Genomic DNA, 288,358 nt, shown 5'->3' with positions numbered 1-288,358 from the left:
TCATTTTTCTGCTGATAGTTGCTAAACGTGACAGATTTAAAGAGTGTAAGTTTGGCCCTCATGGCTCTTAACACTAAATCTGAAGCCCCATTCAATTTCATCAACCTGACCTCAAAAACATCAGCATGGTGCCTAGAGGTTCATGCATCAACTTCTGAACCTTACCAGATGGATACGCTTAAAAAAATGCAAACAAAACACTACATTTACCATGCCCTGTAGAGTATGAAAACCTAGCTGACATTCTCATTTACTCATCATCCGTCTCCTTTAATCTGTCATCCATCATTTGCTCTCAATTCCCTTAAGAGCTTGTGAAAAGTTGGAGTGCAAATGGCTGAACAGTCAAACGCTTTTCCATTATGTCTCTGATGGGACCTCACGAAGGAAGCTAAGTTCCTTTGACCCCAATGGCTGATGCACCACTGAGTCTTGAAGCAGGATGCATAGCAATGTGATTTTGAACTAGGAGAAGCAAGTGCACCAGTCGCTGGGGAAAGCCTTGAAAGCCTGGTCAAAAGTAGCACACAGCTTTCTATCTGCCCAAGGATTCAGTCAGTTCAGTTCAGTTGCTCAGTCGTGTCCAACTCTTTGCGACCCCATGAATCACAGCACGCCAGGCCTCCCTGGATTAGTGTATTGTAAAATAAGGTTTTAAGGTTAAATAAGGTTCCCTTCCAAGCAACTTTTCTGGAAGGGACTCTCTCTGTCCAGCTTGTGTGGAATTGGAGCAGATGTCCAGAAGAGTAGAACCAGATCCTTTCACACATTCTCTTGAAATCCCTAAAAAGGTAAACTTGAAATCAATCCTGTGGGCCAAGGTGGCTGAAACATGTGGGGTAAGTGAGAGAATGTTTTCAAGCCATGAAAAGGAAGTGGTAGATGACATTTTTTCTCCTATATTGATGGAGAAGTTGAGGAAAGAACAATGACATATTTTTTTAAAAAAGCAACCAACAATATAACCTTAATTAACTTCAGTAATGCTTTAGGTGTTAGAGACAAATTTAGAGCAAGGGGAGTCAAGTCTATTTTCCAGGGCTCAATAATTGCCCATGGAGCCTTGTAACCCAAGGACTCAACTGCCTTCTGAGTGGGCTGTTTTTCCACTTCAGATTTTGTTTTTTTCTGGGACTTTTGGGGGGATGGGGATAGCAGTGTGGTGTTGAGATAAAGATAAAATTCACAAGTCTTTGTAATATATATACACGTCAATGATTCAGAAAAATATGAATTGATCTTGTCAGAGGGAATGTTTTAAAATTAAAAACTTCTCAGAATTAAATCTATCAATATTCCAATCACCAAAATAAAGAAACTAAAAATTAATTCAATGAGTTAATATTCAATGCTGAGTGTTTAATAAAAGTCACTATTTTATGGGCCATGGGGAATATGAATAAAGACATTATATACATCCTTTGAGAAGTGCCACACTTATTAATGTCCAAAACAGAGTTGAAAAGAATAGAAGCAAAAAAAAAAAGTTTATAAAACTTTAGTGACTGTGCTTTTATATATATATATACACACACACACATATATATACGTTTCAAAAATCTTACCAGTGTCCAATGGAGTCAAATAAGATTCTATAAGGAAGCCCGTCTTATGGAAGATTAGGTTCTAAATCAGAGGAACAATGAAAATGGTAAATTCCCATTTTGTCTCAAGTTGTACATTCTTCTACCTTCCCACAACATAGCCAACATAGCCAGATTTTCCTCTGGCACTGGAAAACCTGAGGCATTGCTGCACCAGCAATAAGGGTTGGTTTATGCTTAAGAGCCCTTACTCAGCTCTGCCCTTGCACCTGGCTAAGGGCATCCTGAGCTGTATATTTTAGACTGCCTCTCTAAATATCATGAAATGTATTTTTAAAAGTAAATAAATGTATTAAAATATATGACTGCTTCTGTCACTTGGGATCCAGTGCTGATCCAGGATGGTTCATAACCAGGACTGGCTATGTAATTTGTGGGACTGAATGCAAAATGAAAACGTCCCTTTTATAAAAAGCTGCAAAAAGTGTAAAAGATACATACAACAACATTTTTTCCCCTTCTTCCACTAATCTCTCTCTTTTGACTTGGGACCAAGTTTTTCAATTTGAATTTTGATGTCCCAAGTAAGGGAACTTAAAGTTTTAAATTATTTACATGCATCTTACCCTTCATCTTTATATTGTACAGTTTAGTTCAGTTCAGTCTCTCAGTCATGTCCGACTTTTTGCGATCCCATGAACTGTAGCACACCAGGCTTCTCTGTCCATCACCAACCCCGGAGCCTACTCAAACTCATGTCCATCTGGTTGGTGATGCCATCCAACCATCTTATCCTCTGTCATCCCCTTCTCCTCCTGCCTTCAATCTTTCCCAGCATCAGGGTCTTTTCTAATGTGTTGGCTCTTCATATCAGGTGGCCAAAGTATTGGAGTTTCAACTTATATTGTACAATGCCAGTTGAACATCGGAGCACTTAGCTTGGAGGCAGAATTATTGAAATTACACCTTCTGCATTTTGGGACTCAATCCCTCGAGCTGGCCAGGAAAGACAAAGACTCAAAGACATTAAAGGGAGAAGAAAGGAACCCCTGACCCCACACCTGCCCCGCCCCTATGTTCCCCTGGCTCCCAGGCTTGGGGCCTGCGACGGAGAGCTTGGTATGTCTATTCTGGTTGGGTGGGGTCCCACCTTTCTCTCTGATGGCGTAGAGGCAAGGGAAGCTTGCCTTAAAAAAAGTGTTTTTTCCCCCAGTGGTTCTGAGCATCCATAGTCTTGCTTCCCTTCCTATCCCCATTTATAGCTCTGAAAATATTTAAGAATCAGTGTGCTATTTTTCAACAGTTGGCACAGTAGATGAGAGACATATACACATTACTGTATATTCATTTGCTGCTGAATTTGTAAAAGGTAGGTCTAGATGAAATGTGCATCATATGGGATTGTGATCCTTTACATAGGCAGCTATGTGCATGCCAAATGCTAGAAATGGGAATGGTCTTTTCATTAAAAATTATTGCCAATGAAATGTTCAAACCTTTTCAGCTTTACTTAAACACTTTCATTCATACTTGAGATAGTCATGAATTATAATTTATATCATGTCTTTTAATTTTAACAGATATTTTTAATATTTTAGAAAGATAACTTTGGAAATATGTATAAAAATAACTAACTTTCCTTTTTTCACATTTACTCATTTACATTTTTGTATCTGAAGCATATATTTCTATTTTACTTTGTGCTAGAGCAGAACTATATTGAAACAAAAATTTTGTGAAAATATTGTTTGTAACATTGTTATTAGTGAAACAAAGAATAGTATATTTTTATGAGAAAAATGCATAATACTTTGTATATTGTGTATGTCTTTTCCTTATTAGTCATCCACACACCACCAGCCCATAAACAGGATATCCCTATGTGCATAATAATAATTAAATTCCTTTGCCTTTGATGTCTTGTCAACTTTAAGTCATATAAAAATCGTAGCTCTACTTGTATTTATTTTTTAACTTTTATCAATGTGAAGGTGCAATTTTCAAGGTTCAGAGGAGGGTTTTCTATTTAACTCTTTGTTAACTTGATTTATAACTTTTAAGTATTTAATATGGTTTATAGGCCTCTATTTGTAGTCTTACCCTGGACCTCAATTGTTTGGTAGGTCTTTTGTTTTATTAAATAGTTCTCTCTTGATCTAGAAAAATCCCACTCACAGACAAGAGTTTGCCTTTATGAATGGGAGCAGATGAAGGACTGTAGATTCAAATGTCTCCTTCTCAGGCTCACTCCAGTGTATGGATTCTTTGATCTTGGAATAGTTGATAAGATTATTCACATTGCTAGATTGATTTTTTGCTTTAAGCATACAGACATAGTTAAATATGGTAAATTCAGTCAGTTCAGTTCAGTTCAGTCACTCAGTCATGTCTGACTCTGCGACCCCATGGACTGCAGCACGCAAGGCCTCCCTGTCCATCACCAACTCCCGGAGTTTACTCAAACTCATCTCCATTGAGTCGATGATGCCATCCAAACATTTTGTCCTCTGTCGTCCCCTTCCCCTCCTGCTTTCAATCTTTCCAACATCAGGGTCTTTTCAAATGAGTCAGTAGCCAAAGTATTGGAGTTTCAGCATCAACATCAGTCCTTCCAATGAATACTCAGGGCTGATCTTCAGAATGGACTGGTTGTTTCTCCTTGCAGTCCAAGGGACTCTCAAGAGTCTTCTCCAACACCACCATTCAAAAGCATCAATTCTTCAGCGCTCAGCTTTCTTTTTGGTCCAATTAAATGCACTCATAATGCTATTCCACTGTAAGGCAGATGCTGAAATGAGTAAATGGTTCATAACTAGTTATTGATTATTTTATTAAATGTAATGGGTTGCGGCTTTGCTTAATTTTATAATTTTGGTGTTTTACCTTCATTCATGTGGTCATTCATTCAACACAACTTGATTGTTGGGCATGGAAGACACAAACACAAATAAGATTTTTCCATTTTTACTTTTGGCAAGATGCTGGGAAAGATGCTATGAATGGGCCTTTGCTACAAAATGTAAGATGTTGTGGAGAAACTCAAATGAATAGTCAAAACTTATTTTTAATTAAAAAAAATTTAAAAATTTTCTTTTAAGTTTTTCAACTTTTTAATTTAAAAAAATATCTTTTTTTTTTTTTTTTGCCACAGCACCACAAATCTTGTGGGATCTTAGTTCCCTGACCAGCAATCAAACCCACACCCTTGGCAGTGTATGTGTAGAGTCCTAACCAGTGGACTGCCAGGGAATTCCCAGTCATACCTTTTAATAAACTGAAATCTTTACAGAAAATAAGAGGAAATTCAACATGGCCTTCCAGCCGTCAGAAACTGTGAGGCCTCTGAGACTTTGTGCTCAAGCTGACAAGTTGACTGCCAATTTCATGGGTACTGGTAGAAGACATGAGACACCCAGGTCAGAGACAATGCATGTTATTACTCGCAACACAGCAGGCAGCATAAGCTTCATGTTTTCATAAGTTGCCTGGTACTCCAAGCCTTGTGGGTTGGTGGAACAGCCCAGGTGGATACCGTGTATGCAGTGGGATTATATCCTAGCTGAGGAATTCTCATATTAGGAAACCACTATCTTTTAAAGGGACAACTAGCAAACTTGCTCAACTTTTGCCCTAGAGGAAGAAACTGTGTTTGTTATTCTAGATAAATCTGCCCTTTGCACTAGATGGATATAGCATTTGCATCTTCTAAGGCAGTTTGCTCTACAAAAATCTTTGAAAAGATAGTTCAGAACAAAAACTTCTACCCAGAGAACAACACAGAAATATGAGAAATTAAAAAAAAAAAAAAGAAATATGAGAAATTCACAGATAGTTTTCTTACAGCACCCATCAGAAATAACACAAATAAAAAGTGTATGATGAATAGTAAAGAATGTAAAGTGGGTTTTCTACTTCTTTCAAAATTGGAAGCAATCCTCTCAAACCTTGCCCTTGTTTTATTAATTAAGATTATGTAGCACTCTGAATCCTTTGTTGTCATTTCAACAATCTTCACAGCATCCCTGCCAAGAGTAAATTCCACTTCAAGAAATTACTTTGACCTCTTTCCATGAATCACAAATGTTTGTAATGGCTTCTAGAATGGTGCATGCATGAGTGCATGCTAAGTCGTTTCAGTTGTATCTGACTCTGTGACCCTATGGATTGTAGCCCACCGGGCTCCTCTGCCCATGGGATTCTCCAGTCAAGAATACTGGAGTGAGTTGTCACGCGCTCCTCCAGGGGATCTTCCTGAGTCTCTTTTGTCTCCTGCATTGGCAGGCAGTTTCTTTACCACCGAGCCACCTGGGAAGCCATGTAGAATGGTGACTCCTTTCCAAAACATTTTCAATTAATTTTATCCAGATCCATCAGAGGCATCACTATCTATGGCAACTATCACCTTACAAAATGTATTTCTTAAATAATAAGACTTGAGAATCAAAATTACTTGATTCATGGGCTGCAGAATAGATATTGTGTTAACGGCATGAAAACAACATTAATCCTATGGTACATTTCCATCAGAGTTCTTGGGTGACCAGGTGCATTGTCATTGAACAGTAATATTTTGAAAGATTTTTTTTCCCCCCTGAGCAGTAGTTCTCATCAATAGGCTTAAAATAGACAGTAAATCATGTTGTAAATAGATGTGCTGTCATTTAGGCTTTGTTGTTCCATTTAGAGAGCACAGACAGAGTAGATTTAGGATTCTTGAGGGCTCGGGATTTTAGGATTGGTAAATGATCTTCAACTAGAACTCAGTCATTGGCTCTATTAACCCCTAATAAGAGAGTAAGCCTGTCATTTGAAGCTTTGAAGAAAGGCATTGACTTCTCTCAAACTATGAAAGCTCCAGTTGGCATTTTCTTCCAATAGAAGGGCTGCTTTGTCTCCACTGAAAAATCTGTTGTTTAATGTAGTCACCTTCATTAATGATCTGAGCTAGATCTTCTACATAACTTGCTGCAGCTTCTCCATCAGTGCTTGCTGCTTCACCTCGCACTTTTGTGTCATAGAGCAGTTTCTTTCTTTAAACCCCGTGAACCAAACACTGCTAGCTTCCAATTTTTCTTCTGCAGCTTTCTCACCTCTCTCAGCCTTCAAGAAATTGAAGCAATTTAGGGCCTTGCTGTGATTGAAAGGTGAAAGTATTAGTCACTCAGTCGTGTCTGACTATTTGCAAAGCCTTGGACTGTGCACTCTAGGCTCCTTTGTCCACAGGATTTCCAAGGCAAGAATACTGAAGTGGGTAGCCATTCCCTTCTCCAGGGGATCTTATTGACCCAGGAATTCAACCCAGATCTGTATTGCAGGCAGATTCTTTACCATCCAAGCCACCAGGGAAACCCTTTGCTCAAAGTAGAATTTGGCTTAAGGAAATGTTCTGACTGGTTTGATTTTCCATCCAAAATGCTGAAACTTTCTCCACTTGAGTAACAAGATGGCTTTGCTTTCTTATCATTCATGTGTTCACTGCACTATCATCTTTAATTGCTTTAAAGAAAGTTCCCTTTGCATTCACAAGTTGAGAGAGTCAATTCCTAGGCAGGTTGATAAGAAGTCCGGGGGTCCCCAAGGAGAGAAGGGTCTGGGGTTCTCAAGGAGGAGATCAGATCAGATCAGTCCCTCAGTCGTGTCCGACTCTTTGCCACCCCATGAACTGCAGCACGCCAGGTCTCCCTGTCCATCACCAACTCCCGGAGTTCACTCAGATTCATGTCCATCGAGTCAGTGATGCCATCCAGCCATCTCATCCTCTGTCGTCCCCTTCTCCTCTTGCCCCCAATCCCTCCCAGCATCAGAGTCTTTTCCAATGAGTCAACTCTTTGCATGAGGTGGCCAAAGTACTGGAGTTTCAGCTTTAGCATCATTCCTTCCAAAGAAATCCCAGGGCTGATCTCCTTCAGAATGGACTGGTTGGATCTCCTTGCAGTCCAAGGGACTCTCAAGAGTCTTCTCCAACACCACACTTCAAAAGCATCAATTCTTCGGTGCTCAGCCTTCTTCACAGTCCAACTCTCACATTCATACATGACCACAGGAAAAACCATAGCCTTCACTAGACGAAACTTTGTTGGCAAAGTAATGTCTCTGCTTTTGAATATGCTATCTAGGTTGGTCATAACTTTCCTTCCAAGGAGTAAGCGTCTTTTAATTTCATGGCTGCAGTCACCATCTGTAGTGATTTTGGAGCCCAGAAAAATAAAGTCTGACACTGTTTCCACTGTTTCCCCATCTATTTGCCATGAAGTGATGGGACCAGATGCCATGATCTTCGTTTTCTGAATGTTGAGCTTTAAGCCAACTTTTTGACTCTCCACTTTCACTTTCATCAAGAGGCTTTTTAGTTCTTCTTCTCTTTCTGCCATAAGGGTGGTGTCATCTGCATATCTGAGGTTATTGATATTTCTCCCAGCAATCTTTTTTTTTTTTTGCTCTGTATCTTATCACTTTATTTATTTATTTTTTTTAAATTTTATTTTTAAACTTTACAATATTGTATTAGTTTTGCCAAATATCGAAATGAATCCGCCACAGGCTCCCACCAATCTTGATTCCAGCTTGTGTTTCTTCCAGTCCAGCGTTTCTCATGATGTACTCTGCATAGAAGTTAAATAAACAGGGTGACAATATACAGCCTTGACGTACTCCTTGTCCTATTTGGAACCAGTCTGTTGTTCCATGTCCAGTTCTAACTGTTGCTTCCTGACCTGCATACAAATTTCTGAAGAGGCAGATCAGGTGGTCTGGTATTCCCATCTCTTTCAGAATTTTCCACAGTTTCTTGTGATCCACACAGTCAAAGGCTTTGGCATAGTCAATAAAGCAGAAATAGATGTTTTTCTGGAACTCTTTTGCTTTTTCCATGATCCAGCAGATGTTGGCAATTTGATCTCTGGTTCCTCTGCCTTTTCTAAAACCAGCTTGAGCATCAGGAAGTTCACAGTTCACATATTGCTGAAGCCTGGCTTGGAGAATTTTGAGCATTACTTTACTAGTGTGTGAGATGAGTGCAATTGTGCAGTAGTTTGAGCATTCTCTGGCACTGCCTTTCTTTGGGATTGGAATGAAAACTGACCTTTTCCAGTCCTGTGGCCACTGCTGAGTTTTCCAAATTTGCTGGCACATTGAGTGCAGCACTTTCACAGCATCATCTTTCAGGATTTGGAATAGCTCAACTGGAATTCCATCACCTCCACTAGCTTTGTTCGTAATGATGCTTTCTAAGGCCCACTTGACTTCACATTCCAGGATGTCTGGCTCTAGGTCAGTGATCACACCATCGTGATTATCTGGGTCGTGAAGATCTTTTTTGTACAGTTCTTCTGTGTATTTTTGCCATGTCTTCTTAATATCTTCTGCTTCTGTTAGGTCCATACCATTTCTGTCCTTTATCAAGCCCATCTTTGCATGATATGTTCCTTTGGTATCTCTGATTTTCTTGAAGAGATCCCTAGTCTTTCCCAGTCTGTTGTTTTCCTCTATTTCTTTGCATTGATCACTGAAGAAGGCCTTCTTATCTCTTCTTGCTATTCTTTGGAACTCTGCATTCAGATGTTTATATCTTTCCTTTTCTCCTTTCGCTTTTCACTTCTTTTCTTTTCACAGCTATTTGTAAGGCCTCCCCAGACAGCCATTTTGCTTCTTTGCATTTCTTTTCCAAGGGGATGGTCTTGATCCCTGTCTCCTGTACAATGTCACGAACCTCATTCCATAGTTCATCAGGCACTCTATCTATCAGATCTAGGCCCTTAAATCTATTTCTCACTTCCACTGTATAATCATAAGGGATTTGATTTAGGTCATACCTGAATGGTCTAGTGGTTTTCCCTACTTTCTTCAATTTCAGTCTGAATTTGACAATAAGGAGTTCATGGTCTGAGCCACAGTCAGCTCCTGGTCTTGTTTTTGCTGACTGTATAGAGCTTCTCCATCTTTGGCTGCAAAGAATATAATCAATCTGATTTTGGTGTTCACCATCTGGTGATGTCCATGTATAGAGTCTTCTCTTGTGTTGTTGGAAGAGGGTGTTTGTTATGACCAGTGCATTTTTTTGGCAAAACTCTATTAGTCTTTGCCCTGCTTCATCGCATATTCCAAGGCCAAATTTGCTGTTACTCCAGGTGTTTCTTGACTTCCTACTTTTGCATTCCAGTCCCCTATAATGAAAAGGACATCTTTTTGGGGTGTTAGTTCTAAAAGGTCTTGTAGGTCTTCATAGAACCGTTCAACTTCAGCTTCTTCAGCATTACTGGTTGGGGCATAGACTTGGATTACTGTGATATTGAATGGTTTGCCTTGGAAACGAACAGAGATCATTCTGTCTTTTATGAGATTGTATCCAAGTACTGCATTTCGGACTCTTTTGTTGACCATGATGGCCACTCCATTTCTTCTAAGGGATTCCTGCCCACAGTAGTAGATATAATGGTCATCTGAGTTAAATTCACCCATTCCAGTCCATTTTAGTTCCCTGATTCCTAGAATGTAGACATTCACTCTTGCCATCTCTTGTTTGACCACTTCCAATTTGCCTTGATTCATGGACCTGACATTCCAGGTTCCTATGCAATATTGCTCTTTACAGCGTCGGACCTTGCTTCTATCACCAGTCACATCCACAGCTGGGTATTGTTTTTGCTTTGGCTCCATCCCTTCATTCTTTCTGTAGTTATTTCTCCACTGATCTCCAGTAGCATATTGGGCACCTACTGACCTGGGAGTTTCTCTTTCAGTATCCTATCATTTTGCCTTTTCATACTGTTCATGGGGTTCTCAAGGCAAGAGTACTGAAGTGGTTTGCCATTCCCTTCTCCAGTGGACCACATTCTGTCAGATCTCTCCACCATGACCCGCCCGTCTTGGGTTGCCCCACGGGCACGGCTTAGTTTCCTTGAGTTAGACAAGGCTGTGGTCCTAGTGTGATTAGATTGACTAGTTTTCTGTGAGTATGGTTTCAGTGTGTTTGCCCTCTGATGCCCTCTTGCAACACCTACCGTCTTACTTGGGTTTCTCTTACCTTGGGCATGAGGTATCTCTTCACGCATGCTCCAGCAAAGCGCAGCCATTGCTCCTTACCTTGGAGGATGGGTATCTCCTCACCACCGCCCTTCCTGGAGGTGAAGATATGGGGAGGAGCAGATATGGGTCAGGAATTCTCAAGGAGGAGGAAAGGACAAACTGTTTTTTTTTTCCCCCTCTAAGACATTCCTTAGTCTTAGTCACATAAAACTCTTTTATCTTTAAGCCTTGAACTGATGATTACACAACAAACAACTCAGTTTAAACTCTGTACTAAGGATTATATAACAACAATGTATCCTGCTTGAGGACAGTTTCTCCTTCCTGAAAACCTTCTGGCTAATCCTGTTATTTTAAAAATGTAAATTATGGGAGTGGGTCTAGTAAGATCTTTACAACTTCCAGACATTCTTTTGATTCATTGTAATAACTAATTAAAAAGTATATTATAACTCCCTTGCTAACACTAGCATAGGGGGCACTTTTTCTGCCCCCTTCTGATGTCTATGTCAGAAGCTTTCTCTCTTTTATACTTTAATAAAACTTTATTACCCAAAAGCTCTGAGCGATCAAGCCTCATCTCTGGCCCTGGATTGAATTCTTCTCCTCTGGAGGCCCAGAATCACGGCGTCTTTTGTGGTTCAGCAACAACCTTTCAAAGTTGGCTAACTGGCACAATAGGGCTAGTTTTCTGCCCATCTCAACTTTAGCATGCCCTCCTCACTAAGCTTAATCAAGTATATCTTTTGATTTAAAGTAGAAGACACAGGACTCTTCATTTGAACACTTAGAAGTCATTGTAGGGTTATTAATTTTAATATTGGCCTGATTTTAATATTGTCATATCTCAGGGAATAGGGAGGCCTGAGAAGAGGGAGCAAGTCAGTGAAGCAGCTGTGAGGTCAGTGGAGCAGTCAGAATTTACAGCACTTAAATTCACTATCTTATATGGGCATGGCTTACGGTGCCCCAAAACAATTATAACACTTACATCAAAGATCACTGATCACAGATCATCATAACAAGTATAACAATAATAATAAATAATAATGATAATGGTGTAAACTTATGGTTACTAGTGGGTAAGGAAGAGGGATAAATTAGGAGGCTTGGATTGACATATACACACTATTATATAAAATAGATGGCTAATAAGGGCTTCCCAGATGGCACTAGTGGTAAATAATCTGTCTGCCAACGCAGGAGACTCAAGAAATGTGGGTTTGACGCCTGTTCAGGGTTCAGTCCTTGGGTCAGTAACATCCCCAGAGGAGGAAATGGCAACCCACTCCAGTATCCTTGCCTGGAAAATTCCATGTACAGAGGAGCCTGGTGGGTTGTAGTCCATGGGGTCACAAAGAGTCAGACATGACTGAGCAATAGAGCACATTTCCTCCCCCAGCACAGCACAACTATAAGGACCTATTGTGTAGGAGAGGGCACTCTACTCAATACTCTGTAATGGTCTATATGAGAAAGAAAGAAAGAAAAAAAAACCTAAAAAAGAGGGCGTGCATGATAATTTGCCTCAGTTGTGTCTGACTCTTTGTGTGGATATAGGTATTTGTGGGCTTCCCAAGTGGCGCTAGTGGTGAACGACACATCTGCCAATGCAGGAGACATAAGAGACTAAAGTTTGATCCCTTCTGTATTGCACTCTGAGTTGGAGTGGGCATGGCAACCCATTCCAGTGTTCTTGCCTGGAGAAACCCATGGACAGAAGAGACTGACTGGCTACAGTCCATAGGATCACAAAGAGTTGGACACGACTTGAAGTGACTTAATATGCACATATAGGTATTTGTATAACAGAGTCACTCTGCTGTACACCTGAAACCAACACAGCATTGTTAATCAATTATACTCCAATACATTTTTTTTTAAATAATAAAAATTTTGAAATGTTGCAAGAATAACCAAAATGTGAGACAAAGTGAGCAAGTGCCATTGGGAAAATATCAATAGACTCGCTCAACTCAGAGTTGCTGCAAATCTTCAGTTTATAAAAAATACAGTATTTGCAGAGTGCAATACCCCACGAAGTGTAATAAAATGAGGTATTCCTGTGTAACTTGTGTAAATTATGTATTACAGGGTCTAGCACAGAGAAATCACTCTTACGTAAAATTGAATTATTTTTCATATTTCCTGGAAATTGCGGCTCAAGTTCCAGTGCTTAAGAGATGGGACCTGGGAACGCTCCCATTCTAAGAGGAAGAAGATGATGAGATGGTATGTGTTAACTCATAATTTCACAATATAAATAAGGCAATTTATGTCCTACAGCTGAAACTCATGCAATGATGTATGTTAATCACATATCAATAGAACAAGAAAAATTAATGCTGCTATTTAGAGAAAGAACAGTTCTCCATGACTCACTAAGAAATCATAGAACTGGATCTGTCTCCTCTCATAAGTCATCCTAATTCACTGACACTCCTGGGCTTCTCCAGTCTATGTAACCAAAAGATGAAGAGTTTAGAAAATCATCTTCAAAGCTGGTTCAACACGGCGCAGCTGAACAATTGAAGGAAAACAAAACTACATCACAGTGAATTCACACAGTTCAATAAACCAGTCACATGTTCTATTCTTATTCCTATAAAGGTCAAAAGAATAGAATTTCTGTGCCTCTAACCTTCATTTTATTCATCCTAATATCACTTTGGTACCTTAATTTATATTCTAATATTAAGTAACAGTATTTTCTCAGCATAGCTTTTAGTTCTCCAGGAGTGTATTTTGTTTTGTAATTTAGAATGCATTTTGGCTCATATTATCTCATTTAATCTTAACATTGGATATATTGTGTTATATTAAGAAGGGTAAAAAAGTTCTTTGTATTTTACACAGAAGAAAACCATTTTCCAAGATATTAAACGACAGGTCATGCAACTGGAACTAGGCAGAGCTAGGATCTTTTCATCCAACATTTAGCAGCTATGTATTAAATATGATGACATGTCACACACTCTTCAAGCTAGTAGAGGTGTTAGGGGAAGCACACTGATTGAAACCACCCACCCTGGCCAGGCGCCATAGTAACAATTTGCATGAGTTGTTTTATGACAGGAGATCCTGATAAGGAATACGGAACTAATAAGCCACAGCCAACCGGAAGAGTTCGGAAAGGTCAAAAGGAGACACCAGGTGTCCATCCACTTCCCAGAATTTCTCTCACTAGCATCCATCTTGGCTGAGTGATGCTTGTGCTACCAGGAAAGACTCTGAATTAGAATGATTGGCCAAAGACCACCCGGAAACTAATCCCATCACCATAGAACCTGAGACTGTGAGCCACGCGGCAGGCAGAGCAGTTCTCCTGGGTTCCCTTACCCTACTGCTCTCCACCTGGGTGCTCTTTTCCAATAAAATCTCTTGCTTTGTCAGTACATGTGTCTCCTCAGACAATTCATTTCTGAGTGTTAGACAAGAGCCCAGTTTTGGGCCCTGGAATGGGTCTGCCTTCCTGCAACAGAGGTACAAGTACATTGGTTAAGGTGACATATAAAATACTGTCTCTCTTAGCACCTCCATTCTAGTAGTGGGAGACAGATACAAAACAAATAAGTAAGCAAGGTTATCTCAGCTAGTTACAAATTCAACAAAGGGAAAAATCAGAGTACATTATAGAAAGTGACCAGAAGTCAGGGTGGAGGCCGCTTTGGGCTTGGTGGTGATTTCATTGGAGGATAGTCCTGTTTAAGGAAGAGCCAGCCACACAAAATATCTGGGGGAAGAATATACCACGCACTGGGTACAGCAAGAACAACAGACTGGAGGTGAAAGTAAGTTTGTATTTTGCCAGCAACAGAATATGACTGAGCTTGAGTAAATAAACTAGGAGAAGAGTGGGAGGGAAGATTTAGGTGAGGAAAGCAAGGGCCAAGTCCTCAAAGACTTTGGGCAAGAGTTTGCATTTCCTTTTCAGTGCAATGAATGAGGAGCCACGGAAATATTTTAAATTGGGGTGTTTACATTTTAAGGGGCTTCCCAGGTGGTTCAGTAGACAAGAATCTGTCTGCCAATGAAGGAGACTTAACTTGGATCTCTGGGTCGGAAAAATCCCCTGGAGAAGGAAATAGCAACCCACTCCAGTATTCTTGCCTGGAAATCCCATGGACAGAGGAGCTTGGAGGGGTACAGTTCACGGGATCACAAAGAGTCGGACACAATTTAGCGACTGAAACAGCGACAACATTTTAGGAAGTTGTTCTTTCTATATAGAGATTGATTTCCTTGTTGGGGAACAAGAGTGTAGGTAAGGCACCATTTTGAAAGTCTTCTAAGCAAGAGATGATCCTGAGCTCCAGAGACGGCAGCCAGACTGAATGAATGGACGTGGGATTTTAAAGCCTATTGTTGGATTAGAAATCTAGCACTCCTTTCATTAGAACCCATGTGGCCTCAAAGTTTCCAAATTTATCACCTAGCTCCAGTAGGACATTGGCAACACACCTCTCTCTTCCTCCCACTCATGTGGTCCAATAATTTTAACCTTCATTGATTCCTGGAAGCCAGTGAATGTGTTCCTTTGGACCATGTTTTGCTCTCATCCCTGTCTTCTCATCCCTCAGAGCTTAACATAAGAGATGGTCCCTAACTACCCTAGAGAACTACTTAGCCCGCTCCTGCTCTTGTCTATCCCTTCTGACTCTTCCTATCAATCATCATAATGCCAAACAATGTATCTATTTACTTGTCTGTATCTCTCACTAGAATATAAGCTTCTTGGCAGGGACTATGTCATTGTTGTTCATAGTTATGTCCCGGCACATATGGTTTTCAGTTAATGGCAATAGCTAGCACTTTGAATCACTAAATATATGACCAAGAGTATTCTAAGCACTTCACAGATATTAATGTAATCCTCCCAACAACCCTAAGAGGTTGCACTATTGTAATTCACCTTTTATGGCTGGGAGAATTACAGAGTTGGAGGCATTTGCTGAAGATCCCCAAATTAGTGAAAAGGTGAATCTGGAATGTGTATACAGGCAGCCTCTCTCCTGAGTTTGCATTTTTGACCATTACTTCAATTTGCCTTGAAGATGATGGATAAATCAGTAACAATGATGCTTAATCCTCCTCTTAGCTCTGAATACAGCTTTAAGTCTATTTTTTTTTTTTTTTAACAAGGATGACTGAATGAATGAATGTGTTTATGGATGAACAAGAACAAAACCTAAAAGGTTCTCAGCTCCATGTATGCCTTTGTTTAAAAGACTCAACAGAAATGATACTACTTTCCAATTTCTGCTGCTGGAGTTTTTTTTTTTTTTTCAACCTTTCAAATAATGTGGCGGGTAGGAAAAATTTTGCACCCACTGCTTCTCACCCCATGATTTCTATAGATCGTGTAACATTTTACATTTCATTGAGTTCTGCTACATCTAAGCTGCCAGGTTCACTGTCAAATTTGTCTCTTAAATTCTTTGACCAAGTTATTGAGCAATAAAAAAAAGCAACCTTCAAAAATATTTATAACACAGTTTTCACCATAGCCTGTTGGTTACAGGCAGATTTACATGTACAGTCATGACTGGGTGAGTCTAAGCCAGGTTTTCCTCATGTTTGTGGCCCCGGCACCCAGCACAGTGCTTGGCACACAGTGGAAACTCGATACCTATTTGTTTGATGAATAATAAACCCAGCATATGAAACCTATTAGATCGTCTTGGCCATGGGTCTCATTTGGTGAAATCACATAAAATGCATCCAGCTGAGGACTGCTACCTGCTTAGGTCCCGGCTGGTTGAGAAATCATTGCACTGGTGACTTTTGGCGGATGGGAATCATGGGGTAAGTTGCTGTGCTGTCTTCCTGCTGGTCTAGCAACACCGCGTTTCCTCTCTGACTCTCTGGTCACCCACCTTTGCTCATTCCGTGGCTGATTTCCTGCTCAGCTTCTCCAGCCTGACTCATGATGTGACCTACTTTCCAGGCTCCGCGCCTTCCTTCTGTTTCCCAGACTCTGACGGGCATTCTCCTTCCTGGCATCGAGCTTCTGCGGACAGATATCTGGGAACAACCCCACCTTGGCACGGCCTGGGGGATCTCACTTTCCACCCCACCTTCATCCTGAGCCTACCGTCAAAAAAAGAAAAAGAATACCCACTGCCAGCCCTCATGGTTCTCGTCCTGGGTTGGAATGATCTGTTTTCATCAACTGCCAGATTCATCTTTGTTCTTACAACTATTTGGATGCTTTAACTTGTTTTTTTATATCTCTTTTGGTCACCTCAATTCTCCTTTTCTTTTCTTATCTACACTTTCATCAAACATCTTGTCTGTTTCAAATATATTTGTGCTTGTGTAAGTCGCTCAGTCTGTGCCTGTATTAGTTGACTCTCTGGGATCCCATGGACTGTAGTTCACCAGGCTCCTCTGTCCATGAAATTCTCCAGACAAGAATACTGGAGTGGGCAGCCATTCCCTTCTCTAGGGGATTTTCCTGACCCAGGGATTGAACCTTGGTCTCCTGCATTGCAGGTGGATTTTTTACTGTCTGAGTCACGAGGGAAGCCCAATCTGAAGGCAAACACCAATGCCTCTCTGCTTGTTGAAAAGCAAACCTCCCTGGTAACAAAGTTTCTCTGTGTTAAGAATTGAACACACAACTGAGCACAAAGTGTGAAAATGAAGAAAGCTTTTCAAGCTTTGCAAAGAGGAAACTATAAACTGTACACATGTCAAAAATTGTGTCACATGTCTCTTAAGACCACAGTCATTTTCTGAAGATGGTTTCTATTGTATTTCCATTTTTTTATTCTGCTAACTCTTCAGTGCTTTTTTTTTTCTTCAAAACGATGATATTCCCAGGACAGTGGTATACAGTTTGGAGAAGTTTGCCTTATGTATCTCCAACATCAGAACCAACGTCAATGGCATTTTCTGTTGAGGCAAGTCAGCTCTGAATTATCTGTTTGGATTATCTACTATTTGTTTGTTCCAGACTTCTTTCTCCAAAATCCAGGCTGTCCCAGAACATCTCCAACTTCTATCAACTCCTCCAGAAAAAGAATGAGATTAACTGTAAGATTAGCTTAACTACAACATAATTCGGGAGGTTACTCTACAGAAAAAATGAGTTTCACAGAGTCACATGAATAAGAGAGGAATAATTTTAGATCCACTATTATTGTTACCATTACTATTGCTATTACCATCACTATTATTATTTGGCCTCATGACACTTTAAGACAGATTCCTGCCCTTTGTTTTTCTGTAGCATCCAGTTAAGCCAAGCACCATTTTGGAACTCTCTTTTGAGTTAATTCAGAAGCCATAATTTTCTCCTAATGTTGAAAAATTGTTTGGAGTAAGGCCATTTCATAGCCTTGCAAGGTTGGACGAGATCTTCAAGTTTACCTCATACAACCACCATCAATTGTTCTGGTCTCCTCTCCAGTGTTCCTGCCAAGAGGGTGGTCTGGCCTCTGATGGAATGCTTTGGGGATGGTCTGTTCTCTAAAACACTAGGAGGTCCTGTCTTTGATCATCTTTCACCTCATTCCTGGAACCATTGTAATTTCACTGTGGTTGGGTGGCGGAACACTCTGGGGTGGGGGGGTGGGGAGGGGAGGTGGGTGGAAGGTAAGAATTAGCAGACAGGCCAGCCAAATCCAGTTGCAAAAAGTCAATTTGCTGTTGCTGAAATTAGTCCAGCACAGATACCATTCATATTAATAGGGATCTTTTTGAATTCGAATCTTATCTCCATGAGCCAGGGAGAACATCCATTGTTCTTCTGTTGTAACTTAACAGCTTTGCATACTTTAGAAGCAATGAGCCTAAACAAAAAGGAATTCTCTTTCAGTGGTTTGTGTTCAAGCCAGTATGAGCTGTAGTGCATGCCATGTACAGAAGAAGGTTTACTGGATTTTAGAGCAAGTCTCTCTGTCGCTTACTGCTTATTTCGTTACCCTGAGCCTCTCTACTGTTCTGGTTCTAACCCTTAGCTAATGCTAACCACTAGGTCAGGTAGAATTTCTTTTCTTAAGCAACAGCTCATACTTAACTGCCATGACAAATAATTTGGTACCATTACACTAATTACTCAAAAGAATGGATAGTTTCTCATATTTTCTTTTAAATGTTCTATTTCTCATATAATTAACTTGTTTAAAAAAAGAAAGCTACCCTTACCTGTAACAGGATGTGGTCATTTGGGGAACCATGTCTTGCCTTTACAAAACATACTCTGATGTTAAATTCTTCTTCCTCTCTTGCTGTTTCAATCTATCTCACTGGTTAGAATTCTAAAGAAGCAGCCTTTAGAAGTAAGAACAATGATGAAAAGACAGCCTCTGAATTCATTTTTGGGAGCATGGGGTCTGGGAATGCTTAGCTACTCATGGCAGAGTAAGCCTGGTGGTCCCCCAAGCAGGACCACAGAACCACAGGCTTCCAGAATGTTAGACACTGGGTGTGCACAGCCGCCTTGTGACTCATTCAAGGGTGAGCTGGAATGGGGTGATCCAGGCAGGAGAGAACTTTGAAAGAGCAGCAAAACTGCAGCCAAATGACTAGCAGGGCGCTGGAGTCCTGGGAAACCCAGTTGTCTGTTGGACTTCCCTCCCCTCAAAAAGGGCTTGTTTGTTTAAAAGGCCTGAGGCATTGAGTTTAGGTGCAAGATTGGACACATCTGGAAGATGTAATTACCAGGCCTGCAATTAGTAAGCATGATATTAACACACACAGAGCAGATTCATCTACTTTGCTTACACCTTCTGGGTGACTCCAGCCTTTAAAACTTAGGTCTTAACTTTTCAGTTGGGAAAGTTCGTAACCATTCAATTGTTCTTTGGAGGTGAATTCTCACTGGGGTGATGGAATGTGGCTACTGTGGAAATGGTTTAATTTAATCAGACCCGTAAGTTTCTAAGTTCTCCAAAAGGTGATTTCTTGAGATACAGAATGTCCTCTGAGTGTGTGCTTTGACTTCAGAGCCCTATACTATGTATCATTAGACTGTAATTGTATTTCAAATAATATTAGTTTATGAGTGAAGCAATTTTTGTTTAAAAACGTTACCCTATGAGTGAAAACCCACTGATGATCTTTCTAGAACATTGAAAGAAAACAGAACTCAGAAGTTTATACATATATAAAAATATATGTATGTGTATAAATTCAGAATTTAATCTATGTAGAAATTAATATAATTATATAATTGTATATATATACTTTTATAAATTCATATACATTTCAGAAAAAATATATGTGTGTTTATCTGTGCAGGTCAAAATGAAATCTCCGTCTAGATGTGCTTTATTATTATTTGACTGCCGGGCTTTAAGGGTTTAAGAAGAGGTAGAAAGGGGGAACTTCTATGAAAAAAGGCTGTTCTCATGCCGTTTTCAGTCTGGGTGGAATTCAAAAGTATCAGAGTTGGTGAAAAAAAAAAAAAAAAAAAACAGCCTTCTTCTCAGAGTTTTCTTGGCCAAGTTTTGATATCCCAAGAGGCCGAGGAAAACATCTGACCTTCTGGACACATACCACACTGTCCCAACCTTTTTAGGCCAACCCGTCACAGGCAGTGGCCTCAACAAAACCAGCAGTACCTTAAGCAAACAAGACAGTGAGACTCGAAAGACAGGCAGCCTTATACTCTAGTTCCTGTAAGAAATGGTCAACTCAAAAATGTTTTCTTTGAACGGAGTTAAAAATAGTTGAAGCTGAAATAGCTCATCCTATGAAATACTTCAGAGTAAATGTGTTTTTTTTTTTTTTCTTTCTTTCCTTTAAAAAATGTGTTGCATTAGACAAATCAGACTGGGGCAGCCAGGATGGAATGTTAACCATGCCACCGGATGGCAAATTGGAGAGGAACACGCCTTTCATCTGAATTATAGGCTGGACAAGGAATGCACTATATTCTCTGCTATGTATGAGCAGGAGAGAACTTTCCCAGGGTATTTTTCTTTTGCATTTCTGACTCTTATTGGATTGGAAGCTGGTGCATGTGACCCAGCAGGGTCCATTTTCCATAATAAGGCTAAAAATATGCCAGAAATGTTTTCTTTTGCACAATGTCTGAGTGTCAAACATGAAAGCGACAGAACTCCTTTTCCTGCGGATTCGATTTCACCTTTTCCTGGAGAAAGTTCCACTGTTATCCTACCATTCTGTCCCAATGTTATTTTTTTGATAGGCTCTAGCACCTGACATGTAATCCCAAATGGAATAATTGTAGAAATGTATTCCACGTTCCTTTAAACTAAAGCTTTGGGTCTCTCTCTCTATAGTTAAGTCTCTAATGACTCACCTTCAGTAAATCATAGCCCTCAAAATGTTTTTTCCTGTAATAGGAATGCATTGTCACTGAGTCATTCATATCCTTAACCAGGTCTGTTCTGATCAGTGGATTGCATCTAGAATTAGGGGGAGTGCAGCACTGTTACAGAGTCTACCTCACTAGATATTAAAGGCTAATGAAGCGATCAAGAGCATGTACTTTAGTCAAGAAAAAGTTGGGTTGAATCAATTAACTTTATTTCCAAAACTTTACTTCTTCATCTGCAAATTGGGTACAGAAAGTTGTTGTGAAAATTGCATTAAAATTGCATCTGATTTATGGTCTCCTTAGAGTATATGCCCAGGAGTGGGACTGCTGGGCATAGTGGCTGTATTAATTTACATTCCCACCAACAGTGTAAGAGGGTTCCCTTCTCTCCACTCCCTCTCCAGCATTTACTGTGTGTGGATTCTTTGACAATGACCCTTCTGACCAGTGTGAGGTCATTATAGTTTTGGTTTGCTGGCAGGAATCCACTGTATAGCACAGGAGCCCAGCCCAGTGCTCTGATGATCTGGAGGAGTGGAATGGGGTCGGAGGGTGGGTGGGCGGGCAGGTGGGGCGTGGATGGGGAGGATCAGAGAACAGGGAAAGGGATATATGAATACCTACAGCTGATTCACACCTGAAACTCACACACCATGGTAAAGCAATTATAACCCAATAAAAAATAAATTTGCAACTCTCAAAAAATGCATCTGATGTATTTATCATAGTGCTAGGGCTATTTTAAGAAAGTTTGTAAAGTTGGTCTTATTTCTCATCAGCTGGATCAACTGACCCTAGAAAGATTTCCATGGGTAAAAATGCTCTCACTGTGAATAGGAATCTTGTCTCAGTCTCTTGATTCCTGTCATTCATGCTACTTAGATCAGTGGCTCTCAAATGAAGGCAAATTTGCTCTCCCAGCAGACAGTTGTTTTTGGCTGTCATACATTTGGTACGGTGGGGACAACTGTCATCTAGTGAGCAGAGGCCATGGATGTTGCTAAATATTTTATCATGTATAAGGCAGCCCCCAGCCCAAAGAATTAGCTGGATCAAAACGTCAGTCACACAGAGGATAAGAAACCCCGGAATAGATTTTTTTCAGAATAAAAGCTTTTAAGGTCTGTTGTTAGGTCTGGAAAGCTACCACCAGGAGACTTTTGAAAAAATAAACCCATCAGGGTTCTCTGCGTGCTTCATCTATTCCAGGAACAGTGTTGAGCTCCTACTAAGTTCAGAGATACATTATTGGAGGTTGAGATAGAGTCTGGGATTCTGAAGCCCATGTACTTCTAAAGAGGCCGTGATGCTGGGTAAAGGACAGATGGAGGAATTAGCTAAATCCTTCTGATGGTAAATGCATGCATTTAATCCTAGAGATTAAATATAAATTAGAAGCAGCTTTAAATGATTTAGTATCATTCCTAAGACTAAAGGAGAATTTTCCAAACTAAATTCATCTCCACAGCAAGCTGATATTTTTACCGATTTAAGAGGCTTTTGCTAGTTCTCTGTAATACTTAGAAACCAGCCTGTCTACCAAAGAACTGCTTCTTTTCCCAATCCAGGCATCGCCAGATGCCAGGTATGAAGAATGCCAGATTCAAGGCTTAGAAAAATGATATTCATTTCAAAGAAGTGAAAAGGCTTGTTTTTATTGAATTCAAAAATTAAAGTTAAATTTTTCTTTTTTAATTCAATAAAAGTGTTTTGTTTGAGCCTCCTGTCTTTTAAAGTCCGGAGTCTCACTTTACTTTTCAGGAAGTGTTATCTACTTCTGTCAAACTGCAGAGAGGCTGGTTTCAATTTAGAGATCTAACTGTATATGTAATCACATGCATTAACCAATCATGGTTTATAGTGTACATTTTTTCTCCACATGTTTGTAGTAAGTGCTTTCAGAGTTTACTCCACTTCTTCCTCACTGCCCATGCTCTAGAGGTATTTGTCATAATTTGCTTATGATAGCTTCTTTCTGATGTCCCCAAGAGTAAAAGTTCACTCAACTCACCACAGCCAACTAAGGATGACTCAGGGATAAATGAGTCCAGGCTCCTGTCTCTTGAAGTCGGTTTATGGTTCATGGCAAACCGAAAAGTTCTCCATCACCTATTATTCTATTCTTGGTCCTAAAATATTATTTTGCTTGTGTTCAGGTTAAATTTTTTTCAGTGCTAAAATTGTTCATATTGTAATTAGTTGGAGATTGATTAAAATCAGAAAAAAACTTAGAAAAACTTAGTGTAAAAATATCTATAGAAAACTACACTGCACTTTATTTTCACTGGCAAATTAACTTAAGACCATGCACAGTGAATAAAGATTGTGCAGTGGAAAGGACTTTATAAAGGGTATCCGTAGATACTAGTTTTATTCCCAGATGTGAACTAAGTAAGTTCACTTAGTCCTTCTAAGGGTCTGGTAACTCGTTTAATAAAAGTGGATGGGTCGAACTTCACGATCCCCCTTTTAATGCTGTCAGTTTGAACTTCACAATCCCCTTTTAATGCTATCAGTCAACAATTCAGTTGAAAATAACCCTCCATTCCAAATACATGACATTACATAGAAAAGAGGTCTATAATTAAATTCAGAGCACATGGGGCCACTTGATTAAATGGTCAATTGTTTCTTAGCAAAATATCAAGAAGGACTCCATGGTCTATAAATACCTGTCACTCTCATAGCTCTGTTTCAGAAAGCTACCACTGATGGCTCCTTCCACATATGCTAAAATTCTTGCCACATGAGTTCATCGCCCTGATGATAGGTGATTAGATGATTTGGCCATGGAAGCGCATGATACAAAGGCAACGATGTATATTTTGGCCAATGGCCCCTAATAGACCTTAATATATTGTAAAGCAAATAGCTGAGCAAATCCTTCTTGAGGAGTTTGTTATGAGAAAAAGTCAGCAGATAGCAAAGTCGCAGGAAAACTAAGAGAATTTTAGGAAAGTGGCTCTAAGTAGAAGGCATGAGACTTCAGAAGTCATAAGAAAACAGAATTCACAGAGGAATAAAAGCCTGAGGCAATATTTGCTACAAGACAGCAGAAACCCTGTACTAACAGTTCCTGTCTAGCCACAGGGACATATTCAGAAAAGAGATACCCTTGGAAACATATATTAAAATCCAAACCAAATTTTTGTAGATTGTGAAATCACTGTGACTCACGGTATTTATAGCATTAATAAGAATTAAAGACAGGAGAAGAAAATAATGGGCTTTTTAAAAAATCGGATGCATTGTCAACAAATGCTAGTTATGCGCCGATGAGCAAGTGTGATCCAGAGTCTCTGTTGGTGCCTGTATAGTGTGCCTTGATTTTGGCTTTGACCTTGAGTTCTGTGAAGGTTGAATTCTGTTTCTTTAATATGTGGTTGCATCATCTCTAGGTGGTAAGTGTGACCCTTTGGACTGTAGCCCACCAGCCTCTTTTGTCCATGGAATTTTCCAGGCAAGAATAGTGGTGTGGATTGTCATGCTGTCCTCCAGGGGATCTTCCTGATTCAGGGATCAAAACCGAGTACCCTGCAGCTCCGGCATTGCAGGAGGATTCTTTACCGTTGAGCCACTAGGGAAGCCCTTCTCATGTCTTATATATATATTTTTACATCATAAATAAAGATGGTGCAGTGGAAAGGACTTTATAAAGGAGATCCATAGATTCTAGTTTTATTCCCAGATGTAAACTAAGTAAGTTCACTTAGTCCTTCTAAGTGTCTGGTAACTCATTTAATAAAAGTGGATGGATTGAACTGCACAGTCCTGTTTTCATTGCTATCAGAAGAGGTGAACCATCCTTCATACCTCTTTGAATTCCCACTGGCAACCTGTTAAGGTGGTTCACACATAGTAGGAATTCAACAAATATTTGTTCAGGCAGTGATGAGGTGGCAGAGAGTAGAATTGCTTTTTCCAAACATGCACAATTTAGCAATTTAAAGCACTTTATGGAATGCTAAAGTTTTTTTTTCCCCCTACATCTTAAAAAAATTTGAAAAAATATATGTGGACTAGACATGTTAAACATTCCCTGGAATATCCTGGCTCTGGTTGCCTAAAGTCATGGCTGGGTCATGCATTCACCAAGGTCAAAGCTTAGAGAATGCAGCTTTGAAGCTTCTCTGCATAAGGGTGTAATTTCAAGTTACTAATAACTCAGGAACACTTGATCTCTTTCCTTATTCTTGCCCAGATGAGTCATTTTCTTGGTAGTTTACCTTGAGCTCCTCCTATTTATACACAGCAGACTAGCTGGCATGGAAATATGTGTGCATCTGTCTTTCATATTGAAACATATAGCTTTATATAGTTTCTTCCTCTCTGTAACTGTTCGTTTTCTCAATGGTTCATTTTCTCCTGTCCCATTGTTTTGGCCTAAAACTGGGGGAATTTCTTCCAAGGTGAGTTCACCCTAGATCTATCAGGAAGCCGGGGGCTGTACCTTTGACTGAATTTATTATATAAGAACAAAATAAATAACAAAAAGACTCACTGCATTGTCTCCCAAAGAATGATCCAGAAGAATTTCCACTTTTCAGAGCCTCATTTGTTTTCTAAATCCCCAAAGAGAGATTTGACTCAGCAAAAAATGAGTTTTGAGCCTTCTTCAGCAGCAGCAACGGCAGCTGAGCTGTGGATCTTGGCTCCAAGACTGGCCTAGTTATTCAGCAGATACTGTCCCAGCCAAGCCCTGGAACAGCTTTCAGCCACTGCCACAAATGCTGCCTACCAACTGTTGCCTAGGTGAAGAGAGTCTTGGCCATATACCCTGGCACCCTCTCGTTCCCCAAATCTGCCTGATTCATTTGTTCACACCACACCTTCAGAGTGGAAGGAATGACTGCTTGCCTTCTTGCTTGCTTATTTTTTCCTTTCTCCCTCTCTCTTTCTTCTTTGACCTGGCAAGTGATCTGGCCAAAAATGGAATTAAAGAAGGCACCCATGGATCACCAACAGACAAAGCAAGAAAAACTACTGCTGCTTATTTAAAACCATTTTGGGTTCTTTACAATTTCTTTCACTTTATTATTTTTTTTTCTAGGAGCATCTTGGGCTTTGAGCAACAGTTTGCTTTTTGTAGTTTTGACTTAGAAATGTGTCTTCTCTGAGTCTATGTAGTTGCAGGAGAGGCAGTTGGTTAATAAATGGTATGACACACACATACAAACTCAGAAGCCATTAAAAAAGTTTGATAGATGTGATTACATAAAAATTAAAAAATATTCTGCATGCTAAAAAAGGGAAAAAATAGAAAACATCACAAAACAGGTAAAGTCAGAGGACAAACAAAATAGCAAAAAAGCTTGAAGCTCATTCCTCAGGCAAAGGACTCATTTCTTTAATATATAAAAAGCTCCTGCAAATCATCAAGAAAAAGATCAACTATTCTCTTCAAAAATTGCAAAATATATGAATTGAAGCTTCATGGAAATGAAATTAAAGTGGTTTCTAAACATATTAGTCCTCAGACTCACTCATAATAAAAGAAATACAAATTGAACCAAGTTCAGATACCATTTGTTAGTTATCAGATCCAAATGTGAGTCTACACTGCACTGGCAAGTCTGTGGATGACCACAAAACACACTGCACTTCATACAGTGCTGGAGGCGTGAGTGCTCTGTTGCTTCAGTCATGTCCAGCTGTTTGTGACCCTATGGACTGTAACTCACCAGTCTCCTCTGTCCATGGGATTCTCCAGGCAAGAATACTGAAGCGGGTTGCCATGCCCTCCTCCAGGGGATCTCCCCAATGCAGGGATTAAACCCAGCTCTCCTGCACTGCAGGGAAAATCTTTACCACTGAGCCATCAGGGAAGCCCCATACATTGCTAGGGGGAATATATATGGTTATCACCTCTAGGGAAACAGTTTAGCAGAATCTGAATGCAGAGTTCCAAAGAATAGCAAGAAGAGATAAGAAAGCCTTCTTCAGCGATCAATGCAAAGAAATAGAGGAAAACAACAGACTGGGAAAGACTAGGGATCTCTTCAAGAAAATCAGAGATACCAAAGGAACATTTCATGCAAAGATGGGCTTGATAAAGGACAGAAATGGTATGGACCTAACAGAAGCAGAAGATATTAAGAAGAGATGGCAAGAATACACAGAAGAACTGTACAAAAAAGATTTTCACAACCCAGATAATCACGATGGTGTGATCACTGACCTAGAGCCAGACATCCTGGGATGTGAAGTCAAGTGGGCCTTAGAAAGCATTACTACGAACAAAGCTGGTGGAGGTGATGGAATTCCAGTTGAGCTATTCCAAATCCTGAAAGATGATGCTGTGAAAGTGCTGCACTCAATATGCCAGCAAATTTGGAAAACTCAGCAGTGGCCACAGGACTAGAAAAGATCAGTTTTCATCCCAATCCCAAAGAAAGGCAATGCCAAAGAATGCTCAAACTACCGCACAATTGCACTCATCTCACACGCTAGTAAAGTAATGCTCAAAATTCTCCAAGCCAGCCTTCAGCAATATGTGAACCGTGAACTTCCTGATGTTCAAGCTGGTTTTAGAAAAGGCAGAGGAACCAGAGATCAAATTGCCAACATCTGCTGGATCATGGAAAAAGCAAGAGAGTTCCAGAAAAGCATCTATTTCTGCTTTATTGACTATGCCAAAGCCTTTGACTGTGTGGATCACAAGAAACTGTGGAAAATTCTGAAAGAGATGGGAATACCAGACCACCTGATCTGCCTCTTCAGAAATTTGTATGCAGGTCAGGAAGCAGCAGTTAGAACTGGACATGGAACAACAGACTGGTTCCAAATAGGACAAGGAGTTCGTCAAGGCTGTATATTGTCACCCTGTTTATTTAACTTCTATGCAGAGTACATCATGAGAAACGCCGGACTGGAAGAAACACAAGCTGGAATCAAGATTGCCAGGAGAAATATCAATAACCTCAGACATGCAGATGACACGACCCTTAGGGCAGAAAGTGAAGAGGAACTCAAAAGCCTCTTAATGAAAGTGAAAGAGGAGAGTGAAAAAGTTGGCTTAAAGCTCAACATTCAGAAAACGAAGATCATGGCATCCAGTCCCATCACTTCATGGGAAATTTGGGCTCTAAAATCACTACAGATGGTGACTGCAGCCATGAAATTAAAAGACGCTTACTCCTTGGAAGGAAAGTTATGACCAACCTAGATAGCATATTCAAAAGCAGAGACATTACTTTGCCAACAAAGGTCCATCTAGTCAAGGCTATGGTTTTTCCTGTGGTCATGTATGGATGTGACAGTTGGACTGTGAAGGCTGAGCACTGAAAAACTGATGCTTTTGAACTGTGGTGTTGGAGAAGACTCTTGAGAGTCCCTTGGACTGCAAGGAGATCCAACCAGTCCATTCTGCAGGAGATCAGCCCTGGGATTTCTTTGGAAGGAATGATGCTAAAGCTGAAACTCCAGTGTTTTGGCCACCCCATGCGAAGAGTTGACTCATTGGAAAAGACTCTGATGCTGGGAGGGGTTGGGGGCAAGAGGAGAAGGGGACGCCAGAGGATGAGATGGCTGGATGGCATCACTGACTCGATGGACATGAGTCTGAGTGAACTCCAGGAGTTGGTGATGGACAGGGAGGCCTGGCGTGCTGCGATTCATGGGGTCGCAAAGAGTCGGACACGACTGAGCGACTGGTCTGATCTGATCTGATCTGATCAAGATAAGTGCACACACATTTTGACTCAGCAATTTTACTTCTAAAAAAATTACCTTATGCATATCCTCACCCCACTATGTGAAGTGGCACATACTTAGGGCAATTCTTTGAGGAAGTGCTTACACAACAGAAGACTTTAGACAACCCAAATGGAATGCTATTAAGCTGTTGAAAAAACAAGGAAGCTCTCTGTGTACTAACACAGAAAGCTCTCCAAGAAATATTATTAATAGAAAAATTGAGGTGCAGAATAACGTATATAGTATGTTCCCATTTGTAGAAAAAGAAGAAAAAAATCAAAGACATGCAAATATGTATTTGCTTATATTTGCATAAAATAGTTGGATATAGGATGCACAAAAAGTCCCTTTATTAAAAGGGAATAAAATGGTTGGGCATTTAAAATTTTATATGCTATATGTGAATGTGTTTCTTAGTAAAAAAAATAGAATAAAAAAATTATTAGTAAATAATGTGTCATAAGGCAGGAGCACCTGAGATCCCACTCTAGCAAGGAGGTCTACAGCATGCATCATTTGAAGCTCTGGTTGTATCATCTTTTTTTTTTTTGTCTTTAGCTCAGGCTGTTATAAGAGACTATCATAGACCAGTTAGCTTAAGGAAAAAACATTTGTTTCTCACAGTTCTGGAAGTTGGAAGTCCAAGATCAAGGCCCTGGCAGATCTGGTGTCTGGTGAGAGCCTATTATCTGGCTTGCAAATGGTTGTCTTCTAGCTGTTTCTTCACTTGGGAAAGAGGATTTGGAGTTAGAGAAAGAAGGAGCTCGTTCTTGTCTCTTTTTGTGAGGGCACTAATCCCATTCATGAGGACTGTACCCTCCCTGCATGAAATAATTACCTCCCAAATGCCCCACCTTCATATACTAGCACAATGAGGGCTGTTAGGATTTCAATGCTAGGATTTTGGGGAGACACAAACATGTAGTCCATAGCATCCTTACACATGCCTTCTTTTATATTCTACTTTAAAAATTGTGCCTTTCCTTGTCTCTAATTCTCATCAATTTTCTAAATTTCCTTGTCCTATAATTATGCATTTATGACTCTGTGGACCTATACATGCATTTGTTAGCCTCCTCAGAGCTTTAATATCATTAAAAGCTATTTGTAAACTCAAGACAGGTGACTGAATGAGTTTTTAAACCTGGAGGCCTTATTCTGAGACTCAATGGAGAAAAGAGTGTGATTTAACTTATACAATAGAATTAAACATGAACAAAAGATTTAATCAAGTGGATCCCTTATTGCCCAAGGAAAGTTTCTTATAAATATCTGGACTTAATCTAAATATGTTGGCCAAGTCTAATCAAATTGCAAAAGCTTTTCAGTTCACATCTTATTTTTCAGAAGTTTTGCAGAGCTGCCACTGAGTAATAAAAGAAGATTTATGGATGGTTAGTGAGTTCCAAGTCACCGTGACCAGGAAAACTCCAGCAACTAAGAAAAACTTACGAAAAATGTAACCTTGTTCAAGTCACTAAGTCTCCCAGAAACCCCAGCATCTTCATTTGTATGATCGAGATGTTTCTGAGAGACCAAATAAATAATAAAGACGACAGCAATAACCACTGTGGCAGCCAGTCTCCGGGAGGACCCTCAATGAGCCCTAGCTACCCTGTGTCAGTCCTCCTGTGTCAGGAGGGTTGGCCTTGACAAATAGAATATGGCGATGGTGAAGGTGATGGTATGTCATTTCTGAGGTTAGGTGATAAAGTTCTTTGTCTCGCTTCCTCTTGGTCTCTGTCTTTCCCTAGAGTAAGCCAGCTACCATATTGTGTGCAGCTTTATGGAGAGGCCCACATGGTGAGGCAACATGAGTCAGCTTGGAAGTAGAATCTCTAGCCTGGTCACAGCTTCAGATGACTACAGTCTTGACCAACATATCTGAGTACCATCTTCGGAGATACTCTAACACAGAACTGCCTGACTAAGCTGCTCCTGGATCCCTGATCCCCAGAGACTTTGTGACATAGTATTATATTAAGATGCAAAGTTTGGGGGTAATTTGTTAGGTTGCAATTGATAACTCATACAACCACATATCACCTGCAATAATAATCAATCAATCCCTTCTCTTCTTCATAGGAAGAACCTCCTGGTGTTGCAAAGGTCAAGATTTGGGTACAGTGATTCCAATGGAATGAATGTTCTTCTGACTCACCATTTAGCTACTGGAGGATATGTGTTCTGCCACGTGTTCCTGATTAACTGCTGCTCTTGGAACCCAGCTTACAAGTCTCATTGGCAGCTCCTCAGGAGAGCAAGATCCCTTCTGAGAACAGGTATTCTGTTTTTTGTTGCTGTTGATCGTGAACCACTGCATCAATGTGTTGCCTTGATTCAGATTCAGATGGTTTTCATGAATTAAATTCAGTTTTAGCTTGCAATGACCCTTCCTAGAACACATACAAGGACTAGGAAAATGAAGAGCACTTACACCTCAGTCCTGAACCACATTTTCCACCAGCTTGATTCTTCCCTTTTTAACCATTTTTTCCTACCATTTGGGTCTCTGTCTTATCTCTGCTTCCCTAATTCTGGCTCTCTATCCTTTAGGTGACCTTTGATAAAGATCCTTCCTTGTTTCACTTGGCACTGTGGTCCTTCTCTCTTGGTGCTACCTCATAGGTAGAGATTTGGTCATGGTTTACCCTGGTTTACCCTGTTTATGCCAGAGATCCTTTTATACAATGCCGTCAATCTCTAAATATAGACTGCAGTGGTTCTCAATCAAGGTTGGCATAGAAATCACCTGGGGAGCTTGAAAAACCTATTCAGATGTCCAAGTCCTGTGAAAGTGTTTAGCTGCTCCGTTATATCTGACTCTGCAACACCATAGACTGTAGCCTGCCAGGCTCCTCAGTCCATGGAATTCTCCAGTGAAGAATACTGGAGTGGGTTGCCACGCCCTCCTCCAAGGACAATGGAATACTACTACTCAGGGATCTTCTTGACCCAGGGTTTGAACCCAGGTTTCCTGTATTGCAGACAGATTCTTTATCATCTGAGCCACCAGAGAAACCCCAGTTCAAAGCCAATTCAATTATCTAGGTATAAGGAAGGTTCAGGCAAAATATTTATTAAAAGCTTCCTAACTGATTTTCATGAGTAGCCAGATTTTAAAAGCAATAATGTGCGGGGAGGACCAAGCAAGTTCCAGTGCTGTACCCATTAAATATAAACCATCTGGGAACCAGATTCACACTCAGTGGCCAGTTTGTGACCTCTGCCTAGAGGGTGAGTTGACAGGCTTGCTGGGAAGCCTAGAGGCTTTGTTTGTGTACTTCCGCAAGATGCTCCAGATGGGTAAAGGAAACAGTGAGCAGAGAATTCAGAAGCAATTAGCTAGTGCATTTGCTTCTAGGGCAGCCAGGCTCCAAGAAGACATCTGATAACCTGTAGATAATTATAAGTTTATGATGAGAAACCATTGCTGAAAGATGGCATCACGCACATCTGTTGTTTAGAAAAAACTGTCCCAGAGTTTTTGACTTAGCACTAGGAATCTCAAACCATAGCTAATGGTGTTTTCCCTCTGAAAAATTCTTTTTGCACACATGGAGATTCAAAATAGGATGAGCGTCAAAGCTATAAAAAAAGAAAGAATTATAAGCTTGCCTTTTAGGGGAAGAATAAAAGTACTGGTGTCTCCAAATACAGTTCTTAACCTAAACATATAAATGACATATCTTTTGCAGTTGTTAGATATATATGTATATATATACACATACATGACATTGAGAATATGGATTTTATTTTTTAAATAGTGTAAACAGCAAGATTATCAAGATGAATAAAATATCATTTAAATGATCTTTTCAAATTTATCTCCTCTTACACATTTATATGGGCTTCCCATGTGGCTCAGTGGTAAAGAATCCACCTGCTAAAGCAAGAGACGTGGGTTTGATCCCTGGGTCAGGAAGATCCCCTGGAGAAGGAAGTGGCAACCCAGTCCAGTATTCTTACTTGTAAAATCCCATGGACAGAGAAGCCTGGTGGGCTACAGTACATGGAGTTGCAGAGAGTTGGATACACTTTAATCACTTAAAGTGTATCCTCTTAAGCTTCTCCTGGAGGAAGGACACTTAAATTAGTTTAATAAGAGTGTTGTAAAGAGAAAATTTACAAACTGCTTGTTTTATCACTGTCTTTACAGTTGGCTGTTCTTACAAATGTATCAATGTTATTAGGTTAATTTGTTCTTTATCCTAATGTATTTAATAAGAGGAAATGAAATTGTGTCTTAAAGAGATACTCATTTCTCTTTGGTCAAATTTGGAAGTAACCGTGCAGGGTGGTTTCTCTGAGGGTCAAGACCTTGAAGGAGGCCAAAGGAACACCGCAGAATGTCGTGGAGAGGTGAGTTGAGGGACACCTAAGAAATTTTTTTCCCGTTCCTACGAGCAACCATGTATTTGATGCCTGATTGTCACATTACTTTTACTCAGTTAATAGCTCCTTTTCCTCTGACCCTCTCTAGCACCCTTCTACCATCCGATTAGCAAATTAAAGAATACTATGTTGAACAATGGGTTTTACATGTATACATGGATGTATACATGTAACTTGTATGTGGAGCCTAAAATATGACACAACAATAACACTTATATAACAACAGCACTTTTAAGGGATGCTAATATGAAGAGCAAGTACTGTTTGGATTTCTTTTTACGTTTTAACTAGCAGTTTAAAATGTTTTAATATAGCCATTGTCACTGCTCTGTTGATTAATATTTAACGTGTATTAGCCACTCAGTCTTGTCCGAATCTTTGTGATCTCATGGACTGTAGCCAACTGTAGCCCATGGAATTCTCTAGGCAAGAATACTGGAGTGGGTTGCTGTTTCCTTCACCAGGGAATCTTCCCAAGCCAGGGATTGAACTCTGGTCTCCTGCATTGCAAGCAGACTCTGTACCAACTGAGCCAGAGTGCTTGATGGATTTTTTCCCCCACATTTTAACTAGCAGTTTAAGATACTTTAATATAGCCACACTGCTCTGTTTATTAATATTTATGGTGTTGATAATTTTAAAAATTTAAGTTAATTTTATTCATAAGGTAACTGCAAGGGTATGGGTTAAACTCCATTCATAGTCTCAATAAAGAAAATTTATACATTGAAAATAGCGAATACATTCAGATCAGATGAGGTCAGTCGCTCAGTCGTGTCCGACTCTTTGCGACCCCATGAATCACAGCACGCCAGGCCTCCCTGTCCATCACCAACTCCTGGAGTTCACTCAGACTCACGTCCATCGAGTCAGTGATGCCATCGAGCCATCTCATCCTCTGTCGTCCCCTTCTCCTCTTGCCCCCAATCCCTCCCAGCATCAGAGTCTTTTCCAATGAGTCAACTCTTCACATGAGGTGGCCAAAGTACTGGAGTTTCAGCTTTAGCATCATTACTTCCAAAGAAATCCCAGGGCTGATCTCCTGCAGAATGGACTGGCTGGATCTCCTTGCAGTCCAAGGGACTCTCAAGAGTCTTCTCCAACACCACAGTTCAAAAGCATCAATTCTTCAGCGCTCAGCCTTCTTCACAGTCCAACTCTCACATCCATACATGACCACAGGAAACCACAACCTTCACTAGACGGACTTTTGTTGGCAAAGTAATGTCTCTGCTTTTGAATATGCTATCTAGGTTGGTCATAACTTTCCTTCCAAGGAGTAAGCGTCTTTTAATTTCATGGCTGCAGTCACCATCTGCAGTGATTTTGGAGCCCAGAAAAATAAAGTCTGACACTGTTTCCACTGTTTCCCCATCTATTTCCCATGAAGTGGTGGGACCAGATGCCATGATCTTCGTTTTCTGAATGTTGAGCTTTAAGCCAACTTTTTCACTCTCCTCTTTCACTTTCATTAAGAGGCTTTTGAGTTCCTCTTCACTTTCTGCCCTAAGGGTCGTGTCATCTGCATGTCTGAGGTTATTGATATTTCTCCTGGCAATCTTGATTCCAGCTTGTGTTTCTTCCAGTCCAGCGTTTCTCATGATGTACTCTGCATAGAAGTTAAATAAACAGGGTGACAATATACAGCCTTGACGAACTCCTTTTCCTATTTGGAACCAGTCTGTTGTTCCATGTCCAGTTCTAACTGCTGCTTCCTGACCTGCATACAAATTTCTGAAGAGGCAGATCAGGTGGTCTGGTATTCCCATCTCTTTCAGAATTTTCCACAGTTTCCTGTGATCCACACAGTGAAAGGCTTTGGCATAGTCCATAAAGCAGAAATAGATGCTTTTTTGAAACTCTTTTGCTTTTTCCATGATCCAGCGGATGTTGGCAATTTGATCTCTGGTTCCTCTGCCTTTTCTAAAACCAGCTTGAACATCAGGAAGTTCACGGTTCACATATTGCTGAAGCCTGGCTTGGAGAATTTTGAGCATTATTTTACTAGCGTGTGAGATGAGTGCAATTGTGCGGTAGTTTGAGCATTCTTTGGCATTGCCTTTCTTTGGGATTGGGATGAAAACTGACCTTTTCCAGTCCTGTGGCCACTGCTAAGTATTCCAAATTTGCTGACATATTGAGTGCAGCACTTTCACAGCATCATCTTTCAGGATTTGGAATAGCTCAACTGGAATTCCATCACCTCCACTAGCTTTGTTCGTAGTGATGCTTTCTAAGGCCCACTTGACCTCACATTCTAGGATGTCTGGCTCTAGGTCAGTGATCACACCATTGTGATTATCTGGGTCGTGAAGATCTTTTTTGTATAGTTCTTCTGTGTATTCTTGCCATCTCTTCTTAATACCTTCTGCTTCTGTTAGGTCCATACCATTTCTGTCCTTTATTGAGCCCATCTTTGCATGATATGTTCCTTTGGTATCTCTGATTTTCTTGAAGAGATCCCTAGTCTTTCCCAGTCTGTTGTTTTCCTCTATTTCTTTGCATTGATTGCTGAAGAAGGCTTTCTTATCTCTTCTTGCTATTCTTTGGAACTCTGCATTCAGATGTTCATATCTTTGCTCTTCTCCTTTGCTTTTCGTTTCTCTTCTTTTCACAGCTATTTGTAAGGCCTCCCCAGACAGCCATTTTGCTTTTTTGCATTTCTTTTCCAAGGGGATGGTCTTGATCCCTGTCTCCTGTACAATGTCACAAACCTCATTCCATAGTTCATCAGGCACTCTATCTATCAGATCTAGGCCCTTAAATCTATTTCTCACTTCCACTGTATAATCATAAGGGATTTGATTTAGGTCATACCTGAATGGTCTAGTGGTTTTCCCTACTTTCTTCAATTTCAGTCTGAATTTGGCAATAAGGAGTTTATGGTCTGAGCCACAGTCAGATCCTGGTCTTGTTTTTGCTGACTGTATAGAGCTTCTCCATCTTTGGCTGCAAAGAATATAATCAATCTGATTTCGGTGTTGACCATCTGGTGATGTCCATGTATAGAGTCTTCTCTTGTGTTGTTGGAAGAGGATGTTTGTTATGACCAGTGCATTTTCTTGGCAAAACTCTATTAGTCTTTGCCCTGCTTCATTGCGTATTCCAAGGCCAAATTTGCCTGTTACTCCAGGTGTTTCTTGACTTCCTACTTTTGCATTCCAGTCCCCTATAATGAAAAGGACATCTTTTTGGGGTGTTAGTTCTAAAAGGTCTTGTAGGTTTTCATAGAACCGTTCCACTTCAGCTTCTTCAGTGTTACTGGTTGGGGCATAGACTTGGATTACTGTGATGTTGAATGGTTTTCCTTGGAAACGAACAGAGGTCATTCTGTCATTTTTGAGATTGCATTCAAGTACTGCATTTCAGACTCTTTTGTTGACCATGATGGCCACTCCATTTCTTCTGAGGGATTCCTGCCTGCATTAGTAGATATAGTGGTCATCTGAGTTAAATTCACCCATTCCAGTCCATTTCAGTTCGCTGAATCCTAGAATGTAGACATTCACTCTTGCCATCTCTTGTTTGACCACTTCCAATTTGCCTTGATTCATGGACCTGACATTCCAGGTTCCTATGCAATATTGCTCTTTACAGCGTCGGACCTTGCTTCTATCACCAGTCACATCCACAGCTGGGTATTGTTTTTGCTTTGGCTCCATCCCTTCATTCTTTCTGGAGTTATTTCTCCACTGATCTCCAGTAGCATATTGGGCACCTACTGACCTGGGGAGTTTCTCTTTCAGTATCCTATCATTTTGCCTTTTCATACTGTTCATGGGGTTCTCAAGGCAAGAGTACTGAAGTGGTTTGCCATTCCCTTCTCCAGTGGACCACATTCTGTCAGATCTCTCCACCATGACCCGCCCATCTTGGGTTGCCCCACGGGCATGGCTTAGTTTCCTTGAGTTAGACAAGGCTGTGGTCCTAGTGTGATTAGATTGACTAGTTTTCTGTGAGTATGGTTTCAGTGTGTTTGCCCTCTGACACCCTCTTGCAACACCTACCATCTTACTTGGGTTTCTCTTACCTTGGGCGTGGGGTATCTCTTCACGGCTGCTCCAGCAAAGGGCAGCCATTGCTCCTTACCTTGGACAAGGGGTATCTCCTGAATACATTGAATAGATAGAAATATTGATCAAGAAATTCAATATTTGAAACTGGGGATTCTTAAACATTTTCAGTATTCCAGGCTCATTCTGACTGACGGTCCAGCTTACTGGATGTGGGGACTCCTTATGGGGTACATGGGGTCTGTCTCTCTCTGAGAGGTACCAGGCTGTAGAGTCACACAGACCTTCTTTTGGGAGTTTTGATCCTGGCTTCAGCAGTTATGTGACTGTAAGCAATCACTTCCCTCATGCTTAGTCTCCAAAAGAAAGGTGTAATATCTGCTTCCACAGGTGATTGTTATATAAAATACTGTGAATGTAAAGTATATACTCATTGATATGCTATTCGATGAGTATTCCCTCTAAGCTGACACTTCATTAGGTGCTGAAGGGAAGAAGGAGACGTATAAGGCATAGCCATTGTCTTCTAGCAGCTGACAGTATATTTGGGACGATAAAATACAAAGAATCAAAAGGTAATCAATTTAAGAAAAGGTATTTTTTTAAAATTTAAATCAACACACATTTATTATCTCACTCTCACTATGGGTCAGAAGTCTGATTTTCACAACATTGCACTCACAATGTCACTTTGACTGTGTTCTCTTGTGGAGACTTTGGGGAAGAATCCACTTTTAAGCTTACTCAGGTGGTTTGATAATTTTTTCCTTGTGGCTATAGGGTTGAGGGCTTATCTATCAGAGGCCAACAGAATGGAAACCACAATTACGGAAAACTAACCAAACTGATCACTTGGATCACAGCCTCGTCCAACCCAATGAAACTATAAGCCATGCTGTGTAGGGCCATTCAAGATGGTTGGGTCATGGTGGAGAGTTCTGACAAAACGTGGTCCACTGGAGAAGGGAATGGCAAACCACTTTGAGAAGGCAAAAAGATATGACACTGAAAGATGAACTCACCAGCTCAGTAGGTGCCCAATGAGTGGAGTAGAGAAATAGCTCTAAAAGAATGAAGAGGCTGAGCCAAAGTGAAAACAACACCCAGTTGTGGATGTGACTGGTGATGGCAGTAAATTTCTGATGCTGAAAGAACAATATTGCACAGGAACTTGGAATGTTAGGTCTATGAATCAAGGTAAATTCAGTTCAGTTCAGTTCAGTCGCTCAGTAGTGTCCGACTCTTTGTGACCCCATGAATTGCAGCACACCAGGCCTCCCTGTCCATCACCAACTCCTGGAGTTCACTCTACCTCACATCATCGAGTCGGTGATGCCATCCAGCCATCTCATCCTCTGTCATCCCCTTCTCCTCCGGACCCCAATCCCTCCCAGCATCAGAGTCTTTTCCAATGAGTCAACTCTTCGCATGAGGTGGTCAAAGTACTGGAGTTTCAGCTTTAGCATCAGTCCTTCTGAAGAACATTGGAGGTGGTCAAACAGGAGATGGCAAGAGTGAACATCAACATTTTAGGAATCAGTGAACTAAAATAGACTGGAATGGGAGAATTTAATTCAGGTGAACATTATATCTACTACTGTGAGCAAGAATCCCTTAGAAGAAATGAAGTAGCCCTCATAGTCAACACAAGAGTCCAAAATGCAGTACTTGGGTACAATCTGAAAAATGGCAGAATGATCTCTGTTCGTTTCCAAGATAAACCATTCAATATCACAGTAATCTGAGTCTATGCCCTGACACTAATGCTGAAGAAGCTGAAGTTGAATGGTTCTGTGAAGACCTACAAGACCTTCTAGAACTAACACCAAGAAAAAGATGTCTTTTTCATCATACAGGACTGGAATGCAAAAGTAGGAAGTCAAGAAAATACCTGGAGTAACAGGCAAGTTTGGCCTTGGAGTACAGAATGAAGCAGGGCAAAGGCTAACAGTTTTTGCAAAGAGAACACACTGGTCATAGTAAACACCCTCTTCCAACAACACAAGAGAAGACTTTACACATGGACATCACCAGATGGTCATACCAAAATCAGACTGATTATAGTCTTTGCAACCAAAGATGGAGAAGCTCTACACAGTCAGCAAAAACAAGACCGGGAGCAGACTGTGGCTCAGATCATGAACTCCTTATTGCCAAATTCAGACTTAAATTGAAGAAAGTAGGGAAAATCACTAGACCATTCAGGTATGACCTATATCAAGTCCCTTATGAGTATACAGTGGAAGTGACAACTAGATTCAAGGGATTAGAGCTGATAGATAGAGTGCCTAAAGAACTATGAACTGAGGTTCATGACATTTTACAGGAGGCTGTGATCAAAACCATCCCCAAGAGGAAGAAATGCAAAAAGGCAAAATGGTTGTCTGAGGAGGCTTTACGAATAGTTGAGAAAAGAAGAGAAGTGAAAGGCAAAGGAGAAAAGGAAAGACAGGTCCATCTGAATGCAGAGTTCCAAAGAATAGCAAGGAGAGATAAGACAGCTTCCCTAAGTGGTCAATGCAAAGAAAGAGAGGAAAATAATAGAATGGGAAAGACTAGAGATCTTTTCAAGAAAATTGGAGATACCAAGGGAACATTTCATGCAAAGATGGGCACAATAAAGGACAGAAATGGCATGGACCTAACATAAGCAGAAGATATTAAGAAGAGGTGGCAAAAATACACAGAAGAACTATAGAAAAAAGATCACGACCCAGATAACGACAATAGTGTGATCACTCACCTAGAGCCTGACATCCTGGAATGTGAAGTCAAGTGGGCCTTAGGAAGGATCATTACGAACAAAACTAATGGAGGTGATGGAAATCCAGTTGAGCTATTTCAAATCATAAAAGATGATGCTGTGAAAGTGCTGCACTCAATATGCCAGCAAATTTAGAAAACTTAGCAGTGGCCATAGGACTGAAAAAGGTCAGTTTTTATTCCAATCCCAAAGAAAGGCAATACCAAAGAATGCTCAAGATCAGATCAGATCAGTCGCTCAGTCGTGTCTGACTTTGCGACCCCATGAGTCACAGCACGCCAGGCCTCCCTGTCCATCACCAACTCCTGGAGTTCACTGAGACTCAAAGAATGCTCAAACTACCACGCAATTGCACTCATCTCACACACTACCAAAGTAATGCTTAAAATTCTCGAAGCTAGGCTTCAACAGTTTGTGACTGGAAAACTTCCAGATGTTCGTGCTTGATTTAGAAAAGGCAGAGGAACCAGACATCAAATTGCTAATATCTGTCAGATCATAGAAAAAGCAAGAGAATTTCAGAAAAACATCTACTTCTGCTTGATTGACTATGCTAAAGCCTTAGACTGTGTGGATCACAACAAACTTTGGAAAATTCTTAAAGAGATGAAAATATCAGATCACCTAATCTGCCTCCTGAGAAACTTTTATGCAGGTCAAGAAACAACAGTTAGAACTGGACATGAAACAATGGACTGGTTCCAAACTGGGTAAGGAGTATGTCAAGGTTTTATACTGTCACCTTACTTATTTAACTTATACACAAAGTACATCATGAGAAATGCTGGACTAGATGAAGCGCAAAATGGAATTAAGATTGCCTGGAGAAATATCAATAACCTCAGATATGTGGATACCATCACCTTTATGGCAGAAAATGAAGAGTAACAAAAGATCCTCTTGGTGAAAGTGAAAGAGGAGAGTGAAAAAGTTGGCTTAAAGCTCAACATTCAGAAAACTAAGATCATGGTATCTGGTCTCACCACTTCATGGCAAATAGATGGGGAAACAATGGGAACAGTGACAGACTTTATTTTTTCAGGCTCCAAAATCACTGCAGATGGTGACTGCAACCATGAAATTAAAAGAAACTTGCTCCTTGGAAGAAAAGCTATGACCAACCTAGATAGCATGTTAAAAAGCAGAGACATTACTTTGCCAACAAAGGTCCATCTAGTCAAAGCTATAATTTTTTCAGTAGTCATGTATGGATCTAAGAGTTGGACTATAAAGAAAGCTAAGTGCATTGAAGAATTGATGCTTTTGAGCTGTGGTGTTGGAGAAGACTCTTGAGAGTCCCTTGGCCTCCAAGGAGATCCAACCAGTCCATCCTAAAGGAAATCAATCCTGAATATTCATTGGAAGGACTGAAGCTGAAGCTGAAACTCCAATACTTTGGCCACCTGATGCGAAGAACTGACTCATTGGAAAAGATCCTGATGCTGGGAAGGATTAAAGGCAGGAGGAAAAGGGGATGACAGGATGAGATAGTTGGATGTCATCACTGACTTGATGGACATGAGTTTGAATAAGCTCCGAAAGTTGGTGACGGACAGGGAAGCCTGGTATGCTGCAGTCCATGGAGTCGCAGAGTCCATGACTGAGCAACTGAACTGAGCTGAACCAAATCTCATGTATTTTGTCTGTCACAAACCAGGAAATTTCCTTTCATTTTATGGGTCCTATCACCCTCACCCTATGTGTAAATATATCTGATTTAACTTAATTCTCAAAATGACCATTAAGTGATATATTTCATTGATAAGAAGTAAACCAAAAAATATACCTTAGCTATGAGGCATAGAATTACTCTGTGTAATGAGTCAGAGATTCTGAATATGAATCAACCAATTTGTATTAATAGTAGAGGTTGGCTTAAGAATCTGTATGTTATGGGCTGTATAAGCTGTCATTGTCAGTCTAAGGCCTGCTGGTGTGTTAAGCCCAAGCAAGTGGAGACAGTGCAAGGAAGCAGATGTCAGTCAGGTTTCCATAACTACCAGTGGTTTGCTTTTCAAGGGCTGATCTTGAGTACATGTTGACAAAGGGCTCCGGGAGCAAAAGGTGGGGAGTGAATCATCCTAGGGGCTGGTCAGAGTCAAAGGAAGTAGGGTAACAAAGGTCAGAACAGGGATTCTTCTCATGCAAGTTCTCTTTGAGGAACAAAGGAGAGAAAGGAATTTCATTTCTTTCCTTTTCTATGAAGTTGCCCTATAATGAAATTATTCATTTTGCACTCGTGACAGCCTAACACTAATAATGAATTGATTTCATGACACTTACACAACAATAGACCTCCTAAAATAATTAAGCTTGATTATAACCTTAGAAAGTGTTTAGTCAGTGAGTTTGTGACTATGTATGTTTCTTATGCTCAGTTTTTGAAGATCAACCTGAAAAGATAGATCTAAGTCACATATTACTTCATGGATAAGTGGCATGCTTTGTGAGCCCTTAAAGTGTCACTGTGTCTACACAGTTCAAATTGCTTTAATCAATTGAGTGAAAAGAATGTTCAGTAAAATTTTAGGGGGTTGTATAAACAAAGCTTTTTGATGTAGTACAAAGCTTGATGGGTTATTTTTTCTTCTTTTTGAAACCTGCAGAAGAATAGCTCACAATCTGATGAATCGCCTGATAGCCCTTAGTTCATGCATAGTAAAAAACAAAGAACCCAGGACACATGATTTGTGTCCAAGAAGTGCTTCTTCAAAACCTACAGGTCTTTAAAGACAGTAAAACAGCCCATGAAAGTATTTTTCTCTGAAGGCGTGAACAAAAAATATGACTTTTATAAAGGAGATGATTTTAATGTCTGAGGGACACATGAAACATGGTGCCCTAGAATCCATTCACTTTCGAAGGGAAGGTAATGTTATTTGGAAATTACAGTGTTCTAAAATGAAGCAAATTTGTGGAAAACAAGCACTATTCGTTTCCTTGGAAGGCCTTTGGGAAAATATGTCTCCAAGTGACCGTGTGGAGCCAGTATTTCAGAGACAACATAGGAACCACGTGTCCTATTGCTCGCCTGTCCAGTGATGCCTAGCGTGGGTGTTCATGGAGCCTGACAACCAGATTGTCCTTAAAAGCAGCTGATCTCATTCCCTGTGGGCGCCGAGTTCCTTCTTCCTGAAGTTGTGGATGAGTCCAGAAGCTCTGGTGGGTCCCTGCCTGCAGGACCCCTAGAGCTCCCTCGGACCCACGCCACCTTCAGGCACCACAACAGCCTCTGCTATCAGCCGGCTCCAAGAATGCGGATGCAGCCGTTAGCCTGTGCTCTTAAGCCTCTTGTGGTTAACATGAATAGCATTCTTTCAATTGCTGCAGATATGAAATATTCTCCGTCTTCAAGTCAACAATTAAAAATTCAGGGTCATATTTTTGCAGGAGATGCTGGAAATGTTTGAGTTGGGGGGGAAACATTTTAAACTTGAGTGGTATGTATATTTATTCTGTGTCTACGTGTTGCAAATGAAGTCGAGATTTTTCAGTTATTCAGGTTTTATTAGGAGAGGGAAAGTCAAGACAGATGGTAGGCTCACCAAATAAAATATTTTTTATTACATTACTGAATACTTAACAAATAGTTATTTTTGTGAGTGGAAAAACGGACTGAATGAACTTCTCTGCCCCTTAGTTCTCTCATCTGTAGAGTGGGGATAATAATATATGCACTGCAGATTTAACAAACCCCTCTGTCAGTTTTAATATCTGTAAAATGGGGATAATAATACCACCTGTGTAGCCTAATCCCACCTTATTTTGCCTTAGGAATTTAGAAACATAGCCAAAAGGAAGTCTGCTAACATTCTCTGCAGATTTGTTTGCTTTGAAGCCTTTTCTTTCATTTTTTTTTTTAAGTTAAAAAAAAAATTCTCAATCTCCACTTCCACCTTCTCTTACTTCCCTGGAGCATTTTGCTCACCCTCCCTTTTCTTAGGTTCTTAACAGTGTCACCCAGCCTCCTACTCCTTCCTATACTCTGCTCTTTCCCCTAAAATGACCCTCTTCCTCAGTTGAATGATTCGCCTCTGCTCCTTTCAAGATCAGTTCTAGGGTCCTTCGGTGCTCCCTCAGCTGTATGCATGTCCTCCATCCCCTGCTGACCTGAGAGATCTTCCCAGTATTCTGTGCTATGGTTGTCATGGCTCTTGTCATGCTAAAACGATAACAGCTGATTTATAAGCTTGACTCAACCATGCTTATAATACTGTGTATGTGTTGATTCTGTGGGTTCTGGCAGAGTGCCTAACACATAGGGCTTATTAAATGCCCATTCAAGCGATCAGTCAAATTAATAAAATAAGTCTAGTATTTTGCACATCATCTAATTACCTACCTCTTCTGATTCCCTTTTTAACGATCGATCCCCAAAGAACAAAAACAGAGGAGAATATCCATTTACCTAATACCTCTTTGTTCAATAATGAGGTGGAATAGCTGCCCTGCAGCCACCTTGTTTGAATACTTGGAGTACTGAGCTCCCTGCTGCTGTGGGCTTTTTGCTGTTGTTGTTTAATATACATAAGTAACAAGAATTATTTGCTAATATAGCCATTGCCAGCCATTTCACGTGTTGATTGATGTGTTAAGATAACCAACACTACATTTGTCCGAGAAGATAAACCTATTTCTTTTAGGGAGGTGAATAGTGGTCCAAGTTAGTTTGGTCACCAAAATGTTCTTTTATGGGACAGGATGGGGAGAATATCACCACGTACCAGTAGCAAAGTTTTGATAAGTGGGTGTAGAACCCAAGAGGTTGTGACACAATATGTTCCGTTTTTCCTGGAAGAACTCCAGTTTATATGGCTTGTTGGAATATACTTACCTGTAGTACCCTGTTTCTATCTTACATGTGTCCTAGGTTGAAAAGTAATGGTCACCAGATTGAGAGGGGAAAAATGATAGTGGCTCACACACGAAAGGATCTACCTGCTGGTGAGTGTTCCATGTGTTCCTTTTATCGTATTTCTTGTCCTCTGTCTTCCAAGGAAGAACAATCTCCCCTCTGGTGGCTGCACTAACCAGACCATTTTGCATCTCACTCTTAAATGGTCAACAATCACTTCTCCAAGTATTTCTTTTATTAGACAACTTTGAATAAACTACATTAATTATTGCTTTAATTAAATTGTGCAAGTAAAACAAGGTAATTTGGCTGAAATGTAACAATGGGAATTGTTGTCTGTTCTTGCATTTGGTCATTTCGTTCAGATTTATAGCTGAAGTGGAAGCGCATAGAATCTTCTCCATAGGTAATTCTTCTTCCTTGATCTCTTAAAATGGTAAGTACCAATAAATTCAGAGGAAAAAATGGGTGCAGAATCAGGATAGGCAGAGAGGACAGCACAGAATAATTATTTCCAGATGGCCACTCTTGTCCAAATTACCAGCTAGGTGTTCCTGGTTTAAAGGAAGAGCTCATTGTGGTTGACCTTGAACATGGTTGGGGTTAAGATTGGGGAAAGGATAGCCATGGTGGCCATGAGTTCATCAGCTAAATAAGCCATTTGGTGTCAGGGCATGTGTATAAAACCTTCTGGGAAAATCAGAAAGTTCAGGATGCAGAGTTTTCCTGTTTCAAGGGCAAACAGTCTGTCATCAAAATTAAAATTCAGAGGTTTTGTTAGGCAGCTGGGAAGTCTGGTAAATGAAGGGAGAAAACACAGTGGCAGAAGCAGTTTAGATAAGTTTTGAAGTGTCTCAAACACGTGAAGAAGCAGAACCAAAGTGTTCTAAGAAAGAAGAAATTTCTCCTCCTTTATCCCTTCTTTGTTCTGAGTTTAAGTCTGTATCTGAAATTCTTTAAACCATCATGAAAGCATGCGTGCTCTGTCTCTTCAGTCCTGTCCAACTCTTCACAACCCTATGGACTGTAGCCTGCCAGACTCTTCTCTTCATGGGATTCTCCAGGTAAGAATACTGGAATGCGTTGCCATGCCCTCTTCCAGGGGATCTTTCCAACCCAGGGACTGAACTTGTGTCTCCTGCATTACAGGTGGTTTCCTTTACTGCTGAGCCACTGGGGAAGCCCCCAAACCAGCATGAATAACCTTTCCTTATTTTCAGTGGGACACATATCCAACACTTTACTTACATCCTTGAATTTAGCTCTGTCTTCTTTTTTTTAAAACATTTGAACACATTTACTTGCTATTGAATATATCAGGCTAAAGACCTACAGCCTCCAAATACCTGATGATTTCATTTGACTTGATCATATTATCAGTACCTTCCCCATTTCCACTCATTTATACAGTGTGCGTGTGTGTTAGTCAGTCATGTCTGACTCTGTGTGACCCCATGGACCATACACCACCAGGCTCCTCTGTCCATGGAATTCTCCAGGCAAGAATACTGGAGTGGGTTGCCATTCCCATCTCCAAGGGATCTTCCTAACCCAGGGATTGAACCTGGGTCTCCTACATTGCAAGTAGATTCTTTACCAAATAGTAAGACCAAAATTCAATGACATATTACATAATTGCACAATCACCCAAAACTGAACTTTTTCCTAGGCCAATGATGAAAACTTTTATGTAATAGCTCAAAATGTTTGTTTGATAGTGGATGAATGGAAGTCCATATTTAGCATAATAAAGGCTGGTTATCCATTCCCAGGTGGCACAGTGGTAAAGAACCCACTGCCAGTGCAGGAGACATGGATGAGATACCACCTCACACCTCACAGTCAGAAGGTCATCATCAAAAAATCTGCAAACAATAAATGCAGGAAAGGATGTGGAGAAAAGGGAACCCTCCTACACTATTGGTGGAAAGGTAAATTGGTACAGCCACTATAGAGAACAATACGGAAGTTCCTTGAAAAACTAAAAATAGAGCTATCTTATGATCCAACAATCCCACTCCTGGTCATATGTCCAGAAAAAAAAAAAAATGGTTTGAAAGGATATATGCACTCCAATGTTTACGATAGCCAAGATATGGAAGCAACTTAAATGTCCATTGACAGAGGAAAAAGAAGATGTAGCACACATATGCAGTTGACTGCTGCTGAGTCACTTCAGTCGTGTCCGACTCTGTGCGACCCCATAGACGGCAGCCCACCAGGCTCCCCCGTCCCTGGGATTCTCCAGGCAAGAACACTGGAGTGGGTTGCCATTTCCTTCTCCAGTGCATGAAAGTGAAAAGTGAAAGTGAAGTCGCTCAGTCGTGTCTGACTCCTAGCGACCCCATGGACTGCAGCCTACCAGGCTCCTCCGCCCATGGGATTTTCCAGGCAGGAGTACTGGAGTGGGGTGCCACTGCCTTCTCCAAGTTGACTACTACTCAGCCATTAAAAAGAATGAAATAAGGCCATTTGCTGCAACATGGATGGACCTGGAGATTATTATACTAAGTGAAATAAGTCAGACAAAGAGAAATATCACATGGTACCTCTTATATGCAGAATTAAAAAAAAAAAACGATACCGATGAACTTATTCACAAAACAGACTCACATTCTTAGAGAATGAACTTATGGTTTCCAGGGCGGAAGGGTGGTGAGGAGGGATATACTGGGAGTTTGAGACTGACATGTATACACTGCTTTATTGTAAATAAAATGCCTTTACATGAAAAGTAAATAAATAAATGAAATGAAATGAGGAAAATAATAGTAACATATTAATGAATTCCACTGAGTATTAAATGAGTTCATTGAAGGACTTTCCCAGCGCCAGTGGCTAAGAATTTGCCTTGCCAGGCAGGGTGCATAAGTTTGATCCCTGGTCAGGGAATTAAGATCCCACATGCCACATAGTGCAGCCAAAAAATTAAAATAAAAAACTTAAATAAAAGAGATCATTAATGCAAAGTACTTATAATTATTGTTGGCATAACAAATTTTATTATAATACTAAACTTTTTATTATATTACTTTTTTACTTAATAAAATTATCAGTTATATCATTATATGGATCTGCAATGATAACTTCCCTTTAAAGGGAAAACATAACAAAACAAAGTAGAAAACAGTGAGCAGTGTTTCACAGAATAATTAAACCACCCTTGTGCTTTCTCTCGGCTTTCTCTTTCTCCACAGTGCCCATTTCAAATGTCCATATTCCTCAAATTTCTTAAGCCATCATCTCCCCTTTTCAAAACGTGGTCTAACTTACCAATCACCTGCTTCACAGAGAAGGTGACCATGGCAGGATGGGTTCTGCACCAACCGCTGCCCACCCGTCTAGGGTTTCACTGGAACCTCTCTCTCATTTCTTTCTCCCTCTAATTACAATGGAAAGGATGCCCCTTGTCCCATCTAAGATGGATATCTTTTTGCATTTTCTCTTGCCTTCGTACACAAACCCTGCCCTTCTTATTTCCTCCTTCACTTTATTGAAGCTCTTCACTGTAGCATTAGAGCACTCGATAGACCTTTCTTCAGGTCTGCAGTAATACCCTGCACGAAAGCCTAGCGTGTGCGTGAGTGCTAAGTCGCTTCAGTCCTGTCTGACTCTTTGAGACCCTGTGGACTGTGCCCTTCTCCAGGGGATCTTCCTGACCCAGGGATTGAACCCACATCTCCTGTATGGGCAGGCAGATTCTTTAGCACTGAGCCACTGGAGAAGGTAGAACTGACAATCTGCCTGATGAATCAGGTGCCAAATGTAAGAGAAAAAGAAGAGTTAAGGAGACATATTGCCAGGAGGTCTGCCAATCTAATCTGGAATCTTGCAAGGATAGGAATGTCTCCACCTCAAGGGGAGGTTGGTGACGATCGAGGTTGGTGATGACAGACACAGGGAGCTGGGAAAATTTAGGAGCAAATGAAAGTGAGACCAGGCTTCTTCCAAGCCCCTCCTGCTAAGTATTCTTTGCTAGACAGAGGGGACAGTCCTGCTGTGAAGATACAGATATGGAGTAGCTTAAAGATAAGACATATTTTTAGGACCTCCATCCTTAAAAGTAATTTTTCAAATTGTCTCAAAGCACAGGTCAAGAATACAGTTGCAGGCATTAAACGAGAGACTATCCCATGGGAAAAGAAGAGAAATATGCTTCTAGAAGATAGAATTGCCTGGATTCATATAGCTATGATCTGACAAGGGAGTTGGCTTTAGTCCTAGCCCATGGAATTGATCACAAGCACATAAACCCAAAGCAAATAGACCAGCAGCCTACTAAATTTTTAAGTGAGCTGTACTGCCAAAAAAACCCTTTGACTGGCCAAAAGAGCCTGTATTTCTCAAACCGTAAGATAATCCCAAGGGTCCAGGAATCACATCAACAGGAAGTGGGCTGCTCAAGAGCTCAGGCCCCAGAACTTGCATCCTTTCCAAAGTCTATCTCCCCGGAAGACAATGGACAAGGGAAATCCATTCATAGGTTAGAACCAGGGGTGTTCTGATTAGTCAACCAAGGAATGCCTTCCATTGCCAGGGCAGGTTGTCCTTGTTATTTGTGGCCAGCACATTATGATATATGCCATGTACTGGAGATTTCTGCATGTTTCACACTGCCCTCTTTTCCAAATGGAAGTTTTATTTCATTTATCCAGCTCACTACTAACGTTTGTTAATGGAAGTGCCAGGATCTATTACATATTATCTTGGCCTGCGTTTTTCAGAAAGTTGAACCTGAAACAAAGGCACATGTACTATTGCTTTATTAAGATGTGCAGACCTTGAGGCTTAAGAACAAAGGGAGTCAATCAAGTAAGATTGTTTTGTTGTTGTTTAGTCACTGTCATGTCTGACTCTTTTGTGACCCCATGGACTGCAGCCCACCAGGCTCCTTTGTCCATGGAATTCCCAGGCAAGAATACTGGAAGGGGTTGCCATTTTCTTCTCCAGGAGATCTTCCCGACCCAGAGATCGGAACTGTGCCTCCTGCATTGCAGGCAGAGTCTGTACCTCTGAGCCAGCCACCAGGTAAGCCCAAAGAAGAAAGAATTTCCTGGCTGGGAATTGAACCCAGACTGCTGCAGTGAGAGCACTGAATCCTAACCACTAGACCACCAAAGATATATCGATTGTTTTGAATGAGCTGCAACTAAGTGCTCGTACCTATTTAATGACACAGAGTTGTCCTCAGGGAAGCCATATAAAGTATGTCTTATAGGTGTGCCTAGGAGAGGTGGTGTGATGGAGAGTGAGAAAACAGTTTTTCATTGGTTTACCTTTGGAGTGCCAACAATTTTGCATTCTGAGTTGTGCATACATGGGCAACAAGTGAAGACTCATGGGCTCTCACCCCTCAGTATCAGCAAGGAAGCCACAGGGCAGGGAGAGGGGAAGCGGTGCTGGTTGCACCTGCATGATGCTGATAGAATCCCACTTACTGTATGATGTGATGATAGAAGGACAAAAGGCAAGTGAAGCTGAGCAAATTTGAAGTACTATAAAGAGGGGTGGGAAACATTTTAGGACTAGTTTTCGGGATTGAGAGGAACATATTTGCATCTGATGAAGGGGGCCACTGATCATCCAGTAATCCTAGACTCAGAGTCACGCTCACTAGCTAGGTGAGAACTTACTCGTCTCTCTTTTTGGTGGGACTTCATGCAGTACACGTAATTGAGAATTTTTGAAAGCATATGTACAGAAGCTGGTGTAAATGGATGCTGTATAGCTAACAGGTAGACAGAAGTGGTCTCCCTGTTACACTGGCCCCCATGATCTTGTAGTACCCGTATAATTCTGTGGGTTTGACCTTAGACCTCTTCCAGTGGTGAACTCCAGTTGGGGTGAGCTCACTGACATTGTCTCACACCTTATGGGCTACAGTGATTCTCTCTGGAATGTTAGGTAATCCATGTCCGAGTCAATCCAACTCACCAAAAATGTGTAGGACTTTTGCTTCATGGAGAATTGCTCTGGACTGTATGGTTTGCAAATGTGAAGCCTGGAACCGCTGTAGCCATTTTGTTAATCTTGAAGGAAACCAGTCTGAGGGTGAGACCAGCTCATGGAAAAGCACAACAGTGAGAATACAACAGAAGAATATGGTTGATGCCCTAAACCAGCTGCCTGAAAACTACCCTACAGTTTATACAAAGTGATAAATTCTGTTTACTGTTCAGACTACTTTGATGTGTTATTTTCCCCCTTGTACCTTAAAACACGCTAGTTGATATACTAATTGGTGGAGTAAAGCTGAGGATAATTTTGCCTGAGTTGTAAACTACTAAATGATGCATTTATAGAGTCATGACAGTAACTCAGGAGATTATGACCATGTGGTGGAAGACATCTGCAACCCACCAAGGTCAGTTAGGGTGATTAGGTTATAGATTGCTGATATAGTTGCAAGGAGGCAAACTAGCACCTGGTCTTAACTAGCTGAGTTAAAAATGAGTCAACCAAATTGCACATATACAGAGAAAGAATGTGTTATCAGAGGGATATGAGCAGCGTGGGACCTATAACTGGTATTTCTTAAGGCAAAAGGATTTTCAGTGGTTATCCAATATTATTCATGCATCTGAATAGAGTCATAAGTACTCTCACTTCCCAAATGATATATTAGAATTTCCAAATAGTCATCAAGCCTGTCTATCTTTCTTTCTTTGGAATCTATGCTTTCCAAACAATTTTTAGAAAAATAGAACTAGTATAAACTCACTAGAAAGAAATATCTTCCAGTGTAATTTTTTCTTCTGGAAGAGCAGCTATAAAATTAATGCTAAAACGTAGGCATATCAAAACAAAGTCAGTTATTAGTTTTTCAAGTGACTAGTTTCAAAATACTAATTACTTACAGTGCATTAGAGGAATAGTAATATTTTGTCCTCAACTAACAAGCTAGTACTTCTAGACATTGTATCCCTGTGAAATATAAACTTCAATAAGTTTAATAATGATCTAGTAAATAGGACTCACGTTGTTATAACTCTAACTTGGTAATAAGTATATTCATCACTACCATCATCATCTTCATCACCACCACTATTTTAATGCTGGGAGATGGATTATGGCGGTGGTAGAAAAGACATATATAATTATCTTTTCTGTTATATGTGCCTCATGCATTTATACATCCTATCACAATATACCGCATATATTGTGTTCAATAAGGGCTTCCCTGGTGGCTCAGGTAAAGAATCTGCCTGCAATGTAGCAGGCCTAGGTTTGATCCCTAGGTTAGGAAGATCCCCTGGAGAAGGGAATGGCAATTCACTCCAGCATTCTTGCCTGGGAAATCTAATGGGCAGAGGAGCCTGGTGGGCTACAGTTCCTGGGGTTGCAAAGAGTCAAACATGACTGAGGGACTAAACCACTACCACCACCATTGGGTCTAATAAGTATTTGGAAATTATTTGGATGGATGAGTTAATGGATGAATGATAAAAATGAAAGCATGGATAAACCAGGATCAAACCAAAGCAAAACTGAATCTTAATACATAGAAATATAAAATTATAAAATGCCTTTATGTGTATAATCAGGTTTAATCTGCAAACACGTAAGGTCATTATTATCCACATTTTATAGACGACAGTGAGGTTTGACGAGACTGACACAAGGATGCAAGATGGTGATTAAGAGGACCCTAGAGTGAAACTAGTTGCACTGAATCCTAGCCTGCCTTACACTTACTAATTGGACCAATGCCACAGCTCTCTCATCTGTAAATGGGTAAAAATAATGAGATCTACTTCATAATTCTGTTTGAAATGTAAATGAGAAAATTCATGTAAATGCTGAAGACGATGTCAAGGATGTAATAAGCATTAAATAAATTTAGCAATCATTATTTTGCGGCTGAGTGCCTTGTATTATGGTCTTCCCAGGTGGTGCTAGTGGTAAAGAGCCCACCTGCTGATGCAGGAGAGATAAGAGATGCAGGTTCGACCCCTGGGTTGGGAAGATCCCCAAGAGGAGGGCATGGCAACCTACTCCAATATTCTTGCCTGGAGAATCCCATGGACAGAGGAGCCTGGCAGGCTGCAGTCCATAGTCGCAAAGAGTTGAATATGACTGAAGTTATTTAGCATGCACGCCTTGTATTATGTTGCAAGTTATTGTTTTAATCAAAGCTTCAGTAAAGAGTGGTATTTTGAAACTAAAATGGTATCTCATGGAAATAAAGCATTGCTGACTCTGGACATGCAGTAAAAAGCCATCAGGAGTCTTTTGTATCTTGCTGTCATTGTGGCCACATATTCTCTAATTTTTGGTTCTCTTGGTATGTCTATTCCATTGCTTCTCTCTGCAAAAGGAATCTCTCTTCCTGTCATCAGTAGAAAATAGCAAAGTGGTGGTCTCAGCCTTATTTTTCTGTATCCTTTCAGTTTAAGCACCTACCAATCCCTACCCAGAATTTCTGTGTCTCTAGGCCGAATTTTTCAGTGTGAGAATCCCACTGACTTTTACCACTTAGACTAATTGTCTCTCCACCTAGACTAATCAAATGATCACAAAGTCCCAATATGAACACAAAGGCCTACTCCTGGGGTCATTTTTTTCCCCCTTAGGGAGGGCAATAGCAGAAAGCTGGGAAGTTCCCCCAAAGCTTGACTTTAGTGAATGATAGATTGGGTGCTGAAAACCAAATTGACTTCCTCGTCACCATTCTGATGCAAAATAACTCCTGTGTCATTTGACTCCATTCTGACTTTATATACTCCTGTCTAACCTTCTGGAATACATTTTTAAAAATTGAAATATAGCTGATTCACAATGTTGTATTAGTTTCAAGTGTACAGCAGAGTGATTCTAATTTGTAAATATATATATTCTTTTTCAGAATCTTTTCCCTTACAGGTTATTACAAAATATTGAGTATAGTTCCCTGTCCTACACAGTAGGTTCTTATTAGTTATCTATTTTATATAGAGTAATGTGTATATGTTAATCCCAAACTCCTAGTTTATCCTTCCATTGCCCTCCTTTGGTTACCATAGGTTTGTTTTCTATGTCTGTGGGTCTATTTCTGTTTTGTAAATAAGTTAATTCGTATCTTTTTTTTAGATTCCACATATAAATGATATCATATGAAATTTGTCTTTCTCACTTACTTTAGATAATCTCTAGGTCCATTCATGTTGCTGCAAATGGTATTATTTCATTTGTTTTTTATGGCTGAGTAGTATTCCGTTGTGTATGTGTGTGTGTGTATATGTTGTTGTTGTTGTTCAGTCGCTAAGTTGGGTCTGATTCTTTTTAGCCCCATAGACTGCAGCAGGCCAGGCTTCCCTGTCCTTCACTATCTCCCGAAGTTTGCTCAGACTCATGTCCGTTGAGTCAGTGATGCCATCCAATTCAATAGATACCACATCTTTTGTATCCGCTTTTCTGCTGATGGACATTTAGTTTGTTTCCATGTGTTGGCTATTGTTAATAGTACTGCTGTGAACATTGTGGTGTGTGTATATCTTTTTGAAGTCCAGTTTTCTCCAGATATATACCCAGTGATTGGATTGGTGGATCATAAGGCAACTTTATTTTTAGCTTTTGTAACTCCTATTTTTGATGGAACAGACACAGTAAGAGATCACCAGTTTTCCTTCAGTGGTTCAGAGAGAGTCCTGTGCTTCTGTCAGAGAGCTCAGATCTTACTACCTACATCGTTCAGCTTCTGAGTTGATGCTGAATCAAGACAACGTCTTGAAAAGCTGGTTTCTGCCCTTCATGGACTCATCTCCGGGTGACCACCACCACCTCTCTCCTTCCACTGTTTCTATTGTTACCCTGACACCCCTTGAAAAAGTGATAAGGTGATTCATGAACACGTAGTAGCAATGTGGTTTTCTCCACCTAGGAATAATTTTTCTTTTTCTTTTTTTCATTTTCATAGATCCCTACATTATTAATATGCTTACATCAAGGAACATGAAGTCAAGACTTCGACCTGTTATTATAATTATTCTAAAGGCATCTTTTGTCAAAACTTCAGTATAAAATAAGTTTGATACCCACCTAGAGTGCATATTTTAATTTCATTGGAAAAAGTGTCTGGTAGACTCTTTAACCATGTGGCTTCTCAAGTGGTACTAGTGGTAAAGAACCCACATGCCAATGCAGGAGACATAAGAGATGAAGGTCTGATCCCTGAGTTGGGAAGATTCCCCTGGAGAAGGGCATGGCAACTCACTCCAGTGTTCTTGCCTGGAGAATCCCATGGACAGAGGAGCTTGGCGGGCTACAGTCCATGGGGTTGAAAAGAGCAGGACATGACTGAAGCGACTTAGCAGGCAGGCACATGAAAACTTAAGCTGCGGATTTTATTTGGGTCCTAGAGACTTACCCTTATACAGCAACCAGCAACATTATTTTGAACTATTCTGATGGATTAATCTTCAATTCAAATGACTACATGCCTATGAATATTACTGATTTGATTATTTTTTTTTTCTCTGCGTTGGCCAATTGTTCCAACAAACTGTTAGAAATGTGTTAGTCTTTTAGTGTTGTGTGAAGAAAAACAATGTGAAATCTTTCTGCACCTACTCTACTGGAGGAATGAATCATTGCCTTAATCATAAACACCAGGATGTTCATTGAGACAGTAAGGAAATGAAAAACTTAAGGGGAAAAAGTGAGGAAAAAAACAAACTCTTTAAAATTGTTTACTTTATCAAACTAGAAGTGGCAAAATAATCAACTCATATTTTAAAAGGAAAATATACCCCAGTCATTCTAATCAAAACCTCCAAACTTAGAAAACTAGGCAAAACAAGCATGTGTCAATAGGTCCAGTATTTGAGACTGTTAAATACATGAGCAATTAGAAAGGAAAAGGGACAAACGGGATGTCAAGCTTTTGGCTCCAGTTTTTACATCCCATTTATGTCTCTTCTGATTTTGATTCCTACATAGCCTTCAATCATAGCTTATCTCAGACATGGACTTTAGTAAAATGAAATACTTGGAGTTGCTTACATGTATTATCTCCTTCTGCTGTTTTCAGGGTCTTGGCACAGTTACTATATTTGTTGTGTTATTAAATCTGATGGACTTTTTTTTTATTCCTCTCATTACTTGATCTCTCAACAGTATCGGACACGGTTGTTGACATGGTTGTACATGCCTTCCTTCTTGAAACATTCCTCTTCCCTGGCTTCTGTGACTCACTGCTCTCTCATATTTCCTCCTACTCTGGCTGCTCTTTCTTGGTATCCTACCTAAACCGACCAGCTTCGATCAGATCTTTAAACATTGGAGCCAAATTCTGAGTCTTCTTTTCTTCTCACTCTACTGTATTCCCCTAGATGAATCCGTGACTCTGATTATCATGAGTTCTCTCAAATTTACAGTTTTCCCCCAACCAAGCCCTAATGCCTCTGTCAGGTTGCATAGCAAATCCTGTAGACTGTGTGGCTTAAACAATAGACATTTATCCCTCATGGTTTTGGGGGCTTGAAAGTCCAAGATCAAGGTGCCCACAGATCTGGAGTCTGATGGTCTACTTCCTGGCTTATAGACGGATGCCTTTCTACTGCATCTTTATACAGTGGGAGAGAGAGAGGAAACAAGTGCTTTTGTATCTTCTTGAAAGATCAATAATACTATCATAAGGCTCCAAACTCATGACCTAATTGCTTCCAAAAGGCCCCTGCTCCACATACCATCATAGTAGGGATCAGGTTTCAATGTAAGAATTTGGGGAAGAGGTGCACACAAACCTTCTGTACATCACCTAGTATATCCAGTTGCCTTCTTAAAATCTCCACTGAGATATTCATCAGGCACTTTTGTTATTGCTATTGTTGCACTAATACTCTACTGTTTTGCACAAGAGCTTTTTGTTTTGTTTTATTTTCTAGTAGCTATATTTCTTAAACTGAAGTATAGTTGATTTACAATATTGTGTTAATTTCTACTGTACAGCAAACTGTTTCCATTTCATACACACACACACACATATGTAAATTATCATATTTTTCCAGTATGGCTTATCATAGGACATGGAATATAGTTCCCTGTGCTATACAGTAGGACTTTGTTTATCCATTCTCTATATAATAGTTTGCATCTGCTAATCCCAAGCTCCCAGTCCATCCCTCCCCTAATCAACCTCCCTCTTGGCAACCACAAGTCTGTTCTCTATGTCTGTGAATCATTTTTTGTGTCATAGATAAGTTTATTTGAGTCATATTTTATATTCCACAATATAGGTGATATCACATGGTATTTGTCTTTTTCTTTCTGACTTACTTCACTCAGTATGATAATCTCTAGGCCTACCTATGTTGCTGCAAATGTCACTATTTCATTCTTATACTCTATTCTGAGTAGTAGTCTATTTTATATATGTACCATATCTTCTTTATTCTTCATTTTAATACAACATTCTGAACCCAACTCCCTAGTTGGAATTCAGGGAAGACCAGGGCTTAAATGAGTTTCATATCTCCTTTACTTTTATCACCCTCCTCGTGTTCATACCTAATTAGCTTCTGAATAGAGCAGATTGGCAGATGCTGGGGGATAGAATAATTTCAGCCAAGTTCATAGTGGTCTTGAAGAAGTGATTTGATACTTTATCTCCTTTAGTCTGGACAAGATCTGGGGGTTTTCATCAAAGAACCTTGCAGTGAGCATCAAAAGGTGATGGGTATGAATCATGGTGAGAATTCATTCAGATGCAGAGATCTTGGGAGGAAAGACAGCAATGGCTTACAGGAGTATAAGCTTATACCTCTCTGTTTCCCTGAAGAACCAAGGAGGACCTGAAAGGATGGTGAAGTCTTTGAGATCTGTGAGGTTTGGGAGCAGGAGCTCTTCATTTGAGAAGAATGGAAAGCAGCAAGATTTTACCAACCAACAAGAGGTGATGACCAGCTGGTTGTACTGACACCTGTCCACAGGACAGATGCTCACCCCCCACCTCCAGGTCTAACCCCAGTAGGCCAACAAAGATTCTGTCTCTGAGGGAATCCAGCGATTAGAGAGAGGGAAAAACATCAACATGAAGAACATGACTCACATAGAGTTGCTGTGAGAAATGAAAAAGGAGCCATTTGAGGTGAAAATTGAAGATTTTCAGGAACTTAAAAAGACAGGATTTTTAGAACTCACACAATACAGCCTTTGACATGGAAGATGATCACTACTGCTGCTGCTGCTGTTTAGTTGCTAAGTCATGTCTGACTCTTTGTGACCCCATGGACGGTAGCCCACAAGACTCCTCTGTCCATGAGATTTCCCAGGCAAAACTATTGGAGTAGGTTGCCATTTCCTTCTCCAGGGGATCTTCCCAACCCAGGGATTGAACCTGCGTCTCCTGCTTGGCAGGCAGATTCTTTACTACTGAGCCACCTGGGAAGCCCGAGGATGATTACTACTAGACAGACTTAAATTAGTTGCCTGAAAAATACTGAGGGAATGTTGAGGAAAAGTTAAGAGAATTTGAGGCTAGATCCTGATACCTAAGTACATGCATTAAAAGAATGTCAGAAGCAGAAAGAGAAAGAACTTTAAAATTTTATTAAATAATTTGACATGTTGAGCTACCTTTCTATTTCCCTCTATATTTTAAGCTAGTGTTATATTAAGATTATGCTGCTGCTGCTGCTAAGTCGCTTCAGTTGTGTCTGACTCTGTGCGACCCCATAGACGGCAGCCCACCAGGCTCTGCCGTCCCTGGGATTCTCTAGGCAAGATCACTGGAGTGGGTTGCCATTTCCTTCTCCAATGCATGAAACTGAAAAGTGAAAGCGAAGTCAATCAGTTGTGTCTGACCCTCAGCGACCCCATGGACTGCAGCCCACCAGGCTCCTCCATCCGTGGGGTTTTCCAGGCAAGAGTACTGGAGTGGGGTGCCATCGCCTTCTCCAATATTAAGATTATATGGATATACAAATAGAAAACCATATTTGAGAGAAAGCAAGGAGGCCAAAGGGCTTCCCAGGTGGCACTAGTGGTCAAGAACTTGCCTGCCAATGCAGGAGAAATAAGAGATGTAGGTTCAATACCTGGGTCAGGAAGATCCCCTGGAGGAGGGCATGGCAATCCATTCCAGTGTGCTTGCCTGGAGAATCCCATGGACAGAGGAGCCTGGTGGGTTACAGTCCATGGGGTTGCAAAGATTGGAGTGAAATAGCATGCATGCACATGTGAGGAGGCCAAAATAGCTGGAGGACAGTGAGGGACACAGTGTGAAAGAGGAGATTGTAGATGCAGTGTGATTTGGGGTCACCTAAGAAGTTGTGATAGGGTACTGAAAGAGGAACTTCCCAGGTCAGTAGATGCCCGATATGCTACTGGAGATCAGTGGAGAAATAACTCCAGAAAGAATGAAGGGATGGAGCCAAAGCAAAAACAATACCCAGCTGTGGATGTAACTGGTGATAGAAGCAAGGTCTGATGCTGTAAAGAGCAATATTGCATAGGAACCTGGAACGTCAGGTCTATGAATCAAGGCAAATTGGAAGTGGTCAAGCAAGAGATGGCAAGAGTGAATGTAGACATTCTAGGAATCAGGGAACTAAAATGGACTGGAATGGGTGAATTTAACTCAGATGACCATTATATCTACTACTGCAGGCAGGAATCCCTTAGAAGAAATGGAGTGGCCATCATGGTCAACAAAAGAGTCTGAAATGCAGTACTTGAATGCAATCTCAAAAGTGACAGAATGATCTCTCTTCGTTTCCAAGGCAAACCATTCATATCACAGTAATCCAAGTCTATGCCCCAACCAGTAACGCTGAAGAAGCTGAAGTTGAACGGTTCTATGAAGACCTACAAGACCTTTTAGAACTAACACCCCCAAAAGATGTCCTTTTCATTATAGGGGACTGGAATGCAAAAGTAGGAAGTCAAGAAACACCTGGAGTAACAGGCAAATTTGGCCTTGGAATACACAATGAAGCAGGGCAAAGACTAATAGAGTTTTGCCAAGAAAATGCACTGGTCATAACAAACACCTCTTCCAACAACACAAGAGAAGACTCTATACATGGACATCACCAGATGGTCAACACCGAAATCAGATTGATTATATTCTTTGCAGCCAAAGATGGAGAAGCTGTATACAGTCAGCAAAAACAAGACTGGGAGCTGACTGTGGCTCAGATCATGAACTCCTTATTGCCAAATTCAGACTGAAATTGAAGAAAGTAGGAAAAACCACTAGACCATTCAGGTATGACCTAAATCAAATCCCTTATGATTATACAGTGGAAGTGAGAAATAGATTTAAGGGCCTAGATCTGATAGATAGAGTGCCTGATGAACTATGGAATGAGGTTTGTGACATTGTACAGGAGACAGGGATCAAGACCATCCCCTTGGAAAAGAAATGCAAAAAAGCAAAATGGCTGTCTGGGGAGGCCTTACAAATAGCTGTGAAAAGAAGAGAAACGAAAAGCAAAGGAGAAGAGCAAAGATATGAACATCTGAATGCAGAGTTCCAAAGAATAGCAAGAAGAGATAAGAAAGCCTTCTTCAGCAATCAATGCAAAGAAATAGAGGAAAACAACAGAATGGGAAAGACTAGGGATCTCTTCAAGAAAATCAGAGATACCAAAGGAACATATCATGCAAAGATGGGCTCGATAAAGGACAGAAATGGTATGGACCTAACAGAAGCAGAAGATATTAAGAAGAGATGGCAAAAATGCACAGAAGAACTGTACAAAAAAGAGCTTCACGACCCAGATAATCACAATGCTGTGATCACTGACCTAGAGCCAGACATCCTAGAATGTGAGGTCAAGTGGGCCTTAGAAAGCATCACTACGAACAAAGCTAGTGGAGGTGATGGAATTCCATTTGAGCTATTCCAAACCCTGAAAGATGATGCTGTGAAAGTGCTGCACTCAATATGCCAGCAAATTTGGAAAACTCAGCAGTGGCCACAGGACTGGAAAAGGTCAGTTTTCATTCCAATCCCAAAGAAAGGCAATGCCAAAGAATGCTCAAGCTACCGCACTATTGCACTCATTTCACACGCTAGTAAAGTAGTGCTCAAAATTCTCCAAGCCAAGCTTCAGCAATACGTGAACTGTGAACTTCTTGATGTTCAAGCTGGTTTTAGAAAAGGCAGAGGAACCAGAGATCAAATTGCCAACATCTGCTGGATTGTGGAAAAAGCAAGAGAATTCCAGAAAAATATCTGTTTCTGCTTTATTGACTATGTCAAAGCCTTTGACTGTGTGGATCACAAGAAACTGTGGAAAATTCTGGAAGAGATGGGAATACCAGACCACCTGATCTGCCTCTTGAGAAATTGGTATGCAGGTCAGGAAACAACAGTTAGAACTGGACATGGAACAACAGACTGGTTCCAAATAGGAAAAGGAGTACATCAAGGCTGTATATTGTCACCCTGCTTATTTAACTTATATGCAGAGTACATCATGAGAAATTCTGGACTGGAAGAAGCCCAAGCTGGAATCAAGATTGCCGGGAGAAATATCAATAACCTCAGATATGCAGATGACACCACCCTTAGGGCAGAAAGTGAAGAGGAACTAAAAAGCCTCTTTGATGAAAGTGAAAGAGGAGAGTGACGAAGTTGGCTTAAAGCTCAACATTCAGAAAATGAAGATCATGGCATCTGGTCCCATCACTTCATGGGAAATAGATGGGGAAACAGTGGAAACAGTGTCAGACTTTATTTTTTGGGGCTCCAAAATCACTGCAGATGGTGACTGCAGCCATGAAATTAAAAGACGCTTACTCCTTGGAAGGAAAGTTATGACCAACCTAGATAGCATATTCAAAAGCAGAGACATTACTTTGCCAACAAAGGTCCATCTAGTCAAGGCTATAGTTTTTCCTGTGGTCATGTATGGATGTGAGCGTTGGACTGTGAAGAAGACTGAGTGCCGAAGAATTGATGCTTTTGAACTGTGGTGTTGGAGAAGACTCTTGAGAGTCCCTTGGACTGCAAGGAGATCCAACCAGTCCATTCTGCAGGAGATCAGCCCTGGGATTTCTTTGGAAGGAATGATGCTAAAGCTGAAACTCCAGTATTTTGGTCACCTCATGCGAAGAGTTTACTCACTGGAATAGACTCTGATGCTGGGATGGACTGGGGACAGGAGGAGAAGGGGACGACAGAGGATGAGATGGCTGGATGGCATCACCGACTCAATGGACGTGAGTCTGAGTGAACTCCGGGAGTTGGTAATGGACAGGGAGGCCTGGCGTGCTGCGATTCATGGGGTCGCAAAGAGTCGGACACGACAGAGAGACTGAACTGAACTGAAGAAGTCGTGAGTTATTCTACAGACTTCCACTCAGAGTGATGGGGCAGCCTCCGGAGGGTTTTAAGAAGGGGTTGGTGTAGTCTAATTTATGTTTTAACAGGCTCCCTCTGGCTCATGGACTGAGAATAAATTGTAGCAAGGCAAGGGCAGAAGCAAGGAAACAAGTTAGGAGACTACTGAAATAATTCAGGAAAGAGACAAAAGGCTACTGTCATCATTCAAGCTTGAACAACGATTTGGAGTTGGCAAAAATCTGGTCAGATTCTGAAGAGAGAACTGGAGAACTAATGTGATTGATTGGGTATGCAATGGGAGCTAGAGATAATCATTCAAAGGACTCCAAGTTCTTTCCCCCAAAAGAAAGACTGTTGGAAGAACAAGTTGTTGGGAAAATTGGGGGCTAATTTACATGATATTCATTTTTAGGTGTCTAATAGACTTTCCTGGTGCTGCTGGAACATTGATCTTGGGTTTTCACCAACCCAGAATCTGCCAAAGTCTCTCCCATCTTCCTCTTAAGTCTTCTCACTACCTACCCCTCTAGCTCAGGTAGCTCCCTCTATTGGAGGAAGGTGGGGAAGAGAAAAACCTGTTTTGCTCTAATACATTCTGTCTCTCCTCACAAAATTTCCACTTATCTCCCCACAAATCATCCAAAATCTCCTACGCACTTAAACCTTTGGGGATAAAATCCACAAAGACTCTTAGGTACTTTGGCTAGTGCCTCACAACTTACTTCTCTGGAGGAAATGAAGAATATCACTCAAAATGTTCTCTAGACCCATTAATATTACTTAGCATGCATTAAGGGCATATTCTATTCCAGACCTGTGCATTATTTTATTTAATTATCTCTATAAATCCTTGATTGAATTCTGCTAGTGGCACTTACTACTCTGTGAGTTTTGGAAATCTTCCTGTTATTTAAGTCTCATTTTCCTGGATGATTAACTAGATGGAATATTTATCTTCTTAGCACTGGCATGAGAATGATATGTGAACTGAGTCTAAAACACCTAGCAGCTCCTCTAGTTTATTAATTCTCTAGCTTATTTCTGGCAAAGGTTATGTTTCTTAAATGAAGTATTACGCGTGTGTGTGTGTGTGTGTGTGTTAGTTGCTCAGACGTATCTGATTCTTTGCGACCCCATGGACAACAGCCTTCCAGGCTCCTCTGCCCATGGAATTTTCCAGGCAAGAATACTGGAGTGGGTAGCCATTTCCTCTCCAGGGGTTCTTCCTGACCCAGTGATCAACCTGGGTCTCCTGCAGGTCTCTTGCTCGCTGTTGCTGCTGCTGCTGCTGCATTGCTTCAGTCGTGTCCAACCCTGTGCTACCCCATAGATAGCAGCCCACCAGGCTCCCTCGTCCCTGGGATTCTCCAGGCAAGAACACTAGAGTGGGTTGCCATTTCCTTCTCCAGTGCATGGAAGTGAAAAGTGAAAGTGAAGTCGCTGAGTTGTGTCCAACTCTGAGTGACCCCATGGACTGCAGCCTACCAGGCTCCTCCATCCATGGGGATTTTCCAGGCAAGAGTACTGGAGTGGGGTGCCATTGCCTTCTCCACTCTTGCTGACAGGGAAGCCCAAAGGGTTATATAGATACAAATAGCACTTTTAATTAGGAGAGAGGTAATTGTAGAGATGAATTCTCAACATCCTTATTATTTCAGGATAGTTTGAGAAACAAAAAAATAGACATTAGGAAAGGTCATATGATAAGTGAAAGTTTAATACAACAGTCCAGAGAAGGTAGAAGTCAGGCTCAGATAAAAACAGGTAGAATTGAGGTACTTGAATAGATCGTGGAGGAGTTTTGGACATAGGACATTGAATAAACCAAGATATGGGGAGAGAATTCTGGATGATTTCTTGGGGAACAATGGATAGATAATTTAACTCAAGTAGTGTTTTCAAAGAAAGGAACAGTGTCACATGAGGTTTAGAAATAGTAATGGGGACCAGATAATTGTTGTCATCTAATTCTGGGTGAAAGGTTTGGAACTTTCCTTAGTGGGAAATAGCGTAGTTACCAAAAGCTCTTGAATCAAAGATTTACTCATAGAACACATATGGATAAAGTAACTGTCATACTCAAAACTTTGCATTAATTATGCAAAGAAATATCATGGAAGTTTATTTTGGCTATGATAATTCAGTTTGCTTGGTTGGAGTAAGGAATGGAAACAGGGATCCCTGTCAGGAAACATATAAGAGGTGAGGTTAGACATGATTAGGGCTGAGCTAGGATGCTGACAGTGACCAATAAAAAGGGAAGAGTAGGGACTTCCCTGGTGGTCCAGTGGTTAAGAATCCACCTTTCAATGCAGGGGACTCGGGTTCAACCCCTGGTCAGAGAACTAAGATCCTACATGCCAAGGAGTATGTGGCATGTGGCTCTCTCAAGCCACAACTAGAGAGCTCCAAGCACTGCAATGAAGATCCTGCATGACACAGCTAAGATCCCATGCAGTCAAATTAATTAATTAAGTAATTTTACAAGGGAAGAGTAGCTTAGAGGCACCGAAGAGCAAGAAGTGCCAGCACCTGTAGAATGAATGGATGTAGGGGCGAGAAGGAGGACAAGGAGTGTGGGAGTTTATTTCAAGATGCTCAGTTTGAGTGATTTGAGAATCATGATGCCATGGACAGAAAGAGGGAAGTTGGAAGGAAATGGCTTGGAGAGGGAGATAATGAACTCTTTATGAGGTGGCAGGTGTCTGTTGTAGATGATAATTCAGAAAGAGAGAACTTTCTATCCCTTTCTCTTTCTATCCCTTCCCTGAGTGTTTTCAATCAGATAAGAAAGAATGATTTATAAATTAATGAGAAAAACAACTTATATATTGTTTGGCTTGCTTGTAAGTTAAAATCAGGATTTGTATTATTACCTAAATGTATTATTTTAAAATAATACATTTATTTTCAAAGCACATTTCATCACCTTCTAAATTTCAGCTAAGTATACTAATTCCAGATGATGATTTGTAAGGTCTAAGAAATGCTACTGCAATATTGATCATCCCTCCCACCCATTGTCATCTCTATTTGTCGGATCTGACCAGTGAGTATGCATTGGGTTTTATACGCATACATTTAATGAAACGATAAAAATCCCTGGAAAGGGATCCTGAGGATCACGTGGGATTTGGAGGGAGCCTTAATGATTATCAAGTGTTGGCCCATATCAGTGGCTTTGTGTTTTGGTTTTGTAAGTTCATGTTTTTTGTTTTGGGTCTAGATGGGTTTCAGTGATAGAATTCCCTTCTAAGCATATCACATTCTATGATTATAGCTTATCCTTCTGTGAGGTTTCCTCTCCTTATTCATGGCCTCTGTCTGGTTCTACTCTGCCAAACTATAGGGTTTTTATTAGCCCCAAATCCCCCAACTGTGATTTCCCCCTCTACACATGCCTGGTGACAGTTATTACTGTCCCAACAGAGAAATAGCCTTGTCAGAGATGCCTCTTTCAAAGGGAGAGAGGAAAGGAAGATAAAGGGAGTAAAAATCTTTACCCCTTTCACAGGCATTTTAACAGTTCTTTAATAGTCTTTTCTTGATGTATGCATAGCATTCAGAAAAGCTATGGCAAATCTAGACAGCATAGTCGAAAGCAAGAGACATCACTTTCCCGACAGTTCTGTATAGTCAAAGCTATGGTTTTTCCAGTAGTCAAGAACAGATGTGAGAGTTGGACCATAAAGAAGGCTGAGCATGGAAGAATTGATGCTTTTGAATTGTGGTGCTGCAGAAGATGCTTGAGAGTCCCTTTGACAGCATGGGGATCAAACCAATCAATTCTAAAGAAAATCAACCCTGAATATTCATTGAAAGGACTGATGCTGAAACTGAAGCTCCAATAGGCCACCTGATGTGGAGAGCTGACTCACTGGAAAAGACCCTTATGCTGGGAAACATGGGCAGGAAGAGAAGGGGGCAACAGAGGATGAGATGGTTGAATAGCATCACCAACCCAATGAACATGAATTTGAGCAAACTCCTGGAGATAGTAAAGGACAGGGAAGCCTGGCATGCCACAGACCATGGGGTTGCAAAGAGTCAGACATGACTTAGTGACTGAACAATAACAACAATCTTTTGAGAAGGAAGAAAATATTTCTTGTTTGTGAAAAAACCACAAACAGCAAAATATATTTGCATCCTGTTATCTTGCCTCTTTAGCTTCTCTAAGAGGTCAGGGTATAAGTAACTCAATAACATTAGTGTGGGGAGTGCATTGAGTTTGTTATAAGTGGCAACAGGTGGAAACATGCTATAGAATTGAACTGGGTATAACCATGCCCCTTAAATTTCTAATAAAAATTCCATATGTACATTTGATCTCTTTAAATGTGGTGGAATTTTTGCATGTCTCTGAGACAGCCTGAGAGAAAGATAAATTATGTATTTTATGATTTTTTTTAAAAGATAAAATTTAGTCTTAATTTGATTTAGAATGAGGGATAGGATGGGGAAAATACTGTTTTTCAGCTTCATGGTCGTATGATTTAGAAATGCCATGCCATGTGGATCTAAAAGCTTTACCAAAATGATTATTTCACTTTTTTAACATTGGTTAACTTGGGCTGAATGGCTTTTTTGTTGGTTTCTGCCTCCCCTCTCTTTCCCTGGGATTCTAGGGCCAAATGTAAAAAGAAAACTAAGTTCCGAATTAGGATATAAAAGGGAAAAAATGCAGATAGGTTTCTGGCACCCGCTGCCTTGGAAAGTGAAGCCAGGGAGTGCTTTGCATTTTGTTCAGAATATTTGGAAGTGGACCTAAATTTCAGAGATGCCTACCTCTGGGAACCAAAGCACCAGGCAAAGGAATCTGCCAATACTTGGGAACGACTCTGCCTGGAGCCAACAATGTTTTTCCTGTGGAATGGTGAGGGTTGCTCAGAGTTGCCCACCCACATCGCCAACTCCCACGCACAGCACTGCAAACTTATTTCTGAGACCCGAACAGAATCAAAACCGGGCAGGGCCCTTTTCTTTGGCAGAGTTGAAAACACATGATGAGGTGCTTTCTGGCTTTTGGAAGCAGCGAGGCTTGGTGATTTACAGCTGATCTAAGACTGGGACCAGGCTCATCTTTTGGATGGAGGGCATAAACTGTGTGTCCTGTCTGTAAGCAGAAGGCCTGACAGCGGAGGGTGAGGGCTGAAGACAGCTGGCAAAAAGAGTGTTGTCTTGGTTGCTTGGCTTGGATCGAATCGGCACTGGGATCCCGAGAGCAATTTGTGTTCCAGTGCCTCGGTTTCCCAGTGCATAAAGTCCTTGGTGTCTCTGAGAGATGCCTGGGAAATAAAGCATGGCTTCAATTTCACCTCCGTTTGTTGTTTCTCTTCGCTTCCTGTTTGCTCTTTTCCTCTGCATCCTAGTTTGGCTTTAGAGGTTTATTTTTAGGAGGGAAACAAGGAACCACATGAAACAAAAGGATGAGGAAAGGTGTGGTGCCAAGTTTCGAACCCACTCAACCTTGTGGGTTTGGAGTTTTTCAAGCAACCTCCTGCCTCTTGAGCTTTCAGTTTGTTTATTCTTGGCAAAAATGCAGCTTCCTGTTTTTAAGAAAAACAGCTTATAAAAATGCTTGAAAAGTCTTCTTGGACATCAAAACACCCTTCCCAAATAAAATTGTGATGATTTATCATGTAAATGAGTCAAAACAATGTGAGCAACATTTCCTATAAAGTATGTGTGGGTTTTAAAAATTAAGGGGATAGTGCTTAGCTAAACATACTTGGGTTATAGAAGATCAAAAGCATTGGAAAACCAGCTTGAGATGTTTGCTGAGTCTAAAATGAGGCCAATCCAACCACTCTCAGCTGAAATGCAAGCAAACAATTTATTATTAAAAGAGCTCATGGATGTGATTACTCCTCCATCTCTGGGTTTGTGACTCTTGCAACCAAAATAATCCCCAGGAAGTGATTGTACTAATGTTCTTGAGTAAGCCTGGGACCAGAGCTCCCGGCCTTATATATGAAGGTGAGGCAGGACTCAGGATCCAGCAGCTCAGCCTCTAGGCCCACTCATTCTCAGGTTCAAGGGCTCATCTTGGAGACATGATATTCTCATCACTGCTAATTTGAAGTGAGTTGTTTTTGTTGGACAAGAATATATTTGTCAGCTCTTAGACTCCTAATTCAAATTTCTACGTCTACTTCTAGATTCAGAAGCCGAGAAAGCTAATATTCTACTGGATGGATGATGACTCTGATATGTAATTTCTCCCATTTGGGATTCTGTATGTCCATGGATATACTGGGAAGTACCCCACATCCACGTTATCTCCAAGAACATCTCCTATAAAGCATCCATAGTGACAATTGCAGAGGTTAACAGATTTAGGTTTTGAGCCAATCCACAGATTTGATTAAGTGTCTGCTATAGATGCATTATTATAATAGGTAAAATTCTGAATAAAAACATGAAGGAGTCTTCTGACCTTGAAGAAGCTGGAATCTAGCTGAGGGAATTCTGTGACAGTAACAATAAGAGACTGTGTGATAGAACCTCATGGAGAATATCTAGAAAAATCTAAAATTTTCAGATGGGAGAGAAATTTCTCTCTTGAGAATAATCACAACTCTTTTGGAATATATGGCATTGAAAATAGGAAGGAGGGGTGAAGTTGAAGCATTTAAATGGAATAAATTATAGTCAAAGTCATAAAGAAATGAAGCACATGGCAAGTTATTGAAAAGGTTTGAAAAAGCTGTACTAAAGGTCAGTAAAATGATTTCCAACTATGTTCCTCTGAATAATGTATGATCCTGGAGGAAGGAAGTTATATGATTTAATTTATTTGGGAAGTTTGTGTCAAAACTAACATCCAAAAAAATTGCAGGATTTTGGGGTCATGTTTAATAGACTTCTCTCCAAAAGAAGGCATAAAAATGCAATCCATTGGACAGAGATATGTAGCAAAAAGACAGTGTTAATAGATTGGCAGATTAGAAAAATCTGGTAGTTGTAGGAGTTATTGTAGACTTCACGAGCTTTAATATGTAATTTGACATTATTTGTTCTTAAGCAGAGTTCCTGGCACAGACACAATAAATTTTTGTTTTTGTTATAGTTGTGTTACTTGAACGAGGAGTTTGACAAACACGTCCATGATATCTTTGTAGACAAAGTAAATACACACCATTTGAATGATCTAAACAATGAAGGGGCTTTGTAATGAGTTGAAGGGCTAGGTTTAGAGAATACTCACAACAGATGCTGTGAACTCAAAAGGGAGCTTTTAATCTTGTGCCAAGGGCTTTAATCATCATCTTTAACCCAGTCAACATATTAATTGATGACTTCTAAAAACTTTTCTTTTTATATTGGAGTATAGTTGATTAACAACTTTGTGATAATTTCAGGTGTACAACAGTGATTCAGTTATACATATACATGTATCTATATGGTTTTTCCTGTGGTCATGTATGGATGTGAGAGTTGGACTGTGAAGAAAGCTGAGTGCTGAAGAATTGATGCTTTTGAACTGTGGTGTTGGAGAAGACTCTTGAGAGTCCCTTGGACTGCAAGGAGATCCAACCAGTCCATTCTGCAGGAGATCAGCCCTGGGATTTCTTTGGAAGGAATGATGCTAAAGCTGAAACTCCAGTACTTTGGCCACCTCATGTGAAGAGTTGACTCATTGGAAAAGACTCTGATGCTGGGAGGGATTGGGGGCAGGAGGAGAAGGGGACAACAGAGGATGAGATGGCTGGATGGCATCACTGACTTGATGGACGTGAGTCTGAGTGAACTCTGGGAGTTGGTGATGGACAGGGAGGCCTGGCGTGCTGCGATTCATGGGGTTGCAAAGAGTCGGACACGACTGAGTGACTGATCTTATCTGATCTGATCCTTTTTCAAGTTCTTTTCCCATTTAAATTATTATATAATACTGAACAGAGTTCCATGTTGTATACAGTAGGCTCCTGTCATTTATCCATTTAAAATATAACAGTATGTACGTTCCCCCCGTAATCATAAGTTCTTTTTCTAAGTCTATGAGTCTGCTTCTGTTTCATAAGTAAGTTCATTTGTAACATTTCTTTTTAGATTTTGCTTATAAGTGACAGCATGGTATTTCTCTTTGTCGTTTTGACTTCCTTCATCAGTATGACAATCTCTAGGACCATCCATATTGCTGCAAATGACATTATTTCATTCTTTTTAGTGGCTGAGTAATATTCCATTGTATACATGTGCCACATTTTCTTTATCCATTCCTCTGTCAATGCACATCTGTTGCTTCCATATCCTGGCTGTTATAAAGAATGCTGCACAGAACATTGAAGTGCAAGTATCTTTTAAAATTATTATTATTATTTTTTTCTGGAGTGGGATTACAAGGTCATATTGTAGCTCTCGTCTTAGTTTTTTAAGGAAACTCCATACTGTTTTCCATATTGACTGAACCAATTTACAGCCAATAGTGTTAATTGATAAGAATGTAAAAAAGTGTGTTAATCAAATTTGCAGATCATGGGAAGCTGGGAAAGGGAGTTGTATTGGTTCACAGGATCTTAATACAATAGTCTCAACAGACTGAATAATGGTCTAAAAATATATATAAAGGAAAAAATATAGTCATGTTTGAACCTTAAAATCAACCCACATAGAAAAAAGCAAGAGGGGCTTTGCCAGGAATAAAGTAGAAAAAAACTTAAGGGGTTTGTAGAAGACTATAAGCTAAATATCTGGAAACAAGAAAAGGTGGTTCATGGAAAGTGTGATGTAATTTCAGGTTGTATCAATAGATATATATGGCATATAAATTAAGGGAGAGGGGAATCCTATTTGATCTGCACAGGTCATATCACACATTGTAACATTTAGTACATGCAATATTTGTAAGAGATGAAGACTAATTAGAGCTAACTGAAGGTCTATGACCCAAATGGGGTGTAGACTTTAATAAAAATGACCCACCCACAAATAATAGGGGCATTGGGAATTTTTAGTCTGGTGAAGAGAAGATTTAAGAGAGGGTAAGGCTAAGATCATGGCATCTGGTCCCATCACTTCATGGCAAATAGATGGAGAAACAATGGAAACAGTGACAAATTTTATTTTCTTGGGCTCCAAAATCACTGCAGATGGTGACTGCAGCCATGAAATTAAAAGATGCTTGCTCCTTGGAAGAAAAGCTATGACAAACCTAGACAGCATATTAAAAAACAGAGACATTACTTTGCCAACAAAGGTCCATCTAGTCAAAGCTATGGTTTTTCCAGTAGTCATGTATGGATGTGAGAGTTGGATCATAAAGAAAGCTGAGCACCTAAAAATTGATGCTTTTGAACTGTGGTGTTGCAGAAGACTCTTGAGGGTCCCTTGGACTGCAAGGAGATCCAACCAGTCAATCCTAAAGGAAATCAGTCCTGAATATTCATTGGAAGGACTGATGCTGAAGCTGAAGCTCCCATACTTTGGCCATCTGATATGAAGAACTGACTCATTTGAAAAGACCCTGATGCTGGCAAAGATTGAAGGTGAGAGAAGGGGACAACAGAGGATGAGATAGTTGGATGGTATCACCTACTCGATGAACATGAGTTTGAGCAAGCTCCAGGAGTTGGTGATGGACAGGGAAGCCTGGTGTGCTTCAGTCCATGGGGTTGCAAAGAATTGGACACAACTGAGTGACTGAAGTGAACTGAAGGCAAAGTGTATTCAGTTATTTGGTGGTCTTGCATTTGAAAGTTTTGGTTTCTATAAAACCATATGATAGAATTAGGGCCAATAGTTCTATGACAATTTTTTCATCAACGTGCGCATGTGTGTGCATGCCAAGTTGACATGCTTCAGTCATGTCAGACACTTTGTGACCCTATGAACTGTAGCCTGTCATGGATCCATGAGATTCTCCAGGCAAGAATACTGGAGTGGGTTACCATGCCCTCTTTCAGGGCATCTTCCCAAACCAGGGATCTTCCCAAACTAGGGATCAAACCCTGGTTCGATCTTATGTCTTATGTTTCTTGCACTGGCAGGTGGATTCTTTACCAATAGTGTTACCTACAATGCCAATTCTGGGTCAGTATGCTATGCAAGGAAGCAAACACAAACCAAAGGAGCTCTTGCCCCTAAAGAGACCACAATCCATTGGAAGACAGAAGCACAGACAGCTACACCCCAGCACTATGTCTGGGACCCTATCAATTAACTTTGCCCAATGGTGATTTTTTTGACCAATATTATACATCATATAATTTAAACATTGACATAGTTTTTTAAGATTTGTAAAAGAAAAAAAAAGTTTTCTAAAAGTCCAACATTTTGTACCTCTTGTCCAGTAGTTTTCTCTTCCCCAGAAGCAACCACTGTCACTTCTTGTAACCGAGTGTTGTATTATTTATCTCCATGTCTCTAAGTGGCATGGTTGTATCGTGACTTCTTGAGTTTTCAGTCGCAGGCTTTATCTGTTGACTTTCCCTTATGGAAAACGAGGGTTTAGCTTTCTCCTTCCATCGCACATGGGCACCCTTACAGCCTCCTCCGTTCTCTTAATATAAGCATGTTGTGTTTTGGGTTAAAGCCAATATTCTGTTATCAAGGCTATGAAACTATTCATGGCTGTGTCTGTGGAAAATATGGTCACTCTTCCTTTCCTACATCACTTTTTATTTTTCCTAGAATTCATATTTTTTCTCATTGTTAAATTTACTTCATTTTATATGTAGTTGCCACTAATTCAACCCCAAACACTTCATCATGTGTCTAAAGCTTTTCTTAAGACATTCAGGGCCATTTGATTGCCATTTATGTTCATCTTCCAGAATTTCTCACAAAGCCTTCTTGGGTACTCACATTGGCCTGGTTGCCCTGTTCCTGCATCTCCATCCTGCAATCTCCCTGCACAACCACCCAGTAAAGAAACCAGTGGGTTCCTTTGGGCTTTCTCCTCTGTTGGGTCTCCTCAATGCCAGGATCACATGTCTTCTCTTGGTTAATCTTTTCTGAATAAGCCCACACTCTAGTCATTTTTCTATGTGTGAGAGACTGAGAAGATTTGACAATATTTTTATTTTTTATTTTATCCTCATGTTTGATTGATAGTTTGTCAGGGTTTAGACATGTAGACTGGAAATCATTTTCCTTCGGAATGTTGAAGGCATTACTTTATTGCCCTTTACCTTTCAGGGTTCCTGAGAAGTCAAAATGTTATTCTGATTCCTGATTCTTTGCCCAGAATTTTTTGTTGTTGTTGTTGTTGAAAACTTTTAAGATTTTTCTCTTTGCTGAAATTTCATAATCTTTTTCCTTCAAATGGGTCTATTTTTGTTTATCTCACTGGACAGTTGGTAGGCTTTTACAATCTTTTCCTTTCATTTGGGGAACTTTTCTTGAGTAATTTTATTGATATTTCCCTCCTCTTTATTTCTTTATTCTTTCTGGAACCATTGGTTTTTGAATTTGGAGCCACTTGACCTTGTTATATTTACATTTTTATCTTTTATTTATAACTTCTTTCCTTTAATATTTTAAATCTCTGATTCTTATTACATCGTTGCATTTATATTTTATTTCCTTGATAATATTTAATAAAAACTTGAAATATGGGTGTTTTCTTAGCAAACCATTGTCTCAGCTAAGTTGCTTTGTGTGATGGGATGGGGGAGTTTCTTCTATTTGGAGGTTTTTCTCAAAGCTCTCATAATTTTTATATGTAGGAGTAGGGCACCCATGAGTTGATTTGCTGTTCTGAGTGTATGAATGGGGACTGTTAACTGCCAGCTTCACTGTAGAGTGCTTTGGCTGGGTGCTTTTTAGTGGAGAATCTCTGCTGTCAGTACCTTTATATCCGTCTTTTTGGCAAAGAAGTATTTCCCATGGAAGATTTGTTTTTCAACGTCCAGCCTGGGAGTCAGTGTTCTGAGAGCCAAGTGGACACAGAGAGTAGAGGGTATTCACTTTCAGTGTGCTTGGGATTACCTCTTTCAGTAAGAAATCTGCATCATCCATCCTGCCTGCTGCTACTTAAGGTCCTAAGTTTTATGTTTTCTAGACATAAACTAGGGAATGACAGTCTAGCATAGTGATCTAGGGAACTGGTGACGGGCCCATTTCTTAAAAAATACTTCCCTTTTTTTTAGTCCAGTCCCTTCACTCCTACTTCTCAAGGTACTTGATGAGGTCACATTTTGAGCCTTTAGGGGTTACACAGTATAAATCTGGGTTTGTTTTCAGTTTCCCCTACTGCTGGCTTAGTACTTCTACTCCTTGGGTGTCTAAGTCATTTACTTAGCTAGAAATCAGATGTTCACCCATCTGCTTTCTAGCTGCCAAAATTATTTTTTCCCTCTTGTGAGTGATCTGGGATGTTTGCAGAAAAAAAAAAAAAATACTGTTGAAGATACTTTCTGACAATAAGTCAGATTTTTCCAAACAGTGGAAACAGGAAGGAAGAATGACACAAACAACAAAAGAGATGTGAAAATGTCCCTGGAGAATTCAGAAGATAATGAATGAGCCTGGGACACCGGGTGGTTTGGGAGGAGGAGGAGGCAGGAATCAGGAAGACTGGAAACGAAGAGTAAAGGTGCTCTGTGATTGTGCAGAGATGAGGGGACAGTAGAGAAGTCTAAGGTGATTCTGCAGCTTCTAGACTGGAAAAAGCAGGTAGCCAGCAATTAAGGAAACCTTAGAGAGCCGTTTTTGGGCCACACACTATTGGCCATATGTATCTCACCATGCACTAGGTTCCCTCAAGTAGCTGTTAAGCCCTTAGGTGCAGCTGTTAAGCCCTTGGGTGGACAGTGGTAGGAAAGATTCCAGATTGCTTGGCCTGTGAAAAACGCCAACAATTTTCCAGTATATGTATGGGCCTCTTGATCTTAGCTAAGTTTTGAGAAGCACAGGAAAACCAGGGAAGAGAGGCAAAGGAGAAATAGAGGCTGAGAAAAAAAGAGACATGAAGAAAAAAGCACACAGTGATGACATCAGTGCTGTGCTATAAAACTGAACCTTAAATCTGTAAGAATCATTTCTGTTCTATCTCAATAGGGAGAAATGTGCTGAGCTCTCGGGGTCATTGACTAACATGTCTGCCAGATGGATCCTGGGTTTGGCTTCTGGGCCAGAGCATTCCATCTCAGGCTTTAAGATACCACAATGTATTATTAAACCTGTTTGTAACACAATGTGCAAGATGACATCATATCCCTGGGTGTGTGTGACCTCACCAAAAATGTGTGCCCTGCTGTGTAGGAAAAGTGGAACTCGGGGATACAGACAGTTAGGTAGAAGTTATTATGGAGACTTACAAAGAGCTGCACTTTCCCCAGTCTGGTTCTCTTTTCTCTCAAATCCAAAACGTTCTTTAAAAGAGGAAGAGCAAACATTTTATGTAATCCTGCATCAAAAAAGATGTAATAAAAAATATTGAGAAAAAAATGCATCTGAAATGAATGAAAAATGGAGATAGCCTCGGGAGATGGTGATTTTTAGCCTGGGATCTCAGTCATGGTCATTCAGGAAATAAAAACCACTGAATATTTACAACAGTAGGACCTTCACATAGGGAACTGGTTATACTGGAGATAGAAGAGCTAAGAAGTCTGGAGACAGTGAGACCATTGTGATTGGTAAAGGCAAAAAGATACCACTCCCTATGAGCTGGATGCAGGGAGTATGTGGAGCCAGTTAGGTGGGCAGAGGAGATGCAGCTGCTGCCAGAGATGCTACAGGAGGCAGAGGAAGAGGTACCTTGGCCTCCCCTCCCTTCCCTGCAGCCTCCAATCTCTCATCAGTGTTTCTTTCTCAAAGGCTGAGTCCAGGGGGAGATTGGTTGACTTAGGAGCCTGTTCAATCCCCTGGCAAGCAAAGCAGGGCAGAGGAGCATGAAGAATAGATCTAAAAACAAAGAGATCCAGAATGAGCACACATGGAAAGACAAATGCTGCCTTCAAAGGAAGATGATCACTGTCTGCAAAATCATCACAGATCTGTGCACAGTGAAGAGATGAACGTCCATTAGATTCAACACCAGAGGTGGAAGAATTAGGAGCTGAGTTGAAATGAACATCACAGAGGGCAACCACCTCAACCTCTTTCATAGCCAGAACTTTGGATTGGATGTCAGCCATAAGCCTACCCAGTAGGACTTGATGTCTTTTAATTATCATTCACTGATAAAATTAAGCATGCACAACAGTAATAGACGGAGAAGGCGATGGCACCCCACTCCAGTACTCTTGCCTGGAAAATCCCATGGACAGAGGAGCCTGGTAGGCTCCAGTCCATGGGGTCGCTAAGAGTCGGGCACGACTGAGCGACTTCACTTTCACTTTTCACTTTCATGCATTGGAGAAGGAAATGGCAACCCACTCCAGTGTTCTTGCCTGGAGAATCCCAGGGACAGAGGAGCCTAGTAGGCTGCCCTCTATGGGGTCGCACAGAGTCGGACACAACTGAGGCGACTTAGTAGCAGCAGTAGCAGCAGCAGTAATAGAAAACATGATTTTGGTAGGAAAAGTTAAAATGTGTGTTTTATAGGTGTGGTTTTGGTCACTGATGTTGTTATTGCTAATAACACTGATATCCAATACACACTCATTTATTTATAACTCAGAAACTCACTGCTGGGTGATCACATTGTTTTCCCAGGTCACTCCTGTTCCGGAACATTCCTACCTCAAGATTGAAGTAATTTCTCCAAAAGTTATATTCAACAGTTGACTGTTGACGCCATGTTCTATTATTAACTAACATGCAATTAGTTCATTAAAAAATACCTCAGCTGAATAGTGTGTAACTTAATACAATCTACCCAAATGGAGAAATCCACAGTTTCTCACAAATGGGAGCAAAATTACAGTGCAGGGAAACTGGAAACGAGAAGATGCCAGCTGGCAGGACACTAAGTGTTTCAGATTACTGTGTGTTTATGACCTCTGTGTTCTAGGAAAAAAAAAAATTAATTAGATTATGCTATTTGAGAATCTTGGAATGTCATGGCTCCATGCCAGGCTTATCAGAACCATACATCTGAAGTTTAATGAAGCTGTTTTAAATTTCACCTGTATTTCTAAGCTTTGAAAAAGCAATAAATGTAGGAACTAATAAATAACGGTGAAAGAATGCTGAGATTCTCTCACATGGCAGCATTCAGTGTAAAATTATGGGCTGTTCCAAAGTATGATACACTTGTTTGCTTGAAAATGAACGTGATATGAAGCAGGGCTCTTGCTTTAAGAATATTTGGAAAATAAACATGTGCAACATGGGAACTCTAACTGTTGAAACTTTGCAAGTTGTTTTGGAAAACACAAATTATTCGTTAACAGTGTGTCTGTATTTCAGGTTGGGGTCAAGATGGAGAACACCATGAGGTGTCCCAGCAGGGCAAGGGACGCAAAGGAAAATTCACTTCTCGTTCACCTTGATTCAGGAGTCCTACTGACTGACCTTCCAGCTGGTAATCATATGAGTAGGCCTCATCTCTTTTTATTTACTTTTTAACGATGTATAGTTGATTTATGGGCTTCCCTGGTGGCTCAGACGGTAGGGAATCTGCCTGCAATGTGGAAGGCCCAGGTTTGATCCCTGGGTCAGAAAGATCTTCTGGAGAAGGGAATGGCAACCCACTCCAGTATTCTTGCCTGGAGAATTCCATGAACAGAGGAGCCTTGCGGGCTACAGTCCATAGGAGCACAAAGAGTCAGACATGACTGAGCGCCTAACACACACACATAGCTGATTCACAATGTTGTGTTAGTTTCAGGTGTACAGCGAAGTGTGCATATACTGATTTAGTTATATTTCTATTAACATCTAATGGAAAAATCTGAATGAACTTTTTGGCCAATCCAATATATAAATTCTTTTTTCAGATTCTCTAGATATTGAGTACAGTTATCTGTGCTATACAGTAGGTCCTTGTTGATTATCTATTTTATGTATAACAGTGTGTATCTGTTAATCCCGAACTTTTAATTTGTTTACTTGTTAATTGTGGTTAAATATACATAACATAAAATTGACCACTTTAACCATTTTAAACTGTACAGTTCAATAGCATTTAATACTTTCACATGATTATGTAATCCTCACCACCGTCCATCTCCAGAACTTGGCTTAAAGTTCTTTCATTGACTGATTTCTAAAAAACAATTAACAATTTCTCTAGGGCTCTTTGGTCACTTTAGTCAAGGGTTGAAAATGTGCAGTTCAGTACATCTATGCCTGCAGGTGTGCAAGCCAGACGGTCCTGTCCCACAGTCCCACCACTGAAATGCCCAAGGAGTGCCTCTGTGGCATCAGATGAGTTGTGACTGAAGAAAACTACTCACTCAGACTTAATAGAAGGAGAATATTGGCTCCTTTTTAAACAAGCAGGATAAACCAGAAACTAGTATCACTTTAATCAAGCTATTTCATTAAATAATTAATTATTAATGAATATTCAAAAATACTTACTGAACACCTACTCGTGTTAGATGTTGTTTTAGGTTGTGAGGGATTCACGGTGACCAGAGATTAAGACCTCACTCCTACAGACCTTCTATTCCAGTCAGAGAGGCTGTAGATATACAGATAAAGGTGGAACACACAGGTGAAAAGTGTGGATAAGAGAATAAAAGCAGGTTTGGTTTCCTTTTTCCTATTTATTCCCACATAATATTCCAGAGACGAAAAAGAATAATGAGACTTCAGAGAAGAGAAGGTCGCAACACAGAAGAGGTGACCCATATGTCCATTGCTGAAATATTCAGGAAGAAGAAGACTGAGAAGAGTCTGGTCACAAGTCAATGCCCTTTGAAACAGTTTCTATACAGTGGGGAAATACCTGGCAGAAAATTAAAGTTCAGTAAGTAAATTGTTTTATGTGGTGGTGGTTTAGTCACTAAGTCATGCCTGACTCTTTGCAATCCAATGGACTATAGTCCACCAGTCTCCTCTGTCCATGAGATTTCCCAGGCAAGAATACTGGAGCAGGTTGCCATTTCCTTCTCTAAGGGACCTTCCTAACGCAGGGATCAAACCCATGTCTCCTGCATTGCAGGCAGTCTACTGCATTGCAGGTGGATTCTTTACCAGCTGAGCCACCAGGGAAGCCCATTTTATCTGTATAACATCAATTCACATATTTGACTGATTTCACCACTGGATTAAGCTCATTGAGTCTTTCAATAGATATTAACGAATCGCCTAATTTGTGTCTGTCCTGGGGATACACATATAGTGAACAAAACAGAAAAAGCACCCGCTCTCTTGAAGCTTTACACTCTGAAGGAGATAGATTTTGAACATTGCAGTATATACGGCACATTCCAATAGTTAATGACTGCTGTGAAGAAAGGCAAGTCAAGTGCCACAGAATGGAGCCTTTACCCTGAATACAGAGTGTGCCTGGCATCTATAAGGAACAGAAAAGCTCTATGTGACTAGAGCAAGACAGCCAGATGGTGAGAACAGAGGACATGGTCTAAGGAATCAGGGATCAGATCTCGTAGAGCCCTGTTGTTATCGCTGTTCAGTTGCTAAGTAGTGTCCAGCTCTTTGTGACCCCACGGACTACAACATGCCAGGCTCCTCTGTCCTCCACTATCTTCTGGAGTTTGCGCAGATTCATGTCCACGGAGTCAGTGATGCTATCCAACCATCTCATCCTCTGCTACCCCCTTCTCCTTTTGTGTGCACTCACAGTATACACACACACACACATACATGTGCTTGGTCGCTTCAGTCGTGTCTGACTCTGTATGACCTTATAGACTATAGCCTGTCAGGCTCCTCTGTCCATGGGATTCTCCTGGAGAAAGAGAGGGGGAAAAGAGAGAGAGAGAGAGTGCTTTTGTGATTGTAGAGCTGTCTAGACAAGCCCCAAATCCCAGGGAGGGCAGGCAGGCTGTCAGGATGGGCAGGGTGGAAACTCTAGGCAGGAACTGATGCTTCATTTCACAGGTGGAATTTCTTCTTCCTGAAGGAAACCTCCGTTCTATTCTTAAGACCTTGTAATGGATTGGATGAGATCCACCTAGATTACCCAGGAATCTCCCTGATGCAAAGTCAACTGTTTGTAGGTGGTAATCACATGTATCACACACCTTCAGGGTAACACTGAGATGAGTATTTTGATTGAGGAACTGGGTACCAGAGTACCAGAGCGTAACCAGGTTGCCACATGAGTGATCATCACAGATGACTGATCAATTTTTATCCAGTTACAAGCTGCCTGGCTTTGTATAGACTGTGACAACTCCTTCCTCTACCCTCGGCTTTTTCAACGGGCTCTTGTGAATTATGCAGACAGCCTGAGAGTTGGATTTCCTGTCTGATAGGATAGAATCAGGTTCCACATGACAAAATATTAATTAGGAGGACTGCTCTTGTTTGGGAACTCACTAGCACTGGGAGCTTGGCTTCTGCAGCTAAACATTTCAGTGCCAACCGGGTTCAGCCCCAAACAGAAGCCACCTAGATCTTGTGTCCAATGCCCGGCCACCATCCCAATCATCAATTCTATTTTTTTTTAATTGGAGGATAATTGCTTTACAATGTTTTGTTAGTTTCTGCTGTACAACAGTGTGAATCTGTTATAAATATACCTATATCCTCTCCCTCTTGAGCCTCCATCACACCCCCACCCCCACCCCTAGGTCTCACCCCTCTAGGCCATCATAGAGCACAGAGCTGAGCTCCCAGTGGCACACAGCACCTTCCCATTAGCTATCTAGTTTTACACAGGGTGGTGTATATATACAAGGGCTTCCAGGTGGCGCTAGCGGTAAAGAACTTGCCTGCCAATGCAGGAGATGTAAGAGCCACAGGTTTAATCCCTAGGTCAGGAAGATCCTCTGGAGGAGGGCACAGCATCTCACTCCAGATTCTTGCTTGGAGAATCCCATGAACAGAGCAGCCTGGCAGGCTGCAGTCCATAGGGTGGCAGAGAGCCGGACATGACTGAAGTGACTTAACACACACAGTGTACACATAATCCTCCACTCTTTAATATAAGAAGGTACTGCTGCTGTCCATGTTCAATATTCAAATACCTCTTTTGAGAATAAAACAGTGTCTGTGTGACTTTGTGTGGGTCGTGGGTAAATTGTAGGCATGAGGAATAACAACCCTCCAGTTCATCCTATTGACCCCAATGAACTCCGCTCAATAAATATTTGCAGAATGACTGAAGGCCAAAGCAGGCCTTGAGTTTATGCAACTTGGTGACATTTCTACCACGAAAAATGTGCTACTACAAACTTTATCTTGGAAAACTCCTGATAGGTGGTAAAGTTGTTCTGAACCTAGGAAGCTGCCGTTGGCCAAATTATGTGCTCTTGGAGAGAAACATTTCCTGTGTATTAAAAAAAAAAAAAAAAAGACCCCAGCGTGACTAATATGGTAAGAATGTTCCCACCTTCTCCAGGAGAAGAAAGGAGTCAGGTAGAGCTTTGCAACAATCCCTGGTCGCAAACCTCAGTAGACACCCGGTCATTAGCTAACCACACGCATGTGGCACTCAAAATGGAACATCCCGGGCTCTGAAACCACAGGCATCTATCTGCTGGATTAAAGGAAGCAGTTTCACAGGCCTGGACAGAAAAAGGATGTGGTGAATTTTCAAATGCTTCTGATTTATAGGCAAGAAGGTGCAAGGTTATGGTACACAGAGAAATGAACCGTTACATTTCTCGTCACCACCCCCTTCCAGAAACCCCCGCTGCTGTGGCTTCTAAGAAGATACCAAGAGTGTCTCTATGACAATCACCAGGCCTGGTCCTGTTCCCATGGTCCAGTCACACATCCTTGCAGTGATTCTTCGGGAACAGCCCGAAACCTCTGCCTTTGGTGACCGGCCAAGCCAGGGTGTGATATTTTTTTCCTGTTTAATTAAAAAGAAAGAAAGAAAAAAAAAAAGCCTACCCATTTGCTTTCACCAGCTATCTGAAAGTTCAAAAGGTAAAGAACATTTCCCTCTGCAAATAAGCTGTGGAATGTATTTGGAAGTTGAGTTTTCATCAGCAGTCGCTGTTTTTGATCCACTTATTCCACTGCCAAGGAAGGTGAAATAGGCAGTTTTTTCCTGAAAAAAAAAAAAAAAAAAAAAGAGCAACATTTTATTTATAATTTGACATCAATGGGAGGGGCTCCAGGAATTTCGGGTCATCTTTCAGACCTTAATAGAGGCCAGGAACACCCTCAGATGGGAGGGACTTGTCATGTCCTCTTGGCACAGGAAGAGTTCAGGTTTCCCTTAACAGGAAATAATAAAATGAATCGAGGCTCACTTTGAGGCCTCTGATGATGGGTTATGATGGCACTTTATAAACCAACCTGTCCTTAGTGAAAGGTTCTTTTCATAAAATTGTATCCTTAATTTATTACAATGCAAGACTGAATGTCATATTTGCTGCATTGGGTTGCCCACAAGGTCCCACAGAAGACCAGGGCTCCTGTCCATGGAATTTTGTAGGATAAACCCCCAAAGGATTCCCTTTCATGCTGACCCAAGGGCAGATGTGAGTTTATGGAGGAAATGATATTTGAATGGGGGCTTGAGGCAGATGATCTGAACGATAGAAAAGGACATAGCCTAAGCACGTGATGACCATCTGATCTCATCTTCTCACTTGCTGGGCTTATTTTTCAGTTACTGAAGGAAATTAGCTTAAATTCCTCCCGCCTATACTGTGGAGAGTTGCACCCTCCTCAGTCTGTATCCCAGGTCTTTTGGGGTTTGCTTTCTCATGATCACTTTCCTACAATTTCTTGCTTCACTGAATTCTCAATCTCTTCTCTGCGTCTCATTTGATTCTCCAGATATTTTTCTCTTTCTTCCCTACATCACTACTACCCTTAACTTCTCAAAATATCACTGATATAAGGCAGCTCCATGTCTAGATTTTAAGATAACCAAGAAGAAGCACAGCCTGGGACACAGCTGGCAGCATTTTAAATTCTGTATCAGATATTCCTCACCCAATTTCTGTGGTCCCATGAGATAGGAGATACCTAACTAGCCATTCTATGTGAGGTGCCCCTTATCATTAATCTGGGGCCACAGCTAGAGTAAGGCAAAGCTAATATAGAAAGAGATCCCCTGATATTATGATGTGAAGAACCAAGAACTCTTTTACATAGCAGTGTGAAGTTAGATTTCCAGAATTGCCTTTGGTCCTGCTCCACATGATCATTCATGTATCTGGTAGGGAACGAGATGTTTCTTCCTTGTCCTCCAGGCCTGTATTCACGTGGCTAAGGCTGCCACATGCTCATAGTTACAGCCACAGGAAAGGGGAAGTGAATAGGAGAGAAGGTCCACTTCCTATGGCTCTCAACCAGGACTGGCACCGGCTACTTCCATCAGTGCCACGGGTGAGAGTTCAGCCTTCAGGCCAAACTAGTTGCCGGGAGCTAGTACAGTTACTAACTACCCAGGTAAGCACGCACCCAGCCCCATCGCTTTTACTATGAAAGGAGGTGAGAACCACTAGGTGGAAAATGAGCAGTCTCTGCTACACCCTCCTACTTTTCCCCTTACACCCATCTTTCCTTCTCTACTTCTCAGCAGCCAACATTTAGATTTCTGCCACATTTTTAAGGAAAAACATTGAATGATGTAAACAGTTGGAAAGATAAACTGTGTTCTTGGATTGGAAGAATCACTATTGTCAAAATAACTACACTATAGATTCAGTGCAATCCCTATCAAAAACCAATGGCATTTTTCACAGAACTAGGACAAAAAAGTTTATATGGAAATGCAAAAGCCTCTGAATAGCTAAAGTAACCTTGAGATTAAAAACAAACAAACAAACGGAGCTGGAGGAATCAATTCCTCCCAGAAAAGACTAAGTGGCTTCCACTTCCATCACTAAAACAACCTGCTAAGCTCTCTGCACCAGAGAATCCGATGTATCTCAGATAAATGCTCCCTGTTTCTGTATTGCATCCACCCACCAGTTATTTCACTGTGTGTACATGTGTGAGCCCACTCACGTGCAAGCACATGAATGGGGATTTCTTTTTTCTGGTACATGAAGGATTGAGGGTAGGGCGCGTAAAATGGGACATATTCTCGGAGAAGGAAACACTGAAGCTAAGTAGAGGGAAGAGGAGGGCATGATCACTTCCAGGTAATGGATGATCAAGTTTTCTTGGCTCATAGGTTATAGGAAAGGGGGTAAGGGTCTTAGCAGGGAAGCGTTGCAGTGTCAAATAAATAGAGGCCAAATGCAAACCAGCGCCATCTAAAAAAGGATGGTTATATAAGAGGTCACGGCTCCATCCAAGTCTCCAAAATGTGTCATCAAGTCTTCACCTCTATTTCTGAGCCAATTGGTCTCTGTCTTTCTAGATAGGCTCTCTTCAGAAGGACCTCAATATCTCTAGGCCATGTATTATCTGGAAAATATTTAAGTTGATGTTTCCAGCAAGTGGCTAAGGCAAAATAAAGGTGCAATTCCAGAGTCAGGTCATCCTGTGCAGAATCTACCAGGTAAAGGATAGAGGGCTGGGTCTGGTGCTCCTGGGTTCTCCTGATAGAATGAAGATTTTTTAAGTGATAGCAGCACACAGTGGGGGAAGATTCTGAAAGTGAGAGGGGAAGGATTCTTTTTTAATTTCTCTGGAAACAGCTGTGCTCCATAACCTTTTTCATGCTGTGACCTCCTCATGTGGGCCAACTTTTACATGTCAAGCTTACTGAAGTGGTCTGTCCGTAGACCACTCTAAATGAGGACACACAAATAATGGATGTCTGAGTCATAGCTGACCATGACAACAGGCTAGAGGAGCTGTCCTGGGGTCAGCCAAACAACCCAGAGCTTGTTGAGACAAGAGATGCTTGAGTGTTTCTGATAGACTAGAGGTTGACCAGTTGAGAGGCAAGTCAATGTGGGCTCAGCTGGAGTAGTGCCCAATAAGGCCACCAAAAGGCATAGAGGGAATCTTAGTAACATGAAACTGGAAATGAATGGTGTGTTTTGGGGGCACTGCAGAAGGACTCACAGGAAATCTATTCTAATGGGCTGGAGGAGTTGTAGGAACTAGGTCTCCAGTAATGGGCATTTCCAGAGAACCCCTACAAGAGGTAGGGATGGTGTTACACACTTGCCACCCAGACAGCATGAAGCCAGCTTAGGAGAGGATCATTTTAAGTAAGAGTGTTTCTCACTCTTTAACATCCCTCCTTCTCCCATAACTCTGATTTCAAAAGGATCAGAAATTTAAGAGGTGGACAGATGGGATGAACTAGGAGATTGGGACTGACATATATACACTATTGATACTGTGTATAAAATAGATAATTAATAACATACAGTATAGCACAGATTACTCAATGCACTGTAGTGACCTAAATGGGAAGGAAATCTGAACAAGAGGGGATATATATATATATATATAGCTGATTCACTTTGCTGTACAGCAGAAACTAGACCAACCTTGTAAAAGCAACTATACTCCAGTAAAAATTTTTAAAAGGGAGATACGTATGTGGTAGAGAAATAGAGTCAACCATGTCATTCTTATTCACCCCAGCTGCCTTCCAGCCTGAGGCAGCTCTAAGTCAGGGGATGGGAGAATCTGACTTAAATCAGTTAAAAATCTTCATTAAAATCTTGGATACCAGGTTGCAATTTCTAAAGTGTTTGTGACTTAAATTGTATTTGTGACTTAAATGGACTCTAGTATCTAACTATGAATAAAAAGAAATGGCCTAGAAGAATTTTTATCTTGGTCAAATAAAATGTTAAATGGATAGTAGAAAACAACAAAAATTTCATTTGCTTGCATTATAAATTCTGCTTGTTCAATGTTTATATCTCCCTACACATCATGATCCAGAGGGGGGAAAAAAAATTCTCACTCTTCCAGAAACCATAAAATTCCCTAAAAAGACTCCTAGTGTTCTTTCTTAAGTCAATGCCTGCACCCCACCACAACCAAACCTGAGACAAAAGAGTCATATGGTTCTGGGCCACATCTGTGAAAGCAAGGGGCAGAGTCTAAAAGGAGAGGATGCTGGCAGGCATAGATACCCATTATGACAAGAAGTGATGGTACAGGGATTCAGAAAGCTTACAAGAAGAGTCATTCCAGTGAAAAAGAAAGTCTGTGGTTAAAGCAGAAGCTCAAATTCCATTGCATAGACTGGGATACAGTATGTTGGGAACATTCCATTTGGAATGCCAGGTCTAAAACGTTAGAAACCTAGCGACAGGAAACAGTGCCTGCTGGGACCTTCACCGTGACCCCTGTCATTCCCATGACTTCCATGGCAACACTCAAGCCATTGTCGCTAGCCTGGTCATGGGGGTTGTGCTGTCTTCCCTGATATGCCTATGAGTCAGGTGCTGAGTTGAAGCCACAGTGGGTCCCTAGATAGGCAGCAGGTAGGGGTAAGGTCCATAATATTCTAAATAGTATTTTAGGGAAAAAAAGAAATGGAAGCAGTTACGTGACATTTAAAAAGCTCACTCTGGATAACAGTACGGAGGTTTCTCAAAAAATACAACACCATGCACGCGTATCAAGTTGCTTCAGTTCTGTCCAAGTCTTTAAGACCCTATAGACTGTAGCCCACCAGGCTCCTCTGTCTAGGCAAGACCCATGTCTCTTATGTCTCCTGCATTGGCAGGAAAGTTCTTTACTGCTAGCACCACCGGGGAAGCCCAGAGCTACCATATGACCCAATTATTCCACTTCTGGGGGTATATCCAAACCTCTAATTTGAAAAGATAACAGCACCCCATGTTCATAGCTGCATTATTTACAATTGGCAAGACATGGAAGCAACCTAAATGTCCATTCACAGATGAAGGGATAACGAAGATGTGGTACATGTATATATATATATGGATATGTGTATGTATGTATGTATATATATATATATGATGAAAGATAAGCTACAAGGATGCTACAAAGGTGTAATTATAGCCAATATTTTTTAAATAACTAAATGGAGTATAACCTTTAAAATCAGTACAAAAGTAAAAATTATAAAATAAAAAAATAAAAGGCAGCTCACTCTTCATAAACCATGAAGTTACAGGTTCTTTCACTTATTCAAAACATATTTAGGTATTTTTTACATGCTGACTATATGACAAGTACAGTGTTCGAATCTGAGAACATAAAACTATTTAGGAAAATGTTGACAAGTTTGTCTCCCTCACCAGAATTAAGTTCCACCAGAGCAGGGGTCTTTGTCCTGTTCACTTCCTGAGTCTCCAGTGTCTGAAAAAATTATCTTATATGTAGAGTAGGAGGTCCATAAATATTTTTTGGATGGATAAAGTCATATAATCACTGCCTTCAAGAAGCTTAAAGTCCAGTGGAGGAGAAAGTCAGGCAAGCACAAGATAGTAAAGTTCAATGACACAGGAAATCATAAAACTGTCTAACAGCAGAGGGTGGGGGTGAGTGAGAAGGGAATAAGGCTTCCAAGGGCTGATGCAACATAGGACAGTAAAGGATAAACAGAGCATGGCCCCTTCAGGCTGTTGTTTCCCTTCTCCTTAAGGGTTTCTCCTGTTTTGTCTCTCCTTTTGATGGGAAGGAACAATGGGCAAAGAGTGAGAACTCCGGACTGCCTCCTTCCTGGGTGTGGTCCTTTCTGAAGCTACGCCAGGGCAATGACTTTACAGGATGTCAGCACGAAGCCTGTGGGACTCTGGCTCTGTGGGATTTTGGCAGAACCTACCCCAGCGCTAAGGTCGGACCCAGGGAAAGATGTGGTAATGGCTGTAAAGGCACGTGGGCTCAAAGGCAAAGCCGGCGCGGGCAGAACTCTTCCTGCACACTGCGCTTGCGGAGAAGTGCCGGGGAGCTTTTCCTGTGTGTGGCCAGTTCAGTGGGGTTAAGATATGATTAAGCCTAAACGTGTAAACAGCGAATTCCCAAGTTAATGATGATGTAACCTTCTGTTAGGGTTAGGCTGGATTAGAGCTGACTGTGTTGCCTCATGTTGGAATCCGGTCCAAAATGTTGATTCCTTTTATAAATCCTGTAGTCATCCTCAGGAATAACAGGAGCCACCAAAGAGAAGCCTTTCTACAGTTTCTAGAGTTTCAGTGAGACATTCCTTAGCATCACCTGGGAAAACCCCAAGCAACACGGGCTGGCTCTTAGGGCCTGGGGAAAACGGCACAGGGCTGGAGAGGAAGGACCGGAGTGTGGTACCCTGGGCAGAACACGGACAGTGCAGGCCTGTGTGAGGCATGCTCTAAATCGCATCCTGACAGAGCCATCGAAAGGCAGTTCCACATAAAGGAAAAATAACACCCCACTTGGTTGAAATCACATCCAACTGCGGCCGGGGCCCAGTGTGCAATCCTTCATCCTTTCTGGTATTCATTCAGCTGCTATCGCCGCCCCCGGGACAGATTCTTCCTCCAGGGCAACAAATGCTCAATTCATCAGGGAACAGAAGCACTGCTCCTGTGCTGTTGCTCCAGGATCTTCAAAAGCTTTGAGTAGAAATAGAAGCCAAAGACAGATTATTTTCAGAAATGGACATATTTTCACTCTAGTTTAAGCCTGTTAATGATCATTATCGCTTCCTTCCACATGAAGAGCGTCTCTGCTCTGTACTACCTTCTCGGGTGATTTTAACGCGAGCCTGTAAGGAGCCCCAGAAGGTGGGCTACCCGACTCTGTTCCAACCACAGCCTTTCTGAAGGCGAAAGCAAATGTTTCATCTAGGTTAGGATCTAAAATGATGAAGCTCATTTTTGTTTTCTTTCTCTCTGTTTTTAGCTCCCAGAAAGAAAAATGCTTGGGGAAGTCATAACCATAATAGTTATCACTATATTAATATGCAACCTCTAGATGTCTAAGGATGATAATAGGCATGGTAGTCCTCCTAAGGCCCTGAAAGTGAAAGTGTTAGTCAGTTACAAAGTCTGACTCTTTGTAACCCCATGGACTGTAGCCCTCCAGGATCCTTTCCATGGACTTCTCCAGGCAAGAATACTGGAGTGGATAGCCATTCCCTTCTCCAGGGGACCTTCCCCACCCAGTGATTGAACTTGGATCTCCTGCATTATAGGCAGATTCTTTACCATCTGAGCCACAAGGGAAGCCTAAAGCCTTAGACACAGTTATATCTCAAATTCGGATTAATGAAAAAAATGAAACACAGTTCTTCGAGCTTGAATCTGAGTCAGTTTTTATTAATAACACTTTGGAATTGAACGAAAAGCTAGTAAACCATCCCATATTAATAAGTGAGCTGTTTTCCTATTTTGTAAAATCAGACAGTGGACTCTAAACACCTGAGTTCAATACAAGAAAGATTTCAGAATGAAATGCTTATTGTTGTCAACACCATTCCCAGACTCATCTGGGAAATTCCCACCCACATAACTTCTCCTGTGACCCTGTTCTTGTGGCTAACATGTCTCTCAGCTTCCCCAAGCCATCATCTCCCTGGCCTGCTGTCAAAAGAATAATGGAAAAAACAGGGGTCTGAAGAATGGAACTCGAGTCACCCTCTCCCGCTTGCTGATTACCTGGTGACAGGTTAGTTGGCCCTATGAACCTCAGTGACTTCATGAGAATAATAGTATTTTGCCTGTCTGAAGGCAGGAGGTTAGACAAGATGAATGATGTATCTCAACTTGATGCATATACTTTGTCTATATACCTTAAAATAGTGCCTTGAATCAACCAAATGACTATGCTCTGAACACAGAACTTACATTCACACACACAAAGGTTAGAACTCATGCACTTTTGCTTACACCCACTTATTTTCATTTGAGTAACTTGATATTTTCTCAGTTGATGGTGAGGCTTCTTTTATCATCAGATGGTTCCTTGAGGTTTCATCCAGCTGAAAGGACCACAGTTCTATTGTTTTGTTTTGTTTTCCCAGAGGAATTTATAATAAATGTGAAAACAAATGGGCTTTGTATGGTTAGGCCACTCAAAATGGCTGTTTTCTTGTTCTCTGTACATTCTCTGTGGAACCAGTGCCTGCTTCATCTGCACTCCACTTACATGATAGATCTTCCCATATACTAGTCCCCACCCCACCTAGGGACTATTCTTATCAAAGAGGCAGGGAAGGGATTGCCCCTCTGCTGGTTTCCCTGGTAACTGATAAGCCAACCTGAGTCAATTTCTCCTGTAACTGGTAACCTCTCTCTGCCCCCAAGGGCTAAGATTGCCCCACATCTTGCCCACTGTCTGCTGCCTACGGATGGTGGGGTGTTGCTCCAGGACCCTGCTTCAGATGTGTAAGCTCCCTCATCCACTAAACCAGGGGTCCCCAACCTCTAGGATCTAATCCCTGATGATCTGAGATGGAGACGACATAATAATAAGAGAAATAAAGTGCATAATCAACATAATGTATTTGAATCATTTCAAAACCATTCCCCAGTCCTGCCCAGGTCCAGGGAAAATACTGTCTTCCTCGAAACCAGTTTCTAATGCTAAAAATGATGGGGGCCACTGCATTAAACTGTTGATGTCTCTGTCTGACTCCTGGCTCTTTCTTGGCTCTTTAACCTTGGCAAGTATAGGCCTCTTAGGCCTGTGGGGTGCAGTCCAACAGGCCAAAAGTCAGGTTGGTCACTAAAATGTCTCTGGAGGTCACCCCCTCTTTTTTGGTTTATATAGCACTTCTTGCCTTGATGAATATTTTGTTGTTGTTTAGTTGCTTAATCAAGTCAAACTCTTTGCAATCCCATGGACTGCAGCATGCCAGGCTTCCCTGTTCTTCATTATCTTCCAGCATTTGCTTAAACTCATGTCCACTGGTAATGTTATCTAATTATCTCATGCTCTGTCATGCCCTTTTCCTCCTGCCCTCAATATTTCCCAGCATCAGGGTCTTTTTAATGAGCCAGTTCTTTGCATCAGTTCAGTTCAGTTCATTTCAGTTGAGTCACTCAGTCAAGTCTGACTCCTTGCAACCCCATGAACCGCAGCACGCCAGGCCTCCCTGTCCATCACCAACTTTCGGAGTCCACCCAAACCCATGTCCATTGTGTTGGTGATGCCATCCAACCATCTCATCCTCTGTTGTCCCCTTCTCCTCCTGCCCTCAATCTTTCCCAGAATCAGGGTCTTTTCCAATGAGTCAGATCTCCGCATTAGGTGGCCAAAGTATTGGAGTTTCAGCTTCAACATCAGTCCCTCCAATGAACACCCAGGACTGATTTCCTTTAGGATGAACCGGTTGGATCTCCTTGCAGTCCAAAGGATTCTCAAGAGTCTTCTCCAGCACCGCAGTTAAAAAGCATCAATTCTTCAGCGCTCAGCTTTCTTTATAGTCCAACTCTCACATCCACACATGACCACTGGAAAAAACATAGCCTTGACTAGATGGACCTTTGTTGGCAAAGTAATGTCTCTGCTTTTCAATATGCTGTCTAGGTTGGTCATAACTTTCCTTCCAAAGAGTAAGCGTCTTTTAATTTCATGGCTGCAATCACCATCTGCAGTGATTTTGGAGCCCCCCAAAATAAAGTCTGACACTGTTTCCACTGTTTCCCCATCTATCTGCCATGAAGTGTTGGGACTGGATACCATGATCTTCATTTTCTGAATGTTGAGTTTTAACCCAACTTTTTCACTCTCCTCTTTCACTTTCATCAAGAGGCTTTTTAGTTCCTTTTCACTTTCTGCCATAAGGGTGGTGTCATCTGCATATCTGAGGTTATTGATATTTCTCCTGGCAATCTTGATTCCAGCTTGTGCTTCTTCCAGCCCAACATTTCTCATGATGTACTCTGCATAGAAGTTAAATAGGCAGGGTGACAATATACAGCCTTGACGTACTCCTTTTCCTATTTGAAACCAGTCTGTTGTTCCATGTCCAGTTCTAACTGTTGCTTCCTGACCTGCATATAGGTTTCTCAAGAGGCAGGTCAGGTGGTCTGGTATTCCTATCTCTTTCAGAATTTTCCACAGTTTCTTGTGATCCACACAGTCAAAGGCTTTGGCATAGTCAATAAAGCAGAAATAAATGTTTTTCTGGAACTCTTTTGCTTTTTTGATGATCCAGAGGATGTTGTCAATTTGATCTCTGGTTCCTCTGCCTTTTCTAAAACCAGCTTGAACATCAGGAAGTTCATGGTTCACATATTGCTGAAGGCTGGCTTGGAGAACTTTGAGCATTACTTTACTAGTGTGTGAGATGAGTGCAATTGTGTGGTAGTTTGAGCATTCTTTGGCATTGCCTTTCTTTGGGATTGGAATGAAAACTGACTTTTTCCAGTCCTGTGGCCACTGCTGAGTTTTCCATATTTGCTAGCATATTGAGTGCAGCACTTTCACAGCATCGTCTTTCAGGATTTGAAAGAGCTCAACTGGAATCTTTGCAGCAGGTGGTCAAATATTGGAGCTTCAGCTTCAGCATCAATCCTTTCAAGGAATATAGGGTTGATTTCCTGGTTTGGTCTCCCAGTTATCCAAGGGACTCTCAAGAGTCCCTCTCTTCCAGCACCACAGTTAAGAAAGCATCAGTTCTTCAGTGCTCAGCCTTCTTTATGGTCCAATTCTCACATCCATACATGACTACTGGAAAAATCATAACTTTAACTAAATGGACCTTTGCTGGCAAAGTGACATCTCTGCTTTTTAATATGCTGTCTAGGTTTGTCATAACTTTCCTTCCAAGGAGCAAGCGTCTTTTAATTTCATGGCTGTAAATGATTACAATAGCTCTCTTATCAATCTGTTTGGGGACCACCTCCTTTCCATTAATTTCATGCTTCTATTGTGTATTTTTCTAGACATGAAACTAACAAGCCACCTGTGCTCCACCCTGCTTCACATTCCTGAGTGTGGGCCCTTCAGAAAGCAGCTGTGATTTGACTTTCTCATCTCACTTCCTGTCATTCCCCAGCATGAGATGTCTCACTGGCCATCCCACCATATCCCACATGCTTTCTCTTCGCCAAGTCACCTGTGCTACTATGTCTCTGTAGGATTCCCTTCTGTTTTCATTTTCTTTTGTTGTCAAGGCTTAAAACAATACTCGGTGGCTTTGTGGTTAAAGCAACACCCCCAAGATTAATTCAGGAAGGCCAAAAGTCCAGGCACAGCATGGCGAGGTTCTTTGCTCAGTGTCGACAAGGGCTGAGATCAAGGGCATCCTCAACTGAAGGCTGGACTTGGGGAATATCTGCTTTCAAGCTTCTTCAGGCTGTTGGTAGAATTAATTTCCTAATAGCTGAAGGACTTGGTTCCCCTAGCCTTGCTGCTGTTGTCTAGGGGCTGCCTGTTGATCCCAGAGGCTGCTGTCATGTCCTGGCCTGATGGCCCCCTTCACACACTTCCAAACTCTCTGACTTCAGAAAGAACCCAGTCCCTTCTCAGACAAAGAAAGACCAATACTGTATATCACTTATATGTGGGATCTAAAAAAAAAAAAATACAACAAACTACTGAATATACCAAAAAGGAAGCAGATTCACAGATACAAAGAACAAACTAGTGGTTACTGGTGGGGGAGGGAAGGAGAGAGGGGCAAGACAGGAGTAGGGGAGAAAGAGGTACAATCTATTAAATACAAAATAAGCTACAATAATACATACTATAGACTTCCTTGTAGCTCAAATGGTAAAGAATCTGCCTGCGAGGCAGGAGATCAGGGTTCGATCCCTGGGTTGGGAAGTTCCTCTGGAGAAGGGAATGGCAATCCACTCCAGTATTCTGGCCTGGAGAATTAAATTTCATAGACAGAGAAGCCTGGTGGGCTACAGTCTGTGGGGTGGCAAAGAGTCAGACACGACTGAGCAACTAACACAGTCACAGTCACATATATTGTACAATAGAGGGAATATAGCCATTGTTTTATAATAACTATAAATGGAGTATAACTTTTCAAAATTGTGAATCACTATATTGTACACCTATAAGTTACATAATATCATACAACAACTATACTTTAATTAAAAGAAAAAATTTACCTGATTAGGTCAGACCCACCCTGATTAAAAAGCCTCTTGATGAAAGTGAAAGTGGAGAGTGAAAAAGTTGGCTTAAAGCTCAACACTCAGAAAACGAAGATCATGGCATCTGGTCCCATCACTTCATGGGAAATAGATGGGGGAACAGTGGAAACAGTGTCAGACTTTATTTTTCTGGGCTCCAAAATCACTTCAGATGGTGATTGCAGCCATGAAATTAAAAGACACTTTCTCTTTGGAAGGAAAATTATGACCAACCTAGACAGCGTATTAAAAAGCAGAGATATTACTTTGCCAACAAAGGTCCATCTAGTCAAGGCTATGGTTTTTCCAGTGGTCATGTATGGATGTGAGAGTTGGACTGTGAAGAAAGCTGAGTGCCGAAGAATTGATGCTTTTTAACTGCGGTGCTGGAGAAGACTCTTGCGAGTTCCTTGGACTGCAAGGAGATCCAACTAGTCCATCCTAAAGGAGACCAGTACTGGGTGTTCATTGGAAGGACTGATGCTGAGGCTGAAACTCTAATACTTTGGCCACCTCATGCGAAGAGTTGACTCATTGGAAAAGACCCTGATGCTGGGAGGGATTGGGGGCAGGAGGAGAAGGGGACAACAGAGGATGAGATGGCTGGATGGCATCACTGACTCGATGGACATGAGTTTCGGTGAACTCCAGGAGCTGGTGATGAACAGGGAGGCCTGGTGTACTGCTATTCATGGGGTGGCAAAGAGTCGGACACAACTGAGCCACTGCACTGAACCCTGATTTATCTCCTTTTGCACCATACACTGATAGGGAATTTGATTACACCTGCAAAATCCCTTTTGCCATATAGAGTAATACAATCATAAGAGTAATACCTTATTCTAGTAACAATTTCTACCCATACTTAATTGGAGGGAATTATACAAAACAAAGATTATGTGGATCATCTTCAAAGTCTACTGCATTGCCCTTTGTTTTCCTCCTAGGCAAACTATTTATCATCTAAGAGCTAGTTTAAATGCGTTTCTCCTGTGTTAAGAAATTCTGACATCCTGAGGCTAATGTGCTGGCCACATACTCACTGTGAGTCCTTATTTCTCCCCATGCTGTTGTATTTATCACCTCATACTATACCTAGCTGTATATGTATCTGTCTGGATGAAGATTAAGAAATAGAGATGCTGTGGAATTCTCAGCTTCATATTGTACACTGTAAATTCCACATTTCCAACAGTGCAATAGTGTGTTCTTTGTATCAAACCCTTTTCTAATTTTTATTTTATATTGGAGTATAGTTGATTAACAATACTGTGTTAGTTTCAGATGTAGAGCAAAATGATTCAATTATACATGTGTCTATTCTTTTTCACGGAGAAGGCAACGGCAACCCACTCCAGTATTCTTGCCTGGAAAATCCCATGGATGGAGGAGCCTGGTAGGCTGCAGTCCATGGGGTTGCTAAGAGTCAGGCACGACTGAGCAATTTCACTTTCACTTTTCACTTTCATGCATTGGAGAAGGAAATGGCAACCCACTCCAGTATTCTTGCCTGGAGAATCCCAGGGACAGAGGAGCCTAGTGGGCTACCATCTACGGTGTCGCACAGAGTTGGACACAACTGAAGTGACTTAGCAGCAGCAGCAGCATTCTTTTTCAAATCCCAAACTTGCAATCTATCCCTCTGCCCCCTGATAACCATGTTTGTTCCCTAAGTCTGTGAGTCTGTTTCTATTTTGAAAGTGAGTTCTTTGTATAAGATTCTGCGTATAAGCAATATCATATTTGTCTTTCTCTGCCTGATTTACTACATTTAGTATGATAATCACTAGGTTCATCCATGTTGTTGCAAATGGCATTATTTCGTTATTTTTAATGGCTGAGTAATATTTCATTGTGTATATGTACCACATCTTTATCTGTTCACCTGTTGATGGACATTTAGGTCGCTTCCATGTTCTGGCTCTTCTAAACATTGCTTGTACCACTTGAAAGGGTGGTGTGTCAGGTGTCTAGTAGGAAGCATTTTTTCCAGGTGAGGGTAGAGGCTTCATGCCAGGTGATTCATGAATCCTCTTCACCTTGCACTCTAGCTTACACATTCAATAACTCAGGCCCTTCATTCCAATAGTACAGACACAAGGATTCAAATGTAAGATTAGAACTGCAATTCACACCCATGACACATTCATACTTGCTCATAAAAGACTAGATATAACAATAGTCTTAGTTAATTGGATACAAACTTGCTAAAGAAGAGGTTAATTAAAAAAAATGAACAGTTATTTTGCATCTTTTATCTGAATGAAGTTGGCAGTGATTAAAGATAAATAAAATAATTAAGCAAGAGCACCTTTGTATTCATATAAGAACTTCAGAATGGCCATTAGTTACAAAACATTCCTTTTTCCCCTGGAAATTTTACTTCATAAAGGAAATAGACAGAATTCACATTTAATGTGTTTTATTCTTCCACCTGGGAGCCAGTTCGGGTCTCATCCAGTCTTTCTGGGACTAGTGAATCTAGTTTTTTTTTTTTTTTTTTGGTATTATTTCCCCTAGGGGCACATAGCAGGGATGAAAACCACACACGATTATTGGATGGTGCACAGACATCAATGTGTATTCAAGATTTGGAGGAAACAACTGCTTTTTACCTATTTAGCAATGCAAAATATATCCTTTCTGTCAATTTTCTGGAAAGAAAACTGGAATTTGAGTAATTTTATACTATAGGCTGAATTTCAGGATTCTTCATTTCTAAAAGAATGAACATGGGAAATTATCCAGAACCACAGCTCTTTGCTATGAGTCTCTGAAAAGAGCTGGAACTTACCCCCCATATATTCTTTCATGGAGGACAACCCTACTCAGTAACTACTATGAGTTCAGAATTTCCCAGATAACAGTCAGGAGAAAGAATAAAGAATAACTTCTTACTTTTAACCATGTTTGCAGAGAATTGGGTTTGAAATTCTGCCCATGGAATGCTGGCAATAAAGGCACCCGTTAGGATAATATTTAATGAAGCATCTTGACGTGGCACCAAGCTTCCATTGATGGAATTAAGAAAGATCTGCCAGTGTTCCAGGGAAGATGATTCCCACACTTCCCCTCCAAAATGTTTTCAAATATGCAGAAGAAAAAGAAAAAAAAAAGATGAATCAAGCAGAATACCTCGTGGACAATTTTTCTAAGCTGGGATGAATTATGTTAGCTTCTGTTCCCTGATCATTCCCTTCCCTGAGAAATGTATGGATATTTCCATTGCCCTAATCAGCAGAGACAGTTTCAAAATTGATCTGGAAAATCGGCAGTTGACCCCATGATCCTGCACTTTGTCGACACATTCGATCACATCTGGTCTTGAACTGTAAAATTGTTGGCCTCTTCCCCAGCATACTCCTCTGACAGCTGCAGGCATTTTGTCCGCAGAATAGCTTCTCTCCCAGAGACTTAGGAAACCGGGACAACACAGCTTTCATTGCTAGATCCTCTAACCACAAAGAGAATTTCAATAAGTTTCTACGGAAAGGCCCTTTGGCTTAAGAGTTTCAAAAAGAAGAAGTATTAGGAAGGCGCACAGGCAATGGCATGTAATTGGGTGTGGACCATCTTGATTTAAATTCTGTCTCTCTCTTTGACCCTCAGTTACCCCCAAAGGAGTAAGAGATTCACATTCTGTCCTCTGAAAAAGATAATATTGTAGGGATTGGGTTAAGGTGCCATGATTTTGAAAACGTTTTTAAAAAATTATGTAAGTTGCACTATTTAACTCAGCAGCATTGTAAAGCAACTATTCTCCAATAAAAATTAATTTAAAAGTAAAAATAAAAAGCTCAGCAGCATCGTACTGTCCCTCTAGTCGAGAACAACTTAGTATTTTATAATATAAGATATATATAGTCACTAAGTTGACAAGAATTTGCTCATCATCTCCCCTGTGTCAAATTCATTTCTAAAAATATGTGCTATGCTTATATGTGGAATCTAAAATATGACACAAATGAACTTATCTATGAAACAGAAACAGACCCACAGACAAGAGAACAGACTTGTGGTTGCCAAGCAGAGATGGTTGGGGGTGGGAAGGATTAGAGTTTGGGATAAGCAGATGCAAGTGATTGTATATAGGGCTGATAAACAACAAGATCCTACTACATAGCACAGGGAATTATATTTAACATTCTGTGATAAACCATAATCAGAAAGAATATGAAAAAGTATATGTATATATATACATATATATGTGTGTGTGTATATATATATATATATATATATATATATATAAAATAACTGAATCAGTTTGCTCTATACTGAAAATTAACACAACATTATAAAGAAACTATACTCCAATAAAATTTAAAAAAAAAGAGAATGTATATATGACAAACCCACAGCAAACATTATCCTCAATGGTGAAAAATTGAAAGCATTTCCCCTAAAGTCAGGAACAAGACAAGGTTGCCCACTCTCACCACTACTATTCAACATAGTTTTGGAAGTTTTGGCCACAGCAATCAGAGCAGAAAAAGAAATAAAAGGAATCCAAATTGGAAAAGAAGAAGTAAAACTCTCACTGTTTGCAGATGACATGACCCTCTACATAGAAAACCCTAAAGACTCCACCAGAAAATTACTAGAGCTAATCAATGAATATAGTAAAGTTGCAGGATATAAAATCAATACACAGAAATCCCTTGCATTCCTATACACTAATAATGAGAAAACAGAAAGAGAAATTAAGGAAACATTCCATTCACCATTGCAATGAAAAGAATAAAATATTTAGGAATATATCTACCTAAGGAAACTAAAGACCTATATATAGAAAACTATAAAACACTGATGAAAGAAATCAAAGAGGACACTAATAGATGGAGAAATATACCATGTTCATGGATCAGGAGAATCAGTATAGTGAAAATGAGTATACTACCCAAAGCAATTTATAGATTCAATGCAATCCCTATCAAGCTACCAACGGTATTTTTCACAGAGCTAGAACAAATAATTTCACAATTTGTATGGAAATATAAAAAACCTCGAATAGCCAAAGCAATCTTGAGAAAGAAGAATGGAACTGGAAGAATCAACCTGCCTGACTTCAGGCTCTACTACAAAGCCACAGTCATCAAGACAGTATGGTACTGGCACAAAGACAGAAATATAGATCAATGGAACAAAATAGAAAGCCCAGAGATAAACCCATGCACCTATGGACACCTTATCTTTGACAAAGGCAGCAAGAATATACAATGGGTTAAAGACAATCTCTTTAACAAGTGGTGCTGGGAAAACTGGTCAACCACTTGTAAAAGAATGAAACTAGAACACTTTCTAACACCATACCAAAAATAAACTCAAAATGGATTAAAGATCTAAACATAAGACCAGAAACTATAAAACTCCTAGAGGAGAACCTGGGCAAAACACTCTCCGACATACATCACAGCAGGATCTTCTATGACCCACCCCTCAGAATATTGGAAATAAAAGCAAAAATAAACAAATGGGACCTAATTAAAATTAAAAGCTTCTGAACAATAAAAGAAACTATAAGCAAGGTGAAAAGACAGCCTTCAGAATGGGAGAAAATAATAGCAAATGAAGCAACTGACAAACAACTAATCTCAAAAATATTCAAGCAACTCCTGCAGCTCAATTCCAGGAAAATAAATGACCCAATCAAAAAATGGGCCAAAGAACTAAATAGACATTTCTCCAAAGAAGACATACAGATGGTTAACAAACACATGAAAAGATGCTCAACATCACTCATTATCAGAGAAATGCAAATCAAAACCACAATGAGGTACCATTTCACGCCAGTCAGAATGGCTGCAATCCAAAAGTCTACAAGCAATAAATACTGGAGAGGGTGTGGAGAAAAGGGAACCCTCTTACACTGTTGGTAGGAATGCAAACTAGTACAGTCACTATGGAGGACAGTGTGGAGATTCCTTAAAAAACTGGAAATAGAACGGCCTATGACCCAGCAATCCCACTGCTGGGCATATACACTGAGGAAACCAGAATTGAAAGAGACACGTGTACCCCAATGTTCATTGCAGCACTGTTTATAATAGCCAGGACATTGAAGCAACCTGGATGTCCATCAGCAGATGAATGGATAAGAAAGCTGTGGTACATATACACAATGGAGTGTTACTCAGCCATTAAAAAGAATACATTTGAATCAGTTCTAATGAGGTGGATGAAACTGGAGCCTATTATACAAAGTGAAGTAAGCCAGAAAGACAAATACCAATACAGTATACTAATGCATATATATGGAATTTAGAAAGATGGTAACAATAACCCTGTATACAAGACAGCAAAAGAGACACTGATGTATGAAATAGTCTTTTGGACTCTGTGGGAGAGGGAGATGGTGGGATGATTTGGGAGAATGACATTAAAACATGTACAATATCATATAAGAAACGAATTGCCAGTCCAGGTTCGATGCAGGACACAGGAAGCTTGGGGCTGGTGCACTGGGATGACCCAGAGCGATGGTATGGGGAGGGAGGTGGGAGGGGGGTTCAAGATGGGGAACACATGTACACCTGTGGTGGATGCATGTTGATGTATGGCAAAACCAATACAATATTGTAAAGTAAAAAAATAATAATAATAAATTAAAAAAAAAAGAATGCATTAGAAGAAGGTAAGGCTAGAAGGAGACCACTTAGGAGTTGGTTGCAAAATTAAAGTGAGAAATGATGAATGCCTGAACTAAAATTATGGTGGGAGTGGTCAGTGAAGAGAAGTCACCAGCTTAGGGAGAATAGGGGGGTGTTTTGATTTGGCAGGATGGTAAGTGCAAGTTGGCAAGTGTGAGAATGAATGACCAGCAAGGGTTCTTTTTTTTTTTTTAAGAAGGAAGAAGTGCAAGTTTGCAGAGGGAAGATAGTAAGTTTATTTTAGATCATTTTGAAGTGTCTATTTTATATCCAGCAAATGGGTACTTATACCTGAGTAGGGCTAATATTGTTTTGGCAACTGTATATGGAAGCATGGTCAAGTTTTATACTGTTTAGTTTATTAAGGAATTCTTAACTAAGGTAGATATATGGTATCCTTCCCAATCACTGAGCAAAGAACAGGAAGAAAGAGAACAGGGAGAACAGACAAGGACTCTATTTTTTATAGTAAACCAGAGTTCATAATCATAGCAGGATCCAGTGATGCCCATAGGACTCTCCCATAGTACATCTATTGGCAACCTCTTGTCTGATTTTAGCACAGGACCTGAGAAGGGAGACTGATCATGTGGCTATTTATTTTCTTATTGAAAGTGTACTTACTTCTCACTTTGTGACAAGGGAAAGGCAACACGGTTTTGCTTAGCCTCACAAAATAAATTGAATTTAGAAGTCTGCATTTATCTAGTGCCAATTCAAAGCATCAGGAGGTTCTGTGAAGTAGAGAACTTCTCCAGCATCTGGAGTTATGTTTCCCTTCCCAGGAGGGATTATGTGTAACCTATCACTTTTCCTTCCCATACAGAGGTTCCCTTCTCCTAGACCAGCTCTGTGTATAACCAATGAAGCAGAAGGCGGGTTATTACACCTGATGACTCAGACAAGGAAGCATTGACAAGTGAGAGGCAGCCACTTGATCATTCATCATGTGAGCTGAGCAATCCCTTCACCCTTAAGCTGAACCCCTGCTGCCCAATACAACTCAAAGTTATCCAATCACATGTGTCTTTGAAAACAGCCTGGGGTTCTCTGGTTTGAACTAATCCTTGAGCCAAAGATCCAGGCCATTTGCAGAGATCTTGGCAATAGGAACCTCAGCTGTCAACAAGCAGAAACACCGAGTTAACATGAGCACATTCAGTGAAGTTAGGGGCAAGTCCATTTTCTAAATCCTACATCAAGAGGTCTGACATACTTGATGGTGCTTTGGACGGAATCTGGCTTGCTCAAGGATAAATCTCCCCAAAGAGTAAAACATCTTTGTTTTCGACTCCATTGATGAGAAATTCAGAAAGGAGAGTGACAGAAGTTTACTTTTGTATTATCTAAGAAAAAATACAAAACACAAAGTATTTTGCTAAAAATAGTAATGTAAAAATAGTATTTTTGCTAAAAATAGTAATGTAAAAAAAAATTTGGGACTTACAATTAGAAGACAGGGGTGCACATTCTACCATCTGCTCCTAAGACAGGACACTTTTATGAAGTCAGTAGTTTACTGACTTCATTATCTTCCTTGTTTCCTCCTTCCAAGCTCTTTCCAAGTTGCCTAGGCCATTATTATTTCCTTGCCTCCAGGAATCTTATAGGACAGAAAACAGGAGCTACACAAAGTCACTGGTAATCTTTGTAAAACTTTAATGTGACTGAAGAAAGGTCAGTCACAAATTCTAAATTGCTGAAGTTTTACTTTAATTTTCCTAACTGTCTTATTCCCCTGCACTTCCCAATAAACCAGCGCTGAGCACAGAGAGAAAGCACATTGATATATGTTGGTAAACGTGAGAAAGTCCTACGAACATGATGACAAATGATGTTGGCAGAAATCTAACTTCTTTCTCTAAAAGAAACAGAATAATAGATTTGGTAAATAATAATCATGTAGCTTTGAGACTATTAACTTTGAAGATTTCTGAGCATCACAGAATGTCCAATGTTAGTACTATGCATACTGTGGCTAGTTCTTGATAGCTGTGAACCTGTGACTGGACACTGTAACACTGACCATTGATCACTTCATGAATGGCTTTCTGAAGGACATAAATCTAGAGCCTGGGAAGCAGAACTCTTGATGCAGAAAAACCCGCGTGTCCATGGCCATGCTTGCTAGCAGAAATCAACCAAAACAGCAAGAGATGATGTTGGTCTCACTTCTGCATACCAAATTTTATGTCACTGCAACTCATTTGGTGGAAGTCAGTATATTACTTCTAGTTTGTTAGCTTCTATAGTACAGGAAGACTAAAAAGGGGTGGAAATGGATGCTAACCATCACCATAGTATTCAACTGTTCCCTAGATGTCTATTTCAGACACCACAATATATCTCAACTTATTATCTTTCTTTTCAAATATGCTTTTCCTCCTGGGTTCTCAATGACACTAATTCTATTTGGTTTTCAAGTCTAAAACCTGTTTTTTCATTTCCACTCTCTCTTTCCATATCACCAAGTCTGACATAAAATCTTCCTCACCCTTTCTCACATGTGCCCCTTCTGTTTTGATTTCATGTCCTCATTATTTTTCTCCTGGATTATTACAATAATTTCTTTTATCTTAGTGTACTCTCCCCTCATGGATCATCCACCCTGTGTTCATAGAAATCTCTCTCATTGCAAATGTTACCATTTACATTTCCACCATTCAAAAGTTTGCACTGGTTCCAAATTTCCAGCAAGGCAACATTTCCCTCTCTCAACTGGTACCTGAATCCTTTTCCAAATTTATTTGTGATACATGCTGTTCGTCATATGTTGCACTCAATTCTTCTGGATTAATTGAGATTCTTTGAAAATGTCTTTTATCAATTCATCCACTTTTTAAGTATCTGTTAAAATTCACTATTTATTGAAAAAATAATGTTCAGTGTTATGAAAAATATGCTTGATAACTGTCCATAGGAGTTTACAGTTATAGTTTAAACATAACTGTAATAAATATTGTAGCAACTGTATAGATTGCTACAATAGGATGTGACAAATAATTTCCCTATATAGGGGAGGTGGATGTGAGAGTCAGAGAAATTGTCCTTATATTGCATTGAGCTCAGTCCTGAGGGATAAGTAACACCAACTACACAAAGACACAGGAAAAGAAGAAATAGAAAGCACTTCCAGATCAAGGAGTAATTATACTCACAGGTAAAGAAGCCAGAGAAAGCAAGATGTTTCAGGGGTCAGGTCGTTGAAGATTGTATTTGTGGGGCTCTCCAGAAAAACAGAACAAATAGGAGGTAATATGGAGGGACTTATTTCAAGGAATTAGTGCAAGTTTAAAATGCATAGGGTGGATCGATTGGAGACCCCAAGAAAAGCTGATGCTGAAGTACAAGTTCAAAATCTATTGACCTGAAGAATCAACACTGTATCTCAAATCTAAAGGCTATAAAACTGGAGACTGTAGGAAGAGCTGAGCCAACATTGCAATTGAAGTCTGAATGCAGTCTGCTGGCTGAGTTTCTTGTTTAGGGAAGGTTAGTCTTTTTCCAGTAAGTCTTCAACTGATTAGATGTGGCCCACCCACATTATGGAGGGCAATCTATTAATACCGTATTCAATGTGTACCAATTTGAATGTAAATCTTAGTGAAATAAGCCCAATACATAAGGACAAAAGCTACATGATACATCTTATATGGGGACTCTAAAGTACTTAAATGCACAAGGGCAGAAAATAGAATGATGGATATTAGGGACTGGCAGAGGGGAAACCAGAATTAGTCAAAGGATATTACGTTTCAGTAAACAAGATGAATAAGTCCTAGAGACCTACTGTATAGCATAGCTTCTATAGTTACCAATTCTTCATTATATAGTTAAAATTTTGCTTAGGGTAAATCCTATATTAAGTATTCTTGTCACACAAAAATTAATAAAGAGTACAGGAGGACACTTTTGGAGGTTATGGATATGTTATGGCATAGATTGTGATGATAGTTTTATATATATACCTGTCTCCAAACTCATCAGGTTCTATACATTAAATATGTATAGCATTTTATGTGTCAATCATGTCACAATAAAGTGGTTTAAAAATATAAATCTCATCCAAAACATTCCTCATGGAAACATCCAAAATAATGTTTGACCAAATATCTAGACACTAAATGGACCACCTTAAAATAAAAAATTATTAAAAGACACTTACTCCTTGGAAGGAAAGTTATGACCAAACTAGACAGCATATTAAAAAGCAGAAGCATTACTTTGTCAACAAAGGTCCGTCTAGTCAAGGCTATGGTTTTTCCAGTGGTCATGTATGGATGTGAAAGTTGGACTATAAAAAAGCTAAGTGCTGAAGAACTGATGCTTTTCAACTGTGGTGTTGGATAAGACTCTTGAGAGTCCCTTGGACTGCAAGGAGATTCAACCAGTCCATCCTAAAGGAAATCGGTCCTGAATATTCATTGGAAGGACTGATGTTGATGCTGAAACTCCAATACTTTGGCCGCCTGATGTGAAGAGCTGACTCATTTGAAAAGACTCTGATGCTGGGAGAGATTGGGGGCAGGAGGAGAAGGGGACGACAGAGGATGAGATGGTTGGATGGCATCACTGACTCGATGGACATGGGTTTAGGTGCACTCTAGGAGTTGGTGATGCACAGGGAGGCCTGGCGTGCTGCAGTTCATGGGGTCGCAAAGAGTCAGACAAGACTGAGTGACTGAACTGAACTGAATGGACAACTCAAATTAACATAAAGTTTCCCATCTTGGGATAAAGCTGAATTCAAGGTTAAAAGGACTGTATTCTGAATGCCATGCTTGGGAATTTGAACTTCCATTTGGAGATCAGATGGAATCATTAAAGAGTTGTAAGCAGAAAGTCACTTAAGCAGATCCATGTTTAGGAAAAATATGTTGGGAGAGTAGAAACAGAATGGAGTGATGACAAGAAGTAGGGGTGTAGTTGTAGAGAAGGAAAGAGAGGAATTGGGAACTGGTGAATTAAACACAGGAACCTCCTATAGTCACATATGTAAAGAATCATAACCTTCCTTTACCTCTGTTGTCCCCAGCCTGTAATGTATTTTCACCCATTGTCTGCTTGGAAAAAAAGTCCCTATTTGTCTGTCAAAACCCACTTGCTGTAAGAAGAATTTGAAAAAGATCTCAAAGAATCCCACCTCATATAACCCCCTCCCCTTGAGTGCTGTGTATCTGATGGAATGTAATTCCTATGATTAGATGATGGAATATTATTCCTGAGATTACATTAGATCATATGGCTGAGATGAAGGAGTTTTTACAGATACAACTGAAGTCCTTCATCAGCTGACTGCTAATGGAAAGTTAATGGAAGGGGAGATTTTCTTGGCTGAGGCTCATCTAATTAGGTGAGCTCTTTAATAAAAGGTCTAAATGCCAGAGATGGGAGAAGGAATAGCAAATGTTCTTCAGTTGGCCTTGAAGAAACAAATGACCATGTTGTGGAGGGTATCACATGACAAGGAGTAGCAGGTGACTCTGGTAGACAAGAGCCTCAATCTTTCACCACAAGGAACAGAACTCTGCCAACAAAGCCTCAGATAAGATTTCAGGTCTAGCCAACACCTTGGCATTAGTCTTCTGAAACCCTGAACAGTGGATGCAATTGGGCCATACCTGGATTTCTTGACCTACAGAAAAAGCTTCTTAAACTAGGAATGTAAGCTTCCTCCTGTTTGGTAGCACTATATAGAGACGTTTCCTGTTTCTAATGAGATGAGATAGGTGGTGATATGAGAAGTGTCTGAGCAGAGTCTGGAAGAATGTGAGTCATTGGATTTAATCTGAACAACAGATAATTGTTTGTCTCCATCATTTGAACTAGAAAATGAAAGGTGTAAGCTCTGACTGCCAAAAGTCATCATCTGGGGTCTGGAACTTTTTCCAGCTCCTTGAGTTATCCTTCAAAAGTACTTGAGCTCTGTGAAGGCAGGTGAAGATGAATACATTCAGTATGCTGACTGTAAAGTCAGATGAGGGTGAAGAATTGAAGATGTGGCCCCATGAACTCACATGGATTCTAATAGTGATCATGGTAATAAAAACATTGGTTTCTGGTACTGAGGAAAAAAAAGAATTGGGTCATAAATGAGTTAAATGCAAAAAATAATTATTCAGACTTTATCATCTCTCCAGTGCACCACCCTGCCTATTGGACCACAGGTATGAAGGGAGAGAAAAAATTAGGTGTTATACTCAGTGGCAAGATATTTGAGAAAATGAATTCAGGCACATTTACACGTTCCATTAAGCTGGTGTTTTAACTTTTCTAGAAACTCCAGGAGAGCAGGGCTTGGTTTATATGTCTTACCCTGTGTTCCCAGGGCCAAGCACAATGCTTGGCACATAATAGGCACTCAATAAATATTTGATGGCTGAGTGACTTTCTGGGGAAACACATCCTAAAGCTGAAAATAATAGCAAACTCTTAACCAAATGAAATCACTGAAATCTACAGCTGGCAAACCTCTTCTCCCTCCCTTTTTCCGGGAGATTAATTGCAGTACTTAACATTTGTAAAGCATTTCTGACACATCAAAATGGCCAGAGGGGAATTTGTACTGAAAATCTAATTCATTATTATTAATAAATTGCCTTGTGGTCCCAACTGTCCTCTAGTGATTTGAAGATGGGAGAGAAAGGGAAAGTCACTTTCAATGTTTTTCTCAATGTCTTAATTTGGAAAAACACAGAAGTTTTTTCAGTGGTTCATTCTGAGGTCCGGGCAAAGGTTCAAGCCCATTCCTGAGTTATCTCAACTGATTCATCCTCCCCCATCCAAAGCCAACAATTGCGAAGGTTTGCAGCATACCCTGCCCTAACTGTACTTAGTGCTGAGAGGTTTTTAATCTTTTTCTTCTTGGTCTCCTTATCTTCTGGTGCTTCTCTGTCTCATCCCCTTTTCCAGAGGCTCCCAACATAATCAGCATCTCCTGCAGCTGATGACAGACACAAGAAGCAGATGGACTAAAAGGTTAATGGAAGGGGAGTGGTAAGTCCAGATACAGAAAAAGAAAAGGCAACTGGAAGTTTAGCTGGGTTACATGCAAGCACAGATAACTAGAAACGGCTTCCAAGAGCTCAGAAACAGGGCTGGAAAAAGGCTTTCTACAGGTCAGCGGGGCATTCTCTCCACCCAAAGAAAACTTACCATCTCAGCAAATTAAAAAAATTATACTAAAAGAAAAAAAAAGTCTCCCAAAGTGCTATTGGGTCTTTCTTTCTGTCAATGTAATTCTAGTAGTTTGTCGGCTTCTTCAGTTAGAATATTTTAAGTTGTGATGGTCATTTATTAGTGTAATTCTTGCTGCCCAGAATCCATTCTTCATTTTGGAGAGTGATTTCTCTGCCTTTGAGTGCATTCTTGGTGAGACTGTCAATCAGGGTACTCAGGGCCAAGTATGTGATCTATGGTGACCCAACTGGACTCTTTCTCTTGGGGGCTGGACAATGGAGTGAAACTAGGTTTCAACTTATAAAATGATTGGAGCTATCTCAACCCAATAATGGTACTCAGAGAAGGCCAGCAAGAGTTTTTTCTATGTAGAAAGAACCTCAGAATATTCAGTAGAGTTCTCTGTGGTATAGAGTAAGTTGTTGATTATAACTTAAATGGGAAAAGCATCTGAAAAAGAATGGTTATATGTGTATGTTTAACTGAACCACTTGGCTGTACATCTGAAACCAACACAATATTGTAAATCCATTATACTCCAATGTAAAATAAAAATTAAATTAGAAAAGAAGAATTGGAAGGAAAGAAGGAAGAGAGAAACTAAGAAAGAATGGAGGAAGGATGGGAAGAAAGAAAGAGAGGAAGAAAGAATCTCAGAGTTGCCCTGCTTTCTTTCTGAGTTTGCTTTTGTGATTATCTCTCCAAGTATGTGCTCACTACTTATCCTTCCAACAAATTTTCTTTCACTTAAAGGTTGTATGGAGTTAGTCCCTGTTGCTTACCACCACAGATCCCTAACAAATAGTCATGTATCCAGCTTATTCTTGTTATGTGATATTCTTGCAAGGAAATCTGCCATGACTGATTACATGGGCATAGAATGTTATGATGGACCAAACTCTGTTTATTTGTGCAGTCCTGTATCATCACAAAACTCTCAAGGTGGAATGATTACAGCAGTTTAAACACCCCCATTCTACACATGTATTATTTATGGTTCTACTTAGTAAATTGAGCTTATATAGGTTTGTAATTTCCATGCACTTCTCCATTTTACAGGCTTACTTCTGAAAGAAAGTAGAGTGCAAATGTTTTCATTGAGACATAGGTTCTAGTTACAATGGACTTGGATTTTTATGCCTAGGTCTATAATTTATCAGTTGTCACCCTCCCCCCCAGAATCAGTGAAATTAAATTAAATGAATTAAAAGATGCTTGCTTCTTGGAAAGAAACCTATCATCAACCCAGATATCACATTAAAAAGCAGAGATATCATTTTGCCGTTAAAGATCCATCTAGTCAAAGCTATGGCTTTTCCAGTAGTCATGTATGGATGTGAGAGTTGGACCATAAGGAAGGCTGAGCATCAAAGAATTGATGCTTTTGAACTGTGGTGTTGGAGGAGACTCTTGAGAGTCCCTTGGACTGCAAGGAAATAAAACCAGTCAATCCTAAAGGAAATTAGTCTTAAATATTCATTGGAAGGACTGTTGCTGAAGCTGAAGTTACAATACTTTGCCCACCTGATGCAAAGAGCTGACTTTTTGGAAAAGGCCCTGATGTTGGGAAAGATTGAAGACAAAAGGAGAAGAGGGCAGTAGAGTATGAGATGGTTAGATAGCATCGCTGAATCAATGGACATGAATTTGAGCAAACTCTGGGAGATAGTGAAGAACAGGAGAGCCTGGCATTGATGCAGTCCATGGGGTCTCAAAGAGTTGGACATGACTTAGTGACTGAACAATAGAGTCAGTGCCTGAGGCAATTGTGGAACTTACTGCATCCTTGGAAAATGGCATGAAAAACTGAATGGGTAAAAAATTAGCATATTGAATATTTTGAGAGAAATCTTTGTTACCTGTGATGTCCTAGGAAGATTTTGTGATCAAGGTACGTCTGGATTTGGAATTAAAGTGATGGATAGCATTTGAAAAAAAAAAAAAAGTAGAAAGGCTTTCCAGGCATGAATGGAGTGAGTGAACACATTTAGGTAGAAAAATAAAAAGCAAATCTGGAAGAAAGTGTATAGTACAGGTAATATAAAGAGCCAATGTGGAATAGTTTTTAAAGAAAAAACACAGAAAAGTATGTTTAGGTTGTATGGTCTTGAAAGTCAGGCTAAGGAGTTTGGATTTTATTAACAACAAGGTTGTAAGTTTCAGAGCACTGAAGTGAAGGGGTGGAGTGATACCTAGAAAGGTCAGTCTACGGTGGGATACAGAAGAGGTAAGCTTAGAGAAACCAAAATTAGAGATAGTTGGGAACTGTTTATAAAGGGTAAGGTTTGGAGGAAAAATATTATAAACCCAGGGTATTATTTATGATTGTCCTCTGTTTTGTTACCAAAGTCCTTCCACCAGTTGGTTTTCTGATGGCTATCCCATTTCTTGAAGCAAAGGATGGAACAGTTCAATTAATAAAGGATTGTGATACCTTAATATCTAAATATTCAAGGTTTTACTTTACAGTAAGTCCCCTATGTCCAAACCTTAAAGTTGCAAACTTCCGGAGATACAAATGTGGGTCTGCACGTCCCATCACGTAAGTTAGACCACGTGTCTGGCACACTGTCATGTGCGTGCAGCCTCTGAAGTGGTTGTGCTTTTGTGTACTTTGGGTACAGTATGTATAGGTTGAGGCTTCCCTCGTGGTTTAGAGCGTAAAGAATCTGCCTGCAATGCAGGAGACCTGGGTTCAATCCCTGGGTTGGGAAGGTACTCTGAAGAAGGGAATGTCTACCCACTCCACTATTCTTGCCTGGAGAATTCCATGGACAGAGGAGCCTGGAAGGCTGCAGTCCATAGACTCACACAGAGTCGGACACTACTGAAGCAGCTTAGCATGCATGCACACGCACACTATACAGAGTACAGTGGTACATCTTTATTTCAAGCTCAGAATATCCAGAAACAAGCATAAAAACCACGGTATATAGCTGACTGTGTTAGTTAGGTACCTAGGCTAACTTTGTTGGACTTTTGAACAAATTGGACTGATGAAGATGCTCTGAGGACAGAACTCGTTCGTATGTAGGGGACTTGGTGTAACTTTTATTGCTTGATCTATACTGAGTCAAGATAGACCCCAGGTGCGACAGTGAACCTAAGCTAGCCCAGACGACACAACCCTGCCCTTCTTCATTACTCTACTTTCAACATTTGAAAGGAAAGTCAGTAAAGTTATTAACTCTTTTTGGGTACTCTCTTAGCTTTTATTGGCCAGATGTCAGAAATTTACACCAATGAAGAGGAAAATAAATCTTGTCTTGCACGTAAGGCTCAGTCAACCAGTAGTACTGACCTGAGAACTGGACCAACAAGAATTCTAAGGGCGTGTCTGGGCTCAGTGAAAAAGCATCATATCTAAGACCAATGTTGACCATAGGTAAGGACGTGTGGCCACTCTGACTTAGGGACTCTGTTAGGCTGGTCTTACACTAAGTAAAGCATTATCTCTTCACAATGGAAATAGTAGGTCCCCAAAAAGCCCTAGTGTCCCCAACTATCCATTCAAACATTCCTGGGAGAACTAAAAGTTGAACCAATTCATCAAAAGCTAGGAAAACTTAGACTTTCTCTCTTATGTGCATGACACGGGAGGTTAAGATCCCTGGGTCTGAGGAGGAAAAAGGATTAAATTGGGAATTAAAATGGAGTTGAACTTGCTTTGCAAACCAGTTTTTAATATGATTACCTTTTCTAGATCCGAATCTGCAGACACTATTTGACAAGGTATTTTTTAACTCAAAAATTAATTTACAATAACAATTTTTAAAATGATAGTGATGAAGTCCCACTTAGTGAGTAAAATAATTGAATAATATGCAGTTGAGACTACCCATGAAAATCAAACACATGTTTAACAAATGACAAACAAGTTTTGTTTGACACTATAAGAGATTTTGATTATTATCTGATGTGGATTTCTGAGGCATATAATGATTTTCCTGCCCATTGTTTGTTATTTTGATGGATAGTCTGATTCATACTAGAATTCTAAGACCAGCAAGGAAAACCTGTAGTTTAAGTGAAACTGCATGTGGCCAGATGTAAGTACTCAGTGATACAAATAGTTTAACTTTATCAAAAGCCAATATTATAAATCTTTCTAAAACAGACTGATTGGAACTGGAGGTTTATATCATGAAAAGTACAAATTGTTACAAAAAGAACATTTTCATTTTTGAAGGTTAAGTTACATTCAAATGATTATTTGTTTGATAAAGGACTTGAAATGAATCAGAGATATGAGAAGGACATGCTGAACGTTGAAATCTATCAGAAACGAGGAAAAAATGATCTTTACAAAGATAAAATAATTCTTTGTAAACTCAGGTTCAAGTTACAAATATTTGAGTAATACAGAACATGTGTCTGTTCTAATAGTTCAACCACAGTCTAATAATTCAACCACAAATCACAGGTATTGTCATTGTAGCAATATGGTTCTTAGAAGGCTGCACTGAAGTTTTTGGAGACTTTCATCACAAAAAGCTTGGACTAATACAATACCTCACAAAATTAGTTATCATCATTATCATTATCAAGAAACTCCATTTATTCTTAGTTTTACAGGAGCCTATATACCTTAATGCCTTGTTTAGTTAATGCAAGCATGTTTTTAAAAATAAATCAGTCTGCAGTGAATAAGGGGAGAAATGCTGTAACATCCAAACCAAGATCAGTCCAACAGATCATTCAGAGAAATGCTTCTTTTAAGATGATGTATACCATTCAGTCATGTTAAAGGCAGTCCAAAATGTTATTTTCCTAGGGTACAGTGAGTTGGGCCACTTGGTTTTGTTATTTGACACCCTCTTGGCCTGGGTTCCGTATCCCCCACCCTCTTCCCACTCCTCGCTCTGCCCAGCTGGTGTCTGGGTGTGGGGCGGAGGAGAGAGGATTGCACAACACACAGCAAGAAAGGGACAGGCTTGGCAGCAGGGCCCCCAGAGATCCAGTCCAGCTGCTGCAAAAGGAATCTCATGGCATGTCCCCACCCTGCCCCTGACGAAATCACAAGTGATGCTGGAAAAGCTACAAGACCAACTTGCTGACGTGTGCAGATGTGGTAAACACAGGCAGCACAGCCTGCGGCATCCAGGGGGAATCAGGAGTTCTTAGGACCACCTCTGCCTGTACGGTGTTTCTGTGACCACGGGCAAGGTACAGAATCCCCTCTGCCCATTCTTAAATCAGAAATTGACACAAAAATAACACTTTCCATTCCTAGAGGACATTGTGAGGACACTCCAGGAATACGAAGGGAGTACCAAAATGTCATTGAACATTGTCATAAAGGAAAAAACAACAACAAGAAGAGTTACGCATATTTCATTTGGTATATTTTAAATTCCAGGAAACTTTATTATTATTTTTTATTGGGGTACAATTGCTTTACAGTATTGTGTTAGTTTCTGCTGCACAGCGAAGGGAATCAGCAATACTATACATATAGCCCCTCCCTCCCACCATCCCCCACCCCACCCCTCTAGGTCATCACAGAGCGCTGAGCTGAGCTCTCTGTGCTACACAGCAAGTTCCCACTATTTGTTTTGCACATGGTAGTATATTTATGTCAATCCCAATCTCCCAATTCATCTAACCCCATTCCTTTCCCCCTTCATGTCCACACATCTGTTCTCTACATCCGTGTTTCCAATAGGGTCATCTGTACCATTGTTCTAAATTCCACATATATGTTAATATATGATATTTGTTTTTCTCTTTCTCTTATTTCACTCTGTATGACAGTCCTTAGGTTCATCCACGTCTCTACAAATAACCCAATTTTGTTCCTTCTAATGGCTGTGTAATATTCCACTGTGTACACAAACCACATCTTCTTTATCCAAAATACTAAAAATAGAGCTACCATATCATCCAGCAAACCACTACTAGGCATATATGTGGAGAAAACCATAATTCAAAAAGACCCATGCACCCCAGTGATCATTCCAGGAAACCTTAAAAATAAAATGTAATAGGATGAAGGTGGTATTAGAAATGTGACAACGCAAAATGAGAAATTCCGTCAGTTAGTACTGAGGCACTTAATTAAATAATCCTGCAGTGTGTGTATCTGGTGGATTTCAAAGCACAGTCTCAGGTATCTCTGATTTGATCAATTGCAACCATGGGAGGTGAGCAAGGAAGCCAGTGATATTGCCACCTTGTAAATAAAAATAGTGAGGCTCAGGGAGTCTTGGCAATACAGAACAACCAAACAATACCAGGTTTAGAGTTAAAAGTATTTAAGGTGTTATGAGAAAAGAGGTTTCTCTCTTGGTTCAGTGGTAAAGAATCCACCTACCAATGTAGGAGATGCTGGTTTAATCTCTGGGTTGGGAAGATCCCCTGGAAAAGAAAATGGTAACCCACTCGAGTATTCTTCCCTGCAAAATTCCATGGACAGAGGGACCACCTGGCAGGCTATAGTTCATGGGGTCACAGAGAGTCAGACATGACTTAGCAACGGAAAAACAACAACAAAGGAAAGTTGTATCAAGGATAGATCTGTGTCCTGAGGAATATTCTTGAAGATGCTATCTGGCATTTCATTCTAAGACATGGATCTGTAAGTTGGAATAAGGAGGCTCATTTTAGAGTTGGTCAATTGTTCCTTCAGTTCAGTTCAGTTCAGTCACTCAGTCATGTCCGACTCTTTGCGATCCCATGAACCACAGCACACCAGGCCTCCCTGTCCATCACCAACTCCTGGAGTCCACCCAAACCCATGTCCATCGAGTCGGTGATGCCATCCAGCCATCTCACCCTCTGTCGTCCTACTCATCCTGCTTCTTCTCCTGCCCCCAGTCTTTCCCAGCATCAGGGTCTTTTCCAATGAGTCAGCTTTTCACATGAGGTGGCCAAAGTATTGGAGTTTCAGCATCAGTCCCTCCAATGAACATCCAAGACGGATCTCCTTTAGGATGGACTGGTTGGATCTCCTGGCAGTCCAAGGGAATACCATGAGTCTTCCCATACACCACAGTTCAAAAGCATTAATTCTTTGGTGCTTAGCTTTCTTTATAGTCCAACTCTCATACCCATACATGACCACTGGAAAAACCATAGCCTTGACTAGATGGACCTTTGTTGGCAAAGTAATGTCTCTGCTTTTTAATTGTTCCTTACAGCACTTACTAGATTGTCAGGTTTAAATATATATCTATAAAAATGGACCTTTTAAGGATATTTACTCAAGAAGAACCCACAGAAACAGGAACCACAAAGCCAATGGTAGTGCTTTATGTAAATCATTAAAACACTAAGTATCTCTGCTAGGATGAGATGAAAATGAAGGCGTGCCCCACAGAAAAGTAGGCAGGAATGTTCTTCTATTGAAGGCATTCTCTTCCATTGACTTAACTCCCACCCCTCCCCCAACCTTCTACTTTGAAATAATTTTCAAATGTACAGAGAAGTTGAAAGAAAAGTGTGTGGTAGCTTGTATCCTAACCTGTTTGTGAACTATTCATAAATTTATTGTAGGTATTATAACATTTCACTTCTAAACACGTCAGTTTGTGTCTGTAAAACCCAAGACACTTTCCTAGAATATATAATTTCAGTACCTTCATCACATCTAAGAAAATTAACCATATTTTCTTAATATCATTCAATATCCTCCATATTCAAAAATTTCAGATTGTCAACCAAATCTTGTTACAGTATTTTTTTTTTCTGAAATATAATCCAATCCAACTTTACCCATTAAATTTGATTATGTATCTTTAGCTTCTCTATATTAGAACAGTTCTCCTAACTTTTTGTTTTAACTTTGACTTTTAGAAGAGACAAAACTGATTTTCTTGTAGAATGTTCTACTTTCTAGACTTGTCTTCTTATTTCTTTGTGGGGTAGTTTAACTTGTGACTCTCCCTTTTGTTTCCATTAACTGGATGTGAAGTGCAAGGGCTTGTTTATATTTCAGTTAAACATTTTCAGCAAAAATAATCCACAGATGATGCTATGCCCTTTTTATTGCACAGTGCCAAGGGGTCCTATTAGTGATGCTAAACTTGATCATATGATCCAAAGGGACCATGAGACATTTCTACAGTAAAAATGCATTTTTCCCTTTGGATTGGCAACTGTGTGAAATGAGATTTTTTTAAATTTGCTTTGGTGTATAGTGGCTTTACAATGTTGTGTTAGTTTCTGCTGTACAGCAAAGTGAATCATTTATACATATACATATATCCCCCCAAATTTTTAGATTTCCTTCCCATTTGGGTCACCACAGAGCACTGAACTAAGTTCCCTGTGCTATACAGTAGGTTCTAATTAATTATCTATTTTATACATAATAGTGCATATATGTCAATCCCAATCTTCCAATTAATCCCACCTCCTCCTTCTCCCTTGGTATCCATACGCTTTCCTGTATATTTGTGTCTTTATTTCTGCTTTGCAAATAAATTCATCTGTACCATTTTTCTAGATTCCACATATAAGTAATATTGTATGATATTTGTTTTCTTTCTGACTTCCTTCTCTCTGTATGACAGTCTCTAGGTTTATCCACACCTCTGCAGATGGCACTATTTTGCTCGTTTTTATGGCTGAGTAATATATATATTCTACTATATAATATGCATGTACCATATCGTCTTTATCCATTCCTCTGCTGATGGACATTTAGGTTGCTTCCATTTCCTGGCTATTGTAGATAGTGCTGTAGTGAACAATGGGGTGCATGGACCTTTTTAAATTATGATTCTTTCCATGTATATGCCCGGAATGGGATTGCTGGGTCATACGGTAGTTCTATTTTTAGTTTCTTGAGGAACTTCCATACCATTCTTCATAGTGTCTCTACCAATTTACGTTCCCACCAACAGTGCAGGAGGGTTCCCTTTTCTCCACATCCTCTCCAGCATTTATTGTTTGTAGATTTTCTGATGATGGCCATTCTGGCCAGTGTGAAGTGATACCTCATTGTAGTTTTGATTTGCATTTCTCTAATAATTAGTGATGTTGAGGATCTTTTCATGTGTTTGTTGAACATCTGTATGTCTTCTTTGGAGAAATATCTTTTTAAGTCTTTTGCCCAACTTTTCACTTGATTTTTTTTTTTTTTTTGTATTGAACTGCATGAACTGTTTGAATACTTTGAAAATTAATCCCCTGGCGTGCTGCAATTCATGGGGTCGCAAAGAGTTGGACACGACTGAGTGACTGATCTGATCTGATCTGAATGATATTTGACATCGTGAGATCATTTTGTCCCCTAACAACATTCAATCTATTAGTTTTAGTAGTCTTTCTTGATCGTTGCACAATGGTGATTTTCTAATTTTGTCATTCCACCTGCAATTCAAAACTCACATTCTTTGTAAAGAAGCATCTTCTTTAAGATTCATTTCATAGAAAAGAAAATGACAGAATAAATGCTTTGTTGTTTCCTTTAACTTTTGACTTTCAAGAAGGGGTAAAAATAAACAGAATCACTGTGCTGTACACCTGAAACTAACACAATATTGTTAATCAACTATACTCCAATATGGAAGAAAACATTTTTTAAAAAGAAGGGGTATAATAGTACAGTAAGAACACATTTTCATAATTTGCAATTAGATCAAAAAGGCAATATCACTGTGAGTAATGTTTAGACATATTTCATTAGAGATGCATAAAAGCCAGCCAGAGGAGGGTAATTATCTACAGTATACTTGCTTTAGAGGCCTTTGGATCTAGACAATTAAATAGTTTATATTTTATTTGGGAAGATGGAGGGGTGAAATCTAACATTATGCTTAAGAATAGAGAGATTAAAACTGTTTAGACACTGTAGACAAATTTGGCCAGAAGTCACCACGAGGTAAGCCCAATTGTATCAGATGGTGAGAATGTCCCCCATAGCTGGGTACTGGCGAAGAGACAGAAGTAGAATCTGATCTTAGTGACACAAAATGAAGCCACTTGAGATTGCTTTTGCTCTCCACTGGACTCCATCCTCCCTATCTCCTTTGTCACTATTCAAGTCATTTTCATTCACGAAAACAACAGTACGAAGGTTCTCAAAGAATGAAATAATTATGGATTTAATCTTCCTCCTTTTAATTTATTTACTTTTACTGTAACATAAAAGGCATCTATTTCAATGCAGTCCACAATCCAGTGAGACATTTCCCAGGCTAGGGCAAAGTCATCAAAAGTTCTGTGATGCCTTAGAAGATATTCAGGGTTTTTCTTGCCTTTTCTGCCCGTCTTACTCTCCATTTGCCTCCTCCCCTGAAGATTCATACTCAAAGCATTGAGAGCTCATAAAACCTACTGAACGTTCTGTCTTCCGTTGGAAGGTGCCAGGCATTGATTTTGTTCAAAACACCATAGGTGGTGGCTACTTATTCCACATTCTTTGTCAATCACTGGAATGGAAAAGTGTGTGAGAAGAGAAGCACCCAGGAGACCACAGTGGAGGGTGGGCAGGAGGTGGTGGAGCTGGGTCCTTGACTATACAGTCTGCCCCATTACAAAAAGACAGCCAGAACTGTGGTTTTCAAATTTACAGTTTTTAAAAAAATCCACTCCTACTGTACACAGAGTGCCATAACCTTCTCTCCTTCCCTGTCTCATTTTGTTTTTTTCGTTTCTCCCCCCAGAGAAATGGCCAGTTGAAAATATCACACTCTGTTGGACCCAAAGAGTCCAATCAAACTTAACTTCCATGGATGTGGGAACCAGGCAATGGAGGGGCAGTCCAGGAGGATGGAGGGGGGCAGTCTAACCAAGGAGAGACCACCTCCAAGTTTCACTGTGGCAACCTCACTCTGAAGAACAAGCAGCAAATGAGAGCCAGCACAAATGTTAATGTAACAGGATAAGTAGGGGAAAGCGGCCCTTGGCAAGAGAACTAAGCCTGTTCATTTTTATAATATAAGAGAGAGCAGGCGAGGGAGATTGTGGGCTCGCTCACCAGGTGCGTTTTGCAAGCTTTCCCAGTTCCCATTTCATTAGTTCCTCTCATATTATTGCAAGAGGCTTCAAAGCTATATGGAACGAGGCTTGCCATTCTGCTGAACTCATTCTGACTTCTATTTGCATTTCATGGTTTGCCTCCTAAAATAAAAAAAAAAAAAAAAATTTATCAGTGGAAAATGAGAAGCATATAGGGAATATATGTATACATACAACTGACTTACTTCATTGTACAGCAGAAACTAACAAGACATTTTAAACCAATTATCGTTGGTGTTTAGTCGCGCAGTCCTGTCAGACTCTTTTGTGACCTCATGGCCTGTACTCCGCCATATTCCTTTGTCCATGGGACTTTCCAGGCAAGAATTCTAGAGTTGGGTGCCATTTCCTACTCCAGGGGTTCTTCCCGACCCAGGGATCAAACCTGCATCTCCTACATTGCAAGTGGATTTGTTACCACTGAGCCACCAGGGAAACTAAATCAATAATACTAAACCAATCTAAACCAATAATATTCAAAAAAAAAATAGCATCTTAGAAATTAGTGACCTTCAGTTGACAGGGGCTAGGTCTGAAAGCAGAGTTCTGGAGATATATTTGTGAATGTCTTCGTGCTTGCATGCTTAATGGCCAAGGATAATGGTACTGAATTTGTTGCATCAGAGTGATGTCATTGCTTTTATTTCCTATTGTTTTAAAAATTAAAGTTTCTTGGCAGGATGTTGAGAAGCATGTCACAGCTTCTTTTCATACCAATGTCGTGAGATAATTTTTTGCTTTTTGTTTTTTTAAATTTTTGGACTTTGTCCTAAAGAATGTGGTTTCTCCACAATATTTTTTGATACTCGCACCTTTGAACTTCACCCCATCCACAAAATGTGCCCCCCAACTCTCAACTTTACCCATATCATGAATTAAACTTTCTGCCTTCTTTTCCTCAGAGAAGACACGGCATGAAATGGAGAAGAGTCAATTCATGGCTTTTGAGCTTCAAAAGAAATTTTCAAGTTCATGGGAGAAAAAGTATAATGTGAAAGATCTAAAAGTTTGGAATTGAGGGATATCTAAAGCTTTTACTCAAGGGTAATTGGGTACAGAACGATCTTATTTTAAAAATCAGCCCTTTTTTGGATCTTAGTATATATAATGCTTCCATGAGGAAAAGAAAGCATGCAAGAGATCAATAATAGAGTTGAAAGTTGGGATGGGTCCCTGTGAACTACCCTTGTGTCCTGGTTTTCCCTAATCTCCAACAATTCCCTGATAGCTTAGTTGGTAAAGAATCTGTGTGCAATGTGAGAGACCTGTGTTCAATCCCTGGGTCTGGAAGATCCCCTGGAGAAGGAGAAGGCTACCCACTCCAGTATTCTGGCCTGGAGATTTCCATGGACTCTATAGGCCTTAGGGTCGCAAAGAGATGGACATGACTGAGTGACTTTCACTTTCACTTTACAGCAGTTCCCAGTTGGACGAAATGAGAAATGTGTGACTCTTCAGGTAAAGCCCAGAGATGTCCAGACTCTAGCATCTCCCTTGTACACAGTAGTTCTGGAAAAGCAGACATATGTGGTGGGTCTGGACAAGGAAGACAGATGGCATGATATAGTTCCTTTCAATAAAGTATGGGCTAAACAGGAAGGAATGTTTTCAACAGGCTCCACATGAGTGCAGAATCAGCAGAGACAGTCAAGGTCAAAGACCTTGCAGTGAATTCTAGAAACCCACGACTGGAGTTAGATGGAGCCTGATTGTATCAGCAATGTGTGAAGACTGATGATTTGTAGGAATGTTGTGTATCTTGATAAGAATTCCACAGTCATCTGTGGGATTTAAAAGTCAATTAGATAGCAAAGAATAAAAAGCATTCTCAACACTAAAATTCTAAGAGCTCTAAAAAGGATGGCACATTAATCGCGAGCGCACACACACACACACAGGTTAGAATGAGAAACTAATAAGTAAACACAACCATCCATTCCATCCTTACCCTCACCTACCCTGTCTTCATTTTCAGAACACATGGCTTCTATGCCAAGCACTTATACAACTGATATTTATATGTTCTTATAGTACCCAGTCCAAAGGAGGCTTTGCTGCTTGAAAACTGAGATATGAAAGCTTATGTCTGGATTTAGCAGAGATAGTTCAATAAGAGGGCAATAAAGACATTCTTCTGGAAGACACAAATTGCAGGACTGAACAGGTGATGGATTGATGCAAAGTAACTCTTTGAATTTGGGAGAACACACAGTCTTCTAAGAAAAAGTACCTGGGAATTAATTTTCATCCTGAATGTTAATTCAAAATTGAACAAAGTATATGCCTATATCCATAAATCAGACTATCTTCCCTTGTCAATCTGTAAAACATGGAACTGGCTTTCTCGACTATTAGTGTGTGACCACATGGGGAAACTTATTTAATATTAACCTCAGAAACATATAGTTTTAAATGTAAATCTACTGCCAAAGGAGAGGGAGAAAACTATGCATTCTAAGGAAAAATAGAAAGGTTTTTGTTTTTTAAAAAAATCATCTTGTATATCAGACTACCTGACTCATCACTTGATTTTAATAGTATATAATAATTCTGTATGAGCTTCCCTGGGGCTCTCCTGGTGTCTCAGTGGTAAAGAAACTGCCTGCCAATGCAGGAACTGAGGGTTTGATCCTTGGGTTGGGAAGATCCCCTGGAAAAAACAATGGCTCCCCACCCCAGTATTCTTCCTGAGAAGTCCCATGGACAGAGGAGCCTGGTGGGTTACACTCCATGGAGTCACAAAAGAGTCAGACCAAACAACAATAATAATGTTGTATGTTATTCAATTCTCTGAGGGTTTAGGGTGGTATAGTGTGAGTAACAAAATATTATTTTTCTAGTTGCATTATAAACCAGGAACAGAAAATGAGATTAGATGATAGGATAATTTTGGAATAGATTTTAGAGTGGTTTGTAAAACCCCAGAAGGCATTTACAAGCAAAGCCATGTGACTCATTTAAAAAGGTATTAATAAATCACTGAGATGGTGACATAAATACTAAAACTGAATAAACGTTAGATACACAGCCTTCTGGGGTGATTGAAAAATCATTATTCCTGGAAGAGAATTGAACAAATAATACCTCAAGACTCTCAGACTCCCAAATTTCCCAGAACTAGGATCTAGTCTTTGATGTGTTAGAACAGCCTTAATGTGCAGAAGCCAATGACCTGGTGAACCTGTGAAATCTTCCTGTCATCAAATCTGTGATTGATAAGATAATACAAAATATTCTGAAAGCATTTGCCATATTTGCTGTTTTACCATCAGTGAAACTTTTGGTTGATCTTTTCACTAAATGGATGTTTACTAAGTTTAAAATAATGGAGATGTTAATGTTTTTACTCTCTATCTTCAGAGAACCTCTTTTGATCTTAACTCTAAAACTACCTTGTTCTTTGTAGAAACATATGATCTAGTAAAAATTTCAAAAAATAATATCTAAAACCAAGCTGACTTGGGAGAGTGAAATGCTTGTCCAACAACAATTTATGTTGCCTTTTTTTTTTTTTTTTTCCTGTAGACATGTTGCTATAAATGAGAAAGTTCAAATTGGTTGGAATTTGTTACTGACTGAGTGTCAAATCCTGTGTGTCTAACTTCTGTGATCAGAATTTCCTGGGGAGCTTTTTAAAAACTCAGATCCTGGACCTTGATCCAGACCTCTAATCAGAATCTCTAGAGGGCTCAAGGCTCAATAATCTGCATTTTTCAAAAGATTGCCAGATGGTTTTGCATATACTGAATTTATGCACGATACTGGATGCTTGGGGCTGGTGCACTGGGATGACCCAGAGGGATGGTATGGGGACGGAGGAGGGAGGAGGGTTCAGGATGGGGAACACATGTATACCTGTGGCAGATTCATTTAAATATTTGGCAAAACTAATACAATATTGTAAAGTTTAAAAATAAAATTAAATTAAAAAAAATAAAAAAGTCTAATAAAAGTCGAGTTGGAAAAATGTTTAATCAGTCTCAGATCACATTTTAAATGAAACATGGAAGCGATAAAATTTTCTTTAATGTTTCAAATCACCTTATAAACACTGGGGAAAGATAGGATCACAGGTATTTGCATAATGCAGAGTGGTCTCTGAACTCTATCTATTGTGAAAGAGTGTTAAAATTTGTACTCCAATCTTTAGAATAATCTTGTCCCCTCTAATTTGTCAGTCTTTGTGCTTCCTTTCTTTTTTTTTTTTAATTCCATTTTTCTTACTGATTTATCTTGATGGAATCTTTCCAAAGTATAAATTTAAATTTTCCAAAGTTTACAATCTTAACTTATATTTTACTGGTTTATGTACTATTGGTAGAGATGTGGATGGACCTAGAGTCTGTCATACAGATGACAGACTGTCACAAAGAGAAAAACAAATATTGTATCAGTCAGTTCACTCACTCATATGTGTCTGACTTTTTGTGACACCATGGACTGCAGCACGCCAGACTTCCCTGCCCATCACCAACTCCTGGAGCTTACTCAAACTCATGTCCATCATGTCAGTGATGCCATCCAACCATCTCATCCTCTGTCATTACTTCTCCTCCCTCCTTCAATCTTTCCCAACATCAGGGTCTTTTCCAATGAGTCAGTTCTTTCCATCAGGTGGCCATAGTACTGCAGTTTCAGCTTAAGCATCAGTCCTTCCAATGAATATTCAGGATTGATCTCCTTTAGAATGGACTGATTGGATCCCTTTGTAGTCCAAGGGATTCTCAAGAGTCTTCTCCAACACCACAGTTCAAAAGCGTCAAGCCTTCGGCACTCAGCTTTCTTTAGAGTCCAACTCTCACATCCATACACGACTACTGGAAAAACTATAGCTTTGACTAGACGGACCTTTGTTGGCAAACTAATGTCTCTGCTTTGTAATATGCTGTCTAGGTTGGTCATAGCTTTGCTTCCAAGGAGCAGGCGTCTTTTAATTTCATGGCTGCAGTCACCATCTGCAGCAATTTTGGAGCCCCCCAAATAAAGTCTGTCACTGTTCCCATTGTTTCCCCATCTATTTGCATGAAGTGATGGGACCAGATACCATGATCTTAGTTTTTCGGAATGTTGAATTTTAAGCCGACTTTTTCAGTCTCTTCTTTCACTTTCATCAAGAGGCTCTTTAGTTCCTCTTTGTTTCTGCCATAAGGGTGGTGTCATCTGCATATCTGAGGTTATTGATATTTCTCCCAGCAATATTGATTCCAGCTTGTGCTTCATCCAGCCTGGCATTTTGCATGATGTATTTTGCATGTAAGTTAAATAAGCAGGATGACAATATACAGCCTTGATGTATTCCTTTTCCGATTTGGAGCCAGTCTGTTGTTCCATGTCCAGTTTTAAGTGTTGCTTCTTGACTTGCATGCAGATTTATCAGGAGGCAGGTCAAGTGGTCTGGTATTCCCATTTCTTTAAGAATTTTCCACAGTTTATTGTGATCAACACAGTCAAAGGCTTTGGCGTAGTCAATAAAGCAGAAGTAGATGTTTTTCCGGAACTCTCTTGCTTTTTCTATGATCCAACAGATGTTGGCAATTTGATCTCTGCTTCCTCCGCCCTTTTTAAATCGAGATTTTTTTTTGTGGATTTTCTAAATCCACAAAGAGAAAAGTAAATATTATATATTAAGGCATACATTTAAAATCTAGGAAAATAGACAGGTGAACCTATTTCTAAAGCAAGAATAGAGATGCAAATAGAAAGAAAGTATGTGTGGACATGGAGGGGAAGGGAAGAGTGGGATGAACTGGGAGATTAGAATTGACATGTACACAGCTAGTGGGAAGCTGCTGTACAATACAGGGAGCTCAGCTTGCTGCTACGTGATGACCTAAAGGGGTGGAACGGAGGTGGAGTGGGAGAGGCTTGAGAGGGAGGGCATATACGTATGCATATAGCTGATTCACTTCATTGTACGGCAGAAGATAACACAATACTGTCAAGGAACTATATCCCAATTAGAAAAGAAAAGAAAACAAATTAAAATACATAAATACCTTAAAATCACAATGGGCATAAATGACTTTAGGAAAAAATGAATCTGACCTTTGATAACTAAATTGACAGTAGTGGAAATGTGTGAGAAATTGGCTTTCTGGTGATGGGTATTCAGTTTACTAGTAAGTGTAGTTTGTAGACAGAATCCTTAGAGAATTAAACTGATTCATCTGATCATTTACAATCCTATTGTATTATGAGATTCAGTGAATACATGAGCATACCATGGTCCTGAGAGTAAACATTAGTACACATATTCTCCGTGTGACAGAGACAATTAACCAGGTCACTCTAAGAGCAAGATAATGCTCCTTTCCAATGCTCCCTGCATATGTGCCTCCTTCACATTATTGTTTTCTCTAGTACATATGATGATTGAAATAAGATACTTCAAGCCTCTTGGGATTGGAGGCATCTTGCAGTCCTTCCAGCTAATACATGCTTCCTCCTGTGGGTTCTACAGGACCTAAAATATTCACCTTTACTCAGTTCTTCTGGTTCTGTGACTGAGGGCCTCAAATGAAATGCAAAATACATTACCTAAGAGGGTAGGAATACTATATCTTCAAATACAGAATGCTTGACCAATCAGCTAGGAGAATGCAGAGTTCTATGAGAAAAAGAACTTGCTGGCATATTTTGGTCACATTCAGTAGGCATGGAAGCACAGATGGTTGAAACCCTGGGTTCAGAGACATAGAGAGGGATCCAGGGGCCCAAGGAAAGGGATGAGAAAGGAAGGGAATGGAACAAAATCACTTTTATACATTCCATGCTGAAAGTGGGGCCTGATTTTTGGAGCCTCAACAACACCTACTGTCTAAGGCTCTTCTGCCTTTAATTGGTCAACCTAAAAGAATGTCTCTTGGCATTCATTTGCACAAAACCCCTATTGGCTATAGAATTAGTCTAATCCTTTTGAACTGACGGAAACTCTTCAGCATTATCTAATGCCATCTTTATCTTTAGCATCATCCTTCCTCAAATTCTCACCATTTCAGAATACAACAGGATCTTTAAGGCCTTTGCATGGAGCTGCGAGTATCTCCACTCAGAGACTTTTCCTGCAGAACTTGGCCCATCTGTTGCTTTGTCTCTTCGGTTGCTTAGAAATGAGAAATGAATTGATAAGAGCTCTGGGCCACCAGCACAAATGATGCATGCTCCATGAGAATGAAATTATAGAACATCTACTCAGATTCTAGACCTATTGGGAATAAAATCAAAGCACCATGGTCTCACCTGGCAGCTATGACAGGCAGCCATTTAAAGGGGACAACTTCCCTTTTTAAGTTTTGGGTCCTGGGGCAGTTACCTTTTCCCCATTAGCAAATGTATTCTCTGCTGCAACTGTTTGTCTTTAACGCATTTCAAGAACTTTAACCTTGTACCACAAGACTTTGCATCTAGAATATACATGTGAATTTTCCCATCTATCTTTTGTGGGTTGCAATGCTTTAAGCCCTCTATGGAAGGGCTGTTCTGTTCACTGTCTCTTCAGTCACTTGCATCTTACTCAAGGGTATCAACAGTGCTACCCCTGTAGCAATGGTAAGTCAAAAACTGTGCTGGACAAAGTAGGCCTTTTCTAAGTTGAATGCTTCATGCGTGAGAACAATTATAAGCTTTTCATTAGAATAGCAAATGGTGCCAGAGTATTTTTTAAGACAAGTTATTGAATGTATAACAAAACAAGTTTCTGTATTTTTCCTAGGAAAAGCTGAATAATTTTTCTATAGCCAAAAAGCTATAAGGGGACAAAGTTTTTAACCCACTCATATTCGTTTATCTTTTCTTTCATCAACAGAATTATAAACTCACAAGGAGTCTCAGTCCCTCTGATTAAGGTTGGTGGAGGCTGGAGAAAGGAGACCCCAAATCAGAGAGGACAGTTTCTTTTATTTTTAATTAATTTATTTTTTAATTGAAGGATAATTGCTTTACAGAGTTTTGTTGGCTTCTGCCAAACATCAACAAAGAGAGGCCAATTTCAATCCACAATTTCTTCAAGATTTGATCATTTTTCACTATAGTTTTCCAGACAATGTCTAAAAGAGTCAAATTCAAATCAATAAGCAAAAATCTCTGTAAGGCTGCCACATAGGAGCCCATGAGGTGAAGGCGATGGTTTTGTTTCTTTACTTATAAAATCATTATTTTGTACTTATTCATGTCATAGTTGCTGGTGGAAAGTGATCACAACTGGCAGAGAGTTTTGTATTTGCAGGGGGTGTGGCATGGCCCTGGCCAACACACAGGAGAGCAGAATTTCATATCCCAGGTCTTACTCCTCCTCCCAGGCACCGGAGCAGGAAAAGACTAGTCTCCAGTCATGCCAAGAAGCCCAGACCAATGCTTTGAGAAAAGCAGAGGCCATGCAGAAACTTCAGAATCTGTCTCAAGTCCTATAGACTAACCAAATAGTTCATAGACTTCCAGGAGTCTTCAATAGAACTTGGTGTAACTTCTCCCAAGAGCTGTTATCCATGTAACTAACTGAAGTCAGAAGTTTTTCTGGAAATCTTTTTTTTTTTTTTTTTCCTGGATGCCCAGAACTTAAACTTAGGACATTCCAAGATATTAAACTGTTCTTACTCAAATTTAGCATTAGGTTGAAGAAGGGTAAGAGCATGTAAGTTCCTAGGTTTTGCTCTGTGCTAGTCACCATTAATCCTCAGAATCAACCCAATGAGGAAAACCTTTGTATTATTCCCAATTAACAGACGGGATCACAGAGGTTAAGGTAATTGCTTAAGGTTACACTGTGGGTAAGTGACAGAAATGGGCTAATAGGAAAGCTAATAATTCAAAATTATATTATTTACGAGATTTCTTACCACTTAGATTTCCAACAACAGAGGATGGGGTTGTTAGATGATAATCTGAGGCCTATTAAAAATTTTAAGAGTTTATTCGAGCAAAAATAAAATCCAGTGAGCAGTGCCAAACTAATGGTAATTAGGAGTACTCAGCCTACAGGAGCTGGGGGCGGGTTTTGGGGGGAACCTACAAAGAAGGTACAAAGCAAAGAAAGGAAATTCCTTGATCTGTCTAGCTGCAATAAAGCCTAGCTATCTGTTTGTGATTGGTTGTCTTGTCCTTAACTTTTTGACTTCTGTACCTCAAGGCAGTTTATAGGCATAGATTCTGGTTTGCTTATGTAGGTTACCAGGATACTGGTGATGCTGAAGCCTAATGGCCTACTTGTTTAATTAATGTAACTGGGTACACAAATTATGGCTCATCTATGCAACCAAAAACCATATAGCCAGCCATCAAGTAACATAGAAGTGTTCTAGTTAACATGGAGAGATAAAAAGAAGTTTCAAAGCCATAGAACAGTGTGCATCCATCTTTGTTAAAAAGACACATAAAATTATGTAATATATATATTATTAGTTATTATTACCTGTATGGTCAGTCGTGTCTGACCCTTTGTGAACCCATGGACTATAGCCCACCAGGCTCCTCTGTTAATGGGACATTTTACTGAAGCATACAAGAGTGGGTTACCATTTCCTCCTCTAGGGGATCTTTCTGACCCAGGATCAAACCTGCATCTCCTGTGACTCCTGCAGGCAGATTCTTTACCGGTGAGCCACCTAATATCTACCTATCTACCTATCTATCTATGTAAACATATGATCAATTTATAAATATTAATAAAATATAAAAGTGCATATACCAAAACTGTTAACAGTGGTTCTTTGTGAAGATGGAAGAATGGATACTTTTTCTGTTTGTTTGAATGTATTCCCCATTTATTACAGTTATCACAAATTATTTAACTGCAAAAGTTATATAAAGCAAACATACAAAGGATGTCTCGAAAAATAAGTAGGTTTGTAATAAAAATGGAGGTTGTTTGTGTTAAAATGGGAGTAAACTTGGAGTTTATATTACAGAATTGCAGACTAATGACCTTGAGGGAAAATGCCCATGGGAAACCCAGGAGAAAGGGCCAGCAGTTGGGTGATACCCCAGCTATGACTGAGTTTCACAGACTTGCTGGACCCTGGTATCCCATGTAGGCATTCACTTTCCTAGACATCATATCTCAAAAGAGATGGAAACAATCATTCTAAATTTAACTGATTGAAAAACAGGAAGACACTTGGACAAGTCCATTGTATAAAGAACTGTAATCTATGAAAAGCACAAAAGCCCATTTTATTATGGAATGCTCACAGTGGAATTTTTTCAGGGCACAAAAGTATCCTTGTCACTGACCCTTTACAATACACTGGAAAAAGTTTTTAATTTTCTCAACATAAAAAAAAAAACAAACAAACCAGAATCAGTGCTTTTTGTCTTGATACTTAAAGAGAGAAAAACTAATTAGGAGACCTGAGAGAGAGATTTGTATGTGTAGTATACGAAGGGGTTGTTATATTGTTTGGCTACAATGGTGATGTGGTCTTTGACTTTATAAGGAATATTGGATATCCATAGGGTTGAAAAAATCCTCAAGTGAGAGAAGAAAGATGAATGAGGGTTCTAGACTGAGTTTGAATCTAATCTCAGTTCCATGTACAAACACCGTCCTAGAAAATGCTCCTCCCAATGCAGACATAGCACCATCCTTCTCTGATTCATTTTTGCCTGTTTGATTTTCTCTTTTTGCTTCATCCCCAACGTATCAGAATTCTCCAAGGCCCTCTCCTCGGTCCCCTAATTCCTTTATCTCCTGTGAATTATATTTTACCCACTCTTGGCCTTCTCACATGCACAGGTATTCATCAAATTGATGTTGTTAGTCCTGAGGCAGTCAAGGAATGCTTCCTGAAGGGGGAAGGTTTTTAGAGAGGATGGATTTCAGTTGGGAGGATATGGACAGAGGAAAGGGAATCTTAGATAAGAGGAACAGTGTTAACCGAAGCACAGAAGGGAAGAAATTCCAGCATGTGAAGAGGACTGCTAGTTTGACAGAAAACTCATTCATTCAGTCTTGGTAACATCACATTTTCGGAGAAGGCAATGGCACCCCACTCCAGTACTCTTGCCTGGAGAATCCCAGGGATGGGGAAGCCTGGTGGGCTGCCACCTATGGGGTCTCACAGAGTCGGACACAACTGAAGCGACTTAGTGGCAGCAGCAACATCACATTTTATTATTTATATTTAAATTTTTAATTTTTTATAGTACAGTTCAGTTCAGTTCAGTTGCTTAATCATGTCTGACTCTTTGTGACCCCATGGACTGCAGCATGCCAGGCCTCCCTGTCCATCACCAACTCCTGGAGTTTACCCAAACTCATGTGCATTGAGTCGGTGATGCCATCCAACCATCTCATCCTCTGCCGTCCCCTTCTCCTCCCGCCTTTGGTCTTTCCCAGCATCAGGGTCTTTTCCAGTGAGTCAGTTCTTCACATCAGGTGGCCAAAGTATTGGAGTTTCAGCTTCATTATCAGTCCTTCCAATGAATATTCAGGACTGTTTTCCTTTAGGATCATCTGATTTGATCTCCTTGCAGTCCAAGGGACTCTCAAGAATCTTCTCCAACACCACAGTTCAAAAGCATCAATTCTTCATTGCTCAGCTTTCTTTATAGTCCAACTCTCACATTCATACCTGACTACTGAAAAAAAACATAGCTTTGACTGGATGGACCTTTGTCAGCAACTTAATCAACTCTACTGCAGTATAAAGTAAAAATTAAAAAATAATTTTGCACAAGGTTTTCTAGGCAATGTTAATGTCATTAATGCTGGTTATGCGAATGAATGAGTGGACTTGGCTCTCCTTTGTAGCCCTGGTACTTTGTCTCTAGATCTAAGGGTGACAGAAGATGTACTTATGGGACAATTACTGCAAGTGATACCCAGCATCCCAGGTGACAGAGCAGATATTTGAAAAAGTCCACTAGGATTAGTAAAGAAAAAGAAAGACTGATGGCAAATTTGCCTGTTGAATGAATTTATAAACAGAATATACCTAGAAAACTCTCATTATTTCTGTGTCTGGGCATTGCATACCATCCCCCACATTAACACAGAATAAATCTGTGAATGAAAAAAACTGAATGACTCTTTGAAAAAACAACAACAACAACCACAGCCCTGGAGGTAGCAATGTTCCAGTGATACATCATATATTGCCTTATATATAATCCTTACTCAGCTTATTTTAACCCACAATTGAACCACTAGGATGGTTACATATTTCCCTTATAGTGTTGTTTTAGAACAAAATAATGAGCCAATTCATTGGAAAAGACCCTGATGCTTGGGAAAGACTGAAGGCAAAAGGAGGAGAGGGCAGCAAAGGATGAAATGAGATGGCTAGATAGCATCACTGACTCAATGGACATGAACTTGAGCAAACTCCGGGAAACAGTGAAGGACAGGAAAGTCTGGAATGCTGCAGTCCATGAAGTCACAAAGAGTTACGCATGACTTAGCGACTGAACAACAAGAACATAATAGTCGAAGTAGAAGTGGAATTGTTAGTCACTCAGTCATGTCTGACTCTGCAACCCCATGGACTATAACCTGCCAGGCTCCTCTCTTCATGGGATTCTCCAGGCAAGATGCTAGAATGGGTTGTCATTCCCTTCTCCAGGGGTTCTTCCTGATCCAGGAATTGAACCCCAGTCTCCTGCATTGCAGGCAGATTCTTTATGGTCTGAGCCACCAGGGAAGCCTGTCGTTTTGACTTAATGCAGCATTCTATACAAAACCAGGCTGAAATAGATACCTCATAGATGCCTTTTGACAGTTTCTATAATGTATAATCCAATCTGCATAAAGAACTTTCAGTTTCATAGGGAAAAAAAAATTAACCTTGGAATCTCACACTTGGGAACTTATTTTAAGGACATAGTTGGTGGGGAGGCAGGAAGGGAGAGGAGGAGGGAGAGAAATTTCTTGAATAAAGATGTGCACTAAGGAAGTTAAATATTTTCAAAAAATATACTTTTTAAAAGCTAGTATATCCTGAGTTCTTCTTAAGTGCCAAGCACTGTTTTCAATGCTTTATAAGCATTAGCTCATTTAGTCTTCCCCAATAACCCCATGACGTCAGTATTATTAGTACCACTTTACAGATGAGGTAACTGGGGCACATAAAGTTAATGCAACATGCCCAGGGTCATGCAGCTGGGAAAGGTTCAACAATGGTTAAGCACAGTATGTTACATCAACTCAATGGAACTGTTTTTAATGATCATTATAAAGACTAAAGAAACAAGAAATTCTTATAAGTTTAGTGAAAAATTCAACTATGATACTATATACTCATAAGTTGTGACATTTAAAAATGGTAGACCTAAACTGTATGAGTCTAGGAAGGAGAGAAAAAAAATGATTGATACATTAGAATAATGGATTTGATGCTTAGTTCTTTTAGTCCGAGTTATTTTTAATGTAATTTTGTGTGTTTTTTTTTAAAGTAATTACATATAGATAGGATAAATGTAAATGCCAGTTAGCATATTCTGTGGGAGGCTTCTTGGGCTTCTGTAAGTTCTTAAATTGATATTATAGCATTCTAGATCTATCTCTTCTTTTTTTTATTGGAATATAATTGATTTGCAATGTTGCATTAGTTTCTGCTGTACAACAATGTGAATCAGTTGTAAGTATACATATATGCCCTCAATCTAGAGGCTTCTCCTCCTCCTGTCCCACTCCTCTAGCTCATCACAGAGCACCAAGCTGAGCTCCCTGTGTTACACCGCAGCTTCCCACCAGCCATCTATTTTACACATGGCCATGTATGTACAGCAAAGGTGCTCTCTCAGTTCATCCCGCACTCTCCTTCTGCACCCTCAGGTCTATCTTTTCTTAATCACTATGTTTATCCACTATGCAGTCTTCTAGGTATCTATTCCTCCTTACAAAATGGAAAAAGTGATTGAGAAGACAAAGGTTTCATCCCAAATTACATTTTTATGTTTCTAATGTCTCTGAAAATTGCTTTGTTTACTGTTTTGCTTATTTACTAAGAAATACAAGAACTTAGGCTATTACCTAAGGAACCAGATTGAGGTAGCTAGCCAGTGTAAGTCTTTGTCTAAAATGGACAGAAATACTACTTTTATAAGCCACTTCATTTTGCTCCGTAGATGCATTGTTTGTTATGAAAGGAGGCCAGAGAAGCAACTTAGCTGTTGAAGCTTCAGTGTATGCCTGTTGACCAGTGATATATAAAATATTTGACATTCTTTGGGACAGAGATAATCATGGCTTTTGTTCCCCACAAACACAAAGGAAGAAAGTTTAAAGGGAAAAGTATCAACAAACAATAGTCCAGAAATAGATTTTATATGATGCCCGAAGGAAAATCTCCACTTACTTGTATTATAATGAGGCATAATCCAAAATAACAGAAAAGCAGCATCCATAAATTGAAATGGGCAAAGACTCTTAAAAGGATAACCGCCATTTCATAAGAGCCTTTAAAATAATTGAAGGGAACTGGGGTGCAAAAACAAACACTACACCCATGGCTGCAAATCTCTGGTTCTGCAGGAGAGTCGACCGCATCTGTTTCCGCACACATCTGGACCTCTCCTACCTACCCCTCCACCCTCAGACTGACACACGCAAAAGCTATGGGAATAACCTACCAGCTAATAGGAGGCTTTCCTACTTACATGTCGTATGAAATCATAAATCCTACATTATTTCAGATGAGCAGTGAAAATGGAAACCTTTAAAGTTTGTACTTTCCACAGGAAATCTCAATCCTCTCTGAACAGATGATTTTGATTTTGGAGTACACAGTGGGCCTTTAACTTCTTCAGCTTCAGGGAGATGTTAAATTCCAAGACTCCCTCACTATCCTAAAGAAACAGCAATAAAATGTGTTTCGGGATTCAATTCCTTCAGCTTCAGAGGCTGAGATGGAGGAACTAGTTTAGGGGAAATGAGACATGACCCAACCCTTCACCTAAACAAAAATGACTCCATGGTGAACTTTTCACAAAGTTTACAATACTGCGCAATAGAAACTTTCTTACAGAGACATCTTGATTTTACCTTATACATTATTCTATTCCATTGGTGGCTTGAAGTAGAAGATCTGAATTGAAATTAAAAGAATGGTTGAATTCTTTGCCTCTTTCTCATACTGGTCAACTGCCTTGGAAGACCAACCAGGAGCCATCACTGAAGTCATGACCGCTGAAATGTTGAACCAAACTGTTCATGAGCATTAATTCAGTTAAATATGAATCATCAGATATGTTGAAGCCTTTATCTCAATGGAGCCAGTGTTCTGACTCCAGCTGGTAAATAAACAATGTTTTTACTGTGATTCCACATTTTGAAGGTTGGCTACTAGTTCTAACACCAAGTCATCTTAAAATTTCTTTTAATCTATAAAGTAAATCTTCAAGCCATTGGAATCGATCACATATGATCATAGAAAAAAGTGTTGCTATCAAAGTAAAGAAATAAAAACCTTCATAGATTATGCCTCTAAAGTTTTTCAAGGAGTATCATCATTGCATTCTGGTCTGTGAGCAAGAACCTGAATTATAAGACAAGAGATTTGTGCTATTGTTGGTGGTTGTAGAAGGGAGAAAAAGTTACTGGCTCTTAGGGGTGAAGTTATACATTCAACCCTTCCACTGAGGCAAAGACCACAGACCTGCCAGCTACTTAGGAGCTATTATCATGCAGGAGCAAACACATTTGGAGGCAGTGAGACTGGGAGTCACTTTCCAAAGATATTCGTAAGAATCTGGACAAGCTGCTTAATTTTTGAACCAATTTTATTTTAACTCATAGATGTGCCGGGTATCAACCTCCTTCTTTTAGAAAATGCCTACATGTACTAAGTACTCAGTTATAGAGTTTGCTGGCTCTATCAGATCCTGGTGGGCTAAATCAGCCAGCTAGTGACAATAGCAAGCCACCACTCCCAAACAGTGGTGGGTGTTTTAAGGCGAATGTCTGTGCTTCATTCAAGAAAGACCTTACCTCCCTGAGTTGTTTTTAAAGGTCTATCTTACATATCCTTTGGCAATAAAAAATTTAAAGCGTGTTCAGAAATGGTGGAGATAAAAGAAGAAAAATGGAGCCAGGGAGTAGAAGGCAGAGACTCTTCAGGAAGTGATGGACTCACTGACAATGAGAATCTGTTTGTGGGTTACAATTAGAGAGGAAAGGATGATTGAGTGCCCACAAAGGGGAGACAGAAAAGGAAAGTCAGGAGGTTAAGGGTGATTCTTTGTAGGCGTCAGGAGAGGTAGGGATGTATTATAGCTTTAGTAGTCTGAGCAGAAACTATCTCATTATGAGGGGAGGAGGGTGTGGGAGATGAGTGATTCATTTAAAGTAAAAGAAGATAGTATTTGATGTAGCGAGGACCAGGGAGACAAAGATGTAATACTGAGTATCTAAATCAAAGAGACCATATTACAGAAATCTCTAGAGTCTGTCATACAGAGTGAAATAAGTCAGAAAGAGAAATACATGTATGTGGAATTTAGAAAAATGGTACAGATGAAACTATTTGCAGGGCAGGAATAGAGATGTGGATGTAGAACGCGGATGTGTGGACACAGAGCGGGAAGGGAAAGGTAGAATGAATTGAGAGATTGGGATTGACATACACACACTACCATGTGTAAAATAGATGGCTAGTGGGAGCCTGCTCTACAGCACAGGGAGCTCAGCTCTGTGCTCTGCAGTGACCTAGAGGGGTGGGATGGAGGAGGGAGAGGTCCAGAGGGAGAGGATATATGTATACATATAGCTGATTCACTTCACTGCACAGCAGAAATGAACACAGCACTGTAAAGCAATTATACTCCAATTAAAAAAAAAAGAAATCCCCAGTAAAACTTCTCTTCCTTTCTTTTTAGAAAACAGAATGAGCTCACAGAGATGGCTCTAGAAAAAGAGAAAAACAAAAAAAGGCAAAGGTATTGCTGAACCCAACCTATAAATTCTACACTGTTTTTTTAAAATTAACATATCTATCCAATGTCTGGGACCAATCTGATGCTTTCAGTAATCCTTATGTCAGATGACCTGATTACGAATTTGACAAAAAAGTAAATTTTAATAAAGCTGCATAGTAGTTACAATGCTGTTCAATAAATTATTCTCTGAGCTTTTCTAAAAGTTTGAGCTTTTTCAGATGTTTTTAAATATAAAGAAGAAAAGAAATGGTAAGTCTAAAAGACACACATGTTCTTGCAAGTTCAGATAATCCCACTGGGGGAGTGTTTAAGTAATTGATTTTGAGTAACTTTGGCCTGAAAGTGAAATCTTGCTGCTTTCCCAAGCAATCTGGGGACTGAATGGGAATGCAGATGGTGTGATGGAAAATTTTAAAGACTTCACCCAAAATGTTCTATTCTTTTATTTCACCTTGTTGACTTGAACAAAATAAATCTCCATGCCTGTAATTCCAAGAAGCATCTGTTTCTTGTGGTTATACAAGGTCTAAAAATGTAGAGCATATGTTTGAGTTGCACCAAGAAATATGCCCACAGTGAACTCAGGTAAACCACAGACATATCTACTTCTGAGGGCTTATGCCTGCATATCTGCCTGTAAAGGGCTGAGAAGAAACCACATTCAGGCCAGATGTCATTAGTGTTGCAATTTCTATTCTATTGGATTTGGTTATGTAGTCCTCTCTTGTTTTCATGAAGGAATGAGGAAGGAAGAACTGGTCTGCTCTCAGTCAACATTACTTTCTCAACCTCTAACCAAGATTTTCACTGCATTTCAAGTAACTGTTTTGCTGCTTTGCAGACAGTATAGAGCAGTTTGTTTACTGTAACTCGTATCTTCTTTTCCCTAACAAGTGACTTTTTGGTTCCCCCATTTCTGCACCTCATAAGGGATGACTCATAGCCTCCACTGGCCGAATCATTAAAAAGTTGTAATCAAAACCATATTATTGCAATGTGAGTCTACTGGGTTATTTAACTTTCTCAGCTTTATATATCCAGTTGGATGTAATCATTACCTAAGTAACCTACTCTCTGCACACGTAGGGCTAACTGTGCATTTACTCTGCGTGACTATAGTCATCTTCATTATGCTAGTTATATTGGGTTGGCCAAAAATTTTTTTGAGTTTTTTTGTATGATGTTACAGAAAAACCCAAACAAACTGGTCAGTACAACATTTTTTACATCCAGAAAGAACACACATTTCTTTTCAATATCTATGTTATAAAAGCCTGTTTTCTTTCTTTTTTTTTTTTTCAGAGTAAGTTCTTATCTCTCCAAAACTATTAAATGATGTGTTCAGAGAAAACACTGGAAATGTATTCTACTATAATCTTTTGCGATGTCAGATCAATAGAGTCTTCAATTCAATCCAGTTGAAATATAGTTTGCATACCTTACATCTCAAGTTACTGAGTTTTTAACAGTAGCCAACCTTCAAAATGTGGAATCACAGTAAAAACATTGTTTATTTAATCTTTCCTGGGAAGATTTAACAATTTAAGTGGATTTTTAGAAATTTTTAAAATATATTGATCCTTAATCCAAGAATTGATGCTTTTGAACTGTGGTGTTGGAGAAGACTCTTGAGAGTCCCTTGGACTGCAAGGAGATCCAACCAGTCCATTCTAAAGGAGATCAGTCCTGGGTGTTCTTTGGAAGGAATGATGCTAAAGCTGAAACTCCAATACTTTGGCCACCTCATGTGAAGAGTTGACTCATTGGAAAAGACTCTGATGCTGGGAGGGATTGGGGGCAGGAGGAGAAGGGGACGACAGAGGATGAGATGGCTGGATAGCATCACTGACTCGATGAATGTGAGTGTGAGTGAACTCCAGGAGTTGGTGATGGACAGAGTCCTGGCGTGCTGTGATTCATGGGGTCACAAAGAATTGGACACAACTGAGTGACTGAACTGTACTGAATCTATTTAATGAACCATTTCTGAGAGAGATTCAAGGGAGAGGTGGGCATGTAGTTCTTTTTTTTATCTACTTTGCATTCCCAAATGAAGATATGCCAGCCTTCTATTCCAATCAGAACTGAAATTTTCCCAAGCATGGAAGCTGATGTCTTCATTTGTGCCATTTTATGGAAAGAAAAGAAAAAGGGCTTAGGAGAAATTTTATTCTATTGCTGTTGTTAAAAAAAAAAAATCACAAATTAAGTAGTTTAAAACAATACAAACTTAGGGTCTCATGCTGTAGGTCAGAAGTCTGAGTGGCCTGACTGATTTCTCTGCTCAAGTTCTCCCAAAGCCAAAATCAAGATACCAGCTGCCCAGTCCCTTACTAGGAGGTTCTGGGAAGAATCCACTTCTAAGATCATGCATACTGTTTGCAGAATTCAGTTCCAGGCGGTTGTAGGACTGAGGTACCTATTTCCTACTGGACTGTCAGGCAGGGGTCATTCTAGAAAACAGCTATGCTCCTTGGTTTATGGCCTCCTTCTTCTGTCTTCAAGGTCAGCAACAGCGGATGGAGACCTCTTCATATCCAGTCTCTGTGACCTCCCCAGAGCCCTGTCTCTCCTGCCTTTCCTGAGGCTGTATCTCTCTGACCCCAGCAGGAGAAAGTTCTGTGTCTGCAAGGCTCATGTTGAAGAGGGTTAACAGGTAGGAAAGCCAGAGGTCCCCAAGCAGCAGGAGGAAATAAACCGCAAGCGGCAGACATTTTTCTTCCCCTCTCTACACAAAATTAAGAGGCTTCTCTTAATTCTGTGCTGAGGACACCTGGTTCTACCTGAACTTTTCTCAAACCTTGGGCTAACCAATGCCATTTTTCTTATAGAAATGTTTTTCTTAAGCTATGTTAATGAAACTATGTATCAGCTTTGAAATCTGCCTTTCTTCAAAATGGTTCTGCCTAAGACTAACTTTTTTTTTTTCTTATCTCAAACCCGGGGCTGATAAAGGCTCAACAAACCAATATTCATGTCAATTGTTTTATGACTGGGGATGACATACCTTGGTGTGCCATTCTATCTCAAAACAGCATATTGTGGGAGAGGGGCCTGGTGAAACCCCCTCAGCCTTGAGGTGTTCTCCTTATTTGATTAACAATTTGCTAACAGACATAAAACACCTTGCTAAAAACTAGCAAGGGGGCATTTTTTCTGCTTCCCCCTTCTGATGTCTATGTCAGAAGCTTTCCCTATCTCTTTACTTTAATAAAACTCTATTACACAAAAACTCTGAGTGGTCAAGCCTGGTCTCTGGCCCCGGATCAAAATCCTCTCTTCCTGAGGTCACAAGTCCAGCACAGCACATGGCTTGCAGCCACAACCTTTCAGTGTGATTGCTTACTTCCACCTGGATAATATGGGATTATCTCCCTATTTTAAGTCCATACTCTTAAATATTCTGACAAAGTCCCTTTGGCTATGGAAGATACCATGTTCCCAGATTCTAGGTTTTAGGGTGTAGACATTTGGAAGGCAGTGTCATTCTGCCTAATACATTGGGAGGTGTTTTCTCTTTCTGAGTAGTTTTGGCATCAGGATAGAACCTGAGAAGATTTTCTTCTGCCACTTTAGCTGCCAAGAAAAAATACCATATAGGTAATTTGGTGACTCTAAGGTTCCTAGGCAGAGAAGGCAATGGCACCCCACTCCAGTACTCTTGCCTGGAAAATCCCATGGGCGGAGGAGCCTGGTAGGCTGCAGTCCATGGGGTCGCTAAGAGTCAGACATGACTGAGCGACTTCACTTTCACTTTTAACTTTCATGCATTGAAGAAGGAAATGGCAACCCACTCCAGTGTTCTTGCCTGGAGAATCCCAGGGACGGGGGAGCCTGGTGGGCTGCTGTCTATGGGGTCACACAGAGTTGGACATGACTGAAGTGACTTAGCAGCAAGGTTCCTAGGGAAATTCTCATTATGACATTTTAAGGCACAGAAGCTCACTTAACTTGTGACTTTTTGAAATCAAAATAGTTTTCATAATGTTTTCTCTTAATAATACCCCTTCTTAAAATACTGTGTTAAAATGTACCAGACTTATTTTCTGAGGTGTTAGGAGGTATTTGAATCAGATGTGTGAAACCTTAGTAAATAACATTTCTTCTTTGTGTGTGGAGAGGTATTTTTTGATTCGAGGAAAGTCATTTATAGGCATCACATTTGAGACTGGAAGATGGTGGTACATGTATCTGAAGCTGAGATCTGAGAGCTTTTGGATGGGCTTTGAAGACGATGGGAAGAAAAAAGGAACACTATTCAATTCTCCCTTATCTCTTATCAAGCTTCAAGTTATGAGCGTGGCTGAGGTGAAGGATACGACTAAGCGAAACTGCCCAATGTCCTCCCATGGATGCGCCCAGGGTGGAGACAGTGATCAGCAGTCTTGAGGATCTGGCACTGGCCTGTTTCGAAGAGGAGTCTGGAACGAGGAGCTACTTGGCTTTTTCTTGCCTTTTTTTCCCCATAATGTTATTTATTTATTTTTGGCTGTGCTGGGTCTTTGTTGCTTCACGGGCTTCTTCTCTAGTTGGGAGCAGGAGCCACTCTCTGGTTTTGGTGTGCAGGCTTCTCATTGAGGTGGCTTCTCTTGTTGCAGAGCACAGGCTCCAGAGTGCATGGGCCTAAGTATCTGCAGCACGTGGCCTCGGTAGTCGCAGCTCCCGGACTCTAGAGCTCAGGCTCAGCAGTGGTGGTGCTCGGGCCTAATTGCTCTGTGGCTTGTGGGCTCTTCCCGGATCAGGGATTGAACCTGTGTCTCCTGCATTGGCAGGCAGATTCTTATCCACTGTGCCACCAGGAAAGCCCTATTTGGCCTTTTCTTTTAGGCAATATCAAACTGACTTTTACTGAACCTTAGAAACAATGGCAGGCAATGGGAATAGTGATGGAAATGTATTCCCTTCATACATTATGATAGCCTACCACCATCTTCTATTTGTCAGGCTCATTCCTTCCAGTAGCTGGGCTCCAATACGAACTCTGTGGCCTTTATCTTCCCCCATGGTGTCCCTCTCCCCACTAGACTCATGTTCAGTGTCCACATCTTGACCTTCTTATTGTTTGTACTTAGGTAACTCCCTTCACCTGCTCTGTACTGCAGGACCTCAGACTTTTCCATCTATCTTCACTATGGGCTTCCCATGGGTGTGGCCTATGAGAAATCCCATTAGAGAACAGAAGAAATGATACCATTATATATGCATTGTTAGCATACATCATGGAACTTTGTTTAGTTTAAAAATTCTTCCAATGAGGCTATGAGAAAGGTAATTGTAATTTCTTCATGAAGAAATCGAAATTCAGAGACAATCAATGTCTTTTTCAAAGTCACATACACATCAAATAGAACTGGTATAATTTGACCCCAGAAATGTCAATGGTATAAGATTGCCTGGCATCCTTTCATATCAGTGATGTTCAAGAAAACTGCAAGCTTTAGGTAAAGAAAGCATTCATGAAACTCCCTGCCTCATGCATAACTGACTTTTTTGGACTTGGAAGCAGCCAAGATCTTTCTCAGCAGGTAAATGGACAAATAAACTGTGGTCCATCCAGACCATGGAGTATTATTCCATACTAAAAGAAATGAGCTCTCAAGCCATGAAAACACCTGTAGGAACCACAAATGCATATTACTAAGTGAAAAAGCCAATCTGAAAAGATTATATATGTATGCTGCTGCTGCTGCTAAGTCGCTTCAGTCGTGTCTGACTCCGTGCAACCCCAGAGACGGCAGCCCACCAGGCTTCCCCATCCCTGGGATTCTCCAGGCAATAACACTGAAGTGGGTTGCCATTTCCTTCTCCAACACATGAAATTGAAAAGTGAAAGTGAAGTCGCTCAGTCGTGTCCGACTCTAGCAACCCCATGGACTGCAGCCTACCAGGCTCCTCCGTCCATGGGATTTTCTAGGCAAAAGTACTGGAGTGGGGTGCCATTGCCTTCTCCGTTATATATGTATGTATAATTCCAACTATATGACATTTTGGAAAAGGCAAAACTATAAATAGTAAAATAATCTGTGGATGTCAAGCGTTGTGGAGTGGGAGGGAAAAATAGAGAGCACCAAGCCATTTTAAGGCAGTGAAAATACTCAGTATGATCATATACTGAAAGAAGATATATAATGGATAGATATGTCATAGATATGTCATATAGATAGATATGTCATTATACACTTGCCCAAATGCATGAAATTTACAACACCAAGAGTAAACCCTGGAACTTCCCTGGTGGTCCAGTGGTTAAGAATCTGACTGCTAATGCAAGGGACACAGGTTTGATCCCTGATTTGGGAAGATCCCACATGCCGCGGAGCAACCAAGCCCATTCACCACAACTACTGAACCTGTACTTTAGAGCCTGAGAGCCACAACTACTGAAGCCTGCACTCCTAGGGCTTATGCTCCACAAGAAGCCACTGCAATAAGAAGTCTGCACAGCACAACAGAGACTAGCTCCACTCGCTGCAACAAGAGAAAACCTGTGCATCAATAAAGACCCAGTACAATCAAGAAAAACAAAGATGGTAGAGGGGCAAAAGAATAACCTCTCTTCATCTCAAAATTAAAAAAAAAAAAAGAGTTAACCCTAAAGTAAACTATGGGCATAACTGATGTTTTGTCCCGAATATGACTGTGTGTATGGGTGCTAAGTCGCTTCAGTTGTGGATCACTGACTCTTTGCAACCAAGTGGACTATAGCCAGCCAGGCTCCTCTGTCCTTGGGATTCTCCAGACAAGAATACTGGAATGGGTTGCCATTTCCCTTTCCAGGGGATCTACCCAACCCAGGGATTGAACCCATGTCTCCTGTGTCTCCTGAATCACAGGCAGATTCTTTACCACCAGCACCACCTACCTACGCATTAGTTCCTTAGACTCGGGTCTCTGAGGCATTTTCTAAGATTCTGAGTTCTTAGTCCCCATAAATGTTAAGATACTACTTCCAGTTGAGTTCTATTCTTGGACACCTTTGGAACACCAGGGGTTAATCCACTCTTTGGCCTACACACCTTCCTGTAGGGCAGTGAAGCCTCTGCCCCGTCCCCCAGTAAGCCCCTCCACCCGCCAGGAGGGAGACTTAGTGATCCTACCATACTACGGAGATTAACTGGGAGCTAAATGCAGGCAAGTAGCCAAACCAGAGTGATAAGCATCCTGGTTTTGATGGAACACTTAGAAACCATTTCAACTTTTCCAGACCTAATGCAGTTAAATGATGTGGGAGTGGGAGGTCTTCTTGTGGGTTATACAAACAGCCTCACTCCAGCAGCTCCTTTTAAGCTAAGATTAGAGAGAGCTGCACTAATTGGGGGAAGGGTTCCAGCCCTATCCAACTTACTTTCAAAGGAGCTGTCTTTGCCCTTAAACTTGCTGGTTTCCATTGGTTTTGTTTTGGTGCTTACACAAGCTGGCTTATTTTTGTCCATCTATTAGAAAAGACATCCATTTCTCAAAGAAAGCCTATGTGGGCACAGTCTGTCCTGGCTTGATGCACCATCTTTGGCTGCTTTGTCAGGATACCATCTTATATTTGTCTTTCTGTTTACATGGGGGCTGTGATAAAAAGTGAGGCTGACAGAGTCCAGCTCATTTCTGCAGGTTCAGATGCTGAGCAGGAAACATTTTTGGAGAGGTCATCAAGACATGAGTTTTCTAAGAAAGTTATACTGATTGTGTATTTTTTAAAGAATTATTAGCTTTGGTTTCTATTGCTGTGGTTGGAATGAGCCTTAGCAAATGATGTCTGAGGTACAAGGCTCCTCAAAATCTGTCAAGGAGAATGGGAAGAGGGTGGGAGACCCAAGCCCCCAAGTTCCACTCATTACTTTGAGGAAAGCTATGAAATTCTTCACACACAGGCAAAATCCAGGCATGACTGTGATCAAAGCAACACTAACAGTGCTTGTTATCCCCAGATTTCTATAGTGCCTAGATGATTCACTTTGATGTACAGCAGAAACTAACACAACACTGTAAAGCAGCTAATCTTCAATAACAAAACCAAACCAACCAAACCAAAAAAAGCATTGAAATGCTCCTATATTTCTCTGATGGGGCATCTAAGTGTCTTCCCTGAGCACCCTGCATTCTCCCACTACTCAGTCATTACCCAGCACCGGTCTCAACTATTTAAAATGTTGTCACTGGATAATGGCAAGGCCTTTCAAGGTCTTTGGTGGATATGGGCAGGGATTGGAGAAGTAGCATTGAAAATTACTTCATCTAAACAAAGGAAAAAGCGTGGAGCTGGGTTACACAGAGGACCATAGAGTGCCTTCCCAATGGCCCAAGAGGATGGGGCCACTCCTATGACAATCAACAGGTGTGTACTTACTGAGTTAAAAACAAAATTTAAGGGGAGCAGGGCATGTCCACAAGATGTTTTAAACCTGTGCCCTTTCCATCACTCTGAAATGGTTACAGAATTCTGAGTCCTTATATTTTACTAGTAGTTAGGAAGGCCTACTAGGTGGATAAGGCAGGTTTCAAAGAAAATTCCATGATGAAATGTAACCAGGTGGCCCAATATTAGGCCAGCAATTCACATGAAGGTGCATGAAGTCAGGTGCCTGGATCAAATGTCAGAATGACTGCCTGAAGTTATGCTCTTGAGTGGAAAGAGCAACTGCTTGGAATGAGGCAGACTTTGGTTGGAATTCTGGTTCTCTCCATCACTAGTTCCAGGACTTTTGTCAAATTACAAAACTTGTCTGAGTCTCTGTCTCATGATGTACACAAGAGAATAATATATAGCTTGTAGGATTGTTTTAACAAGGCTGGGTTTTGGCTTTTGTTTTCTGTTTAAAACAGAAGAATCATCAGAGAATTGGGCCTTGCAACATCCTAATCCTTCTACATCACACAGGAGAAGTGACAATACCAAACGTAACTGCCCCAAGAATAACTGGTTCCTGTATCACAGTCTTGTCCATTTTTTAATCCATCCCACGTGGGTCAGATCACTCCATCATTCCCACCTTCTTATTGGTGCCTACATGTTTGGCATCACAGTTAGTTAGCTGTTCTACTTGATGAGATATATTTTTAGTGCTTCTTCAGTCTTTCATGTGTTTGAGATCTCTTCCCTGTATGTTGGGAATTACCTAGGGCTGGGAGCATGAGGCTTCCATAGAACTCTGGTTGCCCTTGGTCATCAGTGTTGGTGATTGACAAAGTGACCTACGTGCACTAGTCTGAATGTTTCTGTCCCTCCTAAATTCATATGTTGAAATACTAAGCACCAACATGATAGTATTAGGAGTTAGGGGCCTAGGAGATGCCTAGGTCAAGAGGGTGGAGCCCATATGAAGGCAACTAGTGCCCTTAAAGAGGTTCCAGAGAGATCACTTGCCCCTTTCACCATGTGAGGATACAGGGAAAAGTTAGCAGTCTACCATGACTCAACCTTCACTAGAACTCAACTTTACTGGCACCCTGATCTTGAACTTCCAGTCTCCAGAACTATGAGAAATAAATTTCTGTTGTTTATAAACTACTCAATCAGTCAGTTCAGTTGCTTAGATGTGTCTAACTCTTTGCGACCCCATGGACTGCAGCACGCCAGGCTTCCCTGTGCATCACCAACTCCCAGAGTTTACTCAAACTCATGGCCTTCGAGTCGGTAATGCCATCCACCCATCTCATCCTCTGTCGTCCCCTTCTCCTCCCATCTTCAATCTTTCCCAGCATCAGGGTCTTTTCAAATGAATCAGTTCTTCACATCAGGTGGCCAAAGTATTGGAGCTTCAGCTTCAGCATCAGTCCTTTTAATGAATATTCAGGACTGATTTCCTTTAGGATTGACTGGTTGGATCTTCTCGCAGTCCAAAGGACTGTCAAGAGTCTTCTCCAACACCACAGTTCAAAAGCATCAATTCTTCAGCACTCAGCTTTCTTTGTGGCCCAACTCTCACATCCATACATGACTACTGGAAAAACCATAGTTTTGACTAGACGGACCTTAGTTGGCAAAGTAGTGTCTCTGCTTTTTTAATATGCTGTCTGTGTTGGTCATAGCTTTGCTTCCAAGAAGCAAGTGTCTTTTAATTTCACGGCTGCAGTCACCATCTGCAGTGATTTTGGAGCCCCTAAAATAAAATCTGTCACTGTTTCCATTGTTTCCCCATCTATTTGCTATGAAGTGATGGGACCAGATGCCATGATCGTAGTTTTCTGAGATCTTAGTTTCAGAGATAAACTACTCAGTCTGTGGTATTTCCATTACAGCATCCCAAAGGGAGCAAGGCACCATAGATTCTGTCCAGCCTAGAATCAGCTCACCATCCTCTCCCCAGAGAGCACCGGGCTGAATACTAATATTGATCAGAGCTGCCATTCTTGGCACACTGCCCAGAATCAGAAAGAAAGTGTTAGTCACTAAGTCATGTCCGGCTCTTGCAACCCTATCAACTTTAGTCTGCCAGGCTCCTGTGTCCATGGGATTCTCCAGGCAAGAACACTGAAGTGGGTAGCCATTCCCTGCTCCAGGGGGTCTTCCCTACCTAGGGATCAAACCTGGGTCTCCTGCACTGCAGGTGGATTCCTTACCATTTGAGCCACCAGGGAAGAACTGAGATCTGTTGCTTCCTTTACTCTCATGTCACACTCAACAGCAGAAGATGCTATTGTCTTCACTTCATGGTAAGAAACCTAAGCTTTGAGAGACATGTCACTCATCTAAGGATAGATGACAGAGGTTTGGGACCTGGTTCTCTTGTCTCCAAACACCAGGCTTATTTGAATGTTCATCTTGGGACCCGTAGAATCCCTGACATGTCGTTGTCCTCAAGCTGTGCAGATGGTACCTTGTCAATGGGTAAAGCTCTGATGGATGACATTGCAGCCCATTGTTAGGGCAACGCATAAAACCTCACAGCCAACCCTTACCATCTTGTTACCCAGAGTACTGCAAATAGTATCTTTTGCAATAGATACCCTTGATAAGGGTAGAGATTAATGCACAGAAATTATATGTCTAATGACACCCAGTGAGAGTGGCTGGGAGATGCAAAGCAATAAGGTGCTTCCAGGAAAACTTCACATCACACTACAAGTTATCAAATGATGGCTTTGTGTAAGAGTAGAATCTCCTTTTTTTTTTTTTTTTTTAAGCTTTTTTTATATGGACCAGTTTTAAAGTTTTAATTGAATTTGTTACAATATTGCTTCTGTCTTAAGTTTTGGTTTTGTTGGCCACAGGGCTTGTGGGATCTTAGCTTCTCAACCAGAGATCAGACCCATAACCCTTGCATTGGAAGGCGAAGTCTTAATCCCTGGACCAGTAGGAAAGTCCCTGTAAGAGTGGAATCTGAGACATGAGAGTAACAGATTTTTGTAACTGAACTTTTTTTTTTTTTTTTTTTAACTGAACTTTAAATTTCCCAACCAGTGTCCTGTGTGAGTCAGGCCTAGATTGAATACAGACACAGAGGGCAATGAGGCAGGAAAAGGATTGGCCATGCTCTATTCTCGCTATGGATCAATGAAATATCTGACCCTCAAGCAATGTGGTCTGAAGGAGGAGGCAAGCTGTGTCCCAGTCCTGGCCAAGTCATTCTTTAGATGGAAGATCTTGACAGCATCACTTATACAATCTGAGTCTCAGGTTTACTCATCTGTAAAATGAGGCTAATAATAGCCACCACTCCCTGAGTTATTGTGAGTATTAAACGAGTTACTATTTACAGAGCATGGTACATACCCTGCATGGCTTCACCTACCCTTTATTCACATTCAGAGGCAAAAAAGGACTGATCACATGCTCTGTAGAAAATGAACTGAAACCAAACTCAAGACAATTGGTATGATTTTTTTAGATGTGCAAACAGACAAATACACCCTCCCAGAGCATATGACAGGATAGGGAACTGAGAATCTGAATGAGATTTTATCCAAGGATAACAAGCTCAGTGTGAGTGTGGATACAAAAAATGTGACAAAGCTAAGTGGTTTACTTGGGAAAGTCACTTAGGGCTTCAATGTCACCACTATATGATAATTTTGCCTTGGGCCATGGAGATCTGTACACATACCTGTGCAAGTTTTGTCACTCAGTCGTGTCCTACTCTGGACCATAGCCTGCCAGGCTCCTCTGTCCATGGGATTCTCCAGGCAAGATTACTGGAGTGGGTTGCTGTTTCTTCCTCCAGGGCATTCTTTCTGACCCAGGGATTGAATCTGTGTCTCCTGCATTAGTGGGCGGGTTCTTTACCTGCTGAGCCATCAGGGAAAACCATACATGTATCTTAAGGATGGAATTTTCCCTGGCAATGTTGGAAAAAGACTTACAAATAAACTTGTTTCTCTATTGCAGGCTGCAGCCTTCTCTGTTCATTAAAGCAAGAGTGGTGAGCTTTAAATCTGTATGTATACTCCAGTCATTTTTCAGGAATAAGTGGTGAGGAGTTTGGAGCCAAATCTGGCAAGCCCACCAGACGTAGATTCTACTCTCCTCCCCGCATTATAGGATTCTGCTTGAGTTAATAATTTACATAACAGAAGAGAAAAACTAAAGCTTAGCCAAAAACAACCGCCCCCCCAACCGCCCCCAAGTCCCCCCCGCTGCTTCCATAAAGCTGATATAGCAACTGGGATTAAAATGTAACCTGAGCCAGGAGGGTTTTTGCAAATAAGCTGAAAGCTGCCATTTAAGGTTTTTCAATGGCACCAAATGGATTAGATCTGCTCTGGAGACAGGCGTCTTTTGACAATCCCTGGGAACTGTGTCTGCTTACTGGAAGGCAGAGCTGATGCATGCAAAGTCAATTAAAAAGCTAAATGCGTAAAAGACAGTGGCTTGACACGATTCATGCTAGACATTTTCCAAACAACCCAGGCTTTATGTATCAGGGTTTTGGTGCAGTGAAGTGGCAGCTCCAGTAGTGATTTGAAACTGGAGTCTGAAAATCAAGGAAGAAAAACAACCAAATTAATGCCTGACGGTAGAGGATGAGAAATTCTATACCTGCTATAGATATTTCTATGAATAATAATTCAATCTTATGCAGGACTTCTCTTTTTTTTTTTAAATGATGTCCTTTATATGGACATTTGAGTGGGAGTGTGTGCATGTGTGTGATGTTAAAATGTTAGGTTCTTACAATCTTACAACTTGGGTCACTTCTCACAAGATGCATTTCTTTCTCACAAATGCCAGGTAAGTAATTCCTTTGTTATGGAGCGGGAGGTTGAGCTGAAGTTTCTATCCATGACACTGATGAGTTTTGTTTTTGAGGATCTAATGTCTGCCTGTAGTGCCTACAGACTCAAGCCCCCGGACCACTGTCCCCCAGTATTACACACATTTAGAGATCCCTCATGTGCGTGCATGCTAAGTCGCTTCATTGGTGACTGACTCTTTGAGACACTATGGATTGTACCCTGGCAGGCTGCTCTGTCCCTGGGATTCTCCAGGTAAGAATACTGGAGTGAGTTGCCATGCCCTCCACCAGGGGATCTTCCCAACCCAGGGACTGAACCCGCATCTCTTATGTCTTCTGCATTGGCAGGCAGATTCTTTACCACTGCTGTTGCTGCTCCTAAGTTGCTTCAGTCGTGTCTGACTTTGTGCGACCCCATAGATGGCAGCCCACCAGGATCCCCCGTCCCTGGGATTCTCCAGGCAAGAACACTGAAGTAGGTTGCCATTTCCTTCTCCAATTCATGAAAGTGAAAAGTGAAAGTGAAGTCGCTCAGTTGTGTCCAACTCTTTTCGACCCCATGGACTGCAGCCTACCAGGCTCCTCCATCCATGGGATTTACCAGGCAAGAGTACTGGAGTGGGGTGCCATCGGCCACCTAAAGCTCATTCAGAAGAAACTGTAACAAACTGCCCTTAACTGTTTTATGGAAAGAAGAAAATCTAGAATAGGCCAATTATTTACTGAGTGCTTTTTAAATATCACAGGGGTAGCCCACTTCTAGTTCTTTTACACATCTATTTCAAAAATATCCTAGGGATAAATCATTACATCTGTGTGACAAAGCTTTCAGTTCAGTTCAGTTTAGTCACTCAGTCGTGTCCGACTCTTTGCGACCCCATGAATCGCAGCATGCCAGGCCTCCCTGTCCATCACCATCTCCCAGAGTTCACTCAAACTCACATCCATCGAGTTGGTGATGCCATCAAGCCATCTCATCCTCTGTTGTCCCCTTTTCCTCCTGCCCTCAATCCCTCCCAGCATCAGAATCTTTTCCAATGAGTCAACCCTTCCAATGAGGTGGCCAAAGTACTGGAGTTTCAGCTTTAGCATCATTCCTTCCAAAGAACACCCGGGGCTCATCCCCTTTGGAATGGACTAAGAGCTTACCATAATCTTAATTAGTTATTTTGCTTTCAAAGGATAACTTGGCAAAGTAGTTAACATATTCATTTCCTTTTTCAATTTGTAATCTTCTACTGCTTCAGGTCAGATCAGATCAGATCAGTCGCTCAGTTATGTCCGACTCTTTGCAACCCCATGAATTGCAGCACGCCAGGCCTCCCTGTCCATCACTAACTCCTGGAGTTCACTGAGACTCACGTCCATCGAGTCAGTGATGCTATCCAGGCATCTCACCCTCTGTCATCCCCTTCTCCTCTTGCCCCCAATCCCTCCCAACATTAGAATCTTTTCAAATGAGTCAACTATTCACACGAGGTGGCCAAAGTACTGGAGATTCAGCTTTAGCATCATTCCTTCCAAAGAAATCCCAGGGCTAATCTTCAGAATGGACTGGTTGGATCTCCTTGCAGTCCAAGGGACTCTCAAGAGTCTTCTCCAACACCACAGACAAAAGCATCAATTCTTCAGCGCTCAGCCTTCTTCACAGTCCAATTCTCACATCCATACATGACCACAGGAAAAACCATAGCCTTCACTAGATGGATCTTTGTTGGCAAAGTAATGTCTCTGCTTTTGAATATGCTATCTAGGTTGGTCATAACTTTCCTTCCAAGGAGTAAGCGTCTTTTAATTTCATGGCTGCAGTCACCATCTGTAGTGATTTTGGAGCCCAGAAAAATAAAGTCTGGCACTGTTTCCACTGTTTCCACATCTATTTCCTATGAAGTAATGGGATCAGATGCCATGATCTTCATTTTCTGAATGTTGAGCTTTAAGCCAACTTTTTCGCTCTCCTCTTTCACCTTCATCAAGAGGCTTTTGAGTTCCTCTTCACTTTCTGCCATAAGGGTGGTGTCATCTGCATATCTGAGGTTATTGATATTTCTCCCGCCAATCTTGATTCCAGCTTATGTTTCTTCCAGTCCAGAATTTCTCATGATGTACACTGCATATAAGTTAAATAAACAGGGTGACAACATACAGCCTTGACATACTCCTTTTCCTATTTGGAACCAATCTGTTCTTCCATGTCCAGTTCTAACTGTTGCTTCCTGACCTGCATACAAATTTCTCAAGAGGTAGATCAGGTGGTCTGGTATTCCCATCTCTTTCAGAATTTTCCACAGTTTCTTGTGATCCACACAGTCAAAGGCTTTGGCATAGTCAATAAAGCAGAAATAGATGCTTTTCTGGAACTCTCTTGCTTTTTCCATGATCCAGCAGATGTTGGCAATTTGATCTCTGGTTCCTCTGCCTTTTCTAAAACCAGCTTGAACATCAGGAAGTTCACAGTTCACATACTGCTGAAGCCTGGCTTGGAGAATTTTGAGCATTACTTTCCTAGTGTGTGAGATGAGTGCAATTGTGCAGTAGTTTGAGCATTCTTTGGCATTGCCTTTCTTTGGGATTGGAATGAAAACTGACCTTTTCTGGTCCTGTGGCCACTGCTGAGTTTTCCAAATTTGCTGGCATAGAGTGCAGCACTTTCACAGCATCATCTTTCAGGATTTGAAATAGCTCAACTGGAATTCTATCACCTCTACTAGCTTTGTTCACAGTGATGCTTTCTAAGGCCCACTTGACTTCACATTCCAGGATGTCTGGCTGTAGGTCAGTGATCACACCATCGTGATTATCTGGGTCGTGAAGATCTTTCTTGTACAGTTCTTCTGTGTATTCTTGCCATCTCTTCTTAATATCTTCTGCTTCTGTTAGGTCCATACCATTTCTGTCCTTTATCGAGCCCATCTTTGCATGAAATATTCCTTTGGTGAAGAGATCTCTAGTCTTTCCCATTCTGTTGTTTTCCTCTATTTATTTGCATTGATCGCTGAAGAAGGCTTTCTTATCTCTTCTTGGTATTCTTTGGAACTCTGCATTCAGATGCTTATATCTTTCCTTTTCTCCTTTGCTTTTAGCTTCTCTTCTTTTCACAGCTATTTGTAAGGCCTCCCCAGACAGCCATTTTGTTTTTTTGCATTTCTTTTCCATGGGGATGGTCTTGATCCCTGTCTCTTGTACAATGTCACAAACCTCATTCCATAGTTCATCAGGCACTCTATCTATCAGATCTAGGCCCTTAAATCTATTTCTCACTTCCACTGTATAATCATAAAGAATTTGATTTAGGTCATACCTGAATGGTCTAGTGGTTTTCCCTACTTTCTTCAATTTAAGTCTGAATTTGGCAATAATGAGTTCATGGTCTGAGCCACAGTCAGCTCCTGGTCTCGTTTTTGCTGACTCTATAGAGCTTCTCCATCTTTGGCTGCAAAGAATATAATCAATCTGATTGCTTTGTTTTTTTTTTTAATCAATCTGATTTCAGTGTTGACCATCTGTGATGTCCATGTATAGAGTCTTCTCTTGTGTTGTTGGAAGAGGGTGTTTGTTATGACCAGTGCATTTTCTTGGCAAAACTCTATTAGTCTTTGCCCTGCTTCATTCCATATTCCAAGGCCAAATTTGCCTGTTACTCCAGGTGTTTCTTGACTTCCTACTTTTGCATTCCAGTCCCCTATAATAAAAAGGACATCTTTTTGGGTGTTAGTTCTAAAAGGTCTTGTAGGTCTTCTTAGAACCATTCAACTTCAGCTTCTTCAGCGTTACTGGTTGGGGCATAGACTTGGATTACTGTGATACTGAATGATTTGCCTTGGAAACAAACAGATCATTCTGTTGTTTTTGAGATTGCATCCAAGTACTGCATTTCAGACTCTTTTGTTGACCATGATGGCCACTCCATTTCTTCTAAGGGACTCCTGCCCGCAGTAGTAGATATAATGGTCATCTGAGTTAAATTCCCCCTTTCCAGTCCATTTCAGTTCGCTGATTCCTAGAATGTCGACATTCACTCTTGCCATCTCTTGTTTGACCACTTCCAATTTGCCTTGATTCATGGACCTGACATTCCAGGTTCCTATGCAATATTGCTCTTTCCAGCATCAGACCTTGCTTCTATCACCAGTCACATCCACAGCTGGGTATTCTTTTTGCTTTGGCTCCATCCCTTCATTCTTTCTGGAGTTATTTTTCCACTGATCTCCAGTAGCATATTGGGCACCTACTGACCTGGGTAGTTCCTCTTTCAGTATCCTATCATTTTGCCTTTTCATACTGTTCATGGGGTTCTCAAGGCAAGAATACTGAAGTGGTTTGCCATTCCTTCTCCAGTGGACCACATTCTGTCAGATCTCTCCACCATGACCCGCCCATCTTGGGTTGCCCCATGGGCATGGCTTAGTTTCATTGAGTTAGACAAGGCTGTGGTCCTAGTGTGATTAGATTGACTAGTTTTCTGTGAGTATGGTTTCAGTGTGTTTGCCCTCTGATGCCCTCTTGCAATACCTACCATCTTACTTGGGTTTCTCTTACCTTGGGCGTGGGGTATCTCTTCACAGCTGTTCCAGCAAAGCGCAGCCATTGCTCCTTACCTTGGACGAGAGGTATCTCCTCACCGCCGCCCTTCCTGACCTTCAAAGTGGGATAGCTCCTCTAGGCCCTCCTGCGCCCACGCAGCCATGGCTCCTTGGACGTGGGGTTGGTCCTCCTGGCCACCGCCCCTGGCCTTGGGCATGGGGTTGCTCCTCCCGGCCACCGCCCCTGACCTCAGACACGGGGTAACTCCTTTTATTGCAGCCCCTGACCTCGGACGCTGGGTATCTCCTCTCGGCTGCCCCCCCTGACCTCGGACACAGGGTCGCTCCTCTCGGCCATTCCTGCACCATTGCAGTTTGGTATTCTCGGCTGCTGCCCCTGACCACGGATGTGGGGTAACTCCTCTTGGCTGCCGCCCTTCAGGCATGGGGTACTCCCGGCTTCTGCTCCTGACCTCGGACCTGGGGTGGCTCCTCTCGGCCGCCTGTGCTTAGCGCGCTTCTTAAAGTACTGCATATCCCATCTTAAGTAGATTATGGAGTATGCTTCTTATAAAATCTGGTTCTCAATACTAAACTAAAACCTTTTAAATTATGACATTACCTGAAACAGTCCAATAAGTTTTATGATATTCCTGGCCAGCTGTGAGTTTCTGCAAATTTGTTCTCTTCTCTCAGAGCTTACAGCTCACTTTTGTACATCTTAGCCTAGAACGATACAAAAAGCTTGGGAATAAGATGATTCTCTATTCAGTTCCATTTTTCCTGAGTTAGAGTCAGTCCACATTTTCCAGTTAGTCTTTTTCCTATCACTCAACATGGTTAACAAATCTGAGACTACACAGCCATGTGAAACTATAGTATTCTGAAAGCTTTTCAGAACTCCTTCAGCAGAACTGACTTCATATACCACTGATTGAACTTGTGTCATATACTCATGTCTTAACCAATGTCTGATAGGAAGAATGAGATCATCATGATTGACTTAGATTGAGGTATTATTACAGGGGAGGTGGACATTTGATCAGACTCAAATTTCTTTCAACAGGGAGGAAGGGGCCAGATGTGTGCTATATAAGTGATCAACAGTGTCTGCTACAGATTTCTTCTGACTCAGGTCTGACCAATCAAAATTTAATATTTAGGGATATGTACAAATTCCTTCAGGGACTTCCCTGGTGGCCTGTGGCTAAAACTACAAGTTCCCAATGCAGGGGGCTTGGGTTCAATCCTTGGTCAGGGAACTAGATCCTACATACCATAACTAAAGATCCCACATGCCACAGATAAGACCTGGTGCCATCAGATAAATAAATAAAATAAATTTTAAAACAACTGTCATGATGAATGGATAAAGAAGCCATGGTGCATGTATTTACAATTTTAAAAATAATTTTATTTTTTTATTTTTTGTGGTACAATTTTGTGGTTAAATTATGGTACAATTTTAAAAATAATTTAAAAAGAATAAATTCCTTCAGAGGCTGGAGATGTCATAAAAATGTGCTCAGATTTCTGGGACATTCAGGGGCCATTCTACCCGTTAGACAAGATCTGTAAAGAGCTAAGTTCTAGAGCTACTTTCATCAACTTGTCTCTGGGATGCCTCAGGCCAGATAATACTACTGGTTCCCCTTCAATGAGCACAGAATACGTATTCAGGCAGAGTTTTAAGCACTTTATGAATCTCAACTCATTTAATTTTCATGCTGCTCTATCATGTATTTTCATGCTGCTGCAGCTCTTGTGCTGAGTTGACTTTCTGAACTTGTACAGTGAGAGGATGAATGGAGACAGAAACCACGTCCTGATGCCATTACTTGAGCTCTAAGTTTCTCGTGCCTCAGTGAGCACTTAGACTTCTCCAGGACATGTGGAAATAAATACTCTGTCATTTGGAGAGATTTTGGTCGATCTTCATGCCACTTACAACTGCAAAAGTCCTAAATGACAGAGAAAGTACTAACCTAAGCCTTACAAATAGGAAAACTGAGGCCCACAAAGTTTAATTCAGTTGCTCCAAATAACACAGCTAATTTGTCAGATGGGAACACAAGTTCCAGCCTTCTAGTCAAATGTCTTTTCCCTTTAAAAGTGATAACTGATACTTAACAATGATAACTTCCTTTGGGCCACATATGTAGACACACTATTAATTATTGAGACTAACAAGGATACAAAACTTTCCTGTGGTTGAATCAGACCCATCTCTGTGACTGGAGAGTCTAAGAGCTTCCCCAGGACTCTCCTGCTTCTTCTTCTTCTTTTTTTAAATTAATTAATTTATTTTAATTGGAGGCCAATTACTTTACAATATTGTGGTGGTTTTTGCCATACATTGACATGAATCAGCCACCAGTGTACATGTGTCTCCCATCCCGAACCCCCCTCCCATGTCCCTCCCCATCCCATCCCTCTGGGTTGTCCCAGTGCACCAGTTTTGAGTGCCCTGTTTCATGCATTGAACTTGGACTGGTGATCTATTTCACATATGGCAATATACATGTTTCAGTGCTATTCTCTCAAATCATCCCACCCTCGCCTTCTCCCACAGAGTCCAAAAGTCTATTCTTTATATCTGTGTCTCTTGCTATTTTGCATATAGTGTCACAATTACCATCTTTCTAAATACCATATATGGAGAAGGCCATGGCAACACACTCCAGTACTCTTGCCTGGAAAATCCCATGGGCAGAGGAGCCTGGTAGGCTGCAGTCCACGGGGTCGTGAAGAGCTGGACACGACTGAAGTGACTTAGCAGCAACAGCAGCAGCAAATTCCATATATATGCATTAATATACTGTACTGGTGTTTTTCCTTCTTACTTCGCTCCGTATAATAGGCTCCAGTTTCATCCATCTCATTAGAACTGATTCAAATGCATTCTTTTTAATAGCTGGGCTTACCACAGCTTTCTTACCATTCACCTGCCAATGGACATCTAGGTTGCTTCCATGTCCTAGCTATTGTAAACAATGCTGTGATTAAATTGGGGTACATGTGTCTCTTTCAATTCTGGTTTCTTCAGTTAGTATGCCCAGCAGTGGGATTGCTGGGTCATATGACAGATCTATTTTCAGTTTTTTAAGGAATCTCCACATTGTTCTCCATAGTGGCTGTACTACTTTGCATTTCCACCAACAGTGTAAGATGGTTTTCTTTTCTGAACACCCTTTCTAGCATTTATTGTTTGTAGACTTTTTGATAGCAGCCATTCTGACCAGCATGAGATGTTACCTCATTGTGGTTTTGATTTGCATTTCTCTGATAATGAATTATGTTGAGAATCTTTTCATGTGTTTGTTACCATCTGTATGTCGTCTTTGGAGAAATGTCTATATACTTCTTTGGCCCTTTTTTTTTTTTTAATTGGGTCATTTACTTTTCTGGTATTGAGCTACATGAGCTGTTTGTATATTTTTGAGATTAATTCTTTGTCAGTTGCTTCATTTGCTATTATTTTCTCCCACTCTGAAGGCTGTCTTTTCACCTTCATAGTTTCCTTCATTGTTCAAAAGCTTTTAAGTTTAATTAGGTTCCATTTGTTTATTTTTGCTTTTATTTCCATTACTCTGGGAGGTTGGTCATAGAGGATTTTGCTGTGATTTATGTTAGAGTGTTATGCCTGTTTTTCTCTAGGAGTTTTATAGTTTCTGATCTTACATTTAGATCTTTAATCCATTTGAGTTTACTTTTGTGTATGGTGTTACCAAGTTACCATACTGTCTTGATAACTGTAGCTTTGAGGTATAGTCTGAAGTCAGGCAGGTTGATTCCTCCAGTTCCATTCTTCTTTCTCAATATTGCTTTGGATATTCAAGGTTTTTTGTATTTCCATACTAATTGTGAAATTATTTGTTCTAGTTCTGTGAAAAATGCAATGGCACCCCACTCCAGTACTCTTTCCTGGAAAATCCCATGGACGGAGGAGCCTAATAGGCTGCAGTCCATGGGGTCGCTAAGAGTCAGACACGACTGAGCGACTTCCCCTTTCACTTTTCACTTTCATGCATTGGAGAAGGAAATGGCAACCCACTCCAGTGTTCTTGCCTGGAGAATCCCAGGGATGGGGTGCCTGATGGGCTGCCGTCTATGGGGTTGCACAGAGTTGGACACAACTGAAGCGACTTAGCAGCAGCAGCAGCAGGGATTGCATTGAATCTATAGATTGCTTTGGGTACTATACTCATTTTCACTATATTGATTCTTCCGATCCATGAACATGGTATATTTCTCCATCTAATTGTGCCATCTTTGATTTCTTACATCAGTGTTTTATAGTTTTCTATATATAGGTATTTTGTTTCTTTAGGAAGATTTATTCCTAAGTATTTTATTCTTTTTGTCACAATGGTGAATGGAATTGTTTCCTTAATTTCTCTTTCTGTTCTCTCATTGTTAGCATATAGGAATGCAAGGGATTTCAGTATATTAATTTTATATCCTGCAACTTTACTACATTCATTGATTAGCTCTAGTAATTTTCAGGTGGTGTCTTTAGGGTTTTTTATGTAGAGGATCATGTCATCTGCAAACGGTGAGAATTTTACTTCTTATCTAATCTGGATTTCTTTTATTTCTTTTTCTTCTCTGATTGCTGTGGCTAAAACTTCCAAAACTATGTTGAATAGTAGTGGTGAGAGTAAGCACCCTTGTCTTGTTCCTGACTTTAGGGGAAATGCTTTCAGTTTTTCACCATTGAGGATAATGTTTGCTGTGGGTTTATCATATATGGCTTTTATTATGTTGAGTATGTTCCTTCTATGCCTGCTTTCTGGAGAGTTTTTATCATAAATGTGCTCTGCATCTATTGAGATAATCACATGGTTTTTATCCTTCAATTTGTTAATGTGGTATATCACGCTGATTGATTTCTGAATATTAAAGAATCCTTGCATCCCTGGGATAAAGCCCACTTGGTCATGATGTATGATCTTTTTAATATGTTGTTGGATTTTGTTTGCTAGAGTTTTGTTGAGGATTTTGCATCTATATTCATCAGTGATATTGCCTGTAGTTTTCTTTTTTTGTGGCATCTCTGTCTGGTTTTGGTATTAGGGTGATAGTGGCCTCATAGAATGAGTTTGGGAGTTTACCTTCCTCTGCAATTTCCTGGAAGAGTTTGAGTAGGATAGGTGTTAGCTCTTCTCTAAATTTTTGGTAGAATTCACCTGTGAAGCCATCTGGTCCTGGGCTTTTGTTTGTTAGAAGATTTTTGATTACAGTTTCTATTCCATGCTTGTGATGAGTCTGTTAAGATTTTCTATTTCTTCCTGGTTCAGTTTTGGAAGGTTATACTTTCCTAAGAATTCATCCATTTCTTCCAAGTTTTCCATTTTATTGGCATATAGTTGCTTATAGAAGTCTCTTATGATCCTTTGTATTTCTGTGTTGTCTTTTGTGATTTCTCCATTTTAATTTATAATTTTGTTGATTTGATTCTTCTCCTTTTTTTCCTTGATGAGTCTGGCTAACAGTTTGTCTATTTTATTTATCTTCTCAAAGAACCAGCTTTTAGTTTTGTTGATTTTTTGCTATAGTCTCCTTTGTTTCTTTTTCACTTATTTCTGCCCTAATTTTTATGATTTCTTTCCTTCTACTAACCCTGAGGTTCTTCATTTCTTCTTCTTCTTCTAGTTGCTTTAGGTGTAAAGTTAGGTTATTTATTTGATTTTTCTCTTGTTTCTTGAGGTAAGCTTGTAATGCTAGGAACTTTCCCCTTAGCACTGCTTTTACTGAATCCCATAGGTTTTGGGTTGTCGTGTTTTCATTTTCATTTGTTTCTATGCATATTTTGATTTCCTTTTTGATTTCTTCCATGATTTGTTGGTTATTCAGAAGTATGTTATTTAGCCTTCATATGTTTGTATTTTTAATAGCCTTTTTCATGTAGTTGACGTCTAATCTTATGGCATTATGATCAGAAAAGATGCTTGAAATGATTTCAATTTTTTTTTTTAAATTTACTAAGGCTAGATTTATGGCCCAGGATGTGATCTATCCTGGAGAATCTTCTGTGTGCACTTGATAAAAAGGTGAGATTCATTATTTTGGGGTGAAATGTCCTATAGATATCAATTAGGTCTAACTGGTCCATTGTATCATTTAAAGTTTGTGTTTCCTTGCTAATTTACTGTTTGGTTGATCTATCCATAGGTGCGAGTTGGGTATTAAAGTCTCCCACTATTATTGTGTTACTGTTAATTTCCCCATTTCTACTTGCTAGCATTTGTCTTACATATTGAGGTGCTCCTATGTTGGGTGTATATATATTCATAATTGTTATATCATCTTCTTGGCTTGATCCTTCTTTGTCTCATTTCACAGCCTTTATTTCAAAGTCTATTTTATGTGATACAAGTATTGCTACTCCTGCTTTCTTTTGGTCTCCATTTGTGTGAAATATCTTTTTCCATCCCTTCACTTTCAGTCAGTATGTGTCCTTTGGTTTGAGGTGGGTCTCTTGTAGACAGCATACATAAGGGTCTTGTTTTTGTACCCATTCAGCCAGTCTTTGGCTTTTGGTTGGGGAATTCAACCCATTTACATTTAAGGTAATTATTGATAAGTTCAATCACATTGCCATTTACTTTGTTGTTTTGGGTTCAAGTTTATAAACCTTTTCTGTGTTTCCTGTCTAGAGAAGATCCTTTAGCACTTGTTGAAGAGCTGGTTTGCTGGCACTGAATTCTCTCAACTTTTGCTTGTCTGTAAAGCTTTTGATTTCTCCTTCATATCTGAATGAGATCCTTGCTGGGTATAGTAATCCCAGCAAGGGATTACAACCCGTAGGTTTTTCTCATTCATCATTTTAAGTATGTTCTGCCATTCCTTCTAGCCTGAAGAATTTCTGTTGAAAGATCAGCTGTTATCCTTATGGGGATCCCCTTGTGTGTTATTTGTTGCTTTTCCCTTGCTGCTTTTAATATTTCCTCTTTGTATTTGATCTTCATTAGTTTGATTAATATGTGTCTTGGTGTGTTTTGCCTTGGGTTTATCCTGTTTGGGACTCTCTGGGTTTCTTGGACTTGGGTGGCTATTTCCTTCCCCATTTTAGGGAAGTTTTCAACTATTATCTCCTCAAGTATTTTTTCATGGCCTTTCTTTTTGTCTTCTTCTTCTAGGACTCCTATGATTCAAATGTTGGGGCGTTTAACATTGCCCCAGAGGTCTGTGAGGTTGTCCTCTTTTCTTTTAATTCTTTTTTCTTTTTTCCTCTCTGCTTCATTTATTTCCACCATTCTATCTTCCGCCTCACTTATCCTATCTTCTGCCTCAGTTACTCTACTGTTGGTTCCCTCCAGAGTGCTTTTGATCTTAGTTATTGCATTATTCATTATTGATTGACTCTTCATTTCTTCAAGGTCCTTGTTAAACTTTTCTTGCATCTTCTCAATCCTTGTCTCTAATCTATTTATCTGTAACTCCATTTTGTTTTCAAGATTTTGGATCATCTTTATTATCATTATTCTTAATTCTTTTTCATGTAGACTCCCTATCTCCTCCTCTTTTGCTTGGTTTGGTGGGCATTTATCATGTTCCTTTACCTGCTGAATACTTCTCTGCCTTTTCATTTTGTTTAGATTGCTGTGTTTGGGGTGCCCTTTCTGTAGGCTGCAAGTTTGTGGTTCCTCTTTACTGTGGAGCCTGCTCCTTGTGAGTGGGGTTGGACTAGTGGCTTGTCAAGGTTTCCTGTTATGGAAGCTTGCTTTTGTCTTCTGGTGGGTGAAGCTGGATCTCTTCTCTCTGAAGTGCAATGAAGTGTACAGTAGTGAGTTTTGGGGTATCCATGGATTTGGTATGGCTTTGGGCATCCTGTCTTTTAATGCTCAGGGCTGTGTTCCTGCTTTGCTGGAGAATTAGCATGGTATGTCTTGCTCTGGAACTTGTTGGCTCTTGGGTGGAGCTTGGTTTCAGTGTATGGAGGCTTTTAGATGAACTCTTGTCTATTAATGTTCCTTGAAATTAGGAGTTCTCTGATGTTCTTAAGTTTTGGAGTTAAGCCTCCTGCCTCTGGCTTTCTGTCTTATTCTTACAATAACCTCAAGACTTTTCCACCCATACAGCAGATGATAAAACATCTAGGTTAATGGTGAAACAATTCTCCACAATGAGGGACACCCAGAGAAGTTCACAGAGTTACATGGAGAATAGAAGAGGGAGGAGGGAGATAGAGGTGACCAGGAGGAGAAGAGGGAGGAGTCAAAAGGGGAAAGACCAATCTAGCCAGTAATCAGTTCCCTAAGTGTTCTCCACAGCCCGGAACACCCAGAGAGATTCACAGAGTTAAGTAGAGAAGAGAAGGGGGAGGGAGGAGATAGAGGTTACCTGGGGGAGAAAAGGGAGAGTCAAAAGAGGAGACAGCAATCAAACCACTAATCACACCTCTTAGTGAAAATGGATACAGAAAGGTATTTAGATTCTTAAAGGCATAAAATTCATAATACCAAAAAGCAAAGATTAAAAATCTAGAGTAGAGGTTGCTGCTACTGCCGCTAAGTTGCTTCAGTTGTGTCCGACTCTATGTGACCCCATAGACGGCACCCACCAGGCTCCCCCATCCCTGGGATTCTCCAGGCAAGAACATGGAGTGGTTGCCATTTCCTTCTCCAGTGCATAAAAGTGAAAAGTGAAAGTGAAGTCGCTCAGTCGTGTCTGACTCTTAGCGACCCCATGGACTGCAGCCCACCAGACTCCTCCATCCATGGGATTTTCCAGGCAAAAGTACTGGAGTGGGGTGCCATTGCTTTCTCCGAGAGTAGAGTTTAGACTCTCAAAAATACAATATTAAAAATACAAAACAAAATCATTCACAAAAATTATTAAAAATATTTATGAAATTTGCTTTAAAAATGGTGTCTTTTTTTGCAAGGTAATATGTTATAAAAGTGAAAATTAAAGGAGTAATGAACTTAAATGTAAAAAATTAAAAAGTGATAATAGTAAAAATATATCTAGGAATTTCTCTGGAGCTGTTGTAGGCAGTGTGGGATCAGTTCAGTTTCAGATAGTTCCTTGTTTCAGCTTTTACTTGTTCTCAAGGTCTATGCTGCTGCTGCTAAGTCGTTTCAGTCATGCCCAACTCTGTGCGACCCCATAGATGGCAGCCCACCATACTCCCCAGTCCCTGGGATTCTCAAGGTCTATAGGCCCCCTCCAATGCTTAGTCAAAGTTAACTACAGGGTTTTAACCTGTTGCACCTGTCACTTCCAGAGTGGTTCCCTCTTGTTTATTTTGGCTTCCTCTTTTTGCAGGTCGCTTTGGTGTCTAATTATTGCCCTGACACAAGGGGCAAAGGTGGTCACTTATTTAGGCTCATTTGTTCAGTTGTTTTGTGGGGAGGGAGGAACACTGAAAACAAATATCATTGGCATGTGTGGGGAGTTCTTGCAGTGTATGGACCACAGTGGGTTTGCCCCAGCTCACACTGGCGTGTGGTTTCTGGGTCTACACTGCTCAGGCTGCAGGGTGCTCTGCAGGGCATGATCCAAAGTGGGCCCTGGGTTTCGTGCACTTCCCAGGTCTAAGTCACTCAGGTTCAGGTTCTTGGGTAATCCGCAAGGGCACAGACTTGGTTGGGCACGCGTTTTGTGCCCTTTCCAGGTCCGAGCACCTCAGGCAACCAGGTGCTTGGCAAGCGGACTGTCCCAGGCGGACCATGTGTCTTAATCACCTCCCTGGTTTGGCCGCTCAGTTTCCCAGGCGCGCCGGGAGAGCACTGTCTCAGGTGTGCCATGTATCTCCTCTGAGGGGCTGATCTCTGGCTGCAACCCTCCTGGCAGATGTCAACCATCCAGGGTCCCAGGAAGACGTGGTGAGCAATGGAGAGTCTGCTCACAGTTTGGTGGAGGATGCTGGTCTCTTGGGCGGAGATTGGTGCAGCTTCTTGCCTTCTGGCGCAGGCCTGCCTCTCTGCCTCTGGTAGGGGAGACGGGGGGAGGGGCCTGTATGCAGTTAGCTATCTCTCATTTGGTATTCGCTCAATCCTTTGTTCTGTGAGCAGCCCAGGCTGTGAGTTAGAGCCTTTTGCAGGAAAGTTCTCATTTTTTTTCTCTCTGCTGATTCTACAGTTTGGGGTGCTATCTCAGATTGGGTTAGCTCTCTCAGATTGTCCTCAGGGCATTCAAGCCCAGTCCTCACCCTAAGGACCGTTGATGCTGCCCACACCTCCCGGTCCAGCCCCCGCTCGCGTGGCGGATGTGAGCATCTGGGCTACTTCTCCACTGGCAGTTGCAGTTAGACACCTATTCTGTGGGTTTTGTTTTTTTTTCCCTCCCAGTTATGGTGCCCTCTGAGATTCCAAAACTCCCCACAGACCCACCTGTGAGAGGGTTTCCTACTGTTACCTTCTCCTCCTTCATGACTCCCTGCCCAGGATGGGTCTCCATCCCTAACTCTTTTGTCTCTCTTTTTGTCTTTTATAGTTTGTCCTACGTCTTTTTGAAGAGAATGGGCTGCCTTTCTGGGTGCTTGGTGCCCTCCACCAGCATTCAGAAGTTGTTTTGTGGAAGTTGCTCAGCATTCAAATGATCCTTTGGTGAATTTGTGGGTGATAAAGTGCTCTCCTTGTCCTATTCTTCTGCCATCTTGGAACCACCCTTTCCTGCTTCTGAACATACCTCACTGCCCACTACCGGGTCCTTACAATTTGGGCATAAAGCAATGACCTTAACATTGATTTCACGGACTTGTCTGGAGAAGCATCCAGCCCTCTTTGGTCCTTTATTTTTGATTTAGTAGATAGGCTTTACATCCTAATCTAAATTTTTAAAAAATTTATTATAATTCCTCTAAAGAGTGCAAAGTTGCAGTCCATCGATGAATGTCTGGTATTAATGTGGCCCTTCCACCAGATTTTATTTAACTTTGATTCCTATTTTGCAAGAAACCAAATGCTTGAGAAGAGAGCTGACAGTACTCTTAGAATACAAGTGCTTCAGCCTTTGTTTTCCCAATTAACACCATCTTGATTTTAAATTGTTACATTAAATACTAAGACCTTTGTTTCTCTCCCTTGAATAAAGTGAATAATATGTTGGTCTTATCTACCTCAGAGTTGTTTTAAGGCTGTTTGAAAGCCCCACAATGAGTTAATATAAGAGGTTATATTTTACTGGAAATTATTTTTCTCTTTCAATTTTTGCATTGGCATATAAAGACATAAATGCCTTATGGTTGTTTATGTGATGTGTGTGAGTTGGGAAGTAGAGACATGACATAAAAAAAAAGAAAAATATCTTAATTTTTCCTAGTTTAATGAATTGCTAGAGCTCAGGCTTAGCATGTAACCTTATTCATGCCAAATTGGTACAAAGACAGTAAACATAATCATTTGACATTTCTCATTGGCACCAATTGGATTAAAGCAACTTGTCCAACCCTAGATTTTTTTTTCCCGAAGTGGGGTCTACCTTTTTCAAAGAAAACATACAAATATAGAACATTACCAAATGGGATGGAAGAAACAAATTGGGAGGTAATCAAAATGTCATTGATTGGCAGTTCTGGAAGCTGTAGCTTTCTCTTCATTCACAAAAAGAAAACCAGTACCAGCAGACAAGAGCCCTTTTTCAGTGTCCTTGCCACATACGGTATCCTGGTATGGTGTCTTATTGGTAGGGCCCCAACTGTGGAAATAATAGTAACATCAGCACAGTCTAGGGGCTCATAGTCAGACATGAGAATCTTTTTAATAGTATCATCATTGTTTTGCTCAATGTCATCATACTTGTCACCAGCCCATTCATTACCCATCATCATCCCTGATATTTCCAGAGTAGTCTTTTGTAGTTTATGAAGTGCTTTCTTATGAAATGTTTACAATGAATTTGCATGCTGAGTTATGTTATTTTCCCTGGTTTATGCAAAGAGGCAAGAATTTCTAGTTAAAGGACCTTAGCTCAAGCTCTGGCTCAGCTCAGTTCAGTACCTGTGAATTAACCACATTTGTAACAGGACCCATGCTCAGTGCTGGGACTTCTCTGACCTGAAAAGCAGCTCCTGTCCCTAGGAGAGTCCGTGACCTGCCTCTCCTTCTACTCATGCTGCTGACGGTTTTTGTGGTTAAACAGATGGTTTTTACCCTTGGGTCCCAGGACCTCAGGTATTCAGAAAGGTAGAAGCAGGGTGATTCAAGTTATTGTCATTATTTCAAAATTATAAGCTTTTACCCTGAAAATTGAACCTTAACTTTGGGAAAGACTGCCCAGCCTAACTCACATATGGAAAAGATTGCAGAGGCTAACTCACATGTGAAATTGACTTTACCAAAGTCTGGTTTTGCAGGGAGACCGTCTATTGGGCCAGAATAAAGAGCACTTCATGTATCACGGGGCATGCATTTGAAGCTTCCTTTCATATGCCTGTCGGATCCTTTGCTGTGGTTCCATCCAGCTCATTACATCCTTAGTGCTAAGATTCCCCAGGCAGCACTTCCCCGAATGGCCACATCATGGTGGTGTCATGAGTCTGCTTTCTGCACACCAGCTACATCATTCTCAATTTTGTTTTCAATTCCAACACAAATGTGTTTGCAGAGCTAAATCCTAGCTCTTTGCAGCCTGCAAGGGATTTCTATTTAGGGAAGATGAGAGGCTTCTGTAAACTGAGGAGTTAGTGACAAAATTTCCTGGGAAATTCACAAATAGCCATTCTACACTTTCTCTGTAAGTGAGTAGTATTTTATTTGCAGAAGTCTAATAGTGTGATTGATGGGCTTCCCAGGAGAACTAGTGCTAAAGAATATGCCTGCCAATGCAGGAGACATAAGAAAACGTGGGCTCAGTCCCTGGGTTGGAAAGATCCCCTGGAGGAGGGCATGGCAACCCATTTCAATATTCTTGCCTGGAGAATCCCATGGAAGAGGAGCCTGGTGGGCTACAGTCTGTAGGATCGCTCAGAGTTGGACACGACTAAAGAGAATTAACACGCACAAGTGTGATTGGTGAAGTATGGGGGTGGGCATAGGATTCCACCAGGTTAAAATGGCAGGACCAAGTCAAGTACAACAGTGACTCTGCGTGGAAAAAGGCCCCCCTAGCTCTACCGCAAACTGGGCAAGCTCCAGCCATAGAATGCATGCGGGTTTCCACACTGAGTCTCAGCTCAGTCACAGATATGAAGGATCCAGCTCCTGTGGAGCTAAATTCCTTGCTTTTTGGAGTAAAAAATGTATTTCAGCCACAATTAAGTAAATTCCTTATCGACTCTCAGTGGTTCACATAACTTGCAATAAAATGCACCAGGGGAAAAGGAGATTCACCCCAAGGATGGCCTCATTCTGCCAATTCCAGGATACTTAGAGAAGTTAATATAAGGCAATGACAACAAAACTGGCTCATAAAGGGCCCCACAAGAAGCTTTCTTCCCTCTTCACCGTCTAGGCTGGTGGCCTGTGGGAGTAATCTCAGTGGCTGGACATCGCTGCTGCCTAAAGGTCTCTGAGTTCAGTACCTGATTCCTCATCTGTCACTCTAATGCTCACTGCTGAGCAAGATGCCAAAAAAATTATACAAGAGGGCTGCCTGTGTCCCCAGGGCCTTGTGCAGTCTGATGACTAGTCTGATTACTAGACCCTCACCTTACATTGTCATAAACTGATGGCAACCCACTCCAGTATTCTTGCCTGGAGAATTCCATGGACAGAGGAGCCTAGCAGGCTACAGTCCATGGGGTTGCAAAGAGTCAGACCTGACTGAGCAACTAACACACACATGCACACTGTTGGACTAAATTATAAACAATTATCCAGAGGTCTAATGAATTCCTGTGTCACTCTCTTGTAGAAGACCAGGAAAAAATAAAACTTGTTCTCAGCAACATGTAGGATGCTTTTGCTTCTGTTTCTTTAAAATATTAGACAAATCCAAAATTTCATGAAAAATAAATAATATGCAAGGGAAATAGTATCCATAGTAACTTTTATTAATGACTTTTAAGGTCTACTCCCTGAGCAGCTTCCTAATATAAAATATGGTTTACTAATCACAGTAACCATGCTGCTTCATATTACATTGCCATGGTTTATTTCATAACTGAGAGTTTGTACTTTTGACCACATCCACCCATTTTAACCCACCTCACCCCCTATCTCTGGCAACCACCAATGTGTGTTCTCTGTACCTATGAGTTCAGGTTTCTTGTTCTTTTTTCTTCCTTCCTCCCTTCCTCTCTTCTTTCCTTTCTTTCTTCCTGATTCCATATTAAAGTGAGATAATACAGTATTTTTCTCTGACATTTCATTTAGCATGATGCCCTCAAGTTTTAGTAGACATGAAAACAACCTAAGTGTCCACCCATGTCGTCACATGTGGCAAGATTTTCTTCTTGTTTTATGGCTGTATGATATTTCATTGTATATTTCAATGTGTGTGTATACACACACACACACACACACACATTTTCTCTATCCATTCACCTATCAATGGACACTTAAGTTGCTCCCATTTCTTGGCTATGGTAAATAAAGCTGCAGTGAACATGGAGGTGCCTATATCTTTTTGTGTTTGTGCCTTCATTTCATTTGGATCAATATCAAGAAGTGAAACTGCAGGATCATAAGGTAGTTCTATTTTTAGTTTTTTTGAGAAAACTACATCCTGGGTATTTTCTAATAAACAATTTTATAGATGTTGATGAAGTTCAATTTACGAATTATTTGTCCTAGAAATCTTTGCCTAGTCAAGTTTTCAAAGATACTCTTCTATATTTTTTTCTAGAAGCTTCTAGAGATATTTAAATAACTAATCCCCGAATCTCAAGCCCAGCATGCAACCTCTTCTACAGGCTGAGAGGCCAAGTGAAGTCTTGATGCACAAGGAGAATGTGGAGGGTTTAGTAGCTTTGCAGGTCTTCAGGACTAGAGTCTCATCATTCCCAGCATGGCCAGTCAGTGAGAGGAGTTTCAAGGTTCTAATTTTGGTGTTATTTTTGGAGATGACTTGGGTTTCTGTAGTCTTGGCTTCCTTGAGAATCAGAGTCATGCTTTGGAGCAAAGGCTGCCAAGTTAAACTTTTCTCTGGGTGAGAAAGCACGTGTTCACCCACGTGCAAACCTGAGCTTTAGTGTCTTGCTGTAATTGCATCTGTAAAACCTCTTCCTCAAATATTACTCTTTGCCTCCGTGGAAAAACAGCATCTTTAGCAAAAAAGACAAGTGGGCAAAGGTTTCCCCCACACCACCAGAAGGGTAACATTTAAAAATGGAAATGGCTTGTGTAACCTACTTTTCTTTGCTTTTAAAATAACAGCTCCTAGATTTGCATTTGTTTTTAATTCTTGGCCCCCTGACCCCTGCTCCTGTTTGACTTGATAAATTCCATCTCTCCTTCCACAGGCAACTATTTAATCCTGAGCTTTTTGTAACTGCTTCATCAAAATGGTTTTAGGTAAGTTACCAGTTCTTCAGACTGGGAACTTTGTATTTGGAAAAAGAAAAGTATCTCCCAGTAATACTTCACCACATGGATTTCCAAGTTTAAATTATATTTTTTGCTGTCTAATATTAATTTGTTGTTGTTGTCACTAAGTCCTGCCAAGCTCTTTGTAACCCCATGGATTGCATCATGCCAGGCTTCTCTGTTCTCCACTTTCTTCTGGAGCTTGTTCAAATTCATGTCCATTTAGTCAGTGATGCTATCTAACCATCTCATCCCCTAATACTAACTACTACCCATAATTAGGCAGTATGGAGAATATAACACACAACAAAGGCTCTAACCACTTTAATACACGTGTGTGTGTGTGTGTGTGTGTGTGTGTGTGTGAGCTCAGTCATGTCTGACTCTTTGTGACCCCATGGACTATAGGCCACCAAGCTCCTCTGTCCATGGGATTATCCCAGGAAAGAATACTGGAGTGGGTTGCCATTCCTTTCTCCAGGGCGCCTTCCAGACCCACGGATGGATCAAACCTTCATCTCTTGCATCTCCTGAATTGGCAGACAGATTATTTACCACTGCCCCACCATGTGGATGCATGCACAAATCTTAAAAGAATATAGAGAAAAGTCATGGTTTGAAAACAAAGTGATTTATACATTGAGAATGACTGCTGGAAATACAAGAAGAGACATTGTTATGTTATTTGCATTAGAGAGAAAAAAAAAGAGCACCACAGAAAGATTCAGGATCCCTGACAATGTGCTTATGGTTACATGACAAACAGATAGAAATCAATATGCACACACCACACAAACACTAATTAAACATGTCTTGCATTATTTTTCAACATATGAGCTTTTATTCATCCTATTTTTTCTTGATTACCAAAGTATGCATAATTATTGTAACAGTTCAAGCAATATAGAAATGTATAAATTTTAAAAATTGATGGCTCTTTTCCCTAGTAGTTCCATACCCAAGGAAATCAATGTCAAGAGTCTAGTAAGTATCACTTTATTCCAACATACAAAAACATGTACAGACAGAATTTGTTTTGCTTTTTCTTTAAAACAGAAATTGAATCATACTATGCATGTATTACCCTGAAATTTACTTTTGTCACTTATTAATGTATCAAAGACATTTTCTACTTACATATCGTGCTCAGTTGCTCCACTTGTGTCTGATACTGATTCTTTGTCAGTTGCTTCATTCTCGGTCCAAGATCAAGGGCCTGGCAGGATTGGTGTCTAGTAAGACCTCTCAGCATATCCTCACCTAGCCTTTCCTCTGTGCACTCACATTCCCAGTATCTCTTCCTCCTCATATAAGGACACTAATCCTATTGGATTAGGACCCCACACTTACGACCTTATTTAACTGTAATTATCTTAAACTCCCTGCATCCAAATACACTCACATTGGGAGTTAGGGCTTCAACCTATGAATCTTGGAGAACACAATTCAGTCCATAATACTCACCATTTCCTCTACTGGTTGGAACATCTAGTTTGTTTTTTGATCAATTTGACTACCATTTTCAAAATCTTACTTTTTATAAAAATGGTTCCCATTTATCATACAAATATGTAACACAAAAAATACAATAAATAGAAGTGACATACGATGAACCAAATACTTCTGTGCCCAAATAATCACTGGTAATCTCTGGTAAACGTCATCCTAGACAGATACATGCAAATAAACAAAAGGACAGGTGGGTGGGTAAGTAGGTATATAATTGGATGGATAGATAAAAAAATAGATAAGCAGATCTACAAGAAAGCATACACATGCTATTTTCATTGAAAATGCTAAATTTGCTATAACTCAAACTTAATTTAAAAAAGAAACATGAAAATATATAATTCAATGAAATTTGGAACGTTGTTTCTTCACATCAGGAATAAGAGTTTCTAAAAGATTACTCAGATTTTTTTAACTGCTTGAGAAAGGTTAAAAGGTTATGGCCATTATGTTTACATATTTCAACCTTACATGATATTTGTTAATCTCTTATGAATGAAAAAGAGAAAATTCATACTCTCAGATTTCCAACACCCATGTTCGTTTAGCTAAACCATATTTTCCATAGTAAAACTTAAAAAAAAATTGATATCCAATTCTGAATCTATACTTCCCACATTAACTTAGGTCCAATTTAAAAAGCTCACTAGCAATATTTTTGTTAGGGCTTCTCCAATCCTGAATTCCTTATGTTGATTAACCTCTGAGAGCAGGAATTTATCTTCAAGTATGTTTATCAAGGCATGCTCAGCATTCACTGAGTTCCTGCATGTCTGAGAATCTCTCTCTTTTGAAGAAAATTTGACTTGATGCAAAATTTCTGGGGCACATTTTCTTTCCTTTATAAATTTGCAAGTATTGCTCCTATATCTGTTGGCATAAAGACTGGTGAAGATTACTTTCTTTTCTTCTACATAACCAGTTTTCTCTACCTTATTAGTCACATACTTATTTCTATGTTTACTCTTAAAATTTAAAACTCTTCAGGGGAAAACAGGAAAAACATTCTCTGACATAAACCACAGCAAGATCTTTCTTACTTACCTCCTAGAGTAATGAAAATATAACTAAAAATAAACAAATGAGACCCAATTAAGTTTAAAAGCTTTTGCACAGCAAAGGAAACAATAAACAAGATGAAAAGACAACCCTCAGAATGCGAGAAAATACTTGCAAATGAAGCAACTGACAAAGGATTAATCTCCAAAATATACAAGCAGCTCAATATAAAAAAGCAAACAACCCAATCAAAAAAATGAGTGGAAGACTTAAATGACATTTCTCCAAAGACATACAGATGGCCAACAAACACATGAAAAGATTCTCAGCATCAGTCATTATGAGAGAAATGCAAATCAAAATTACAGTGAGATATCACCTCACACCAGTCAGAGTAGCTATCATCAAAAACTCTACAAACAATAAATTCTGGAGAGGATGTAGAAAAAAGGACCCTTCCTACACTTTTGTTGGGAATGTAAATGACACAATCACTATGGAGAACAGTACAGAGGTTCCCTAAGAAACTAGGATTAAAATTGCCATATAAGCCAGCAATCCTTCTGGGCATATGCCCTGAGAAAACTATAATTCAAAAAGATACATGTACCTCAACTTTCACTGCAGCGCTATTTACAATACCTAAAGCAACCTAAAGGTACATCGACAGATGAATGGATAAAGAAGATGTGGTATGTAAACACAATGGAATATTACTTAGCCATAAAAAGGAGTGGAATTGGATCAGTTTTACAGATGTGGATGAATCTACAGTCTGTTATACAGAGTGAAGTTAGAAAGAGAAAAGCAGCTATTGTATATTAATGCATATAAATGGAATCTAAACAATGATACTGATGAGCCTATTTGCTGGGCAGGAAGAGAGATGCAGAGGCAGACAATGGACTTGAGGATGTGTGAGTGGGGAGGAGAGGGTGGCACAAACAGAGAGTAGCACTGACATATATATACCATGTGCCAAACAGATAGCTAGTGGGAGGCTGGTGTGCAGCACAGGGAGCTCACCTCGGTGCTCTGTGATGACCTGGAGGGGTGACATGGGGAGGATGCTAGGCAGACTCATGAGAGAGGGTATTCTTGTACTGAGAGCTGATTCACGTAGCTGTACTATAGCAGAAACTAATACAACATTGTAAAGCAATTATACCCCTGTTAAAAAATAAATTAAAAAAAATTGATTACTCCACCAGCAAGTACAGAAATGTTGAGCAATATTCATTTTTCTCAGATAACAGTCCCTCCATAGTTAACCATCAACTTTTTAATGGTTAATCCCTCCATATCTTTTTCTAAACTACATCAGATCAGATCAGATCAGTCGCTCAGTCCTGTCCGACTCTTTGCGACCCCATGAATCACAGCACGCCAGGCCTCCCTGTCCATCACCAACTCCCGGAGTTCACTCAGACTCATGTCCATCGAGTCAGTGATGCCATCCAGCCATCTCATCCTCTGTCGTCCCCTTCTCCTCTTGCCCCCAATCCCTCCCAGCATCAGAGTCTTTTCCAATGAGTCAATTCTTCACATGAGGTGGCCAAAGTACTGGAGTTTCAGCTTTAGCATCACATCCACAGCTGGGTATTCTTTTTGCTTTGGCTCCATCCCTTCATTCTTTCTGGAGTTATTTCTCCACTGATCTCCAGTAGCATATTGAGCACCTACTGACCTGGGGAGTTTCTCTTTCAGTATCCTATCATTTTGCCTATGTAATAGTTATGCCCCTCTTCTTATCTCTCTTTTAAAATGTTAGCATGTGTTCTCCAACCTTCATTACTAAAAATTTAACAAAGTACTCTCTGGAGCTCACTCTGTAGTAGTATGAAGAGATAGTCTTTATTCTTATAGAAAAATAAAAGCAGTTTAATGAAATATCATGGACATACAGTAAAACCACATATATTCAAAATGTTCACATTTTCTAGATATTTGTATATTTGGAATCATACAATGTGTACTTTCCCCCCTCAGATTCTTTCACTCAGAATACTTATTTGTAGAGTCATCATGTAGCTTTAGCATCAATAATTGACTTATTTTTATTGTTGAGTAGTATTCAGCTTTCTGGATACACCATAAGCTGTTTATAAATGCACCTTTTGAGGGACATTTGGGTTGTTTTCTGGTTTGTCAGTTACAAATAAGCATTTGTGTATAAGTCTTTGTATGAATATACAGTTTCATTTAGTCTTCCCTAGTAGCTTAGATGGTAAAGAGTCTGCCGGCAACGTGGAAGACCTGGGTTTGATCCCTCTAGATCCCTTGAAGAAGGGAATGGCTACCCACTCTAGTATTCTTGCCTGGAAAATCCCATGGACAGAGGAGCCTGGCAGGTTCCAATCCATGGGGTTGCAAAGAGTCAGACACAACTGAGCGACTAACACACTCACATACCAGTTTAAATTCTTACCAGCAATGTGTGAAAAATCCAGTTTCTTCACACTGTCACCAACATGTGGTGTGTGAAGGCAGTTTTCCCAATTTTAGCCTTTCTAGATAGTAGTAGAAATGATTACTCATTATGGTTTTAATTTGCATTTCCGTAATGACTAATGCTGTTGAGCATATTTTCATGGGCTTATTTGCCATCCATATATCCTCTTTGGGGAGGGGTCTGTTCAAGTTGTTTGCCGACTTGAAAAATTAAGCTTTTGATTTTCTTATTGAGTTTTCAGAGTTCATCATATCTTCTAGATACAAGTCCTTTATCAGATGTATGCTTTGCAAATGTCTTCTCTGTCAATTATCTCTTCATTTTTATAAAAGTGTCCTTCAAAGAGCAGAAGCTTTAAATTTTGATCAAGACCAATTATCATTTTTTTAATTTAACGAATTTTATTTTAGCTGTCATGTCTAAAAAATATGCTGTATCCCAAGATCATGAAGAATTTTTTTTTATGTTTTTATCTAGAAGTTTTACAAATTTAGGCTTTACATTGAGATCTATTTTATCCGTTTTGAGTTAGATTTTATGTCTGGTGTATGGTGTGAATGGAAGGTTTTTTTTGCCCAAGTATATATATCTAAGATTTATTATCAAGCTTGATTTTTTTAGAAGACCATGTGTTCTTCTCTTAATTGCCTTTGTCAAATATCTCTTGTCCATATATATTTGGATTTATTGCCCAAGTCTATTCTGGGCCTTTGAACTCATCCTCTATTGCTCTATCTCAACACCTAGGCCACACTGTCTTGATTACAACAGCCTTATAAAAATCTTGAAATCAGGCAGTGTTCCTCCTCTATCTATTCTTTACCCCAACATTATTTTGGCTCTTCTAGGTCTTTGCCTTTTAATGTGAATTTTATAATGATCTAATTAATTTCTACCAAAGAAAAACTCCTGCTGATCATTTGATGGGACTTTTATTGAATCTAAAGACTTTCACTCACTCACTCAAAGACTATGTGGGGAGAATTGTTATCTTAATATTAAGTCTTCTGACTCATGATCAAGGTAGAAAACTGTTTAATTTTTTTCCCCTGATCTTCGATTTCCAGTTGTTTGTTTCTAGTATATGCAAACACATTGATCTTTCATTTAGAAAACTTAGTATACTAATTCATTAGTTCTAATTGCTTTTTTGTAGTTTACATCAGATTGTCTATATACAAGAGCATGTTGTTTGTGAATAAACATGTTTACTTCTTTCTTTTTGGCAATAGAAATACCTTTAATATTTTACTTATCGGGTAAAGTAGTTTTTTGTAGATTCTATCAGACATACGTAGACAATGGAGTAGTCTGCAATAAAAGACAGTTTTACCTCTTCCTTTACTTGTCTTTCATTCCTGGCAGTAATTTCTGAGAAATCACCAAGATAATCTAATTTCTACATCTTTAAATTATTCTGTAAATAGATATCTTGTTAGAGTTGCTCAGAAGGTTATGTAGATATTCTGTTTTCTTATCAAAATGTAAAGCTGCGTAAATAGGGAATATATTTTTTTCTTTCATTTAGGATCCAGGGAAGTTCTCTGGTGGAAAGAAATGTTCCTTGCACAGAAAATGATCAACCAGTCTAACCACTGCGTGTAGCGTGCCAACAAGGGGATGAACTTGCAGGCTGAAAAGCTAAATATAAACTACATATTTTGCTCATATTGCAGACAATTTTCTAAACACAGTTCTTGGTGGAAGCATCTATCCTATTATTTGTTTGATAAAGCTAACAAAACTATAAACATGGAGAAACAATACGTTTTGTCCCAATTTGTTTTTTTGTTGTGTGTACAAGGTTCTAGAAAATAATGAGAGCAGCAGCTATAATTCAAACTTTCCATCTTCTGGGCTATTCTCTGTAGTGATGAACAACAAAAACTCTGATAATATGCTCAAGTTTAGCATCTGAAGTCTTTTACTAAATAGAATTGATACTAGGGCAAGTTAAACTCTATGTGTCTCAGTTTTCTCATCTGTAAAATCAGAATGATAAGAGCACCACTTTCACATTTAAATTGAGAAATGATTCTGACAAAAGGATTATAGAAGGGAAAATTAATTATAAAAATTAAACGGTATATGTTTCTAATTTGAAGACTTAGTAATATCCTATAGTGAGGATTAACTTAATCCTCTGTGATTTTATAGATTTTTTTAAAATTTTATTTTATTTTTAAACTTTACAATATTGTATTAGTTTTGCAAAATACTGAAATGAATCCGCCACAGGTATACCTGTGTTCCCCATCCTGAACCCTCCTCCCTCCTCCCTCCCCATACCCTCCCTCTTTCTATGGACAGGGAGGCCTGGCATGCTGTGATTCGTGGGGTCACAAAGAGTCTGACATGACTGAGCGACTGAACTGAACTGAATGGACTATACATCTTTTTTTTAAAATGTAGAGTCAATTTCTTTATTTTATTTTACTTATTTAGTTGGCTATGTGGGTCTTAGTTGTAGCACATAGGATCTTTCCCTCATTGCAGTGCATGGACTTCTCTCTAGTTGTAGCCTGCAGGCTTAGTTGCCTGATGGCTTGTGGGATCTTATTAATAGTTCCTCAACCAGAGACCAAACCCATATTCCCTCCATTGGAAGGTGGATTCTTAACCATTGGACCACCAGGGAAGTCTTGCCAATTTCAAAGTTTTGAATGAGATAATATTGCCATAAAGGAAGACATCACATTTTAAAGTGAAGTCACTCAGTCGTGTCTGACTCTTTGCAATCCCATGGACTGTAGCCTATCAGACTCCACTGTCCATGGGATTTTCCAGGTAAGAATACTGGAGTGGGGTGCCATTTCCTTCACCATCACACATTAAGGCAATCTTAAAATATATGCAAGTCAGAGATATTTTATTTTTCAAAAGCTTATTTCTAAGCTGTGTGTTTAGAAATTGGACACATACCAACCACCTGAAATATTAAAGATAGCTTAATCCATTCAATAAGTCTATATAAGATGTAGGTAATGGGCATACATTTGCCATAATAATTATCCTTTTTAAACAACCACAAAATATGTCAATACTTCTATGAGAAAATTCATCTTGAACACTAACTTAAGTGATCCCTTCACATTGAACAAATGTGTATGAAGCTCCAACTTTGTTTCAGAAATGGTTTTAGATGATTTGTTTATATGTTCTAATTTAATCTTCATAATAACTGTGTAAGATGTAAGTGGGATATTATTACCCTTATTTTACATATGAGAAAATGGAAGTTCAGAAAATTTAAGTAACTTTCCCACAGTTACTCAGATTATAGCAAAGCCAAGATTCAAACCAAAACCCCAATTTTTTTCCATGATACTTTGTGGTTTCTTTTTTCTGAAAACACACATACACACAGCCCTGGCAGCTGGACAAAGAACTTCTTTTTGCTTTAGACCCATGAATTTCTATAGAATCACATATATTCTTCAAGCTGCACCCCTTACTATGATTAATTGTGTTTTATGAGCCCCTCTCTCCCAGTAGAGCAGGAGCACCTTTAAAGTAAATTCTATGTTTTGGTCATCTTCACGAACTCCATGGCAAACATTGCCAGTCACGTATAGGTGTTTTTCTGTTTTGATTTTTTTTTTTTTTTGAGTACTATTGAGAACAATATTGTGCTAGTTTCTGCTTTACAGTGACGTGTACTATAGGTGTATATATATATATATCCTCTCTCTCTTGAGCCTCCCTCCCACCACCCCGCATTCTACCCATCTAGGTCATCACAGAGCACCAAGCTGAGCTCTCTCTGCTACACATAGATGTTTTATAAAGGTCTATTATACACCGAAGAATTGATGCTTTTGAACTGTGGTATTGGAGAAGACTCTTGAGAGTCCCCTGGACTGCAAGGAGATCCAACCAGTCCATTCTGAAGGAGATCAGCCCTGGGATTTCTTTGGAAGGAATGATGCTAAAGCTGAAACTCCAGTATTTGGCCACCTCATATGAAGAGTTGACTCACTGGAAAAGACTCTGATGCTGGGAGGGATTGGGGGCAGGAGGAGAAGGGGACGACAGAGGATGGGATGGCTGGATGGCATCACTGACTCAATGGATGTGAGTCTGAGTGAACTCTGGGAGTTGGTGATGGACAGGGAGGCCTGGCGTGCTGCGATTCATGGGGTTGCAAAGAGTTGGACACGACTGAGCGACTGAACTGAACTGACTGATTATATTCAACTCTTATTTTTGTTGTTTCCTTGATAGAATTTTTTAAAAGTGTATCTCCTCTCTTCCTCTTCCCTCTCTACTTTCACTTTTTGAAATCTAGTAGGGAAAGATAAAGATCTATATTTGTTTTAGGGGGAGGCTTTTAGTGTGTGAAGAATAAAGGAAGATTGAGCTTAAGTTTCAAAGAAATGCACTGGGAGAAATGGGCCCAAGATCAGAAAGATCAGAGAGGTTACCTGAGAAACTAGTCTCCAGGCTCAGTGATGAGAAGAATGAGCACATGTGCATGTTCCCTCTATTTCTTTCCCTTTTTTTCACTTCTACCAATGTTGTTATTGAAAACCACATCCTAGCGAACCAATAAAGAATGTGTGTGTGTGTGTGTGTGTGTGTGTGTGATTGGAGACAAGTCTATAAAACAAGAGTAAATGAAATAGAGAAAAAAAAAAAAAAAACCCTGAAGTTGGATCATCTAATAAAGCTTGTGGCAGGAGTTGTTCCCAGAAATCTTTTTTTTTTTTTTTTTTTTTTTGCAGGTACCATCATGATGAAGAAACAACATGAAGGGCCAACATCTGGTTCATTAGTATGGACAGTAATACTTAGATTCAGAAGGAACTTGAAAGTTGATTACACCAAGAAGGCTTAGACAGGTTGGGATGTGGGGGCCATGAAGGAAGATGCTCCCTGGTTGATCCTGATAGCCAGGCCAGGATAGGATGCCCAGTCCCCACTCTCATAGTAGTTCCTAAATATGTTACTTTGTAAAGAAATGGAGGAATTGTCAACATAGTAGCCAAGAGCTCAATTTCAGAGATGAGAACATGTATTGAATGGAGAGAAGAGGCAAGATGATACACTTGAGCATCCAGAGAGTCAAGAAAAAAAAAGGCAGAAGCAGCAGGCATGGCTTCCTCTGTTCCCCTACTGCCTTCTGGTGATACGTCCACTTCCCTGGTATAGTTCCAGGTAGCTCTTCTACCAGAATTAAGGTTTGAAAAGTGAAAGCGTTAGTTGCTTAGTCATGTCCAGTGCTTTGTGACGCTATGCACTGTAGCCTGTCAGGCTCCTCTATCCATGGAATTCTCCAAGCAAGAATACTGGAACGGGTAGCCATTCCCTTCTCCAGAGGATATTCCCAGCCCAGGAATGGAACCCAAGTCTCCTGCAATGCAGGCAGATTCTCTACCATCTGAGCTACCAATTGGTCCTAATTAACCTAGATACCCTACAAGTATTAAACAAATAAATTCAGTTATAAATCCAACAGTTACAATGGTATTAACATCACTTCATGGGAAATAGATGGGGAAACAGGGGAAACAGTGTCAGACTTCATTTTTGGGGTCTCCAAAATCACTGCAGATGGTGATTGCAGCCATGAAGTTAAAAGATGCTTACTCCTTGGAAGGAAAGTTATGATCAACCTAGATAGCATATTGAAAAGCAGAGACATTACTTTGCCAACAAAGGTCCGTCTAGTCAAGGCTATGGTTTTTACAGTGGTCATGTATGGATGTGAGAGTTGGACTGTGAAGAAAGCTGAGCACCGAAGAATTGGTGCTTTTGAACTGTGGTATTGGAGAAGACTCTTGAGAGTCCCTTGGACTGCAAGGAGATCCAACCAGTCCATTCTAAAGGAGATCAGTCCTGGGATTTCTTTGGAAGGAATGATGCTAAAGCTGAAGCTCCAGTACTTTGGCCACTTCATGCGAAGAGTTGACTCATTGGAAAAGACTCTGATGCTTGGAGGGATTGGGGGCAGGAGAAGAAGGGGACAACAGAGGATGAGATGGCTGGATGGCATCACTGACTTGATGGACGTGAGTCTGAGTGAACTCTGGGAGTTGGTGATGGACAGGGAGGCCTGGCGTGCTGCGATTCATGGGGTTGCAAAGAGTCTGGCACGACTGAGCGACTGAACTGAACTGAACTGAACTCTGCACTTTTTTTTAACAGCCTGATAGATAGCCACATACATTAACACAATGTGATATACTTAAGAATAAACACCAAAGAGTATCTTTTATTTTAAGGGTAATATGACTCTAAACATACACCACTGGAAGTCTAAATAAGTCCCTTCCTAGCTTATTTCTTATACAAGCACAAACATTCAAAATAGTTGTGGGTGTACGGGTAAGATTATTACTTTTATCAAATCTATGGATGTGCTTTTTAATGCTGATATATCTCACTCTCCTAAGAAATGAATTTTATTTATAGAGTGGGGGAATATGCTCTCTTGGGAAAATATAGGCATATAAATCATTAAAGAAAACAGTGAACTTTCTGAAAACCCAATCACTTACTTAAAAGACATAGCAAAATTAGAATACACAGTAATTGCTTTTATAGCTGAGGCAATAAAATCCAAGGTGTAAATAATAATTTTATGGGTCAGGCATCCACGTAAATGACAAGTCCTTATACTTCATCTGCCCTCCACAACTGCACTTGCCTTTAGGTTAATATGATGCTTTCTGAACTGCTCAAGTTTTCCTCCTAGAGTCATATGTAAGTTGTGATTTTCTATAAAGAAAATCTGTCTTCAACCTGAATGATGTTTAAGACTTAAGGACAGAGCAGCTAGCTTGATTCAAAATGCATGGCAACATAAATGTTCTTTGATGGATGAATGGATAAATAAGATGTGGTACATGTATAGAATGGAATACTACTCAGCCATAAAAAAGAATGAAATAATGACATTTGCAGTGACATAAAGAGACCTGGAGATTATCATACTAAGCAAAATAAGTCAGAAAGAGAAAGACAAATACCATATAATATCACTTATATGTGGAATCTAAAAATAATGATACAAATGAACTTACTTACAAAACAGAAATAGAGTCAAAAATGCAGAAAACAAACATATGGTCACCAAGAGGGAAAGGGGGGAGAGAGAAATTAGGAAATTGGGATTGACATGTAAACACTACTGTATATATAAAAGAGATAATTAATAATGACCTTCTGTATATCACAGGGAACTCTACTAAATATGCTGTAATGACGTATATGTAAAAAGAGTGGATATATGTATGTGTATAACTGATCTACTTTGCCCTACAGCAAAAACAAACATAACATTGTAAATCGACTCTACTCAAATAAAAATTAATTTTTATAAAAAGCATAGTCATAACCTAAAACATAAAGACTCATGAGTCCATACTGGTATAAATGATTGAAAAAAAATAAATAGGACACATAGAAAAATCCCTTATGCAAAATAATTACAAATAATTTATATAGATACTTGGCTATCAAGGACTTGGGTCATAAATCGCTACTATTTAATTGTGGGCTGCACATAGAGACTTCCTCACAAAGAAGACAGTATGAGAAGGAGGGGAAAGTAACTTTACTCGAAGAAATCTGACAAACACTACCTCAGCCAGGTGCTCAAGCGACATCAACAGTGTTAAGTCATGTCGATAGGATGTGTTCTTGATAATGATGTGATGAAACTGGAACTTTTCCTTTCCAGTCTTAACCCCCATCTAATCATAAGAAAAATATCAGACAAATCCCAGTTGGGGATGTTCTACAAAACCCCTGGCCAGCACTCCTCCAAACTGTCAAGTTCATCAGAAACAAGTCAGGCAAACTCACAACTAAGAGGAGCCTAAGGAGACATGACGACTAAAAGTAACGAGGTGCCCTGGATGGGACCCTGAAACAGCAAGAGGACACTGGGCAACAACGAAGGGATTCCGAATCAAATACGGACTTTGCTTAAGAATAATGAGTCACTCACAATTCGCTAGCTGTGACAAATGGACCATGGTAATGTTGCTGCTGTTGTTGTTGTTCAGTCACTCAGTCGTGTCCGATTCTTTGTGACCCCATGGACTGCAGCACGCCAGGCATCCCTGTCCTTCACCACCTCCTGAAGCTTGCTAAAACTCATGTCCATTGAGACAGTGATGCCATCCAACCATCTCATCCTCTGTCTGTCATCCCCTTCTCTCCCTGCCTTCAGCCTTCAAAAGGCCCAGCAAAAGGGCCTTTTCTAATGAGTCAGCTCTTTGCATCAGGTGGCCAAAGTATTGGAGTTTCAGCTTCAGCATCAGTCCTTCCAATGAATATTCAGGACTGATTTCCTTTAGGAAAGACTAGTTTGATCTTGCAGTCCAAGGGACTCTCAAGAGTCTTCTCCAACACCACAGTTCAAAAACATCAACTCTTCGGTGCTCAGCTTCGTTCACGGTCCAACTCTCACATCCATACATGACCACTGGAAAACCATAGTCTTGACTAGATGGACCTTTGTTGGCAAAGTAATGTCTCTGCTTTTGAATATGCTATCTAGGTTTGTCATAGCTTTTCTTTCAAGGAGCAAGCGTCTTTTAATTTCATGGCTGCAGTGACTTTGGAGCCCAGGAAAATAAAGTCTGTCACTGTTTCCATTGTCTCCCCATCTATTTGCCATGAAGTGATGGGACTGGACCCCAAGATCTTAGTTTGTTGAATGTTGAGTTTTAAGGCAACTTTCTCACTCTCCTCTTTCACTTTCATCAAGAGGCGCCTTCGTTCCTCTTCACTTTCTCCCATAAGGATGGTGTCATGTGCATATCTGAGGTTATTGCTATTTCTCCCGGCAATCTTGATTTCAACTTGTGCTTCATCCAGCCCAGCATTTTACATAATGTACTCTGCATATAAGTTAAATAAGCAGGGTGACAATATGCAGCCTTGATGTACTCCTCTCCCAATTTGGAAACAGTCCGTTGTTCCATGTCCAGTTCTAACTGTTGCTTCTTGACATGCACACAGGTTTCTCAGGAGGCAGGTAAGGTGGTCTGGTATTCCCATCCTTTTAAGAATTGTCCACAGTTCTGATCCACACAAAGGCTTTAGCACAGTCAGTGAAGCAGAAATGATGTTTTTCTGGAATTCTCTTGCTTTTTCTATGATCCAACGGATGTTGGCAATTTGACCTCTGGTTCCTCTGCCTTTTCTAAATCCAGCTTGAACATCTGGAAGTTCTTGCCTCATGTACTGCTGAAGCCTAGCTTGGAGAATGCTAATCTTAGATTCTAGTAATAAGTGAACCTGGGTGTGTGGGCTCTATGAGAACTCTTGATATTTTCATTATTTTCTATAAATCTAAAACAGTTTTAAAATTAAAAAGTTAATTTAAAATATGCAAAGAATGATTAGGGAAAAATGCACAGTAACAGAATATAAATGATCCTATAATAGAAGGTATATTGGCTCAGTGGTAAAGAATCTGCCTGTCAATGCAGGTGATGCAGGAGACGTGAGTTCGATCCCTGGACCAAAAGATCCCTTGCAGGAGGAAATGGCAACACACTCTAGTATGCTTGCCTGGGAAATCCCATGGACAGAGGAGCCTAGTGGGCTACAGTCCGTGTGGTCACAAAGCATCAGACACAACTGAGCATGCACGCAGAGCCCCTGGTTCCTGGCACAGAACTCCTAAAATGTGTGTAATCTGTAAAGTGATGAGAACACTAGGAGCAACTTTGGTTTTAATATCTGGTCTTTGACCTAATATCTGTCTGACACAGAGTTCTTAAATCCTTTGGGATTTTCTGGATGATGGGAGTGTCTTTTGTTCTAATGGGGTGATCCATGGTATGAATCTGGATGCGGCTTAGCCACCAGAAAGACCAAGCCATTATTAGAAGCTTGGAACTTTCAACCCTGAACCCTAGGGCTGAGAAGAGGGCCTGGAAATGGAATTCATGATCGCTCATGGCTGCATGAGGAAGCCTCCAGCAAATGCTCACAAGCATGCTATGTTCCAGGTTGGTGAACATCTGGAGGTGCTGGGAGGGTGGTGTACTTGGAGGGGGTGTGGAACTCCTCACCCTTCCTATATACCTTGCCCTGTGAATCTGATTCATCTGGCTGTTCATCTGTATCCTTTATCATATCTTTTTTTTAAATTAATTTTTAATTGGAGTATAGTTGCTTTACAATGTTGTGTTAGTTTCTGCTGTACAGCAAAACTACGATGTGCACATATGCACATATCCCCTTCCTTTTGGATTTCCTTCCCATTTAGGTCACTACAAAGCACTGAGTAGAGTTCCCTGTGCTATACAGTTGGTTCTCAGTAGTTATCTATTTTATACATAGTAGTGTATATATGCCAATCCTCATCTCCCAATTCCTCCCACACCTCCCCCTTTCCTTCTTGGTGTTCGTACATCTGTTCTTTACATCTGTGTCTGGAGACTGCCATACAGAATAAAGTAAGTCAGAAGGGGAAAATCAAATGTAGTATATTAACACATATATGTGGCATCTGGATAGAAAGATGTGAAGGAGAGACAGAAAAAGGAAAGTTTAAGTCTATTCTGCATCCATTTCTGATCTTTGATGCTGGCTCTCCATCATTTCTAGCATTGAAATAAAGGCCAGGAAGGTAGTATTCCCAAGTACTTATGATCCAATATTCCAGTCTAGTAATTGCCTCCTAAATGCAAAGATGGAGAATTTACACTTTGCTTTCTCCCTCAAGCAAGCTATAAGTATATTTAGTGAGCAAGTAAACATCAGAGACGGCTTCTTATTCTTATCTGTATTTTACAGTCACCTTCGGTCTCCTCTTCACACACAGTGATGGTATCATATTGCTGAATGAATGAAAGGATAGGTTTTATCTGGATGCTGTGAAACCACTGGTTTTGTTACCTTGATAGATATACAATTTCCTCTTTGTGTATTTTTAAATTTTTTCACAAACAATATAGTCTTCCAGATCATTAAAAAATTTCTCTTAAATCTTACATTCTGCCATTGAGACATTCTCTCCTCCCATGTGTCTTATTTTTTATAAAAGTAAACAGTAATTGAATACATAGGTGTCCATCTCTTTATTCCCAAATGTTCACATCTCCTATTCACTTTTCAATCTCTCCTGATTTAGATTCCACTCCTTGAACCATTCCTTGGTTCAAGTCTCAATTTTTTAAAGAATTTCTTCTCCCTCTTTGATGTTGATTAATCTTCTTTCTTTAATTCTTTCTCCTTCAGCTTTTTTGTTATTTATTTTATTAAATGAAAATTCATGGCATTAACTCTTAAAAAATCTAACTTTTGTAATATTTTATCAAAGTTATATTCACACATAGGTTAAGAAAAGAAAAATAGTTTTATAAGTCTCATATTGTAAACCAGTGTTTTTCTCTGTCCCTCCAGATCCTGGAAATTGACTGCTCATCAGAAGCAATCACTTATATTAAGTTTAGATGTCTTCTTTGGAATTTCTCTTTATCTTTCCAAAGTATTTGCAAAGTAGGGCTTCCCTGGTGGCTCAACTGGTAAAGAATCTGCCTGCAATGCAGGAGACCTGGGTTCCATCCCTGGGTTGGGAAGATCCCCTGGAGAGGGGAAGAGCTACTCATTCCACTATTTCAAGGGGCATCCCTGATGGGTTTCCCTGAAGGGCTTCCCTGTGGGGCTTCCCTGATAGCTCAGTTGGTAAAGAATCCACCTGCAATGCAGGAGCCCCTGGTTTGATTCCTGGGGAGTTAGGGAGAGATCCCCTGGAGAAGGGCTAGTCTACCCACTCCAATATTCCTAGGCTTCCTTGTGGCTCAGCTGGTAAAGAAGCCACCTGAAATGCAGGAGACCTGGGTTCCATCTCTGAGTTGGGAAGATCCCCCGCAGAAGGGAAAGGCCACCCACTCCAGTATTCAGGCCTGGAGAATTCCATGGACTGTATAGCCCATGGGGTCTCAAAGATTCAGACACAATGGAGTGACTTTCACTTCATTTTCCAAAGTATACAATATTTGTTTATATGGCCATTTAATTTATTTAAACTTTTTGCTATCATCTATTGGATATCCATGGTGAAAAATGAGACATTATTCTCTTATCCCATGCACACTCATATTCCCTCACTTATCTTCCTAACAATTACACATTTTACTGACAATTTGCAAAACAATGACAAATTTTATTTTATAAATACTTGTGTTTACATTGAGTACCTAAATATTATTTATAACTAATTCAAGAGATTTATTCTAATTATATACACTTAGCAATGTATCTTTTTTTTAAGTTAATAATTGACTGCCATGTTCTACTCACTAATTTAATACCAAACTTCCTGCCAGAAGTTTACATCTTCTGGTTTGTTTTCTAGGCTGCCTGGGAAGGCAAGTGTTAACAGCCAGTCTATAACTTTCATTTCTCCCCTCAGGGCCACCTGAGGCAAGCCTGACCTTTGTCAGAAGACCTTGAAATAATGCCTCAACTATAAATGTAGTTAAAAGATATATGAGTGTTCTTCAAGAACCACCATATTATCAATCTAGGAATGCTTTCACAGGATACACCTAACATTCTTACTGTAAATAAACCTGCAATTCATTGATTAATGGGATACAGCTGCATGGAGGAATGAAAATTAATGTAATCATGTAATCAAAATATGACTTTGTCATAAACAAGGTTTATAAACTGAGAGACCCTAAAACTTGGCAGCTTGCCTGTGTCCACAGGGTCCTTGTTACTCTAAAACCAAAATGGAAAGGGAGTACAGAAATCTGAGTCTCAAAAATTTGGGATTCCCAGATAGTGATATGATAAACCCTGTGAGTCCCTTCTTGGTGTTCCTTGCCAATCATTACTAATGCTTGTTGCTAGGTAGCGTTGCCTTTCCTCTGAGTTTGATCAGCCATTCAGGGTCTCTTTGATCCACACTGCTATACAGCCATTACCCTGTTAATTCTGTAAATGGGAATTCTCCTCATCTTTCTGCTGTACTGAATTCCAGCTTCCTGATTCTTCTTGCTACTTAGTCTGCTTACTCTCCATTGTAGGAACAGATTTCTTGGGCTTGAGTCCTACTATTTTCACTTGATAGGTGTTTGATCTTGGGGATATTTCTCAGTTTCTCTAGTCTCAAATTCCTTCCTCTATAAAATGGGGGTAATAATATTTTCTATCATAATAGATATGTTATGATAAATAAATGAAATATATATAAAGCACAGAGAAAACTGTATGGAAAATTGACCTGCACAAGACTGGTTATTGCTTATTATTATTATTGATGGAGCATATCCTCTAGTAGTTTCTTGTAACTACTTTTTATGCTGGAGGGAATTTTTAAAAGCATCATACTGAAAACTTTATTCTTACATCCTACTTGACATGATGGTTTAGTGGAGTGGGGAATTTCAAGCTGGAAAACATTTTCCCTCAGGTTTTGGAAGGTGTTTCTCCATGGTTTCTAATGTTTGTTGTTTCTGAGAAAACTAAACCCATCCTGATCCTAAAATTCTTAATGAAGACTCTAAAAAAATTTTCTCTAGATACATTAAAGTTTCTTTGTGTACAGTGCTGACAAATTTTGCAATGGCATGTGCCTTACTATGAATTCTTTTCTTTGGTCTTTAGAGCATTTGGTCAGATTTTTTTTTTTTTAATTTTAAAATTGTTTATTTTCCAGTTTGTTTTTTTTTTAATTAAAAAAATTTCAGGTATACACGTGCTCCCCATCCTGAACCCTCCTCCCTCCCTCCTCCCCATACCATCCCCCTGGGCCGTCCCAGCGCACCAGCCCCAAGCATCCAGCATCGTGCACTGAACCTGGACTGGCATCTTGTTTCATACATGACAGAACTTCAGGGACTTCTCTGGCTGTCTAGCATTTGAGAATCCATGCTTGCTTTGCAGGCAGCATGGGTTCGATTCCTGGTCTGGGAACTAAGATCCTGCCTACTGCAAGGTATGGCCAAAATACATATACATGAATAAATAAATCTAGTCATGTTCTTCAGTTTTAGAAAATTTTCTTGACTTATTCTTGCTTAGTTTTTGAATATTTCTTAAATTTGAGTTAGTCATACCCTGGCTTTCTAAACTGAGCTCATTTTCTTCTGTCTTTCATATTTTTCATCTGTCGTTTTCCCTTCTTAGAGTTCTTTTAGTTTAATTTATATCTCTCTTTTTTTTTTTTTTCCAATTTTTATTTATCCTAATATATTTTTATTTTCCAAGGGCTCCTTTTTAATTCTCCAAATGTTCCTTTTTCTTGCAACCTGTTCTTGCTTCACAGTTACACAAAAACTATATGCTTGTATGCATGTGTGTGTGCGTGTGAGTGTGTGTGTGTGTGTGTGTGTGTGTGTGTACTTAGTCACTCAGTTGTGTTGAACTTGTTATGACCCTTTGGACTGTAGCCTCTTAGGCTCTGCTATCCAGGGAATTTTTCAGACAAGAATACCGGAGATCCTTCTCCAGGGGATCTTCCAGATCCAGGGAGTAAACCTCCGTCTCCTGTGTCTTCTGCACTGCAGGTGGGCTCTTTACCCACTGAGCCATCATATGTGCATTTGTGTATATATAAAATAATCCAAATAATATAAAAATATAATATGTTTATAAACATAGATACATATAGTTTTTCAGGTTAAATGTTTTCTCAAATGTTTAATAATCTTTGACCATCCATTACATTTAAGAATTGGGTGCTAAAAAAACAATTGGAACTTGGAGTAATGAGCCAATTGTGAATGAAGATCATGGCAACTCTGGGAAGAGTGTGACTACAGTAGTTGGAAGAGAAAATGCAGGAACTTCTCAGATGTTATTAATGCTTTATTATTTTTTAACCTGAATGCTGGTTGGATTAGTTTTTCCTTTGTTGTAACTGCAAACTCATGACTTGAGGGTTTTTTTTTTAAATCTGTATTATATTTCAATATTAAAAAACAAAACAAACAAAAAAAACCTTCTACTGTTTCTGAGTTTTGAACCCACACTTTTCCCAGACTTCCTTGATTACATTCACAATATTAGCTCCAGATTCCAATCCTTTGGCCTTGACCTCTCTAGAATTTCTAATTTGATATTTCAACTTCTCTCAGCAGGGTTCCACATAAGTGAACCAGGGGAGCTTCAAGTTCATCTTGACCAAAATAGAACCTATTATTTTACTTTTCCACTTCAAAAGATTAACAGACATTTGACTTTTTCAACTCCCACATTACTCCCCACTTTAATCCATTACCAATCCCTATTAATTTTGCCTTCATGATTTCTGGAAACTTTGACTTCTTTCTTTCCATTTCTATCATTCTGCCTCAGATCTGGGCAATCAAAATGGCCTCCTAAAGTTCCAGACTATTCTAAAAATATCTATCATGTTTTGATTACTTTGCCATTATGGGTAGAATCAAATTCAAACTTAACTTGACAAATTGAGATCCTTTAGGATTTCACCCTAGTATAATTTTCTCATCCTATATTTTATGATACTTCTCTTAACTGACCCACAAGCTAGCTGCCACCACAGAATGTCTGTCTCCACTGTATTGGGTACAACACTTAATCTCTGTTTCCCTAGTTGACTTCCATTTTTCCTTCAGAGTGTACCTCAGTTGTCTTAGTCAGATGTTTTTGTTTGTGTGTTCCTGTGCTGTGCTTTGTTTTGGTTTTTTGTTGACACAGGTTGTCCTAGAGATGGCTATTTCCCTTCCTTGAGAATACCTATCTCTCTGTATCTTCTTAATACTCTAATTACTCTGTCAAGGGTGAGGACTGAAGATATTGTGGTTACTGTTAAGTTACGATAACATTCTTCTAGCAGTATTTCTTTCTTTAGAGAAATAAGTTTCAATGAACAATGAGGAGATATCTTACACTTCAGATTTATAAGTATCAGGGTTTAAAAAAGAGTGATTGAAGAGTAGGCAAGTAATTAGTAAATGCTGTGATTATAAATCCCCAGCTGGTCATAGCCTTTCAAAGTCATGTGAGAAACTCAGCATCTAAATCATATGGCAATGAAGTTACCATGAATGATCTTCTGACATCAAATCAAAAATACTCGTACCTGAGTGGGATGAAAATTTCTGAAAGAATAATCAAAATAAGACTAGAAAATACCATACCACAAACTTGGTGTCATGATGCCTTTACAATTCTTTATAAATATAAACCATTTAAGGTTCTTTAATAAAAGTTCAGAAAAGGTTGAATAGCATGCAATTTTCTTTGGCAAAAAAAAAAAAAAAATGCTTTAAACACAGTGAAAAGGTTTGTATGGGTTCAGAAGGGGTGACAAAGACACTGTTTTTTGCTATCATTGGCTTGCTATCAGCTTTTGTGTCCAAAACAAATGAATCTGTATGGAAGTAGTTAAAAGACTAAAGTGAACTAGTCCAATTCTTTTTAAGATATTATTGCTACACTATCCTCCTCCATTTGAAATCTATGTTGGGAGATAGAGACCACTTCAACTCAATGAGTCACTTCCACTTTCTAGCCAGAACAATTAAACTTCTTGTATAAAACATGACCTGAAGCCTGCTCTTTACCAACATCATCCCACCTCAAAAACTCCCAGGGGTCCTCTCTGACATTTAACAGCTTGCAAATTCAATTTCTTAGCTCATGAGGCCAACTTCATGGTTTTTTACAAATGAATATTAGGTTATTGAATGAATATTAAGAAATTTTCTTCTTCAACATTTTAGGTAATATATAAAATGTGTTGTCAGTTTGACTGCCAGCCTGAATAACATTACAAATGCCTCTTTATCATGATGGAGATAGCATTTGTAAGTCAACTGCATGGAGAATGAGAAAAATCCTCCATCCTCCATGCCTCTATCTACATCCATTGACCCCCAAGGAAAGAAAGGAAAAAAGGAAGAAAGATATACCCTAGTAAGTAAGCTGTAAGTAAGTAATATGTAAGCTGTAAGTAATACAGTAAGGACAGCTGTATTGTCAATCTAGCCAGTATTCCTGCACTATCCTACTAGTTGCTGAAATAGGTAATGCATTTTGCAAATTTGTTGCTTCTTTATCATTAGCAGCTGGACAGCTTTTTCCCTCCTTCTCTCAGTTGTACTTGATCCTCTGCCATAGTTTGCCTATAATCCCCTAACAGAATGAGTTCATTTTTACTCCAGTTTTGCAGATTAGATCATCTAGGTTATGTTCTTTGGTGCTTTGGTGTTGAGTGTTGAATACATCTTAATTTTTCATTCATAAAGCATTCTCAACCATAACAGCTATTGAGTGAGTTTGATCTTCTTTTGCATCATGTGTTTGACCTTTTTTCACATCGTGTGTTTGGCCTTCATACCAGAAGGGACCCCCAGATTTTCATTTATTCATTTGTTGTTATCTATAGCAGGTGGTTGAAGCTGAAACTCCAATACTTTGGCCACCTGATGTGAAGAGCTGACTCATTTGAAAAGACCCTGATGCTGGGAAAGATTGAGGGTGGGAGGAGAAGGGGACGACAGAGGATGAGATGGTTGGATGACATCACTGACTCAATGGACATGGGTTCGGGTGGACTCCGGGAGTTGGTGATGGACAGGGAGGCCTGGTGTGCTGTGGTTCACGGGGTCACAAGGAGTCAGACACGACTGAGCGACTGAACTAAACTGAACTGATAGCAGGTGGATTTACATGGAAAAGGAGAGGGGGTTTTAGATTACCTTCTTTTATTGCTCAATTGTTTCTGAAGCCCATTCTATTCCTGAAAAGTATAAATGACATTACTGTAATGAAGGTTCCATTCCCATCCAGTTTAATATAACAAAGTCCTCTGCCACTTCACTTGAAAAGAGCTTTTCCCACTCAGTTTTGTTTACACTTTATTCAAGTGCATTTTATACTTCCTATTCAGGACTCAAAACTCAATTTTAAAGACAACTAAATTTAGTCAGGACTTTACTGATTGGTTAACAATATTCAGTTGGTAAAGAATCCACCTGTGATGCAGGAGACCCCGGTGTGATTCCTGGGTTGGGAAGATCCCCTGGAGAAGGAATAGCCTACCCACTCCAGTATTCTGGTCTGGAGGATTGCATGGACTGTATAGGGGTCGCAAAGAGGGGTACCATGGGGTAGCAAAGAGCTGGACATGACTGAACAACTTTCACTTTCTTTCAGATTTAATCAAAGACATTAACCATAAGTTCATGAAAACATTGCAGCTTCCTAGCCCCAACCCTTAGCAATGTACACAGGGTTTATGCAGTCTAATTGCAAATTTAGTTACCACTCTTTAACCCCTCTTATCTCAATTTCAGATCTCAGAGTAAATAAAAGTCTAGTGTTATCCTGTTTCTGAGTTTTTTCTTTTAGATACTTGAAGCATCATCACTAGAGTTCTGTCACTATTTCTATCTGTACTATTTGTCTTTATATCTTTATCTCCATCTGTGTCCATACCTGCATCACCATTTATTTATCGACCTGCAGTATGAGTGTACAAGACTTTCTGGTTTACTAGCTACCTGGAAGGGACAGGGCAAAAAATTGGAGCAGGACTCAGATTCTACCCTCAACAAAGGTTGAGAGTAAAAGGTTGTTTAAAAGACACATTTCAATCAAATGGAGTAAGAGTGGGAATAAACAAAGGGATATGAGTACCAATAAGAAAGACTGATTAGCTCTGCTTATGAACTGGGGAAGGTTTCAGAGTGGGCAAAACTTCCTGACTAATGAGTAGGAGTTTACAAGAGAAATGGGGGTGGTGGTATTAGAGGAAGAACCTCATGTGCAAAGGCCCACTTAGTTAAATGTTTGGTGAGGAGTTAAATGCTTCGGCAAGGGAGCTGGGGTGGCTGGAGTTTGGGCTGTGTGGAATGGAATGGCACCAGCCCAGGCTACAGGATGGAAAAGACCTATGAGCTCATAGTCCCTTTTCTCCATCTCTTCCTTCTCTATCTCGAAGCCAAAGTGTCCATGGTGTTCTCATCCATGGCTGGCCCAGGAAAATGGATTTAATCTCTTTGAACTAAAAGAAAGGAGGTCAAGAATGGAGACAGGCTAGAAGCCAGGTCACAACCTTTCTTCTCAATAGCCAAAAACACTGGTTTTACATGTGAAGGCCTGTGTGCTTTTTAAATTTGAGTTACTCAACGTTTAGGTAATGTGCTATTTTTAATCTGTTTGCTAAAGTCTGCCATTCCTCATCCTTAACTCCATTTCTCTAGATCTAAAAAAGGATAAAATGTCATTTGATGTACCTTCATGAAATTGCACTTGACTTATTATTTGAAATTCAGTTCTGGCATTAAGATGAGTGATGAAAAACAAATTATTTATTGAGTCTTTCCTCTTTCCCCCTGAACACAGTCAAAACATTTTTCCCTCCCCAAGACCAACCAAACAAGCTCTATTATACCTCGACTAGGGGACAATTTAATTTCTTATTCCATTTTGCCCAAGCATGACTACATGCCTTTTAATTATAAAAGGTATTCCATTGCAGTGATGGCAGTGGAAATTACATAATTGTAATCCCAGATAATAGTCACTAGATTTCTTATTTAGGAAAACTTTAAAAATTGTGCTTCAAGAGATACCAAGAGTTTAGCTCATGTTATCAAGAGTCCTAGGAAATTTAAAGAGCCAAATACATTTTTTCTCCATTTGTAAATATGAAGTTAATTATTAAAAAGGTATTGTGCTTTGTGAGATATAAAAATTAATGCTAAGTTACCATTAAGAATTAAGTGAAGAACCACAGTTAGATTTAAAAAGTATGACAATAGTGTCACCAGAATAATATAGTAATATGTATTGAAATAAAAAGTCCAATAGGAAAACTGGCTATTTGTTTCATTTTTGAAACTTTTATAATGGATAGACCAGTTGAAATGTGAAAAACCAGATCAAAATATACTAATGAGTCTTGAGTGTATAGCATTAATAAAATTCATATTATAAGGCGTATTTTGCCATATATGATAATATGTGTTGCAGAAAATTAGAAATATGAAGCAGAAAATAGTTCTTTAAATATAACTTTTAAAGTGTTCTCACTCATATTCTCATATGACATGATTCTGAATTTATTTTTCACATCAAGTTAAAGTTACAAATCTCAAAAGTATTTTTCATGATATATAAAATGCAGATGACACCACCCTTATGGCAGAAAGTGAAGAGGAACTCAAAAGCCTCTTGATGAAAGTGAAAGTGGAGAGTGAAAAAGTTGGCTTAAAGCTCAACATTCAGAAAACGAAGATCATGGCATCCAGTCCCATCACTTCATGGGAAATAGATGGGGAAACAGTGGAAACAGTGTCAGACTTTATTTTTGGGGGCTCCAAAATCACTGCAGATGGTGACTGCAGCCATGAAATTAAAAGATGCTTACTCCTTGGAAGGAAAGTTATGACCAACCTAGATAGCATATTCAAAAGCAGAGACATTACTATGCCAACAAAGTCTAGTCAAGGCTATAATTTTTCCTGTGGTCATGTATAGATGTGAGAGTTGGACTGTGAAGAGAGCTGAGCACCGAAGAATTGATGCTTTTGAACTGTGGTGTTGGAGAAGACTCTTGAGAGGCCCTTGGACTGCAAGGAGATCCAACCAGTCCATTCTAAAGGAGATCAGCCCTGGGATTTCTTTGGAAGAAATGATGCTGAAGCTGAAACTCCAGTACTTTGGCCACCTCATGTAAAGAGTTGATTCATTGGAAAAGACTCTGATGCTGGGAGGGATTGGGGGCAGGAGGAGAAGGAGACAACAGAGGATGAGATGGCTGGATGGCATCACTGACTCAGTGGACGTGAGTCTGAGTGAACTCCGGGAGTTGGTGATGGACAGGGAGGCCTGGCGTGCTGCGATTCATGGAGTCGCAAAGAGTCGGACACGACTGAGCGACTGAACTGAACTCAACTGAACTGATGCGGGTTGCAAAGAGTCAGACATGACTGAAGCAACTGGCAGCAGCAACCTTTAAAAACATTGTAACATACACAGTGTGATTCATCATTCAGTTCAGTTCAGTTCAGTCGCTCAGTCCTCAGTCGTGTCTGACACTGCGACCCCATGAACTGCAGCACGCCAGGCCTCCCTGTCCATCACCAACTCCCGGAGTTCACTCAAACTCAGGTCCACTGAGTCGGTGATGCAATCCAGCCATTTCATCCTCCATCTCATCCTCATTATTAGTGCCCATAATACTCTACTAAGGAATGATGTTTTGCTTATCCTGTGTTCATTTTCTGCTAGAGATTTTATGTAATTATATAGAGAGAAATTAATTATATAAAGAGAAAAAGAGGGAAAAATGAAACATAATAAACATAGATTCATTCATTGTTAGCCCCTCATAGGGTGAGGTTTAATAAACACACACATACATGTGTGTGTATGTGTAATAATTTATAATTTATATAACAATCATTTACTGAGTTATTACTTTGTGCCAGGCACTTTGTTAATTGTATACAATCATACATTCAATATTTATTTTCTTGGGCTCCAAAATCACTGCAGACAGTGACTTCAGCCATGAAATTAAAAGACACTTGCTCCTTGAAAGAAAAGCTATGACAAATCCAGACGGCATTTTAAAAAGCAGAGACATTACTTTGCCAACAAAGGTCCATCTAGTCCAAGCTATGGTTTTTCCAGTAGTCATGTATGGATGTAAGAGTTGGGCCATAAAGAAAGCTGAGCACAAAAGAATTGATGCTTTTGAACTCTGGTGTTGGAGAAGACTCTTGAGTCCCTTGGACTGCAAGGAAATCAAACCAGTCAATCTGAATGGAAATCAACCCTGAATATTCATTGGAAGGACAGATGCTGAAGCTGAAACTCCAATACTTTGGCCACCTGATGTGAAGAATTGACTCATTGGAAAAGATCTTGATGCTGGGAAAGATAGAAGGCAGGAGTAGAAGGGGACGGCAGAGGACGAGATGGTTGGATGGCATCACTGACTCAATGGGCATGAGTTTGAGCAAACTCCAGGAGTTGATAATGTACAGGGAAGCCTGGTGTGCTGCATTCTATGGGGCTGCAAAGAGTCAGACACAACTGAGCGAATGAACAACAATATTTAATTGAATACATTCAATATAAGCTTTAAAACAGCACCAGGAGATAGGGAACATTAACTCTGCTTCACAAAGAGAAGAGAAAAAGAGCCACAGAAAGTTTTAAGTAATCGGCTGAAGTTCAAAGCAGGAAACCTTGAATCTAAACGTGTCTGTTAAGGCTTATTTGTGCCCAAACTCTTAATCACTGCTGTGTATTACCTTGCTGCCATTGCAGGGGTGGGCACTTCATCCTTAGTTGACACACATAGTAGTTTTCAATTTTTTAATTTTAAAATAAAAATAGGCAGTATTAAGTGGGTTATAGGAAGTAGAAACCAGTGTAGTAAGAAACAGGAAAAGTCAAATTAATGGCTTGCTGCTGCTGCTAAGTCACTTCAGTCGTGTCCGACTCTGTGCGACCCCATAGACGGCAGCCCACCAGGCTCCCCCATCCCTGGGATTCTCCAGGCAAGAACACTGGAGTGGGTTGCCATTTCCTTCTCCAATGCATGAAAGTGAAAAGTGAAAGTGAAATCGTTCAGTCATGTCTGACTCTTAGCGACCCCATGGACTGCAGCCTACCAGGCTCCTCTGTCCATGGGATTTTCCAGGCAAGAGTACTGGAGTGAGGTGCCATTGCCTTCTCTGAATTAATGGCTTAAAATATAGTAATTTTCTATTCTTAATTATTTCCTCAGATAAAGAGAAAATAATATATGGTCTTCATTGCATGTTCTAGGAAATTGCGAATCTAAAAGTTGTCTTTACCTTTATGTACCTAATCAAAGTCACTCTTGTTATCAATTTAATTAATTTAAAACAAATTTCATTTACCCTGCATGATTTTGGGAAGGAAATCAGTAATAATTGCTATCTACTCTCTATTCTATATGGTTTCATTTTAATTCTGGGGTCATTACTATTAGTTATGAACTTCTGAGTCATATCATTTTTTAAAAAGAAGAGATGGTGAACTACAGAGATGTAAAGCTCTTCAAAACATAATATAAAGATGAGGTGTTTCAGCTGGTTAGCCATCTGTTTCATACATCCAGACTGAAAACCAGTAACTATTTTGTTGAAAACCTTAAGTGGGTTACATATTTCCCCATCTTAAGAAGGATAATATTTTGAACATAATTGAATGCTTTTTTGATTTGGAGGCACAGTAATAATATTGTGATGATGTCATCAGAAATGGGACTATTTTGCTTTATCTGATAGTCCTAGATTTTTATACTTTTAACATTTTAATGTTTCCTTTTCACTGCATTTCTCTATTCCTATCATGCCATGGCCATGAACACTGTCTTGCTGTCATTGAGTATGAGATGAACTGTCCCACCCCCCTTCCAAAAGCCGGATAACCTATTCTATCTACATATGCATCAACAGATTATTATAAAAGAAAGGAACTAACCCTCAGTAAGTACCCCAGAGGTGCTGTATACCATGATGTATAACATATGTTATTCCATAGAAGCCTAATTACCTACCTAGGAAGTAGGGGTTCACTTCAGTTCAGTTCAGTCACTCAGTGTCAGACTCATTGCGACCCCATGAATTGCAGCACACCAGGCCTCCCTGTCCATCAGCAACTCCTAGAGTACACTCAAACTCATGTCCATCGAGTCCATGATGCCATCTAGCCATCTCATCCTCTGTCATCCCCTTCTCCTCCTGCCCCCAATCCCTCCCAGCATCAGAGTCTTTTCCAATGAGTCAACTCTTTGCATCAGGTGGCCAAAGTATTGGAGTTTCAGCTTTAGCATCAGTCCTTCCAATGAATACCCAGGACTGATCTCCTTCAGAATGTACTGGTTGGATCTCCTTGCAGACCAAAGGACTCTCAAGAATCTTTCCCAAAACCACAGTTCAAAAGCATCAATTCTTTGGTGCTCAGCTTACTTTATAGTCCAACTCTCACATCCATATATGACTATTGGGAAAACCAGAGCTTGACTAGATGGCCTTTGTTGGCAAAGCAATGTCTCTGCTTTATAATATGCTGTCTAGGTTCGTCATAGCTTTCCTTCCAAGGAGCAAGCATCTTTTAATTTCATGGCTCCAGTCACCATCTGCAGTGATTTTGGAACCTCAAAAGATAAGGTCTCTCACTCTTTCCATTGTTTCCCCATCTATTTGGCATGAAGTGATGGGAATGGATGTCATAAACTTATCTCAACATATTTATTGAATATCAACTAGGTGCCATACATTTTTGCTAAGTGCTACATAGTGGATGATCCAGCAGATGGATCATTGAAAAAAGCAAGAGTTCCAGAAAAACGTCTACATTTGCTTTATTGACTACACCAAAGCTTTTGACCGTGTGGATCACAACAAACTGTGGAAAATTCTTAAAGAGATGAGAATACCAGACCACCTGACCTGCCATCTGAGAAATCTGTATGCAGGTCAAGAAGCAACAGTTAGAAATGGACATGGAACAACAGACTGGTTCCAAATCGGGAAGGGAGTACGTCAAGGATGTATATTGTCACCCTGATTATTTAAATTATATGCGAAGTACATCATGTGAAATGCTGGGCTGGATGAAGCACAAGCTGGAATCAAGATTGCCAGGAGAAATATAAATAACCTCAGATACTCAGATGGGGCTCCCCTCGTGGCTTAGTCAGTAAAGACTCTGCCTGCAATGCGAGAGACCTGGGTTCGATTCCTGGGTCTGGAAGATCCCCTGGAGAAGGAAATGGCAATCCACTCCAGTATTCTTGCCTGGAGAATCCCATGGACAGAGAGGCCTGGCAGGCTACAGTCCATGGAGTCACAAGAGTCAAACATGACTTAGCAACTACACCACCACCACAGATACACAGATGGCACTATCTTTATGGCAGAAAGTGAAGAAGAACTAAAGAGCCTCTTGATGAAGGTGAAAGAGGACAGTGAAAATGTTGGCTTAAAACTCAACATTCAGAAAACTATGATCATGGCATCTGGTCTCATCACTTCATGGCAAATAGAAACAATGGAAACGATAAGAGACTTTATATTTTGGGGCTCCAAAATCACTGCAGGTGGTGACTGAAACCATGAAATTAAAAGACGCTTGCTTCTTGAAAGAAAAGCTTTGACCAACCTAGACAGCATATTAAAAAGCAGAGACATTACTTTGCCAACAAAGGTTCGTCTAGTCAAAGTTATGGTTTTTCCAGTAGTTATGTATGGATGTGAGAGTTGGGCTATAAAGAAAGCTGAGTGCTGAGGAATTGATGCTTTTGAACTATGGTTTGTTGAAGACTCTTGAGAGTCTCTTGGACTGCAAGGAGATCCAACCAGTCCATCCTAAAGGAAATCAGTCCTGAATGTTCATTGGAAGGACTGATGCTGAAGCTTAAACTCCGGTACTTTGGCCACCTGATGCAAAGAACTGACTCATTTGAAAAGACCCTGGAAAAGATTGAAGGTGGGAGGAGAAGGGGATGACAGAGGATGAGATGGTTGGATGGCATCACCAAGACAATGGACATGAGTATGAGTAGGCTCTGGGTGTTGGCGATGGACAGGGAAACCTGGAATGCTGCAGTCCATGGGGTCACAAAGAGTCAGACACGACTTAGCGACTAAACGGAACTGAACATAGAAGATAATAAACCTTGTTTTTTATTCTGAACTAACCAAGTGGAAAATGCAGTGCAGAAATTCATGCTAGAGAACTCCAAAGGTGAATATGGTAGAGAAAGCTTAGATTATAGAAGTTGACAAATCTGGGCTCAAAAATCTGCTCTATCATTGACCCCTGAGGAAGCTGACTAAACTTTAGGCCTTGTTAGACCTCGTTTAGGCCCTGTTACAACTCAGGTAACAGGGACCTACCTTTGGAGAGTTGAGTAAAGTATCTAAAAGCTAGGCACTTTAGCCAGGCCTGATATGTGGTGTCATTCAAACAATGTAACAATTCCAAATGATGAAGCAGATCATTTTGATGGGAAGAGATTAAGAAAGGCATCTTATGCAGAAGATGGGATTTGAGTTTGGTCTGTAGGTGAAGAACCCATTCTAGTGTCAGCTGCCTGGTATATATTAATATTCTGCTTGCTTTATTTATTTTTAATTCCGTGATTAGTTTTAAGTAATTTAAGATTATTTAAGAGGTTGAAAGTAAGTTCATTCCAATTCCAAACGTCCAGGGACTTCCCTGGTTGTCCAATGGCTAATGAGTTCACGCTCCTGACACAGGGGGCTCAGGTTCAATCCCTGGTCAAGGAACTAGATCCTAGATGCAACTAGGAGTTCCCATGCTGCAGCTAAGACCTGAAGCAGCCAAATTTATAAATAAAAATATATATTTTTAATTCTTAAAAAGCAAAACAACAACAACAAATAAATTCAAAACATTCAGATACAAAAATTCAAAGTGGACTTCAAAGAAAAAAACAAAAAGTCAAGTAAATTGGAGATGAGTAGAGTCAAATGGGAGAAGGCAATGGCACCCCACTCCAGTACTCTTGCCTGGAAAGTCCCATGGACGGAAGAGCCTGGTGGGCTGCAGTCCATGGGGTCGCTAGGAGTCGGACACGACTAAGCAACCTCACTTTCACTTTTCACTTTCATGCATTGGAGAAGGAACTGGCAACCCACTCCAGTGTTCTTGCCTGGAGAATCCCAGGCGCGGGGGAGCCTGGTGGGCTGCCGTCTCTGGGGTTGCACAGAGTCGGACACAACTGAAGCGACTTAGCAGCAGCAGCAGCAGAGTCAAATGAGATCCTTGTAGTCCTAAATGTATTTAGGAGGCCTTAGTTCCTACCTGGGGGAGCTCCTTGCTCATCTCACTGGGAACAACACGTCTGCCCAGCTCTCTCTGGCTGTGTTAAGAGCACTTGGCCCTGGTCAGACCACAGCTCTGCACTCTGGGGCAGAGAGACAGCAGGACAGGAGTTACAGGATTTCTGTGATTGATTTCTCCATCATCTTTTTTTTTTTTTTTTTGCTTAAAAAGAGAAAAAAAGTGTTCTAAGAGAGACACAAGGCTCGACAAGTTGAATTTGGGATTTATTCCCGGTATTACTTGGATTTTCAAGAATTTTTGGAAATCTTGCCTTTCGGCCACAGCACTCCTCAGCAGTATGCACTATTTGCCAAATTCATTTCAAGCTCTTGAATTCACAGTTAAAAGAGAAATAAAAAAGTCTTTCATTTGTTCCTAAGCTGTTTCTTTTGCTTGTAAAACCAATCATAATGTCTACCCAATAAAAAAAGAAATGCATGAAAGTTAGAACTCCAGAAAAGTTAACTGTTGAAGCCTGAAATTCCCCCAGGCAAAGCCAGAAGTCATTTCACCGAGTTTTCTCTTTGAACTTGGGAGGGCACGAGCAACAGGAGAAAATTCTCCTTTATCCTTCTTTAGACTTCTCCTCTTTAAGAAAAAGTGTGACTAAGCTTGGGATTGGAATGGCCACCTTTTAAGGCCTGAGCCGCAGAAAACTGGTAGCAACCTTCTATTACTTTCTAGCACCAGGAAAAGGCTTCGAGCCTAGTGTGCTGTGATGCTCTGTAATGCGGCCCAGTCAGGGTGGTGGCTTGGTACCCACTGTGACTGCAGGTGTGTTCTGGGTCCCCTTTGACCCTCTCTCCTTTCCCACAATCACCACCTCTCAGGATAGCTCATACACACAGTCCTACATGGCAGGCTGGCCAGCTATGAGTCTGCAACAACAGATCCTAAAAGTGTTATAAAATGAGCTTCTTTCTCTTCCTAAATGCCCAGAGCAAGGCTGACAGACACACTGAGAAGCACAGTCCTAACAAAAATGAAGTGAAACACAAAAGCCAAACCTGAAAACTGCACCATCCTTTCGTTTCAGACCTACTAAGACCAGCACGGGCTATTTGGGATCCTGTTTTGCAGAAAATTTGAACACCAATCAAGGGTTTTGTTTCTTTGGGTTTAAAAACTTTTCATCACTTTTTCCTTCTAGCATGAAAATACAACACTAACTACTTTACCAGGAGAAGCAAAAGTGTTGGAAAAATAATTCCGCCCCTGCCAGCGCCTGCTATTGAGATCAGTGCCCGTTCCAATTTGTTCCTGACTCTCCAAATATATATTTTTTTCTCACTGGGAATTTTCTCCTTATGTGAATACTAAGGCAGAGCATCTGTGACAGAAACAAATCAGGAGATAAATGAACCGTACACGTGGAAGCTCTGTTCTTGAGGACCACTTTCCTTCCCTAGTTTCTAGTACCCTGTTTCACTGGGGTGAGGCATTTCACTGGCAGGGACATTGCACTTGTGGGGAGCCACTCTGGAAGGGTCTGGTAGCTCAGGGTTGGCTCTTCCCTATGCCCTCCTTCAGATGGGGCCCAGCCCATACGCTTGGCTTTATCATGAAATAACACACACAAAACACATTCTTTTTATCTTCAAAACACACCTTTAAGTCTTCATTCCTTAATTCTGCTTGTGGACTGGGTCACTGTTATCACTGCTCCAACCTCCCCTGCCCCCCACCACGTAACTCTTTTTACTACCCACCCGTCACTTGTCTCACCTCTTCTTTTACTGAAACTGAGGCATCAACTTGCATAAAGAAGAAACCAAAACACAACAAAAACTAAGAGTCAAAAGGAAAATGCTCTTAATATTGTCAGGTTCCTCTTGACTTTCTGTGTTGTGGGGGTCACTGGGGGCCCTCAGCTTCTTTGAATGTGATGCTCACAGTACAGCAGAGGCATCAGAATGGAAATAGTCTCCTGGAATGAGGAGGATGTATTTCTCCAGATAAGAATTTGGTGAAATATTTAAGGGAAGGACTGTGACACAAGGGGGACGGATGTCATATAACAGCAGAATGCCTCCAAGTCCAGACCTTGGCGCTTTTCAGGATTGACTCAAGTGTGGCCCTGGGAAAGTTACTTAACCACTCCAAGTTTCCTTGTGTGCAAAATAGGTATAATAAACCCCGCTACTTCATGGGTTTGTTGAGAAGATTTAGTGAGATCAAAGATGTAGAATGCTGGGAACTTCCTGGCAGTCCAGTGGTTGACTTTGCCTTCCAATGCAAGGGTTGTGGATTCAATAACTGGTCAGGGAATTAAGATCCCACATGCCTTGTGGCCAAAGAAAACAAAACATAAAACAGAAGCAATATTGTAACAAATTAAAAAAGATGGTCCACATTAAAAAAAAAAAAAAAGGATGTAGAAAGCTTAGCACCATGCCTGGCATGTAGAAAGATTCCAACAGACATGAGAGCTGAGGTTGGATGATGTTGCAGAATTCATACACTAGTTGGTGCCTTTTTGCAAGATAACCCTGGGATTCTTGAAGATCTGTTCACACTTTAACCCCAGGGTGGTGGGATAGAGCATGCATTTCACAGAAATTGATTTCATATCATTCCTTCACGTGTAGCAGGTCTACCTCCATGAAGCAATATGGCTTCTTTGAACTCTATCCCTCCCAAGGGTTATCTGGGGACTGAATGAGTAATATAACTAAATTGTTCAGCTGATAGTAGACTCTAGTAAATGTGACTTTCTACTTTATACTTTTTATTCCTATATGCAGGGATAGTTTAGAAAAATCCATGACTGAAGAAGTTCTTTTCTGTATTTGCTTCATGTCATCTTTTTTTAAAATAAAAACCCTTTTAATAAACCAGAGCATCAATGACAGAAATCAATCATTTGATCAGTAACAGTGATGCATAAGCACTCCGGTCAATGGGATTTTCAAGGTGGGGAGGACAAGATTTACACAATCACATTATTGTGAGAACTGAATGGAATAATATGTGGCAGATGCATAGAACAGTGCTTGATACACAGTAAATCATAAGTGCTATTACTTTTAATTTTATGATTAAACTGTAATATTAAAAATTTAAAAACCATTTTCATCACTTTTTCAACCATAATATTCTTCTATAATGTATTTTAGTACTTATTATAGTTTCTGATACATAATTATGTGATTCCTCTGTCTACACTTGTTTTACCATGTATGCTGTGACAATTTTGTGTGTTACCTTAGCTAGGCTACAGTACCCAGACGTTTGGCCAAACACTAGTCTGGATGTTGATGTGAAGGTACTTTTTAGATGTGATTAACATTTACCATAAACTGACTTTAAGTAAAGCAGATTACCCCCCACAATGGGTGAGCATCATCTAATGCATTAAAGACCCTAAGAGCAAAAACTGAGGTTTCCCAGAGTAGAAGAAATTCTGCTTCAAGATCGTAGCATCGCTCACCACTGGAGTTTCCAGCCTGCTGGCCTGCTGTTTGAATTTTGGACTCAAGACTGAGACACTATTACCTGAACTTCCAGCTTGCCAGACAGCTAATACACAGCAGATCCTATTGCCATGTGAGCCAGCTTTTAAAAATCTCTCTCTGTATTTCTACAACTCTCTCTCTCTTATTGGTTCTGCTTCTCTGGAGAACTCTGACATGCACACACACACACACACACACACACACACACTGTTTCCTTATTTTCTCAATTACAGCAGGGTTGTTAGACTATGATCCATCTGCCAAATCCTTTTTGACACCTATATTTGTACATAGGGTTTTATAGGAACAGAACTATGTCTGTTCATTTATGCATTGTCTGTGAATGATTTTGTACTATAACTGAATAGCAGAAGTAAGTAGTTGGAACAGGTAATAATGACCCACAAAGCTCTGTACCTTTACAGAAAAAGTTTACTGACATCCAAATTAGAGAATAAAAGAGTAAATGACATCAGGGGTATGTTATCTTTTTTGTAAGGAAAACTTTGTAGGCCTTAGGTATTGCTAAGTTGCTTCCAGAACAACTAAGAAAGTTATGAGGTCTTATTTCTAGAGAAAAAATTATGAAAATGTTGATTTCTTTTAAATGCTGACCAAGATGTTTACCTGTTTGTGGACAAGTCAGCTAAACAAAATATTCTATTGAATAAGTAATCCTGTTATTTTTCTTGTCATATATCTCCCTCAGAAAACCACAACAATATCCTGTACTATTAAGAATGTAATTTCCATTTAACCTTGTATTGTTTTCATTCTAGGAAATAATCTTAGGGCAATAAGCCTAATCTTAATATTTCTGATCAATATGGTAGGCTGAGTTGATCTAAGAATTCTTTCTCAAATTTTGAGTAAATTCATACAAAAATGCTGTATAAAACATAACAAAATCATGTATATCTTTAAGCTTTAAAGCCAGAAGGAAAATTACCCAGATTTTATACACAAAAAAACTTTAAAATCAGAGCATTGAATGGGACTGAAAACTGAATGACTCTCAGGATCTCAAAACCTAGGGTGAATTTTAATGCCCGCTTGTAGGAAAGTGCAGCATTACATCTGTGGAACTTAAGCTCCTTGAAGAACTAGAACTGAGTCTTCTGCCCTAAGGCTCAGGGTATGGAATATCTCCACACAAAAACTCTAGGAGGTATTTGAGAAGTCGCCACCTACCTTTGATTATGGGCTGGAAAAGAATTACCCCCAAAGAAGTCAGAATTTTAACTTTAAAATGGGCATATGTCTCATATTCTACTAATCCAATGAGGATGGACATGGCCTGATCTGAGAAATTAACCTAAATATTCTTTATAACAGAGAAAATCTGTAGGTTCCAGGTAGAAGTAAATCTTCTCAAATACTTTTTTTCAGTGATTATTTCATAAGGATTGATATATAAAAGTGAAAGCACTGGAATTCTAATTGCAAATCCTCTTAGGAAAGACTGTTTCTCCTTCAAGGTGGTCCAATTCAAATGTCATTCTATGACTTTCTGTCATAAAAACCATCTCCCCACTCCCAGTTTTCTTCACCTACATAAGCTTTTGCTCTCACAATCCTCTGTTCATCCTTTTTGACTAGAATTTTCAATGGACACACAAAGGATTTTGTACTCTTTCATCTGTCTTCTGCAAATGCACTGTTTGAGGTCAGGAATCATGTCTTATTTACATTTGTGTCCTCTGTAGGGAACTTTAAAATATCTCTTGAAAGTAACAGTAACAATCATTTCCATTAACCTTTGTAAAGGATACAAGGAAGTAAGCAACGTTGACACTGATTATTTTATGAATAGCAAAGTTTAATGAAGAACACTTAAGGTGTTTGGGTATCCAGCAAAAGAAATTAGGTAACAATCGGTGTCTGAAAACTATGTTTGATTAATGATAGAAAAAATTAGGATAGACTATAAGTTCTGCAGGAGTTCAGAAAATCAGTTTAGCTAGCTCACAATGGGGAAGTGTTAGAAGGTAAGGTCAGAAAGTTTGGATGATTGAGTGGGGCCAGATTATGAATAATTCAGGAATTTGGACTTTAATCCTTAGCTAGTGGATGGGAAACCGTGAATGCTTTCTGTGCAGTGGAGTTAACACAATCAAAGATCTGGTTTAGGATTATTAATCAGGCAGCAATGTGTAGGATGAATGAGATATGGGAAAGCACCCCAAGGCAAAGAATAGCCTGAAGAACTATTGCAGTAACTTAGGAATGAGTGATAATAGCTTAGACTGGGCAGTAGGGACGCAAAAAAAGGGAGGTGGGGAGAATTTTAGCAAAGACCACAAACGTTTTTTATAAAAAAGACAAACTGGTTTAATTATTATGGGAAATCATGATAAAATATGCAAATTCTTCACCGGGAAGGAATACTATCAGAGATCAAACATATTAAGAAAATTATGGGAGATGATGAAATTATAATTTTTCTTAACACTCCATTCTTTAATAAGTGACAAAATAGATGTGCACACAGACCAAGTCAACATTTTTCATAGATATCCATGTAACATCCATGTAACATGATCTACTTAATAATTCTTAGCCATCTTGTGTAAAATAATTATTTTAGTAGGATAGGGTTCTGAAAATGGGGAAATATGGAGGTCACATATGGTTCCATTTGATAAATTCTAGGTTATAAAAAGTTCACATATTGCAAAGCAAAGATTTAGAAGCTCTAAACAGAGCAACGAAATTGATTTGTGATGTGATTGTCATTGATGCCAGATTAGCAACTGCCATAGTTAGGCAGAACTATCATATTATTTTGAAAGAATGCAAAAATCCTGAGTCTATGTAAGAAACATGACATTCACTCTGTAGAAGAAACTTGCTGCTGCTGCTGCTAAGTTGCTTCAGTCGTGTCCGACTCTGTGTGACCCCATAGACGGCAGCCCACCAGGCCCCGCCGTCCCTGGGATTCTCCAGGCAAGAACACTGGAGTGGGTTGCCATTTCCTTCTCCAATGCATGAAAGGGAAAAGTGAAAGTGAAGTCGCTCAGTCATGTCCGACTCTTAGCGACCCCACGGACTGCAGCCTACCAGGCTCCTCTGTCTATGGGATTTTCCAAGCAAGAGTACTGGAGTGGGGAGAAGAAACTTGGGCTTAGCCAAATTGATGTGGTTTAAGTCAACATTTAACTTCGCTAGTTTCTTTCTTATTTTGGTTCATTGCAAAGCTTTATCTGTATCAAATACTGTTCTCTTTTCTTCTTTATCAGTTGGGCAATCCACGAATACCATTCTCAGCCTTGAGGAAGTTCCCAGTCATATGTGGAAGCCAGAGTTCAAAAGCTTTGGTACATTATCATGAAATTCTATTTTTCTTCCCCTAATATAGTATAACAATTTAAAACCTTTTTGCTCTAATCATTGTCATCATAAATTAAGAGATCATAATAAGTCTGGAGTAGCAGATCATCTACCGGGGTAAGTTCCTGGCATGACACACTCCTTAGTTAGAGTGAGAGCTAGGATGAGTCAGCCCATAGTTAGTCTCCTCCTGGGATATGTAGTGAAGAGAGGCCCAGGTAAAGCACAGATTTTGAGGTCAGACGAGCTGAAGTCCCAATCCAGTGTAGATCATGTATGAGTCGTGTACTATATGCATTTGCTAGAGCTGTCATACCAAAGCACTGTAGTTTGAGTGGCTTAAACAAGAGAAGTTTATTTTCTCATAGTCCCAGAGATTAGAGGTACAAGGACGGGGTGGTCAGAGATGGTTTCCCTGAGGCTTTTCTCCTTGGCTTGTAGATGGTTATCTTCCTGTGTCTTCACAAGGCGTCCCTCTGTAGCTACCTATGTTCAACTTTCTCTAACAATGATCCCAGTCATATTGGGTCACCCTCACACCTTCATTTTAATTTGATAATCATTTTAAAGATCTATCTCCAAATGCAGTCACATGTTGATGTCCTAAGTGTTAAAATTTCAACACATGAATTTAGAATAACACAATTCATCAAAGGAATTCCAGAAAAACCATCTATTTCTGCTTTATCTACTACTTTGACTGTGTAGATCACAACAAACTGTGGAAAATTCTTAAACAGATGAGAATACCAGACCACCTTACTTGCCTCCTGAGAAACCTGTATGCAGGTCAAGAAGTAACAATTAGAACAAGACAAGGAACAATGGACTGGTTGAAAATTGGGAAAGCAGTAGGTCAAGCTTGTATGTTGTAACCCTGTTTATTCAATTTATATACAGAGTATATCATATGAAATGTTAAACTGGATGAATCACAAACTGGAATCAAGATTGCTGGTAGAAATATCAATAACCTCAGGTATGCAGAAGATGCCACCCTAATGGCAGAAAGTAAAGAACTAAAGAGCCTCTAGAAGAGAGTGAAAGAGGAGAGTGAAAAAGCTGGCTTAAAATTCAACAGTAAAAAAACTAAGATCATGACATCTAGTCCCATCACCTCATAGCAAATAGAAGAGGTAAAAGTGGAAACACAAGTAGATTTTATTTTCTTGGGCTCCAAAATCACTGTGGATGGTGGCAGTAGCTGTGAAATTAAGACACTTGATCCTTGGAAGAAAAGCTATGACAAGCCTAGACAGTGTCTTAAAAAGCAGAAACATCACTTTGTCATCAAAGGTCCATTTAGTCAAAACTATGATTTTTCCAGTAGTCATGTATGGAGGTGAGAGTTGGACTATAAGGAAGGTTCAGCGCCAAAGAATTGATGTTTTTGAACTGTGTTGATTAAGAAGACTCTTCAGAGTCCCTTAGACATCAAGGAGTTCAAACCAGTCAATCCTAAAGGAAATCAATCCTGAATATTCATTGGAAGGACTGAAGCTGAAGCTGAAGCTCCAATACTTTGGCCACCTGATGCAAAGAACTGACTCATTGTAAAGACCCTGATGCTGGGAAAGATTGAAAGCAAAAGGAAAAGGGGATGGTAGAAGATGAGATGGTTAGATAGCATTACCGACTCAATGGACATGAGTTTGAGCAAACTCCAGGAGACGGTGAAGGACAGGGCAGCCTGATGTGTTGCAGTCCATGGGGCCGCAAATAGTCCAACACGACGTAGTGACTGAAAAGAACAGAACAGTTCAGCTCATTGCATGTACCTTCAGGCAAATCACTTAGCTATTCATGTCCTGTTTATTTGGAATAAATTTTTTGGATGTAGTCAAGTCTGAGAAACTCCAGATACTGACTGTGAGGTGAAGACCATGCCTGACATACTCAAAACAGAGATCCCTGTTCCAGTATATGCACATTCAGAGCAATAAATATGCTATGCTTTTCACCTTTAAGGCTAAATTATGTTGTTGTTTTAATCATGCTGGCTTATTTGACATATTGATATTCAGGTATATGATTTTTTTTTTAAAATCTGTGTTTCTCAGAGGCACTGCAAAATCTAGCTTATTGTGAATAATGGGATTTTTTATCTAGGCTGAATTATAAGGATGTGAGATTTATTTAGAATTCATGTACTTGGAAGTTGCTGCGTACCAAGATGGTACTGTACTACCTTTGTTCCTATATAATGATATTTACTGGTTATTTCATTCCTTCATTACTCTCAACTTCCGCATCAAAAAGATCACTAGATCATTTACCATCAACTTGCTAAATATCCTGGTATCTTTTCCTCTCCATCTTCATTGCACCCAACATAGTAAGTCCCCAGAAATTTTTTGGTGGTGGAGTTTGGAGTCTGGACTGTTGCAAGAGCCTTCTCAGTGGTTTTTGAGGGTTTTTTTCTCCTACCTAGTCTTGCTCTGTAAAACATCTAAGCACTACTGCCAAGCTAATCTTTAAAACTGCAGATGAGACTACATCTCCAATGTATTTGTAATCTATCAATTGTTTGGTATTATACATAGCAGTTTAGCAGAAATATTTCTTAGTCTGGAACAAAAATTGAAGATATAAAGATCAATATGTGAAGCATTAAAAATGCTATCAGAAGCTGTTTCATAACTAACATAGGCATGGCTGCTCTGTCATTCTGTTTTTTTTGTGTGTGTGTGTGTGTGTTGTGAATTATCTTTTTACTGATGAGAAAAATGAGGCTCAGAAAGGATAATTAATGTACTTAAGGTCAAAAAAGACCTTCACAACCAAGATAATCACGATGGTATGATCACTCACCTAGAGCCAGACATCCTGGAATGTGAAGTCAAGTGGGCCTTAGAAAGCATCACTATGAACAAAGCTAGTGGAGGTGATGGAATTCCAGTGGAGCTATTTCAAATCCTGAAAGATGATGCTGTGAAAGTGCTGCATTCAATATGCAAGAAAATTTGGAAAACTCAGTAGTGGCCACAGGACTGGAAAAGGGCAGTTTTCATTCCAATCCCAAAGAAAGGCAGTGCCAAAGAAGGCTCAAACTACCACACAATTGTACTCATCTCACACGCTAGTAAAGTAATGCTCAAAATTCTCCAAGCCAGGCTTCAGCAATACATGAACCATGAACTTCCAGATGTTCAAGCTGGTTTTAGAAAAGGCAGAGGAACCAGAGAGCAAATTGCCAACATCTGCTGGATCATGGAACAAGCAAGAGAGTTCTAGAAAAACATCTATTTCTGCTTTATTGACTATGCCAAAGCCTTTGACTATGTGGATCACAATAAATTGTGGAAAATTCTGAAAGAGATGGGAATAGCAGACCACCTGACCTGTCCCTTGAGAAACCTATATGCAGGTCAGGAAGCAACAGTTAGAACTGGACATGGAACAACAGACTGGTTCCAAACAGGAAAAGGAATACATCAAGGCTATATATTGTCACCCTGCTGATTTAACTTATATGCAGAGTACATCATGAGAAACGCTGGACTGGAAGAAACAAGCTGGAATCAAGATTGGCGGGAGAAATATCAATAACCTCAGATATGCAGATGACACCACCCTTATGGCAGAAAGTGAAGAGGCACTAAAAAGCCTCTTGATGAAAGTGAAACAGGAGAGTGAAAAAGTTGGCTTAAAGCTCAACATTCAGAAGACGAAGATCACGGCATCTGGTGCCATCATTTTATGGCAAATAGATGGGAAACAGTGGAAACAGTGTTAGACTTTATTTTTTGGGCTCCAAAATCACTGCAGACGGTGACTGCAGCCATGAAATTAAAAGACACTTACTCCTTGAAAGAAAAGTTATGACCAACCTAGACAGCATATTGAAAAGCAGAGACATTACTTTGTGAACAGATGTCTGTCTAGTCGAGGCTATGGTTTTTCCAGTACTCATGTATGGATGTGAGAGTTGGACTGTGAATAAAACTGAGCACTGAAGAATTGATGCTTTTGAACTGTGGTTTTGGAGAAGACTCTTGCAAGTCCCTTGGACTGCAAGGAGATCCAACCATTCCATTCTGAAGGAGATCAGCCCTGGGATTTCTTTGGAAGGAATGATGCTAAAGCTGAAACTCCAGTACTTTGGCCACCTCATGTGAAGAGTTGACTCATTGGAAAAAACTCTGATGCTGGGAGGGATTGGGGGCAGGAGGAGAAGCGGACGACAGAGGATGAGATGGCTGGATGGCATCACTGACTCGATGGACGTGAGTCTGAGTGAACGCCAGGTTGGTGATGGACAGTGAGGCCTGGTGTGCTGCGATTCATGGGGTCACAGAGTCGGACACGACTGAGTGACTGAAGTGAACTGAACTGAAGGTCACATAACTAAGTGGATATGTTGCAGGAAGGGGGACCCCTTCCAGGGCCCGAAACTGGGCTCTCGTCTAACACTTGGAAATGAATTTTCTGAGGAGACACAGAGATTTTATTGGGAAAGGACACCCGGGTGGAAAGTAGTAGGGTAAGGGAACCCAGGAGAACTGCTCTGCCCCGTGGCTCACAGTCTCAGGTTTTATGGTGATGGGATTAGTTTCCAGCTGGTCTTTGGCCAATCATTCTAATGCAGAATGATTGGTGGCACACCATCGCTCAGCCAAGATAGATGCTAGTGAGAGGAATTCTGGGAAGTGGACGGACACACGGTGTCTCCTTTTGACCTTTCCTGAACTCTTCCGGTTGGTGGTGGCTTATTAGTTCCGTATTCCTTATCAGGATCTCCCGTCATAAAACAACTCATGCAAATGGTTACTATGGTGCCTGGCCAGGGTAAGCAGTTTCAATCAATGTGCTTCCCCTAACAGATGCACCAGGATTTGAACCAAGTTCCCCTAACTCCCCTGAATGACACTGAATGGGGATTAAAGCCAGGAAAGGTGACACGATAAATTCATAATCTTCTTTATTTGAAGGACAGTGGATTTATAATATCATGTTAGTTTCAGGTGTACAGCACAGTGAATCAGTTTTATATATATGTGTATATATATATTCCTTTTCATATTCTTTTCCCTTATGGCTTGTTATAAAATATTGAATAGAGTTCCCTGTGCTATACAGTAGGTCCTTGTTAGTTATCTATTTTACATAGTAGTATATATACATTAATCCTAATCTATCACACATACCCCCCACCTTTCCTCTTTGATAACCATAAATTTAAGTCTGTGAGTCTATTTCTGTTTTGTAAATAAATTCATCTGTATCATTTTTAGACTTAGATTCCACGTATGAGCCATATCATCTGATATTTGTCTTCCTCTGTTCGGCTTACTGCCATTCTGTCCCATTATCTCAGAGCAGTCTAGGCCAGCACTGGCCCAGAAAGTCAAGTCCAAGATCCTTGTCAGGACCTTCATCAACAGTGATTGAGATTCGTCCAGCCAGGCTGTGCCTGCCCTCCAACGGTTTGGAAATCTCTGGCGTTCCCCTTGTTCCCTGTTGGAATTTCCTTCCTCTCCTTGTTCCTGGAAACATTCCATGAGCAGATAACTGTCTTCCTGTCTTGCCACAGCATTTCAGCAGTACCTTTCACACCATGGATCACAGCAAGCTCTAACGATGTGCTTGCTCATCAGTCTCCCTCCTTGCCTAGGATTTCATGGTGTTTGCTCCACCCTTATGTCTCTAGTGCATTCAACAATGCTGAAGCGATAACCACTTCAGATGAAAAACTCAGTGAGGAAGTCAGAGATACTTTCTGTACCTAAATATTTTTCATTTTCACCCTGTTTATGGAGAGCTCCTTTTATTAAAAAAAAAAAAAAGTTCAGGATTTTTTTGATGTGGACCATTTTTAAAGTCTTCATTGATTTTTTTTTTTTTTTTTTTTTAACCACATTGCTTCTATTTTATGTTTTGTGTTTTTGGCCATGGGGCATGTGGCATCTTAGCTCCCTCCCTGATCAGGGATCAAACCTGCACCCCCTACATTGGAAGGCAAAGTCTTAACCACTTGACTGCCTGCTGTGTCCCTCTGGATAGCTTGTTGAAGGAAACAGAATAAAGAAATCAAAGGAAAAAAAGAAAAAGAATTGAAAGAGAGAAAACAAGAAACAAGCTTGGCAATGGAGTAAGGAGGAGGGATGAAGGGAGAGGGGCACTCCCTGCAAGCCTATCCCAAGCTTCACCCCCTTGCCCGCCACCAGGACTGTACCTCAAAAAGGTGATGCAGGCATCTCAATTCCACTCACAGAGAGAGTGCTGAATTACTCTGTTCCTCATGTCTTGTTCTAGTTCAGAAAGCACCCAGCTCCAGTTCTCTTCCTTTTTGCCTTCCTATTTTTGTCTTGATTCTGAACCTAATCGAGCTCAGTCACTGAGCCCCATTACCTGCTATGGCAGCTCAGCCATCAGTCCAGAGATGCCTTGCTAGAAACTCCAAGCAAGAAGATGGGAAGGAGGGAGTGAGGGAGAGAAATGACAAGTGGATTACATGAAGGGAAAGGTTGTATAAAGTCAAGGAAGAAGGGGAAAATAGCAAGGGAAAAATGAAAAAGAAGGAGAGATGAAAAAAGGAGAGGAGGAAGAAAAAGGCAAGGAAGAGGGAAAGGGGAATTAAACCATTTCATGGGGTGGATTGCTGGTCCTCTTCTGCAAATTATAGTATTTCATGTTCTCCTATTTCTATTTGGATTATTCACTTAAATCTCATTCAGCATAAAAGCTGAAAAAAACTATTCCTTAAATGTCCCATAAGAATGGCTTTGATTCTGTACTTTTTGGAGATATCACAACATTGTGACTCAAATGAACTTGACTAAAATTGTTCCAAACAAGAATTATTATTACAAAGCTCTTGGCTGTGAAAATGACAAAGTGAATTTAGTCCAAAGAAGGATTTGCTGGGAAAACCACACCCTTCTAATGCCTCTGAATTGAAGGGACACAGAAACTATGACGATAAGATAGGCCACACAACTTTTCATGGAACATGGTGGCCCAAAAGCTAAACAAATAACAGTCTGGAACAGCCAATCACATTTGTTTTGCTCATATGCAAAAAAAGAAAACAAAAAAAGATTTTAAGCACATTTTGCCAGTTCTTCAGCCCTGGGTCAGAGTATTGAGATAATCACATGGTGAATAAAGTTCATATTTTCTGGGTACAATTCTGAAAAGGATGTCAGAAGAAATTTTTCTTAATGATCCAGACAAACATTTAGCTTCTTCAATACATCTCCCACTTAATAAAGTTATTATCCTCTCACTGCTGCATTTCACATAGAACTGACTGAGCAGGTTTTTACTTATAAGGAGAATGGTCTAACCTTAACATTCCAATAAATCCATTTTTTTCCTATTCTATACATTTTCTATGTATATTTTTTTCTATTCTAAAGACATCCGAAGATGTCTCTTTCAGGCTTAGAGACATAGAAAGCAAATGTATGATTACTAAAGGGGAAGGGGGAGGGGAGGGATAAATTAGGAGTTATGGATAAGCATATGCAAATTATATAAATTAGATAAGCAATAAGGTCCTACTGTATGGCATAGGGAACTCTACTCAATATTCTGTAATAACCTATATGAGAAAAGAATCTGAAAAAGAATGAATACATGTATATGTGTAGCCGAATCAGGGCTTTCCTGCTGGCTCAGCGGTAAAGAACTTGCCGGCACTGCAGGAGACCCAGGCTGGATTCCTGGACTGGGAAGACCCCCTGGAGGAGGGCATGGTAACCCACTCTAGTACTCTTGCCTAGAGAACCCCATGAACAGAGGAGCCTGGAGACTGCAGTCCTTAGGGTCGCACAGAGTGGGACACAATCAAAGCAACTAAACGACAGCAGCAGCATAGCTGAATAATTTTGCTGCACACTTGAGACTAATACAACATTGTAAATCAATGATACTTCAAAAAAAAAAAAAAAAAAAAGACAGAGATGGTTCTTTAATGTTTCAGCAAATGTGTATTAAGCACAAACCATGTAATAAGCCCTATGCTAGGAAGCAGGGAGACAATCCTCTCAGAGATAATTAGAATAAAGTTAAAGTATTGTTATTATTCCTTTTATTCCAATAGGGAATCTATCATTTTAAGAATCTAAGTTAATCAGGATCAATTTTGCATGTAAGGTTGGACAAACACTCTTGAATGCTTAGAAAAATATTCCTTTTTTTTTTAATTGGAGGAAAATTGCTTTACAATGTTGCATTGGTTTCTGCCATACAACAATGCAAATCAGCCATAATTATACATATATTCACTTCTCTTGAGCCTCCCTCCCCTCCCTGCATCTCAGCCTTCTAGGTCATCAGAGCACAAGGCTGAGCTCCCAGTGTTATACTGCAACTTCCCACCAGCAATAGAAAAACATTCTTTTTAGCCTGCTGCCAAAGTCAAACCCATGACCACCCAGTTGAAATGGACTTCCTATCTTCAGTTCTGGCAAACATTCTGGATACAACTTGATAACCATTTGAGGAGTCTACAGGTTTGCTACAGGAAGTACAAGATACTTCCAGTCACAGGTAAACAGGCTTTGAGTACAGCTTGTTCTTTGCCTATTATTACAAGAGTTCTCTTAACTGAGCTCTATTTGCAAACTCATCAGATCAGTGATCTTTCTCCACCCTCTTTGTAAATCATGAAGACGGATAGCCATAGCTCACAGCTCTTGGCTCTTCTGCAACATTTCTGTCTGTGCCTTTGTGTTGTATCTCACAAGTCAGTTATGCTAGCTCCCAACTATGTTTGTGCCAAATGCACTTGTTCCTGTAACTAAGTAGGGTGTAAAGCAATAAAATATGAGCCTGGACAGCCGTGGAATACTTGGAAGAGGAGGGTCACTACAAATACTTCTGTTAAATTAGGTGTGGGCAAAATGATTGTAAAAGATAGGGATAAATTATAAACATCTAGAAGGATTCTGGATTCATAATACTTTGCATATCTCCATACTTTAAAGGAGTCAAAACTGAGAAATGATAAATGATGCAATATGGGTGTGAGTCTATGAGGAGGACTAGCTGCTGCTGCTGCTGCTAAGTTGCTTCAGTCGTGTCCGACTCTGTGCGACCCCATAGATGGCAGCCCACTAGGCTCTTCTGTCCCCGGGATTCTCCAGGCAAGAATACTGGAGTGTGTTTCCATTTCCTTCATGAGGAGGACTATGGGGAGATTTAAATCTGTTGACCATGAATAACAAAAAGGCATGGGTCTACAAGAAAAAGACTGGAGAATCAATGTACCTTTATTAAATCGAAAAAAAGTTGTAAGTAAGTATGCATCATTTTTATGATTGCCTTTAAAAGCCTTCTTCAGACAACCAGCCAACTACTGATTCAATTACTTCCACAGTAAAACATGGGAATGACTGAAGTAAGTCTATGGTACATGCAGCAAAAGTCACACTGGTTTCTACTCTCATCTCAGGCACTTTGAACAAGACACTCACTCTTGAAATTTCTATTTCTTGTTTGCAAAATGAAAAAATACCTGTCTTCTTACTTCACAGGGTTTTTGTGAGAATCAAACGAAGTAATAAATGGAAATATTTTATAAATTTTAAAATGCTAAAAAATAAGGCAAATAGATCTAATATTAATGGTAGGGGAAATGTCTTATACAACATCGTGTTCTGCAAAAACGCATAGAAAGTTAAAACAATGTCTTTAATAAAGACAGTAATAAATGAATGGCCCTATGCTTCTGTCACAGTGCTGCACGGGGAAGCATAACCTTTGTGCCCTGGCATCGTGTTGGCTTGATGGGCATTTTCAAATCTGTCCTCATTCTGACCATTTAGGGCAATGTCTACAGATGAAATCTGTAGCAGCCCTCTTGTATAGGTTTATGTGGTACTTGACAGGTGTTTATTGAACAGTTCTTATTGTGTGAGTCAATTAATGAATGAGTGAATGAAATGGAAGGTTTAGACCCTTTTCATGAGTCTTTATTTTTTTCACAGCTTACTCTGTCAAAACAACAGGAACTGGTGGTTGTTCAATTAACATAGTAGGCATTCAAATTGTTTACTGAATAAATAAATAAATGTGTAAATGCAATGTATGAACATGGAAATAAATCTCTTTTTTCCAGCTTTCTTGAGGTATACTTAACATATAACATTGTCTAAATTAAAGATGTACAATGCACTGGTTTGATACACATATACTGCAATATGATTACCACCATAGTATTAGCTAACACTATCACATCACATAATCCCCATTTCCTTTTTTTTTTTCTTTTTTGCAGTGAGAACATTTCAGATCTACTCTGTTAGCAACTTTCAAGTATATAATAGAGTACTGTTAACTATAATCACAGTACTATGCATTAGATCCCTGGAACTTAATCTAGAACTTAATCTAGAGTCCTAGAACTTAACTGAAAGTTTTTACTCTAACCAGAATCTCCCCGTTTCCACCTACACTCACTCCACCACAGGAAATCATCATTTTACTCTTTATGGGTTTGGCTTCTGTAGATTCTATAAACCTATATGCAGGTCAGGAAGCAACAGTTAGAACTGGACATGGAACAACAGACTGGTTCCAAATAGGAAAAGGAGTAAGGAGTATGTCAAGGTATATATTGTCACCCCGCTTATATAACTTAAATGCAGAGTACATCATGAGAAACGCTGAGCTGAAAGAAGAACAAGCTGGAATCAAGATTGCCAGGAGAAATATCAACAACCTCAGATATGCAGATGACACCACCCTTATAGCAGAAAGTGAAGAGGCACTAAAAAGCCTCTTGATGAAAGTGAAACAGGAGAGTTAAAAAGTTGGCTTAAAGCTCAACATTCAGAAGACGAAGATCATGGCATCTGGTGCCATCATTTTATGGGAAATAGATGGAGAAACAGTGGAAACAGTGTCAGACTTTATTTTTGGGGGCTCCAAAATCACTGCAGATGGTGACTGCAGCCATGAAATTAAAAGACGCTTATTCCTTGGAAGGAAAGTTATAACCAACCTAGATAGTATATTCAAAAGCAGAGACATTACTTTGCCAACAAAGTCCGTCTAGTCAAGGCTATGGTTTTTCTAGTGGTCATGTATGGATGTGAGAGTTGGACTGTGAAGAAAGCTGAGCACTGAGGAATTGGTGCTTTTGAACTGTGGTGTTGGAGAAGACTCTTGAGAGGCCCTTGGACTACAAGGAGATCCAACCAGTCCATTCTGAAGGAGAACAGTCCTGGGTGTTCTTTGGAAGGAATGATGCTGAAGCTGAAACTCCAATACTTTGGCCACCTCATGCAAAGAGTTGACTCTTTGGAAAAGACTCTGATGCTGGGAGGGATTGGGGGCAGGAGGAGAAGGGGACGACAGAGGATGAGATGGCTGGATGGCATCACTGACTTGATGGACGTGAGTCTCAGTGAACTCTGGGAGTTGGTGATGGACAGGGAGGCCTGGCGTGCTGTGATTCATGGGGTCACAAAGAGTCGGACGCAACTGAACTGAACTGAACTGAAGTGATATATAGTATTTGTATTTCTCTGATGTAGTTCATAGCATAATGCCCTCAGGGCAACCCATGTTTTGGAAAATTGGTAAGATTTTATTCATTCTCATGGTTGAATAATATTCATATATATATGAATCTTTTCTATTCATTCATCTGTTGATGGACACTTAAGCTGTTTTCATATCTTGGTTATTATGAATAATGCTGTAATGATCATGAGAGTGTAGATATGTCTCTGGCATCATGTTCTTCTTTCCTATGGATATATACTTAGAAGTGGAATTGCTAGATCATATGGTAACTATTTTTTTCTTTTTTGAGGAACCTCCATACTGTTTTTTATAGTGAATGCACCAATTTACATCTCTACCAAAATGCACAAGCATTCCCTTTTCTCTGCATTCTTACTGACATTTGTTATGTTTTGCCTTTTTGATGACAGCCATTCTAACAGGTGCTATCTCACTGTGGTTTTTATTTTCATTATCCGCATCATTAGTGATGTTGAGCACTTTTTTTCATGTGCCTATTGGTCATCTTTCTGTCTTCTCTGGAAAACTATTTGGTTCCTCCATCCATTTTTTAATTGGATTGTTTGCTGTTTTATTATTGTTGTTAATGTTGTTATTGGGTTGTTTGGATTCTTTATACATTTTTATATTAATTCTTTGTCAGATAAACATTTGCAAATATTTTCTCCCATTCTGTAGACTGCCTTTTCATTTCATTGAAGATTTTCTTTGCTGTGAAGAAGCTTTTTGAATTTGACATAGTCCCACTTATTTATTTTTGCTTTTGTTGCTTGTGCTTTGGTTTCACAATCAAACTTTTATTGCCAAGATCAATATAAAGTTCCCCTATCTTTATTACCAGGAGTTTCACAATTCCAGGTTTTCATTTAAGTCATTAGTCTATTTAAATTTTTCCAAGTGGTATAATAATCATTGCATGTTAATTATTCAATTTTACAACACCATTTATTAAACAGGTTATTCTTTCTCCTTTGAATATTCTTGCCTTCTTTGTTAAATATTAGTTGACCATATATATGAGAGCTTATTTCTGGGCTCTTGATTCTGTTTCATTGGTTTATGTGTCTGTTTTTATGCTAGTACCATACTGTCCCAAAGAAAGGCTATGCCAAATATTGCTCAAACTACCACACAATTGCACTCATCTCACACACTAGTAAAGTAATGCTCAAAATTCTCCAAGCTAGGCTTCAGCAATACGTGAACCGTGAACTTCTAGATGTTCAAGCTCATTTTAGAAAAGGCAGAGGAAGCAGAGATCAAATTGCCAACATCCACTGGATCATTGACAAAGCAAGAGAGTTCCAGAAAAACATCTATTTCTGTTTTATTGACTATGCCAAAGCCTTTGACTGTGTGGATCACAAGAAACTGTGGAAAATTCTGAAAGAGATGGGAATACCAGACCACCTGACCTGCCTCTTGAGAAACCTGTATGCAGGTCAGGAAGCAACAGTTAGAACTGGACATGGAACAACAGACTGGTTCCAAATAGGAAAAGGAGTATGTCAAGGCTGTATATTGTCACCCTGCTTATTTAACTTCTGTGCAGAGTACATCATGAGAAATGCTGGGCTGAAAGAAGAACAAGCTGGAATCAAGATTGCCAGGAGAAATATCAACAACCTCAGATATGCAGATGACACCACCCTTATGGCAGAAAGTGAAGAGGAACTCAAAAGCCTCTTGATGAAAGTGAAAGATGAGAGTGAAAAAGTTGGCTTAAAGCTCAACATTCAGAAGATGAAGATCATGGCATCCAGTCCCATCAGTTCATGGGAAGTATATGGGGAAACAGTGGAAACAGTGTCAGACTCTATTTTTTGGGCTCCAAAATCACTGCAGATGGTGATTGCAGCCATGAAATTAAAAGACACTTATTCCTTAGAAGAAAAGTTATGACCAACCTGGATAGCATGTTGAAAAACAGAGACATTACTTTGTCAACAAAGGTCCGTCTAGTCAAGGCTATGGTTTTTCCAGTGGTCATGTATGGATGTGAGAGTTCGACTGTGAAGAAAGCTGAGCGTCAAAGAATTGATGCTTTTGAACTGTGGTGTTGGAGAAGACTCTTGAGAGGCCCTTGGACTGCAAGGAGATCCAACCCGTCCATTCTGAAGGAGATTAGCCCTGGGATTTCTTTGGAAGGAATGATGCTGAAGCTGAAACTCCAGTACTTTGACCACCTCATGGGAAGAGTTGACTCATTGGAAAAGACTCTGATGCTGGGAGGGATTGGGGGCAGGAGGAAAAGGGGACAACAGAGGATGAGATGGCTGGATGGCATCACTGACTCGATGGACATGAGTCTGAGTGAACTCCGGGGGTTGGTGATGGACAGGGAGGCCTGGCATGCTGCGATTCATGGGGTCGCAAAGAGTCAGATAAGACTGAGAGACTGAAGTGAACTGAACCATACTGTTTGGATTACCATAGCTTTGTAGTATATTTTGAAACCAGGAAGTAAATGGCCTCTGACTTTTTTTCTTCTTTTCAAGGTTTATTTGGCCATTCAAGGTCTTTTGTGATTTTATACACATATTAGAATTCTTATTTTCTATTTCTGTGAAGAATGCCATTGGAATTTTGATAAAGATTGCATTGAACCTATAGATAGATTTGAGTAGTATGGATATTTTAGCAATATTAATTTGTCTAATCCATAAACATGGGTTGGTCATAACTTTCCTTCCAAGGAGTAAGCGTCTTTTAATGTCATGGCTGCAGTCACCATCTGTAGTGATTTTGGAGCCCAGAAAAATAAAGTCTGACACTGTTTCCACTGTTTCCCCATCTATTTACCATGAAGTGATGGGACCGGATGCCTTGATCTTCATTTTCTGTATGTTGAGCTTTAAGCCAACTTTTTCACTCTCCACTTTCACTTTCATCAAGAGGCTTTTTAGTTCCTTTCACTTTCTGCCATAAGGCTGGTGTCATCTGCATATCTGAGGTTATTGATATTTCTCCCGGCAATCTTGATTTCAGCTTGTGTTTCTTCCTGTCCAGCGTTTCTCATGATGTACTCTGCATATAAGTTAAGAAGGAAAGTTATGACCAATCTAGATTGTATATTCAAAAGCAGAGACATTACTTTGCCAACAAAGGTTCGTCTAGTCAAGGCTATGGTTTTTCCTGTGGTCATGTATGGATGTGAGAGTTGGACTGTGAAGAAGGCTGAGCACTGAAGAATTGATGCTTTTGAACTGTGGTTTTGGAGAAGACTCTTGGGAGTCCCTTGGACTGCAAGGAGATCCAACCAGTCCATTCTGAAGGAGATCAGCCCTGGGATTTCTTTGGAAGGAATGATGGTAAGGCTGAAACTCCAGTACTTTGGCCACCTCATGTGAAGAGTTGACTCACTGGAAAAGACTCTGATGCTGGGAGGGATTGGGGGCAAGAGGAGAAGGGGATGACAGAGGATGAGATGGCTGGATGGCATCACTGACTCGATGGACGGGAGTCTGAGTGAACTCCGGGAGTTGGTGATGGATAGGGAGGCCTGGTGTGCTGCGATTCATGGGGTCACAAAGAGTCGGACACGACTGAGTGATTGATCTGATCTGATAAACATGGGTGATCTTTCCATTTGTCATCTGGTCCTATCATTTCATGGCAAATAGATGGGGAAACAGTGGAAACAGTAACAAACTATTTTGGGGGGCTCCAAAATCACTACAGATGGTGACTGCAGCCATGAAATTAAAGACGCTTGCATCTTGGAAGAAAAGCTATGACTGACCTAGCATACTAAAAAGCAGAGACAATACTTTGCCAACAAAGGTCTGTCTAGTCAAAGCTATGGTTTTTCCAGTAGTCATGTATGGATGTGAGAGTTGGACTATGAAGAAAACTGAGCGCTGAAGAACTTATGCTTTTGAACTGTGGTGTTGGAGAAGACTCTTGAGAGTCCCTTGGACTGCAAGTAAATCCAACCAGTCAATCCTAAAGGAAATCAGTCCTGAATATTCATTGGAAGGACTGATGTTGAAGCTGAAACTCCAATACTTTGGCAATCTGATGCAAAGAACTGACTCATTGGAAAGGACCCTAATGCTGGGAAATATAGAAGGCAGGAGGAGAAGGAGATGCCAGTGGATGAGATTCTTAGATGGCATCACCAACTGGATGGACATGAATTTGAGCAAGCTCCAGGATATTTGATGGACAGGGAAGCCTGGTGTGCTGTAGTCTTTGGGGTCGCAAAGAGTCAAACATGACTGACCGACTAAACTGACTGCTTGTATTTGACATCTAGTAGCTGATTTCTTCTTAACTCTCTCTTAAGAACACTAATTTCTCATTTGCTTCCCACTCTGATGAACAGTAACATTTCCCAATGACCCCCATGAAGTCTTCACCCTGTGCACTGCCAGCCCTCACCTGCAGTGAGGCATGTTTCATCATGGAATAAAGCAAAATAACTAACGAGCTATTTTACTTTCCAACTTGTTTTGCTAACATTTTGAAGATGTATGCAAACAACAATGTGCAACACAGTATTAAAGCTCATTAATGAGGCAAAACAGTACGCCCAGTGTGGAACTAAAGTAAACTGTTAGCTCATCCAAATTATAGAAATGCATAGTTTTATTTATATTTGATGAATTGCGTATTTGTCAGTCAGTCAGTCAGTTCAGTCTCTCAGTCATGTCCAACTTCTTTCAACACCATGGACTGCAGCATACCAGGCCTCTCTGTCCATCTCCAACCACAGAGCCTACTCAGTGATGCCATCCAACCATCTAATCCTCTTCTCGTCCCCTTCTCCTCTCACCTTCAATCGTTTCCAGCATCAGGGTCTTTTCAAATTAGTCAGCTCTTTGCATCAGGTGCCCAAAGTATTGGAGCTTCAGCCTCAGCATCAGTCCTTCCAATGAATATTCAGGACTGATTTCCTTTAGGATGGACTGGTTGGATCTCCTTGCAGTCCAAGGGACTCTCAAGAGTCTTCTTTAACACCACAGTTCAAAAGCATCAAGTCTTCAGCACTCAGCTTTCTTTATAGTCCAATTCTCACATCCATACATGACTATTGGAAAGACCATAGCCTTAACTAGATGGATCTTTGTTGGCAAAGTAATGTCCCTGCTTTTTAACATGCTGTCTAGGTTGGTCATAGCTTTTCTTCCAAGGAGTAAGCATCTTTTAATTTCATGGCTGCTGTCACCATCTGCAGTGATTTTGGAACCCCCAAAAATAAAGTCTCTCACTGTTTCCACTGTTTCCCCATCTATTTTCCATGAAGTGATGGGACCCAATTCCATGATCTTAGTTTTCTGAATGCCGAGTTTTAAGCCACCTTTTTCACTCTCCTCTTTCACTTTCATCAAGAGGCTCTTTAGTTCTTCTCCACTTTCTGCCATAAGGGTGCTGTCGTCTGCATATCTGAGGTTACTGATATTTCTCCTGGCAATCTTGACTCCAGCCTGTGCTTCATCCAGCCCAGCATTCCTCATGATGTACTCTGCATATAAGTTAAATAAGCAGAGTGACAATATATAGCCTTGATGTACTCCTTTCCCGATTAGGAAGGAGTCTGTTGTTCCAAGTCCAGTTCTAACTGTCGCTTCCTGACCTGCATACAGATTTTTCAGAACGCAGGTCAAGTGGTCTGGTATTCCCATCTCTTTAAGAATTTTCCACAGTTTGTTGTAATCCACATAGTCAAAGTCTTTGGCGTAGTCAATAAAGCAGAAGTAGATGATTTTCAGGAACTCTCTTGCTTTTTTAATGATTCAAAGCATGTTGGCAATTAGATACAAATTTGGACACCTTCACTTATAGGTATTACTTTGCTTTTATATACATTTTAATTTATTTTATTTTATTTTTTGACTGCAGTGTGTGACATGTGGAAACCTTCTGAACTAGGGATCAAACCTGCTCCCCCTGCAGAGGAAGATGGAGTCTTAACCACTGGACCATCAGTGAAGTCCTACTTTGCATTTAAAATGGAATAAACAGCAGGTTTCCAAATGAAAAAAAAAATTCTGATAAATTTCTTGCTCAGGACTTGAATTTTGATAAAGTGGGAAAGTCAGAAAATTATTGCAAAGATGACTTTTATATCCCCCAATAATGTAATTCTTCAGTACTGGAAATTATTTTCTTTTTACTTGCTATGATCTTTTCCAGTCTCTCTCACAAATTGCTTTCCATTGACTTTCTGAGCCAGTCTCATATGAAACCTCTAGGGAAGGTTCAGTTGTAATATATAAAGCAGCAGTTTTGGTTCATTATTGGAATTTTCCTTCCTAAAATACAGAATTCTAATAATAGAGGCACCCTAGGTATCACATGTCACTACGTTAATGAGAAAATTGGTAATGGTGACATTTAGTTAATTCACACAAACATTATTAAAAATACACACAAGTTAAAGTAATGAGGTATAGATTATTCCTATTAACTGCCTTTCCATGAGTAAGATGGTTGTTGTATTTCTGCCACTTTCATTCATTATTGAACATTTCATTCAACAATTAATGTTAGAGATAAAAATTAGAGTTAGATACAACACTGCCCCTGCTCACAATCTTGATGCATTTGCAGAGAAAGGCTTAAAAGAGATAATTTCAGTAGCTAAGTGTTATAACAAGTATTCACAAGTCCAGTGATGAAACTAAAATGTTGTTGTTCAGTTGCTAAGTCATGTCTGACTCTTTGCAACCCCGTGGACTGCAGCACACCAGGCTCACTTGTCCTTTGCTATCTCCCATAGTTTGCTCAAATTCATGTCCATTGAGTTGGTGATGCTATCTAACCATCTCATCCTCTGCTGCCTGCTTTTCCTTTTGCCTTCGATCTTTCCAAGCATCAGGGTCTTTTCCAGTGAGTCAGTTCTTCACATTAGGTGGCCAAAGGATTGGAGCTTCAGCTTCAGCATCAGCATCAGTCCTTCCAGTGAATATTCAGGGTTTTAGAAAATTAGGATTTAGGAAACTAAAATAAGCCCAAGTAATTGATTGGGAGGGTTTGAGAAGGGAATGTTTCAGGGAGGAGGAGATCCTTTAATTTAATAACCAACTAATTGTCTTCAAAAGTCTGATAAAATTTTTCAAATTTGCAATGGAATCTTCCAATTCTTCTCCCTAATACAAAACAGAATTCAATAGGAGACATGCTGTATAATTTCAAGTAATAATTTCTCTTAAGTACAGGGTTGGAAAATAGCATTTCATTGAGACTTCACTTTACAAACAAGAATTTAAGTTACTGTTATGGAAGAGTAGGTAAATCTTTAAAAAGAAAATAAAAGTGTGTATCCCAAAGCTCCAATAAGTATTTGCTTTGGGTCATTCCCTATGAGTCATGGCTTTATTTTGCAAAAGGATGACAATTTTTTGTAGGTGTCTGATGGTTAGGAGGGTATAACTCTGCCAGAAGTTTTTCCTAAACTGCTCATGTTCAGGAAAAAGAAAAGAATCAGAGCAAAACTGTTCTGATCCCCATCTGTACTTCTCATCACAGGGAATGAAGTTACCAAAAGTCTTGGTTAAAAGACTCATTTATCCCTCTCACCCTCAGCCCCATCCCTGATTTTAGGACTCCGGTTGGTCTAGTTGTTGTTGTCATTTCCCATGTTGAACAGAAAAATGAACACTTGCTGCCACAAGTGAGGTAAGAAGAAGAATTAATCCATCAATGAGAAGGTAATTGTTGATCAAAACTTGTGTGAGATACAACAGAGGATATTCAAAATGCATAAGAAAAGGTATCTCTTTGTATGGTGACAGACAGCAACTAGACTTGTCATGGTGACATCTTGAAAGGTATAGAAATAAATTACTATGTTGTGTTCCAAGAACTAACAGGATGCTGTAGGTCAATTGTACTTCATAAACAAACAAACTCATTAAAAAAAAAAAGATCAGATGTGTAGTTACCAGAGGAGAGGGCATTGGATGAAGGTACAAACTTACAGTTATAAGATAAATAAGGACTAGGGGTAGGATGTACAACACAATAAAGATAACTAACACTGCTATATGTTTATGTGATAAATGAAAGTTATCGGGAGAGTAAATTCTCACAAGGAAAATTTTTCTTTTCTATTTCTTCAGTGTTGCAATTATATGAGATGATATTCACTAGACCATTTCACTGGACCTTCACTAGACCATTTCATGATGTATTAAGACAAATCTTTATGTTGTATACCTTAAACTTACCCATGCTCAGTCGCTTTAGATGTGTCTGACTCATTGTGACCCCATAGACTGTGGCCTGCCACATGAGATTTTCTGTCCATAAGATTTTCCTGGCAAGAACACTGGAGTGGGTTGCCAGGTCCTCCTTCAGGGATATTCCCCACCCAGGGACTGAATTTCCATTTCCTGCATTGTAGGTGGATTCTTTACCACTGAGCCAGGGGGGAGGCCCTACATGGTGCTGTATGTCAATTATATCTCAATAAAACTGGGGGGTGGAAATACCCACTCTCAGTGAAGCATTGTTTCATGTTAAGAGGAGATGGTTGGATGGCATCACCAACTCAATGGACATGAGTTTGAGCAAGCTCCGGGAGATGGTAAAGGACAGGGAAGCCTGGCTTGCTGCAGTCCACGGGGTTGCAAAGAGTTGGACATGACTGAGCAACTGAACAATGAACAACAACAAAAGCAGGCTTATGGTAACTCTTTAAAGGCTTGTATTTCAGTCTAGTAATTGTCAGTCTGTCCTCTTTATTCCTGGGACTGTCCTGCACCCTTGTGAAGTGAGGAATTCATTTATTCAAATTAATTGAAAAAATGAAAAAGAATGAAAAAAATGGAAAAGAAAAATTAATTTTGAAGGACCTTACATATTACAGGGGCTTCCCAAGTGGCTCTAGTGGTAAAGAATCCACCCAACAGCTGAGGAGCCAAGATGGCAGAGGAGTAGGACGGGGAGAACACTTTCTCCCCCACAAATTCATCAAAAGAGCATTTAAACGTCGAGTAAATTCCACAAAACAACATCTGAATGCCGGCAGAGGACATCAGGCACCCAGAAAAGCAACCCAGCTCTTTGAAAGGAGGTAGGAAAAAATATAAAAGACAAAAAAAGAGACAAAAGAGGGAGGGACGGAGTTCCGTCCGGGAAGGGAGTCTTAAAAAGAGAAAAGTTTCCAAACACCAGGAAACCTTCTCACTGCCGAATCTGTGCTGAGCTTTGGAAGCACAGAGGGCAACTTAACAGGGAGAAAAAATAAATAAACAATTAAAACTCGCAGATTGCGAGCCCTACGGTAACTCCCCCAATGGAGAAGCAGTGCAGACGCCTGCACACTCCATTAGCAAGCGGGGGCTGGGCAGGGAGGCGCAGCGCGGGCTGCATCGCTTAGAATAAGAATCTGGCCTGAATACCCTGAGTGCTATCTGAGCGAAATAATTTGGGCTAGCAAACCAGACTGTGGGATATCTACCACGTGAAAAGCCAGCCCTAACCTAAGACCGCCAGGCCCGCGCACGAAACAAAGGACTGAACAGAGATAGCCGGCTGCAGACCTTCCCCCTCCGGTGACAGGCAGCCAGAGCCGGAAGGGGGCAATCGCAGCCCCAGAGAGACATTATCTATAAAACTGTAAGCAGGCTTCTTTGCTAACTAAAACTTCTTGGGGGTCTGGACGGTCAACATCTGCCTGAGAAGGTGCGCCGGTTTCACACCCAGATAACCAAGTGGCGGGGAGGCGATAAGTCGCAGCATTGGCGATCGCCAAACACCTCATCACCTGAGGTGCTCGGACCTGGGAAGAGCACAAAACGCAGGCCCAACTGAGTCTGCGCCTCTGAGGACTACCCGAGTGCCTGAACCTGAGCGGCTTGGACCTGGGAGGTACATGCAGCCCAGGGCCGGCCTCGGATTGTTCTCGGCAGAACAACCTAGAGCCTGAGCAGTGTGGGCAGGGAGGCTACACGCGCCGTGAGCGGGGGCAGACCCAGTGTGGCTGAGGCACTGCGAGCCCATGCCAGTGTTATTTGTTTGCAGCATCCCTCCCTCCCTCCCCACAGCACGACTGAACAAGTGAGCCTAAAAAAAAAAAAGTGTCGTCCACCGTCCCCTTTGTGTCAGGGCGGAAACCAGACATTGAAGAGACCAGCAAACAGAAGAAGTTATAACAGAGGGAAACGCCTTGGAGATTAAAACCCTGTGGTTACTACGGACTACATAGGAAGGGGCCTATAGATCTTGAGAAATATGAGTCGGACCAAGGAACTAGCCAAAAATGAACTGAACCCACAATACTCACAAAAACACCAGAGAAAGTCCTAGATATATTTTTACTATTTTTACGATCATTCTTTCTTTCTTTTTTTTTTAATTTAAAAAAAAAAATTTAAGTCCTCTATTGTTCCTTTAATTTTCACCTTTATAACCTATTACTTTGCAAAAAAAAAAAAAAAAAAAAAACCCTATTTTTTTCTTCTTCAGCAAACTTCATATATATATTTCATACTTTTTTGACCTTGTTTTTTTTTTTTCTTTTCTTTAACATTGTATTTTTGAAATTCCAAGTTCTACTCTAGATTTTTAATTTTAGCTTTTCAGTATATGTTATCAATTTTGTACCTATAGTTTTTTAAATAATTTCGTGACTTTTTTTTTCTTCTGTTTCTTTCTCTTCTTCTTTTATATAACATTGTATATCTGAAATTCGAAACTCTACTCTAGATTTTTAATTTATGCTTTTTGGTATTTGATATCAATTTTGTACCCGTATTTTCTTTATAATTTTTGTGACATTGTTTGTTTTTGTTTGTTTGTTTGTTTGTTTTCTCTCTTTATTTTTCTTCTTCCTTTTTTTAACATTGTATTTTTGAAATTCCAAACTCTACTCTAGATTTTTAATTTTTACTTTTTGGTATTAGTTATCAATTTTGTACCTGTATTTTCTTTATAATTTTCACGACTTTGTTTGTTTTTCTTTGTTCATTTTTTCTCTCTTTCTTTTCCTTCTTCTTTTCTTTAACATCATATTTTTGAAATTTCAAACTCTACTCTAGATTTTTAATTTTTGCTTCTATGTATTTGTTACCAATTTTGTACCTTTAAGAACCCAATCTTCAGGATTCATTTTTCACTAGGGAGTGAGATTACTGGCTTGACTGCTCTCTCTCCCTTTGGACTCTCCTTTTTCTCCACCAGGTCGCCTGTGTCTCCTCCCTAACCCCTCTCTACTCTACCCAACTCTGTGAATTTCTGTGTGTTCCAGAGGGTGGAGAACACTTAGGGAACTGATTACTGGCTGGATCTGTCTCCTCCTTTTCATCCCCCCCTTTTATCCTTCTGGCCACCTCTGTCTCCTTCCTCCTTCTCTTCTCTGTATAACTCCGTGAACACCTCTGAGTGGTCCAGTTGTGGAGTGCACATAAGGAAGTGACTACTGGCTACCCCACTCTCTCCACTATTGATTCCACCTCATCTCATTTGGGTCACCTCTAACTCCCTCCTCCCTCTTCTCTTCTCCATGTAACGCTGTGAACCTCTCTGAGTGACCCTCACAGTAGAGAAATTTTTCATCTTTAATGTAGATGTTTTATTAATGGCGCTGTATAGAAGGAGAAGTTTTGAAACTACTGTAAAAATAAGACCAATAACTGGAAGCAGGAGGCTTAAGTCCAAACCCTGACTACAGGGAACTCCTGACACCAAGGAACATTAATTGACAGGAGCTCATCAAACGCCTCTATACTGACACTGAAACCAAGCATCACACAAGGGCCAACAAGTTCCAGGGCAAGATATACCAAGCAAATTCTCCAGCAACAAAGGAACACAGCCCTGAGCTTGAAGATACAGGCTGCCCAAAGTCACCCCAAAACCATAGACATCTCATAACTCATTACTGGACATTTCATTGCACTCCAGAGAGAAGAAATACAGCTTCACCCACCAGAACACAGACACAAGCTTCCCTAACCAGGAAACCTTGACAAGCCACCTGTACAAACCCACACACAGCGAGGAATAGCCACAATAAAGAGAACTCCACAAACTTCCAGAATACAGAAAGGACACCCTAAACTCAGCAATTTAAACAAGATGAAGAGACATAGGAATACCCAGCAGATAAAGGAACAGGATAAATGCCCACCAAACCAAACAAAAGAGGAAGAGATAGGGAATCTACCTGATAAAGAATTCCGAATAATGATAGTGAAATTGATCCAAAATCTTGAAATTAAAATGGAATCACAGATAAATAGCCTGGAGACAAGGATTGAGAAGATGCAAGAAAAGTTTAACAAGGACCTAGAAGAAATAAAAAAGAGTCAATATATAATGAATAATGCAATAAATGAAATTAAAAACACTCTGGAGGCAATAAATAGTAGAATAACAGAGGCAGAAGATAGGATTAGTGAATTAGAAGATAGAATGGTAGAAATAAATGAATCAGAGAGGATAAAAGAAAAACGAATTAAAAGAAATGAGGACAATCTCAGAGACCTCCAGGACAATATTAAAGGCTAGAACATTCGAATCATAGGGGTTCCAGAAGAAGAAGACAAAAAGAAAGACCATGAGAAAATACTTGAGGAGATAATAGTGGAAAACTTCCCTAAAATGGGGAAGGAAATAATCACCCAAGTCCAAGAAACCCAGAGAGTCCCAAACAGGATAAACCCAAGGCGAAACACCCCAAGACACATATTAATCAAATTAACAAAGGTCAAACACAAAGAACAAATATTAAAAGCAGCAAGGGAAAAACAACAAATAACACACAAAGGAATTCCCATAAGGATAACAGCTGATCTTTCAATAGAAACTCTTCAAGCCAGGAGGGAGTGGCAAGACATACTTAAAATGATGAAAGAAAATAACCTACAGCCCAGATTATTGTACCCAGCAGGATCTCATTCAAGTATGAAGGAGAAATCAAAAGCTTTTCAGACAAGCAAAAGCTGAGAGAATTCTGCACCACCAAACCAGCTCTCCAACAAATACTAAAGGATATTCTCTAGACAGGAAACACAAAAATGGTGTATAAATTCGAACCCAAAACAATAAAGTAAATGGCAACGGGATCATACTTATCAGTAATTACCTTAAACATAAATGGGTTGAATGCCCCAACCAAAAGACAAAGACTGGCTGAATGGATACAAAAACAAGACCCCTACATATGTTGTCTACAAGAGACCCACCTCAAAACAGGGGACACATACAGACTGAAAGTGAAGGGCTGGAAAAAGATTTTCCATGCAAATAGGGACCAAAAGAAAGCAGGAGTAGCAATACTCATATCAGATAAAATAGACTTTAAAACAAAGGCTGTGAAAAGAGACAAAGAAGGTCACTACATAATGATCAAAGGATCAATCCAAGAAGAAGATATAACAATTATAAATATATATGCACCCAACACAGGAGCACTGCAGTATGTAAGACAAATGCTAACAAGTATGAAAGGAGACATTAACAATAACACAATAATAGTGGGAGACTTTAATACCCCACTCACACCTATGGATAGATCAACTAAACAGAAAATTAACAAGGAAACACAAACTTTAAATGATACAATAGACCAGTTAGACCTAATTGATATCTATAGGACATTTCATCCCAAAACAATGAATTTCACCTTTTTCTCAAGCGCACATGGAACCTTCTCCAGGATAGATCACATCCTGGGCCATAAAGCTAGCCTTGGTAAATTCAAAACAATAGAAATCATTCCAAGCACCTTTTCTGACCACAATGCAGTAAGATTAGATCTCAACTACAGGAGAAAAACTATTAAAAATTCCAACATATGGAGGCTGAACAACACCCTGCTGAATAACCAACAAATCACAGAAGAAATCAAGAAAGAAATCAAAATTTGTATAGAAAAGAATGAAAATGAAAACACAACAACCCAAAACCTGTGGGACACGGTAAAAGCAGTCCTAAGGGGAAAGTTCATAGCAATACAGGCACACCTCAAGAAACAAGAAAAAAGTCAAATAAATAACCTAACTCTACACCTAAAGCAACTAGAAAAGGAAGAAATGAAGAACCCCAGGGTTAGTAGAAGGAAAGAAATCTTAAAAATTAGAGCAGAAATAAATGCAAAAGAAACAAAAGAGACCATAGCAAAAATCAACAAAACCAAAAGTCGGTTCTTTGAAAGGATAAATAAAATTGACAAACCATTAGCCAGACTCATCAAGAAACAAAGGGAGAAAAATCAAATCAATAAAATTAGAAACAAAAATGGAGAGATCACAACAGACAACACAGAAATACAAAGGATCATAAGAGACTACTATCAACAATTATATGCCAATAAAATGGACAACGTGGAAGAAATGGACAAATTCTTAGAAAAGTACAACTTTCCAAAACTGGACCAGGAAGAAATAGAAAATCTTAACAGACCCATCACAAGCACGGAAACTGAAACTGTAATCAAAAATCTTCCAGCAAACAAAAGCCCGGTCCAGAAGGCTTCACAGCTGAATTCTACCAAAAATTTAGAGAAGAGCTAACACCTATCCTGCTCAAACTCTTCCAGAAAACTGCAGAGGAAGGTAAACTTCCAAACTCATTCTATGAGGCCACCATCACCCTAATACCAAAACCTGACAAAGATCCCACAAAAAAAGAAAACTATAGGCCAATATCACTGATGAACATAGATGCAAAAACCCTTAACAAAATTCTAGCAATCAGAATCCAACAACACATTAAAAAGATCATACACCATGACCAAGTGGGCTTTATCCCAGGGATGCAAGGATTCTTCAATATCCACAAATCAATGAATGTAATACACCACATTAACAAATTGAAAAATAAAAACCATATGATTATCTCAATAGATGCAGAGAAAGCCTTTGACAAAATTCAACACCCATTTATGATAAAAACTCTCCAGAAAGCAGGAATAGAAGGAATATACCTCAACATAATAAAAGCTATATATGACAAACCCACAGCAAACATTATCCTCGATGGTGAAAAATTGAAAGCATTTCCTCTAAAGTCAGGAACAAGACAAGGGTGCCCACTTTCACCATTACTATTCAACATAGTTTTGGAAGTTTTGGCCACAGCAATCAGAGCAGAAAAAGAAATTAAAGGAATCCAAATTGGAAAAGAAGAGGTAAAACTCTCACTATTTGCAGATGACATGATCCTCTACATAGAAAACCCTAAAGACTCCACTAGAAAATTACTATAACTAATCAATGACTATAGTAAAGTTGCAGGATATAAAATCAACACACAGAAATCCCTTGCATTCCTATACACTAATAATGAGAAAACAGAAAGAGAAATTAAGGAAACAATTCCATTCACCATTGCAACGGAAAGAATAAAATACTTAGGAATATATCTACCTAAAGAAACTAAAGACCTATATGTAGAAAACTATAAAACACTGGTGAAAGAAATCAAAGAGGACACTAATAGATGGAGAAATATACCATGTTCATGGATTAGAAGAATCAATATAGTGAAAATGAGTATACTACCCAAAGCAATTTATAGATTCAATGCAATCCCTATCAAGCTACCAACAGTATTCTTCACAGAGCTAGAACAAATAATTTCACAATTTGTATGGAAATACAAAAACCTCGAATAGCCAAGCGATCTTGAGAAAGAAGAATGGAACTGGAGGAATCAACCTACCTGACTTCAGGCTCTACTACAAGGCCACAGTTATCAAGACAGTATGGTACTGGCACAAAGACAGAAATATAGATCAATGGAACAAAATAGAAAGCCCAGAGATAAATCCATGCACATATGGACACCTTATCTTTGACAAAGGAGGCAAGAATATACAATGGATTAAAGACAATCTCTTTAACAAGTGGTGCTGGGAAATCTGGTCAACCACTTGTAAAAGAATGATACTAGAACACTTTCTAACACCATACACAAAAATAAACTCAAAATGGATTAAAGATCTAAACGTAAGACCAGAAACTATAAAACTCCTAGAGGAGAACATAGGCAAAACACTCTCTGACATACATCACAGCAGGATCCTCTATGACCCACCTCCCAGAATATTGGAAATAAAAGCAAAAATAAACAAATGGGACCTGATTAACCTTAAAAGCTTCTGCACATCAAAGGAAACTATTAGCAAGGTGAAAAGACAGCCTTCAGAATGGGAGAAAATAATAGCAAATGAAGCAACGGACAAACAACTAATCTCAAAAATATACAAGCAACTCCTACAGCTCAACTCCAGAAAAATAAATGACCCAATCAAAAAATGGGCCAAAGAACTAAATAGACATTTCTCCAAGAAGACATACAGATGAGTAACAAACACATGAAAAGATGCTCAACATCACTCATTATCAGAGAAATGCAAATCAAAACCACTATGAGGTACCATTTCACACCAGTCAGAATGGCTGTAATCCAAAAGTCTACAAGTAATAAATGCTGGAGAAGGTGTGGAGAAAAGGGAACCCTCTTACACTGTTGGTGGGAATGCAAACTAGTACAGCCACTATGGAGAACAGTGTGGAGATTCCTTAAAACACTGGAAATAGAACTGCCTTATGATCCAGCAATCCCACTGCTGGGCATACACACTGAGAAAACCAGAAGGGAAAGAGACACGTGTACCCCAATGTTCATTGCAGCACTGTTTATAATAGCCAGAACATGGAAGCAACCTAGATGTCCATCAGCAGATGAATGGATAAGAAAGCAGTGGTACATATACACAATGGAGTATTACTCAGCCATTAAAAAGAATACATTTGCATCAGTTCTAATGAGGTGGATGAAACTGGAGCCTATTATACAGAGTGAAGTAAGCCAGAAGGAAAAACACCAATACAGTATACTAACGCATATATATGGAATTTAGAAAGATGGTAACAATAACCCTGTGTACGAGACAGCAAAAGAGACACTGATGTATAGAACAGTCTTATGGACTCTGTGGGAGAGGGAGAGGGTGGGAAGATTTGGGAGAATGGCATTGAAACATTTCAAATATCATGTATGAAACGAGATGCCAGTCCAGGTTCAATGCATGATACTGGATGCTTGGGGCTAGTGCACTGGGACGACCCAGAGGGATGGTATGGGGAGGGAGGAGGGAGGAGGGTTCAGGATGGGGAACACATGTATACCTGTGCTGGATTCATTTTGATATTTGGCAAAACTAATACAATTATGTAAAGTTAAAAAAAAAAAAAATGAATCCACCTAACAATTAGGCAATCCTATAGAACTGGACATGGAACAACAGACTGGTTCCAAATAGGAAAAGGAGTACGTCAAGTCTGATATTGTCACCCTGCTTATTTAACTTCTATGCAGAGTACATCATGAGAAATGCTGGGCTGGAAGAAGCATAAGCTGGAATCAAGTTTGCCAGGAAAAATACCAATAGCCTCAGATATGCAGATGACACCACCCTTATGGCAGAAAGTGAAGAGGAACTCAAAAGCCTCCTGATTAAAGTGAAAGAGGAGAGTGAAAAAGTTGGCTTACAGCTCAACATTCAGAAAACTAAGATCATGGCATCTGGTCCCATCACTTCATGGGAAATAGATGGGAAAACAGTGGAAACAGTGTCAGACTTTATTTTTTTGGGCTCCAAAATCACTGCAGATGGTGATTGCAGCCATGAAATTAAAAGACGCTTACTCCTTGGAAGGAAAGTTATGACCAACCTAGATAGTATATTCAAAAGCAGAGACATTACTTTGCCAACAAAGTCCGTCTAGTCAAGGCTATGGTTTTTCCAGTGGTCATGTATGGATGTGAGAGTTCGACTGTGAAGCAAAGAATTGATGCTTTTGAACTGTGGTGTTGGAGAAGACTCTTGAGAGTCCCTTGGACTGCAAGGAGATCCAACCAGTCCATTCTGAAGGAGATCAGTCCTGTGTGTTCATTGGAAGGAGTGATGCTGAAGCTGAAACTCCAATACTTTGGCCACCTCATGCAAAGAGTTGACTCTTTGGAAAAGACTGATGCTGGGAGGGATTGGGGGCAGGAGGAGAAGGGGACGACAGAGGATGAGATGGCTGGATGGCATCACTGACTCGATGGACGTGAGTCTGAGTGAACTCCGGGGGTTGGTGATGGACAGGGAGGCCTGGCGTGCTGCAATTCACGGGGTCGCAAAGAGTCAGACACGACTGAACGACTGAACTGAACTGAACTGAACTGATAGAGGAGATGCAGGCATAGGGTGCAAAGAGCAGAACATGACTGAAGTTACTTAACACACATGCACATATTAGAAGAATAAGGAAAAACAAGAACATTTAACAAATCTAGACATACATGATAAGAGACAGACGAAGAAAAGATAGAGGTTTCAGGGTGAAGTGGTGTCATCGTTATACACTATTTGAAAGAATAAAAACGTAATCTAAGAGATGACATTTTACTCACAATTTTGACAGGTGATTACATTCAAATATCAAGAGTTGTGTTCATATTATCTCTTGTTTTCCAATCAAAAGCCCCAAATGCCATCATTTGAAATCTCTGTATTTAATCAAGTCACAATTATTTGTGTCAAGGAAAGGAATAACTCAAAACTAATTTACTTTGGAATTGAAACAAAATATGTAGTCTTACTTGAAGTCTGTTTGTCCTTCTCCTTTTGGTTTGTTTAGATAATGGTAAAATAAACTTCTATTCTCTGAGCACAGAGAGAGCAGATACATGACTTGGCACTGGGTGGGGGAAAGGGAAGCCACCCTGGGATAAAAAATGGCAAACGCCCCTGAATCACTTTCATGTTGTTGTGGCCAAACAGCCTCAGAACATCTGGGATTTCCTCATTTTAATTCCAAGTTGTCATATTTTCACACATTCTTGCTTTTTAGTTCTTGGGCTGAGGTATTATTTTCTAATTTGATTTGTGTCCTCTTGCAAAACTGTCGAGAATTCCCATCAAATGGGGACCTTAGATTTTCCCACATCAACTGTCTCTTATCATGGCAGCTGGTGTAGAAGGAGGAAAAGAAAGACGAAAGAGAAGTACAGAGGATTTCTGAGTTGAAAAACAACAACATCAACAACAAACTAAATTGTTAAAGAAAATCTCCTCAAATCTTTTCTTTCATTTCAAAGGGATCTGTAATTTGAAAGTGAGGGACATGGTAGCAAGACAACTTCCAGACCACTTTAAACCTCCCTAGAATTTCAAACTGCCCCTCCCAACTTTCACACTTTAGTCTCTCTCCTCCTCTTGAGGTTTTCCTTCAGCACTTCATTTTCTAATGTACAATATACTTACCTATTTTATCTTAATTATGCTTTGTCTTCACCACTTGAAGACCCCACTGAATATTCATTCACCACTAGAATGACTATTTCCACAGTTCTGCACAGTGCAGGAAATCTGAGGAAGAACACTGGTATTGACTTGGTGAAAGGATGAACAGACACTGTAGTGAATATGTTTTAAGACTTGTTTACCCCAGAGTCACTTGTTTCCACTCTAGGGTACTAAAAACTCTGGAAATTTCTCATTCTCCTCCCCAAAGATTGGATTACATTCCAGAGTGAAGGACTTTCTCTCTCTGAAGGGAGGATGGGATCTTGTGCTAGCCACATTATTTAAGCTTTGAGTCTCATAATTTCCAAGCTCCTCTTCTATGGAACAATCCTGATGAATGTTCAAGTGAACATCTGTCCTCATCGTGTTGCCCTGTGGGGGACTGGAAGACTAATGCTAAAATGCTCTGCGGGTAATAACAATCTGTCTTCTGATCCAAAGATTTTGGTTTCCTGTCAGAATACCCCTGTCTATCTAGCTAGCTAGCTATCATCAATCTATCTATCTATCATCTGTCTGTCTAAACTTAACAGACAAATGGACAGAAGGAGGGAAGAAAGGAAGGAAAGGAAAAAGATTGGTTGAATATTAACCTGTCAGAAATTCCTTACACTCCTACATTGGATGGAAAACTCTACAGATAATAATGGAGGTCTATCCAACTTTTAGATATAAATTATTCCATAGTTTCTCAGATCACTCATGGTAATTTTAAGTGATGTTTTCAATTCAATGCCAACAAATGAGCCAAATAAAATTCAATTTCTGATAAGAGTCAGAAAACTAAAGAGGATTCAAATGTTTGTTTTCAAATTATTTACTAGAAAATGTGTGAATTGCTAAAAATAAAGAATGATTAATCATTTATACCTGACAGAAGTCTTAGTGAAAAATTGTTCAAGAAAAGGAATGGTAGTTTGAGGCAAATTAGTAGAGATAATAACAAAGAACTCCTTTCTGAGATAACACATAATTCCATAAAGATGATCCCTTAAAATAATTGAAAAGGGAAGAATCATTTGGTCTAAGTTTTCTTTGGGACATGCTCAAAATACAGTGAATTCCCCTCTGAACAGAAGAAATAGCAAAATCTATTAAACCAAAGATTCCAGAAACTTTTAACTTGCTATTTTCCTGACATTCTGAGTCTTAAGAAAGCTTTAGTCAAATGAGCAACTTGTCAATTTGTCTATAGGCATTTCAAGGTTTTTGTTTTTCCTTTTTCCCCAAGTTCATTTAGGGTATAAAGTGATTCATGAAAAACTTCCAAAGGATTGATTAATGCAGTTTAGCTTCTGTAGTTTCTGTTAAAATATCAGAAAGCTCTTTACTCCCCCCAAGTTTTATGGTGATTCACCTAAAAAAATCTCTCATTGGCAGAAACACATGTTAGCTACATTTATACATTCAAGAGGAGCACCATAGAGACCAAAATATTATGTTACTAAGTTAATGATATGCATATCTCATAGAATTTTCTGTAATCGATATCTGTGACCAAGTTGGCAACAGATCAAACAGTTCCCCAGACAAAATCCCTGGTAGGCCCCTCCTCTGAGTTCTTCACCCACTGACCATTGCAGAGCTTATTATATGGTTCACCTTCAGACAATAATTCACTGCCAGTGTATGATTATATTACAGCTGCTGCATGCATATTTGGGGATTTCTATCTTGGTGCTCAATGTGAATTATATATAATATTTACCCATATGCTAACAAAAGTACTATGTTCCATATATTGCATACATTAGCTATATAAATATTCTTTTAGAAATATGCAGATATCTAGTGACTTAAGCAAAAATTGTGTATCCCAACTTTGAGAGAAGATGGTACAAGGAGATTATAAAAAATGCTCAATGTAATTTTCTATATATATCCATCATGTCATTGAATGGTTTCAAAGCAGTTTCATTGGCATTTCATCTGATCTTCAGAACTACAAGGTGACCCTCCTTCTGATTTTTAGGTCTGTCATGTGAGACTGGTTTACCCTCATTCTAAATGATCCTAGAAGGTAGAACCAAACCAACAGAAGAAATCTGTAGGGAGTCAATAAAGGAGCCTTTTCTGCTTATTAGACCTCTATGGGTACAATAGCTTGCTTTGCTGTTAATGTGTTTCTCAATGAAAATATCTAACACTGTGACCAAAAGAAGTCAAGTAGCCACTGAGTAGCCAGATGAGATGACCTTTCAAATAGCTTCTAATGTTGGTTGTTGTTCACAAGCTCAGTTGTGTCTGACTCTTTGCGACCCCATGGACTGCAGCATGCCAGGGTTCCCTGTCCTTCACCATCTCCTGGAGTTTGCTCAAACTCACATCCACTGAGTTGATGATGCCACCTATCCAAATCATCCTTTTGTTTCCCCCTTCTCCTCCTGCCCTCAATGTTGGAATCTTGGGTAAATGCTCTAGGATTCCTTTAGTTAAGGATAGGTAGTAGCTTGCTGTCCTTCAGATCCTAAAGGGAATCTACCATCCCTTTCTTCCTTGTCTATATTCTTCAGTGCTACTGGACACATGCCCAGTTAAAACGAAGAACAGTTCAGCCATGGGCTGCAGCTGCTGCGTGGCTAATGGAAAAGGCAGCCAGAATCCTCACTCTCTCTTTCTGCTCCATGCCAAAGGCTTGCCTGATTTGAACAAAAATCCAGTCAAGCTGCCTGCTTGGCACTATGCAACACATCTGGGGGCCTCACAAGATTTCTAACTGAAGTGAGGGTCTGATTTCAAACTATGTATTAATATTAATATCAATATTAAATGCTCTCTTATCCACTGGGTTGTACCATAAGCCAGTGAAAGCTGGGAGCATGAAATGCTTGGGATCATTGAGCAGCAAAGGATCTCAGAGATCTTCTGCTATATTTTTCAAAACATATTCCATGGAAACATTGCCTTGTGAAAGCCTCCTAGGGAAGAAAATGATATGATATCAAAGAAATTAAGTAAATATTGTACATTTGGATCTTCCTAGAAGATTCACAGTGCACATTAATTTATTAAATGTTCAGAGAAGTCTTATTGCAAAGAAACTTCAGTAAGTGCAGAACTGACCAACGCCATTTTCCCCCTTGCATTATGGTCACTAACATTCGATAGACAATACCCTGGGATATAACAATATTTTAGTATCAAGCCTTTCTTCTTACATATGAAGAAACTTAGGTCCAGAGATATAAAGTGATATGTCCCAGGCTGAACAAACTGACAGTTATGATGAGACTCAGGATTCCCTGCTCCTAATTGTATGTTCTTTTTCCTGAAAGATTGTCCATGATCACATTCTGGACTTTCATACTTCATTTTATCATGCCTAGGTCTGGTGCTCATCTTTAAACTGATCAGCTCTGGCTATAGGAAAAGTCTGGGGAAAGCCTTTAGATAAATATCAGTTCAGTTCAGTTCATTTCAGTCATTCAGTCATGTCCGACTCTTTGCGACCCCATGAATCGCAGCACGCCAGGCCTCCCTGTCCATCACCAACTCCCGGAGTTCACCCAGACTCATGTCCATGGAGTCAGTGATGCCATCCAGCCATCTCATCCTATGTCATCCCCCTTTCCTCCTGCCCCCAATCCCTCCCAGCATCAGAGTCTTTTCCAATGAGTCAACTCTTCGCATGAGGTGGCCAAAGTACTGGAGTTTCAACTTCAACATCATTCCTTCCAAAGAACACCCAGGGCTGATCTCCTTTAGAATGGACTGGCTGGATCTCCTTGCAGTCCAAGGGACTCTCAAGAGTCTTCTCCAACACCACAGTTCAAAAGCATCAATTCTTCAGCGCTCAGCTTTCTTCACAGTCCAACTCTCACATCCATACATGACCACAGGAAAAACCATAGCCTTGACTAGATGGACCTTTGTTGGCAAAGTAATGTCTCTGCTTTTGAATATGCTATCTAGGTTGGTCATAACTTTTCTTCCAAGGAGTAAGCAAGCTTCACCAAACTACGGGAGCCAAGAAGGAGTCATACTATTAAAAACAAAAACAAAAACACTAATATGTCAGATTGAGAAGAGATGTTCTGCCAGATTTGGAATTAGTCACAACTAAAGAGTTATTCATCATTCTATGACTTCTCTAACACATGTATTTCCTCATTTTCACACAAAATTCCTAATGAACTTTTTGCTTAACCTACTTTACCTGTTCCATGAACCTCAAGTCCACTCAACCCCACTCTACCAACTGTGAAGTAGACAATTAGAAATTACATCCTGTTAATGTTCCACCCTTATGGCAGAAAGTGAAGAGGAACTAAAAAGCCTCTTGATGAGAGTGAAAGAGGAGAGTGAAAAAGTTGGCTAAAAACTCAACATTCAGAAAACGAAGATCATGGCATCTGGTCCCATCACTTCATGGCAAATAGATGGGGAAACAGTAGAAACAGTGTCAGACTTTATTTGGGCTCCAAAATCACTGCAGATGGTAATTGCAGCCGTGAAATTAAAAGACGCTTACTCCTTGGAAGGAATGTTATGACCAACCTAGACAGCATATTGAAAAGCAGAGACATTACTTTGTCAACAAAGGTCCGTCTAGTCAAGACTATGGTTTTTCTAGCGGTCATGTATGGATGTGAGAATTGGACTGTGAAGAAAGCTGAGTGCCAAAGAATTGATGCTTTTGAACTGTGGTGTTGGAGAAGACTCTTGAGAGTCCCTTGGACTGCAAAGAGATCCAACCAGTCCATTCTAAAGGAGATCAGTTCTGAGTGTTCATTGGAAGGACTGATGCTAAGGCTGAAACTCCAATACTTTGGCCACCTCATGCCAAGAGTTGACTCTTTGGAAAAGACCCTGATGCTGGGAGGGATTGGGGGCAGGAGGAGAAGGGGACAACAGAGGATGAGATGGCTGGATGGCATCACTGACTTGATGGACATGAATTTAAGTAAACTCCAGGAGTTGGTGATGGACAGAGAGGCCTGGCGTGCTGCAATTCATGGGGTTGCAAAGAGTCGGACACTACTGAGTGACTGAAGTGAACTGACTGAATGTTCAAGAAGTGACATGATCATCAGTTCAGAAACTCAAGATTCCTTCTCTAGAGGGCTTCTTCAGGCGCAAACAAGGCTCTTGAGGTACAAAAAATATAGACTTAACATTCTCCCCTAATATAACTCAAGGTGGCAGAGGGTGGGGTGGGGAGGGGAAGACAGCAGTAGTGAAAATTCCCATTTAAAGAATTAGAGAGGGGAACACACACCTTGGACACTTACAGATGGTGGTAACAAGATGGACACTGGATGTGTGACTGACTTCTTTGATAACTGACTAAGCCTCATAATTGGTCAATATGGACCCCAAGATCAGACTCCTGGAAAGATTTTCACTGTTTTTCAGGATCATCCATGAAAGAGGCATTGTAGAATCCCCAGGCTGTCCCAACTGAGTTGCTCAATTCTTTTGGTGGTGATTTTGGTGACTGTGAATTACTTAAGATGTTGAGAAATGTGGCCACTTTTTTTCAGTCTTGAGAATATTTTTGATCAAATAATTACCCTAAGACTATTTATGTGGCTGCTGCTCAATACCATTATTGTAGACACTCCTTGCTAATTAATAATATAGGAAACTGTGTAGTCTAATGTAGACTGAACTACAAACTTAAGACATTGTCCATTTTTCTACTTTCTATTTAAAGTTATCAGCCTTGGAGCATAAACAAAACACAGTAGGGCTGACTTGGGCATCTAGATATTTTTTTTACATAAATTAATTTTAGATCAGAACTATCTTATAAAATTTCCTCCAGTGATGGAAATGCTGTTATTTTGTGCCATCTATTATGGTAAACATTAGGCATCAGGGTCTTTTCCAATGAGTCACATCTTCGCATGAGGTGGCCAAAGTACTGGAGTTTCAGCTTTAGCATCATTCCTTCCAAAGAACACCCAGGACTGATCTCCTTTAGGATGGACTGGCTGGATCTCCTTGCAGTCCAAGGGACTCTCAAGAGTCTTCTCCAACACCACAGTTCAAAAGCATCAATTCTTCGGCACTCAGCTTTCTTCACAGTCCAACTCTCACATCCATACATGACTTCTGGAAAAACCATAGCCTTGACTAGACGGACCTTTGTTGGCAAAGTAATATCTATGCTTTTGAATATGCTATCTAGGTTGGTCATAACTTTCCTTTCAAGGAGTAAGCGTCTTTTAATTTCATGGCTGCAATCACCATCTGCAGTGATTTTGGAGCCCAGAAAAATGCTGGGAGGGATTGGGGGCAGGAGGAGAAGGGGACGACAGAGGATGAGATGGGTGGATGGCATCACCAACTCGATGGACATGAGTCTGAGTGAACTCCGGGAGTTGGTGATGGACAGGGAGGCCTGGCATGCTGCAATTCATGGGGTCGCAAGAGTCAGAAACGACTGAGTGACTGAACTGAACTGAACTGAGGCATACATAGCCACTGAGTACTTGCTAAGTGGCTTGAGCCAAAGAAGAACTACATTTTTCATTTTATTTAATTTTAATTAATTTAAATTTATCTGGCCACATGTGGCTAGTGGCTGCCCTACTGGACTGCACAGCTCAAGAACGATGGAATGCTAAGGTTAATTTCCATCCAGAACTGCATAATATAGCAATTATCAAAGGGTGCTTTGTGAGATAAGAGGAGTAAGAGACTGTGAAACTGGTGTTCTCTGATTCATCTCTTTTTCTGCATATTCATATTTCAAACCACAACCCTATGTTATCTTTAGTATCAGAAGTAGAGTTTATTAAAAAACACTATACTAATATCACAACTCAGAAAGACCAATGACAATTTGATCTTAAGCAGTTTAAGATATTCCCTATAACAAAGTTATATACTTACTCCATTATTTCCAATTTTATTTTTTAGCAAAGTAACCTTGAACAGGAACTTGCCCTCTTGAAATGCATCTATGGAGACCATTAGAAATATTCAGCAATTTCTGCTCATTTAATAATTTACTTTTGTTGTTACTCAGCCCCTAAGTCATGTCCTTTCTAATTGTGGTACTGCAGAAGACTCTTGAGAGTCCCTTGGATGGTAAGAGATCAAACCAGTCAATCCTAAAGAAAACAGACTCTGAATATTCATTGGAAGGACTGCTGCTGAAGCTAAAGCTCCAATACTTTGGCCATCTGATGGGAAGAACTGACTCATTGGAAAAGACCCTGATGCTGGGAAAGATTGAGGGCAGGAGGAAAAGAGGGTGACAGAGGATGAGATGGTTGGATGCATCACTGACTCAATGGGCATAAGTTTGAGCAAACTCCTGGAGCTAGTGAAGGACAGGAAAGCCTGGTGTGCTGTAGTCTATGGAACAACAAGAAGTCACATCTGACTCTTTGCAACCCCATAAACTGTAGCCCACCAGCCTCCTCTGTCCATTTGATTTCCCAGGCAAGAATACTGGAGTGGTTTGCCTTTCCTTCTCCAGGGAATCTTCCCAACCCAGGGATTGAACCTGCATCTCCTGAATTGGCACACAGATTCTTTACCACTCAGCCACCTGGAAAGCCCAATAATTTACTACAAAATTATTAAAACTTCAGCCTCAAAGAGCATATGATCTGATGTCAAGAGAAAAACCAGTTATCGTTACCAAAAATTAATAGTTTGTCATTCTATTTTTCATTCATTTTTGGAATGGGGAAATGGAAGCTCACTGCTTCCAGCCCTCATGAGTTAGTTCCATATTTTCTCCAAGGTTCTATTTAAAAAAAAAAAGAAAAGAAACACTTGCAGGTTTAAATACTAGTGTGCTTTTGGTTGCAAGTGACAGAAACCCATTTAAGATACAAAAATCAAGAAATATGTATATAGGAAGGCCTCACAGAAGGCAAGACAGGAATACTCAATCATATTTACAAATAAGAGCTATCTTCCAGATATGCAGTGACACCTGGTAAAATGCCTGGCATCTTATAAACCCCATGCTGAACACAGAGATATAAACTGCTTTCCTTCTGTGGATAAATTTGCAGGAAGATTCCTAAAATCTTTGTTTTGTTTTTTATATAGACTGTATGTATTTTATTTTTTCTTAGTAGCTTCCAATCAAGAATTTAAAATTCAGTTTTGATCCATGTTTGTAGTTTACCAGCAGCTCTCAAGGACTGAACTTACTCTGTCACACTTTGTTCTCACTTGAGACTCACTGTATCTCATGAATCACATGCTTTGGATTCTTTGCTGTGGCTTCCTCCTCCATCAATATAGAACAGTCTTATGGACTCTATGGGAGAGGGAGAGGGTGGGAAGATTTTGGAGAATGGCATTGAAACATGTAAAATATCATGTATGAAACGAGATGCCAGTCCAGGTTCGATGCACGATACTGGATGCTTGGGGCTAGTGCACTGGGACGACCCAGAGGGATGGTATGGGGAGGGAGGAGGGAGGAGGGTTCAGGATGGGGAACACATGTATACCTGTGGCAGATTCATTTTGATATTTGGCAAAACTAATACAATTATGTGAAGTTTAAAAATAAAATAAAATTAATTAAAAAATTACTTCTAGCTTCACTTTGTAAGACAAAAATTGCTCTTTCTGCCTGCTTTATACTCCTTTTTGCCTTTTTACTTACATTTGTTTTCCATTTCTGTTAGTATTCCCTGAAGATGCCCAGAACCAAAGGCACTGAAATAGCAAACAACATGTCAACAGCAGCCCCCAAACTTTGAGCACTTAGTACAACTTGGAAAGTGAGGGAGAGTAAGAACAACATGAAGGTTAATGGGATTTAGTTTCTGCTACTGGGGACTGTCTGGCAAAGACTCATGGCACAAGTGCTGAAACACATCAGCGAAATTTCATAAAATCTGAAGGCACTCTGTGGCAATTAGAACAACAAAGCTGACGGTTCTGTTCTTGGAGAACCATTTGCCTTCAAAAGAAATTGGTTTACAATAATGGATGGACATGAAACCAGGTTATCTGAAGAATGATTGAAGATATAGGAGACTTCAGCCTAGCATCAGAAAATTACACAACATAAGGGTCAAAATATTACATAACCAAAAGTCACTTCATCTAATCTTCTATACAATATTTAAATTTCCTAACAACTACTTGCCCAACTAATGCTTAAAATGAGGATTAGTTTCCTCATTTCTTAAATAAGCAAAGCAGCTTGTCGAATAGATATGTTCTGAAATAAGTTTTTACTGAGTTTTCACAAACATGCAAACATTTCACAAATTATAAATGGATAGCTCAATGAATGTTCAAAATGTGAACTTGCTCTCCTTTTTCTGTTCCTGAGGGTCATCTGTCTACTTGATTTATTTTTAAAAAATATTGCGGCATAACTGACATATTATATTAGTTTCAGGTATATGATATGATTCAATACTTGTGTACATTGTGAAATTATCACCACAACATCTAGTTAACATCCATCACCTCACAGATTTACAATTTTATTTTCTTGTGATGAGAATTTTTTAGATGTACTCTCTTAGACACTTTCAAATTCACCATATAGTATTATTTACTATAGTTACCATTTTGTACATTATATCTGCATGACATTTCTTTTGTATCTGGAAGTTTGTACTTTTTTATTGAAATAGAGCTGATTTACAATATTGTGTTAGGTTCAGGTGTACAAAACATCTTCGAAGTTTTGTGAGCATGGGTGCATATCCCATAAGTTCACTAAATTATGAAACATTAGCAAGATGACTACTGATATTAAAAGTTTGAGGACCAGTTGCCTAACAAAGGAGAATTCACTACTGGAAATGTTGCCCTAAGGGACCACTCAGTAGACGGTCAGCTGATCTTCCCTGGCAATACCGCGAATAGAGCCTGAACCAACCAAAACTTCTACAGTGAGTAGAGAGCTCACGCTTACATAACCCACAGTGCCCTGAGTTCTTGCTCACCTTGTCAGCCACCAGAAATGTAGATGGGCTTCCTGTGGTGGGAATAAGATGGGCAGGTTCCCTGTAGTCAGACAACAGGTACAGCAGGAGAGTAGATAGTGAGAGCTCATGTCTTAGATTCCTTCCCTCCTCAATCATCTAGTTTTTTCATAACTAGATTCTTTCCTTTATTTCCTTCCAATCAGCGGGACCACTTCTATGTGCATCTATGTCATAGAAATACAACAGAAGTATCATTCTCACTGAATCCAGGACTCCCCAAACACTGAAATTACACATTTACCTAGTGTTCAATAGTCAAAAAAGATACACTCCTTTTACAGGAAAATTATTAAAAAAAAATTTTAAAGGGCCTGATGTAGTAACTCAAATGCTCTGAACACCAAATTTTACAGAGCATGGAACAGTGAATCAGACAGGTAGATATTTGTCGAGATCAAATCTTTAAAATGGTGACTGGCCTAAATCTCTCCCCATTTTGTGATTACTCTCTAAAAATAAGGTTGCTGCAGGGAAGTCTACTTAATACTTTGTAATAACCTATATGGGAAAAGAATCTTAAAAAGAGTAGATACATGTATATGTATAACTGATTAACTTTGACAGCAAAACTAACACAATGTTGTAAATTAACTGTATGCCAATGAAAATTAATTAAATAAAATAAAATTAAAAATAAAATGGTGACCAGCTTGCTCGTTACAGGTGGTTTGTTCTAGTCAACATCAGAACAGGACATGTCAACCAACAACACAGGGAGAGACCTATGACTGTCTGAGCTATACACACCACACCACACTTACTACAGTATCCAGTGTGACCACAATGTACACAGAGCATAGAACCCTCCCTCCCTCTCTTCCTTTCATCCTTTCCTCTTTCCTCTCTTCTTTCTGTAACTACTTATTGGGTTAACTATGTGGCAGGCACTTGGGCAGGACACAGAAGTGAAACAGCATGTTTCAGGTGATTTTTGAAATTTAAAATCTTATACGATAAATGTGAATTTGTGAAGGGAAAGACCTTGTGGGAATAGACCTTGCAGACCAGCCTGGGTAGCAAGGTGAAATTAGCTTATGGGGAAGGGAGGAATAGGAAAAAGTCTCACCCTTGGTTCAACGCTAATTCACCACAGCTTCCCACACACAGCCATTATTATCAAACAATTTACTGAAAACATAAAACAACACATCATAAATGTCTACATTTTTGTGCCATGAGGATACCATATCTTTGTGACATCTTGTTTGCTGGAATATTTAGGTGAGTTACAAATATATCAGCACATTGTCCTGTGTTAACAAAGCGTCTAAGAATACACATGTTTATACATTGCTCAAGGGCAAGGATATTTTACCATAAACTCCTCCTTCACCTCATTTAGCCTAGTAACCTCCAAATATATGCTGAAAACATGCAAGTCAAATGATACCCTGGTGCTGTCAACTAAATTGAAGAAGAATTTAAAATGAAACTGATCTCTTCTACCCTCTGAAATTTAGAGCTTAGGTATTTTTCTCATTTCCAGGCACCAGGATTCCAGAGTTCTTTCTAGAACATTAGGGACACATTATCAAGTTTACCAAAATAAGAAACACTTTTTTTTTTCATATAGGAGAATATATATCTTCGGTTTTAATCTCAAGTACACAGTCAATAAAATCATATGCTAATTACATTTTAAGAAGAATGATTCCAAGAAACGGATCAAATGGTTTCCACCTTTGTTCTTGTGGCATATTTCACGGTAGAGATGTGTTATCTTAGCCCCTGACTCTGCCCATGTTACTTTACTTAGCACCCCCATTTCTGGGAAAGTCCAGCCAGCTCTACTTGTGTGGCATGGGAGAGACGAACATTCTTAAGTAGAATGAATTATGCAACTGAACGGATCAGTGATAACTGTGGTTTAAACTAAATTGAAGAGCAGCCAAAAATTAAACTGACCAAATTTAGTTCCATCTCAGCCTTACTTGAACTTATTTAAGATGTCCCTAACTGTTTAACTCTCTGCCTTATAGAATAAAAATTAAAATTTTCTCTACTAGCACGGGGAACTATACTTAATATCCTGTGATAAACCAGAATGGAAAAGAATACAAAAAAGATATGTGTGTGTGTGTGTGTGTGTGTGTGTGTGTGTGTGTGTATCTGAGTCACTTTGCTGTAGAGCAGAAATTAACACAATATTGTAAACCAACTATAATTCAACAAAATTTAAAAAAAATTCTATAATAATAAGCTAATAAGCAGAAAAGACCCAGAAAAAAACAAAAACAGTCTCCTAGATAGAATTCAATGAATTATTTACTGACATTATTTACTGACAATGACTTCCTTCTAACTAGATTTTGATGCAGATTTGACATTTAAGGTCTGAAAGTTGCTTTAGGGTTTATATAAACATTAGTTCCTGACTCTACCCTTGTTACTTTACTTAGCACCCCCATTTCTGGGAAAGTCCAGCCAGCTCTGCTTGTATGTTATCATGGAGGCAAAATTTTGCAAAATTATACTCAAGTTCATCACAACAACAGAATACAAACACACAAAAAAACATCTGGAAAAGAAGATAAAAAAGAAAGCATGGGTGGTCACTTTCCTAATCTATACTCTCCCTAATAAATCAGAGTTTGCTTCTATACAAAAATAATACATCATCTCTCACATCTTGAAAGTTGCTAGAACTATTTCGTGGAAAAATGACCTAATGCCGAAACCATCTCAATCAATCCTAGAGCTTCCTAAAAACACCCAATGAATGACACCTGTTTGGAAAACATTCGTTTGCTCCCTGGTACCATGCTGGCTACTTCTTGGCTTCCTATCCAATCTCTGATGTAGCTGGTAGATGACCACAGTCCTCAATTGTTTTTCTGCACATTTTACCATTGTTCCCTTGTTTGTTTCTTTTGAATCTGATTTCTGCTATTATCTTTTGGATCTTTGGTTGAAATTCTTAGAAAAATCCTCCTGGAAAGCTGTTCTTTTCCCTCTCTTATTGGTGCCTTGGAGAGCAAAGCCAATAAGAGACTAAGAATGAAACTAGAACAAATCATTTTATCTTTGAGTTGTGTGGCTACAGTCAAAACCTCATTTGTGATACATAATCATGCAATATTTTACTTTCCCTTGTCAAATTCGGAACATTCTCAAAACATTTGCACTGCCTGGCTTCATTCATTAGTGGTGGTAATAGCGGAGTGGGGTAGAATGGAAAAGGGGTTGAGGAAATGGAAACTCTTATCCCCCTCAAAAAAGTGAATTGTTTTGGAAGCAACAACTGAATTCAGTCAAAATATGTAAATCTAGTGCGCCTTAAAATAATCTGCATTTTTTTTTTTTTCAAAAAAGAGAGAGAGAACTGATAACCACCCATAAGAAATAACTGCCTGGGGACTTCCCTGGTGGTGCAGTGTTAAGACTCCACGCTCCCAATGCAGTGGGTCCAGGTTCAATCCCTGGGCAGGGAACCAGATCCTGCATGCCACAGTTAAGACCTGGCATAGCCAAATACAATTTTTTGAAAGAAATAACTACCTAGCTCTCTCTAGACATAGCCAATCCTTCCTGGATATAATATGTCCCACTTGGTGAATTACATTTGCAGAAAATGCAGATGTAATAACTACATCAGAGTTTTTTCTAATTTTCCATACAGTGCTGGAAAATTCACATAATTTTATGCACTTGTGCTGTTGGGTCATGTGTGTGTCTGTGTGTGTGTCCTTTGAAAGTTGCTCAGTTGTGTCTGTCTCTTGGTGAGCCCATAGATTGTAGCCCACCAGGCTCATCTGTCCATGGGGCTTCCTAGGCAAAAATACTAGAATGGGTAGCCATTTCTTTCTTCAGGGGATCTTCCCAACTCAGGGTTCAAACCCAGATCTTCTGCATTTATGGCAGATTCTTTACTGGTGAGGGATCAAATGGCTGCCTTGATCCCATGTGTATGCAGAAGCCATGGGGAAAGTACTTCTTCCTAGGAGAATATATTGCATTTGAAAAACTGCACAAATGAAAACATCATAAAACTTCTGGGAAGCTCACTGAATGTGTGTTTGTATTCCTGGACACCCACGAACCCCTGTGCACATGGATATGAATTAACTGCCCTTTGCAGACAACAGTAACTGCTGGCTCTTTTGTGAAGAGGATGATGTGTCTTCCATTTTGGACACACATGGAAAATGTTCTTAAATTGCTTTCTGTTTCTATCGTTAAATGTGGGAATATACCTAAAAACCACAGCAAAACTGTTCTTCATGTGTGGTCTGAAACATTTATCCCCTTTTTCCTAGAGAAGTAAGGAAATTCTATATTTAGTCTTTTGTGGTAGAAGGTAATAAATGACTTTGAGATCTGAAAATTACTAGAAGGTTTATTCTATTAATAAACTAATAATCTTAGTGTTTAAGTTTTGCTTGCTTAGGAACTTTTAATTAGCAATTTGGTCTTTGTACATTTAAAAAGCTAAAGCTAGATGCATGTTAACATATTATTCTATACTTCACCATTTATGAAACTGGACTCAAAGGTTCAAGACTTTTCTTTTTATTGGAAGGAAAATAAAGTCCTTCCTCTGACAAAATATACTTTTTTTTTTTTTTAGAGCATAAAGCATGGGAATAATGGAGAAAACTTAAAATGGAAGTTCAAGAGATTACAAATAAATGTTGAGTGAAAGATACTTAGTGGCTATTCCATTCACACAAACCATCATCCTGAGATTTAGCAAAAATTGTATGGCTACTTAGGGTCGAATATTGTTCCCTACTGGCTGGGTTTCCTCACTAACTCTTAGCCTCCTCCCTTGGCTCTCATCATAAATGCTTGATGCTCTGGTCATGTCAAACTAAAGAAGCTCTTCTGTCCAACTAAAGAGGCTCCCATTGTCCTTAAGTCCAAAGAGAATAACATTGCTTTAGGCTCTTCCGTGAGGAACATCAACACTTTAAAGCTTTTAAATCCACTGTACTTTCCTCCGTGCTGACGTATCATCTACTGTGTAACTTTTACTAAAATGGAATTTTTGTCTATTTTGGAAATCACTAGGTAGATCATTTCTTCTCTGTTGATTTATCCAAAGCTTGTATACAACTTCTCATGTTCATTCTGTACCTAAGAGCAATAGTTTATGGTCCCAAAGGGTCCTGAAATTGTTAGCAACCCCAAGGTATTGGATGCTGGACAAACTGACCAATGGACTTGCTCTTGTCCATCAACCAGTGGCCCCAGGCTGAGAGAATGCCTTCCCTTCAAAATTTTCTCAAGGAACAGACTTCAGTATTCTCTAACAGGAGATAAAATAACTCAGATATGCATGCAATTGTTCAATATGATTGATGGGCCAAGTCCACTGGGTTTATACTAGATTGGGTAGCCTATCCCTTCTCTAGGGGATCTTTCCAACTGAGGAATCAAACCGGAGGCTCCTGCATTGCAGGTAGATTCTTTACCAGCTGAGCCCAAGAATACTGAAGTGGGTAACCTATCCCTTTACCAAGAGCCCAAGGGAAGCCCAAGAATACTGAAGTGGGTAACCTATCCCTTCTCCAGGGGATTTTCCCAACTCAGGAATTGAATGGGGGTCTCCTACATTGCAGGTGGATTCTTTACCAGTTGAGCTACCAGGAAAGCTTCATCACCATGGTGTTGTCTTTTCCATTATCTGCTCAGGAGCAGACCCTTCCCTGGAGTAGAGGGGTGGAGTAGAGGGGTAGAATAGGGAACAGAAGACAGCTAAGTGAGCAAATAGCTTTCCCTTTGGGGCCTGGGGACAGGAGAAAGTTTGGGAATACCCATATGTGAAGCATACTGTACTAAGTATAAACTAAGTATAGGCTCTCTACATGTATACATTTTTATTACAATAAAGCCAAGTTAAAGTTGAAAGCTTTACTTAGATACTAAAAAGCAACAAAATTCAAATTTACCACATTGATTTAATCTGAACATTACAATTCTTTTGTTGAATCTAAGTTGACATATCACATCTGCTTAGTACGTGACAGCTTCGAGTTTGTGAGATATACACACGCACACACACATATAATACACACACACACACACACACACATACATATACATATTGTACGCTCAGTTATATCCAATTCTTTGCAACCCCATGGACTATAGAACAGCAGGCTCCTCTATCCATGGGATTTTCCAAGCAAGAATACTGGAGTGGGGTGCTATTTCCCCCCCTAGGGAATCTCCCCAACCTAGGGACTGAACCCTAGTCTCTTGGATTTCCTGCACTGGCAGACAGATTCTTTACCAGAAGCACCACCTGGGAAAACCTACACACACGCACGTGCGTGCACACACACACACACGCACACATATATATATATATATATAATTAACCATGCTAGGAGGGAAAAGAAAGAGTAATAGATTGATGACCAGGTCCAAATTGATATAACCTACCCTTCTGGTTTTTTAATGAATGTTATCGGCACTGACAAAACCAGAGAGAATTTCTATTTGATCCATGCCACCAAAAGTCTCTGCTATTCGTTGTATTATGTCTGAGAAGCCACATACAAGTTGTGCAGAGTGGGCACTAAAAGAATCCCTCATAGGACGATCCATGATGCTTACACCACCAGCTATCCAGATCCTTTCATCAAAGCAAGTAACAGACACCATTCAGATTGATGCAGAGACTGGTAAGAACACAAGTTTCATCCAGGTCCAAAGTTTGGTAACCTGATTTTGGTGATTGATGGTGCTGACCTGGTAATATCTGATATGATCACCAACAGAGAGACATCCTGGCTCTTGAGATGTGGTTGATGTGAAAGATGTCAATGGCAGCCGTTCTGCTAATCCAGCTTCCCGACATTTTTGGTCTTGGCAAATACAACAAACTATGGATTTCTCTTAACCAAGGGAAAGATGGCTATCTCACCACTGCTGTAGACAGAAAGAGACTGGTTGCCAGTGATGGGGATGGAGAGCTCCTTGTGGCTAGGTAGAGGTATTACAGCACAGAAAACAAATACAGAACCCCTTGAAAAAAGTGGTATCTTGCCATTGGTAAGGATTCAAATTCACCCTCCTTGAATTTATGTAACCTTTTGTGATGAAAGCTTCCACCACAGCACTTTCACCAAAGACTTTAAACGCTCAAACTGCCAGCCTTTCCTTCAATTAATATTAGATCTGTGACTTTGATGCTAATCTTCTAGCCAGATACAGGAAATCTGACTTTCAGCCACAATCCTTGTTTGTCTTTGGCAGAAGAATTGTTGATTTCTTAGGTCCAGCCCTTTTTCCAGGCTGTTATTCTTTGTTGCTCAGAATCATACTTTCTGTCAAATGATTCTTTCCATATTCTACAAATATTCCTGATTTTCTCATCATTCCACAATAGGAAAGAAACTTTGCATTTTATTACAAGTTGATCACTAAAGTGATGTTGCCTATAAGCTTAAATTATAGATCATGACCCATCTCTGGAAACCCTTCCCCCCAGGTAGTGAGCATTAAGCTAAAATACTTTTGTTTAGCTCACAGGAAGCATCGTGACTAGGTCCACCTATGAATGACTGCAGCAAGGAATAAATTAACACATCTCCTCTGGATGCTGACTGGAACCAGGAAATGTCTGACCTTATTTCCTCCTCTTTTAGTATAAAAGAAATCTGAATTCTAACACAGGGAAGATGGTTCTTTGGGACACTAGCCCACCATTTTCTCAGTCTTCTGTCTTTACAAATAAAGTTGCTATTTCTTACCCCAGCAACTTGTCATTCAATTTATTGGCCTGTTGTACAGCAGACAGGACCAGCTTGGACTCTGTAACAGTTTGTAATCACATTTAATTTCATTTCTGTTGTAGTCAGTACTTTTTTTTTTTTTTTACTATTTTGTACATATTACTGATTACTATATTCATATAGTTTCTTAATATATTACCTGTACTTATTATTATAGCATTTTTAGTATTTTTACTATATATCCAGGCCAGGAGGGAGAAAAACAAAAGTACAGATTTTGGAACACTTACGCCTTCCTTTTCTTCATCCTTTTCCCCCTCTTTTACCAAAATGTCTATCTTCTCCTAAAATGTCACCTCCTTTAGAAATCTTCAAAGACCTTGCTGATGTGAGAGCATTCACGGGCCACAGGAATCGTACCCCAGAGCTGCTTTACCCCTAGCTTCTTCCTGAACCACGCACTCTTCTTAGGTACCACCCCAAATTATAGTCAGTTTGTCCTGTATCTTGTACCTGTATGCAGAAGTCTCAGAATGAGGAAGGCAGAGTGACAATCCAAAAAGAGCTTGGACCCCTGACATTTCAAAATGGCCTTTTCAGCCTTGGTTTGCTTATTCCCAGACTATAACAGGGGAGAGAAAAAGACTCTAATACACGAGAGTCACTAAGTTTAACAAAGCTATCAGTTCAGTTCAGTCACTCAGTCTTGTCCGACTCTTTGTGACCCCATGAATCGCTGCATGCCAGGCCTCCCTGTCAATCACCATCTCCCGGAGTTCACTCAAACTCATGTCCATTGAGTCTGTGATGCCATCCGGCCATCTCATCCTCTGTCGTCCCCTTTTCCTCCTGCCCCCAATCCCTCCCAGCATCAGAGTCTTTTCCAATGAGTCAACTCTTCGCATGAGGTGGCCAAAGTACTAGAGTTTCAGCTTTAGCATCATTCCTTCCAAAGAACACCCAGGGCTGATCTCCTTTAGAATGGACTGGTTGGATCTCCTTGCAGTCCAAAGGACTCTCAAGAGTCTTCTCTAACACCATAGTTCAAAAGCATCAATTCTTTGGCACTCAGCTTTCTTCACAGTCCAACTCTCACATCCATACATGACCACTGGAAAAACCATAGCCTTGACTAGACAGACCTTTTGGCAAGGTAATGTCTCTGCTTTTGAATATACTATCTAGGTTGGTCATAACTTTTCTTCCAAGGAGTAAGCGTCTTTTAATTTCATGGCTGCAGTCACCATCCGCAGTGATTTTGGGGCCCCAAAAAATAAAGTCTGATACTGTTTCCACTGTTTCCCCATCTATTTCCCATGAAGTGATGGGGCCAGATGCCATGATCTTTATTTTCTGAATGTTGAGCTTTAAGTCAACTTTTTCACTCTCCTCTTTCACTTTCATCAAGAGGCTTTTTAGTGCCTCTTCACTTTCTGCTATAAGGGTGGTGTCATCTGCATATCTGAGGTTATTGATATTTCTCCCGCCAATCTTGATTCCAGCTTGTGCTTCTTCCAACCCAGTGTTTCTCATGATGTACTCTGCATAGAAGTTAAATCAGCAGGGTGACAATATACAGCCTTGACATACTCCTTTTCCTATTTGGAACCAGTCTGTTGTTCCATGTCCAGTTCTAACTGTTGCTTCCTGACCTGCATATAGGTTTCTCAAGAGGCAGGTCAGGTGGTCTGCTATTCCCATCTCTTGAAGATTTTTCCACAGTTTATTGTGATCCACACAGTCAAAGGCTTTGGCATAGTCAATAAAGCAGAAATAGATGTTTTTCTGGAACTCTCTTGCTTTGTCAATGATCCAGTGGATGTTGGCAGTTTGAGCTCTGGTTCTTCTGCCTTTTCTAAAACCAGCTTGAATATCTGGAAGTTCATGGTTCAGGTACTGCTGAAGCCTGGCTTGAAGAATTTTGAGCATTACTTTACTGGCGTGTGAGATGAGTACAATTGTGCGGTAGTTTGAGCCTTCTTTGGCATTGCCTTTCTTTGGGATTGGAATGAAAATTGACCTTTTCCAGTCCTGTGGCCACTGCTGAGTTTTCCAAATTTTCTGGCATATTGAGTGCAGCACTTTCACAGCATCATCTTTTAGGATTTGAAATAGCTCCATTGGAATTCCATCACCTCCACTAGCTTTGTTTGTAGTGATGCTTTCTAAGGCCCATGTGACTTCACATTCCAGGATGTCTGGCTCTAGGTCAGTGATCACATCATCATAATTATCTGGGTCGTGAAGATCTTTTTGGTACAGTTCTTCTGTGAATTCTTGCCTCCTCTTCTTAATATCTTCTGCTTCTGTTAGGTCCATTCCATTTCTGTCCTTTATTAGTCACTCTTTTTTGGCACTTTGTTATAGCATCTGACACCTGTATCATAATCAATAGACAAATGGAGTGGGATCTTGAAATATAATAGAGAAGGAAATTGCATCCATTTATGGGAAATAGAGCTATGATTCTTGGACTTCTTAACTAGTGGCCCGAGGTTCATATCTGCTACATGTAATTTAAAATGCTGGTAATTTCTAACATGGAAAAAAGCAAGATACTGCAATAAAGTATATCAGAGGGTAGACATTTTCCTTAGATATTGCTATCAGAGGAAATCTCTCTAAAGAAGGGATGTTTAAACAGTGATTTAAAAGGTAGGAAGGAACTGGCTGTGTGAGGAGCAAAGAGAAAAAAATCTTCAAAGAAGGTAATCTGCATGGGTGAAGATCTTGGAAGAGATAAACATTTAGATTACTAAGGAAACTGAAAGAATTCCAGATGACTAGACTTTGTAGGGAGTTGGAAAGTGAGATGAGGTTGGTGAGCTAGGCAGGGGCCAGAACATGCAGGATCTTGCAGGTCAAGATTAGGAGTTGAAATTTATTTTTGGTGCAATGGTTAAGCTACTGAAGGGTTCTAAATAAGAGCATGATATGGTTTAAGTTTTGTCCTAAAAAGATGAGTTTGGTTGCTGTGTAGTGAGTGGATTGAAGAGAAGAAAACTGTTAGAGTAGAAGCAGCAGGAGCAGTTATAGAATCCTGATGAGAAATAATAAGAACTTTATGTAAGATCATGGAGGTGATATAGAACAGTGGAGACAAATGGACAGGTCTGATGCATTTTGAGATACACTTCCAGAAGTTAGGTAAGACTTGCTGAAGTTCTGGATTTGGGGAATAAAGAAGAAAGAAAACAAGTGTTGAATTTTGAATATATTAGGGATGAGATGATTGTCAGCTGTTTTTATGAGTCAACTTGGGCTTCTGTAGAAAACAATCCCCCCAATCTGTGGTTTATCAAAATTAAAGTTTATTTCTCACTCATGCAACAGCCCCATGGGTCTTCCAGGCCACATAGGTCTTTTGGGAAATTCTTCCCTAGGTGGTGGCTTGGGGATCTTTTCATCTTGTGACACTGCCTTTCTCTAGGTGCTTAGGCTGTTATCCATTCAGCCTGCTACTGAATAGAATAGGGCAAGCAGGGAGATATGTCTAAGAGAAATATACATACAGGCCTTTTCAAGTAATGGCATCATATCTACCATATTGCATTGACCAACATCAATTACACGACCTAATCTAATTGCAAGAGATGCTGCAAAATCTAGTCTAGCCATGTGCCCAGGAGAGAGGGAAAAAGGTAAAACAGCCTTGACATAATATGCAGTGGGGATGTCAAATAATCTCTGGGATATAAAGTTTGGAGCTGCTTTCTTTACTGAATTAGATGGAAAAGATAAACAAATGTCATCAAGTCCCAATTCTAATGATCTAACTTAGGCATTTCAGAGGATGCACAGATGAACACCTCTTTCTTACGACCCATAATGGCTGTGTAAAGTAATTGAAAAAAAAAAAAAAGATATAAACCTCTGAAAAAGTTGTCAGTGAAAACATTGGAAGATTGTCAGAGAGCAGCAAGTATTACTAAATAAAAGATGTAGACAAGGTATATCACATAGTCAGGGAAAGGAAATTTATCACAGGATAGAGTGATGCAGGGAATTTTCCTAAATGAGGAAGAATTTGATCACGAGGAATATTAAGAATTGTCCAGAGGGATAAAAAAGACACAAGGAAATGCATCAGTAAAAATAAAATTTTTTCACTATTTAAAATAATTGTATTTTTATAATAATTGGCATTCTTTTTGAAACAACAGATTGAAATAAGTCAAATAACTAGCGATCAGCTACTAAATAACTTTATTCAAAAATATGTTTATATGCCTTCATTTAATTTTTCTCTTTCCAAATAGGCTTAGGAGTACAGCCTCAACTGCTAAACCAAACATGGGCTTATTGACATTCTCAGTTTGAATCTATTACTCACTGTCCTCGATCTCAGTCCCCTGCTGTACACAGTAGATGAGATCTTAGGGCTCCCAGGGCATCCAGGTCAGGTTGCTAAGGAGAATTTCTACATAATGTATTACATACATTGACATGATTGTGGTGAGGATCAGGAGAGAGCCTGAGCAACCAGAAGTTGAAACAGAGTCAAGGAATTAGAAGCAGGAGATGGTGTCTTTTCAGAGGCAGACAACTTTTTTCAATTGCTCTATTTCTAATTGCCTACAATTAGGGTCAGACTCTCAGATCAAGCAGTCAAGCTTAGAAGATGAAGCCAGGTCTGAAGACAAGCACCATGATTCACCTCTTGGAGACTGCCCTTGGCTACATGTGAAATAGATGGATGAGGATGGCAATGACGTTAATAATAATAATAATTTGCACTTAGTAGCTTCAATGCTACATTTTCAAAGATGTTATAAACATTAATTATTTAAGCTCTACTGTGGCCCCTAGGGTAGCTATTACCTGTATTGTGCAAATAATTAACTAAAGCAAAGTTAAGTGGGATGGATTTCCAGCAGCAAAGTTGGCTCTTGGCTGTTGTTTCCTTGGGAAAGGAAGTGAACAGTTTGTAGAGCTCATTACAGGGGGAAAAGAGCCGAGATCTGAGGTTCAGAGGTATCCATGGGGGCTCTGTCAGAATTTCTCAGAAAGTCAGTAATCCAATACGGATGTGGACCTGAAGCACTGATGCTCCTGAACCTTGCCAGGATTGCCTTGCCAGGGTGTGAGTGTCCGCGCAGGCGCCTCACAGCGATGATCCGATTACATGCCTGGCTTTACCAGAATGCAGGAGAATTATATGTGGCAACGAAGATATTTACTTTGATTCCACAACATGTAACACAACGCCTGGCATATCATGCATATGATGTAATAAACATGTTTTGAGTAAATAAATGCTTATATGAAAATTATTTTTGCAAACTTAGCCGGAGGTACATAAAAGACACTGTAAAGTAAAATTCCAAAAAGCAATGAAATTACTGACTGAATTGAAAGGAAAGGAACCCTGATGTAGAAACCTATGGCCTTAATACTGATAGTAAACCCTGAGCTTGAAAGACATGCCCGAATTTGCTCTGACAATTGACCCTCTGTCATCTTCAGTTGGCTTCCCTGGTGGCTCAGCTGGTAAAAGAATCCACCTGCAATGCAGGAGACCTGGGTTTGATCCCTGGGTTGGGAAGATCCCTTGGAGAAGGGAACAGCTACCCACTCCAGTATTCTGGCCTGGAGAATTCCATGGACTCTATAGTCCCTGGGGTCGCAAAGAGTTGGACACAACTGAGCGACTTTCACTTTCATCTTCAGTTGGGCTTCCCTCATAGCTCAGTCGGTAAAAACCTGCCTGCAATGCAGGAGACCCGGGTTCTATCCTTGGGTGGGGAAGATCTCCTGGAGAAGAAAATGGCAACCCACTCCAGAATTCTTGCCTGGAGAATCCCATGGACGGAAGAGCCTGGCAGGCTACAGTCCATGGGGTCACAAGAGTCAGATAAGACTTAGCAACTAAACCACCACCACTATCTTCAGTTTATTCATCTGCAAAAAATAAGCAATACTATCAGCCTCAGAGAATTGTGACAAGGGCCAGATGACATAGTATACGAAGATCTCCAGTCTCTAGACCACTCTAAGTCCACAATAAATATTTAGATTCTTTCCTCCTTTCAGTAAGCAGAAGTAAGGTTAAGTCCCCTACATGATATAACATCCAAGCTGTAGACTTTCAAAGATGAGACCATGTGTCCACATGTCCAACCACATAAGTTGGTTCACATGAGTGGCATACATTGTCCTGTTTGTGCATCCTCTAAAAGTGGTTGTGCTTTTGTAAGCTTTACTGCATGATACCGTACAGGGTACAGTAGCACATTATTTCCAGCCCAGGATGTCTGGAAGCAAAGGTAAAAGCAGCAGTGATGTAACTGGTAGAGTGTAGCCAACTGTTAGCTGGGTACCTAGGCTAACTTTGTGGACTTACAAATTGGACTTACAAACGTGCTCTCAGAATGGAACTTGTTCATATGTAGGGATTGTTGTTGTTCAACCGCTAAGTCATGTCTGACCCTTTGCAAACCCCATGGACTGCAGCACGCCAGGCCTTCTTGTCACTCACTATCTCCCAGAGTTTGCCAGGGAGGACTTACTGTAGGGGACTTGCTGTGTTACTAAGCCTTCACGGTTGAAAACATTAGGTAATTTTCTTGCCTCTAGGTAGAAAAAACTATTTTCACAGGGAAAATTCTTTATCAACAGGGCAATAAGAAGGATATACTAAAATATTTCACTCCTCAATGCTATATGAGAAAGTAAAGACTGAAGCACAACAAGAATTCTATTAAGTGCCACACTATGAGGAACATCTATGTAAATGAGAAATTTGGGAATTAGCTAATTTGCCTGATACTATCCCCCATTAATTTAAGGACCTCATTTATCTGGTATGTGTGTGCATGTGTGCTCAGTCACTTCAGTCATGTCTTTCTCTTTGCGACCCTAAGGACCATACCCCACCAGGATCCTCTGTCCATGGGATTCTCTAGGAAAGAATACTGGAGTGGGTTGCCATGCCCTCCTCCAGGGGAACTTCCTGACCCAGAGATTGAACCCTGCATTGCAGGATGGTTCTTCATCCACTGAGCCACCTGGGAAGCCCCACACCTATCTAATATAAATAGTGATTATGCTAACTCAATTAAATGAAAGATTACAAAATCAATTTCTTCTAATCCTGTAGACTCAATGTTTTAGGACTTGACAACAAAATAAAAAGAAATGCATTGGAGGAAGGGGTGGGGTAGGAAGGAGCAGGGGAAAGGGGAGAAGCAAGGTCAGGATCAGTGATGGGTGTAAGGGTAGGTGGTCAGGGAGTGCAGAAATGGAAGATGAAGGAATAAAAGAATAAGAGGAAAATACACATGTACAAACACACACACTCACATTCCTCTCTTCAATCACTTGTTTAATTTGTAGATACCTTTGGCCAGATTTAAGCCTATAGAAGGTGAGAAGTAGGTTTTATTCATATCCTCTTTTGACTTGCTTCATATGAATAAAGTTAATTTCCTGTGTTATTCCCAACCATCTTGAAGGTTAGCCTATTCAAAATGGAAAATACAGTAGAAGCTTAAAGTTTCTGAAAAATTCCACTTGTGATAATAGCTTTTACCATTAATTTATATTGGGCTGGATGGTCTTAGCTTCCTCTCCTCAGCCTTTATGGGCTTAAACTTAGTGGGGGTTCAGGATAAACAGTGAGGATACCCTGGAAAGCTAAGCTGAGGAATTTAGGAGATAGGTTTATATGCAGGCTGATAGTGCTAGCTCTTCACAAAATAGGAAAACAAAACATAATTGGGATCACACCTTACATTACTACAAGATAAAGTAATTATTAGTTGTTGATTGACACTGAAATTTATCTTTGGGCTTAATACAAATACAATGTGAGATCACTTTTGAAAGCTTAGCCCAGCACTATGGATTAGTATGTTTGGCTCTTTTTAATACTTGGGAAAGAAGCAATAAAAATTTAGGTTTAAGTGGTAGACAGACAATTTTATCATCTGTCTTTGGCATTAAGACACATCAACATGGAATTGAGGGAGATGAATGTTAAAACAGAATGATTATATTTTTGATATATCTTTCAATGCAGCAACTATTTTTAAACTGTTTTATTTTTTCTTGCTTGAAGTGGAAGTATCTGACTAGTAAGATGACAGATAAAATGTGGACTTGTGCATTGTCAAATATAAATAAGATGATGGTTTGGGCCACAAAACCAAGAAACTGTGGTCTTTTCTTGAAGCCAAATTTGTCCACACACCCATATACTTCATTAGCTCCTTTGGTTAGCATAATTCAAATTCTGTTTTTAAAATCTTGAATTGAAACTTAACGGAGACTTGTAACTATTCCCATTACCCTGTGCAGTGAAAGGGTATATCTGAAGTTTGCATCAACCAATTCAAAATATTGGGACTAGTCTTCTCATATTTCCCCCCTCTGACCTTTGCGTGATTGTATTTATCACTAAGGATAAGGTGCAAGAATCAACCCTTTACAAATATACTTTGATGTCACAAATATAAAAAGAACTTAATTTAAAACTTTAAAGTCAATAACAGTCATTTCAGAAAGAGTAAGATTTATTTTTAAATAACTATAAAAAAGTGAATTTAAGAAAAATACATGAGAAATAGGATGGGCTCAATAATTACATCTAAACTTTTTTTAATCAGTAAAAGCATCTTTTAAAAATAACCTACCTAGTTCTTTTGTAATGCTGTCCCCATTGACACAGCTATAAAACAATTCTTACTCAAATTCTTACTTAAAAATGACATAATTGTTCATGATTTAAGGCTGTATTAAGGGGACTAAACTCATTCAGCATTGACCAAAGTATCAACACGTTTGAAAACAAGTTTGTTTGAAAAGATGTTAAGTCATCTAGATGGTAAGTAAAATAATATCCATAATAGATGTAGTAGTGAGATATTAAGTTTTTGAGAACTTTGTTTTGATGATTTTTTGAGCATTTTTTTACCTAAATGTCCAAGATTATTACTTTATTAATAGAGTTTATTAATAGATATTGTTAATAGATTATTACTAATAGAGATTAATGCCCCTGAATAATTTCTGTCCTCATCAGGTAATCTGCAACTGTGACAATTTCCAATGAGCCATTGGTCTGTGCACACGATGTGTGGGCAAATCTTAAATTGAGTGCCATACATTATTTCAAAGTTGACATGTAGCTGCATTTTGCTGATGATCTTGCTTTGCAGTTTCTGTTATATGAGAGTTGCAGATATCCTTTATAAAATTGTTCAGAATGCTAACATGTGTCAACTGTGTGAGCCACAGTAAGTATTAAAAACAGTTACTTCTCTGGAATTGGTGCCAAAGGTTGTTTATTGAAATAGGCTCTCTAGGAAGAAGTTGAACGTTTTGTATAGACTATGTAGGGCACTCTTGTCTAAAGACACCGGGAGGCACTAAGTGAATTGTCCAGTTTTCCTCTGATCCTATAAATTTCCAAAACAATGACTTCAACATTTTTTTCTTCCAATTTTCTTTTTTTGTTGTTTTTTCTATGATAACATTTTTTAAATTTAATTCTTATTTTATATTGGAGTATAGTTGATTTATAATGTTATATTAGTTTCAGGTGTACAACCAAGTGATTCAGTTATACATATACATGTATCCATTCTTTTTCAGATTTTTTTCCCATATAGGTTATTACACAATATTGAATAGAGTTCCTGTGAGGTTGGTCCTTGTTGATTATCTATATTATATATAGGAATGTGCATGTGTTAATCTCAAACTCCTAATTTATCCTCCACCCCCATTCTTCTAATTTTTATGTTGCTGAAGCCTTTGTTTTTTCTGGATTGTTTGATAGCTGATGCTATTCAATGTACATCTGGGGCTTCCCAGGTGACTCAGTGGTAAAGAATCTGCTTGCCAATACAGAAGATGTGGAGTTGATCCATGGATCAGGAAGATCCCCTGGAGAAGGAAACGGCAACCCACTCCAGTATTATTGTCTGGGAACTCCCATGGACAGAGGAGCCTTTGCAATATTTTTAAACTTGCTCTGGATTCTACTAAATGTGACTACATGTGGTTTGAATGCCAAATGTATAAATTTGTTTCAAGAGAAAAATAGGTGGAATAAGGTTAGAGAATAGCAAGAGACCTTTTCTAATGTCCTTGCTAAAATTGATGTGCTGCTGCTGCTGCTAAGTCGCTTCAGTCGTGTCCGACTCTGTGTGACCCCATAGACGGCAGCCCACCAGGCTCCCCCGTCCCTGGGATTCTCCAGGCAAGAACACTGGAGTGGGTTGCCATTTCCTTCTCCAATGCATGAAAGTGAAAAGTGAAAGTGAAGTTGCTCAGCCGTGTCCGACTCTTAGCGACCCCATGGACTGCAGCCCACCAGGCTCCTCCGTCCATGCTGGATTCAATTAATTCAGTTTGACGGATCAGTGCAAAAAAAACGGAAGGTCCAGAAACGATAAAACAGAATTTGTGTTTCCCACAGCAAGTATAATGAAATTCAGTGTTTCACCTTGGAAAAAATATATAAGAATAATGATGGTTTCACTGATCTGAAACCTTAGTTGATTATATTACTTCTCTTATGAGAGATTTATTCCTAGGTGGGAACATGAACACACAGATCAGAAAGTCAAGATCTAAAAACACAAGATGACTCAGCATTTCCTGGGGTAACATGCTTGATTTTCAGGGCCTTTGTTAGTGACCTTGTATGTGAAAGATTTTCCTATTACTATACAGTCTCCAAGTTTCCTTCCGGCTTGGAATACTATGATTCCAAATGGGCTATTCGGAAAATAAAGAAATTTGAGTTCTATTAGGGTTTGGAAATTTTTTTTATATGAATGACCAAGTTGACAAAAATAGCTTTTCAGGGAAAAGGAACTAAGTAATCAATAATGAGACAGAGGTCAGAATGATGTTGATGCAAACTATTTAACTGTCATAAAAATCTTTCTGGAGCCTGTGTTGGGAGCTTGTGATTTCTATGATCATGCGTACTTTTTCCAGCATTTCCTGGAAGATTCGACTTATACTAATTAGCCCCTTGCTGCTCAGGTAGAGGTGGCAAAATTGCATGGCCGCTATGGATTTTCTTCTTGCTGAAATACTGTGGAGGAGGGGAATTGGAAATGAGAGAAATGACCCATACTGCCTGTCCAGAAGGCTTGTTATCTGCTGTCTCTGGTCCGTTGGTCCTATGGTTCTACCATCTCTACCAAGCACCTCAGTCATTACTCAAGGGGCTGGGGCAGGGGCCCTTGAAGTGACGTAGGTAAATGATCACACTCTTTTCTTAAGAATTTCTCTATCTTGCCAGTTTTCTTCTCTTTTGGACTTGAAGAAGTGCTTTTACTGATAGAGTAGCCATATCTCAAAACCAGCACCAAGTATGATGAAGAGAGATTTCAACTTTATATAAATTGTTCTCTAGTAACATACAGAGAGAGAGAGAAGCCTTGGAAACTTAACCTTCACAAAGAGTGACTCCAAAGGGAAGTTCCCAAAGGATGTGTCCCAGTTTCCAGATGTCTCTATTTCCTCATCCCTTCATTTTCCCAAAGACCCAGGAAAGCCTCGAGTCTGGCATCAATCCCTCCTCTTCCCTTTAGCAAATTCCTAATAAATTTTCTCCTCTTGTTCTTTTTTGAATTCTGCCAACCGTAGCACCATGGCTTTTGCCAAAATATTACTGAAAACACTCTTTGGTCTGAACATTGCTTTACTTCTGATGGTGAGGGGAGGATTCTAGTCCCATGGGCTATAGTGATGGTGAACACTCTGATGCCAGTTCAGTCTCTCCATCATGGAGAGTTGTGGTGTTGTGGCTGTTTTCCTCCCAGTTACCAAAGAAGCAACATGGGCATTTGCTAAGGTGGGTATCACTTTTTTATTTTTTTTTGGTCTTAGTGGTTAGCATTCTAAGCTCATTGGAGAAAAGGATTGCCTAATATGACTTTGACCTTGTACCTTTGCAAAAAAAAAAAAAGAACCTTGGTACTATTGTGCTAGTGAATATTTTGGCTCCCTAGATCAGGGTGTCTTCTAGTATTGACATCTGAGGTCAGATATTTCTTTGTTTTGAGGGGCTGTCCTGTATATTATATGAAGTCTAGCAGCATCCCTTGCCTCTGCCGACTAGACACCAATAACAGACCTGAGTTGCAATAATCAGAATGTTTCCAGACATTGGGAGAAGTCTGCTATGAGAACAGATCTCCCACATTGAGAACTACCATCCTAGACATATCTTACAAGAATCTTCACAATAGTCATAAATGGCTTCCTCTTATCTATGCCAGGTATCAACATTAACTAGGGTTTTTTTGTTCCAAATTGTTCCACATTATCAAAAAAGTGTGGGGCACTATGTGTATTTAACAGATGTAAATGCATCACATTAACAATTAAAAAACCCAAAATCTGATACTGAATTGGTTAAGTAAAGCCTATGCTGGTGCTGCTGCTAAATCACTTCAGTCGTGTCTGACTCTGCGAGACCCCATAGACGGCAGCTCACCAGGCTCCGCTGTTCCTGGGATTCTCCAGGCAAGAACACTGGAGTGGGTTGCCATTTCCTTCTCCAATGCCTGAAAGTGAAAAGTGAAAGTGAAGTCTCTCAGTCGTGTCCAACTCTTTGCGACCCCATGGACTGCAGCCTACCAGGCTCCTCTGTCCATGGGATTTTCCAGGCAAGAGTACTGGAGTGGGTTGCCAGTGCCTTCTCCAAGTAAAGCCTATAAGAGTGCCCTATTGTTACCATCTTTTTTTTTTTTTTTCCCTGAGGACTTCCAAAACTCCAGTTTACTTTAGCTTGATGGGAGGTTAACATTTACTGTACCCCCATGGCAGATTCATGTTGATGTATGGCAAAACCAATACAATATTATAAAGTAATTATATAATATTGTATTGGTTTTGCCACACATCATGTTGATGTATGGCAAAACCAATACAATATTATAAAGTAATTAGCCTCCAATTAAAATAAATAAATTTAAGTAAAAAAAATAAAATAAATTCCCAAACAAACAAAAACAACATTTAATTGCTCAGCTGTTAGACATTCTCTTTTAAAGCTTGGGCTTGTTTAGGACTTCCCTGGTGGCTCAGATGATAAAGTGTCTGCCTACACTGCGGGAGACCTGGGTTCAATCCCTGGATCAGGAAGATCCCCTGGAGAAGGAAATGGCAACCCACCTCAGTACTCTTGCCTAGAAAATACCATGAACAGAGGAGCCTGGTAGGCTACAATCCATGGGGTCGCAAAGAGTCAGACACGACTGAGCGACTTTACTCTTCTTTTCTTTGTTCAGGTGACTGAGTTGCTCACAGAAAAGATCCAGTGAGGTGTCTGTGGCCCTCTCAGCTCTTCCTCTGCCCTGACCCAAACTCTCTGTCTGGTTCATGTTATCAGTGCTGCAGGGCCCAGGAGAAGTGAGTTTCTACTGGTGATATAAAATAGTTACCGAATCATGTGTATAGCGTTCTATGAATGGATATATTGTTGTTGTTTAGTTGCTAAGTCATGTCCAGCTCTTTTTTGACCCCATGGACTGCAGCCCGCCAGGCTCCTCTGCCCATGACACTTTCCAGCCAAGAAAGCTGGAGTGAGTTGCCATTTCTTTCCCAGGGGATCTTCTCAGCCCAGGAAGTGAACCTATGTCTCCTGTTTGGCAGGTGGATTCTTTACCATTGAGTCACCTGGGAAGCCCGAATGGATATATACATATTCTTTTAAAAACATATACAGGGATTTATATTTAAACACTTGGAGAAAGGCAAACTTTAATTGCCTTTGTCCCTTCTGCCCATCTCTGTCAGTTTCTAAGATTAATTTGAATATCATCCACTTAGGTCTTTTCTTGGAAAGTAGGTATTTAAAAAAATTCAGCTTTCAAATTTTCCCTTCAAATTTCATGTAGCTCAATGCCCTCAGGTTTCTCATAGAAGAAAATATTTATTACTTTTTGTTGGTGACTGTCAAGGTGGAGAAAATGTTTTGGTCCTTTTAAGGGAGAAAAGGCTTCTGGAAAAATGCTCGCAAGTGTTTAAAAGATTATGATCACCCACACATAAAATTAAGGATTCTTAGAAACGCATTATGGTGCTTATTTTTTTTCACCGTAGGGTAAATAAGGAACAGATTTTTCATTTTTCAGTTTTTTAAGTTTTATTGGGGACATTTTATAAATCACTGCCCAGTGAACGTCACCACATGAGTTGTGCTGGACACCTGCCACCACTCAGCTCCATAAAAGCACTAGCTCTCCTTTGAATTCAGAGAACGACTCTTGGCCCATGAGAACATCTGGGGCTCAAAGTTTTGGAAAGAAACCCTTCAGGTCCCTTTAGAAAGGCTCTTTCTGCAGCAGGAACAGGAGTGTACACACACTTAAAAAGTACCCATTGACCAGAGGCCCCAGCTTAGAGCTTCATGTCTCAGAGAGATCAATGCGGGGCTCAAAAAAATCCCACAAGAGGCCTCATGAAATCATTCAGTGGGATTCATGGGATTAGAATATGCTTTGTGTCTCTTTTCTGTTCTCTTTCTCTGTTTTTTTTTTTTTTTTTTTTTAAAGTGCTAACCAGTGTCCAGTAGATTCTGGATCCTGGTATCTGAAACTGGTGATGAGGGAAGGGGGGCTGGGAAAGGCAGGGGCTAAGGATGCTTATAGAGGAGCCAAGGCAAATCTGGTTCTCACATCAAGTGCTGCCTGTGGAGTTTTACAGTGATTTTAAAGGCACAGAGTGGAGAGGTTCACAGGTGAGTAGGCTTTTCTAACAGTTGTGTGAGGGGAAGCCATCTCATAAACACAGAATGGCGGCTGTCTAATCTACCAGACAAGGGCCCCCTTCACTGCCTCTCTGTCTACCCACCCAGGGGGCTCTGACTCGCCCACATCCAATAATGGAAACTCTTGTTCCCTGGAGGGGCAGGAGACAAAGGAAAAGGTGGGTGGGGGGAGGTGTGCCCAACCACAGGCATAAGTATATCTATCTCCTGCAAGAATATTTCCTTTCTGACTCATTCAGGATGTCTTGAGATGAAGAGATACATTATTCATTCAACATAATTACCTGAATGATTTTAATTGCAAATCATTAAGGAGAGATAACCTTGTATTTTCTCAGAAAAGGAAGCACTTAAGAAATCAAATTGCTCCTTTCTCTGATCTCTTGGCTTTATGGACGCATGTTAGGAGTGTCCTTTGGATGAAGCCGTGGAAGCTCTGAGATAGAAAGTTAAATTATAGAACCAACAAAATCAGATTTCTTTGGCTCACACATATGCTTTGTTTTGAGACCAAGGGCCACTGCCAAGCTCCCCAAGCCATTATTTCCGAGAGCCTCATGTGGCTTCAGTCATCAATCCAGGATTCCTCCTAATCTATACTCAACTACTTATTGAGTCCGATCAGGGCCTTTTGCACCCCTCACTGTCCACTATCATTGCTTTCTGATTGTTTTGTGATTCCAAAGCTACCATGCTGCCTCAAGGCAACCTTCTCAATACTACTGCTACTGTGGTCTGACTCCTATTTCAGGAGTTCAGAAAATGTCCAAACTCAGACTTTGGGCTACCTCTCAGGCCCAAACAGATCAAGGTGATTGGATTGGGGTTCAAATCTGGGCCCCACTTCCATATGTATTGGTTGTACACGGAAGCCATTTTAATTCATTTTATTTGCAAAACAGAACCAAGCAAAGCCATGGGACTATAATCTACATATGCAAAATATGTATAACTTATAATAAGAGAACGGGATTGACAAAATTGACAATCACTTAACACCCCAATTTTATTTTGCTTTGATCTGATTTTTGTTTCTAGTTGGTATTAACTAAAGTGTGTATTCTCTGTTAATCCATATTAATTAATAACATAATGTTTTGTTTCCAGTCAAATAACATGCCATTTTAATTAAAAATGTATTGCATATAGTTGATTTACAATATTATGTTAGTGGCAGGTGTACAACATAGAGATTCAATATTTTTATAGATTATGCTCCATTTAAAGCTATTATAAAATACTGGCTATATTCCCTGTGCTGTACAATATATCCTTGTAACTTATTTATATTTTGTACTTCTTAATCCTCTCTTATTTTGTCCTTCCTTCTTTACCTCTCCCTTCTGTTAACTGTGTTTGTTCTCCATATCTGTGAATCTGATTCTGTTTTGTTATATTCACATTTGTTTCATTTGTTTAGATTCCACATATGACTGATAACATACAATATTAGTCTTTCTCTGACTTATTTCATTAAACATAATACCCTCTGGGTCTACCTATGTTGTTGCAAATGGCAAAATTTCACTCTTTTTATGGCTGACTACTAGACACTTACTCCTTGGAAGGAAAGTTATGACCAACCTAGACAGCATATTAAAAAGCAGAGACATTACTTTGTCAACAAAGGTCTTTCTAGTCAAAGCTATGGTTTTTCCAGTGGTCGTGTATGGATGTGAGATTTGGACTATAAAGAAAGCTGAGTGCCGAAGAATTGATGCTTTTGAACTGTGGTGTTGGAGAAGACTCTTGAGAGTCCCTTGGACTGCAAGGAGATCCACCCAGTCCATCCTAAAGGAGATCAGTCCTGGGTGTTCATTGGAAGGACTGATGTTGAAGCTCAAACTCCAATACTTTGGCCACCTGATATGAAGAACTGACTCATTGGAAAAGACCCTGATGCTGGGAAAAATTGAGGGCAGGAGGAGAAGGGGACGACAGAGGATAAGATGGTTGGATGGCATCACTGACTCAATGGACATGAGTGAGTAAACTCCGGGAGTTGGTGATGGGCATGGAGGCCTGGCGTGCTGCGGTTCATGGCATCGCAAAGAGTCAGACATGACTGAGCAACTGAACTGAACTGTTGCATTTAATATGTAAACCATATCTTCTTTATCCATTCACCTGTTGATGGACACTTAGGTTGCTGCCATACCTTGGTAATTGTAAATAATGCTTCTATGAGTATTGGGGTACATATATCTTTTTGAGTTAGTGTTTTTTTTTCTTCGGAAATATACTTAGCAGTGGAATTTCTGGGTCATAAGATGGATCTGTTTTTAGCTTTTTAAGGAATGTCCATACTGTCTTCCATGGTGGCTACACCAATTTACATTTCCACCAATAGTGTATTAGGGTTCCTTTTTCTCCACATCCTAACCAACATTTGTTACTTGTGTTCTTCTGATGACAGCCAGTCTGACAGGTGTTGAGGTGATATTGCATTACGGTTTTGACCTATATTTTTTTGATGATTAGCAATGTTGAGTATCTTTTCAAGTGCCTGTGGGTCATCAGTAAATATTATTTGGAAAAATGTCTATTCGTCTTCTGCACATTTTTAAATTGGGGTTTTCTTATATTGAATTGAATGAGCTGTTTACATATTTTAGATACTAATCTCTTATCAATCATACCATTTACAAATAGTTTCTTCCATTCAGTAGGTTGTCTTTTATTTGGTTAATGGTTCCCTTTGCTATGCAAAACTTTTAATTAGGTTCCATTTATTTTTGCTTTTATTTTCTTTGCCTTAGGAGACAGATCCAAAAAATATTGCTTCAATTTAGTCAAAGAGCATTCTATGATTTCTCCTAGGAGTTTTAGGGTTTCCAATGTTACATTTAGTTCTTTAATCCATTCTCTATTTATTTTTGAATATGCTGTTAGAGACTGTTCTAATTTTATCCTTTTACATGTAGTTGTCCAGTTTTCCCAGCACCACTTATTGAAGAAACTGTTTTTTTTCTATTGTATATTCTTGCTTCATTTGTCACAGATTAATTGACCATCAGTACATAGGCTTATTTCTAGGCTCTCTATTCTGTTCCATTGAGCTATGCGTCTGTTTTTGTGACAGTATTATATTATTTTGATTACTGTAGCTTTATAGAATTCTGAAGTTAGGGCATGTGGTATCTCCAGCTTTGTTTTTCATTTTTGTTTCTTTTTTCCCACAAGATTGCTTTGAGGAAAAAAAAAATAATCAGGGTCTTTTGTGGTTCCATATAAATTTAAAGATAATTTGTTTTAGTTCGGTGAAAAATGCCATTTTTCAAAATATCAAAAATGTATTTTGATAGAGATTGCATTAAATCTGTGGGTTGCTTTGGACATTATGGACTTTTTACAGATATTAATTCTTCTAACCCTTGAATACAGGAAATTTTTCCATTTTTTTGTATCATCTTCAATTTTCTTCATCAGTGTTTTACAGTTTCAGAGTATAATCTTTCAACTTCTTGGTTAAGTTTATTCTGAGGTATTTTATTCTTTTTGATGGGATTTTAAATGGGATTGTTTTCTTGCTTTCTCTTTCTAATAACTTATTAAGAGTGTATAGAAAAGCAGTGTGTGTGTGTGTGTGTGTGTTGTGTGTGTGTGTATGCGTGCTCAGTTGCTCAATCATGTCCAACTCTTTGTGACCCTTTGGACTGTAGCCCACCAGGCTTTTCTGTCCATGAGATTTTTTAGGCAAGAATACTGGAGTGGTTTGCCATTTTCTTCTTCAGGGGATCTTCTCAACCAGGGATCAAACCTATGTTTCCTGCATTGGCAGGCAGATTCTTTACCACTGAGCCACCTGAGGAGCCCAGAAAAGTAAAAGATTTATGTATATTAAACTTGTATTATGCAACTTCAATGAATTCATGTATTAGTTATAATTAGTTTTTTAGTGTCAACTTTAGAGTTTTCTACATATAGTATCATGTCATCTGCAAATAGTGACAGTCTTACTTCTTCCTTTCTACTCTTATTAGTGGTTAAGTAGGTGAGTTTGAAATTTCTAGTTAACAAACTAGCAATGCCTTTTTTTCTTTCAAATTGGCTTATGTGAGTCATCAAAGACCAAGTACTTTCAAAAGTTCGTTGGTATTTTGGAATACTGTTTCCAATACTTACCTAGAAGTACAGATTTCAGTATTCTAGCAAACGTTGGATCATCTGGCATACTATCATGTAGAGAACAACTACTCCTGCCTATCAATCGAGTATAAGATGAATGAAATTTAAAATGAAAGTACTTTAACCTTCAGTAATTTCTAATTCAATAGCTTTAGATCTTTCAGTAACTTCTGAATCATCAGTGAGTAAGTCAGGTTTAAGTGAGTTTAGTGATTTTTAGTGTACTCTGCTACCTTGCGTGCATGTGTTTGAGGTCGCTTCAGTCATGTCCAGCTCTTGGTGACCCTAACGACTCTAACCTGCCAGGCTCCCCTGTCCATGGGATTCTCCAGGCAAGAATAGTGGAATGGGTTGACATGTTTTCCTCCAGGGGATCTTCCTGACCCAGGGATCAAACCCTCTTGAATCTCCTGCCTTGGCAGGCAAATTCTTTACCACTAGCACCACCTGAGAAGCCCAGAAATTGATAATTTATGTATATTATACACTATAACCAGAGAAGGCAATGGCACCCCACTCCAGTACTTTTGCCTAGAAAATCCCATGGACGGAAGAGCCTGGTAGGCTGCAGTCCATGGGGTCGCTAGAGTTGGACACGACTGAGCGACTTCACTTTCACTTTTCACTTTCAGGCATTGGAGAAGGAAATGGCAACCCACTCCAGTGTTCTTACCTGGAGAATCCCAGGGGCGGGGGGAGCCTGTTGGGCTGCCATCTGTGGGGTCGCACAGAGTAGGACATGACTGAAGCAACTTAGCAGCATACACTATAACTGGGTATTAAATGATCTATTTGAATAACATAGTCACTACCCATAAAACACAACATAGGCTTTTCTGTGGTCTACTTATCTGATCTCAAATGTGTTTTTGAACTGATTATGGGTACGCTATGAATAAGAAGATCTCTTTATTGACTCTTGCTTTCTGCTTAGGAGTCAGTTTATGAAATCCAGGCTGTCAGTAACAGTAACCAGAGGTCCCTGGACAAGCAGAAAACTAAAATGCTTGCCTGCCAAAGTGGTTATGGAACAACTTAAGATTGACTTGTTTGGAGTCGTCAATGACAGTTCTGATCTTTTTACCTCCTGGGAATAACAACAGTAACAGGAGGCTGCTCTTACCTCCCACTCTCCTGCAACTCTCTCTCTCTCTCATACACACACACACACACACACACAAACACCCTCAAAAGCCCTCCCAGCCTTGTGGAAATCTGAGAAGAGACTTCAAATTATGACAGTCATCATACTTCTGTGTTCCTCATATTTGGGCCTATTTTAAAAGCCAAAACTTGAGAGCATTATTTATGTCTATAGTGCCATTCACAGAAGGAGAGTGGGAGGATCACCCTGGCCTCTGCTAATAGCTGTGGGCCCTGCATAGAGGGTGGTGGGAGAGACTTTCCATACAATGCTACTACAGGAAGTCAATATGCAATAGGATACAATTAAACCCTTATAGAGAAACAACCCAACTAACAAATAAAGTAAACTAGTATGAATAAAGATGACTAACACAAAGAATGGTGACAGGGCATCTGTGAGCTGTATGGCTAGCCTGGCATCAAGAGACAAACTTGTCTCCACTTCTTTGCCAGCATTCATTCCTGATGTTCTTGGAAATGTGTGTTTTGCTTAATTAAACAGCTCACTATAGGATTGCTCCATAAGGCCAGAACTAAAGATTTTCTGATCTAAAGTGTAAGCCCCACAAGAGCAGAGACCTTTGTTTCTTCTATGTGTTGGTATATCTCCAGTGGGTTTCCCTGGTAGCTCAGTGGTAAAGAACCTGCCTGCCAATGCAGGAGATACACGTTCGATCCCTGGATCAGGAAGATCGCTGGAGAAGGGAATGGGAACCCACTCCAGTATTCTTGCCTGGGAAATCCCATGGACAGAGAAGACTGGCAGGCTGCAGTCCATGTGGTTGCAAAGAGTCAGACACAACTTTGTGACTAAACAACAACTCCAAATAACTAACCAAAACTCCAAAACTGCTTTGTAAATTTTAAAGGAAATACCTGAGATAAACTGCCAACACCATGGGCTTTTGTTTTTTATTTTTCAATCTTAAAAGAGAGTGGATTATTGATTGTCACTTTTTGTAATCAGGAAATGCTTTGGGGGAAAAAAAATCTGCAAGCTCTTGGTCAGCATAACATCCTGAAAATGAAGCAGTTAACCTCATTTTCCTCTCTTGATTGTTAGTGGAACAAGTTAGACCTTAATCAATGTGCTTGTCAAATGCAACTGTTTTTCATGAAACATTGGGGTTACAAAGTTCTCATTCTCTAAATTAAACCAAGCTGAAATGAAGTTTTTGGGTCAGTGAACACGTGCTTCTTATGGCATGAACACATCATGGCATTCTATTGAGGAAAAGAGGAGTTGTTAAGAAAAGGGATTTGGCCATTTAATATTATGGTTTAAATGTCCTAAAATTTACAATACAGCCAACTAAAGGACTATTTTGACTTTGTTCCTTTGCCCCTGCTATGGGTATGAAAAGAAAGAATTCTGGAAAAACCTATACCCTTTCTCCTCTATTAGAAACACTTATTGATTCCAAAGGGAATGTGTGAGGAAGGATCCTGCAGATGCCTCAGTCTTACTATCTATAGGCTTCTAGTGTTTTTTATGGGCTCAGAGTGTACCAGGTCCAACCAGGTTGTAAGGGAGGGTGCGTGTCCTCAACACTTGCTCCCTACATTGTAGCCTGTATTCAGAAGTTTCTTTTAAAACTCTTTGCAAGTGTAGATCTTGCCACCATGACTGTTGAACTGCTGGGTCCTGGGAAAACCTGTTTTATGATTTATGTAAACACAACACCCATAGATATATGGCAGGAGGAATGGTAATGACAAATAAGAATGATCTCAAATGGAAAGGAGGTTATTTCCTTTATTGAAGAAAACCAAGATTTATTTCACTAACACTTGTACCTATGTTACATCAAATGAAATTAGGCTCAACAAATTTTGTCTGCTGCTTCATGATTTAGACAGAAATACATCATAATGTCAATGGTGTCATCCCAGACTGATTGGTGAGGAAAGCTCAGAGACATCACCCTAAGATCTGAAACACTTTTACACTCTAGTCTGAAAATCTTCAGACTGTCTCAGCACAGTATCAGTTCAGTTCAGTTCAGTTCAGTCGCTCAGTCATGTCCAACTCTTTGCAACCCCATGAGTTGCAGCACGCCAGGCCTCCCTGTCCATCAGCAACTCCCGAAGTTCACTCAAACTCACGTCCATCGAGTTGGTGATGCCATCCTGCCATCTCATCCCCTGTCGTCCCCTTTTCCTCCTGCCCCCAATCCCTCCCAGCATCAGAGTCTTTTCCAATGAGTCAACTCTTTGCATGAGGTGGCCAGAGTACTGGAGTTTCAGCTTTAGCATCAGTCCTTCCAAAGAACACCCAGGGCTGATCTTTAGAATGGACTGGTTGGATCTCCTTGCAGTCCAAGGGACTCTCAAGAGTCTTCTCCAACACCACAGTTCAAAAGCATCAATTTTTCGGTGCTCAGCTTTCTTCACAGTCCAACTCTCGCATCCATACATGACCACTGGAAAAACCATTATAGAGATTCCTTAAAAAAAAAAAACAACGAAACACAGAGTTACCATATGACCCTGCGATCCCACTCCTGGGCATATCCAGAAGAAAACATTATCCAAGGGATACATGAACCCTAATATTCATTGCAGCTCTGTTTACAATAGCCAAGACATGGAAGTTACCTAAATATCCATCAACAGATGGGTGGATAAAGAAGATGTGGTATATATATATATATATATATGAATATTACTCAGCCATTAAAAAGAATGAAATAATGCCATCTGCAGCAACATGGATGGAGCTGGAGTGTGTCACACTGAGTGAAGTCAGAGAAGGAGAAATATCGTATGACACCCCTTACATGTGGAATCTAAAAATAAATGATACGAATGAATTTACTTACAAAACAGAAGCAGACTCACAGACCTAGAGAAAGAGCTTATGGTTGCCAGGTGGAAGGACAGGAGCAAGGGATAGTTAGGGAGTTGGGATGGGCATGTATACATTGCTAGATTTAAAATGAATAACCAAAAAGGTCCTACTGTACAGCACAGGGAACTCTGCTTAATATCACGTGGCAGTCTGGATGGAAGGAGAGTTGGGGAGAACGGATACATGTATCTGTATGGCTGAGTCCCTGTGCTATTCAACCTGAAACTATCAGCTCTACTCCTATACAAGATAAGAAGTTTAGAATAAAAAAAAATCTCCAGTATTTCTGAAAATGCACTATGAAGCCCAAAAAATAATTTTAGAAAGAACTGGAAAATTTGGTCCACAGTCAGAACGGCTCTACAAAGGTTGTTAACCCGTTTGACTTTTTAAGTTAACGGAAGATGTCGGGTATGTATTACGTATGTGTTACTGTATAAATATAAGTCTACACCACACAAACATCAGGGCCTGAAGCATCCTGGCTCCTAGGGTGGCTTCATGTGAACTGGAAACTCTAAGCCAGAACTGCTTTTCTCTTTGAAGGTGATACTGCTCAGGACTAAAACCACTGCATAAACAAACTGACGGTTTGAAAAGAAACACCCCAGTTTTCATTCCATTTGGAGCTAAGTTTAGATCCTAATTCATCTTGCAACAGAATTAAATTTTTTAAAAAGATGTTTCTGATTTAAGCATTAGTGTTTCTGTATACAACAGAGGCAGCCCAACCAGAGTCAAGTTCAAGTACTTTCTTCTACAGCAGAGAGTGAAAGCTGTCACTTACCCTACACAAAACAAAGTCCAGGAAGGTTGAAGAGTTCTGGTGGGGAGGATCCTTTGGCTATCTTCTTTTCAGCAGAGGTGTTGGAGGTTTGAGGGATTATCTCCAACTCTTATCCAAGCAAACAGCCCCCAGTTAGAAGACATCCCTTCATCCTTGTTGACATGTTTCTTAGATGCCCAACAATGAAAGTATTCAAAACTCACACAAATGTTTCGTATGTAGACTGCTTCTCAAACTTCAAAGCACACTGAGACTGCCTGGTCTTATTTAGTAGAGATTCTGACTCGTAGATCTGGAACAGGGTCTGAGATCCTATGTTTCTAAGAAACTCTTGGGCAATGCTGCTGGTTCTTAAGCCATACTTTGACATGCAAAGATCCAGCACCCCAATTTTACATTGGCTGCCTTGAATTGACATCAAAAAAGGAGATTCTGGGTCTAAATCCTGCTCTTGGGGAAAGAGTGACCCCATCTACGAGGGAACTCTGGTGGTGGTGGCCACAATAAGGTCAGTGTTCTACCCCCTCTAGGCAATCAAAACAAAATCTCACCGCTCTATTTTTGGGGATAGCAAGTCCTAGAATTTAGGTATTCCTTTACTTCCAAAAGAACTTAGAATTCCTTCCTACTGATGAGATAATAAGGTGGTATAATTATACAGAATTTTTTACAGATGGAGGAAGTTCCAATAGAAAGGTTAAGTATTGTAGGGAAGGTCAAGTAGAAAATCAAGAATACACCTTAGCTTTTCTGTCTCCTAAAATATTTCTATGATTACATTAGCCTGCAGCTCATTTTGGATATCAAATATATGTGAAATTGAAGCAGAAAATAAGTTGAGTTACATTCTTTAAAATCTTATATAAAAATTCATACTTTGTTGCAAAAGATAAATTAGGGAGAAATGATTCACATTTAAAAAGCAATGTTCATAGTAATTTCAGTAAATATATTTTAGAATAAATTAGTCTTGTGAAATCATATGCATATTTTTATGGAGCATATTATTCCACGTATATCCATTGGGGAATACCCAATAATAATGTTGCTGAAAACTGGATAGATATGTTATTGGAATGAAGGGAGCACTGGAATGGAACTTGATTTGTATTCCTGCACTACCATAATATAATTGCATGAACTTGGGCAAGATATTCTGTGTGTGTGTGTGTGTGTGTGTGTGTGTGCAAACACACATGTGTACCTGCATGCATGCACATCCATGCATGTGAAGAATAATATTATTTTTGCTGTATATATTGCTGGATTATAGTGAGAATAAAATAAGATGATGCAAAAGGCTCTATAAACTGAAAATACCTATACAAATATTGTCATTATTTTGCAGTTACAATCTTCTCATACATTCACCCACGTAGCATAAAATATTTAACAATTTGTTTTGTGTGATTTGGTGGTGGGAGCGCTTAAGATCATTAACACAGTAGTACTGTCAGTTTCTGGGATTGTTGACAATCGGTCATTAATTTCACAATGTGTGTGTGTTTATGTGTATATGTGAGAGAGAGAGAAAGAGAGAGAGTAAGCGGAAGAGAATATAAGAGACAGAGAGAGAAGCATTACTGAGAGATATTCTTTTGACAAAAGTAAAGTTCATGGTGCTATCCAATGCTTGTTAATCGATAAAAACCAAAGTGGAAATAAAAGTCAGTTAGCCACTAGGTTGAGAAAGAAAGAAACAGAAAAAATAAATAGGCAATTGGCATCAATATGACAGTCAAATTGGAAATATTAGAAAGCCAAACAATTAGTGGAAAAATTCCTAGTGTTTTAACTACTGAACATCACAAGTTGACAACCAAATTAAAAATACCAATGTTACACCTCAGAAATTAATTTCTAAAGTTAATCCAAATACATCTCAAGAGTATCATTAAATTGAATCAACTGACCTGTAGTTTTTTTTTTTTTTCACTTTATTTTTTGTTGGAATATAATTGCTTTACAATGTTGTGTTTGTTTCTGCTGGAAAATGGATAGTTAGCAGGAAGCTCCTGTGTAGCACAGGGAGCTCAGTTCAGTGCTTTGTGATCTACAGATTTCTAATAAAATAATAAATTCATTGATCTATAGATTTAAAGGACTTCCCAGTGGCTCAGCAGTAAAGAATCCACCTGCAATGCAGGAGCTGCAGAAGGCATGAATTTGACCCCTGGGTCAGGAAGAGCCCCTGGGGAAGGAAATGGTACCTCATTCCAGTATTCTTGCCTGGGAAATCCCATAGACAGAGGAGCCTGGTGGGTTCCAGTCCATAGGATTGCAAAAGAGTTGGACATGACTGAAGAGACTTAGCTCACACATACATAGATTTTAAAAAATAGTTGCAAACTACTTCCCATTGCCATGACTATGGTAAGGACTACAAAGCAGATTTTCACACAAATTATGAATTTAGGAATATATGAATCCCTGAAAGTCTTCTCCCTTCAACCACGATCGTGTGTGGGTTCAGAATTACCCTGGAGCCTGGTGAGTTACAGTTCCTGGTGGCCACAAAGAGATGGACACTACTGAGTGACTGAGCACAGTGTGTGCACACCACACACACACACTCACACACAACCACTTCCAAATTATCACTGCATCTGAAACCGAATCTGCGAGCTTTCAAAGTAGGCTAAGCTTATTGTCAGTTGTCAGCTTCTCCTTTTAAAACATCTTTCTGTCTCTCCACACATCGCAGGTGTTAAATCTACTGTACTTAAACTTCTCCTGGTTCTCAGAACAAAATGCAAATGCAACCCCAAAGTGTCAGATATCTCATAGAATTTTGAGTAGTCACTTTTCCCATGAGTATCTGTGCTTTAGTAAGAAGCAACTGAACCCCCCGCAAACAGAACTTACACAGCTTCCCATGTTTGTTTTTCTGGCACAGGGCAGGAGGCAAATAGTGCTGATGACCAAAGGCTGATCTGAAAGCAGGGGTAAAGCACTGAGGTTTGAGAAAGACTCAGTCTTCTTGCCCCAAATTAATTCTCTCTGGAGGTCCAAATGTTTCCCATATTTTTTTTTGTCTCTATATCTGAAATTCTATCCAGTACAGATATATTGATGTTAACAAGTATGCTCGTCTAAAGGCAAACTTTACAACAAAAGTTGTGTCGCATTCACATAGCAAGTGTTGTTATAACTGGATGTTTTCCTCCTTATTTTGACTACCCCAAAATGGATGATGAATTTTAAATAAGGAGTTTGGGGCCTGGAGACATAGAGTAAAGCTAAGGAGGCTGGATATAAAGGGATACACAATCACAGCAAGTCTCAGAAACTAATAGGCAAGATGGATACAGATGTCTGGACCTAAGTAGGTATAGACTAGGGGTCAATATCTCCAGTATAAAGGTGCATCCATAAATCTAATGTCAGAGCAGTGTAAGACATCAGAATTAGGTGAGAACACACAAATGAGTTCTGTTTTGAGAGTCCATTCATAAGTCCATTTTGTTTCACACACACACAAACACAACAAATTAACACTTTCAATCTTACAGTACAGTACCTTGAATAGTCCAATAGTACAATACAATAGCTGACATACAGTTCAGTTCAGTCACTCAGTCGTGTCCGACTCTTTGTGACCCCATGAATCGCAGCACGCCAGTCCTCCCTGTCCATCACCAACTCCCAGAGTTCACTCAAACTCACGTCCATCGAGTCAGTGATGCCATCCAGCCATCTCATCCTCTGTCGTCCCCTTCTCCTCCTGCCCCCAATACCTCCTAGCATCAGAGTCTTTTCCAATGAGTCAACTCTTCGCATGAGGTGGCCAAAGTACTGGAGTTTCAGCTTTAGCATCATTCCTTCCAAAGAAATCCCAGGGCTGATCTCCTTCAGAATGGACTGGGTGGATCTCCTTGCAGTCCAAGGGACTCACAAGAGTCTTCTCCAACACCACAGTTCAAAAGCATCAATTCTTTGGCGCTCAGCCTTCTTCACAGTCCAATTCTCACATCCATACATGACCACTGGAAAAACCATAGCCTTGATTAGACGGACCTTTGTTGGCAAAGTAATGTCTCTGCTTTTGAATATGCTATCTAGGTTGGTCATAACTTTCCTTCCAAGTAGTTAAGCGTCTTTTAATTTCATGGCTGCAGTCACCATCGGCAGTGATTTTGGGGCCCCTAAAAATAAAGTCTGACAGTGTTTCCACTGTTTCCCCATCTATTTCCCATGAAGTGATGGGACCGGATGCCATGATCTTCGTTTTCTGAATGTTGAGTTTTAAGCCCACTTTTTCACTCTCCACTTTCACTTTCATCAAGAGGTTTTTTAGTTGCTCTTCACTTTCTGCCATAAGGGTGGTGTCATCTGCATATCTGAGGTTATTGATATTTCTCCCGGCAATCTTGATTCCAGCTTGTGTTTCTTCCAGTCCAGCGTTTCTCATGATGTACTCTGCATAGAAGTTAAATAAGCAGGGTGACAATATACAGCCTTGATGTACTCCTTTTCCTATTTGGAACCAGTCTGCTGTTCCATGTCTCTAACTGCTGCTTCCTGACCTGCACAGGTTTCTCAAGGGGCAGGTCAGGTGGTCTGGTATTCCCATCTCTTTCAGAATTTTCCACAGTTGGCATCAACTGAAGAGGCAAGAAGAGTTACTGTCTGGAGGAGAGAGTGGAGGTGGGAGTTGGTAGAGCTGCAGGATCATCAGCAGTAGGAGACAGAGGGCAAGCTGCAGTTTCACTCACTCATGATGTTGATGGCACAGGTTCTGGTCCCTTGCTGGATTCAGTTCTATCTACCCTCTTGAAAAGGATCCAGTGGTGTCTGGGAAGGAGCTCTTTTTATCTCATGATAGATGACACAGCAGCACGGTAGCATCCTTAACAGTGGCTGAAACCCTCATGCCCCATTCCACGTTTCGATCCTGTGCCTAAAAAAATTAACAGTGCCTCCTCAAAGAGATAAAATCCCATTGCTAGTTGCTACACTGTGAGCCTCCTCAGCTTTTCAGTTACTTCTTCTTCCCTTCTGTCTCTTTGTCCTTTCTCCGGGCATGTTCACATCTTTGAATCTTCGCAAGTTGAAAGTTTGTAAGTGGATGACTTACCCCATAGGTAAGATTCACAGGAGTAAGAAGTGTCTGGTGGATACTAGGTTGAAATTCTCTGTGTGTTAGCATTTTGTGAAAGATAAAGTCAACTTAAGATTATAGTAAGTGGTAACTGCCATTCTGGAAGTTTGGACATTATAAATTTAGAGATCAGGCAACAGAGAATTGAAACCTAGACAGAGAGTTTAGGCCATATGAGTAAAAAAAAATAAAAAAATTTTAAAAAGCTTCAAGAAAGAAAGTCCCTAATCTGAGTAAATATTCTCTATTACCTATAATTTGCCTTAACTATTTTCACAGCCAAACAGAAGCTTTCCAGAGATGTCCCACGGCTGGGATCCCATGGCAAAGTCAAGGGCATACCTAGAATTCTCTCCAGTAAAACTTGTCATGGTTCCAGTTCACTGAGTCACAAATGGAAAGAATCAAGTCAGAAATTCTTTTTTTTTAAATACATCTTTTTTTCTGATATGGATCATTTTTAACATCTTTATTGAATTTGTTACAGTATTGCTTCTGTTTTATGTTTCAGTTATTAGCCCTGAGGCATATGGGATCTTAGCTCTCTGACCAGGGATTGAACCCATACCCCCTGCATTGTAAGGCAAAGTCTTAACCACTGGACCGCTCAGGAAGTCCCATGGTCAGAAATTCTGATATACGTAGGGGAAACATGTAAATTTCTGGTGGAGATAATATCTATCAACTTATCTGGGGGAAAATGCTACCCAGTTTTCCAGTTGTTCTTAGAGGAGAAACAATCAACATGGATTTAACTGTGTTTAAGTAAGAATCAATCACTAGAGCTTTGATTTAATAAAGAGAAGGGTGGTGTGGTGGTTTAGTCGCTAAGTCATGTCTGACTCTTGTGAGCCTATGGACTGTAGCCCACCAGGCTCCTCTGTCCATGGGATTTTCTGGGCAAGAATACTGGAGTGGGTTGCCATTCCCTTCTCCAGGGGATCTTCCCAATGGGATTCTCTTTTCAACTGCCTCTGCCATTAGTAACTAGCAACACCAATAACTTGAAGTATTCCCAAAGTTAATGACTTTATACAAATTAAGTTATAGCTTTGAGCCTGCCTGTTTCTTTTTAGGCAAAACCCAAAGGAAAATAGTGTTTGAAACATCCCACACTCTTCTTTGACATTCTTCATGATCTTGGTTAAATCACTGAACAGTTTTCGATTCCAACCTTCCTTCCTAGAGAAATGATCCTCAGCTCTCTCTTTGTGTAAACTCTAGTGGTTTTTAAGAAGCCATCTCAGTTGTTTTAGTTTGAAAATATGGTACTAATGAGTGGAAGGCCACAATGTTAATCTCTGGGTGGGCTCTTTTACTTTGCTCAGTTACATGACCACACACTTTATCTTAACCAAGGACTTGGACCTAATAAAATATCAATTTGATTCAAGTTTATTTCAGAAACTATTCTGAAGCTCTAGCTTAATTCTGGTTCAGTGGCTTTCAAAAATATAGGGTTGGTTTCTGCTCAGAAGTTCTCAGTGGATTTTAAAACAAAACAAAACAAAAATGTTGGCGTTACTTCTCCATGAGGATGCTCAGCTCAGCTTGGGGTTCATTTAAGCAGAAGTTCATTCCAGCTTTGCGTATAAATTGAGTTTATAGTTGGAAATGGTTCAGTTCTCAGCTTCTAATCTTCAATCAGAGATCTTCCAAACAATCACTTCCAGAGGAACAAGGTAGGTGAGACTGGAAAGATGTCAATGCTTTTCTTTAACCTGTGCTGTAAAGATAAATCCTACTGGAAGTGGAAAAATCACATCATGTTATACAATCAGGACTCCTGAGGATTTGGTCATAAAAGTTCAGTCACAGTGTTTCCCACAGTATCTTTAAATGGTTTCAGTGGGAATATGCCTTCCCCTCACTTAGCATAAAAACTTGAGCAGCCTCATGGTTTCCTGGTCACTCTTAGGAAATAAGAAAAAGGTAAAAACACAATCTTCATTTGGTAGTTAGTTGTGTCTAGTGACAATCTCTGTGATAATCAAAACTTCAAATTTGATTTAAATCTAAATGTTCTACTCTGCCCCACCCCAGCTGATCCTGCTGTGGGTGAGCTCCTTGTGCAGAAGAGGTCTGTCCCTTCCCCTCGCTCCCTAATTCTCTTCATCCTGCGTTTGTCCCATTCCGTGCAGAAGTGGAGAATATAGGTTAGATGTTACTAACAGGGACTGTATAAGACAGTCACCCACTCTTAGCACCTGGTACATTTTGAAAGCTGACTTTCTCACAGAAATTTTTATGAGCTTTAGAGATCAAGGACCTCTTCTGTTTTGGTGGATTTCTCTGAGTTTCTCATACATAATATGAGTGGTGACTCACAAAATACTGTGATAGAGTACTATAAGCATAAACAAATATAACTGAATGCATCCATGTGTATTGAGGTAGAGAGATGGAGTGGAAAAAAGGGGATAATCCGACAAAGGCTTTGGAGATAATCAGCCTTGAACAGCATTTTAGTTGCTAGAGGATGAGAAAGGTCATTCCAGGCAATGAGAACAGCATTAAATAGCCCGAGAGGGAAAGAGATATGACAGATATGTGAGGATGGTTGAGTGACTTTCCTAATGAGGGTAAATCAATGTCTAGCAGGAAACTGGAACCTGAGAGGTAATATTCATTATGAATAATGAGAAGATTTTAACTTGATTCAAGAAGGAATTGTAAACCCCCATAAGGATTTAAGAAAGAAAATAATTTGATGATTAAAATATTGAAGGAAATAATTTTGAAAATAGGGGAGGAGGGGATCAGAGAAGAGGGTATTATGTGCAACACAGCTGAAGAACCAGGTCTGGTAAAATTAGAATAGTCTTGTGAAATTTAGATGGTCTCACATTTTCCACCTTAAAGAGATAAACAACATTTCCCTCTGTATTTTTTTCATAATTTTTTATTTCTTCCTGTTCTCCCATATTCTGTGAATAGACCCTTTCCTAGTAATTGCTGAAGTCAAAAAGGGTGAGGTATCTGACAGTTTCAATGTATAGATAGTCACATTATTTTTTCAAACAGTGTATGAGCAAAATGTGACTTTATAGCAAAAAAAGTCCCATTTGAGTAATACAATCTTTAAAGTCTCAGTAGGAAGTATTCATTCGTATTCTATAGCAATGAAGAGAGCGTTTCTTTTCACCTTGGGCGATGGCCCCACTTCCCCTCTTGTAAAGAGTATGATGAGCACTAACATGTGGATGTTTCATGGAGGCTTTAAAAGCACTGCACGTAGCCCCTGCTCTCCAACTGTGGTTTACATGAGTCCATCCATCCTGTGAGGTGTGACTTTCAATTGTCCAAGTGGACCAACTCAAGTGCAGAGAGAATGAGCGTCTTTCCCAAGTCACACACAAATAAAACACTGGAAATGCAGGGATTCAAATCCAGATCATCTGACTCGACCTTCCAGGCTCTTTTTCTCGACACCAAACAGTTGGCATAAACAACTATTCACGTGTTAGTCATTAATCTCATGCTGTCTGCTTCATTTTATTAAATCATTACCCCGCGTCCTGGGGACACTGCGTGACTACACCATTAAGGCAAATTTGTTAATACGGACATGCCATGTTAAGTCATGAGGAGGCTAACTCAATTACCCTTCCTTTGATTGATTTTTGGTAGGCATACAGTGGACTTTTTCTTGTGGTTAGCCTCATGACATGCTGTAAACATTAGCACGCACTATATTAACTGTCTAAAAAGGGCTGTAGTCTTTTAAATGCATATTAAAGTATGAAAATATTAAGCTACATTAATATTAATAGTTTAATCATATAGTCTCAATCAGGACAACCACTAAATAGCTCCTTGAAGGACTTGGGAACTTGGGAAAGAAAGATATAAGTAGACAAGGAAACATAATAGGTAGGATATAGGATAGGCCACTGAAAGTTTTGCTTATGGTTTCAGCAATTCAAAGTAAACCAAGATAAGACAACATTCTATTAAGAAGTGCCACTTACCTGATTTTTCTCCTTCTAGGTATCAGAATCTTGATAAGGTTTATTTAAGGAGAGTGAAACTAATGGATTAAATACTATCTATTCTTTACTTTGTGATCATATAAATATTATAAATCAGTTACTGATCATGAAGAGCATATGCATTTTATGAGGCACCATTACATACAATTCTAGTGACATAAAAATTCACTTACATTTGACTCTAAACTAAACTTACATTTGACTCAGCTAAAATTTAATTTCTGCAA

At 39.9% G+C, this 288,358-nt stretch overlaps 1 pseudogene; it reads left to right on the top strand.

The window, feature by feature from the left end:
• The first annotated feature begins 83,123 nt into the window (after positions 1 to 83,123).
• On the top strand, positions 83,124 to 254,645 carry LOC138991149 (small ribosomal subunit protein eS4-like; annotated as a pseudogene).
• Positions 254,646 to 288,358: the final 33,713 nt, after the last annotated feature.

The sequence above is a fragment of the Bos mutus genome, chromosome 16 (genome assembly GCF_027580195.1).
Source record: "Bos mutus isolate GX-2022 chromosome 16, NWIPB_WYAK_1.1, whole genome shotgun sequence".
NCBI lineage: Eukaryota > Metazoa > Chordata > Mammalia > Artiodactyla > Bovidae > Bos > Bos mutus.
This window is presented reverse-complemented; position numbering and strand designations above follow the sequence as displayed.